The sequence below is a fragment of the Cucurbita pepo genome, chromosome 12, assembly GCF_057944985.1.
Source record: "Cucurbita pepo subsp. pepo isolate OVF chromosome 12, ASM5794498v1, whole genome shotgun sequence".
In the NCBI taxonomy this organism is placed as follows: Eukaryota; Viridiplantae; Streptophyta; class Magnoliopsida; order Cucurbitales; family Cucurbitaceae; genus Cucurbita; species Cucurbita pepo.
The window spans coordinates 2,506,155-2,779,381 of record NC_141809.1 but is presented as its reverse complement, the minus strand read 5'-3'; the positions used below and the strand labels follow the sequence as shown (position 1 = coordinate 2,779,381).

Sequence of the window (273,227 nt, the reverse complement as noted above, 5' to 3'; positions counted from 1 at the left end):
GCATTCATTAGGATGTCTTTCTTGAATTCCATGTACCCGAACCCGTACCCTGTTGGTGAACGATTTTTTACATTTGTGCATATGATCATCTTTTACTATGGATTTAATATGTGATGAATTGAATTTTAAATCACACAAAATTTTGTTGCTATTTTATGATCTTTTCATTCATTCATGATTTACTTTGCATAGTATGTACGTGTCGACCTATATTTCGAAGCTTCAAATTTTGAGTTGTGACACTACGCGATCTCTTATGAGTAGCTAGAATTCACACAAGTTTAATTGTTCGATGCATGTTGACGATGTTCACCTTTACCAATCTCTGATATCCTGCCCTAACTTGAAACTCCTCGAGCATTATCGACTCACGTTAATGATTTTTCACTTGATTTCATCGATCACTAATCCTCATTCATTCTCATAGTCTGCCATGCACAAGGTTGTTTCCATAGTAATTTCTCCGTGTGGTTTGGCCTTAGTGATTTTTGGGTGTCATTCTTTGATAAACATCGTGTTTGAGCTCATTACTACACGTAAGACTCTAATTCTTTCTTTTGGATATTGGGTTTTCTTTGTTCAATAAATTTCTCATTGTGTTTGACATCTTGAAGAGAGACATCAAATGAGACTCAACAGATGAGAGGATCATGTTCGAGTCTATAGTAACACTATTAGCATGACTCACTGTATAAACCGTTACAAACGCTCTGATCCAAATAGTTTATGTGAAGACATATGCGTAGAAGTATACTATACAATAAGTTCTACTACATTAAATTACTAGTTGACTAAAAGGGCATTATTTATTTATTTGGTTGAATAACATATGGAATCCAAGAATTCATACCTCTAACTAGTTAGTTCATCAAGAATAGAAAAGAAGTCCAAAAGCTTTACAATCTCTTCACGCAATAGGAAGAGACCCCATTTAATATCTTTGGTTTGAACACTAAGGAGGAGATTCAGAAGAGTTGAAAGAATGAAGAGATATTTTAATGTGTTATTGTACCAAAACACAAATTAAAATAAAAAAAGTGGTTGTAATTAAAGCTAATCTAATTAGATAAACAAGATTATTATGAACATAATCCAAACTTGTTGTTCAAGAATTATATCTTTATGACTCCTTTTTCCACTTTTCACCAAACCCATGTTTGTGTAAACTGCAAATTTGAATACTCCATCTCACCCTCTTCCTTTTTGTATTGTGGGATTCTTTTGAGTTTATAATTAATTAAACAATTTTAGTTCTAACATGATTTAATAAATTGCATTTATAGTTGACTACTTGATTGTGGAGTTAGAGACAATATAAACTTGTTTGAATGATTTCACATTCAAAGTGAGACAAATTTCTTTGCCAATTTTCATAAAGTTTACCATTTGAACGTTTAGAATCTAAATGTTTTATTCTTTTTCTTCGAGATGATATTGTATCTTTAGAAATAATCATTTTATTCATCTCCCTTTGTTTTAAGGATTAATAAACCTTAAACGTAAATTAATAACATTTGATTAGGAAAAATGTGAGATCCCGCATCGGTTAGGAGGAGAACGAAGCATTTTTTTAAAAAGGTGTTGAAATTTTTCCTTAGTAGACGCGTTTTAAAAACCTTAAGAGAAAACTTTAAAGAGAAAGCTAAGAGAGGACAATATCTACTAGCTGTGGGCTTGAGCTGTTCCAAATAGTACCAGAGTAAGACACTAAGTAGTGTGTCAACGAGGACAGTGAGTTTCAAGGGGGGTGGGCATCGGGTAGTGCGCCAACGGGGACGCTGGGTGTCACGATGATGCTTGCCCATGGCCGCATGCCCGTTATCGCCAAATCCGCTGCCAAGAAACGACGATTGTGACATTGGGCTACGAAGGGGGTGGATCGTAAGATCCCACATTGGTTGGAGAGAGAGGAACGAGTGCAACGAGGATGCTGGGCTCTGAAAAGGGGTGGATTGTGAGATCCCACGAACGGAACATTCTTTGTAAGGGTGTGAAAACCTCTCCCTAGCATACTCGTTTTAAAAACCTCAAGAAGAAGTACAAAAAGAAAAGCCGAAATTGACAATATTACAGTCATGCAAGTTAGGGAAGTGTTTTAAGCAGCCTAAACTTCATAGAGAATTATTAGTAATGTTCTTGCACAAGTATAAGTTGAAAAACTAATTCTATCAAGTGTGAATCCACACTCATCTTTCAAAATTAAGCCAACAAAACGAGAGTCATGCTTGCCTTCTCCAAATTTTATCACTAATAGTGTGACACTCAATGTCCCACTTACCATTCTTGGCCCCCACAACCACCTCCAAGAAACAATAACTTTTACTACCCAACCCCCAATTTTGGAACAAAAATGAGTCAAATATATGAACAATAACATCGTGTTTCTTCTTACCGACTCGGTTGAATATGCAACGTTTATAGTATACTTCAAGAAATTTTGAGACGTTACTCAAATAAAGTCTCTCACAAAAATAGAATATCTTTATACTAGTATAATGAATTGTCCACTTCGATTTAAATCCTCTAAAGTTCACTTTCGTAAATGGCTTAATGAACAGATTTATTAGGATCAAATTCAAAAGTTGAACGAGACTAAATAGATATAATAAAATTTGATTGTTGCATGAAGTATGCAGCTCAAAGATGATGTTTTGCGAAAAAAATGCAAACTAAGCATGAGTGCTTCTGTAAAAAAAAATGAAAAAGAAAAATATATATCGTACTATCAAAAACATTGTCCTTACTTAGACAGCTCAAAACTTTTCATATTCCTATATTTGTTTATATTGAAACTTTTTCCATTTCATTTGTTTAAATCATATTTGGTTGTTTAAATAAGAATACTGTAACAGTCCAAGCTCACTGTTAGTAGATATTGTCTTCTTCGGACTTTTCCGGCTTCCTCTCAAGGTTTTAAAATGTGTCTACTAGGGAGAGATTTTCACACACTTATAAAGAATGATTCGTTCTCCTCTTCAACTAATGTAAAATCTCACAAATACTAAACAATTGGAATTTATTAGGATCAGAATCAAAAGTTGAGAGATATAGTGGAAACGACCGTCGAGATTAAATAGATACAATCAAGTTTGATCATTGTACTAAATAAGTAGCTCGGAGATGTATACGAGAAAAGAAAGCGCACTATAAAAATGAGGTAAAAAGTGGTCGGAGTAGTATACAATGTGAGAGGTATGCAAATATACGTATTTCCTTTAGGTGAAAAAGTCCGAAACCACACCAAAAAGCACTCTTAAAAATGTGCCAAAACGGTTCTATCACTCAATGTCAAATCTTTCAATTCAAAAGCATGTGGGTATTGATTGCTGCTTCCAACGAAGCTTCATTCTCCTACTTGTTACACACACACAAACTCGTTGTTCATGACCAATTCTATCCCCTTTCCCATGTCATCCTCCAAACTTTTGACCCTTCAATTTGGTCCCCTAACCCTTTTTTTCATCACATGGGATGCAACCATTTTGATTTAGTCTACGACATTCTTTTCATTTATCTACTTACGCCCTCCGAGGGAACAGTTGGATTGAAAGTTCGACTTCTTAGCCTTGGAGATGAGAGAACCGGTACACTCCATGAATTACAAAATTTAAATCTCTAATCCTAACTTTGGAGCTACGTATGACCTTTGTATCTTTGTAAGAGCTTTTCTCAATGCTAACAAATATTGTCTATTTCAGCTGGTTACGCATTGTCGTCTGCTTCCCGATTTTAAAATACGTCTATTAAGGAGAGGTTTTCACACCCTTACTAGAAACGTTTCGTTCTCCCTCTAAATGTGAGATCTCACCGTAACTAGCTAGAGATTAAAATGTTATTATAGCTAGAGATTCAACCAAACATAACACAAAAAGATAATCATAGGGATCAACAAAATTCATAACTAGTTCTTATAATATGCAATAAAATTCAAATTAATTATGCATTAGAAGAAAATAAAAAAACAATTAAGATAACCCAAAAATTAATTTCCTTCTACCTATAAATCTATAATAAGATTCGAGTATTAGATTAAAATTATCCCAAATCAAGAACATAAATTAAGATCATAAACGTAATATATTTTAATCGAGAACGTAAATACAGGACATACAGATTAAGAATTCAAATATTTTGAATTATAATATGAATTTGATAGAAAATAAAACAAAAACTAAAAAATAAACTTAGTAATTATGATGAGATAAAAGAAGATTTTGTGACATGATATTTTTGTTATGTTCCAAATCTAGAGTATGCCTCCACACATGCGGGGTCGGGTCGGCTGTGTGTGTGGCTCGTCTGCTTGCTTGAATCACAACCCTCCACGCATGCAATTACGCCCTCCTTGACTCAAACCCCATTTTAACTCTCTCTTCCATTTTTATTATTTTTTCTTTAATTTTTTTCATCACTGTTTTTTTTTTTTTTTTTTTTCATGGTTTGAACTTTGAAAAGTTGAATTTTCTACACGTTTGATTTTCCTGGTAAGAACTTGATCTTGTTGGATCTTCCTCACTGCTTATAAATTCACTCAATTCTCTTCTTTCTTTCCTATCTTACAACCCAAAACCTCTCATTTTTAGGCACATCTCAACAACTTTCAAATGGGGTTTCATCAAATCGACGAAAGGAACCAAGCTCTTCTCTCGAAGATCGCCCTCGACGATGGCCATGGCGAGAACTCCCCGTATTTCGATGGGTGGAAAGCTTACGATAACGATCCGTTTCACCCTGAGAATAATCCTTTGGGTGTTATTCAAATGGGTTTAGCAGAAAATCAGGTTTGGTATATCGTGTTTTCGTGTTTTTCTTATATGACTTCACGTTTGAAAATTTCGCTAACTTTGTTTTTTTGTGAATTTCGATAGCTTTCCTTTGATATGATTGTTGACTGGATTAGAAAACACCCTGAAGCTTCGATTTGTACACCGGAAGGACTTGAGAGATTCAAAAGCATTGCCAACTTCCAAGATTACCACGGCTTACCAGAGTTTCGAAATGTACGAGATATGATATACTCTTAACTATATCTGAACTCAAAAGGTTAAGTTGATGGGTTATGATAAAATTTCTTTCTTGTCAGGCAATTGCAAATTTTATGGGGAAAGTAAGAGGTGGGAGGGTAAAATTCGACCCGAGTCGGATTGTGATGGGTGGCGGTGCGACCGGAGCGAGCGAAACCGTCATCTTTTGTTTGGCGGATCCGGGGGATGCTTTTTTGGTTCCTTCTCCATATTATGCAGGGTGAGTTCTTCTTTCATTTCCTTTTGTTCACTTTTCTTTAAGTCAATATTCCTTAGTCCAACCTGGAAAGAGAAAGAAGAGAGAGAAAGAAACCATTTGACAAATTAATAACTCTACAAATTCTCTTTGAAAGTTTGATGTTTTTTTTAAGGTCAAAACTTCAACCATTCTCTTGCAAAGAAAAAAAAAAGTCATAATTATAATGAAGAAAAAACTAGGCCATCCAAGTCAACCTTTTTAAATGCTAATAAAGTCAATATGCTTTGTAGGTTTAAAAAACAATAAATTGCTTAATCATTTCTTAAATTTTAATTAAACCCTTTTGACTTTATCATTACCCATTTACATAAATTAACAATTTATTGCTCTTTTTGTAGTAAAATTAATAAAAAAAAAGTTAGGTGTAAACGTACAGTATTATGTTATTGTAAAAATACTGAGAAGTGTTAGTATGTTGTTTTTCAGATTTGATCGAGACTTGAAATGGCGAACACGAGCACAAATAATTCGGGTCCATTGCAACGGCTCGAATAACTTCCAAGTCACAAAGGCAGCCTTAGAAATAGCCTACAAAAAGGCTCAAGAGGCCAACATGAAAGTGAAGGGTGTTATAATCACCAATCCCTCAAATCCCTTAGGCACAACGTACGACCGTGACACTCTTAAAACCCTCGTCACCTTTGTGAATCAACACGACATTCACTTAATATGCGATGAAATATACTCTGCCACTGTCTTCAAAGCCCCAACCTTCACCAGCATCGCTGAGATTGTTGAACAAATGGAGCATTGCAAGAAGGAGCTCATCCATATTCTTTATAGCTTGTCCAAAGACATGGGCCTCCCTGGTTTTCGAGTTGGAATTATTTATTCTTACAACGATGTCGTCGTCCGCCGTGCTCGGCAGATGTCGAGCTTCGGCCTCGTCTCGTCCCAGACTCAACATTTGCTCGCCGCCATGCTTTCCGACGAGGACTTTGTCGACAAATTTCTTGCCGAGAACTCGAAGCGCCTGGGCGAGAGGCATGCAAGGTTTGTTAAACTACACCATTATTATTTGTGGGATTGAAAAGCATTACAAAATGCAATTAATTTAAGAATGTATTAATCAAATTCAGGTTCACAAAAGAATTGGATAAAATGGGGATCACTTGCTTGAACAGCAATGCTGGAGTTTTTGTGTGGATGGATCTACGGAGGCTATTAAAAGACCAAACCTTCAAAGCTGAAATGGAGCTTTGGCGTGTGATTATCAATGAAGTCAAGCTCAATGTTTCTCCTGGCTCATCCTTTCATGTCACTGAGCCAGGTTGGTTTCGAGTTTGTTTCGCAAACATGGACGACAACACCGTTGACGTTGCTCTCAATAGAATCCATAGCTTTGTCGAAAACATCGACAAGAAGGAAGACAATACCGTTGCAATGCCATCGAAAACGAGGCATCGAGATAATAAGTTACGATTGAGCTTCTCCTTCTCAGGGAGAAGATACGACGAGGGCAACGTTCTTAACTCACCGCACACGATGTCGCCTCACTCGCCGTTAGTAATAGCAAAAAATTAATTAAAAACATTTTTCAAAATATTCATACCATTCATATAGTTTTTTTTTTTTTTTTTTTTGGGTCAATGTTGACTAAAGTTACGTATATTTTTTCCACAGTGGATATGATGTAAACTTCATATTTTTTGGTGGGATGGTGATAGATGTAATGTATTTGGTTTTTCCCTTAGGGAACTCATACTTATTTATTAATGAAATGATTGTGATTTATGAATTATAATTGTATATTTTTCTTTAAAAGTATTTTATTGCAAAAATAAATAAGTATTATGAGGAATTGTAATTGAATGGAAAAGGTATAGAGTCAAAGGGAATAAACATATATTTTATTTTTTCTTATGGAAGTTTTGTTCATACTTAAAATGTATTATATTTATGGAAACTTTATTGACTTTAAAGATTTGGGACAAAGGGTATGATATGTTCAAGTTTATTACGTTTGTTGGATTAGTCACTTCATTGACATTGATGTTTTTGTTGTCATATTTTGTCATTATTACCACACTTTTTTTGTCTAAAAGCAAGCTTATATTCAATGAGGATGCAAAAATACTTTATAAATGGTTTGTCTATGTTTGGGTCTCATAGATGCACCTTTATACAAAACCGTTCATACAAACAACCAAATTATATATGTCGATCCAGAAACGCTATATACAAAGTCAAATACTTTACTGACAAACTACGATCGTTCACCGTCCTATAACATCTTTTTCGAGTCTAACCATTCAATGTTACATCGTTTTTTTTTTTTTTGTTTGGTAAATACTTTTTCTTTTTGCTTTGTTAAATTATAACTTGGGTTTGTTATGTGCAATTTATCTATTTATATGCAGTTGACTTAGTTAGCTTGTATTGTTCTAGTAGTGAATGACTAGTATCTTGAGTTGAGGGGCTACCTCATAAAATCTAGTAGGACGACATGATAGCGTGGATCTGAATATTATTTATGGAAGGTTAATTAACATACTCTTCTACAAGACCATAAAGTCATACTAAATTTGGGGGAGTGACCTCGTGTACTTGCCAGCTAGTAAGTTACGTGTATGGTCCCTCACCCTCCCTCACCCTCTAGTCATTTCGACTAGATAAAGACACATGGTTGCCTTGACGTGATATATTATTTGGCCCAGGCCAAACTTGATGGTACAACTGTTGTGCTCCTACCACTAAAATAACTGATCTAGGTCACACATGGCTATTAGGTTTGTTAAGCTTTCTTAATCATCCTTGGATGCTTCGAGGTTTATTAGGTTTTCAGGATGTCTAGATTGTTTAAATCTCGAACTCTCATTTCTAGGAACTCTGGACTGCACCTCTAGGCTAATCTAGTTTATAGGAGCACTATGGTCCTGACCACTGATCTTCACTCACGATCCTAGGGTACTCGTTCTAGAATGGGTGTTAGAGTTAGAACAGTTTCACGTTGACCTAGGTCAGAACGTTTTCATTAGACCGAACACGCTAAGATCGTGAGCGACAATCAATGGTCAAGATTATAGTGCTCCTATAAACTAGATTAGTCCCAAGGTGCAGTCCATTGTGCATAGAAATGAGAGTTGGAGATTTAAACAACCTAGATGTCCTAAAACCTAGTAAACCTCGAAGGCATCCAATGATGACTAAGAAATCTTAACAAGGCTATTAGCAGTGTGAACGGTGTCATGAGAGCATTTGCCTCCTATCTTCTTCGGTACGTCATTAGCTCTATCAATGACCTAGGTCAGTTCTTTTAGTGGCGTGTCAAGTGGTAGGAGCACAAGAGTTGTACCATCAAGCTTGGCCTAGGCCAAATAGTATAGCACGTCGAGGAAACCATGTGTCTTTATCCAGTCAAAATGACTAGGGGACTTCTAAAAAAGGTCTCTGCACCATAAACTGATCCCGAGAGAGGGTGAGGGACCATACAGGTAACTTAGTAGCTGACAAGCACACGAGGTCGCTCCCCCAAATTTAGTGACTTTATGGTCGTGGAGAAGAGTATGTTAGTTAACCTTCCATAAATAATGTTCACATCCACGATATCATACGGTCGTATTAGATTTTATCACTATTGTGTTTGTATGCATGGTTTTGCATAAAGGTAGATCTGTAGCAGACAGTTTGCGTATTGGAATGGCACCGCCATTGTTAAGAAGGTGGACACCGTGTGGCCGAACTCTGATATGAACAAAATGAAGACAAGACAAGTGGACATATATAATCCCATGAACCAGGTTTGGACGTAAAACAATATAATGCCTGTCGTTTTCAGCTGCCCATTTCGACAAACACTCATCTCCATTGTCCAGTGGGTTCTCCTTATATTCAACAAAAATTTGTTTGAATGTTAAAGATAAAAATTTGACTTTTAAACCAAAACCGTGATAACTTAGGATGGTGTGATAATATTTAAGTCCCAATTTTCATTTCAATTTTAAAATTGTTTGAAAAAAACATATATATTTTTTATTAAAATAAAAGATAAAGGTTGACATCGAAATCTTACGAGATAATCCTTATCGGCGTTCTAACGAAATTAATACTATCATGGTCTTATTCTAAAAGTCTATGTCTTTTATGTATTGTTTAATCAAATATGAATTACTTGGAAAATGGGATCTTGTGTGTTTGACTTGAGTTTGAACAATTGTCAAAATGTTAGCTGTAAAGTAGTCGCCCTTCTCATCCATTTAGTTTAAAGGATGTTTCGAGTTTAAATTTTCTTCTCTCACTCCAAGGGAGAATCATCTATGTCATTATATATGCAAGGTGGTTTGATTATGATAGATAGATGTACATTTAACCTGTTAAGTAGGGGTCATGCGGATCAGAGATCTACTTTAAATGGCGTAGAAAATCCTGTTTAAACAGGGTCGGGAATAAGGATTATCATACTCTACCCTGCTCACTTCTTATGTATAAATATAGATAGAATAAATGAGAAATTTTATGGAAATGAAAATTGAAGTAGGAGGAAGGCGCAGGGACGGGTAAGACTTCCCCGTTCTCACGCTTCCCCATAAACATCATACTTCAACTTTGATGAAGTATGAAATTTTGTTTGGTGGATATCCAATAAGTCTCATTGCACTAAACAAAGCCAGGGAAGAGTTCATAAATAAGACGTAAAGTTGTGGTCTCCAACACGTAAAACATAGTTACTCCTCTTGATTTCCCATGTAATTGAGAATTTAGAGCTTTAGTGTGTTTAGACGAGGAAGATTGCTTTCACTGAACACTGAGTTGTTCCCTAAATCTATTTGTTACAACGAGGTTTATCACTGCTTAAGTGATGTAATTTAGGTTTTAATTTCTAGAAAACGTGACTATGTGTAATGTCAGACTTGTTAGGACTTTGAGCATAAGCTCTCATGTCTTTGATTTGAACTTTCTTAAAAAGTTTCATACCAATGGAGATGTATTCCTCGTTTATAAACTCAAGATCATTCGCTAACGTGGGACTTCCTTCCGATAATCCTCAACAAAACTCAGTATTAACTTCAGTTTGTTTGGTGAAGTGTTAGACCCTTTCTTTAATCACATGCAATCATGGTGAGATTTGTCTTTTCATAAAAATATTATGGCCTTATATTCTATTTCCAGTCTGAACAGAGTTGAATGAGTTGTACTTCTCTACAATCAGCCCATGCACACATACGAGAACCCACCAGACGGACTCATGTCTAAACAAAAGGGAAGAATCACATTAGAGGGTGAAGAAGAAACATTTTACACAAGTGCTCGGAGCAACAATACGTCATTTACCAAACATGGATATAAAAATGGTGACAAAGGAAGAAGCTATCAAGCACAATCAGGGAGAGCTCAGAAGAACGACAACAATAACTCTCAAGTGAAGAGATTTTGGGGTATTTACTACAACTGCGGAAAAAGGGCTACATGTCCAGAGATGGTTGGTCTAAGAAAATTTTTGTTGAAAGCAATGTGGCAACATCCAAAAAGGAGATGGAAGATAAATGGGATGCAGAGGCAATATGTGTCGTAGAAGAAGACGAGCTAGCACTTATGGTAATAAAGAGAGAACATATTGATTATGAGGATGACTGAATCATTGATTCAGGATGCTTAAACCACATGATTAACAATCAGAGTGGAACAATTGGATGCGGAGTGGCCCTCAGAGAATGAAGTATTTCAAGGCTTGGAATTCTTCCACAGAAGACGGGGGAGCAAACTGAAGAAATTCTTCCACAGAATACGGGGGAGAAAACTGTACACATTTTCTTAAATGCTGATGTGTCTAAATATCCAAGTGACACTAATGTTGGTGAGCAAGGAGTGACTCAATCAAGCGAACCTAGTGAAAAGGAAATGACACCTCAACGACTTAGATGGTTAGAAAGAATCCATAAGCCAAATCCAAAGTATGTTCAATATAACTATTTTAGAAGACAAAGTAAAGAGCTAGAGACGTATAAAGAAGCATCACGCAATACGGCTTGGCAGCAGACAATGGAGGAAGAAATTATACCCTTCGAGATAAATCAAACCTGGGAATTAGTACAAAGACCAGAAGATGTCAAATCCATCTTTTGCAAGTGGATTTACAAAATAAAGTGTATCCCGAATGGATGAATAGTGAGATACACAACTCAGACTGTAGCTCCAGGGTTCTCTCAACAATATGGACTATGATGAAACATTTAGTTCAGTGGCAAAGATCACCATCATATAGGTTCCTCCAGCACTTGTGGTAAATAAAGATTGGAAATTACGACAGATGGATATGAAGAATGCTTTCTTGCACGGAGAGTTAAATAGAGAGATCTACATGAACCAACCGAAGAAATTTGAGAACGGAGTTGGAGTCATTAGTCAGTACATACAAAGTGCAAAGAAACCTCATTTGGATGCGACTTGACGGACCTTGAGATATGTCAAAGGCACAATCATTATGATCGTTTGTATAAAAGAAGCGAAGACTACAAGTTATCCAGATACCGTGATGCTGACTATGTAGAATATCACAATACCCGAAGATCAAGCACCAGGTATGTGTTCAAGCTCGGTTCGAGAACAACTTCTCAGTGTAGCAAAAGAAAATCAACAGTATCATTGTCAACTAGAGAAGTAGAGTACAGAGTAGCGGTTGGAGCAGTTTAGGAAAGTACATGACTGAAACTCTTGATGAAAGATCGGCACAAGAAAATTGACTATCCAATACCACTTCATTACAACAACCAATCTGCGATTTGCCTAACAGAAAATTCGATGTTTCATGCTAGAATAAAACATGTGGAGGTGCATTACCATTTCGTTAGAGAGAAATTCTTGACGGAAGAAATCGAGATGTAGCAAATCAAGACAGAAATCAAGTGGAAGACTTGTTTACATAAAAATCTTAATAGCATTAGTAGACTCTCCGTTTTACACATAACCATTCAGCTTAACATTTCACAAAACATCCTCCTTGACTATGATAAACTCGCTACTACATGCATAAATTAATTAAGAATCGAAAAAAAAAAACTTTTAAAATATTTTAAAAAAGTGCCATGAACTTACATGTTCATAATAAAATTATTGAACAATTAAAATGGAAAACAAATCACGTAAAATTTTGATAAAATAAAAATAAAATAAGACGATATTTTGATCTAACCTAAGGGCTACAAAAATAACATGAATACTTCTACCCTAGCTTCAATCTCATGGCGTCACCGCGACGTCATCGTCCGTGAAGAGGTACATTGCCTTTACCTGAAAATAAAAGTAGCATGTGACTTGAGTATTTCTAGAAATACTTAGTAAGTAACCCCAGTCAAGAAATGCAGTAACCCCAGTCAAGAAATGCAATCGTAGTTAAAGACGTATCATAAAAATCATTTCAGAGTCTTGTCTCACCTTCTAGTATGAGCTATATGTACTACTTTAATGATTTTGACTGATTTTTAAATTTTAATTGTTTTCTTTTTTTTCTCCCATTTTTTAGATTTTTCTAAACATTTTTTCTCTTTTATATCGTCTTAAAATTCAGCAATCAAGAAATTAATTCCTTCGGAGCATGAGTGCTACACTTCATAGTTTTAAATATCCATCCATTCATTAATGAGCTAAAAAAAACTTATGATAATATCTTCTCAAACTCATCTTTAATAAGTTCTGGCTCTTACCAATGGCGAGTGAGGCGACATCGTGTGCGGTGAGTTAAGAACGTTGCCCTTGTCGTATCTTCTCCCGGAGAAGGAGAAGCTCAATCGTAACTTATTATCTCGATGCCTCGTTTTCGATGGCATTGCAACGGTATTGTCTTCCTTCTTGTCGATGTTTTCGACAAAGCTATGGATTCTATTGAGAGCAACGTCAACGGTGTTGTCGTCCATGTTTGCGAAACAAACTCGAAACCAACCTGGCTCAGTGACATGAAAGGATGAGCCAGGAGAAACATTGAGCTTGACTTCATTGATAATCACACGCCAAAGCTCCATTTCAGCTTTGAAGGTTTGGTCTTTTAATAGCCTCCGTAGATCCATCCACACAAAAACTCCAGCATTGCTGTTCAAGCAAGTGATCCCCATTTTATCCAATTCTTTTGTGAACCTGAATTTGATTAATACATTCTTAAATTAATTGCATTTTGTAATGCTTTTCAATCCCACAAATAATAATGGTGTAGTTTAACAAACCTTGCATGCCTCTCGCCCAGGCGCTTCGAGTTCTCGGCAAGAAATTTGTCGACAAAGTCCTCGTCGGAAAGCATGGCGGCGAGCAAATGTTGAGTCTGGGACGAGACGAGGCCGAAGCTCGACATCTGCCGAGCACGGCGGACGACGACATCGTTGTAAGAATAAATAATTCCAACTCGAAAACCAGGGAGGCCCATGTCTTTGGACAAGCTATAAAGAATATGGATGAGCTCCTTCTTGCAATGCTCCATTTGTTCAACAATCTCAGCGATGCTGGTGAAGGTTGGGGCTTTGAAGACAGTGGCAGAGTATATTTCATCGCATATTAAGTGAATGTCGTGTTGATTCACAAAGGTGACGAGGGTTTTAAGAGTGTCACGGTCGTACGTTGTGCCTAAGGGATTTGAGGGATTGGTGATTATAACACCCTTCACTTTCATGTTGGCCTCTTGAGCCTTTTTATAGGCTATTTCTAAGGCTGCCTCTGTGACTTGGAAGTTGTTCGAGCTGTTGCAATGAACAGGAATTATTTGTGCTCGTGTTCGCCATTTTAGGTCTCGATCAAACCTGAAAAACAACGTACTGATTGTTAGGACAAAGACTTTTGAGTATTTTTACAATAATACGACATTGTTCACCTCGTACCAAAAGGTTATTAATATATGTAAAGAACTGATATGAACCAAGAGACATCAATCATACACTATATTTCGATGAACATGGGAAGAAAATAGATATTTCAGTTCATGCCACATGTCACATTGAAGAAGAATGAAGTTTCATTTTTATAAATTTTGGGTGGATTACAATCTAGAAAATTTGGAGTTATTGTATTTCATTAATATGTTTTAAGGCTTTTTATTTACCTTAGATTATATTTACATAATGGTTAATTATGGTCATAAATTATGAATGTTACCACTCTTATAATGCCTTAAATAGTTTCATTTTGAGATTATACGAAGTCATGTATGTTGTATTTGTAAGCCGACTTGGAAAATATAGTAAAAGAAACATTTGTGCTTTCTTTAGCCAATGACTAAGTTTCTTTGTAATTCTATGTAGTTTAGATTGCATGCAGAATCATTCAAGCTCAACATGATCAATCTTGGTTGTGGAGTGATTCGAATTTCAAACAAGTGTTCTTGCCTTGAGATATTCGATCAACAAGGTAATCCGAATCTTACTTCCCTTATAGTGATTTTCTTATCATTTGACATCAGTTCTTTCCATCGGGTTGATTTTCATATCAAGAACGAAGAGCACAAGTTATTAGTTTATTCAAGTGGGTAATATTCAGTGAGATCCCATATCGGTTAGGGAGGAGAACGAAGCATTATTTATAAGGGTGTGAAAACTTTTTCTTAGCAGACGTGTTCTAAAAACTTGATGGAATGTCCGAGAGGGAAAGCCCAAAGCGAGGACAATATCTACTAGCATTGGACTTGGACTGTTACAAATGATATTAGAACCAGACACCGAGCAATGAGCTAGCGAGAAGGCTGAGCCTCGAAGGGGAGTGGACACAAAGTGGTGTGCCAACAAGAATGCTGGAGCTCGAAGGAGTAGATTGTGAAATTACACATCGGTTAGGGAGAAGAATACAAAGAAAGAAAGTATAGGGAGAAGACGAGGAGGTATGCCAGCAATGAGGCATGAAAGAGGTGGATTGTTTACTTGGTAGAATGGTTGAAGTTTGGACCCTCCCAAAACATACGACTTTCAAAGAGAATTTGTAGAGTTAATAATTTGTCAAATGGTTTCTCTCTCTATATGTAAAGTGAAAAGGAGAGATTTAAAAGAAAAAAAAAAAAAAAAAAACTTACGCTGCATAGTATGGAGAAGGAACCAAAAAAGCATCCCCCGGATCCGCCAAACAAAAGATGACGGTTTCGCTCGCTCCGGTCGCACCGCCACCCATCACAATCCGACTCGGGTCGAATTTCACCCTCCCACCCCTTACCTTCCCCATGAAACTCGCCATCGCCTGAAAAATAAAATATATATATATATATCATAATCCATCGACTTAAGCTTCTGAGTTTAGATATAGTTAGAATATCATATCTAGTACTTTTCGAAACTCTTGTAAGCCATGATAATCTTGAAAGTTGGCAATGCTTTTGAATTTCTCAAGTCCTTCAGGTGTACAAATCGAAGCTTCGGGGTGTTTTCTAATCCAGTCAACAATCATACCAAAAGAAAGCTATCGAAATTCACACAGAAACAAAGTTAGCGAAATTTTCAAACGTGAAATGATATAAGAAAAACATGAAAACACTATATACGAAACTTGATTTTCTGCTAAACCCATTTGAATAACACCCAAAGGATTATTCTCGGGGTGAAACGGATTGTTATCATAAGCTTTCCACCCATCGAAATAGGCTGAGTTCTCGCCATGGCCATCGTCGATAGCGATCTTAGAGAGAAGAGCTTGGTTCCTTTCGTCAATTTGATGAAACCCCATTTGAAAGTTGTTGAGGTGTTTGTTTTTGTGTCCCTAAAAATGAGAGCTTTTGGGTTGTTAAGATACGAAAGAAAGAACAAAATGGGAGTGAATTTATAAGCCCAGGGTCACGTTGAAACCATGTAAAAAGACAAGCCACAAACAGCCGACCAAGTCGTGTGTGTAGGAAATTGGAACAAAACAAAGAGTACGATGTTATAGATCCCCTTATGTCACCTTAGGAAAAATCGAACTTTCAATGTCACAACCCAATTTTTTAGGCTTCGAGACACAGCTGATCTACTTTTGTAGTCTCTCATCTCCTCTCAGAGTGGGCTTCCTCCATACACAATAATAGCTCCTCAATATACTACTTATGTAGTCTTTCGTCCCCTCTCAAAACCTTCATATTTATGTGTTTATACCGTTCTTGGGTCTTCTTCGATCTCCTAGTTCCGTTATGATTTGACTTCAGGTTCTTTTAAGAAAAATGTGCGAAATCATGACAAGATCAACATACTAAATTTTCATATGCTAATTTCTTCATACACTTTAGATTTTGAGGAAAACCGAAACCTAAAATGATCATTCACTCGGGTTTTTCGAGGGTCTCCAAAATACTAGGAGGGGCAAAATTCTATTGACTTTGACCACACATTTTTTTATTTTCTACGATTTTATTTTATATTTTTTCGAGCTTCTAGAAAACATTCCGAGCATCATTCTCTTCTACTGTATTCCTAAATTCGATCTCTAAGGTTTTCAATAAAATTCTGGAAGCTTGATCGTAAATGAAAAATTCGAGAAAATTAATTCTCGTTGGGGTTCAGATGTTTAATCCAACTGCACTCGTGCAATAATACATTTTCAACAAAAATGGGAAAGTATGAAAACTTCGAAACTCTATAATTAGATGAAGTCGAGAAGTATGACAATACATCATACAAGTACAAATATATCCTATTTCAATGATACCTAATTTAACTTCTTATGTAGCGTCCCAAGCTTTCTTGAGTATGGGGGCGAAAGAAAGGCAATATTATTGTTCACTCGTTCGAGGTGTGCATGGTTTTTCAACTTTTACGAAGTATCCATGCTCGGAATTTGAAACAATTCTGAATCTGAATTCAGCACATGTATGTCTCATTATTCCCTTGCATCTCCTACAAATGGTCACGTTTAGACAATCCCACAAACCAATATGAATCTCCTAGCACGCTTTTTCTCGCTCAAATAGAAAACTATCATATTAGCCGATAAGAAAATGATAAGAAACAAATAATAAATATTTAAATCGATGGGCTTGACCACGAAAAAGTTGGCAAAGAAAATAATTAAATCATACAACAAAACCCAATGGACTTCTAAACCAACCTCACGTTCATTAATGGATTGGCACCAAAAAGTTGAAGGAGATGAATTTTGGGGAAATAACATAATTTCAAAATGAGTCGAATTAAAATAAAAATTGGCTTCTATAGGAAGATGGTCGGTGGGATCGACTGGGATCGACTATTTTGTTTGTTTATGAACTTTTAGTGGATCTAGAAATGTAAATTGATAAACGGAAGAAAATAATGCATAAGAGTAGCTGTTGAACGATGAATGAATAAAAACGATTAGAATATTTGAGAACGAAAATAAGAACTTCCATTTAAGAGTACAATTAGTAGTATGGTCGGTGGAAAATTGTTAAATATAATGATGTCAATACAATGTTAACATTTTGTTGTTATGTTCAATTCATATAAAAAGTTAAAAGGTTCGAAGTTTGTTTTAAAAAAGTTCAGCTTTTCGTCACTTTTACTCAAATGTGTTGAAACGCTTTTGTGATATGTATGCATTAACGATATGTTCATGAGTTCGTTGTTACATTAAGACTTTTGTATGTTTTGGGATTTTGAGTCTCAACCAAATCAATTGGTCAATCGCAATCAAAGAAGATTAATAAATTCAAACAAGAAAATTCAATAGGGCTTCTAAAATCAAACCCACGTTCATTAATGGATCGGTACCAAAAAGTCAATGGAGATCGAATTTTGGAGAGATTTTTGTTATTCTTCGTCTAGATTCAAAAAAAAAAAAAAAAAAAACACAGATTCAAAACGAGTCGAATTAAAATAAAAATTGGCTTCTGAATATAGTCTTTGTGATCGACTATTTTGTTTGTACATGATCTTTTTAGTGAATCTAGAAATATGATCATTAAAGTGTTACATAAACAAACGTTTTTTTTACGTTAGATCACAATTAATAGTATGGTCGGTGAGGATTTGTTTTTGTGACAAAGAACTATACAAAGGTTGATAGAACAATGAGAAGATAATCAACAAAATTTGAATTCGAAAAATTCGATCAGCTTAACTCAATATATATAGTTTCATTTGGATTACGAACTTGCTTGTATAGAATTAGGTTACCCAAACAAGTTCAATCCAAAACTTTATGATTCGGTTGGGTTGAGTTGAGTTCATTATTTAATCAAAGTTGAAACTCGAACAATTTAGTTAGATCTAAGAACCGTTTCAATTCAACCCAATCCAACCCACGAACAGTTAAACGTCAAAAATATGATGAGAACATGATTGAGTTAGACGTATTGAGGTATATTAAATGATTAATGGATGATAAGTAGCTTGATTGGTAGTCATTAAGCTTAATTTAGTCCCTCTATGTGATTTTACCGAAGTAGTGCCCTAATTGGTACAAAGTCACTCCTTCGAACGATAGATGATTTGACTAGAGTAGTGCCTTAATTATTGTAAGGTTACTCCTAAACGACATGCATTTTGACTTAGGATAGCGCCCTAACATTTGCTAGGTCCCTCATTATAAGATATGTGATTTGACTACGCTAGTACTCTATTAGTTGTAAGGTCATTACATGCATATGACATGTGATTTGATTAAGGAAAGTACCCTAATAGTAACATTATGTACTAATAAGCTTAAAGGAACTAGACATATGACTTTAGTTGAGCTACAGTGTAATAACCTAAAATAGTAATGATAATATGTATAACGAAAACACAGCCGCCGCGTCAAGCAGCTGTTGTAAAGGAGGATAAGGGGGAATGGACGCGTGGGCTGGAGGTGTGGGAATGATGAAGGGTTTGCTAGATGGTGTGGAAGCAAATTAGGGAGTTGATTAGGCTTTAATAAATAAATAAATAAATAAATAAAAAAGCGAAGAGCAGCGGACAGATGAAAACTCAGAAAACAGAAGAGGAAAAAAAAATTCTGAGATTTCGAGTTTGGGTGGCTTAAGTTTGGTTGTTAATCGAGGGTAAGGAAAGAGAGGTTGTTGCTGAGGAATCCTTTGAGGAAGGGGACATGGCCACGAGCTGAATCAGACGGTTATTCGAAGGAAACCAAAAGGAAGAAGAAGACGCGTGTGCGGTACACGCAAGGCGCGTGGGAGGCTGCGAGTGAGAGTGCGACTGTGCGCGGACCAGGCGCGTGAGAAATTACCCCCGAACTTGTGTTGGCGCGTGAGGGCGTGTGAGAAGTTATTTAAGGGTAAGGAAAGAGAGGTTGTTGCTGAGGAATCCTTTGAGGAAGGGGACATGGCCACGAGCTGAATCAGACGGTTATTCGAAGGAAACCAAAAGGAAGAAGAAGACGCGTGTGCGGTACACGCAAGGCGCGTGGGAGGCTGCGAGTGAGAGTGCGACTGTGCGCGGACCAGGCGCGTGAGAAATTACCCCCGAACTTGTGTTGGCGCGTGAGGGCGTGTGAGAAGTTATTTAAGGGTAAGGAAAGAGAGGTTGTTGCTGAGGAATCCTTTGAGGAAGGGGACATGGCCACGAGCTGAATCAGACGGTTATTCGAAGGAAACCAAAAGGAAGAAGAAGACGCGTGTGCGGTACACGCAAGGCGCGTGGGAGGCTGCGAGTGAGAGTGCGACTGTGCGCGGACCAGGCGCGTGAGAAATTACCCCCGAACTTGTGTTGGCGCGTGAGGGCGTGTGAGAAGTTATTTTGGCTCCGGTCTAATAGGAAGGAATTGTGTTGGAATACCTATTAAACGTACATTCAAGGGGAAAAGGAGTTCGAAACCAAGTAAGTAGCATATCAATCTTTGAACTAGTTCTTAACTTGTTTTACAACATGTGAGTATGTTGTTTACCTAATTAAGAGCTTAGTATGTTAAGATGAGCTTTTATGATATTGAATGTTTATTGTATATTGTGACTGTTTGCCTGTGATGTAAGCATGATATAAATGATTGCTAGAATGTTCTATGTGTTGAACATGATAAATGTATGAAATCATACAGTAAATGTAAGTATGTTATGCATGTTAATGGAAAGGTTATGACTCTAGGATATGTTTATTGGTTGTTGAGCCATGACTTATTTATATGAGTATGATAGTCTACTAATTCCCGCGTAGTTCCTGACCAACGCACTGTGTGCTAAGTCAGGGAGCATGAGTACTTCTGACCGTTGGTATATGAGATAAACAGGCCGCCAGAGAAATTAGTAGACGGGCCGTATTGATCGAGAGCGAGTCTTACATACGAGTTCGAAAATTCTAGATAAGCATATCGAGAGAGAGTCAGTAACCTAAGCTGGAGGTAGCTGAGATACCTCATTAATGAACAGATGACCCGTAAGAGAAACTAGGAGTCAATGGCGAATAAAACTTAAAACACCTAGAAAGATTAGTTATGAACTCAGGAAAGATATGTTAGCTACTTACTCGGTAATCTAATTACTCATCAAAATTATTATAACTTTTCTTTCCAGATTTAAATGATGCAGGCCAACCGAGGACGAGACCAGCGGGCTAGAGACTACTGGGAATCCATGTCTGGGTCTGTTTATGTAAATATGTTTTGGTTGTTAAGATTTTTTGTTGGTTAATAACGTTTTAAACAGAACTGTTTTTTTTTTTAGTATTTTACTTAATGTTATTGAAATGTTTGGAAGTTTATGATTGGATGTCAGAGTTTGTCATCAGTGTCGATGGTAACTACTCGGTCAGGTAAGTGATGCATGACTAAATTGTATGAAAGAATAGTATGAAAAGTTTAAAAGAATTGATGATGACCACTTAATTATGTGTGTAACAGATATGGTGGTATTTAAGAATTTAGACCCTGGTACGTCCAATGTGGACTCGGGGAATGAGGGGCAGCCTGTAGAAGGAACTGCTCCAGCAGAGGCGGTTCTAGAGCCTACTGCTCAGTCGGCATCTAGAGATCAGTCGACTATTGTGGTTAATTTGGAGGCATTGCAATCATTGATTGAGAGTCAAGTAGATCAGGCGGTGCAGAGCCGGGTGGACCAAGCGGTACAGGCAGCCCTTGCTAGTCTTGGAAGCCAAGCGACTCCAACAGCACCTGTATCTGGCCAGGCGACCTTAGTGTCTGAAGCACCAAGAGTAGGTGTTCAGACAGTAATACCTCCAACAAGGTTGACAAAGCTACCTGGTACAGCTGTGGTGACAGAGGCACCACCGCGAGTAGTAATTTATGGGCGACGATGTATGACGGAGGAGAGTGAGTACATACGAGATTTCATGAAACTTGCCCCGCCAACTTTTGGAGGAAAGGGGACTGATCTTGAGGCAGCTGAATGGTGGTTGGAATGTATTGAAACAAAGTTTACATTCTACAGCTGCCTGGAGAATCATAAGGTGTTGTGTGCTACATATTTGTTGGAGAGACCAGCCCATTTTTGGTGGAAATCAAAGAAGCCGAAGATGGAGGCTGGTGGAGCCTCAATCACATGGGCGGCCTTTAGACATGAGTTTTGTGAGAAATACTATCCTGCTCTAGCGAGACTGCGAAATCAAAAAGCCTTTATGCAACTAGAACAAGGTAATATGTCAGTAGAGGAGTATGAGGCGGAATTCACACGATTATCTAGATTTGTTCCTCTTATGGTTGCTACTGAGGAAGAGAAGACGGATCTCTTTATCCAAAGTTTGAGGCAAGAGATACAGGGATCCGTGTCTGCCCATGCTTCTCAAGATTTCGTTACGGTTTATCATGCTGCGGTGAAATTAGATGCTACCACCCCGAGGAGTAATCAGGGTTCCAGCAGTCAGGTGCGACCAAGTGGTAAACGAAATTTACTCAAATATCTTCGGGTTCGCGACAGCAGGCGGTACCGCGGCGAGTTGATCGTCGACCTTCCTCAGTTGAAGGGAGGGCAGGTTGTAGTAAGTGTGGGTTAACTCATGTGGGATCTTGTAATGTTGCAGACAAGACATGTTATAACTGTGGAAAGACTAGTCATCTCGCCAGAGTATGTCGTAGTGTAAAGAATCCTAATGTGATGCGCCCCGAGCGATCTGCTCCAGGAGGAGGAGGGGGTCAGTCGAGTGTCGGGGTACAGCCTCAAGCTCAAAGTAAAGCCTTTGCCACGACAAGCAAGGCAGCAAGGGATGCCAGCACGGTGGTGACAGGTACTTTACCCATATATGGCTATTTTGCTTATACTGTATTCGATTCTGGCTCGACGCATTCTTTTATATCATTATCGTTTGTTTGTCATGCCCGACTTGAAGTAGAGCCTTTAGGTTATGAGGTTCTAGTTTCTACACCTTCAGGAGTCATATTGATGACCTGTGAAAAGGTGAAACTGAATAAAGTAGAAGTATCCGGCCAACCATTAGACGTGTTGTTAATGGTGCTAAATATGTATGATTACGATATTATTTTGGGCATGGATTGGATATCTGCTCATCATGCCAGTATCGATTGTTATAAGAAAGAGATAGTTTTTCACCCCTTGATGGGAAAGAGCTTCCGGTTTCTGGGTACGAAGCTGGGAAGTGTTCCCAAGACGATTACTGCTTTGAAGGCTAGGAAGTTGATTGGTCACGGTGCTGTGGCATTCCTGGCTAGTGTGGTAGAAGTGGGACGAGTGGATACAGATGTATCAACTGTACCTTTGGTGAATGAGTTCCTAGATGTTTTTCCTGATGAGTTACCTGGTTTACCACCAGAGCGGGAAGTCAACTTTGGTATTGAACTAGAACCAGGGACGACACCTATCTCTAAAGCTTCTTATAGGATGGCTCCCGCGGAATTGAAAGAGTTGAAGTTGCAATTACAGAAGTTGTTGAACCAGGGATTCATACGACCTAGTGTGTCACCGTGGGGAGCTCTAGTGTTGTTTGTGAAAAAGAAGGACGGTACACTCCGTCTCTGTATTGACTATAGAGAGGTGAATAAGGTGACCATTAAAAATAAGTATCCCTTGCCGCGAATTGATGACTTGTTTGACCATCTTCAATGGGCAGCGGTATTTACGAAGATTGATCTTCGTTCTGGTTATCACCAGATAAGAGTCAAAGAAGAGGACATACCGAAGATGGCTTTTCGTACTCGGTATGGGCATTATGAGTTTGTCATGATGTCCTTTGGCTTGACTAATGCCCCTGCAGTGTTTATGGAGCTGATGAATCGGGTATTCCAGGATTTTCTGGATTCTTTTGTCATTGTGTTCATTGATGATATCTTGGTTTATTCCAAGACAAACGATGAACATGCAGAACATTTGAGGAAGGTTTTGTTGGTTCTACGTAAACAAAGATTGTATGCCAAGTTCTCAAAATGTGAGTTTTGGCTTCAGAAGGTATTTCTTAGTCATGTGATATCCAAGGATGGTATAACTGTTGATCCAGCAAAGGTTGAGGCAGTTATAGGTTGGGCTCGACCAACTACAGTTACTGAGGTGAGAAGTTTCCTGGGTTTAGCCGGATATTACAGGCGCTTTATTAAAGACTTTGCAAGGATTGCAGCACCACTTACTCATTTAACTCGAAAAGGAAAGAAATTTGATTGGAGTCGAGCTTGTGAAAGTAGTTTTCAGGAACTCAAGGAAAGACTAGCGTCAGCCCCAGTGCTTATTGTACCTGACGGTACTGGGAATCTAGTAATTTATAGTGATGCCTCTAAGCATGGGTTGGGGTGCGTACTTATGCAAAACGAGAGAGTTATTGCTTATGCCTCTCGGCAATTGAAGGATTATGAACGCAATTACCCAACTCATGATTTAGAGTTAGCTGCTGTGGTGTTTGCTTTGAAGATATGGAGACATTATCTGTACGGTGAGAGGATACAAGTATATACGGATCATAAGAGTCTCAAATATCTGTTCACCCAGAAAGAGCTCAACATGAGCAACGTCGATGGTTGGAGTTAGTGAAAGATTATGATGTGGAGATCCTACATCACCCTGGTAAAGCTAATGTGGTAGCTGATGCCTTGAGTCGTAAGACAGCTCACTTATCTGCAATGCTGACGAGACAACCCAACATTCAGATGGAGTTTGAACGAGCTCAGATAGCTGTGTTGGTCAAGAAAACGGTAGCTCAACTAGCTCTTATGACTATCTGTCGACGTTGCAGCAACAAATTGTTCAGGATCAGCAGAGGGACCCTTATTTTTCAAAAGTTGTGAAGCAACTTGAGACTGAACAAATCAAGGATTTCTTGATATCGGGTGATGGATGTTTGAAGTGGCGGAATCGAACTTGTGTGCCAAACGATGTAGAGATCAAGAGAAAGATTCTATCTGAGGCACATTAGTCTTCCTATACTGTGCATCCAGGTGCCACAAAGATGTATATATGTGAGTACGTGTTTAACTTGTCAATAAGTTAAGGCACTTAGACAGAAACCTGATGGATTATTGCAACCTTTAAATGTGCCCCACTGGAAGTGGGAAGAGGTGACCATGGATGGTTGCCTAATATAGGTAGGTGTACATAGATTTCATTACTTACAAAAATTCACACGAGGTCACTCAATATATAATTATTTCATGCAAAATATACTTAATTTTGGAGTTCTTATAATTAAGCTACCGAAAAGAAAGGTTCACCTTGTTAGTATAGTGGTAACTTTCAATTCTTTTAACCTCTCTTAGTCATCATATCTTCAGGATCGCTCTCATTTTGATATCTTTGTTCTTGAAACTAAAATTCAAAAGCAATCGCAGAACTTGTTGATTTTAAAAATGAAAACCGAAGATAATGAATCGAACTTGTTCCCACATGGTACTTGATATTGTTGTATACAATATTGTCTCTATTTTATTTGGAAAGACATGAAAATATTCTCTTTGAATGGAAAGTGATGCATTATTAATTGACAAAGAAAAAATTCTCCAAGGTAACATCTTTCCAACAAAATAATGCCATTTCTTTTGGAGGTGGAAGAAGAGAGCCAATTATTCACATCCTCCACACACATGCAAGAAAGAGGGAGGGCTCCATTAGCTCCAAACAAGCCCCACAAAACCCTATTCAAAATCAATATCATCCACCAAAACTCCAACAAAGCAACCAATAATCATCCAGCTCTTTCTAATAAACACCCTTCGTAAATTAATTATCACATCCTCAAAAAGAAACAACTTTATGTTGCCATCTTTTTAAGTGCATTTCTTTGTCCTAGAACACATACCCATGTGATGTAAAAGAGGAATTAGGGTCTAGTGGGTCAGTGTCGAGAAATCTTGTTGTGGGGGCTCGAGTTGGTACTGTAATAGTCCAAGCTCACCGTTAGTAGGAATTGTCCTCTTTGAACTTTCCCTTTCGGATACACGTCTATTAAGGAGAGGTTTTCACACTCTTATAAGGAATGTTTCGTTCCTATCTCCACACGATGTGGAATCTCACAATCTACCCCCCTCCCCCCCTTCGGGGCCAGCATTCTTGCTGGCATTCATTCCCCTCTCCAATCGATGTCGTTCTCCTCCCCAATCAATGGAGATCTCACAATCCACCCCTCTTTGGGGTCCAACATCCTCGCTAGCATTCGTTCCCCTCTCCAAACGATGTAAAATTTCACAATCCACCCTCATTGGTGGCCCAGTGTCTTCGCTGGCACACGGTGTCTGGCTTTAATATCATTTGTAACAACCCAAGTCCACCCTAGCAAATATTGTCCTCTTTGGGATTTCCTTTCGAGTTTTCCTCAAGGTTTTTAAAATGCATCTACTAGAGAGAAATTTTCACACCATTGTAAAGACGTTGACACTACTTCCCCTCTCCAGCCAATGTGAAATCTCACAATCTACCCCATTAGTGGCTCAGTCTTCTTGTTGCACACTGCCCAGTGTCTGGCTTTAATACCATTTGTAACCGCCCAAACCCACCGCTAGCAGATATTGTTCTCTTTGGACTTTCCTTTCCGAGTTTCTCCTCAAGGTTTTTAAAATGCATCTACTAGAGAGAGATTTCCACGTCCTTATAAAGATGCTGACACTCATTCCCCTCTCCAATCGATGTGAAATCTCACAATCCACCCCATCAGTGGCCCAGTCTCCTCACTAGTACACCACTCAGTGTCTGACTTAATATCATTTGTAACAATCCAAGCCCACCGCTAGCAGATATTGTCGGGTATTCCTTTTCGAGTTTTCCTTAAAGTTTTTAAAACGCGTCTACTAGAAAAAGTTTTCCACACCCTTATAATGAATGTTTCGTTCTTCTCTCCACCCAACATGGAATCTCACATGTACATAGAATTAAGAACTTGTAAGAGTCTCTACGTGTATACCTTGACACGTCAGCACATCTCAATTTGATTTGATGGGAGCTCGACATTGCAATCGTAGCTTTGAAATTTTATGTTCTTTATTTAATGGGGTTATGTTTTATTTTGACCAACTACCTAACTCCACACATTACTACCCCTTTGACATTGAAAATTTCACAATATAATTAATATCATAGATGGAACATTAAGTTTACTTTTTGACTTTTAACATTTGAAAGTTTAGAGTAAATAGTAAAAAAGAGCCAAAATTATTGAATATTTCTACATATTAAACTAAAATATTGGGTAAATAAAACGCCAAAAAGACATAATATTTGTTTTTTGTTTTTTTTATCTACAAGAGGGAGCTTTAGCTTCAAAGGGGTAGTAGGTTTGGCTTCCAAAATGCCTTGGCTTAAGGCACCATAGACATTGTAATACTCAACAAATAACACAAGCATTTGGGTTCTCTTCCATGCTATGGACATGGTAATGACTGGTCAAGTGAGGGTTATATGGTCTATGAGCCTTGACCATGTCCATTACTGGGTCAGGTTGCTGCATATACATAGGCATCGCCATCGGCATATGCATCGGCATATGCATTGGCATTGGCATCGGTATCGGCATCGGTGCTGGCACAGCGACCTGCGGTGGCTCTTTCTTCTTCTCGTCCTCCTTCTTTTCACCGTCTTTCTTCGGCTCGTCTTTCTTGTCGTCCTCCTTCTTCGGCTCGTCTTTCTTCGCGTCGTCTTTTTTAGCCTCTCCTTCTTTCTTTGGCTCCTCCTTCTTGCCCTCTTCTTCTTTCTTTGGTTCCTCCTTTTTGGGCTCCTCCTTCTTTGGCTCCTCCTTCTTTGGCTCCACTGCTGGCCCTACTGAGATTATGTCTGTTGGCCAATACTTCCTCAGCTTGCTTACTACATTCACTGGATCCACTGTCCCAATTACTGTCAGCTTCCTCTCTTTCATGTCCATCGCAATTGAATCAATCCCTGCTATTGAAAAAGAACACTAAATAGATACAAGATATTTGAATATACTAAAAAAAGTAAATATGATACCTATAAAAAATCGTAATAGAAGACAAATATCTAAATATTTACCTGTCATCGTTTTACACAATATCAAAATCGAAGATTACATGATCGTTTCATATAATTGAGGGTATTAGATGAGCCATCTTTTTCTCTAGGAAGAATATTCCTTATTAGACCAAATTCAAGGTTGATTTGAAGTTCAAAGAATATTGTGGATGGAAAATTTTTGAAATGGGTTTTTTTTTTTTTTTTTTTTTTTTTAAATGATAAAAAATTGTTAATCATTCTTTTTTAATGAAAAGTGAAAAGCAGCCAAAGGGCATGTGGGTTAGGTTTGGTGGTGGGGTTGGGTAAGTTAGAGGATCAAAATCGATCAACATACACAAACAACCAACAGAATTTGTCTTGAGAAAGACATGTAATTTTCAAAGGAAATTATGTCTCTAAGCAATCCTAGTAGATTAAGAATTAGCTTCACTTCAAAGGAAGAACAAAACAAGAACATCATAGGAACAAAATGAACCTGAAAGTGATGATACGGTCTTCAAAGCCTTTTGTTTGGCCTTGTCATCGTGTAAATCAAGCTTCAATATGAACTTCTGCAAAAACCCAAATCCAAAATTAAGAGATCTAATTCGATCTATTTCAACAAAAATGAAAAACCCACTTGAAAAACATCATCGGAATCCACGAAAATTGAAAAAAGAAAGTAAAGATTTGATTTTTTTGTGGGAATCCAACATGAAAGAATCCAATCTCTAATACCCACGTCTTGGATTCTCGTAACAAACATAAAAGAAAGAGAAAAAGGCATTGTTTTTTAGATCAAATAAGAAAAAGAAGAGACCTTCATAGGTGCGTTGTTGATGAGAAAGGATAAGAACAAATGGGTATTGATGAGAGAGAGAGAGAGAGAGAGAGAGATGAAGAAGAAGAAGAAGAGAACAAGTAGAATTATGCTTAGTTTTGTGAGGAGTCGTAGTACAAATAGAAGAGAGAGAAAATGGTAAAGGTTTTTGAGTCCAAACAAGAAATGGCAGAGGTGAAGAGAGGATAAAATGGTGGGATAAAGTTAGAGAGAGAGAGAGAGTGTGTGTGTGTGTAGCTGTTTTTGAAGAAAAATGAGAGATGGTGGAGATTTGACGGTATCGTATATGAGAGAGAGAGAGAGAGAGAGAGGGGGAGAGAGAGGGAGAGAGAGGGAGAGAGAGAGAGGGAGAGAGAGAGGGAGAGAGAGAGAGAGAGCCACCACTCTGTTCTCACTTCTAAAAGAAAACCCATGCATTGATGCATTTGATTTGTTAATATGCTTAGTGGGTTGTTCAACGTGACATCCACGCGCCGCCTTTTGTCTTCAAATCCTCTTTGGATGGCTCATTCTTGGTCCCACTTTCCCTAGATCTTCGAGATTTGTTTTCTATTTTTTTTTTTCTCAATTTCTACCACTTTCATAGGCGGCGCGTGAAAGTCACGCGCCGGTTATGATCTAGTTCTCTTTGGCATGACTGGTTGGCCAAGGTTATGGTGGTCCAAGTTTTGCTAATCAAGTCAGCACGTGGGCCGTAATAGTCTAAATGGGTGGCTAAGGTTATGGTCTAAGTTCTATTAATCGAGTCACCAAGTGACACGTGAGATTCTTGCTAGTTTTGGTCTAATTATTATTGTTTCTTGTAGGTATGGTTAACCAACGAAGAATTTTCAAATATTAAACGAAGTGCTTCTGAGCCTTAGATAGATCTCGTGAGATCGAATGCGTTTTAAAATCTGCTCCTACAAAACGAAAAACGATGTATAAATAAACACACAAAATTTTCTTCTTTTTTTTCCTGCAGGCTGTGGGGTTCGAACCCACGCGCACTTATGTGCAGAAGATCTTAAGTCTTCCCCCTTAACCTCTCGGGCAAACCGGCTGAATTTATTCTAATATTTTTGTGGTTAAAATGTAAATAATAAAAAAAAAAAAAAAATCTTTCATTACTTTTCATATTATTTCTTTTTTTTCTTTTAACCATAGTTTTCACTTTTTCCCAAACAAACATTTGAATTCTTAGTCACGTTTCAAAAATTGAAATATATATTTATATCGAAACTTGATTTTAATTTTTAAGATGAAGAAACATTTATAATCTAATTTTTAAAAAGTAAATATTTATCGAGCAAAATCCTAAAAAATTATAAATGTATAACGTCTGAGAACCTTTTCTACTCCCACAACGGAGAGGGCTTAGAACTATGACTAATAAATTCACGTACGGTTTAAATTAAAATGTTAAAAAACTACTCACAAATAAAAAGGAAGACAAACTACTGACTAAAACCTAGCATATAACTTTGGTTTAACCTATTCTCGTAGCTCCATTGCTCTAAAACGTCTATGATAATCTATGATATATATCATGTAAACTTAAATACCATATGAAAATATAGAACTATTTTTTTATATTTTCACTTGAGTTTTCAAAAAAAAAAAAAAACAATAATTGAAGTTTTGCAACAACTCTAGGCCATTCTGGTCGAGACGATAAAGTTGGTATGCAGCTCATATCATCTTGATGCTATAGAACTTAACGAAATAACACGTGCACGTGTCTAAAGAAATTTTGGTAAATATTGGGACAACGAGCTAGCATCTCGACGTTATGATAGAATTTTTTCTATAAATACATCTTTTTTCAGCCGAGTTTAGAGAATTTTTTCGAGAACAAATATATTTTTTAAACGTTGATGTCAACAAAAATGTAGATTTTATTGAGGATGAAAATATGAATATATCTAGATATTCAATAAATATAAAAATATACCATTTAAATTGCTTACACAGTCAAACCACCAAGAGGACCATGAACCAAATACCATCCACCACCCCCACCCCCACAATACGGCAGCGCATGAGAACCACGCGCCACGTGACCCTTTCGGGATTATTACACACATTTGGCGACCACAGTCAAAAATTTAAAAAGAACCCACAAGGAGACGGCGGCGCGTGAGAAACCAAGCGTACGTTAATTGTGGTTGGTGGTGGTGGTGGAGGTGGCGGTGGTGGTGGGGGCTTAAGATTAGCAGTCATTTTAGGCCATATCATTATAGGAAAATAAATAAATAAATAAATAAATAATCCAGTTGTGTAGGTCCCACTGCTGGTCATCGTCAGAAAAGCGCATCCACGGGTTTTCGCAATCTGGGCGGCTAATAGTGGGCCCCACTACCGCCACCCACCGTGGATGCTCGCCACGTTGACAATGCGATTAAGATGACGTGCGATTATAAGGTGACGTGTCAACATCACCTTATTGAAATTTTATTTATTTATTGGGTAAATTTTTTTATATCAGTTCGGTTCTGATTAGGAAAATGACGTCGTTTTCGGTAGTAAGAAAAGAATGATGGCAATTGTTTATTAATAATTATTTTCCTTTTTGTTAAATAATTATCGGAAATTGAAATTTGCCACGTAGGACCAACTGGAGCCAGTAAATATATACATATATAATACACACAATACACGTGTGGTGGGAAAAAAAATCCTATATTACACGTATATTAGTTTATTTAAAAACTTTTATTTTTTAATTTTATATTTAATTAATCTTATCCTTCTTTATACATTTACGTGAATATTTTAATATAATAGTTGGGAAATTTCGAGTGACTGTAATAAAATTATTTATTTAAATTTTTATTTTTAAACATTTATTTAAATTTTATAATTTAATTTCAAAAAAAAAAAAAAAAAAAATATATATATATATATATATACACACACTTAAAGCAAAAATAAAACTTAGACATTATTTTTAAATTCAAGAGTTTAAAAATATGTTCGAGTTTAAAAAACTTAGCTTTATATAGGCCGCTCGGGTCAGGGTACTATTGAAACCCATGAATTTGTCCAACAAACTCCCGACTTGATAAATCCGCTCGAGTCTAATATTTTCTTTCAAACTTTCGAAATTAAATTTATAATTTTTATTATAATTCGAAAACAAAATAAAAAGGGCCAAAATTAAAATAAAATAAAAGACAAAAAATGATAATTTAATTTGGTAAGGACAAAGAATCTTGGAGAATAAGTCAAAAAAATTGCTGACACTTAGCCAATACGTCTTTGTCCTCTTACAAATTTGTATATTCGAAAAATTCGATTCAACCTAACTCGTACGGTCTAGGTTGAGTTATGAACTTACTTTAGTTGAGTTTAATTAAATAAGAACAAAAATTTTATGAATTGGATTGTTCATGAATTACTCTAAAACTAGGTTGAATTAAATAAATTTGAATTTATTGTTAGTTTAAAAAAAAGAAAAAAATTGTTTATTGTATAGTTATATAAATATATTTATTTTATTGAGGTGTAAATATTAATGTCTGAAATTAAATAAACAAATATTTTATATACTAATATTTTACTTTTATTAAAAATAAAAATTTGGATAAATGAGTCAAACGAACTCGGTTAAGTCTAAAAAAATGATTAAACTCAAATCACCGACATCTCGAGCTTTTTTTTTTTTTTTTTTCTATTCTAAAACCATGGGATTGAGTGAAGAAAATAAATTGATCTAAACTTAATTTTTTTAAAAGTAATTTAATTATAAGCGACCTAATTTTTCGTTTTAAATATAATTATAGTGTTTAAATTGATGTAAGATATAGTGTACGTCAACTCATTAGGTAAACTTCTAAATTAATACTTAGTTTGGTTTTCAATTGATTATGTTTAGATTAAATTAATTCTTTTTTTTTTTTAATAAAAAGTCGTTTTCACTTCGATCAATGTATCGTCTAGAATTATTTGATTAATAGTTAATTATTTAATTATTGTTACATGTATGACGGCGTGGTTGAATAAGAATTCAATTATTATTTTAAAAGTTATGATGTAATATCTTACGTCTCATTATTTTACGTAAGAAAATGAAATTTACTATTCACTAGTGAAAGAGGAGAAACGACAATTTCAGGTCTCGAGGCCGAAATGCGGTAGGGTCTTTAAACCCCACGTTCGATTCACGAGATTCTTGGGTCGTCTCGCGAAGATATTCGATCTGAACGTTTGTATTGACTTTTTCTTAAAATCTCAACTACACCGTCACTATCGCAATACCCGGTTACTTGACTATTATTAAAAGTTTTTAAAATAAAAGATCAGACGTGATGGACAACTCGAGAAAGATAATAAAAGCAAGATTAATTAATAACTTGATAGGAATCATGCATTTCTAGAAGCATGGATCATGCATATTCTAAAAAATAACACAAAATTTAATTTATTATATACATGAAATATAAAATCATGCATTTCACTTAATATTTTTTTTATATTATTTGTATTTATTTGGGACGGATGAAATTTGTGGAAACCTCTCCAAATATTTTTAAAATCATGAGGCTAACGGTCATACGTAATGAGTCAAAAATGGATAATATTTGTTAACGATAAGCTTGGACAGTTACAAATGGTATTAGAGCCAAACACCGAGTGGCGTACCAATAAGGATGCTGAGCCTCAAGGAGGGTGGATCGTGAGATTCCACATTGGTTAGAGAGGATAACGAAGCATTCCTTATAAGAGCGTGAAAATTTGTTACAAATGATATCAGAGCTAGATATTGAGCAGTGTGTTAGGACGTTGGACCCTCAAGGGAGGTGGATTGTGAGATTTCACATCAGTTTGAGAGGAGAATGAAGCATTCCTTGAAAGGGCGTGGAAACCTCTCCCTAACAAACGTGTTTTAAAATCATGAGGCTAACAATGATACGTAACGGGTTAAAACAGACAATATTTATTAGTGGTATAAAGATTTTTTTTCTTTTGCACGACACTCTTTAAACTACTCTAGATATATAAATATATAAAATTTATAAACATGTTTTAAAAACATGAGATTAACGACGTGAATATATTTACAGACATTTTTATTTATCCTGCCGAACATACAATTTTTCCCGCAATAAACTTGGGAAGAAGATATTTTCACCTCTCATGGCTGCCATTCGTTTTCGCGCGGCAAAGCTCCAAAGCATTCTGATTCAATCAACTACCGAACCATCCATGTTTGTAAATTGCAATGGCGACGATCTTCCCTTTTCAATCACGTACGTCTCTTCAAACATCTCTCAACGCCATTCGACCTAATCGCCCTCTCAAAATCTGCACAATCCGATGTCAAGGGGACAATCCCGCTACCGATTCGCCGAAGAATCAAGAATCTAAGCCCGAGAATGCGGTGCTGAAGGTCGCTTGGTATGGCTCCGAGCTCTTGGGGATCGCCGCTTCATTTCTCCGTCCGCCGACGGATGTTGAAACGCCTGTTAGGGCTCAGGAGCTTGCGAGAGATGTGTCCGGTGCAATTCGTCGCCCTGTGATTGTGGAAACGATTAAGAAGGATTTTGAGCGGTCGTACTTCGTCACAGGTTTGGGAAATTTTTGTTTATGCGAGAGATTACTATTGTGCTTTGGTTTTGTCTCTGGATGTTTGGAAGTTCTAGAGTTCTAGGGTTCTTTGAAATGAAGATAGTTTGTTTTCTTCAATTCAAGTTGTTCTTACCATAAGCACTAAGTTGAAACTAAATCTAAACCATAAATACTCAAATTATCGGAATTATATTGAAATTTTTTAAGATCATAGAGATTAAATTCAAATTTTATCCAAACCATGGAAGCTAAATTTGTAATTTAGCATAAATAATGATTTTCATCCTCAATATTGTTGTCCTTAACTGTGTAATAGATGAACATATGTATATTACACTGCTAACGTGGGTATATAAGGAACAATGAAGTAGGTGAATTATAGAGTAGGTTGATATTAGATGACATTATAAAAGTTTTGAATACGACAAGAAACTACTAAGCACAAAATCGAAAGTTTAGGGATTGAATAAACATTTATTTTAATTTAGGGACTTATTAGACACAAAATTAAGAGTTCCGGGTCTATTAACATTTTTATAAATTTAAAGATTTTGAGACACAAGCGACTAAATTTGTAATTCAACTTCAAAAGTTTATCGACTAAAAGTGACCTCTTCAAAGTAAAAGAATGAGTATCCCATGAGGGGCAGACTCGTTGGCAAGGGCTTGGTGTCTCTTGGATATACTAGTTTAGAGGTCCCAAGTCCGATCCTTCGGGTGAGCTTAATACCAAAAACCCTCAATGTCTCACAGGTTCGGGCCTTGGGGAGGGTGTAGGTGCCCCCAACTATAGGGATAAAAGCTCCGACTCCCAATCAAATAAAAGTAAGTTGAAGAACATAACATTCAAAAATACTTATTCAGTGAATAAAAAAGTTAGAAAAGATTGCATAAAGAATCTAATTAGCAAAATAATGAAGTGTATGTGTTCATTTATATTAACTTTGGCTGATTAATTGTAGAACTTGTGAGCAGTTTTTCCAAGTTTTGTTCATTTGTATTTGGTGATGATCAGGGAACCTTACTGTTGAAGCTTATGAAGAGCAGTGCGAATTTGCTGATCCGGCTGGTTCTTTCAAAGGTCTTAGCCGATTTAAAAGAAACTGTACAAATTTTGGATCCCTTGTTGATAAGTCAAACATGAAGCTTACCAAATGGGAGGATTTTGAGGTGAGCTCATTCTATAGAGATTACTGTTTTTTGTTTGCTAAGCTTAGTGTTGAATTGTTGGTTGATTGGACTGAGTACAGGACAAGGGCATTGGACATTGGAAGTTCAGTTGTATCTTGTCATTTCCTTGGAGACCAATTCTATCTGGTATGTTTAATTTATGATGCTTCGGAGTTAGTTTGAGATAATTTCTTGGAATGGTGTTTTTTCAGTGAAGTACTTCTGGAATGAGCTCTAATTAAGTTTTTTCTCTAAGAACATTCTCTGCTTTGAAATGGTTATAAAAAGTAATTTTAACCCTAAAAATGTTCATGTGAGATTCCACGTCTGTTAGAGAGGAGAACAAAGCATTTTTTATAAGGGTGTGGAAACCTCTCTCTAGCATATGCATTTTAAAAACCTTGAGGGGAAGCCCGAAAGGGAAAGCCCAAAGAGGACAATCTTTGCTAGTGGTGGGCTTGGGTAGTTATAAATGGTATCAGAGCCAAATACTAGCCAGTGTGCCAACGAGGACGTTGGGTACCAAAGGGGGGTGGATTTTGAGATCCCACATCGGCTGGGAGGAGAACGAAGCATTTTTTATAAGGGTGTGGAAATCTCTCTAGCAGACGCGTTTTAAAAACCTTGAGGGGAAGCCCAAAAGGGAAAGCACAAAGAGGACAATATCTGCTAGCGGTGGACTTGAGCCATTACAAATATTAGAGGGTCCCACATCGATTTGAGGAGGGAACGAGTGCCAGCGAGGATGCTGGGCCCCGAAGGGGGGTGGATAGTGAGATCCCACATCGGTTGGGGAGGAGAACGAAACATTCTTTATAAGGGTGTGAAAACTTCTCTTTAGCAGACGCGTTTTAAAAGCCTTGAGAGGAAGCCCAAAGGGGAAAACCCAAAGAGGACAATATCTGGTAGCAATGAGTTTTGGTCGTTACAAATATTGGAGGGTCCTACATCAATTAGAGAAAGGAACAAGTGCTAGCGAGGACGTTGGGCCCCGAAGGTAGGTGGATCGTGAGATCCCACATCGGTTGGAGAGTAGAACGAAGCATTCTTTATAAGGGTGTGGAAACCTCTCCCTAGCAGATGCGTTTTAAAAACCTTGAGAGGAGTCCGAAAAGGAAAGCTCAAAGATGACAATATCTACTAGCGGTGGGTTTGGGTTGTTACAAATATTGGGGGTTCCACATCGATTAGAGAAGGGAACGAGTGCCAGTGAGGATGTTGTGCCCAAAAGGGGGTAGATTGTGAGATCCGAAGCATTCTTTGTAAGAGTATAGAAACCTCTCCTTAGCAGACACGTTTTAAAAACCTTGAAGGGAAGCTTGAAAGGGAAAATCCAAAGCGGACAATATCTGCTAGCGGTGGGCTTGGGCCATTACAGTTCGAAATCATTTTGGACTATACAACCCCAAGTAAGATCGAAAATTTAAGACTACCTTCAATGGATTAATGCATTTTCTCTTAAAAAAAAAGTCATAGAGTTTGAGATAAGTTCTGTGTTAAATTTGTATAGAGGTATTGTGAAGTTATTGTGAATACACTGAGCAAAATATTGAATATTGCAGCAACTGGATATACAGAGTATTATTTTGATGCAGGATCTGGAAAAGTAAGCAGGTAAGAATGAATACCCACTTTATTATAGGCAGACCTCTAAATCCATTGGTGTTTCTGAATCTTCGTTGCTAAAAAATCACCATTTCTCAGGCATGTAGAACACTGGAATGTTCCTAAAATGGCTTTACTGAACCAAATTTTGAGACCCACTCGAGCTTGGTTGTGGTTTAAGAAACCAGGTGCTGACTGATTCTTCTTTCTCATAAGAACACAGCTTAGATCATAAACCTTTTCTTGTAAATGTTTTAATTTGATTTAGAAATCATATTTTGTGGGGTAATGTAAGGAAATTATATGTAATAGAGAGATTTTTTCTTTTCTTTTTGTTTATTAAAGTATGTGTAATAGATAGAGATTTGTAGAGATGGAACATGAAAGAATGAGATAGTATACAGCTGGTTGATTGGTGCCTACCTTTTTCTATGAGTGGAATCTGCTGATTGAGAATTTGAGGTATAAAAGTTTTACTCTTTTTTGGATAATTTTTATTCGAGATTCAAACCATTCCACGTAGAAGATCGATCCTGACAAACTACGTAGAATTGCAAAGAAACTTAGTCATGGGTTAAAGGACAAGTAAGAACACTTAGCTCTTCCGATAAGGAATCACTCTAGGGAAGAGTAAAATTTGGATAACTTTGATCACATTTGTTTGAGATTTGAATCATTCTACAAGTAAGATCAATTATATCAAGCCTGATTTTAAACTAGGTAAAATTACAAAGAAACCGACTCTTGGCTAGAGGGGTGATAAAAATGTTTTTTTTACTACATTTTTAAGTCTTCACTACAAAGATAATAACACTAATTTATTTGAAGTTCGGACTTTATGACCATATTTAGCTAAAAGTTTTGAAATTTAAAATACAGCAAAATAAGAATAAATTAAAACCACATTTGATTGCAACTTGAGTTCAACATTAATAGAACATGACTTTATCTTGTGTTGTGGTAATTTGAGTTCAACATTTTTCGCAACTTCCTTCAAGTTCATGGTACCGTTCTCAACAATAGAATATAGAATAAGTCAAGTAATTCAATCAAAATTTACAAGTCTTTAGAATAGAATAAATCAAACACTTCAGATCTCACAATTTGCATTATTATTCTAAATAATTGTGAGTATATGAAACCGTTTTTAAAACGTGCCAAACTAAACATTAAATTAATTTTAAAGGATTAAAAACATGTTAAAAGTGATTCTAAGCCTTACCAGAGTGAATTTAACTATCTCAAAATCACTTTCAAACATGTCTAAGTTATCAAAATCACTTTCAAACATGTCTAAGTTATCGGCCTCTAGAAAAAGTTCAATAAACCCTAAATTTAAGGAAAGGATTAAATTATTATGAACCATTGAATATTAATTAAATCTAAAATATTTATAAATGTCTCACCTAATTTAAAAAAATAAATAAATAAATAAAAAGAAAACTTAATTATTCAATTGGAAAAAGTTGGAAAAATGTGGACTTGTCAAAGGCGGCGACAGCTAAGAAGAGAATACCATTATTGAATACTCGGATAGAACCCTCCTAAGATAGTCAAATTACGCTTTTGCCCCTACCATTTCTAGCTTTTTATTATTTTTTTTTTTTAATATATAGAAAATTTGAGTGATAAATTGAGTCGTAAATTTTCACTAAATATTTAAAAATAAATAAATAAATGCTTTTTTTAACAATTTTTTATTTTTTAAAAAGTTTAAGATATTTAATTAAATTAAAGAAAGAAAAAACCCAAAATGGTCATTTGGAAAAGTATGGGAAAGGAATTTGTCAAAGAAACCCTAATAAACAATATCAAGTTGCCGAATGACGCGTTTGTTTTTTCTTCTTAGCATATTCCGTTTCAAATTTCCCAAAATACCCTTGTCAAAATCACCATTTTTACCCAATCAAATCCCGCCACGTCATAACCCACGACTCCCCCTTCAGTCACCGATGAATAACATTATCAAAGTCTATGTCTTCTCTTTCTAGATCCACTGACATTCCCGGAAATTCCCAGAGCCCTTTCTTCAACCACTTGGTATTTATCGTTTCTTTTGGATGAATTTTTTAGTTTGTGAGCTCTGTTTCTGATGTTTTAGTGATCTTTTTTCGCTTTTCTAGTTGTTAGATTTTCTTTTCTTCTTTTCTTGTTCGATTTGGCGCTGGATGTTTAGGATTTCTATGCTGTTCATCTGTTGGTTCATCAATTAGCAGATCTATCTCTTAGGTGAGTTATTTTTGAGATATTTGTTTCTTTTTGTACTGTATTGTTTGATTTCTCGTAATATTAGGTTCAGATCTCCATGTTTTTATTTTTATTTTCTTTGAATTAGCTACTTTCTGTTGTCTGAGTGATTCTGGATGCGCTTCGCTTCTTGGATGTGTTTTTTCGAAGAAAGTTTCATGGATCTTTGAGGTTTACAATATGTATGTTATGTTTGCGGCTAAAAGGATAGATTAGTAGATGTGAAAACGGAGATCTGAAGACTTTGTATCTGAACGGCTCAGTTTCTATCCTTGGTTCTGTGTTATTCCATGAAAAGGATGTACTCTATGAGGTTCAATTTGATTTTTGTGGATTGGAAATCTCAGGAACACAACACAAGGCGAATTCAAGATAATTAGTCTTTTTTTCTTTGGATTTTGTATTAGTTTTGATGTAGGATCTGTAGATCTATGTTTAAGAGATATGTTTTGTAAAGTTTTGTAGATAAGAGGATTCTCTGTTTCTTTCCTGCCTTGTACTTGAAACTTAGGCTGTATAATGAGAATTACTGGCTGTCTCCTCCACCCCGATATCCAATTTTCTGTTATTATTGGGAAAATAGGATGTGATGGGGTTTATTCAATTATGTTTCTTGTCTTTGGTTGTTTGATGCTCTGCAAATTCTGTTACTAGAAAGTCTAACATCGAGTTCTAGGACCTTGCACGAAGAATAGGACTTCTATGCGCAGAGAACGTCATTTTGCAACGTTCCATGTATACTATTGAGCATATTGGCTAAGGAGATTTTAGTGCTGTTGATTGTAGAGAAATTTTGCAAATGCAATATTCTTAAACATGAACTCACATGAATTTCAAACTTGATACTTTTTGTTGATCAATATGGTTTTATTTCCTGATTTTAAATTACTGCTGAAGCATTCTACCTCATTCGATCATTGAATCGTACCTTACCATGTGGTCTGATATTCTCTGCAGCCATTTCATAGCATCAAGATCTCATAAATACCTTAGTTCACGGGAATGAGCCGACCACAGGAACCACACAGACAGTTTTTCCCCTTTGGGAATCCTTTCCGCACGATATCTCCCAAAGGTTCGAATTTTTCTTCAAAACTCACCGCAATATTGAATGATTTTGAGAGAAACCTTGCTGAAAGATTAAGAAAGCTCCATCCATCTAGTAAGGATGATGTTCTTAGCCTTTCTTGGATGATATTAGCTATGGAGTTGCTTTGTGAAACTCACAGTGATGTTAAAAATCTTATCAAGGAGTTAGAGCTCCCTGTGACTGATTGGAACGAGAAATGGATCGATGTCTATTTGGACATCAGTGTGAAATTACTCGACGTCTGCAACGTTGTTAGCTCAGAGCTTTCACACTTGAACCAAAGCAACCTCATGCTCCGATGCATCACCCATAATTTGGAGTCTGCAGACTCAAAGCGTCTCACCCGAGCCCGTGCTTCCTTAGATGAATGGAGACTGAACATTAGCACGACAAACTCTAGAATTAAGAATTGTTGTGTAATCTTAGACAGCCTTGTAGAATCTCTTGATCTTCCAAAAGTTAAGAACTCAGCCAAGGGTAAGGTTCTAATGCACGCATTGTACGGGGTCAAGGTACAGACAGTTTTCGTGTGCAGTGTCTTTGCCTCAACCTTCTTAGGTTCCCCAAAACTCTTCGATCTGAAAATTGCCGCTACATATTCGTGGGGACAAACTTTCTCCTCCTTGCAAAGTGATGTAAATAGTGAAATTAGAAGTATATACTCCCATGGAAAGTTTACCCCTCTGAAGGAGCTTGAAGCTATTGATCAATGTGTGGGCAAGCTTCATCAAATGATCCCAGAGAATCCTGAAGTCGAAGAAGTTCAACCGCTGAAGAACGTCATATCCGAGTTGGGAGGAAAGGCAGAGAAACTATCAGAAGGTGTACATTTGCTGTCGAAGGAAGTCGACAACTTTTTCCAGATTGTTTTGGCAGGGCGTGATGCATTGCTTTCAAACCTAAGGAAGGGTTAGATCATATGGAGAGGATCCGAGGAACACGAAATCAGACCAATTGCGGTGGAGCTAAACTCGAACCTGTGTACAGGGATAATAGGATGGTATCTCTTGTTTTTTTTTCTCTTAACAGAAGAATATTAACTAACCATAGTATAGAGTAGTTTAATATTGCCATCTTTTGCTTTTGAGTTTTGTAAGATGGAACTTTGAAATGGAAATGTGTAATATGGGGTTTCTATGTTTGAGCATATTTTCTTTATATTCTCCTTGTTGTTACTAGAAACTAAGACGAAATAGTTGATTCTTTTGGTCAAGATCATCCCATCTTTGGCTGAGGTTGACCCTTCTTTGGTTGAGGCAAACCCGTCGGTTTGGGTTAATGTCGATCAATCTTCCGACCAAAGAGAGTTAGTCAAGGCTAATTAAAGAGGTCAACCCATAGAGATTAGAATCTATTGTGCTCACATCAGAAGATAGACAGTTGTCGATCAATCTTCCGACCAAAGAGAGTTAGTCAAGGCTAATCAAAGAGGTCAATCCATAGAGATTAGAATCTATTGTGCTCACATCAGAAGATAGACAGTTCGTCGTGACTAAATGCAAACATATTTGTTTGGTTGCATAAAGATATGCTAGGAATGGATTATAGCATAATGGTATACCACTTGAATGAGAACTTCATCTAGAAGAGGCCTTACTCCAGGCTGAGACCGAGGCCACGACCAAATATCAACCTTACGAGCCTAGTTAAGGAAAAGTGAAAGTTGACGGTTGAGGTCAAGACAAAGAGCCCTCCATAGGAAATAGACTTGTTGGAGATCAAGAAAAAGATGACAATGTTCATGACAACATTCAAAACGGTGTGACAAGTTGTAGGATCGAATCTCGAAGCTCTAATTGAGTCAAAATGTTAACCATCAAGTCCTATGATGGTGAAGAAGATCTCGTGGAATATCTTTTACACTTATCAATTATGGACAGAACTTCATGTCGACCGAATGCCAAATGATACAAAGTTCGACCAATCCAAACTCTATCCTGGTGCTTCCTCTAATAAGCCCAAAGATCCTTGCAAATCAATTCTTCATCAAATCAAAGAAGAAAAGCACCAAAGCGACTACTTGGCATACCCTATGGGTTAGTCATGAGTTTCTCAATGTCACAAACTTACCCAAAAGGCTAAGTTTGTTATTCTCAACGATTAATAGTTCAAAATCTGGAGACCATCTCGGGTTAGACTAACATCATGCACAAAGTTCATTGCATAATATGTACATTAGAAGACGAACGCTTTATTCCATAGAAGAAAAATTATGTAAATGGTTGAATCCATAAGAACAATGTTCCCTAGTAAACTCGTGGTGCAAGGACATATCTCTCGTCATATAAAGGGCTAAGTTTTGTATGCCTATACTCATCGTAAAAAATGTACACCAAAAGATTGCATATAATGTTGTTTAATTGTGTGAGATGTGCGCCCATAAACAAATGAGGTCTCAAAAAGGGTTTGATAGATATTCCTAGAATGACTCGTGATTTAAGGACACACCTCAAGTAATAGATAGGCCTAATTATAGTTTGCTTATACTCGTTGTCGATAATGAGTACATCATAAAGTACCACAATTTTGCTCACGGGTGGAGAAAGTGGGGTTGGAAACTAACTACCAGAAATAAGGTGCAAAAATTGAATTAAGTAGGAAAGTCATATCAAGATATAAGCCTTTCTCCAAATTGGAATAATGGGTAAGGCTCACGTATTTATGACATATTTTGCTCGAGTTGAGAATGAATTATATCTAATAAAAATGGGTATAGAACTTGTGGTTAACGAGTTTTACTTTCTTTCTTGTATAGACTTTTTCGTAATTTTAAACGATAGTTTCATCGAGCTGTAACAAGCCATATAAGAGCAACTTAGTGATATATCGACCAAGTCATGTGATCATCCGTTCTATAATCATTATTGCTCTAACATAAAGCCATATATATCGTATTCGAAGACTTCTTAAAAATTGACAAAGTGAAAGCAATAAATAATTGACAACATGTGATTGAGATGAACGTACATAGCCACTCACGCGGTTGAGATCAACAACAAAATTATGTCCATAGACATAGCCATCACTAATTTTGTGTACGACCGTTGATGTAGTCGTCCTTAAACGTGTAATTTCAAAAGAAGATTAAATAAATAAAAAAAAGACCCATTACTCCTTCAGAAAGGCCGGTCGGGATCGGAGTTCGAAGAAAATTTTCTCCAACTTTTTTCAAAGACGGAGACATATTATAAGTATTCTTCCCTGCCCTGACTCTATCAACATCTTCTTGAATTACGAAACTAAGTATACTTCAATTGGTTAAGACATATATTTTCAATCAATAGGTCAAATGGGTCAACAAATGTTCGGATCATTTCACTTCTCCAAATGTTATTGAACTAAAAACTAAAAGATGAGTTCTTGTTTTCATATTCGAATATAAAATCAAATCGGTTCTCAATACTTCAATTATTCGCTACATTTAAAATTTGCTGTCCAAATGTGAAAATCGTCATTGATCGAGGAAGAAGAAAGAAGAGAGGGAGCAAGAAGGTCGTAAAGCAAGAAGAAACAAGAGAAGTCGAGAAGAAAGCGAGAAGAGGACACAATAAAAAAAAATTATTTTAAAAAACGAGGTCAAATCTAGAATTAGTCCAACGAAACATCCTTAGTTCCCACAATTCGATCAACTTTTTTTTTTTTTTTTCACTTTTTTGAATAAAATTAGATACAAAATGTTCATAAATGGTATGATATTGTTAGACGAACACGACTCTCCACAATGGTATGATATTAGCCACTTTGAGTATAAGTGCCTCATGGCTTAGTTTTCGGCTTCCCAAATAACTCAATAGTAATGGAGAGAGTATTATTTGATTATAAACTCATGATCATTCCCTAAATTAGTAAAAGCTTAAAATTCTACCAAATACTTAATTTAAATTTATATCTAATAAATGGATTAATTCAATACTAAAACTATTTTAAAATTAATAAGTTGAGTAGTCAAAAAAAAAATAAATAAATAAATTGGAAGTTGATCGAAGTCGTTCATGGAGGTGCGAATCAGAGAGCGGATACAGACGCAGGCCTGCGAGTCTCCTCGAAGTCGTCTGGATGAAGGTTCGTATTCCGTTCTAACTCTCTTATAAGTCAAACAATCTTGGCATAAATGCTCGCTTACATTTTTTCTGCAAATTTCAACACACTCCTCTTCAAATTTGGCCGTCTCTTCAACTCCCAATTCAGTTTTTGCCTTAATCTAAGTCGATTAATCTTTGTTTCTACTCTTCGATTTAGGTTTTTTTTGTGAATTTTGATCTGTTCACTTTATTGGGGCCTCGGGAGTGTCAATGGAGCCCGGTCCTTTTAATCACCACATCAGGGGAGTGCCTACCCATGGGGGTCGATACATTCAGTACAATATCTATGGCAATCTATTTGAAGTTCCTAGGAAGTATATTCCTCCGATAAGGCCTGTTGGAAGAGGAGCTTATGGAATTGTCTGGTATGAAGCTTCTCTTCTCTGTTTCTTCCTTTTGATTTTGCTTGTTCTTAGTTCTTCTTCAATGTGTAAAACTTTGTTGTTTTCTTTACAAGAGATTTTTTCTGTACTGTGTAATTTGTGGAAGAGGAGATAAACAATAGTTTTTAGAAAAGGGAGCTGAAAGTGTGATCAAAACAATCGGTTAGGATGGACATCTTCAGGGTCTTTTACAGATCAATATGGACTGGTTCTTCCTTTTACCTATATTATTTGAGTATCTTATCTTCTCTGGCCTCTGCAATTTACTAATTTACTAGGGTCTTGTGAGATTTCCATATTGGTTGGAGAGGGGAACGAAACATGCCTTATAAGGGTGTGGAAACCTCTCCCTAGTAGACTTGTTTTAAGACCGTGAGGCTGATGATGATACGTAACAGGCTAAAATGGATAATATCTGCTAGAGATGAGCTTGGACTGTTACAAATGGTATTAGAGCCAGACACTGGGCAGTGTGTCATGGATTGTGAGATCCCATACCGGTTGGAGAGGAGAATGAAGCATTCCTTATAAGGATGTGTAAACCTCTTCCTACTGACGCGTTTTAAAACTGTGAGGCTGACGGTGATACGTAATGGGCTGTTATAGATGGTATTAGAGCGAGACACCAAACGGTATGCAAGCGAGGACGCTAGGCCTCCAAGGGGGTGGATTGTGAGATCTCATTTGGTTGGAGAGGGGAACAAGCATTTCTTATAAGGGTGTGGAAACCTCTCCCTAGCAGACCTGTTTTAAAACCATGCGCTGACGGTGATACATAATGGGCTATTACAAATGGTATCAGAGTCATACACCAAGCGGTATGCAAGCGAGGACGCTATGCCTCCAAGGGGGTGGATTGTGAGATCTCATTTGGTTGGAGAGGGGAACAAGCATTCCTTATGAGGGTGTGGAAACATCTCCCTAGTAGACGTATTTTAAAACCGTGAGATTGATGGCGATACGTAATAGGCTGTTACAAATAGTATCAAAGCAGACACTGGGCGGTGTGCCAGTGAGGACACTAGCTCCCAAGGAGGGTGGATTGTGAGATCTCATATCGGTTGGAGAGGAGAACGAAACATTCCTTACAAGGGTGTAAAAACCTCTCCCTAGTAGGCGCGTTTTAAAACCGCAAGGCTAACGGCAATACGTAATGGGCCAAAGCAAACAATATCTACTAGCAACTAGCAGTGGGCTTGGGCTATTACGATTCTTGTCTTGCTATGATCAATGTAAAAAATTTTAAACATGTTTAGGCAATCATTATAGACATTAATCCTTTCTTGTAACGATCAATGTGAGATTTGACATTGTTTCTTATTCCTGCTCTTGTGTATCACATTGACTTGTTCAGATGTATTTCTCATTATTCTCAATGAAATCTTGGTTTATTACCAGTTACATATTTGTATATGAACAATTAAAGCAAGACATTACTTGTTTGTCTATTCAGTGCTGCTTTGAATTCAGAAACAAATGAAGAGGTTGCAATTAAGAAGGTTGGCAATGCATTTGACAATAGAATTGACGCTAAAAGAACCTTGCGAGAAATCAAGCTTCTTCTACACATGGAACATGATAATGTAAATTTCAGTGTCTATATTACTTCAGATCTTTTATTTACAATATGTAACTTGTTTATGATATCCTTTTCTTGATCTTAATATTACTAATATCTATTAGTTTTTGCCTTATTGGAGTATCCATCGCCATATTAAGTATGAGCATTGAGTATTGACTACACTTTGCTGCTATTATGTGACCATGTGGGCTAACTTTCTTTGCCCCCCAAACTGCAGATTATTGGTCTTGAAGATATTATAAGACCTCCTCAGAAGGAGACTTTCAATGATGTATGCCTTGTTTATGAATTGATGGATACTGATCTGAATCAGATAATACGGTCCAATGAATCGTTGACTGATGAACATTGTCGGGTTAGCACCTCTCATCTTCTTGCAATTACATAACAATGAACATTTGAATAAGATAGCCTCCAATTTGAATGGTTTTTGTGGGATCCCACATCGTTTGGGGAGAAGAACGAAGCATTCTTTATAAGGGTGTGGAAACGTTTCCTAGCAGACGCGTTTTAAATACCTTGAGGGGAAGCCCGAAAGGAAAAGTCCAAAGAGGACAATATCTGCTAGCGGTAGGCTTAGGTTGTTACAAATGGTATTAGAGCCAGACACTGGACGATGTGCCAGCGAGAAGGTTGAGCCCCGAAGGAGGGTGGACATGAGGCGGTGTGCCAGCAAAGACGTTGGGCTCTGAAGGAGGTGGATTGGGGGGTCCCACATTGATTAGAGAAGGGAACGAGTGCCAGAGAGGACGCTGGGCCCTGAAGGGGGGGTGGATTGTGAGATTTCACATCGGTTGGGGAGGAAGAACGAAGCATTTTTATAAGGGTGTGGAAACTTATGCATTTTAAAACCTTGAGGGAAAACTCGAAAGGAACAGTCCAAAGAGAACAATATCCGTTAGCGGTAGGCTTGAGCTCTTACAGTTTTTTACTTAACTCGTGTTCTAAATTTTTTCAGCTTCGTTTCATTCTTAACATCATCAGTTTATAAAGAACTAATGATTATTAGATTTTATTTTCTTTTCCCCAAGCTGTGTTTTTTGAATCTTATTAGTACAAGTTTTTGGTGTGCAGTACTTTGTGTACCAGTTGTTACGAGGGCTAAAATACATACATTCTGCTAACGTTCTACACCGTGATTTGAAACCGAGCAATTTGTTCGTGAATGCAAATTGTGACCTGAAAATTGGAGACTTTGGGCTTGCAAGGACAACTTCTGAAACTGATTTTATGACTGAGTATGTTGTTACTCGGTGGTATCGTGCACCTGAATTGCTTCTTAATTGTTCAGAATACAGTGGAGCAATTGATATCTGGTCTGTTGGCTGTATATTTGGTGAAATTATGCACAGACAACCACTGTTTCCTGGAAGAGACTATGTTCATCAGCTAAAACTTATTACTGAGGTACGCTTGCCTGTTATCAGAATCAGAATCGGCCTTAGTCTAACCGTCCAAGCCCACCGCTATCAAATATTGTCCTTTTTGGGCTTTCCTTTCGAGCTTCCCCTCAAGGTTTTTAAAACGTGTCTACTAGGGAGAGGTTTCTACACCCTTATAAAGAATGCTTCGTTCTCCTCCCCAACCAATATAGGGAGAGGTTTCCACACTCTTATAAAGAATGCTTCGTTCTCTTCCCCAACCGATGTAGGGAGAGGTTTCCACACTCTTATAAAGAATGTTTCATTTTCCTCCCCAACCGATGTAGAGAGAGGTTTCCACACCCTTATAAAGAATGTTTTGTTCTCCTCTCCAACCAATGTGGGATCTCACAATTCACCCCCTTTGAGGCCCAGTGTCCTCGCTAGCACTTGTTCACTTCTCCAATCAATGTGAGACCCTCCATCCACCCCCCCTTCAGGGTCCAACGTCCTTGTTGGCACGCTGTCTTGTCTCCACCCCCATTCGGGGCTTAGCCTCCTCTCAGGCACATCGCCCGGTGTCCAGATCTGATACCATTTGTAACAGTCCAAGCTCATTACTAATAAATATTGTCTTCTTTGAGCTTTCCCTTCTGGGCTTCCCCTCAAGGTTTTAAAACGCATTTGTTAAGGAGAAGTTTCCACACCCTTAGCTCTCCTCCCCAACCGATGTGGGATCTCACACTTAGCTTCCTATTTTTTGCTCTTTCCCCGAGTCTGAGTACCGAATCAAAGTAAACTAAAGATCTGTTTTCTTTTCCAGCGGGTGTATTTCTATTTTGTGGCACAACCTTCACCATGCCTCTAATCTGACTTTACACTGTTTTTCTTTTGGTTTATGAAGCTCATTGGATCACCCGATGACTCGAGCCTCGGATTCTTACGAAGCGACAATCCACAAAAATATTTTAGACTTCTTCCTCACTTCCCCAGGCAACAGTTTTCCACTCGATTTCCCACCATGTCTCCTGCTGCAATCGACTTGCTGGAGAAGATGCTCGTCTTCGATCCTACAAAGCGCATTACAGGTATAATTCGAATCGATGACTAGTAAAACTAAACCAACTAGCTCTAAGTCATGCCTTTAACAAGATGAGATTGGGATTTTAAGATTATACATTATTTTCTTCGTTTGGATGATCACCTCGAACCTCGAACGCTTTGCAGTTGATGAGGCACTGTGCCATCCTTACTTAGCACCTCTTCATGATACCAATGTGGAGCCAGTATGTCCAAGGCCCTTCAGTTTTGATTTCGAGCAGCCATCGTATACTGAAGAACACATTAAGGAACTTGTATGGAGAGAATCCATGAAGTTCAACCCGGATCCCGCTAACTGAGGATCATGTGTGTGTTATCTTTTCGAACTAGATTTTATCTCTTCCAAATTTGAATCCTTCTCATGGTTAAAAGTGTTCGTGATGGATAGAAAGTTAGATCTAGCACGAGAATAGACGATTCCTAGTTAAAACTTGTTCTATCTTGATGATATATAGAAATTTGTAACATAAAGTTCCTTGAGAGTGTTAAGTTTGTTTCTTTAAGCTTGACTCATAGGCTTTGTGATACATTTTTGCTCACCAAAGAACCACTCAGGAATGCCCAACAAGTAAACACTTGAAAATACGTCTAGGAAATAGCCGGTATCGGTCAGTTGGTAGAGCAGAGGACTCAAAATCTTCGTCTCACTGGTTTGCTATGAAAATAAATAAGGATAATATGTCGGAAATGGCTAGTAAAGACTCATCTAACCGATGCTAGATTAATCATATTCTGAGTCGGAACAATGAACAACCTATTCGAAGTGATAGGAATATTTTAATGAAACTCTACTCGTTATTATCGTTCAAGAGTTTAAAATCATACCACCGATACAAAAACCAAGAACAAAACACCACGAAATAGGGACCAAATACATAGCCTGACCCAATAAACTCAACACAACAATACTTTCAACCTAACTCCTATGAGATTTAGGCATTGTTCATCTAATTTTTCATGAGCAGCTCATCACCCTTTCAAAAAAGAGCACTTGGAGATTCAAAAGAAAAAAGAAGATTGTTGATACGACATAGAAATCTAGGGTTAACTAGAGAAGTTTGCGCTCGACTAAAATATGAGCAAGAACAAGAAAAAGGTAGCGATAGATAAAACGACACTCTTGAATACAATGAACTAGTCCTAATTTGTTGGCCTGTCGGCAGGTGATATCGACATCAAAGAAGGAGGGGATAGGGATTTTAGCCGAGGATGATTCTAAAGCTTTGCATTTGCTACAACGAATGGATGATAAATCAAGCTCGAGAGTGATGAGAAATAAAGAGAATAGTAAACTAATACTGACAACCGATTTAAGAATTGAAATACTCGATCGAGAAAAAATCCAGTATGGTTAAAGTATGTATATTAATAGTGTAATTTGACCATATTATTATTATTATTTAATGAATTTTTGCATTAAATTATAATGTATGATAGTTTAATACGGTATGTTTAAAATAATTATGAAGGAACCATGACGTAGCATTTTTTTTTTCTTTTGGCATTAAGTTGTATTTTCTTTAATTAAAAGAAATAATTAAAATACTTACTTGTTTTCCAAAATTAAAATTTTTAATTCTTTTTTATTAGGTTTGTTGACTATGAGATAGATACTGTTGACTGTTGACTTTCTAAAAGGATGGCTGTTTCTTTTTCCAAATAGTCAACGGTCAAAAAACATGATTTTTTTTTTCTTATATGTTTTATTATATATCTAACATTTATTTTTTATTAAAAAAAAAAACATATATATATATATATATATATATATATATATATATATATATATATATATATATATAGTTAAATTTCTCTTATGGGTTGATTTTCGAGACCAAGTCAAAGGTTTAGAGAATATTAACGGTCAAAGCAAATAGAGAAACATGGTTGACTTGTTCTTATTAGTCAATGTTTGAGAAAACTTTCATTCTTATTTCTTCACTGTTTGAATTGCTCAAACATTAATTTTTTAAAAATAAAAAAAAAAGACAGTTTAAGTTCTATGTTATCATATATTATCAGTGTTTTTTTTTTTTAAATAAAGAAATATATGGTAATGAATATATATATTTTTAAATATTACTATTTGACTCATTCACGTGCAAAACTATTTAAAAACATTTTATCATAAATTAACTTTAACTATCTTAATTTGTTATTAAAATAAGATCGTCACTGCATGCATGTCACGTTTATTATGCACGAAAAAGTTCATTTAAACATTTTCATAAATGGCAACAATCTCGTCATCTGTGTAAGGTGTCTTATCTTTACCTGAAATAAAAAAAAAATAGTATTTAAAGAAAGATAGTAACCTTATTGTTGAGGTCGGTAAATGCAATCATATACAAATATTAAATCCATATCAGCCAGTCTCGAAAGGGTATAAAAATATTAAACTCAAGCCAGATTAGTCGAGAGGTTGAGCTAGAGCTGTTAGAAAGTGCATTTTTCGACTGGCTCTGAATAGCCCAAGTGAGATGAAACGGAGTAATTGTTGTGACTCAATAAATCAAGTGACCTCCCTTTTATACAAGAGTCCAACTCTCACTTTCTCGATCTACAATTTTCTTTTCTTTCTAATTATGTTATCTTCATCCATACATTAGTCTTTTTATCTTTACCTCAAAAATGGTTAATAATAATAAGATATACTCAATCCGCTACTATACTGGTTAGAAAACGTGAACACATGCAACTACCGTCTTGAAAATGTTTGCTGAAACCACTACACCTAAATGGTGGTGAAAGTTCTCTATTTATAATCATTTGTCAATTGCATGAAGTTGGTCACAAACTGTTTTGAAGGCACGGGCATACTCAGCAACAGGTTTGGTGTCATGTTTCATCAGCTGCAAGTCATCCTTGAGTCTCAATTCACGAGCTTTCGAATAATGGTTGAACATAGTTTCCAACGCAAGCTAAACATCACGTGCAGTGGAGAGACCAACGACAACAACAATGACTTCCTCGGTGAGAGAGGAGAGCAGGAGACAAAGAAGTCGTTTGAGGAGGTTTCTAGTTTAAAGCGAGGTGGTGGAATCATAGTTCCATCAACATAGCCCACCATGTCTTGACTCTCAAGGAGAAGGAGAAGTTGGCTTTTACAAAGAAGATAATTAGACGAACAAAGTTTAATAGTGATCATATGGATTAGAGTGTTGAAAGAAAGAAGATGATAAGAGGATTCGGAAACCATAGAGAAAAAAAGAATCAGGGTTGTTAAACTGAAAAAAACTCTGATACCATGAGAATGTTTGCTGAAACCACCCCACTTAATGGTGGTGAAAGTTCTTTATTTATAATTATTTACAATATAGAGAATTACCGTAAATTACAAATAATATGAAAAAAAAAACAATAAAAGGGAAGAATAATAAATGAATACAATATATTTGATTGCAAATATCTAGATATTTATCTTATAATAAACGGTCAACTATTCTTAACAAGTCTCATGTTTTAATGAGTCTACCACCTTAGATTCAAATTATCTTAATGTTGTTCTATAAAGCTTAGATTCTTTTTTAAATATGATATTAATTATAAATTGAATTGATGTTTAATTAAATTGGACTTTTATCTTACCATAATAACATTTTTTTTTTTTATCTTACTTGAAATTATATCTTGATTTAAACATAGATTCCCATTAAATTATAATTTAGATGTATACAATTTTCCACGTCAGGAACAAAAAAAAAAAAAAAAAAAAAGACAGAAAAAAAATAATTATGTTGTCGCTGTAATTGGTAATGAATTTTTGCTACCCTGAAACGGAGTTGACCTCCGCCGCCAGCTCAGCGGCGGTTCCACAGGCGGCCGACAGCCGTTGATTGAGTTCATCAACCATTCCATCAGGCACAAACGGCGTTCTACAGAGTGGACACGTGTCGTGATTGTGATTGATCCAACGCTCCACACACCTCCGGTGGAATATGTGTTTGCAGTTCATCAGCAACCGGATCTCCTCCGCGCCATCGAACTCGTAGAAGCAAACAACGCAATTCTCCGGCGGGTCGGAAAGATCCGAGAATTTCACCACCGGGAGAAATTCGCGGAGAATGACGGCTGACGGAGGAGGGTTGGGAGGAAATTGGATCTCCGGCAGGGTGGATTCGCGGCGGAGAAATGGCGGCAGCCACAGGAGGCGGAAACAGGACACGACGAGGTGAGTCAGGACGTCGTTGACGGTGAGCAGAAGGAGGAGTACGCTGGGGAAGAGCTCCTCCGTGTAAGTCACCGGAAAGCCCATTATCGGGGTCGGGTCGGGTTTCTAGAGAGAGAAATCTAGAGAGATTTTGTTTTTGGCAGTTACGGTAATGGCGGCTCTGTTTGTAAAGTGGGGATTTTATTTAATATATATAGAGTTTGGGAAGGGAAAAAAGCGGGTGGGAGATGATAAACTCACACGGTAGTGCGATGAGGGTGATGGAAATAACCAATGGAGCCCACTCTCTCTTTTTTTTTTTATTTTTTTTATTTGTATTTAACAAATTCAAACTTAAATTATTTTAAAGAGAATTAAATATTTTTTTAAAGAAAGCAATTAACTAAATAACATTTAATCATTTAGCTCAACCTTTAAGCAATTTAATAATCATTTTTTTCGATGGCTTAATCATAAGAATTTGATGGTCTGTGGTTTACTTGGAGCAATTTTATACTAGATAACATCTTCAGAATTCTAAGCTGTGTTGGTACGTTAGAATAGTCCCCACTCTTAAAAGCAAAGAGTAAATAACATAACCATGTCACGAGGCGATGCGTTTAAAGTAAGAGATTGTATCCGGTAAAAGTTATATATGGTAAAATTATAGACAAGAAACTGAATTATATATAACAATATTTTGAAAATGTAATTACTTGAAAATGTATAAATCTAGAGTCAATATTTCTCTAGATTTCCACCCTAAATGTTTCGTTCTCCTCTCCAATTGATGTGAGATCTTATACTCTTCCTTTCTCTCTCTTCAAAATAACAACAAAAAAAAATAGGTGAATTATGATTATTATAAATTCAAAATTTGATCTAATAATTATTTCCACTTTGATCTAATAGTTATTCACACTTCTAATTAATCTCTCAGTTGAAATGATTCATTAATTTAGTCTTATTTGTCGATGTATTGAATAATCTTAGGACCTCTCTATTATTTTAAAAAAAATATAATATAATATTTAACATAATTTCTTTCCACTGGCTGTGAATTGTACTACAACTGCCCTCTTACTACGAAAATGCAAATCTAAAGAGGGTACATATTTGCAAAACAATATGGAACAAATCAATTGTATTGACCCGGAGTCGGATACGGAGCATAACCCGTTGGCGGATAGCCTTGATAATGAGTCGGGACCGGGTAGCCTTGAGCCGGGGGAGGGGGCGGGTATCCGAATGGTTGTCCAGACACCGTAGGAGGAGGATAACCATCCGGATCAGGAACCGGCTGAGTCATCCGAGACATCTGCTGTGTAGGAGGCACAGCCATGGCTGGTTGGGGTCCAAAATTGCCATCTCTTTTGTCCAACTCAAGCTTGTGCTGTGTCTGCAGTTCTCCATAGCAACAACATCAGAAAAAACATAATAGGTCGAGGATTGTTGGGAGAGAGTCCTACGTTGGCTAATTTAGGGAATGATCATGAGTTTATAAGCAAGGAATATATCTCCATTGACATGAGACCTTTTGGGGAAGTTCAAGACAAAGCCATGAGAGCATATACTCAAAGTGGACAATACTATACCATTGTGGAGGTTCGTGAGTCCTAACATGGTATCAGAGCCATGCCCTTAACTTAATCATGTCAATAGAATCCTCAAATGTCTAACAAAGAAGTTGTGAAATTCGAAGGTGTAGTCAAAAGTGACTCAAGTGTCGAACAAAGTACGAAGACTCCAGAGAAGGAGTCGAGCCTCGATTAATGAGAGGTTGTTCGAGGGCTCTATTACTTTGTTCGAGGGGAGGAGTCCTCACATTGGCTAATTTAGGGAATGATCCTAACAGAATATACTGATTTGTATTGTAATCTACTACTCGTTCAACTGCAGAATTCATGCATGCTACTACAGAGAGTTCATGTATAACACGTGCAAATCCGTACCCTTTGAATTGAAGAATGAGATTATCTCTATAAGGTGCAGAAAGATGGTTTCCGTTCATATATTGACGGTAGAAACTTTCTTAAACTTTGTATAAACGTTAATAGCGTTAATCCTACTTTTCAAAGTTCATGAGTTTTTTTTAAACACGATACTAACTGTAAAGATATCTTTGAACTTTTGAAAATTCTAACAGGACATAATTTTTAACGCTCGGGCGTACCTGCATGCACGCACAAACGCTGCAAAACAAACGAACAAATTCATAAATGATAGTATGATTCAAAATATGAAAAGAACTTCAAGATTGAAATGCAAGCCCCTTACGTGCAGTAGACAAAGTTAGATAAACAGGACATTATATGTGCGGTCTCTTGAAGTTCTTCACTTCCAAGCAAGCAAGCAATTAATGAGCATATGCAAGCCAGTTGTGAGAGGCACAACATAAAGCCCTGCAAAGTAAGCCCAAACTTGTAAAGAGAGAAAAGAATGAGATGCGAGTAACTCAACAAACGAATGGATCGAGAGCGAAGACGTTACGATGATGCAGTTATCACACTCAGTTGTCTGTATATTGAACTCGTCTTGCAACATGAAACGTGTCGATGCAACCGAGTTAGTAAAGCAACAGAAAACCTGAATAGAGTTCATAATCAAAACACGCAATTCTTCAAACTATGACCACAAAAAGATGACTAAAGGCTTATAGGAGATGACGGTTCTTGATCGATAAATGTACCTCGGTGCATAGACAAGCTGCAGGACATTTACTTTCTCCACACTTGCCACTGCAAGGCATGTAGCCACCACAACATGTGTATCTATGATAGATTCATCGAAAGGTTTAGAAATGGTACATACTTTATCTTCTAATAAAATTACAAACCGTCGTCGAAAATACCTCGACATATCATTGTAAAGAGCTCGTTTTCGCAGAAGGTATGAAACACATGGGCCACTTTTCACAAAATCAAGAAACATTGTAAGAAAAACCATATCAAAGTACTCTACAAACCTAGAAAGCAAGAAAAACCAATACCATTTTGAATACTATAAAGCTTGCACATATTTACCTAGAAATCACGAACCTCCATAATGGTATAATATTGTCCATTTTGAGCATAAGCACTCGTGGAAGACCTCATACCAATAGAGATAACGTTCCTTACCTATAAACCGACGATCTTCCTCTTAACTAGTCAATGTGAGACTACTCCTTTTAATAATCCTCAACAATCCTCCTCTTGAACAAAGTAACCATAGAGCCTCCCCGGAGGCCTATGGAACCCTCAAACAACCTCCCTTTAGTCGAGGCTCGACTCCTTTCTATAGAGCCCTCGAACAAAATACACCATTTGTTTGACACTTGAGTCACTTTTGACTACATCTTCAAGACTCACAACTTCTTTGTTCAACATTTGAGGATTTTATTGACATGGTTAAGTTAAGGACATGACTCTAATACCATGTTAGGAATCACGAACCTCCACAATGGTATGATATTGTCCACTTTGAGCATAAGCTTTCATGGTTTTGCTTTTGGTTTTCCCGAAAGACCTCATACCAATGGAGATAATGTTCCTTACTTACAAAACTCATGATCTTCCTCTTAATTAGCCAATATGCGACTACTCCTTTCGATAATCCTCAAGTCCACAAACTTAACAAACCCTTTCAATTACAGAAATCAAAACTATAACTGAGAACTCATCAGAGAACAAACAGCTTACCAGAATATAGAAAAGCAACAATCTGCAAAAAATAACAAGATAATGTTCTAATTAGAAACCCCTCAAATAGTAAAGGAACCAACAGCCGCCATGGTTAATCACATGGAAAGGAACAGAGCAAGAGAACAAAATCAACAATGATTCGATTTAGGTAACTTCTTCCCTATATCATTAACGAAACAGAGAAACAGAACCCAACTAAAGAATCAAGTACAAACCCAAGATTTTCAGCATTCATCCCAAAAAATCAAAGCAATCAAACAAAAAATCACGAACACATACAAGATGGGTGGGCAGAAATGGTGCCCATAAGATCAGTGTGCCATAAATTTCTATAGCTCTGACGAAGCTGCATTTTATCGACATAATCAGCCTGCGACGCCATGGTCGAACAGCGAAGGAGCCGCTTCGAGGCTGAAATTCGAAAATCAAAACACAACCCAGATGGGGTTTTGAGGCGAATTTGAAAAGGGTTAAAAGAGGAGAGACTGAAGTGGAAGCAAATCGACCTCTAAAAATGGCAACTGAGTTTGAGAGGGAATAAATTCCTCTTTTGAGCTGTATTAAGTGCCAGAGAAGATGAATCTGTGTGCGCCGGCCGTGGTATTATGGAGAATTGAATCGAACGCCATTGGGCACTGCAACAAGGAATTCTAAGGATCTTCACAGCCAACAATGGAGCTTGCGCCTTGGGGTTTCTTAGCGGTAAAGGAAGGGATGAACTCGGAGGACAATCCTTTTTTAGTTTCAAAAAATATATTTATTTTACCTACTTCTTTTTCCATCTAACAAAATTCCTATATTTTTTTTTCTTTATATTTTTAAATCAGTAGAAATAATATCCTTGCAAAAAAAAAAAATAATAATAATAATAATAAATAATAGACGTTAGAATTAAAATGTATCTTCTAATAGAAATAAAATAAACGTGTATGTATCTAAGAATTATTAAATTCGAGACTAATTACAAATTGACATAGGGGGACGATGTCAATGAAAGATAGGCAGCTGAGTTAAATGAAGAAGAGCCCAAGAGAATGAGATAAGACGTCTATTCCTTGAGTCACTGCCTCGTACTTTAGGTAGATGGCTTCACAAGAGTTGTCGAGATCAGTTCAAGAGAGAGCATTAGGCTAGACGTGAGTGACATAAGCTGGGTAAGAATAAATAAGTGTCAGTGTAACTTAGAGTTCGTAAACAAACACCTATTCTATTTACCTCGTTCAATCAGTAATAGTCTCGACAATGGAATTGAAGTTTACCTCGGGAAATAATAGTTCAACCCCAGTTCAATGAAAGAATAAATGGGTTCCGGAGCTTGACCTTCTAATCATCCAGCCTATCTATGTATTTACCTCTAAAATGGCCCAAAATCCCGGGAAAGTATCAACTCTCATTAATTTCAGCATCTTTATCGAGTGAAAAAGAGAAATGGCCCAAAATTTCGGGAAAGTATCAAAAAAATAATAGCTGGTCCTTACGGTCGAATTCATAAGGAGTTGAGTCTTTCCTTCATGCCTGTTCCGTCTCATTCATCTTTCGTCTCTCTTCTTTCTTTGATTTACACATGGAAAAGAAAGTGTTCGGTTCCATAACCATGGGTTCTAATGTACGAGATCTGCTCTTCATAGACAAACTTAGGATTTGCGCGATCCCAGGTAAGATCGGTTCAAATCATAGGATCCTTTTCTATCTGCTGCACACTTTTCTATCTGCTGCACAAAATGTGCATTTAAGCAATTGTTACATAGATCCTATATCTATCTGTATGAAGAAGAAATCATTAACAAAGGGGGTTCTTATTTGTACAAATGGTACTTCGAACTTGGAACGAGCATAACTCCTCACTCTCATCCGAGAGAGAGCAAGAGGAAGAGATACGTAATTTAAGGCGAGATTATAGTGATTTAGGAGGGTTTCGATTCTGTACCCGTTGAGCGAATTGGGTGGAGAGATCCAGAAACCATGAAGTCCAACCCGTTTCAACCCAACTCAACCGTTCACGACCCATGGGTAGGCACTCCCCTGAACAACTTGTGGTCTGCACCTCCTCTACAACTCGCCTGCATGAAGTTGGAATCGCTAGTAATCATCGGTCATCACGTCCCAATCACCTGTGACCTACGCCTCCTCTCGACTCAGTGAATTCTTGACAATTCTTGACTCGGTTCAATGGCTCATCCTGGCTCAGCTTGGCAGCTTACTTTATATCGTTTTTTAGATAGTTTTAGGACATATATGGAAAATAATTATCATGTTTAAATGAACAGTCAGGTATGTCATGTTTTGTCTTGCCATGTAAAGTTATGTGAGGGAATGATGTTAAAGGTAAATCATCGCTCCACGCGTACCTCCCATGTGCTAAGTGACACAATCGAACTTTTGAAGGCAGCGGACTAGCGATTGTGCGGCACACTTTCCAACGACAAGTGAGCTAAGCCAATTTGTTCTTGCGTCGCCTACGACCAAGCGACGTATGATCGAGCCTCTAGCCTCGGTTTTAAAAGAAGGTTTTAGAAAACGAGGAGGGAGAGAGATTTTAGAAAGAGAGATTTTAGAAAGAGACGTTATATAAGCAAGCAAGAGAGAGATAACAACGGCTTAACATATATAACCTTGGGTAGGGAGAAGTTGACGACTAGTCATATCCCCCTATAGTACATTCTGAGACATTTATGTCTGGCAGGCCTAGACATTATATTTTTGAGGCGTCATACGCCCTAGAACTACAAAAGTAAAAACACTAAAATGAAAGACATGACAAGGGTTTGGCTTGTCATGGGCATGCGACCATGGGCAACACGCCCTGGACGAGCATGACCGTGACATCTTCCTCCACCTAATTGGTTGACGTCCCTGTCAACCGACTACTTTCAAACCTTGCGATGTGGGTGGCGGCGGAGTTCAGATCTTCGGCGCGTTCCCAGCTGGTTTCCTCTGTAGGGAGATTCTTCCATTTGACAAGCAATTCGCGAATCGTCCGTACAGGTCTTCCTATCTTCCTAACCCTGTCGACTAGGATCTCCTCTACTTCTTTGGTTTCTTTTTGTTTCAGATCGATGTTCGGCCTCGTGATTGCATTTCGTTGGTCGTCGTCTGGGTCAGGGTGGTAGGGCTTCAAGTTGCTCACATGAATGACTTGGTGGATTTTCATCCATGCAGGTAGTGCAACTCGGTAGGAGGTAGCCCCGATCTTTTTAAGGACTTCAACCGAGCCTTCATATTTTTGAACTAGTCTCTGGTCCTTTCGGCTGCGAAATCTGATCTGTTCTGGTTTCAGCTTGATGAGAACTTGATCTCCCGCTCGGAATTGAAGGGGGCGACGCTTCTTGTCCGCCCACTTTTTCATATGCTTAGAAGCCTTCTCTAAATATGCCCGGGCTATATCTGTTGTCTGCTTCCATTCTCTTGTGAAGTTTTGAGCTTGAGGGGTTCTTTCCTGCATAAGGATGATCAATAATATGGGGTAAGGCCGGTTGTCGTCCACTCACAATTTGGAAGGGACTCTTTCCCATAGACGAGCTTGTCTGACAATTGAAGCAAAATTGGGCGACATCTAATAGTTGTATCCAGTTCTTCTGGTGAGCGTCGACGAAGTGACGTAAGTATTCTTCGAGAAAGCAATTGAACCGTTCTGTCTGTCCATCGGTTTGAGGGTGATAACTCGAGGAGATGTTCGAGGTTGTTCCCAAGAAGACGATTAACACAGTCCAGAATGTCCCAATGAATCTGTCACCCCTATCGCTGATGATACTCGACGGAATACCCCATAACTTTACAACGTGTTTGAAAAATAGTTGGGCTGTGAGTTCAGCCGAGCATAATTTGGGCGTGGGGATGAACGTCGCATATTTTGCGAATCGGTCTACGATAACCAAGATGGCGTCATATTCCCCGACTTTTGGGAGGTGTGTTATGAAGTCTAGAGACACACTTTCCCAGGGTCTTGTTGGCACAGGAGAGGTTCCAAGAGTCCTAAGACTTTGGCTTTCTCGACTTTGTCCTGTTGACAGATGAGACACGTCTTGGTGTATTGCATGATGTCGTCTCGCATGTTTGGCCAAAAGTACCCTTTTTTTATTAGGGCGTATGTTCTTTGCCACCCTGGGTGTCCGGCCCATAAGGTATCATGACATTCCTGAATGAGCTTCTTCCTCAGTTCTCCCGTTCTTGGGACATACAATCTGTTTCTATAGCTTTGGGCAGGAGAAGTTGACGACTAGTCATATCCCCCTATACTACGAAGTTGACGACTAGTCATATCCCCTATAGTACGAAGTTGACGACTAGTCATATCCCCCTATAGTACGAATCCCCCTATAGTACGAAGTTGACGACTAGTCATATCCCCCTATAGTACGAAGTTGACGACTAGTCATATCCCCCTATAGTACGAAGTTGACGACTAGTCATATCCCCCTATAGTACGAAGTTGACGACTAGTCATATCCCCCTATAGTACGAAGTTGACGACTAGTCATATCCCCCTAGTACGAATATCCCCCTATAGTACAAAGTAAAAACACTAAAATGAAAACATGACAAGGGTTTGGCTTGTCATGGGCATGTGGAAACATGACAAGGGTTTGGCTTGTCATGGGCATGTGGCCATGAGCAACACGCCCTGGACGAGCATGACCGTGACACTAAGCACGTGCATTTCTACTAAGCACGTGCATTTCTTGCAAACATTAATTATACCTTCGAGGTTTACTAAGTAATAATAGTTGGATACAAAATCAAGCGGAAGTTAACAAAGAATTAGCCAAAAAAAAAAAAAAAAAAAAAAAAGAGGATCATAGCAATAATTGGTGAATAATGAACTTAGAGGTAATATTGATGACACAATTGTGTGATGTTACAAATATTATTAAGATAAACAAATGAATAAAAACAAAAGTTCATTAGTAGGACATAATATTTTGAATTGAATTTGATGAACAGTCATGAAACAAATGACTCCAAATAAAATTGGTGATCATTGGAGATGAGACTCCTTAGTAGCCAGGAAACTGTGGTGGAGGCGGCGATGAATACTGGAAGCCGATATTTGGTGGGAGAATTAAGTCCTCGAACGCTGGCGGTGGAGAAGAATCGGGAGCAGGAGGAGGAGTTTCGATCGCAGGAGGTGGAGATTGTTCTGGTGGCGGCGGAGATTGCTCTGGTGGGGGCGGAGATTGTTCTGGTGGAGGCGGGGATTGAACGGGTGGGGGCGGAGATTGTTCTGGTGGAGGCGGGGATTGAACGGGTGGGGGCGGAGATTGTTCTGGTGGAGGCGGAGATTGAACGGGTGGGGGCGGAGATTGTTCTGGTGGGGGAGGAGAGTACACGGGTGGGGGTGGAGAGTGTTCTGGTGGGGGTGGAGAGTAAACGGGTGGGGGTGGAGAGTGTTCTGGTGGCGGTGGAGAGTAAACGGGTGGGGGTGGAGATTGTTCTGGTGGCGGTGGAGAGTAAACGGGTGGGGGTGGAGAGTAAACGGGTGGGGGTGGAGAGTAAACGGGTGGGGGTGGAGAGTATACGGGTGGGGGTGGAGAGTAAACGGGTGGGGGTGGAGAGTATACGGGTGGGGGTGGAGAGTAAACGGGTGGGGGTGGAGAGTATACGGGTGGGGGTGGAGAGTAAACGGGTGGGGGTGGAGAGTATACGGGTGGGGGTGGAGAGTAAACGGGTGGGGGTGGAGAGTATACGGGTGGGGGTGGAGAGTAAACGGGTGGGGGTGGAGAGTAAACGGGTGGGGGCGGAGAGTATACGGGTGGGGGCGGAGATTGTTCTGGTGGGGGTGGAGAGTATACCGGTGGGGGCGGAGATTGTTCTGGTGGGGGTGGAGAGTATACCGGTGGGGGCGGAGATTGTTCTGGTGGGGGTGGAGAGTATACCGGTGGGGGCGGAGATTGTTCTGGTGGCGGCGGAGAGTAGACGGGTGGGGGTGGAGATTGTTCTGGTGGCGGCGGAGAGTAGACGGGGGGTGGCGGAGAGTAGACGGGGGGAGGCGGAGAGTAGACGGGGGGAGGCGGAGAGTAGACGGGGGGTGGCGGAGACTGGTCGGGCGGTGGCGGAGAGTGGTCGGGCGGTGGCGGAGAGTGGACTGGTGGCGGTGAGGATGGAACAGAGGGCGTTCGTGTGTGAGATGTTGGCGGTGGAAACACAATCGGAGATGGTGGAGACCCAACTTCTACGTAAGGGATTTCACCCACAGATGGTGACGGCGGCGGCCTAAACCTGGGCGATGGAGACTGAACAAATGGATCATCAGCACAGCCACCACACTCCATGGGTTTATCCAAAACAGAGCTACACTTGGCCGCATCTCTCTGCTCCGGTCGATTCCCCAAACAATTCCCAACATCATCAAAAGAATTCTTAGATTCTTTAGACCCAACACACGCCGCATCTTCCTCACTAAAATAATTACTCGAACAATTAAAGTAAATCAATTTAGGCAACTCACAAACACCCCCAAAAACAGAGCCCCTCAATTCATTCTTACTAACATCCAAAACCTCCAAGCTATGCAGCCCCGACAACGATTTAGGCAGCTCGCCGACAAACAAATTGTCACTAACATCAATATGTGTCATATTCACAAGCTTCCCCATCTCGTAAGGGAAACACCCGCTGAGGTTGTTGCCGAGGAACAGGGCCTGGTTGAGGTTGGGCATATTGCCGATGGTGTTAGGAATGCAGCCATGGAACTCGTTGTAGGCGAAGGACACGACAGAGACGGTGGAGTTTCCGATGGTATGTGGGATGAAGGAATTGAATCTGTTATTGTTTAAGAAAATGGCATCGAATTCCTTAGTGAACAGAGCAGGTGGGATTTCTCCTTCGAAGTTATTGAACCTGAGATCGAGGTACTTAACGACGGACCATTCAAGAACAACCTCAGGGAAACGGCCGACGAAGCGGTTGGTGCTGATATCAAATTCAAACATGAGAGTGAGCTTGTAGAAGCTACGAGGAACGATCCCACAGAATCTATTGGAGTTAATATGGAAGAGAGCCAAATCGGTGATGAGGGCTAATTCCGGCACCAAATGGCCGGCAATATCGCCATGGTTCAAATCAATGCCGGCGACAACTTCAATGGTTGAGTCATCAAGCGCCGTGGTACAAAAGACGCCGACGTAAGAGCAGACATCGGCACCAACCCAATTGGCGGTCATGTTAAGAGGGTCGGAGTAAATGGCTAATTTCCAAGCTTGAAGGGCGATGTAGGCCTTTTTCAACCTCTCATTAGGGAAAGTGTCGGGAATGTCGAGTTCGTATGTGTAGTCATCTGGGAGGTTTTCGTAATCTTCTAAAGCTTTAAGTTGGCGGCGAACGATGAATGAAGCTTCGGCGTCGGAGACAGCGACGGAGAGAAGTGGCAGAGAGAGGAGGAGGAGGAGGAGAATGCCGCCATGGTTAACATGGTTTCTAAGAAGACAAGTCATTGTGAGCTCTGTTGATGTGTGAATGAGGAGGGGATTGTGGCATTTTAAAGTTTATTTTTTTTCTATTTTTGGTGAAATGGGTTTGTGTGGATTCATGGGTTGAGATTGATTTTAGGATTTGCAATAATAATAATAATAATTTTTTTTTTTATTGTGGTGAAAAGGTTTGTAATAATTTTAGGATTTATGCTTTATTTACTAATCTTTAATTTGATTTGTTTAAATTTGAAGTAACCAAAAAATTTATAAGACAAAAGTCAAAATGACGGATAAGTCAAATTTAGGGTTTAGGGTTTAGGGTTTCATTTATTAACTATAGACATGAAATTTCACTCTTGTGTCCATAAATTTAATTATTATAGTCTAGTCGATCATTTACAACTAAGTTTAATTCTAAATGGGTATTAATTATATGTATTCATTAAATCCAATATCATATACTTCGTGAATGGTAAAATAGTTGATCCGATAGATTTACGGAACATAGTATTGATCGATAATTAAAAAAAATGTTTTTTATTTATATTTTCAAACCGCTCATTTAGTATTATATTATGCGAAATTATCATTAACTAAATTTGAGATTAGTCCATGCCAGAATTTAAAAATTGGAAGATTTTTTGTTTGTTTGTTTGTTTTTTTTTTTTTTTTTGGGTAATGAATTCAAACATATATTTAATAAAAGCTTTTGTTTTTTCAGTAGGTTTTTACTATCGCAAAGTATTAAAATTTAGTTTAGCAAAATATGTAATACCATAAAAAAAAAATTTAAAAAAAGGAAAATAAAAAAATGAAAAGTAACAAAAAAAAAAAAAAAAAAAAGAGAGAGATTCTGTTATTAAAATGTCTTTTACTTAATTTTAGTTTCCCAGAAATTATATATATATATATATATATATGTATATATATATATATAATGTATTCAATTAAAATCATGTAAAACGTCAAGTAACACATAATTAATATTTATTCCACGTCAACGTTAAAATTAATAAAAGAAAAAAGTTTAATAAAATTGATCTTTTAAATCTATTTTTTTAATGTATACTTATTCACCATATAACATGTAACAACTAAAATTAATAATTAAAATCTTACTAAACTTTAAATATTAATTATTTATGAGTGACAGTGTAAAAACTTTGAGGTTCACAACTTTTTTATTCGACATTTGAAGATTCTATTGATATGACTAAGCTAAGAGCAGAGTTTTAATATCATGATAGGAATCACAAATCTTCATAGGGGTACGATATTGTCCATTTTGAACATAAACTCTCTGTCCCCTTTACTTTATGCTTCCTCAAAATGCCCAAAAAATCAGAAGCTGACACAAGTAGAGAAATAGAATAACTAAAACTCCTCGATCCATCAACTTAAAAATACAAGATCAGATCACAGTGTTGAACGAACACGACTCTCCACAATGGTATGATATTGTCCACTTTGAGTATAAGTTCTCATGGCTTTGGGATTCCCCAAAATGCCTCATACTAATGGAGTTAGTATTACTTACTTATAAACTCATGATCATTCCCTACACTAGCTGACGTGGGACTTCCATCATCCAACACACCGAACAAAAAATCAATCGACTTAAAAATACAAGATGAGATCAGTGAAGATGAAGAACGAACCTGATAGCGATTTTGGCAGCAATCAGAAGCAGAGGATGCAGAAACAGTACAAAGGCCGCTCCAAACTTCCTCCAAGCAGAATCAAATTCGAAGACTAATCGGTAAGTAAATCTTCCTTCTTAACTCGAAATCACAGGCGCGATTTCTTCGCTTCCTCCGATCATAAACAGAACTAGATCGAATCAACTTAGGATAAATCGGAATCCAAAATTGTACTCTGAAAACGCAACACCTAACATTACGAATCCGCGCCTAGAATAGCTTTCCGGTAGACTCCGACGGAGAAAGACGGCGGCCGGGCGGAAAAGGAAAGTGATTAAATATAAAAGATATATATGGCTAAAACGGCGCAACAGAAAACGAGAGAGAGAGAGGGAGAAAGAGATAGGTTTTGTAAGAGACTGTTGGAATTTGAGCCATAAATGACGTGTCCGATTTGCAGGCGTTGCCTTCTTTTTAATCAACCTAATTAGGTATGAATATTATTTTATTTTTCTTTATAAATAAAAACAACTCATTTTTTCTTTTCTTTTTTTTGAAAATAAAATATCTTTATTACATTTATACCCCTTTCAAATGCATATCTCATTTCTACCCAATGAAGTTCATAGATGTAAGATTTTCGGTAGCGTAGTCGACTTCACAAGTGATTCAAAGTTATTTCTTATCTCGTTCCCGACTTTATATGCTTCCGTGAAACAGCTAGGTATAGATGCATCATTTTTTTTGTAAGATCCCACGTCAGTTGGAGAGGAGAATGAAACCTTCCTTACAAAGGTATGAAAACCTTTCCCTAGTAGACGCGTTTCAAAATTGTGAAGCTAACAACAATACATGAACCAAAGTGGACAATATTTGCTAACAATGGAGTTGGGCTGTTACAAATGGTATCAGATAGATATTGGACGGTGTGCTAGCAAGAACGTTGGTCTCCACGTCGGTTGGAGAAAGGAACAAAACATTCTTTATAAGGTAGACACGTTTTAAAACTATTAGGCTAACGATGATACGTATTGGGTCAAAATAGACAATATCTGTTAGCGGTGGGTTTGGATTGTTACATTAGCCATTCCATTGGTAAATAATTGTTTTAATGCATCATTTACATTTTATAATATAATTTTTATTAAAAAATGTAAACCAAAATCAAATTAAACTAAATGCCTAAATAATTAACAAATTAAATTTTAGTTGATAGTTTTAATAATAAAAGCCACAGAAAATCATAATAAAAATATACATAATTAATTAGAAGTTTAAAAAATATAAAATAATTAAGCACAATTATCGATACTAAGAACTAAATTTAATAATTAAGAACTAAAATTGGAATCTTAAAAAGTGTAATTCTTGAAAACGTGTCTATCATAGGTAACTCTAGTGCCCCTATAAAACCCCTACCAACTATGATCCTAACTTTTTTTCGAAGTTAATAAATATATTTTTTTAAAATATTTATATTATGTTTCAAAAATACTTATGAACTTTTAAAAAATTAAAAAATAATGAGTGAATTTTCGCCTATATATTAATAGTAAATAAATATTATAAACATTAATTAATATTTTTATGGTAAGAATATTTTTAAGCTTTATTTTTATTAATTTAGCTATGAATTATATCTAAATTTTAGAATTTTTCAATCAAACCTTTTGGGTTTTGCCACGTCACCCTCACCCCTTCCAAAACACAATGAATGAAATTTTATGACGTGGCCTCCACCCTTATCCTATCACAACCGTTCATTTTTGTTCGCTACCTCATGGGACCTACTCATCCTTCATTTTTTATTTTTATAAAAATTATTGATTTTTTAAAAATATATTTAAATTATTTGAATTATGAATTTACTTCCAATTGAGTTGAATTAATATTTGATAAGTAGAATGAACAAACTTAAATTTATTATTAATTATAAAAGGTATATAACGTATATTTATTTTATTTTATAAATAATTTTTATTATTTATTCTCGACCACTTTTTAAAATGATTTTTTATATATAAAAAACAAATTTATGGTTGTACATTGACTATTGAAGGAAGGTTGTTTGGGTTAAAAAAAAATTACCACTAAACAACTGGATTGAGTTTAAAAAATATTTAAACCCGACCAACTCAACTCACAAACATGCTTAATTTTGACTGAAAATGTATAAACAGTGTAAAATAATATATAATTAGTAATTTTATATTTTTTTAAATATAAAATTAAAATTTGGAGAGATTTATTACACGATAAACTTGAAGCGCATTTGGTAATATTTTTGTTTCTTGTTTCGTCTTTTAACACAGAAAAACCGCTTTTCGTCGGTTTTTTGTTTCTTATTCAAAAAAACATAACTATGTTTGGTATGATTGAAAATTTAAAAGGTAAGATGGAAAATTTTTATATGAAAATTCTTTCTAAAATTTTAAAGTAATATATATTTTTATATAAATAATAGATTTATTTATTTTTTGAAATAAAATTAAATAAAAAAAAAAGTGTATTTGTTGTATTAAATTTTAGTATATAAAAAAATAAGGTAAAAGTTATTTTTTTTTTACAAATTAGAAAAAAAAACAGTAATATTACTAAAGTGCCCTGAGACGCTTTTAATAAACTTATTAAACATGGTAATATTTTTATTTATTGGGAATTTTTTTATTGTGGACCACGCTCGTATAGAACGCGCGTTTTGAAAGCGGTGTATTACACGCTTTCTTCATTTTATACCGTCATCTACGTGCAATGATCCACTGCAACCATTCCTACCATTACCAGTAAGATGAAGCTTTTAACGGACAACTCCGGCCGTTGGACGATTTGAATAGAAAGCTCCAGTGGGATCGACCACAGAGGATTCTGCTCTTTCTATTACGAAAGGTTTTTTTTTTTTTTTTTTAATAATAAGTTTTGTTTGGACAAATATGGTGACGTGTAGTAGCGGCAGCTTTCTTCCTCTGTCCTCCAAGAAAACCAAATTACCCTGTAAATAAAAGGGAAATGTAGGGGTAAAAGCGTCCAATTGAAATTAACAGATCAATATATGTATATGAAGGGCTGAGAAAGCAACTGAAAGTTAAACCCTGACTATCGAGTTCTGTGTGAGATCTGCGAAAGAAAAAAAAAAAACTAGAGATAGAAAGAGAAAGGAGGAGAGATTTTCGCCTCCGAGGGAGAAAAATTTTCAGGCGGGAAGAGGCGGAAAGCTGGAGTCGTATCCTCTGTTGTGGATTGTGTATTGAGATAATCTTGTGGCGGTTTTGGTTTTTTGTTGATTTTTGGAGGCGTTTTTTTCGAATCTGCTTTTTGTTTTTCTTCCGCCATGAGGATCCGGAAGAACGCGAAGTTATCGCCACTGTTGTTTTCGGCTGTGGAGTGCGTTCCGCAGGTTCTTCAGACGCACGTTTGTCAGTTGAACCAGTCGCCATGGGATGTGATTCCTCTCGAGCAACACGCCGCGCACCAGGTTTTAATTAGTTGAGTTGAAGAAATGGAGAGATTTCTTTTATCTCTAATCTTTTAAATCTGTAATCTGTTTCTTCTGTGTAGATCTGTTTTTCTCTTCCTTCTCCTTGCATTTCCCTCTCTCTTTAGGGTTCTTTGTTTCCCCTTCCATTTTAGGGTTCATCCGAAAACCCTAAAAATTATCCTCGTTCTTCTCGTGATTAGGTTAATGATTCTTACTCACCTTCTGCTCTATTTCTCGATGTTTCGTGTTCTCACAGCTCGAGAAGGTCGAAGATAGCTTCTACGAAAATGCTAGTTTAGGCGGTTCTATCGGAGCCGTCGAGAGGTGAGTTTATTTGTTTTTGTGACCTCTGCTGTTTGTTGTTATTGATTTGCGTTATTTATGATTCTTTCCGTTGCGTAAATAGTCGCGGTTGAGTGAACAAGTAAATGCTCATACGATAATCCGAAATAATTTCCTCCAAGCGAAAAGGTCTGGTAGTGTGATTATTATCGTCTGTCTGTGCGTGCCTTTCTGTGGATTCGAAATTTCGTTTGGAATTTATTTTTGCATATGTATATACGAATCACAGCATTGCGTCGATGATGGAGGGATCAGCGAAGTTATCGAATAATAATATTGTTATTACCAACGAGAGTGAAGTAATGGCAGACAAGGATGGGGATTATTGTGAAGATTTGGATGAAAATGGAGATGAATTCGAGAAATTAGTCGATAGCAGTTTGAAACAATTTCAGGAGGAAGATTATTCTTCGTTTAGTTTCGACCGCCGTCACCACCACCGCCGTTCACATCTTAGGTCTAGCGAGAATAATTATTATTCTACTCTCAATAATTCCTCGATTTCAAAGAAATCCGCCGCCGGATGTACCGTCTCGCGGCGGATGCGGCCGCCAAAGGCTTCGAAGAAGGCGGTTAGTGCGGCGACGGGATCGAATCCGTACGAGTTTTATTATTATTCTGGATTCGGACCGCTGTGGGGGAAGAAACGACGGGAGAGAGGAGGGGAAGACGGTGGGAAATCGAGCGAAAATAGGGCGGGAACTCGGAGTAATGCGACGGTGCCATCGCCGTCACCGTCGGAACACGGCGAGGAATTGGATTATCTCGAAGAGGACGACGACGATGAGGAAGAGGAGAAGGACGGCGACGGCGGGAAGAAGCGGATGAGGAAGCCGGTGAAAGCGCGGTCGTTGAAGTCGCTGATGTGAAAGAAGAAATTGGATTTGGATTTGAATTTGGAATTTGGAATTTGGAATTGGGATTTTGGGTTTAGGTTTTGGTGGTGGGAAATAATTCTCGGGGAAAACTTTTAGCTGAGGGTTTTTTTTTTTTTTTTTTTTTTGTATGTAATATATTGTTATATTATTATTATTAATTTGAATATTGCTATTCTCTGCGTAATGCACGATGATGCTGTCTGTGTTGTGGCTTTGCGTGGCGGGGTGGGTGAGTTTAGTTTAGCTCATGAACGTGGACAGCAGGAGATTTAATAGGGTGTGTTTTAGGGAGACCGAGACATTGTGTTTTGTCAATTAAATGGGTAGTTCGGTAATTTTGTTTATACGTGTTTTATTTTTATTTAGTGAAGTTTGGGTTGCTTTTTTTTTTTGGGCTTGTGGTAATAGGTGACGTGGCAAGTGGTTTTTATTTCTCATATATGAATATTAATAATGGGCCTTTACTTAGGTTTAGGAATGTCCATTTAACTCGTAGAATCGAGGCCCATGGATACCTCTCTCATGAAAATCTCCATTTAACGAGGAATAGGCTGAGCGATATTTTTTTTCTATTAGTTAAATGGATTAGTGACGAGAGTATATCCTTACTTGGTAAGTAAATTAGTAAATATACATTTTTTTTAAAGGGTTAAAAAATTTAATAAATATTATATTATATTTTTCCTATGAAATATGATTGAATTTATTAGGATTTTTAATAGATTGAAAAATGGTAATTATACTTTATGTGAAAATTAAATAGAGAATTTTGCCGAAATTAAAAATAAAATTGAAGACATGGACAGGAATATGGTAGGCTTCCTTGTCTCTGTGCCACGTGAGGATATCTCTTCTTGGGTTTATTAGTAACGGGTTAGATTACAAGTTTCCTATCTAAATTTTTATATTTGTTGTTAGTCTTAACTTATGTCTCGAAGACGTTTTTAAAAAATTGATTACCTATAGTATACAATATTCATAAGTCTGAAAGTCAACAATAATTCTTGGAGATTCATTAGAGATTTTAAAAAAAATAATAATTATTATTATTTAGTGATATTTTTTAGAAAATAAGGTAGTGTTAACGTCAGTTTGTTTGGGGTGATGTGCATTAAGTCAACCAGAAGCTTAATTAATTAAAGACATGGTTTCAGAAAATGGTATAAAAATGGCCATTTAAATAAATGATTTATAGAGCTATCATAGTCTTGCTAAGATCTAATATTGTATATAAATATTTTAATTATATATATATATATATATATATATATATATATATATATATATATATATATATATTTAGGGGAGAATATAGGAGCACGTGTCCAAAAGGACATATATTGTAATTTGAACTCAAATCTCAAATAATAATAATAAATTAAAAAAAGGCTAACTTATATTGTAATTTGAACTTTTAGAAATTTAATTCTACCATTTATTTTTTTAGAGGAAAACGATTGGTACTTATTTAAAAATATTCTTAAAAAAATTTAAAATTTTAAACAAACGTGTTGTATTAATATTTTTAATTTTTAAAAAGATTTTTTTTATGAAAATATATTTTTACTATATTAGATTTAAATGGTTTAAAGATTTTTTTCTTAATAATATGACTCATTATTTTTCTCATGTTTTTAAAAAAGAAATTGGTGTGGCTGGTTAAATTAAAAATAAATGGCGGAAAGAGTTTTAAGCATATTGGTCACAATCATAAAAAACCTGAACTAGAAGGGCTTGAGGTGCAGGAAGGAGCTGACTTATTAATGATCCTGTTCAAGCTTTCCTTTGAGCCAACGGACCATTGAGAATGTCGCAAGTGGTTGGTTCATCTGGAAACTGAATTTTGGTTTCATCTGACATAGCTATAATAGGAGATTCATAATTCGGGAGTCTTAACTTCTTCTACACGAACTAGTGGGTGAGATGGACGGACCCAAAACGGTTCAAGAAGAACTTTCTTGCAGGATGAAATGATATGATATTTTTTTCTCCTTTCATTTATACCTCTGATGTCTAAGTATGTCTAAATATAATTAATACAAATTTCAACACTTAAATAGTCAATTTCTTTGAAGCCGTCTTCAACAACACTTAAATAGTCAACTCATATCAATATATATATATATATATCTATATCTATATATATATAAATACTCTCCAATCTATCTAAATCTTATATCAAATACAGAGAGTCAAGAATGATAAATCGCTTAGATTTGGGTTCGGGTCAATCTAACTCAATTTGACAAAGCCGAGCTCAGATGACCACAATAAAGACACAGGACATTAATTTATGACTCATCAATACTTATCATTCAACAAATGTCTCTTATTTGTGATTTATGAATCTCGAACCCTTTTATGTGTCAATTAATCAAACACTCACCATTCTAGGATTTAGGGTTTATGAAATCATTTAATAAAAAAAAAAAATAGAGTGAATAAAATTTAATATCATTTATTTTATCTGCCCAATTGAATAAATTAATTGCTAACCTTAAAGAGGTAATAATTATTATTAGAAGGAAATTATAAGAATTAATTTCATGCAATACAACAAATTTACAAATAAAATAGGAAAATATTAGAGAAAAATAATAATATACATTCATAATGGTTCAATTAAACCTTACCCTACGCCATTGTCTAAGCTCCTCTTGTATTTAAATAAAAAGTTAAGTTGGTTTGACCGACTTATCGGTTCGTAAACTTGTCTATTTTGAGCATCGGCGCTCATGGCTTTGTTTTGGGCTTCCCCAAAAGGGCTCATACCAATGGAGATAGTGTTCCTCACTTATAAACCCATGATCTTCCACTAAATTAACCAATATGGGACTCACTCCCAATAATCATCAACAATCCTCCCCCCTCGAACAAAGTACACTATTCTAGAGCCCTCGAACAAAGTACACCATTTGTTCGATATTTGAGGATTCTATTGACATGACTAAGTTTAGGGCATGCCTGTAATACCATGTTATGGAATCACGACTCTCCATAATGGTATGATATTGTCCACTTTAAGTATAAGCTCTAGTGACTTTGTTTTGTACTTCCCAAAAGGCATCATACCAATGAAGATAATATTCTTAACTTATAAACTCATGATCTTCCACTAAATTAGCCAACGTGAGACTCACTCCCAATAATCCTGAACGTATAAAAATATAAAAAAAAAAAAATTATTAATTTAATTGCAATACTTTTAAAATTTTATATTAAGATTATAAAATTGGTTTTAAATTTTTATAAAATTGTTAAAATAAAATGATTTTAATATAAAGATTCAAACCAAAATTTGAAGACACACAACGCGTGAACATCACGAGCGCGTGGACATGAAAGACATTGGTCGTGATCCCAGTCAATTTTCAAGCTCATAAGTCTAAAACGCCCAAAAAAAAAAAAAAAAAAAAAAAAAAAAAAAGAATTAAGAAAAAGCAAAACCAGAGAGCTCTCTCAGTCCAAAATCAAAGCCTCCATTGATAAGAGAAATTGCCCAAAAAGCAACCGAACTTCATACTTCAGCGTTCTATACGATGCGCGAATAACCCAAAATTTCTTTTACTTCATCGCTTAGATTCCTGCTTCCCCTTTTCCCCTATGATCGTATGATCCTGTTGGAGCACAACTATTCAAAGGGAAACTTCAATTAAAAAAAAGGGTACAATCCAACTTCAAGATGGCTTCGAATTCGATTCTTTACACTCTTCACAGTCCGATTCTATGTCTTTTCGTGTTCTTCTCGAGTTTCTTCGGCTACTGTCATTCCTTCGACGATTTTGTTCCTCACAATACATTCACAGTTTCTAGCCTTACGTACCCTGATTCCCAGTTGCAGCCATTTCAACTACGATATTTTAGAGGTGCGTGTTTTAATTTTTGAAACCTATTCTGGATTTTGATGCGATTCTCTGCTGTTTGTTGAGTGATCGATTGCGTTATTAATTCAAGAACTTCAACGATTTGTAGAACTTGTAGTTCTTTGTTTACTTGTTCTATGCTAATCAAGTAGTTTCCCCTGATTTTATCTTTAGTTTTGTGTATTTAAGCTGTGATTTGATCAATGAATAGACTATTGTTCGTGGGTCGATATTAGAATTTTGAATTGAGTTATAGTTTCATTAGGCTCATGATTTTCTTTGGAGTTCTGTGGAATTTGTTATGAACAGGTTCTGTTTGATGCATAGATCGCTGTTGAGTTTAATGTAATCCTGAATTTGAGCTAATTTCTGTCTGAAAATCATGCTGGTTTTTAGTATCAATCTTCACAGTATATAATGATAAGAGTTTCAAATTTGGATACAATGATCAAAAGGTCTCAGGAATGGATTCTCAAGCCATATTTAATCGGGGTTTCTGTCTTGGAATTAGGGTTTTGTTTGTGGAAAGGTTTCATTTATTCATGTGTTTTACTTTTAGATCTTAAGCATCGAGGAGTTTAAGGAGTTTTGTCTGTTGTTTGAGATAAGTTTGCAAAATTTCTTCTCATAAGTGTTTTTTAAGGTTGTAATTTTGTTGTTTTTGTTCCTTGTTCCAGTTGAGTTGCCGCCATGGTTCTCATCATTATCAATTTCATTGAACTCAGATGTAAATCTTGTAAGTACTCAACCAAGTTTGAAACTAGAACTACTTAAACTCTGATATCTGATGGTTCTCCTGTGACTTCAAGTGGCCTGTGTTGATTGTTTATGCTACATTTCCTCTGAAAATGTTATAGTCATTACAATTGCAATCTCTGTTAGTCCCTCGGTTTTCGTGGTTCTTACCGTGTGCATTGTTTTCAGGACATTACAAAGGCAAGAAAGATACCGAAGCGTGCTTTGCCTATTGTTTGCTTCAGAGAAGGCAGTCCTCCGTTGCCGGAAGCTTCGAACACTTCCATAATAGATTCAGGTTGTTTGAGTTAGCTACAACTTAAAATAGGCTTCATATAGTTGTTCTAGTTTGTCTGTGTGAGATCTCACATCGGTTAGGGAGGAGAACGAAACATTCTTTATAAAGGTGTGGAAACATTTCCCTAACAGACGCATTTTAAAAACCTTGAGGGAAAACTCAAAAGGGAAAGTCCAAAGAGGACAATATCTGCTAGTGGTGGGCTTAGACCGTTACAAATGGTATCAGAACCAGACACTGGGCGATGTGCCAACAAGGAGGCTGAGCCTCGAAGGGGGATGAACATGAGGTGATGTGCCAACAAGGATGCTGGGCCACAAAGGGGATGAATTTGGGGGGTCCCACATCAATTGGAGAAGAGAACGAGTGCCAGTGAGGACGTTGGGCCCTGAAGGGGGTGGATTGTGAGATCCCACATCAGTTAGGGAGGAGAACAAAACATTCTTTATAAGGGTGTGGAAACCTCTCCCTAGTAGACGCGTTTTAAAAAACAATGAGGAGAACCTTGAGAGGGAAAACCCAAAGAGGACAATATCTGCTAGTGGTGGGCTTGAGCTGTTACAAATGGTATCAGAGCCAGACACCGAGCAATGTGCTAACGGGAGGCTAAGCCCCGAAGGGGGTGGACACAAAGCGATGTGCCAGCAAGAACGGTGGCCCCCGAAGTGGGGTGGGTTGTGAGAACCCACATTGGTTGGGAAGGAGAACGAAACATTCTTTATAAGGGTGTGGAAACCTCTCCCTGCAGACGCGTTTTATAAATCTCGAGGGAAAACCCAAAGAGGACAATGTTTGCTTGCGGTGGAATGATACGTTTCACTTCTCTGATATCTAGACAGTGTTTTAAATGACTTTATTTAAGTGACGTTTAGAAGTTCTCTCCTGCAACAGGGTTAGCTCCTTTGACGAACATTTCAATTGAGGGAATCCAAGGCCATCAAAATCTGGAACAATGCTATCCGATGCAGCGATATATCGAAGTAAAGTTGACAAATGAGCAGGTATATCGAGAATCATTTTCTTTTTCGATTAAAGATTTTAGAGTACTTATGGAAACGAACAGCTCGAGAGTATAATTCAAATACCACGTTATATCCTCGTGTTTTTGTTTTGGCTTTTTTTATAAGATTTTTCTTCTAATATCTATTTTGAAACTCCCTGATATGAGCCATTGCTCTTCTTAGTTCTTTTTTTATTGTTGGCGGGTGACATTGATATCGTTTATTTAGTTGTTCAGATATCTCCAGGAGTCTGGTATTTTGGTCTTTTCAATGGCGTCGGGTCTTCAAGAACACAATCGAAAATGGTACGTGTATGTGTATATGCATGCTCGCCAATTGCGAAATGGTACATGTACTTATCTCCTTGCATTGCAGATAGTCCGAGGGCCTTCGTATTCTTTCAGTGCCAACGTTACAGTGGAAGGATGTTCATCCTCCACGATGTTTGGGCAATATTGCAATCAAACAGTCGATCCGCTCTCATGTTCTTTATCCGATGGTCGTAACATAGCTGAAAATGTTTTAGAGGCTATGTCCTATAACCGAACAGTTGAAAGTTTGCTTGCGTGCGGGAGTACATTTAAAACATTTTGTCTTCGAGACGGTGAACTGAAAACGTACCACTTGGATATGGAGGGTGTGGCAGAAGAGCTGACCATTTCAGCAACAAATGTGAGTCTCAACTTAACAAAGTCAGATAGCTCTAGTAATATCAGTGGAATTAGTTTGATGGGTTTCGCTCGTCTTGGTGCAATTCCTTCGGTTGTGCTGCATGATTATTCGAGTAACTTAACCACTGGCCCTTTGGTTATCCGTTCTCCAAAAGTCGGCCGATGGTATATCTCCATAGCTCCTCTTGATCTTTCGAAAGAACTTCGAACCGTTCCTGCCAACAATGTGAGTGTTTGTTATTCCATGGAATCATATGTGATGCAGTGTCCCTATGGAAAGACTGGACCTAATTGTACATGGAACAGATACGTCCTCCAGGTAAGATACGTCCTGCAATGCCCCTTAGGTTCGATCTAAGCTCGATCTTGTACCTGCGCAAGTAAATGACAATAATATGAATACACAAGCTGTAGAATATGGGTTCTAAATGCATTTGCGTTTCTGCAGGCGATCGTTGGAAGAGGTTCATCTCCTTTCGAATCATATTTTATGCCGATCAAAGAACAGTACTTCGAAGGGCCGAACTTTGCTGTCGAACCCCTTCTAAGCAACACGTCAAATCATGGACAAGAGAAGTATGCTTGGACGTATTTTACTTTGGACGTTCCTCGTGGCTCAGCTGGAGCAAATATTCACTTTCAATTATCAGCTAGTGAGACAATGGAGTATGAAGTCTATGCTAGATTTGGTGGATTACCATCTCTTGATAACTGGGATTACTGTTATAAAAACCAAACCAGCAACAGTGGTGGCTCAACATTCCTTTCCCTCTACAATTCAAGTGATGTAAAGATAGATTTCTATATTTTATATGCCAGTGAAGGAACTTGGGTTTTCGGATTAAGGCATCCAGTCAACAGAAGTTTGTCCGAAGATCGGACTATTATGTCGGTCACGCTTGAGCGATGCCCGAACAAATGCTCGTCCCATGGAAGATGTGAATATGCTTTTGATGCTAGTGGAGCCACAACGTTTAGGTGTGCTTTATTGACCCTTACATTGCATACTTTCGTGCTCTGATCTTTTAACTCTCCGATTCACTAGCTCGGTAAACTGAGTATCGTTATTGTTTTTCTTCCAGCTTTTGTTCCTGTGACAGAAATCATGGAGGCTTTGATTGCAGCGTTGAGATAGTAGACCATAAAGGTAAAAATTACTTTAGCTTTATATCAAATCCACATATTTGCCATGGGAACGAAGTATTCCTTATAAAGGTGTGGAAATCTCTCCCTAGCAGACGTGTTTTAAAACCTTGAGGGGAAGCTCGAAAGGGAAAACCCAAAGAGGACAATATCTGCTAGCGGTGGGTTTGGGCTGTTACAAATGGTATCAGAGCCAGACACCAAGTGGTGTGCTAGTAAGAACGTTGGCCCCAAGGGGGGTGGATTGTGAGATCCCACATCGATTGGAGAGGGGAACGAAGTATTATAAGAGTGAAAACCTCTCCCTAGCATATGAGTTTTAAAATCTTGAGGGAAGCTAAAAGGAAAAGCACAAAGAGGACAATATCTGCTAGCGGTGGGCATGGGGTGTTATATAAATTCTCAAGTCTCATACTCTGTTTCATTATCTCGAAATTCATGCAGGGCATGTGCAACAATCAATTGCGCTCATCGCGTCGAATGCTGCTGCCATCTTTCCCGCCTTTTGGGCTCTTCGACAAAAGGCAAATCTGATGACAATTTTCTTGTTTTTCCTTGAATTCCAGAAAGTAATTCTTTTTCCAACCCATAAAGATTGTTCTTGCAGGCTCTAGCAGAGTGGGTGCTGTTTACCTCAAGTGGGATTTCAAGTGCTTTATATCATGCTTGTGATGTAGGAACTTGGTGTCCATTGTCATTCAATGTATTACAGGTACAAGTTTTGCTTATCAATCTTTGCCTATTAAGCATATCATAACATTTTATACCACGAGTTCGCCCTGCATTTTTCACAAAAGACCTCGAAACCAATCTGATGAATTGGTAAAACTGTCTACCCGTCGTATTTAGACTGATGACCTGATAACTTTCAGTTTATGGACTTCTGGATGTCTTTCATGGCTGTCGTTAGCACTTTCGTGTACCTAGCCACAATCGAAGAAGTTTATAAAAGGGTGATACATACCGTTGTTGCAATCCTAACTGCTCTCATGGCTATAACCAAGGCGACACGGTAACTAAAATGCTACATATGGCTTGCCCCTTTTAGATGAAAAGAGTAATCCGTTATGGTGACCAAATTTTGAACGTCTGCAGGACTTCCAATATTGCTATTGTGCTAGCAATTGGTACACTGGGTCTTCTTGTTGGATGGCTGATTGAGTTATCGACAAAGTATAGGTCGTTCTCCCTACCGATGCGAATTTCTTTGAATGTGCTTCACAGGTGAGAATCTTCTCATAAATGTTTTCAGAAGAATAGTTGTGGCATTATTTTCAACTAAGTTCTTAAAGCACGTAAATCGGCCTTTAGAAGCGATTTGAAATATGAAAAGGTGGCCTCTGAAAATCAGGGTGCCACCCTTTTGCTCTTCAGAAACTTATTAATTTAGGTGCAGATGGGAATCTATCAAAGCATGGGGGCACAAGCTTTTGAAGACTCTATACAGAAGATATCGATGGGGCTTTATGATTGCAGGTTTCACAGCATTGGCTATGGCTGCCATAAGCTGGAATTTGGAAACTTCTGAAACCTACTGGATTTGGCATAGGTACCACAAAACAGCCCCTCTCTATCTTTCCCTCTCTCTTTTGTCTCTCTAAGTTTCGATCCTTCGATTGTTGACAGCGTTTGGCACTTGACTATCTACATGTCGTCATTCCTCTTCCTCTGTTCAAAAGAAGCAAGAGTTTTAGACCGTGACAATTCGATTGTTCCGAATGGTGAAAACGAAAGAGGTTCTAACATAAATTATGAATTGGCTAGGCAGAATTCGTTGCCTAGAAGTGTATAGAAAGAAAGAGGCAATTTTGCGAGTTTCAGCCGATTGAAGACTTATACCAAACAAACATAGCTTTTCAATTATTTACTGTAAATTATTGTCCACAGGTTTGGGTTTTCTTCTGTGATATTCTTTCTTCTTTTGGGAGGACATGAATTGTGAATATGCATAACTTAGATTAGATAGAATGATCACTTGTTTTGGGTTCAATGAGAAAAACATTGGAACCAAAAATAACAGGCTTGAATTCATGCCTAGTATATCTATTATGATCCTTATTGAACAAATTTATACCAGAGCTTTAGTCACCAAATTTGGATAACTGATGTCTATCCAGTTTGAGGTAGCTCCTGTTCGGGGCAAACTAGAAAACTCGAAATTATCTGTTGGGTCGTTTGGTTTGATTCGATGAGATTTTAGTTCGTTTCAGTCAGTAAGGTTGGCTCAGCTTTTGAAAATTTGGTTTTAGCGTTGGTTTCTTTAACTGAAATATTGGTTTAGGGACTAACTAAAACGTACCTGTTTACGTCCTTGTAGCGAGTTGAAGTATTGCCATGGCCGAGTATTTTTGTATGCTTCTCATTCCTCATCTCTGCATCTGTTGTTAAGCCTACAATCGTGAAGCTTTAGTTAAAGGGATATTTTAAAGTCAAGATCAACAAAATAACTTCAACATGAATGGATGTTTGATGAACTATAGCTTACCACCATATACTGCTGGTCTAGCAAAATGAGCTCCTGCTTCCTTTGCTCACTCAAGCGTGAGCTACAGCCATTTAGAAGACCGAATCCTTCACAATAACAGGAAAGGAGTTTGGTTCGTTGCTTTTTTATGGTGGGGTGATTCCTACTGTAAAATGTTAAGAATCACGACTTTCCACTATGGTATGATATTGTCCATTTCGAGTATAAGCTCTCGTGACTTTGCTTTTAGTTTCCCTAAAATGACTCATATCAATAGAGATGTATTCCTTGCTTATAAATTCATAATCAACCCCTTAATTAGCCGATGTGGGACTCATCTCCCAACAATCCTCCCCTCGAACAAAGTATACCATAGATTCTCCCCTGAGATCTATTGAGTCCTTGAACAACCTCCTTAATCGAGGCTCGACTCTTTTAGAGCCCTTGAACAAAGTACACCTTTCATTCGACACTTGAGTCACTTTTGACTATACCTTTGAGATTCACAACTTCTTTGTTCAACATTTGAGGATTCTATTGACATGGCTAAGTTAAGGGCATGACTCTAATATCATGTTAGGAACCACGACTCTCCACAATAGTATGATATGGTCAATTTTGAGCATAAGCTCTCATGGCTTTGTTTTTTGTTTCTCCAAAAAATCTCATACCAATGGAGATGTATTCCTTCCTTATAAACTCATGATAACCTCTTAATTAGCCGAGTGGGCCTCCTCTCCCAACCATTATCAACATGAAATATTTTGTTTGGAAGACCTAAAGTTCGTATGCAAAATCAATTTAGACTTACAGATTTAGATGAACAGGTATTGAAGTCAAGGGCTGAACCTCAAAATGGATTATGGTTCATGTCCACCCAAGATTTGGCATTCATTCGGGCTCAATATCTATGTTGGACGCTATGGACTTGTAATCTTTTTTCATCGTGTTGAGTAATAATCCTAACATTTCATAGAGATCTGAAGACTGTGGATGGGATCTATCACTTGATACAAACGAATGGTTATAACCAACAATCTCTATCCAACTAAAGCCTGGCACTTTTGGTTCACAACCATCCTTCATCAGTTTGCGCATTATCGCCACATCTGACCATCTTCCTTCAGAAGCATACATATTCGACATTAGAGAACAATTCACTGGTTTATATGGATCTGATGCAAACTCCATTGCCCATTTTGCTAATCCCAAATGCCCATGAGTTCTACATGCTCGAATAAACGACCTGAAAGCATCTGGTCCAGCCTCCTCCGACACTGATTTCAAAAGATTAAAAGCCTCGTCTAGACTACCCGCTCGACCGATAAGGTCGATCAAGCAAGTCAAATGCTCTGAATCAGGAACAATTTGGTACTCATTAGTCATTAAGTTGAAGTAGTGAAGCCCCATGCTTACAAATCCCCCATGACTACAGGCAGAAAGAACACCAAGAAATGCAATTTTATCTGGTCTAATGCCCTGAGATAACATCTTATCAAATAACTCAACAGCATCTTTCTCAAGCCCACAAAATGCAAGTCCACATATAATTGATGTCCATGAAACCAAATCTGGTTCTGCAATTAATCTAAAGCATTGTAAAGCTGGAGAAATGGCACCACACTTCGAATACGCATTTATCAAACCATTATTAACAGACAAAAATGCTTCAAAACCAAGTTTTATCAAGCAAGAATGAACCTGGATCAGCTCACAAGCCCCAGAAGTAAAGCCACAAGAACTTAGCACACTAGCAAAAGTTAATTCATCAGGGTAATAATCTTCCTCAAACATTCTCCTCAAAAGTTTCACCGCCTCTTTCCCATGTTCTTGCTGCCCATACCCAACAATCATAGTGGTCCAAGACACAGAATTTCGAATTGGCATTTCATCAAACACTTTGCGAGCATCATATAAATGATTGTTTTTGGCATACATATTGACAAGTGAACTTGCTACTAGAATATCTAAATCAAATGAGTGTTTTATAAGATGAACATGGAGCTGCTTACCCAATTCCCCTGATCCTTTATACTTGCACGAACTTAGCAGGCTGCTGAATGTAAAATCGTCACCTGTAAAGCCTTCCAACTGCATCAAGAAAAAAATTTCAATCGCTTCTTTGGCCAAACAATTAAACACATAACAGTACAACATCACATTCCACAAAACCAGATCCTTATACAGAACGCTGCTAAAAGCCAATCTCGCATCTTCATATAACCCACATTTCGCATAAAAATCAACCACTGCACTCCCCACAAAACAATCCAAATCAAACCCAATTTTGATCACAAAACCATGCAATTGCTTGCCACTTCCAACATCATTCATCACATCACAAGAACGAAACAATCCATTAAACGTGACACCATCTGGGTCTACCATATCCATCAACATATTCTTAAAACATGAGAGAATCGAACGCTCCCTCATCCTAAACTCACCTCCATACCCGCAATCAACAACCCCACAAATCACCGTGTTCCACGACACAACATTTCTCCTACGCATTTCATCAAACAGGTTCCGTGCACGACCCAGATCCCTGCATTTAACATAAACCTTCAATAGTTTGTTCTGTACAGACAGTTCATTAGCCAATCCCAACTTTATGACGAGGCTGTGCAATTTGGTACCTCGAGAAATGGAATTCACATCAGCAGCGGCTTTCAGGACGTTGAAAGAAAAGGAATGGACCAGACGACAACACCCAAAGTGGGTCGACGGCCAAATCAACATCAATGAAAATGATCTGAGACGGCCAAATCAGCCGATGTTAACGGTGGCGTAGAAACGGCAGCCGGAGGAAAGAATGGCGGTTGGAAATGGACGGTGACATCAACCGGAGAACATTGCGGGGCCTGCAGAATTTGTTTTTTTTTTTTTTTTTTTTTTTTTTTTTTTTTTTTTTTTTGTTATCGTTAATGTACGGTGCGGATTAATTGCAAAAAAATAAGTTTTTAATTAATTACTACAAATATTGTGGGGCCCGCAAATATTAAAAAACCAACAAATATTTTTTGGGTTAAATTATACCAAATATTACTAAAATTTGAAAAACTTTAATTTAATATTTTTAAAATTTGAAATTATGTTAAAATATATTTTAAGAGTTTTTTTTTTTTTTTTTTTTTTTTTTTTTTTAATAAAAAAAGCTTATTTTAAAAATTATTTCAACTAAAGTTATTAAATAATGTGTACTGATAGTATTAATGAAGTTGATAATGACCCGACAAAAAAATTGATTGTTCGGAGGTTGAAAAATGTGTTTTAACCCTTTTAGTAAAAACGTGAAAATAAACGTAACCCTAAAATGGGTTGAATATAGCTGTTTTTTAAATCGATTTGTGTAATAACGAGCAATTTTTGGCCTAGTAAGTTCTTATGTGCTAAGTTGTATATTTTAGTTTCAAGATGAAAATGAAGACGAGATTAAAGTAGGGTTTAAACCGACGTTTGTTTGCTTGTTTTTAGGGATAGAATGGTACCTCTAGATTGTACCAAACAACCTTCTCTGTCAATGGTCGTCCTAAATCATAGAGAACAAATATAAAGCAGTTACCCACGAAAAAGAAAACGAAGAGAAAAGAAAACGAAGAGAAAAGAAAACACAACAACGACGACGACAACGTTTGACATTTCAAGAAGAAACGAAGCCGCACGAAGAGAAAAGAAAAGAAAACCGAACCCCACGAGTAAACATAGGGACCAAACAAGAAAATGAAGCTTCAGAAGAAGCAACGGCGAGCGGCATGGCAAGGTTCGATGGCATCGATGCCATGGACACCGTCGTGCTCCACCACGCGCCGACGGTGCTGATTGAATCGAGCGAGGATTATCGACCGGTGGGGTCGTACGACGATGCGAGATATGTTTGTTGGATTGAGTCGAGAAAGCTTTGGAGAATTGCTGGCCCTATTGCCTTCAATATTTTGTGTAATTATGGAATGAACTCATTCACCAGCATCTTTGTTGGCCATATTGGCGATTTGGAGCTCTCTGCCATTGCCATTTCCTTGAACGTCATTTCCAATTTCTCGTTCGGGTTCTTGGTTAGTACCTCTTTTCTTGGTTTCGAGCACGAGCACGAACACAAAATTTTTTTATTCATATTTGAACTATGTAAGAATTTTTATGGTAGGAATGAAATCGTTACGAATTTTTAACTACTGAGACCACGGAGTTGGACTATTGACAATTGTTTCTTTTTTTCCCGTATAGCTCGGGATGGGGAGCGCCCTCGAGACGCTATGCGGGCAGGCATACGGTGCGGGTCAAATGAACATGTTAGGAGTCTACATGCAACGTTCATGGATAATTCTTTTAGGCACATGCGTCATTCTACTTCCACTCTACATTTACGCTACTCCAATCCTCGAGCTCCTCGGCCAAGAGCCTAAAATCGCGAACATGGCGGGGAAATTCTCGATTCAAATAATCCCACAAATGTTCTCTTTGGCTATTAACTTTCCGACGCAAAAATTTCTACAAGCTCAGAGTCGAGTTGGGATATTGGCATGGATTGGGTTCGGGGCGCTGTTAGCTCACGTCGGACTTTTGTTTTTGTTCATCAAAGTGTTTGATTGGGGTATCGCCGGAGCTGCGGCGGCGTACGACGTGTCGGCATGGGGAATCTCCATTGCTCAGGTGGTTTATATTCTTGGGTGGTGTAGTGAATGCTGGAAGGGCTTCTCATGGCTGGCTTTCAAGGACTTATGGGACTTTATGAAGCTTTCACTTGCTTCGGCGATTATGCTTTGCTTGGAGATTTGGTATTTTATGACCATTATTGTCCTTACTGGCCACCTTGATGATCCCATTATTGCTGTTGGTTCGCTCTCAATTTGGTAATTTACACCCTCTTATACTTATAAAATTACTATTTTGGTCATTAAACTTTAAAATATTAACGATAGAGATGTTCATTTAACCTCTCGAAGTCAAGGTCTTTTAAAGACCTACCTTGAACGTAGTAGGTAATTCCCGAACAGAGAATGAAGGAGAAAGCGAAGAGAAATTTCTCCATAATTAGCTAAATGAGGTCCGGGACGGAAAATTCTCTGTGAAAATCCAATACTTTTGTATTCCGTGCAGAGAACCCCACCTCGATCCTCGTAAAAATAAATAAGAATTTTGCTGAGATAAAAATTGAAATAGTAATCAAGAACGGTGTGATGTTCCACGTTGGTTTGGGAGGAGAACAAACCACCATTTATAAGGGCGTGGAAACCTTCTCTAGTAGACGCGTTTTAAAGATTTGAGGGGAAGCCTGAAAGGGAAAGACCAAAGAGGACAATATTTACTAGCGGTGGATCTGGGCTGTTACAAATGGTATCAGAGCCAGACACTGGACGGTGTGCCAGCCTTCTTGCTGTTCTCAGAAGGGGGTAGACACGAGGCGGTGTGCCAGTAATGACGCTGGGCCCAAATGGGGGGTGGTCCCACATCGATTGGAGGAAGGATAGAGTGTCAGTGAGGACGCTGGGCCCCGAAGGGGGTGGATTGTGATGTCCCACATTGGTTGGTTGGTTGGTGGGTGTGGAAACCTTCCCCTAGTAGACGCGTTTTAAAGCCTTGAGGGGAAGCCCGAAAGGGAAAGTCTAAAGAGGACAATATCTACTAGCGGTGGATCTGGGACGTTACAAACGGAGACGTAAAAGACATTTTTGTCCTCGTCTCAATCCCCGCTCGTGAAATGCTTATCTTTTTCAGTATTGATGAACATGTTCTTATAAATGAAAATTTTAGAGAGATAAAAGTTGAAATAGGAGGCAGAAAAGACATTTTCATCTCCGTCCCCGTCCCCGTCCCCGTCCCCGTCCCCGCTTACGAAATGCTGATGAACATGTTCTTATAATCTTATTTCAGCATGAATCTAAATGGATGGGAAGGCATGTTATTCATAGGGATCAATGCAGCCGTAAGGTTAGAACATCAAAAACCCTACAGAAAAAAAAAAAAAAAAAAAAAAAAAAAAAAAAAAAAAAAGCCTCCTTTCTCGAGTTCTCCTTCATATTCTTTTTCTCTCTTGTTCAGCGTTCGTGTCTCGAACGAGCTCGGATTAGGGCATCCAAGGGCAGCAAAGTACTCCGTCATCGTGACCGTCGTCGAGTCACTCTGCATCGGGCTTCTTTTCGCAGCGCTTATCTTAGCAACGAAAGACTATTTCGCAATCATATTTACGGATAGCAAAGAGATGCAAGAGGCAGTTTCTAACTTGGCCTTCCTTTTAGGTATAACAATGGTGCTCAACAGTGTTCAACCAGTGATATCAGGTAACAACATTGTAATTTGGAGCAAAAATGGGAAGAAAATTTTGTTCTAAATTAGGGTTTTGATTATGTTTTTGCAGGTGTAGCTGTTGGAGGAGGTTGGCAAGCTTTAGTGGCTTACATTAACTTGTTTTGTTATTATGTTGTTGGCCTTCCTTTTGGCTTTCTTCTTGGCTACAAAACAAGTTTAGGCGTCGAGGTAAGCATTTCGATCTGTGTTAGAACTGTTCGATTTATCGGTTAGTCTTTTATAACCTAAGATTAAGAAAAACGAGTCTATATTTGGTGCTCGAGCTTGCATAACCTAATTATCTACGTGTTATAATGCAAACCTAGGTCGATAAAATTTATATATGAATTCAAACGTACGTCGTTATACGAATTTTTGCTGCTTCCTGATAACGAGTGTTTTAAACTCATGTACGGAACCTTCTTTTGAATCTATTGATGCATAACCTAATTATCTACGAGTTTGTTTATCTCGTGGACTATAAGCTCGTGTTATAATGTAAACCTAGGTTGATAAAATTTATTTGTTATACAAATTTTTGCTACTTTTTGATCTCGAGCGTTTTAAACTCGTGAACGGAACCTCTTTTTGAATCTATCGATGATTTAACATTGCAGGGCATATGGATTGGTATGATATGTGGGACATTCTTGCAGACAATAATTCTTCTGTTTATTGTTTATAAGACCAATTGGAACAAGGAGGTGAGTTTGTCAAATTATGTTCTTTTCTCTGTTTTAAGCATTAAAATTATATCTAAATAAAATATTAAAAGAATTTATATAATATATATATATATATATATATATTATTAAATTAACTTTTCAAAATTTTAATGTATGTCTAATAGATCTCTTAACTTTAAAAATAAATATATTAATTTTCAGGTAGAGGAAACGACAGAGAGAATGAGAAGGTGGATGGGGAAGGACGCGGTGCCCTCTGATCCCACATAAGGATTGGCTCTCTAACCTTTGGAAGAGCCATTTAATTTCAACGTTTTTTTTTTTTTGCAATATTTTTTACTCATAGGTTAGGTTTGATATGTTATCCGAATAAAATTTTTAGGAAAAAAAATATTTTAAGGCTATATTAATAAAAAATACTTATAATTTTAAATATATGTTCGTGTTTTAAAATTTTAAATAATATCTTAAAATATTTTGTAAACGAATTTGTACTTTATTTCGAAAATATTTTTGAATTTTTAAAAATTTTTGTTAATATTTTAAATTTTTTAAAAATTTAAAATATTTGATTTAAAATATTAATAATTTTAACTTTTTTAAAAAAATTTAAAAATAGATAGAGAAATGGATGAAAATAGCAGTAATCGATTAGGGAAGAAGAAACCCGTCGGCCAGCTTCGGAGTCGGGTTGAACCGGATCCGAAACTCGTCCAGATGCACGCACTAGCCTGCTCACGGTTCTACCCAATTGCCTGCCCGTCTCTCGACCCGTCAACGCTCCAGCCCGAATCGCATGATTACCTAGAAGTTGCGGCCCAAACGAAGACGCGGCCCATAACCAGACGCCAGCCTCGACCGTGCATTGACTCCAGGCCCACATGTCGACCCGAGTTGCAGCTGCGTGTGCCGAGCCGCTCCTAGTACTTGCATGCAGCTCAGTTGAGCCGATCCATCCATCGGTCGGCTCTCGTGGCTCTAGCGACTCGGCTTGGATGGCTTACCCGGCTCGAGTTGGACTTTTTGGAGGCAATCTAAGATGAGTGACTCAGCGATTGTTTCACCGATTTAAAATGTTTTAATCTAGAGAATTATTCGAGATCATTACGCGGATTAAGCTCTCCAACATGTTCCAACTCCATATCATAGGTCTACCGAGGTTGACTCGGATTTTAAGGATAGTTTCGAGCTAACACCAAGGATAAGATAGTAACTTCGGTCTAGGTCAATCAAGTAAGCGGCTCTATTGTTGGCTTGGTTGGACGAATTGTACGATACATGATGACACGTGTCTCATGGCCCTTGCACATGTCATGATTATAATTATTATATTATGTTATGTTATATTATACCATGTGTATGTCGTGTTATGCTATATTATGCTATAATGTCATTGTGCCATGTTGTGGAATCATATATAAGATATTGTTAATCTACGATACATAAACCTTAATAAATTATGTTAAGTATAAAAGATATGACAAGAATTATGTATGCATGTTTCATAGGCTTGTTCTGTTATTACTGAATAAAGTTGTGACTTGTATTACAAACCTTTGCATGATTTTAAGCTATGGGATCCTCATGGGTCTAGCCTACCAGCGCTTTAGCCCATTCTCATGAGTATCGCCAACGCCCAAGTTGCTCGCACAAGCCCACAATGTGGTCCAAGTCGTTTCTTAACCTTTGACTTGTAACACATAGCTCGGTTCCGAAACTGGTGCACATGTGGCTTGGATAAGCCACGCCCCCTATAGTGATTTTTTTTAGTCTCTCTCTGTCATTTTGACATAGTTGGCAACAATTATGGCCAGTAAGACTACTATTTTTCCATTTGAGATATTTATGGTCGTTTATGATCCATTAAGAGAATTAGGAAAACTTAGTTCTATGAATAGGTTATAAATTCGATGTTGCAGAACGTTATATGTGAAGTTGGAACACAACAAGTAGAATTAGGTTACTATCGGCTAAGAAAAGTTTAACAACATAGGCTTAGACCAACAGGTAAGTCGACTTACTACTAGAATGCTCCCGAGTTAGATTGGATGAATTGAGTGATGCATGACTATCACGTAATCTCTCGCTCTCCTATGTTATATTACTTTATGCTATGATATTCTAATTATTTTTTGTGATGCATATATTTCCTAACTGTAGAACCTGTTTGTAGTACTGATATAATTACGTATATGTTCTATGAGACACTATGATATACCATGTATGATGAGCATAAATGAAACATCATGAACATGTATGCATGTCTCATAAAGATTTCATGTCGTGATAAGTATCATTTCGCTTAACCATGTTTTTTAAATGCGGGACCACATACATATTGTATGTCACATGAGCATCGATTACTTCTCCAATATGTTACAGAAAAATACACCATGATATTATACACATTCATTCCTTTTCCGTTGGTTTTCAACAACCTGAGCATATGTTAGCCCATAGACCTAGAGGGTATGCGTACAAGCCCGACTAATGGATTCATGTGTGCGTGCGTGAGCTATATATAGGAAAGTAGTATAAATTGAATTCTACCAGAAAAATGAAGTGTAAGGAAATAGATAACCACAAGAAATTTGTCGCTGCATGAGTAGAAGCTCACGCTCAAAACTCCTCGGATATGAGTTCTAGTTGTTGCACAACAATTCGTTTCTCAGCTCTGTTGCACGATTTGCAGTGATGATTGATTTCATTCATTCTTGATTTTACATATCAAAGTCGAAATGGGATCAAGTGCTTTCACATCTCACGATCGTGTCCAATTTGCCTTGATTTTCAATTAATGAACCAGAAGAAAATGAGAACTATTGGATTTTATCATCATACTATAAAATCTAGTGTATTTGATGTATTTTTTTTTTTTAAGAATATCCGAACAACTCAAACCAACCCAACTAAAAAAATTTAGGATTGGATTGAGTTTAATATTTAATAAAGGTTGTTCGAGTTGTTGTGGGCTTGACCAAGTTGTTCGTTATGATTTTAAATTATTTGGGTTGGGTTCGGACTAGTTCGGGTGTGACATCATCAGGTCTCCATGAGCTACATCTACAACTTCGACATGGGTTCCGTGCTCGATTAGCATGAACTTTTTGCGATTTCTAACGAATAGTAGTTTGCACTTAGGTTTCAACTCCTCTGATACCACTTGTCACAATCGCACTTTTGACCACTTGTCACAATCGCACTTTTGATGGCAGCAGACTTGCGATTGTGCGGCACTCATATTCCAATGACAAGTGAGCTAAGCCAATTCGTTCTTGCGTCGCTTACGGTCAAGCGACGTATGCTCGAGCCTTTGGCCTCGGTTTTAAGAGAAAGTTTTAGAAAACAAGGGCAAAAAGAGATTTTTGAAAGAGATGTTATATAAGTAAGCAAGAGAAAAATAACAACGGCTAACCGTATATAACCTTAGGTAGGGAGAACTTGACAACTTAGAGTTGCATCCTTATCCACTGCAGAACACATTGTGTTCATAGATATAATCATTACAAGTAAATCGATCATTCACGAGTTATTCATAATTACAACTAGGTCAAGCTTTCGTTTTACCCTACCAAACCCGACCCGTGTACATCCTAATCCACGTCCCCATCTATGTTTAAACAATAGGGAGAAATCTCTCCTCGCTCCCAACCCATACTCTAACGAAACTTCGAGGACATCTCTAAATCTTAAAATGATATGTTTTTTTGTCGAAAAATTTATTCAAATGACTAAATTTAAGATTTATTAAAAGTACATCGAATGAAACACAAGCATCGAGACGAAAATAGTATTTCCAAAAAAAAAAAAAAAAAAAAAAAAAAAGTAACCCTCATAAGTTACCTTAACTCAAGCACAAGGTTAAATTCAAACCATGGTTAGTTTCATGAAGTTGATTATAAATAAAGGGGGGGGAGGTGTTCTTAGTGTCTTCTTCCCCTTCCTCAAAACCCTAAAATCCATAATTTTTGATTTTGGGTTTAAAAACTAAAAACTTCCCATCTTCGAACCCATCTTTTTCGAAGAACCCCATAAAAATACCCTTAAAAAAGGGGGGAAAATGGCCAAATGAGAGAGAAAAACAAGCCAAATCTAGCGAGGAGCTTTAAAGGATGTGGAGGGCGGTAGAGTAGTGGTTGTAGGAGTAGTAGTAGTAATCGTAGTAGTCGTAGTAGAAGAAGACACTGTTGCGTAGAAAACGCTCCCTTCCAAAACAATCATATTACTAACTGGTACGTTTTTTTTTTTTTTTTTTTTTTTTTTTCTCTCTCTTTTTCTCTTCCAATCACCATTAAAAATGGCGGTATATTCTTCATTTTCGTATACATTTCTCTGTATTTCTTCATAATCTTCGAATTCTAGCCTCTCGTGGTCAATGATGCGTTCACCTTCGCTTTCTCTCTCTCTCTTTTGAATAATGACATTTCAATTTATCTGCAAATATGACGCTATTGGCGGGATGGATGAATATTTAACTTTTTGATTTTGAAAACGCCATAGATCAATTTCGTTTTCCCGCCAAAACTCTGATCGTCTTACCCAATCGCTGATTCTCAACGTGTGTGTTCTTTTTTCATCTATTTGATTTGTTTGTGGTCTTCGTAGCTTAGTGTGATTTTTGTTTTGTCTCGCGAAAATGGAACCAGGGTGTTTGCGTTTGATTTTTAGGGTTTGAGTTCCGATTGATGGCAGGATCTTGGATGATAGCTGATGGTTCTGAATTAGATTACGAAGGTGCTGCGAAGAAGATTGAACGAAGGGGGTGTTTGTTAGATTTTAGATTCATTTTAATAGGTTGTGAACTTTGGGATGTTACGAGAATTGAAACAAGTCTGCTGAGTTCATTAAACTCAGTAAGAGATTCTCGATTAGTAGAAGGGAGCTGAGTTCATGAGTAGAGCTACCGATTAGGAATTGCTGTATGAAAAATCAGCAAAAGGAGTGGTAGTGTCTCGCAATGGTTGAGAATTGGGTTGAAACCCAAAGGAAACGGCAGTCATGTTGTCAGAGGAGTTCATGAATTATGTTGCCTTTGATGAAAATTCAATTTCAGATTTTTCCAAGAGAATACTCGCTATGAAGAGTGATAAGATGAAGAGTGGGGATGTATTTCCTCGCAGAAGCAAGAAACTCAAGGATATTAATCATTGCAACAATGAAAATGAGGATATAAAAATTATTGATCTACGTTTAGTCAAGGAACCGAATTTTACCCCGGAGAGAAAGGAGGAACCAATGTTGGGATTGCTTAATTGGCTTAAAGGGATTGCAAGAAACCCGTGCGATCCTTCAGTATGTTCATTACCCGAAAAGTCGAAATGGAAATTATATGGAAATGAAGAGATTTGGAAACAAGTTTTGCTGGTTCGAGAGGAAATGTTTGTGAAACGACAAGTTGATTCAAGTAGCGAACAATCTCTGGTGCAGGTACTTTACATAAATCCTCGAGTTGTTTATATTACGTCTTTGTCCATATATAGTTGTCAATCCACATGAAAGGTTAATAACAAAACTGTCTATATCTGTGCTCATATGAAGTCCTGTGCGTTCTGATTGTTTCATGATAAAGTTGATAGTGGTAATTTTCAGGCTGCTTTAATCTTTTATTGTTCTTCATATCGTTTTGATTAGTATATGTTTACATCTTAAACAATGTTCTGTTAGTTGTAAACTGCAAAGATCCTCATTGTGAAAGCCAATATGGATCATTGATAGTGTTATGAGCCTCTTTAGTTTTTAGGAACTTTTGCAGTGTCCTTGTGTGTATACAAAGCTGAGGAACCCTTTTTATCAATTCTGAATAAGATTTATCTCCTTGTGAAGATACTTTGAGTATTAGCTGCTTAGAACTGTGGTTCCTTTATTAAGAAGAAGATGAAACTATTTAAGATATTGATTTCATTTATCTTAGTTTTGTTGGCTTCATCGGCTATTTTCGATTTTTTATCTGCATCAAGGGTGTGTTTGGAGATGTCCTTAAAAGTATAAAAAATGCCTTGAGAACACTTTTTAGGTTGGTTGATGATAGCAATGTTACGAGGATTAAGATCCCACGTCAGTTGGAGAAGGGAACAAAGCATTATTGGTAAGGGTGTGGAATCCTCTCTCTAGCAGATCCCACATCGGTTGGAGAGGGGAACGAAGCATTTTTTTATAAGAGTATGGAAACCTCTATATAGTAGACACTTTTTTAAAATCTTGAGGGGAAGCTCGGAAGGGAAAGCCCAAAGATGACAATATTTGCTAGCGGTTGTCATTTGCTAGCGGTGGGCTTGAACTGTTACAAATAGTATTAGAGCTAGACCACCGGGCAGTGTGTCAGTGAAGATACTGAGTTTTGAAGGGGGGTAGATTGTGAGATCTCATGTCGGTTGAGAGGGGAACGAAACATTCTTTATAAAGGTATGAAATCCTCTTCTTAGCCAACGTGTTTAAACAGGGAGGGTGATTAAACAGGGAGGGTGAGGAAGGGAGAAGTTGGGCATTATTAGAGCTTGAGAGTGATATCAAGATGGGAGGGGTCTGAAGTACCTGAGACACTTTTTAAATGGTAAGATTGTCCAAAAAAGGAAATACATAATCTTGACCAAATAAAACATCAAACTATAACTATAAACGGCTACTTTGCACTTTATCTTAAAAAAATATCCTTAAATTTTCAAAAGTTTCAATAATAACCTTAAAACTTTAAAAAAACATCTAAACAATACTCTTAAATTTTAAAAAAACATCTAAACAATACTCTTAAACTAAAAAAAAATAATAATAAAAAAAAAATCAAAAATACCTTTACCATTAATTTTTTATGGAAATTATTAATACTGTGTTACAAAAATATCCTTAAACTTTCAATAGATCAAAACCCTTCAAACTTTTTTAAAAACTAAAAAATACTTTATTATTAGTATATAGACGGGACCGTTAGTACCACATTACAATAATACTCATGAACTATCAAAGGTAACGTTAATACCCTTAAGCTTTTTTAACAAATTTTTATGAGTAGTATGTAGCCGAAATTGTTTATTTGTCCCTCGGATTTTTTTCTCTCATCAACTTCAACTTATGGCATGACAATTTCTTATCTCTCTTTTTTTTATTTTAATACTCTCTTAATTCCCTTATTTCATTCTTTAATATTTATAATCTTTCCCATTTCTCTTTTTTTCTCTTTTTTTTTTCTCTTCTTAAATATTAAAACTTGAAATAGAAAGGAGCATTTCCAAACATACCTTTTATAAATTTCAATACATAATTTGTGTTCAAAGTTGGTTCTTTGTCCAAACTCTAAATTTTAAAACAATGGGCTATTTGGAGTGCAGATCAATCATAATAAAAAGAAAATTAATTTTTTTTCTAAATGGTACTTTTGAATGTTTATGGGTATCTAAGAATTGTGATATGTTCTGTCCATGCCGTGGCAATGGTAATTTTTTTCTAAAAATTTAAGGATATAAATGTTACTTTTGAATGTTTATGGGTATTTTTGAATCGTGATACGTTCTGTCCATGCAGTGGTTATGATAAGGTATTTTTGAGACAAAATACAAAATTTTAAGGGTATTTTTATTAATTTAGCCATTAGATATGGAACTCTGTGGATGATTAAATCATTATATTTCTATTTTGGTTTTTAAACTCAGAAATTTCTGTTTTTATCCTTGTTAATTTTGGCAGTGTATTTAAGTTAAGTCTCAGGTGATATTTGTAGACATAATACTAAATTTGATAGATACACAATACATACCTTTTGTGTCATGTAGGAGTTGTATTGCATACATCATAGAAATTAATATATTTGAATTAATTTGATTACTTTCCTGTTCACCTCATCTTCCCTATTTGCAGAGAAATCAGAGGATGCATCCTTGTATGTACGACGACGATACGGTTCCGATTTACAATCTTAGGAAGAGATTAAGCTTTGAGAAGAAGGATCTTTCTCAAGAACCTGTCTCTAAAACAAGTGATTCCTCACCTACAGATTCATCAGATGATTACAAGCCCGTTCCTCTGGGGTCAGATTACCAAGCTCAAGTACCAGAATGGAATGGTGTGATATCCGAAAGCGATTTAAAGTGGTTGGGAACCCAGGAATGGCCCTTGAAGAAAGGAAGGAACCGATATCTAGTCGAACGGGATCCCATTGGGAGAGGAAGGCGAGATCCTTGTGGGTGCTTCGACGCCAACTCGGTTGGTTGTGTCAAATTTCATGTTACTGAGAAAAGACACAAAGTGAAGCTGGAGTTGGGCAATGCGTTCCTCCAATGGAGATTTGATAAGATGGGGGAAGATGTTACGTTTTCGTGGACTGCTGACGATGAGAAAAAGTTTGAGGACATCGTGACATCGAACCCTCCATCCCTCGGGATTTCTTTTTGGGATGAGATAATTGAGTCATTTCCTTCTAGGAGCAAGGCGGATCTTGTTTGCTACTACTATAATGTCTTTCTTTTACGTCGTAGAGGACACCAAAATCGGGTTACACCAAATGAAATCGACAGTGATGAAGAGTCGGAATCTGGAATTGTAACCAATGGACTTCGAAACGAAGTGCATAATTCATCTGACTCCATTTTCTACTCACCCAAGAAGCCACGGTAAGCTTGAGACATCGCTCGAAAATGATTTTTTGACGAGTACCGATGTTGATTCTGATTTGGAAATATGCATTTTTTGATAAATAATTTTAGTTGAGTGGGAAAGGGAAATTTTTTTGTGACCTTACATGGAAAGGTGCAGTTGTAGCCTGTGAAAAATGGTAGCTAAGGGGACGGGGACGGGGACGGGGACGGGGACGGGGACGGGGACGGGGACAAGGACAAGGACGTCGTGATTTACTGAGTCATTGTTACGAAAACAAGCTGAATTTTGAGGCTCGAGCAATTTTGATTTTGGGTTATGCTGCTCCGTTTCAATCAAATTGAAGGGTTGATGAATTGTTTTGCCCGCTTTTGTGTACTAGAAATGATAAGTATATTGGTCACAAGGCTCTCTTAAGCGAGACAAATAGATTGGAGAGATGTTATTTGGTTCGATCCAAAAGTTTCATCCATGGATTGAAGAGATGTTATTTTGTTCGATCCAAAAGTTTCATCCATGTATATTTCTTTAGTCACGTACGTATCACGGTCATGGTTAAAATTACACTTTGAATAGTTAATAGTTCATAATACCTCTGGTTTGTCAATTATAGTTCATAATGTCTGATTTATCAATTCATCTTTGGCTTTGCCATCCTCTATTAGTACGTTGTCTTTGCCCTCCTCTATTAGAGTTTTGGTCCCATTTTATTTAGGTGTAAACCTTTTATTTAGGTAGAAGGTGATAAATCGATAAATTAATTCGGGATTGATCTATAAAATTTGATTTTGAGTTTTATAAGTTTTATCATTAGCGTTTGCTGAAGTAAATTCTAACCAAATTCTATAAAACTAAACTAGAATTTGACGTAAATGAAAATTAAAATAAGAGAAGGAACGAAAAAAAAAAAATGTAAATAAATAAATCAAGTTTAGGAGACGAAAATGGAGAAAAGTGACCACTGTTGAATGATGAAAGTCCCACATCGACTAATTTAGGGAATGATCATGAGTTTATAAGTGAGAAATAATGATCATGAGTTTATAAGTGAGGAATATCATACCATTGTATACCATTGTGGAGAGTCGTGTTCGTCTAGTTATCAAATATTAATATTAAAAATTTGAGGGAAGGACCAAAATTTATTTATCGGCCTCTCTAAAAATAAACTTTTATTTTAAAAATATAAATTAAATATTAACCGAAAAATTAAGAAAGAAATTAAATAGAAAATAATTTGATGAAGAATTTTTATGAAACATAAAATAAATTAGAAAATTGAGTGTTTTCTTTTAACTGAATTATTCAAATTTATTTTAATAATTCTAAAATTAAATTTTGTATTGATTATATGAGAATATTAGTTCATCACTCAAATTTATTGCAAATCTACCATTTTTGTCCATTCAACTTTTTGTATTAACTAAACTTTATAATTTTTAAAAAAAAATTATTAAGAAAATAAGAATAAATATACTATTTAACTTTTAAAAAATCATTTGTGACTAAAAAATAAAATCTTTAAATTTTAAATAATATCATACTATAAAAAAATATAATATCATACTAAATAAAAATTGAAAATCCTTTCGAAAATTTAAAAATTAAATAAACACATGGAATAAAAATGGAGGGATTTTTTTTTTTTTTTTTTCTGGTAAATATTCTTACAATATATATAAAATTTTAAACAATACAAAATGAACTAAACATTCATCGAACATAAGATTGGATAAAATTTTATTCTTCACACTGGAAACGAGTGGATTGAGCTTTAGTCAACTGAGACGGGCTGCATGTTCTCAGCTTCTTTCCTCAGTTCTTGGAACAGCACAGATGACAAATATCTCTCCCCAAAACTTGGATGAATTGTCTGAAAACGCAACCAAATTAACAGTTTATTCCAACTTCTTTTGTCGAGATTCTATCATCTTTACCGATGTTAGACGAACACGACTCTCCACAATGGTATGATATTGTCCACTTTGAGCATAAGCTCTCATGGCTTTGCTCTGGGCTTACCCAAAAGGCCTCGTACCAATGGAGTTAGTATTCCTTACTTATAAACCCATGATCTTCTCTAAATTAGCCGATGTGGGACTTTCATAATCCAACAACCGAAACACTTGGAACACTCTAGAGATTGTTTAAGAGTGTAGAACTTTTCTTACCACAATAAGTTTGCCTTTGTTTTCGGGTAATCTAGCAAGCCTGAGCGCAGCGACCGTATTGGCCCCGGACGATATCCCGACCTGAACAGACAACAAAAATGAAGCTCAAATCTTAAACCGAAAGAAAAAGAAGATGATTCTGTAAGATGAAAAGGTTAAAAAAAAAAATTGGTGTTTGTTCTTTTACCATTAGTCCTTCCTTCACAGCCAGTTCCCTAGCCATATTTACAGCATCTTCACTGCTTACCTGGCAAGTAAATTTGTTTGAGAATATGTAAATTTGTAATCTAATCTTTAGGAGGTAAAAAATATGTGAAGAAGGTAAAAACTTACTTCAAGAACTTTATCCATTACATCCATATCCAATATGTCTGGCTTGAATCCAACCCCATTGCCTGTAATATGATGAGGACCTAATCCAATTCATAACACCAGGCCCCATTAGTTTTCTGTAACCACTGAGGTAGCAATCAAAGAAGATTGATGAGAGCTATCAAGAATCTGCTATTAACCTATCACAAACCAAGCATGGACACGACATGGGTCACATGTCGTTTTCACAAGTTTTAGAACATGGACGCGTTGAGAATCCCGCCTTAGAAAAATGGAAACACTTTACAATTTGTAACCGTCCAAGCCCACCGCTAGTAGATATTGTCCTCTTTGGGCTTTCCCTTCTAGGTTTCCCCTCACGGTTTTAAACGCGTCTACTAGGATCTCACAATCCACCCCCCTTGGGGCCCAGCATCCTCGTTGGCACACCGCCCAGTGTCTAGATCTAATACGATTTGTAATGTGGGATCTCACCATTCTCCAACTAATATGGGATCTCACAATCCACCCCCCTTGGGGCCTAGCGTCCTCATTGGCACACCGCTCAGTGTGATCTGATGCGATTTGTAACAGTCAAAGCCCACTACTAGTAGATATTGTCCTCTTTGGGCTTTCTCTTCAGGGCTTCCCCTCAAGGTTTTAAAACACGTCTGCTAGGGAGAGGTTTCCACATCCTTATAAGGAATGCTTCATTCTCCACTCCAACCAATGTGGGATCTCACAATCCACTCTCCTTGGGGTCCAGTGTCCTCATTGGCACACCGCCAGTGTCTAGCTCTGATACCATTTGTAACAGCCCAAGCACACCGCTAATAGATATTGTTCTATTTGAGTTTTCCCTTATGGGTTTCCCCTCAAAGTTTTAAAACGCGTCCGCTAGGGAGAGGTTTCCACACCCTTATAAGGAATGTTTCGTTCTCCTCTCCAACCAACGTGGGATCACATCTCGTTTTGTTATGAGTTTTTAGTCTAAGATATTTCTTCACAAACAAGTTTGATATATTTCACTCTCATTATCTTATTTCCAAACTAAAACATCCAAGCAGGGCATTCTAATCATACCTGGTTTACCACCATTCAGTACATTACTTTCAGCAGGCTCCACTCCATAAATCTTCAGTAAAGAGACAGAATATGAACCATTGGTAAGGCATTGTAATCCATGTTCTAACGAAGCAGAAGTTCATAACATAATCACAAACCTTAACATTGGGATTTCGGGATTTCAGATACTGTCCCACTCCAGAGACAGTCCCTCCACTGCCTATTCCCATTACAAAAATGTCAACTTGTCCATTTGTGTCCTCCCATATCTCAGGGCCAGTCGTATCAAAATGCACCTGTTTGATCATTTTAAAAAAAAAAAAACCATCTTCAGGGCAATCATATATCTTCATAGAAATTAGCTAAGAAAAATGGATTTTAATTAGGAACCTGAGTATTGGCAGGATTTGAGAACTGTTGGAGCATGAAGCCATCAGGTGTTGATTCCAAAAGATCATAAGCCTTTTTGACAGTACCTCCCATGCCCTTAGTAGGGTCAGTGACAATCAACTCAGCTCCAAATGCTCTCATTGTAACTCTTCTTTCCAAGCTTGTATAAGAAGGCATGGTCAGAACCATTTTGTAGCCTTTCATGGTAGCCATAAAGGCCATACTAATTCCCATGTTTCCCGACGTTGGCTCGATCAAAGTCGTCTAGACATCGAAAACCCGAGTTTCAAAAGTTGAGAAAAGAAGATTTTTGTTGTTAAATCTTGCAGCCTAAGAGTTTGATCAATCTGACCTTTCCAGGAGTAATCAAACCTTTCTTTTCGGCATCGGCGATCATCGCGAAAGCCGGTCTAAGGATGATGAAAGGAAACAGAAGAGATTACAAAATGAATGAGAACAGAATGAATTGTAAGAAGAGAGAGTGGGAGTACCTGTCTTTGATGCTGGAAGTAGGCTGCATCATTTCTTGCTTCACAGCTACATAACCTCCACACCCCTCACTGACTTTGTTAAGATATACCATTGGAGTTTTCCCAATCAGCTGAAAATAATATAAACATTAATCTTTTAAATTTTAAAAAAAAAAATTACTCTTTTTCTTTCTCCATCTTCCTTGTTTCAATATTATTTGTTGGATAATGGAAGTCCCACCTCCACTAATTTAGAAAATGATCATGGGTTTATAAGCGCCTTTTAGGGAAGCCTAAAGTAAAGCCACAGAGCTTATGCTCAAAGTGGAAAATACATACCATTATGAATAGTCATGTTCGTCTAACATTATTTATTAAACTATATAATAGTGGGATTACGTAGAAAATATAATACATTTAAATTTAATTTATGTATTTTAAAAATATTTAATGTATTTTAAAAATATTTAATTTAATTTTTAAAAAACAATATCCCTAGAAACACTCGTCACAAATCATGTATTTTAAAAAAAAATTTAAAAAACAATATCCCTACAAACACTCACAAATCAGAAGACAACAATTAAATATTAAGAATAAAATAAAATAAAATTTTCTCTAGTGATTCGTGTCCTCGTCATAAAAAATAAATTCCGTACTTTTTCCCTTCCCAAAAAAAATAAATAAAAACAAATAAACCCTTTTAGCAACTAATTTCAAGTTTTATTATTATTATTATTATTATTATTAGGTCTCTGTATTTTCCAATTAAAAGGTTATTTTTGGATTTTTAAATGTAATTTCCAAAATATTTTATTTTATTTTTCAAAAATAATTATTTTAGTCTCTAGCTTCCTATATATATATATATGCTAAATTAATTATAAATATTATCTTAATTTTATATTTTATTTAAAAAATAATTTGAAACTTTCAAAAATTTAATAATCCTCTTAAATTTAAAATATCATTAAACTTTTAAAAAATAATTAAAAAATATCTTGGAATACTCTATTTTTAAACAATGTATTTAAATTAATTTAGCTTATTATTATGTTTTATAGAATTCCTTTTAAACTATAGTTAATAAGATTCTTTTTTACAATTATCTAATTTCAATGACTATTTTTTTTATGTATTTTAAAAAAATAAAAATAAAATAAATAATTATACTGTACACGAATTAGTTACACCTCTCTTTCTGAGCAACCCTAAAACTTTCACAGCAGTTATTTTATTTTCTTAAAAAAAATTATTTTTTCATCCATATCTTCTCGTTTAGGGTGTACATGGTCCGGGTTGGGTCGGGTTGGAGGATTTTTTTGACCCAACCCAACCTCTATTTTTGGGTTGGGTTCGGGTTGGGTTGTCATTTTTTTTATTGTGATATAATAATGTTACAATACACTCTGACAAACTCATGTAAGGAGATTCTTAATATATATTTTAATTTAGGTCGGGTCAGCTCGAAGTTTTTGTCCATGAACTCAAAACCAAACCGATTCAGTTCAGGTTCAGAAAAATGAACCAAACTCTACCCGAAATGCTAATCCAACCCAACCCAACACTTATAGTTCGGGTTGGGTTGGTCCGGGTTGCCGGGTTGCCGGGTTTCCGGGTTGAATGTACACCCCTATTCTCGTTCCTGATTGCTATCAGAAAAATCCAGAACGGAAGAACGAAGAAATGGAGAAAGCATAATCGAAGTTCATCGGAAGCGTATGAAGCAGTTGGAAGAAAAACAAGAATCGGAATCGGAATCAAAAGGGATCGAGAAACTCACATGAGCAGCATCTCGTCTGATGCTTGTTCCAGGAAGATCCTTCGGCAGATCTCTGAGTCTCTGAGCAAAAGAAGAAGAATCTTGAACCGTTTGAGTGGAGAATAGTTTCCTCATCGACGAACAAGCGCCGGATGAAATCGCCGCCCTCTGCTTCATCAAACTCCTCGACGCGGCGCTCGCCATTGATGTGGATTACTGGAATCTGCTTCTTTGAGAAATTGGAAGAAGTAGAGCCCTAGAGAGATGGAAAATTACAGAGAGAGGAGATGAAATTAGAGGAAGAAATTGGGAGTGATGCTCGCCAATAGCTTCTTCCGCCTTTTGTACTCGATATCCTTCCTTTGCCTCTCATTTGCCGCCTCTGCATTACCTTATTTGTTTATTATTATTCTACTCGTATTTCAAAAATTCGAAATACCATTTTTTTTTTTTTTACATTAAAATGGTACTTTTTATTTATAAAATTATTTATAAAACTAAAAAATAAAGCAGCGGATTCAGTTGCCGGAGCTGCAACAAGGGCTCGGTGTCATTATATTAATAAAAATTAGTTCGGGATATGTTAACAAATTGGTCTATTACAAAAACGATTGTCCAGACCAACTTAAAGAATAGATTTACAATCCAACCCTACTAAAATTAAGAGTAAGTATGGTTTTTTTTAATAATTAAAAAAAAAAAAAAACTGACAACTCAATCCAATCCAATCTAAAATTTTGGCTTAATCTAAAATATGAGATTGAAGTATAAGTTCGGAATCCGTTCTTAACTTTTTTATTTTGTGTATGATAAATCACTCGACTGATAAGTTTTTTATAAATGACTAATTATACCCTTATCAGAAACTCAGCAGTTATTTGACATTTTTAAAGTTTATAGATATTTATCTACAAATTTTTTTAAAAAATCCTTTTAACAAAATATAATTAAATTAACACATTACCGTGTCAAATTAGATAATTTAGTAAATAAAATATCAATTATATTTTAAATACTAATAGGTCATTTTTTTCGCTCCGTAATTATTGGACAAAAAAAATATACTTTTTAAGATATGTTGAAAATTAAAGATGTTTACGGGATAGGGGCGGAGACGTCCCTCATCCCCATTCTCGTCTCCTATTTCATTATTTATTTTTACAAGGGATTTTTTTATTATATATTCATGAATAATTTTTATTTTTAAAAAAATATTACGATAAACTAAATAGTATTTTATTAACAAATTTAATAGATGTTGAATATAATTTCTAAATTATGCATCTTTCTTAATATAAAGTTTCAATCAATAGGTTATAATTTTGTCACTTTTAAAATTTTGGTAAATTAATAAGATAAAATTTATAAATAATATTTTCATATATAGATAAAATATAATATAAGAACAAAACTTATAAAATGACGTTTTTAAATAATAATAATAATAATAATATTTATTATTATTCATCGAATTATTGAAATTTGGGTGAAAGGAATCTTGAGGTGGGAGATACATGCACGGGAAAAGTGGGCCCTACGGGGCTTATGATGAATTTCCACGTGGCCGCTGTCCCTCCATTTTATTTGTTTTGTCGTCTTCTTATTGTTCCAATCAAATTTTAAATCAACAAATGTGGACTTTTCAGTTTTTTCAATAAATAAATTATATATCGTTAAAATTGAATAAAATATTGATGGAAATTTCAAAAATATATTTTAGAAATAATTTTTTATTTTATTTTTTATGTGACATATTTTAAATAAGTAAAAATGTGTATTATTTATATGATAATATGATTTATTAATCAAAATATATGGCTTAACCAGTCGAATTCGTAAATATTATTTATATGATGCTAAATTAATAAGTATATCTTTAAAATTTGTATTTTTATTTTTAAAAAAATTAAAAAAATATCAATTTTTTAAGAATTTTTTAAAATTTTTATTTATTTTTTAAAATATACATATTTAAAATAAAAATAAAATGGGAACCGTGCCCATTGAGGAACTCGATTAAATTAATTCAAAAAGGTTTTTTTTTTTTTTTTTCAAATTTAAAAAATATATATTATTTAAAAGAAAATAATTCTCATTCAATGTATGTGAGACGTGAGGGGCGGCTGGCGGCTGAACTCCAACGGTCAAAAAGAGTCTGATATGGTTTGACTTGTAAAATTTGATTGGGGGATTTATTCATTTATCAAATAAATTATGATACAAATTATTTTTATATATTAAATTAAATTAAATTTAAGCGAGATATTTATTGAATATGTTTATAATATATGCGAGAATTTTTTATAATTTAGGTAAATATATTGAAACTTAAATATTTATTTATTTATTTATTTTTTAAGTAATAATTTTTACTCTATCAGATGCAAAATTAATATTTTTCAATTAAAATATATAAAAATATTTCATATTACTTTGTTTAAATAATTAAAATAATCTGTTTTTTTTTTTTTTTTTTCAATTATTTTATTCATAGAAAAAAGTTAGATTAAATATTTTTATATTAATTTTCTTGAGAAATTAAGGATGTGAAAAATAATATTGTTTGATGAAGAATTATTTTATGCGTAATAAAATATTTTACACTAATAATATATTATATTAAAATGATTTAAAATAATGCATAATAATTACTTTTCCTACCAACTATCATCATTCCCAAATGCAATTGGTGGATCCCAAATTAGGGTGGTGGAGGTTTAAATAAACAATTATTTTTAATTATTTAATTTTATACCACATAAGTGATGAAGTCCCCAAAAAAAAAAAAAAGACAAATACCTTCCTCGAACGGTGCGCTAATTTTCTGAATCTGGTATCAACGGGTATCATTCCTCCCATATCAATGTTCTCTTTCAGACCTTTCAACCAATCGATACGACTTCGGAGGGTGGCTTTTGCTAAAACTCGAGCAATTTCTTGAAAACTTGCTTCCGATATGAAACTTTAAGTATTTAGAGATGCTTTTGTTATTCTCAATAATACGGCTCGGTAATAGATTGGTTCTTCCTCTTCTAAAGCACACCCTGTTTGTTCTACTCACAACAATCCAACGAGTTCTCCAAGTGAAAAAACATTAGACATTTTTGTCGATAAATATTGAAATGAGGTAATTTAGTCTTTAAATTTTAAATGAACGATCGTTTTGGTTTTATATCTGATGTCATTTGATCCATTCATTAAGCAATCCCGACAAACAGCAAGAACCCGTCATTTACGGAGACAAAAATATAGGTTTTGAGAGTGCGAGAAGGGATAGAGGGGTTGGCCTTTGAGTTGAAGAATGGGCAAAGAAGCAAAGGCAAGAAAATGCATTGAAAAAGATTGAAAGAGGACCAAAGTTTCCAAATTTTGTACTTTCTTCTCTCTTCTTTTTGCCATTTTGTGGTTGTTTGTGTCTCTATTTGCATTAGAGTACAAGTTTGATTAGGATTGTTCTTTGGTTCTCACATGTCAAATTCTGTATTCTTTCCTTCTGAAAATTTTGATTAGGAATTTGCATTTTGGCACACCGACTTCAACCTTATTTCATTTTCGTCCTTGAAAAACGATTTGAACGTTGTTTAGTAACACTTTTTTTTTTTTGGAATGTCTTATAGATATATATTTTTTTAATGTAAATGATGAAAGTAACTGATAATGTACCAAAGTATAGCCAGTTCAACTGGTTTAACGTATACTTTAACCAGAAGATTAGAGAATCGAATCTATTTAGCTTCATAGGTTGAACTAAATGAAAAATAAATAAATAACTACTAGTTATAATAGCCTGAGCCCACCACTAGTAAATATTACCCTCTTTAAGCTTTCCATTCCGAGCTTCCCCTCAAGGTTTTATGTCCTCTTTGAGCTTTCCCTTCCAAGCTTCTCCTCAAGGTTCTAAAACACGTCTACTATAGAGAGGTTTCCACATCATGTTTTGTTCCCTTCTCCAAACAATGTGTGATCTCACACTAGCATAAGAACTTTAAGGGTAAGCTTCATATTGAATTTTTTCTTTTTTCCTTTTTTACCTGTTCGTTAAACCCATGGGTTGAATTTACTTACCTAACTATTTTGGAGTTATGGTCTTACGTACGAAGTTACAACCCGAGATGTGTGATGACAAAATTCGATAATCTACAACCTTAAATGTCAACCTTTCAAATGAACTTTGAAAAAAGTCAATCTTTCTCGAATGGATTGTTTTATTTTGTTTTTTTCTGCCAAAAAAAAAAAAAAAAAAAATTGAAGCCAACGACGAGGACTAATTTTAAGATCTATCCGAAGTAAAAGATTAAATTTCGAGAACGAATTATAATCAATAGTCAAATACCTCAAAATCTCATAATCTCAACTAAAGTAGAGATATGAATAGGGTAAACGAAAAGATAGTTATTTAATGTGAATATCAATTCAAATTATGTAATAGATAATCAGTATTAGCATTCATATGCAAAAAGGATACATAAATATGAATTGGGAACAATGAAGTGCTTACTTGAGCTTCGTACTGAAGTCAGATAGCTGAAGAAGTTGAATCCTTTGAATCGCTGCTGCTTCCTCTCTCTCTTTCTGTGTGTTATATCCCCAGTCCACTATTAGCAGTAAAGACAAGATTAATGCTCATCAAATGAACGCCCATGTGCAGCCATTAGCAACTGAGCCAAAGCTTAGAAAATTAAGATATCAAAGCTTAGATAAATTGAAGGGGCAATTGTGAATCCTTTGTTCCTTGTTATGCATCTCCTTAGTGGATTCTTACCCATCATCTATAACGGTAACAACTCAAGCCCACCGCTAGCAGATATGTCCTCTTTGGACTTCCTCTTTCGAACTTCCCCTCAAGGTTTTTAAAATGCATTTGCTAGGGAGAGGTTTCCACACCTTTATAAAGAATGTTTTGTTCGTTCCCTTATCTAATTGATGTGAATCCTTTGTTCTTGGTTATGCGTTTGCTTAGTGGATTCTTACCCTTCATCTATAACTGTAACGATCCAAGTCCACTACTAGCAAATATTGTCCTATTTGGGCTTTCTCTTTTAGGATTCTCCTCAAGGTTTTTAAAACACGTCTGCTAGGGAGAGGTTTCCACACCCTTATAAAGAATGTTTCGTTCTCCTCTCCAACCGACGTGGGATCTCACAATCCACCCCCTTCGAGGCCCAGCATCCTCACTGGCACTCGTTCCCTTATCCGATTGATGTGAATCCTTTGTTCCTGCTTAGTGGATTCTTACCCTTCATCTATAACTATTCTCTCAAAAATACTTTAGGACGTCGAAGGATAATATGAAAGTATCATTATGTTCGAGAAAAGCTGAAAGAGGGAGAGTGGAGGTGTACCCAGATATATATTCCACGCATCTAATTCTGGCTCTTTGATGACATTCTTTAGAGTGGCCAATCGATCTTCCACAAAGCTGGCCACATTTAAAGCACATACATTCTTAGTTTTCTCTCTCTTTTGAAGGGAGAGAAGAGAAAAGAAGGAACAAAACATGTATAATGGCACTTATAAAAGGCAATGCTATTATTGATGAGTGAAAATGTGAGAGATATCTTACTGCAGCTTCAATCCTTGGTGCTCAGGCATCTTTTGAAGCAGCTTTAAAACTTCTACTTTCGGACTGAAAGGAATTAATAATGTTAGTTAAGAAAAAATGAGGGGAAATATTTTCATGATATGTCAAACAAATCCAAAGAGCTAGTGAAGATTATTGATAAATCTCCGTAAGCAGAGTTATATCAAGTCTTTTTGTAGTTAATTTTGTACTCATACAAACCATTTTCTCATTAATGACTCTATTTATTCTAATTAGTAAGAACGAAATAGTCCATTGTGGTTCAACATGAAAAAAATATCAATTTGCATGAATCAAGCCTAATTGTACATTTAATTGAGTTATTTGGTAAAATTCCAGAACATTTATGTTGAACCATGATGTTGTAGCAAATCTGGAAACAACCCTGCTGGCAATTATGCCAGAGGAATATACTAACCCCGTTCCTAGACCATATATTCTTTCGGGAGGTATGGCCACTCCTGCAAGTTCTCGTAGTAGAGCATCGGCAAATCGACCCTGCGCCAAAAAAAGAGGAGAAGCATATGAGATATGTGAGAAGATGCATCACTCCAAGGAAAGATACGTGGTGTTAGAGTTAAGTAAGTGTCAAGTGTGGATCCAACCTGCTTTGTGGTAACTATGTATATCCTTGAGCTTGCAAACTTCAGAGCATCAGAAACACCTGGATAAAATCTGTACACAATGTTATGTAGATGCAATAGCCTTCCAAATCTAAAAGTAGATGTGATTAGTATATGATGATTCACAATATGCCAGTTTTGACCAAGAGTGAATGCCAACATCAGTGTCGGATATATTAAATGTCATTCCGGACTAAAAAGAACATGATTTCATTAAATAAGAGTTAAGCTTTTGGACTATCCCATCTGGATAAGCCTGAAGTTATTCTACAATAATGTTAAAGAAGTAATAATCGATTTTTTTTAAAAAAGTAGCTAGACTAATGTATCATCCTCTTGATGAATAACAGATACATTTCTCCATAGTTAAAGCCTCAAACGTTTTCATAGTTGTCTCTCCCATGTTGTCAGCTTTTTTTTTTTTTTTTTTTCATTAATTTTAAATGCTTAAAGATTCACGGCCCAAACCCACTGCTAGCAGACATTGTCCATTTTTACCCGTTACGTATTGCCGTTCGCCTCACGGTTTTAAAACGTATATGTTAGAGAGAGGTTTCCACACTCTTATAAGGAATGCTGAGTTCCCATTTCCAACCAGTATGGGATCTCACGATCCACCCCTCTTGGGGGCTCAACGTCCTCGCTGACACACTGCTCGGTGTCTGGCTCTGGTACCATTTGCAATAGTCCAAGCCCACCGCTAGCAGATGTTGTCCGCTTTGACTCGTTACATATCACCGTAAGCCTCACAGTTTTGAAACGTGTCTATTAGGAGAGGTTTCCACACCATTATAAGGAATGCTTAGTTCCCCTCTCCAACCGCCTATCTTCTCGCTATCTTCTCGCTAAACAAAGAAGGTCAATTGGACAACGAAGTTATTGTAGCTCAAACAAAAGAAACGAAAGCTACCAAAAAGTACTCAAATTCCCATGGTGGCTTTATCCATCATTAGTTTGAAACAGGATGTCTGTTTCATTTGAAAAGATTGTCCAAAGTACCTATTTGCACCGATCCAAGTTGTTAAGTCCTCATCCATCCATTGATCTCTAACCTTTCCAAAAAGGTCTATGAGAGCATCTCTATTCTCTCCCCATTCTTCCATGATGACTGGTTTGAGGTTTGACCAATTTTCCAATATTCCTTGAACTATGAGCCCTTCTGCAACCTTTCTAATTGAAAAAATAAAATATAATGTCCGCAAAATTTCCTAAGCATGTCAATAGAACTGATATTATAAACTGAAGCAAAACTGTGGGCAAATACCCACCGAAGACTTCCTAATTGAAGGCAATCTCATCTCCAACAGCAACCTCACCAGCAACAAATTCTCATATCCAGTTTCAACCACAGGGCGGACCTACCACATTACAGGCATTAGTTATATTAACAGTATTTTTATTGAAAACTTCAGTCTGCTAATGAAATTTCTGAGGCTTCTCCCTCTTTAATACTACAAAAATGCCCCAGAAAGATTACCAGTTTCTTTGTATAATTATGAAGGGTTATAAAGTGGGGGATAGATTGGAACAAAAGCTTGGAGTTATTTCACGGCAGTTCTCTATTTTTTGTCTTAATTTCTTTTAGAAGACCTATGGCTGAAAGATTTTAAATATTAAAGATATTGCGCACTAGTTTTTTTTTTTTTTTTTCTTTTTTCCTTATTAAAAGTTGATGTTCAAAACTAAAAGAACAACCAAATAAAAAGAGCCAAACACAAGAAGCAAACTATGCAAAGTATTGTTGAGGAAGGCAAGGAGAGGAATCCTACATCAACTAATTAAGGGGTTGATCATTGGTTTATAAGTAAGAAATACATCTCCATTGGTACGAGGCCCTTTGCGGAAACCAAAAGCAAAGTCATGCAAGCTTATGCTCAAAGTAGAAAATATCACACCATTGTGGAGGGTCGTGATTCTTAACATGGTATCAAATCCATGCCCTTAACTTAGCCATGTCACTAGAACCCTTAGATGTCGAACAAAGAAGTTGTGAGTCTTGAAGATATAGTTAAAAGTGACTCAAGTGTCGAATAAAGAGTGTACTTTGTTCGAGAACTCCGGAGAAGGAGTCAGGCCTCGATTAAGGGGAGGCTGTTCGAGGGATCAATTGGCCTCAGGGGAGACTGTATGGTGTACTTCATTCGAGGGGAGGATTATTGGGAAAGGAGTCCCACATCGTCTAATTAATGGGTTGATCATTTGTTTATATAAAAAATACATCTCCATTGGTATAAGGCCTTTTGGGGAAACCAAAAGCAAAGCCACGAGAGATTATGCTCAAAGTGGTCAATATCATACCATTGTGGAGGGTCGTGATTCCTAACCAGTAGGACTCCAAATCCTAACTCAGAAGAAAAGCAATTTCTATTACTATAGAAGATAGTTGATCTATGAATTGAATACAGGCTATAAGAAAACAAGGGAACTTTTTTTAAAAATCTAGAAGGCATAAAGCTATTTCAGAACAACCTTATATCTTTCGCCTGCAACTAATTAACACCAAGTCCTTGAGATACATCAGGTCGCTTAAACTCCTGCCCCCTCATTTTCTCTCGGTTATCGCCATTTTTCTTCTTCTTTTTCTCGAATGTATTTTTCATAAGAACATATTTTACTAGTTTTTATGTTTCTCAATCTTTAAATTTGACTGAGCTATATTTAAAACACTGAAACAATGGAAAAAAAATTGAATAGAACGTTTAAATTACAGAATATCTATAAACCCACTACAAAATTTGTCATGTACTTCGATGATAGAAAGATTCACAACCGTATGGATTAAGAAAACATCCACAACCCCCAAAAAAAACATACAGATTGAAACAATTAAAGATCAATAACGACTCACTGTGTACATCTGATCCACAATCCAATTCTCCAAGCTCGAATCCACATCGTTGAACAATTCAGGCCATCTTACCTTAGCAGCCTGATAACATTCAAACAGAAGCACAAAGCACAACCAATCAACTCATGAATTACTCTTATGAAGAAAAAAAAAAAAACAATTCAAAGTTCTCTCTTCGATCCTCAGTCTACATTCAAACGAACGCCAGCCAATTGCAGAATAAACAAAGACATTAGGCATTCGAATACATCTAAACCTCCAATCTATCAATTTCTCAGAACCTCACATCATTGAATTGAACGAAGAATTGCCGATTGGCATAAGAGAGTGCTATCAACACAATTGCAGAATAAACAAACACATTAGGCAACCGAATACATCTAAACCTCCAATCTATCAATTTCTCAGAACCTCACATCATTGAATTGAACGAAGAATTGCCGATTGGCATAAGAGAGTGCTATCAACACAATTGCAGAATAAACAAACACATTAGGCAACCGAATACATCTAAACCTCCAATCTATCAATTTCTCAGAACCTCACATCATTGAATTGAACGAAGAATTGCCGATTGGCATAAGAGAGTGCTATCAACACAATTGCAGAATAAACAAACACATTAGGCAACCGAATACATCTAAACCTCCAATCTATCAATTTCTCAGAACCTCACATCATTGAATTGAACGAAGAATTGCCGATTGGCATAAGAGAGTGCTATCAACACAATTGCAGAATAAACAAACACATTAGGCAACCGAATACATCTAAACCTCCAATCTATCAATTTCTCAGAACCTCACATCACTGAATTGAACGAAGAATTGCCGATTGGCATAAGAGAGTCCTATCAACACATTTTCAGTCAAATTTTCATTCATTTTGAGAGGAACCAAAAAGGAAAAGTGAGAGAGAGGCGAACCTTAACAGCAGAAATAGAGCTTTCTCCGCAGCTATCGCAGAGAACTCCATCGAAGTCCAAAGCGTAGAGATCCCCCATCTTCTTCCTACTTTGTTGTCAGTGATTTTCGGCTTCTCAGTTGTCAATCGCTCGGATAATAGATAGCATCTTCTAAAATTTTCTATTTATTTTCTTTTTTCTTTTCTCCTCGCTTACCCGCCATCCTAAACTACAAACTCTTTTGGTAAAAATAAAAATTTAAAATTAATAAATAACAAATTTCTTACCATTTGAAGAAATAATAGATTTCTAATTCAATTGAAGAAATAATAATGTACCATTCAAGGTCTTATTTCTTGACTCATTTAATAGCTCGTTTATGTCTAATAATGTATCGTTCGTGTCTAACAATAGCCTATCTAGGTTTAAATGTATCTCGTTTTGTAGCTCGTTCAGTGGCTCATTTAGATTCAATAATGCACCGTTCAAGTTCAACAGTGGCTTATTTAAGTCCAGTTGTATCTCGTTTTGTGGCTCATTTAGATCTAATAATGCAGCGTCTGAGTCCAATAGTAGCTTATTCAAGTCCATTTGTATCTCGTTTTGTGGGTCATTCGATTGTTCATTAAGTGGTCAATTCAAGTCAAATAATAACCTTTTCATGTCCAACAATGACTTGTTCAAGTTCAATTGTATCTCGTTTTATAGGTCAATTCATATCATTAGGTCAAATAATTAGAATTTACGATACTGATATACGACTATTTGGTTCCTCTCATACTGATATACGGCTGTTTGAGTACATTTATATCATTAGGTCAAATAATTAGAATATATGTGATTTCGCAAAAGGGTCGTACAAAATTAATGGAAAAGTTGACAACTAGTCATATCCCTCACATTTTTTGGCAATTCAAGTTTAGACATGATTTCACCGAAAAGTCATACAAACTGAAAATACGATAGTAAAACAATACAACATGGAATAACATAAATGGTTCAACGTGGCATGGGCATGCGGCTACAGACAACACGCCCTGGATGAGCATGACCGTGACACCAAGCATGTGAAAATGACATTTCGGTAATGTAAAGTGAAATAGGCCTCTAAAAAACTTACTAAATTATTTAGTTTCTTGGGGTTGTTTACAGCTAGTTTCTAGTATTTTAAAGCGAGTTTCTAGTATTTTCTGGTATAATTCATTTTCAGTAAGGATCTGCACAATCTAGCGTTTATATCCCCAGATTGATGCTGACCAAATGCAATGGAGGTTGTACTATAATAGGAAGATGTTGCAAATTTGATCTATAAAAGCGAAAGGGGAGCGGCTAGTTGTGTCCTCGCTTACACTGGCTCCTCTCCACCATTCATTGCAAAACTTTTCCATACACACAACGCTCTAGCAATGGATCACCATGTACGATATGTCCAAGTACAAACACGAACACTTGTGGAGTGACATAGAACGAGTTCAATGGTACCACTTTTCTACATGATCGTAGTCTCGAGAAGATTTTGACTTCGACATCAAAAGAAATTGATTCCTTCACTGCTTGCAAGTAACTGCATTGAGCTCGTGTAAATGCTAGAGAGTTCATCGTAACCAAAGGAAAAGAGACAGAAACAATCTAACAACGTAGATCAAGCAGAAATCATAACTTGATCCAGACATTAGTAATAAACTACGAACATGAACATAGTTTAGCAGTAACTGACACGTATTATTTTTCTCGAGGTCGATGATTCTAATTTTTAATATGTTTTTTTTTATATACTTAAAATTTAATATATTATTTTGTATGATCTCGAAAAATTTCCCGCCATGTGTAAGAAAGCCATCCTTTGCCTTGACATACAAAGAAAAGTCAGACGGTTTTGGACCAAATACTGTATTTTATTCATACAAAAAGTTGCAATTTTTCAGATAGGAGGCGGCCGGCGGCGTGCGTCGTAACTTTTCCGCAGAACACGGCTGCCGAGTGTGTCGCCGACGTCGATAGAGAGAGCGGAGTCGCAGTTACAGGGAGAGAGAAGACGGGAGAAAGAGGTAGGGTTTACATTACACTCAGTCCGCGGAACTCAATCCCTAGCGACCGCTCCCTCAGCCGCCCGTCCATTCTCCTTTCTCCTCCTTGGACTGGTAATATTGAAGTTCTAATTCTGTGTCGGTGTTCGCCTCCCTTTTCTTCTTCGTGCTTCTTAGCCTCTACTTTTGCTCCATTTCCTCGATTTGTTTGATTGGAATTTTGTTATCTGTATTTTGCCCTTGTTTTCTTAACTGTGATTTATATGGTGGTTTAGTATTCAGTGTGTTTATGTCACTATTTAAATCATGGTACTAGCTTTCTCTGTGTTTAATTCTTGTTTCCTGTCATTGTTCAAGAAGGAAAGTTTGGGAATGGGCTTCAATTGTGAAATTATGATATGAAATCTGGGGTTAGATTCTATGAGCTGCAACATGCAAACCCCTAGTTCACAAATGCTAAAACCCTCGAATTAATTTGATTTCACTCCAAGGGAAAGTAAGGCTCGGATTACCTTGTTGATTGAATATCTCAAGACAATAACAATTGTTTGAGATTCGAATCACTCCACAAGCAAGATTGATCGTGTTAAACTTGAATGAATCTAAACATGCAATTTAAACTACATAGAGTTGTAAAGAAACTTAGCCCTTGGCTAAAGGAAAACACAAATGCTCTTTTTACTACATTTTTCGAGTATGCTTTACAAATATAACATACATGACTTTATATAGCCTCAAAATGTACGAGATAGATGGTGTGAGATCCCACATCGGTTGGAGAGGTGAAAGAAGCATTCCTTATAAGGGTAGGGACACCTTTCCCTAACAGACGCGTTTTAAAACCTTAAGGGGAATCACAGAAGGGAAAGTCCAAAGAGGACAATATGTGTTAGTGGTGGGCTTGGACTGTTACAAATGGTATCAGAGCCAGTCACCATGCGGTGTGCCAGCGAGGACGCTGGACCCCTAAGGGGGGTGGATTGTGAGATCCCACATCGATTGGAGAGGGGAACAAACATTTCTTATAAGGGTATGGAAACTTCTCCCTAGTAGACGCGTTTTAAAACCTTGAGGGGAAGCCTGGAAAGGAAAACCCAAAGAAGACAATATCAGTTAGCGGTGGGCTTGGGCTGTTACAGGTGGCTCTTGACTGGGTTAACGACTTTTTTGGGACCTTAAAGATCACTGTAGTGAACTTCATGCATGTGACCAAGATCTTTGCTAATGCCTTTGGAAGAACTCTTACCCCAAGAAGGGGAGACAGAAGTGAAACTCAAGACCACTTGTTATTCACTTGCCCTATGGCTTCTTTCTTTTGACAGAACTTTTTTGCTTGCTTTAGTTGGTCCATTTCTTTGCTCAACAGCCCCAAAAGTCTTCTTCTTGGCATGCTTTTGAAGTTCAGGTTAACAAGTTGTAGCTTAATGTCATAAGAGCTTTTTTATGGACCTTTCGGTTGGAAAGAAACTATGAAATGTTCTTGAAAAAGGGAATATATTTTTACAATTTGTGGTATCATATAGTTTTATTAGATAATTTGGCTTGCTACTCATTTGTGTCAGAGAGGAAATTATATTACTTTTAGTGGTTGTGGATGAAGCAACTAGAGATGCCATTACGCTCGAGGCCCCCCTAGGAGATTGAGCTATAAAGTGCTCTGATACCTTGAAAATTGATTTCCTCATTGACCTTATATCTGCAGACTTTGTACCTATATAAAGTTGGGTAGCTGTAGGCGTCAATGTAATGGACTATGGAGTATTAGTTGCACTATTCAGCATAACTTCCCCTAACGGAACATATCAACCCACGATGAGAGGAATGAAATATCGAATAAATTCTCGCTCTTTTTATTGGAAGTGTTCAGTTTAATATTGTGACTTTTTAAGTCGTTGGCGTTATAAATCTATTGGGGAAATGATTGTAAAACACCAAGGACATACTAATGTATTTGATGAAGATTGTTCTCAAATTTTCTTCTTGAATTTTCAGATTTCTGCAGCTGTTGTAGGATCTTCGAAGAATGTCTAAAGAAGAAAGCTCAAAATCCACCAGAAGGACAACCCGGTCCTTGGCAGCGGCTGTTCTAAGGGATTCTGGTGAAACTAAGAAGACATATCATCCACATATTCCAACTCTTAATGATCTTGTTTTTGGAGACGATACCATTAGTAAGGAAGATCTCCTATCTAGTTTTCCTGGACGTCATACTCAAATTCTCGAACTCATTAACCTTTTAGGTCCCCTGAATTCTCCCATGCTTCCCCTCTTTGTTTATGGTGGCACGTCATCGGGAAAAACCAGTGTCATTCTACAGACATTCCGTCATCTCAACCGTCCTTTTGTCTATTCAAGCTGTCGCACTTGTTATAATTTACGAACTCTATTTGAGTCTATCTTGAATCAGTTATTACTTCATCAAAAAGATGCAGGCAGTGGATATTTGAGTGCAAAGCGCTGCGAAAAGCCATCAGATTTCGTTAACTTTCTTCGTGAAGCCTTGGTTAAAGTCGTAAAAACTCTTCAGGGAAACTCAGGAAAGCTAAGCACCAAGAAGTTGACAGGACAAGGGCATGGACATATGATCTACCTGATTTTTGACAATATGGAACTTGTTAGAAACTGGGACAAGAGTTCAAGCATACTGCCTTTTCTATTTAATCTCCATGAAGTTTTAAACATGAACGAGGTTGGATTTCTCTTCATCAGTAATACTTCACCTGACACATACTATTCAAATATGGGTTACTTGGAGCCCATCCCTGTTTATTTCTCTGAGTATACAGAAGACGATCTTCGTCAAATTCTTTCGAGGAATCAAACTAATCAAGAGATGTATTCATCCTTTCTGAGGTAAGGATTCCATTCTCTCTTACTGTATGGCCATGCCTGAATTGCTTGAATTGCTTGAGTTTCTCATTAAACATGCTTCTGTATCCCATGAAACAGTATTGTATTGGGGCCATTCTGTAGAATTACTAGACAAGTGAATGAGCTATCCATAGCCTTTTCATCATTGTATAAAACGTACCGTGAAGCTTCGGGTGATCTGAACAATGTTCCCAACGAGTCCAGCAAGAGGGCACGTTTCAGTCATTTTCAGCCACATATTGCCCCTGCTTTGAATCAGATATTTAAAATTTCATCTCAGCCTTCTGAACTTAATAATTTAAGGGAACCAAAAAGAAAAGGTGGCAGTAAGAAACTTGGTGGGTTTGACTCTTCTGAGGACTTGGACTTTCACATGTCTACTTCTGCAAAATATCTTCTTCTTTCAGCTTTCCTTGCTTCAAGAAATCCAGCTACACTTGATGCATCACTGTTTGATTCAACTGGGGGCGCTAGTAGTCGAAAAAGGAAGAAGAGGTAATATTTCAACCCTTTTTATTCACATGAGTTTCCTTATGCAACGTGCAAGTAAAAAAAAAAAAAAAAAAAAAACTTAAATTATACCGAATATCTTTTATTTATTGTTACTCTTTGGGTGAGGATGTAGGACGATGTAGCATGATATGATAACATTAGGGACAATCTATTATTTAAGCGGAGAGATATTAATTGTTGGGATTGTTAGTAATCACGACTCTCTACAATGGGATGTTATTGTCCACTTTGAGCATAAGCTCTCATGCTTTGCTTTGGGCTTCCCCAAGAGGCCTCATCCCAATGGAGATGTATCCCTTACTAATAAACCCACGATCATCCCCTAAATTAGCCAATGTAGGACTCCCCCCAACAATCCTCAACAATCCTTCCCTCGAACAAAGTACACTATAGAGCCTCTCTCGAGGCCTATGGAGCCCTCGAACAACCTCTCCTTAAAGGCTCGACTCCTTCTCTGGAGTCCTCGAACAAAGTACACTATTTGTTCGACACTTGAGTCACTTTTGACTACACTTTCGAGGCTCACAACTTTTTTGTTCGACATTTGAAAATTTTATTGACATGGCTAAGTTAAGGGCATGGTTCTGATACCATGTTAGTAATCACGACTCTCCACAATGGGATGATATTGTCCACTTTGAGCATAAGCCCTCATGGCTTTGCTTTGGGCTTCCCCAAAAGGCTTCATCCTAATGGAGATGTATCCCTTACTAATAAACCCATGATCATTCCCTAAATTAGCCAATGTAGGACTCCCCCCAACAATCCTCAATAGGGATATGGAACCAATAAAAGATATGGTAGAAATATATATGGTAGATATTTTGTAAAGATCTGATAGATATATATGGTAGATATTTCGTAGAGATTTGGTAGATTATATTTCATAGACGGCTAAATTTGTTAAAGCTATATTTAGTAAATTGAAACCCTACATATGCCCCATTAGGCCATGTTTCCAAAATGAACTTTCTTCCTTCTCTCTATTCTCTCTTGGTGTATATACCTGAAGTCATCAATAAAACCTTTAGCCAATATTCTTCCTTGAATTTTCTCTCTCCTGTTCTTTGTGTTCATCTTGATCGAATGTGTGCGTTGTTGTGCAGTCCTAACATTAATGAATAATAAAAGACGTCAAAAAATTAGTAGTGAAAGACAATGTTCAGTTCTTGATTATTCGTACACATGGAAATTGGTAAAGCTAAATTGACCGTCTTAGTACATCAATAAAGTTTTAATTAACACACCAACTATGCCAATCCTTTTTGTTGAATACTTCTAGTTCATATAAAAAAGCCATTATTCAGTTTAATAGCTTAGGTAATTTGTTAACAATGTTTTAGGCCATCTGAAAAGGCAATTGAGCAGAAGGAAATTTCAGAACAGGAGTTGCTAATGAAAGGACCTGGAACTTTTCCATTGGAGAGATTGCTTGCAATATTTCAGTGCATTACGTCTGTTGCAGAAACCTCGCTTGAAGATGTGCAAGGAGATGTTGTAATGGAGAGTCGAAATGAGGATAGCGAACTCATGTCTGATGTTCTCCTGCAACTTTCCAGCCTCTGTAATGCAAACTTTGTGGTCAAAGGAGGAAGTTGCCCACTAGAAGGTTCTACACGATATCGCTCTACAGTGTCTGAAGATATGGCTTCGAAGGTAATATTCTCCGATAACACCTTCTTTGGTTTTGAGTATTAGTTGTATATCTGATTTCGGTGCGACCTAATCATCAGGTGGCAAGGAGTATTAAGTTTCCCCTCTCCAAATACATGTACAGAAGATAAGTTGTGATAAGGAAATGTATTTCTTAACATGTCAGAAAGAATCCAGATTCTCAGGTGCCAAGAGGTATGGGTGCATAGCATTATTATATACGTCATTTCTTAACATGCTTATCGATCTTCTCGTAAATGAACTGATGACTTATCTGCTTTGTTCTGTCGTGATGCTCGAGATTTTGCTGTGCTGATTGTTAATTGGCTATCAGAAAACAATTTTGATTGAATTTTGAATCTCAATCTTGAATTTCTTCAAAAGCTTCTAAATCTGCTTCCCTTCACAAATTCCCAACACAAATGAACTACCATGTATCAACATAAAGAATAAAGGGCTTATAGAGAATGTTCGAACTATTATAATTTCTTTGGCAACCAAATGTAGTAGAGATAGATAGTTGTCTGATGAGATGTGCACGCAAGCTGAGTCGAGCACTCATTGATATTAAAAAACAAACCCCCAAAGCAAGTGTTTGATATTCAACTTCAACATTGGTCCTTGTACATTGATTCCTTTTTGTTTCTCCAAGCAAGCAGGTTATCCCAAATATTGGAGCAGTAGCCAATTGTATATCTCTAATGAGTTCATTCTCCGACCCAACAAACAGAGGTCTATCAGTTTGTTGGATGACTTTTTACAACAATCCAATGAGTGATGTAGCATTTTATCAATTTTATTGACCCCGTTTTTGTAACGACGGATCAAATGCTACTCTGAGTGATGAGTGACCAGTCTACGATTTGAACCGATGAAAAATGTTAATATCTCCACTCAAATAGTCTAACACTTAGGAATCCACAGTCCCAGTTTTTGTTTGTTATGTTGCATAGAAGAACAAGGGAAGACGATATTTTAATGAGCAAGGTTACTGGTAGAGATTGGAGGTGGTGTTGAGTGATGTAGCATTATGTTTCATGATGGTGAAAGAGAAGCTGAAAACCGAGTGTGAAGGATCGTTATAGGCTCGGGTTTTTTATTGAACCATGAATTGATTCGGTGAGATCGAGAGAGCCACTAGCAAAGCATGGGACAGTGAGAGAGTGTAACAACCCAAGCCCACCTCTAGCAGATATTGTCCTCTTTGGACTTTCTCTTCTGGGCTTCCCCTCAAGGTTTTAAAACGCGTCTGCTAGGGAGATGTTTCCTTACCCTTATAAGAAATGCTTCGTTCCCCTCTCCAATTGATGTGGGGTCTCACAATCCACCCCCCTTGGGGGCCCAACGTTCTCCCTAGCACACCGCTCAGTGTCTGGTTCTGATACCATCTGTAATTGTTAGTGAAAGAGGGATTGATTGAATAATTGATAAGAAGATTGAATTTTGGAGAGCAAGTGCTCCATATTTATACAGAGAATACAAAAGATATTCAGAAAATCTACCTAAAATATTGGGAGAAAATCTGGTAACAAACCAGTAAACAAATCAAAATCAAATCAAATCAAAACTAAATCAAATTAAAAACTAAATCTAACTCCTAACGAGATTTAATTAGATACTAACTGACAGCAATCTAAACAAATACATGATCTTTAACGCTCCTCCTTGTTTAGATGCTGTGAACTCCAAGCTTTTTTCTGAACACTCATCTTACTCTAATTATCTTTCTGTTTAGAGGTCGATCAACCAACTCCCAAGTTTTGTTTTTCTTGATCACTGAAAGCTCCTCCTCTGACAGGTGCATCATCAACCGAAGCATCTTGTCGTTCATCTTCAGACTCTTCTAGTCGTTTATCTTCAAACTCTTCTAACATGCTACCAAAGAAATTGTTTGGTGCATTAGAAATCTGATTCACCTTCGTAAGTTCTTCCCAATTCCATTGCTCATTTCCAGCAAAATGAACATCTCGGCTCACAATAACATGACTAGTGTGTGGTTGAAAAACTTTATAAGCTTTGGATATAGTGCTATACCCAACAAAGATGCCAACTTCTGACTTTTTGTCAAGCTTATCACGCTTGACCTGTGGAATGTGAGTGAAGCAAAGACACCTAAATACTCTAAGGAACTTTAAAGAACGTTTGTAACCATACCAAACTTCAAATGGTGTCAGATCCTTCACAGCTTTTGTTGAAATTCGATTTTGCAAGCACACAACAGTGTTTGCTGCTTTTCCCCAAAAACGTTTTGGAAGATCCTTCTCATGAAGCATGCATCTCATCATCTCCATTATGAATTTATTCCTCCTTTCAGTGACGTCATTCTGTTGAGGAGTGTATGGTGTTGTCAATTGATGTTCAATTTCAGCCTCTTCACAAAACCGGTTAAAAGTTTCTAAAGTGTACTCCTTGCTATTATCTAATCTTATAGTCTGAATGAAGCATGCATCTTTATTCTCAACTTTGGCTTTGAATTTCCAAAATACACTCGCAACTTCTGACTTTTGCTTCAGCAAGAATATCCAACACATTCTGGTTAGATCATTAATAAAAGCAATGTAATAAAGATTACCATTTAATGATGGTGTTCGCTGAGGACTACAAAGCTTAGTATGAACCAGTTGCAGCTTTTTCGAGCCTCTCCATGCCTGTTTAGGAAAGGGTTGCCTATGTTGCTTCCCAAAATTACAAGTACGGCAAGGAGACATGTCCTCATCAATGTCAATGAGTTCTTCTACCAGCTTCTTTGATTGAATCTGAAGCAAACCTCGATGATGAAAGTGTCTAAGTCTTTTGTGCCAAATCTCAGTGGCACTAACTCTGGATATAAAGGCCGTCGAATTTAGAGCAAAGCTTTTTCCTTCCATTTTGACATTGAACAAGTCTTTGCCACTAGCATCTTTGATCAAGCACTGCTTATTCTCAAACAACACTTTATAGCCTTTATCAAGTAACTGACCAACACTTAAGATATTTTGATCAATTTTAGGCACAAATAAAACATCTGGAATAAATTTTGTACCTTCATAACTTGTTATAGCTACTGTGCCTTTACCCTTGACTTCCAAGTGTTCACCATTGCCAATCCTCACTCTCTTATCTTCTTCGGTGTCTCTTAATTCCTCAAAAGACTCCTTGTCATATGTCATGTGATTTGTGCACCCATTGTCAATCAACCAGCTCTCGCTTGATTCTTTGCTTGAGGAAGAAGTGACCATACACAATTGATCTTCTTCTTCTTCTTCTTCTTCTTGATCAACTACCTGTGCATCTACTTCTTTCACCCGATCTTTGGCTTTGCAGATCACAGCTTCATGTCCAAGTTGATTGCATTTGGAGCAGAAGGCGTCAGGTCTTCTCCCACACTTGTATGGTGGATGACCTTTCTTCTCACAATGGCGGCAAGGTGGATAGGATTTTTTGAAACCTCCTCCTTTTGTCTTCTGATAATTGGCAGATGAATCTCCATACGTCAATTGATTTTTGAAATTTTTATTGTTTTTATACCTGCTGCTGTCTTGATGCTTAACACGTAAGGCACCTTCAATCACCCTTTCTTGCCTCATAGACCTCCTTTGCTCTTGTGCTTGTAAAGCATTCAAGAGCTCTGTACGAGAAATCTTTGACAAGTCTTTGGTGTTCTCCAGAGTAGTAATGGTGGCTTCAAACTTCTCTGGAACAGTGACTAGCAGCTTTTCAACGATCCTTGAATCATTTAAAACAGAATCAAGCAATCTCACCTTGTTGGCAATGCTGAGAAGTCTGTCAGAGTACTCTTTCACCGACTCTGACTCCTTCATCTTCTGCAACTCGAAATCCCTAATCAAATTTAGGGCTTTCATTCCACGAATCCTCTCATCTCCTTCATATTCGGCCTTGAGATAATCCCAAATTTCCTTTGCTGTTTTGAGGGACATTATTCGCATGAAGATCATTTGTGATACAGCGGCAAATAGGCAAGCTTTCGCCTTTGATATCCTTGTCTTCTTTTCCTTCTGTAATTTGATTTGTGCTACAGTAGGATTTGCTAGAAGCGGAGGAACCTCGTAATCCTCTTCTATTGCTTCCCAAAGATCCAAGGCCTCCAAATAAGTCTCCATGGACGAACTGCCCACATTTGATAATTGTCTCCATCGAAAACTGGTGGTGCAACAGCGGAAAAACTGGATTCTCCTCCCATTTTGATCTCACAGATCCCTTAAGAAGATAGCTCTGATACCAATTGTTAGTGAAAGAGGGATTGATTGAATAATTGATAAGAATATTGAATTTTGGAGAGCAAGAATGCTCCATATTTATACAGAGAATACAAAAGATATTCAGAAAATCTACCTAAAATATCGGGAGAAAATCTGGTAACAAACCAGTAAACAAATCAAAATCAAATCAAATCAAAACTAAATCAAATCAAAAACTAAATCTAACTCCTAACGAGATTTAATTAGATACTAACTGACAGCAATCTAAACAAATACATGATCTTTAACAGTAATAACCCAAGCCCACCGCTGGCAAATATTGTTCTCTTTGTGGACTTGCTCTTCTGGGCTTCCCCTCAATGTTTTAAAATGCATCTGCTAGGGAGAGGTTTCCACACTCTTATAAGAAATGCTTTGTTCTCTTCTCTAACCAATGTGAGATCTCACAAAGAGAAACTCAGCGGAATATTTCAGTGACTTGGGAGAACCATCGCAAAGTTGGACGATAGACAATGGTGATGTGCTAGGGAGTTGGAAGAGCGATGGCAAGTTACAACTCTAGAACGAGTGGTGACGGTGAATGGTTGGTGTGACAAACTAGTGACGATGGCAACAGTGAGACATAGAAGGCCCCCTACACAAGCAGCTGGACTGTTATACAATTAATGCGTCCCATTGAGAGCGAGCAAAAACTTAGCTTCACATTGATGGATTCGGTATGAGTATGACTAGGGTCTTAGAGGGTTGTGAATCCATGACAACTGAGATTGTATCAGCCAGGCTTCCAAACATCTAGTTGATACTATCAAAATGATGACACTATGTGCCCAGATTTGGGTTCCAGTATTGTTGTCGCAACGTGAAGAATAGTGACTCTAAGTTTAGAGAGTGAGCAAAGTATGACCTTTCATCCTTGGATGCAGTCTCTAAACTTAGCTTGCTTGTCAATTTTCACAGTTGTGCTATTCATGCTGAGTAATTTAATTTGCACCTAAGCACACTATGGTTAGTTGTGTTGCTTACGTCTTCTCTAATCTATTATTGCTGAATGGAATCTTCCCATTGTTCATTATTGATGCAACTTTAATGTGATACTGAAATCTCTTCCAATATCATGCTCTTCTTCATCATCCATAAGTCTTCTGCTTCTCCGTACCCGGCTACTATTTCTTCTTTCACTTCCGAGTTATCAGCTAAACTTAATAGCATGTTAGAGGATTGTGTTAGGAATAACGACTTTCCACATTGATATGATATTGTCCACTTATGCCTCATACCAATGAGATGTATTCCTTACTTATAATCCCATGATCATTCCCTAAATTAGTCAACGATCCTCCCCTCGAACAAAGTACACCATAGAGCCTTTCCTGAGGTCTATGTAGCCCTTGAACAGTCTCTCCTTAATCGAGCCTCGACTCCTTTCTCTAAAGCTCTCGAACAAAGTACACCCTTTGTTCGACACATGAGTCACTTTTGACTACACTTTCGAGGCTAGCAATTTCTTTGTTCGACACTTGAGGATTCTATTGACATGGCTAAATTAAGGGCATGACTCTTATACCATGTTGGGAATAACAACTCTCCACAATGGTATGAGCATACGCTCTCATGGGTTTGCTTTTGGTTTCCCAAAAAGGCCTCATACCAATGAGATGTATTCCTTGATTGTTGGGAGGGAGTCCCACGTTGGCTAATTAAGGAGATAATCATGGGTTTATAAGTAAGGAATACATCTCCATTAGTAAGAGACCTTTTCAGAAAACCAAAAGTAAAACCACGAGAGCTTATATCATACCATTATGAAGAGTCATGGTTCCTAACGTAGCACACCAGTAGCTCAATGACGAGCTTTCGAAAAGAAAAGGACCCGATCTAATACACGAAAGAGAAAAAATACAAAAACGTAAATGAATGCTTCACATGGGTGTGTGGAGCTTTGAAAAAAACAGCAGGTGGCATGAATTAATGTTCTTCTTCAGAGGCTTTAGATCATGAAATGACATATATTGAAACAACTTTCCATGGCAGGAAAACCTGAAGATGGTTAGTTACCAGCTACTGCAGTATGAGTTGAAGAACAGCAGAGAGATAAGAAAAGGAAAACAATGGATCATTTTAGCAGTGTCTTAGGTCACCCTATTCTATTCCTCTGCCTCTCAAAACCGTCGGCAGTGGTTGAGAATGTATTAAAAGAGGATGAAAGTTGCACCTACCTTTTCAAGGAAGTAGATATGTACTTTTAATTGTGAGTTGCTCAAGAATGCTGCCCCCTTTTTGGGCCATCTTCCACAACTTAGACCCTACTTTCCACCAGAAATCTATCGCTAACTTTCTTCTACCTTTCCTTTTTGACAAAAGATAATGCTGTTTCATTTAATGCCCATTGCTTTCTTTGCCCATCTTGCATTCAACTCTTCTTCTATGAACTGCTTTATTTTGCTACTACTCAGCTTTGTCAAATGCTATTAATGCCATTGATGTTGATACCCAAGTGTTCATCTTTCTCTCCTCTGCTAGCCTGTAGTTATAGTGTATGGGAAACAAATTATGGTTTCTTTTCATTATTTTGTTCCAGGGTTTTATACTTTTTCTTGGGTAATTGAATGTTGTTAGAGCTGTGTTCGAATAAATTCAGCTTTATGGTTTGGTTAGTTTGTAGTTTTAATTAGATTTCTTAATCTTTTGAAGTTCTTTGTTTCATTGAATGAAATATGGAAGTTGTTGAACTCAAATAGCTTTAATGAATCATTAGAGATGTCAAAATTGTCTATTCGACCTGATTGTTTGATCGAATTAGTATGACCACTATTACACGTGTATCCCGTGATGTTTTGATACGACTTGTATGAATGAACTATTAAAATGTATATTTAGGGTATGTTGTGTCTTAGCTTAGATGCCTTTTGGCTTCAACATTGGGTAATGGTAGTTGTGTCTTATAGGTAGCGTTCTAGTTTTAACCAAGGTGGTCTTAAAAGTCTCGTCTTGTTTAGTTAACTTTTCCATAAAAGTTTCATATTATTTGTCACGATTCTTATATTCGAAATCCTTTCATTTTACGAAGTTGGAGCCCCGTGGGACCCACCTCGAACTAGACGACAAACTTTCGTTTGAACGGAAAATTGTAGAAGTGGAGAAAGTTTTTTGTCCATTAGCTAAATGGGGTTCGGGACGAACATTATATTTTTTTGTTCTCGTCTCTACTTTGCCCCGCCTCACTTTTTATATATGTTTTAAATAAAGTTTGTTAGCTTCCTAACTTGAAATAAGGATGAAAATACGATGTGGTTGAGTTTTTAAAAGATGTCACGCCTTTAATCACATTTGAAAACGACGTTAAGGTAGGTGTGGGGTCGATGAATAAATTTTAAGGTTAGGGTAAAATAGTCTTTTCACTTTTGGGAAACAATTATTATGTTAGGTAAATTTTAAGGTTAGCGTAAATATTAATTAATATCAAATAACTTTATAGTTAGATTAATAACACTTTTAAAATCTTAGAATGAAACAATATAAAACGACATATTAGTGATAAGTACTTTTCATAAAAGGGTAAAAAAGTAATTTTGATGAATAGAATTTTTTTTTTTGCGTAGAAGAATAAAAGAAACAAATAAATGATGCATGACTCGTAAAGATATAACCGTGAGTCGATGAGAGTCTATTAAATAGAGTGTAATCGAGCATAACCCTCTTATTAAGAACGAGCCAAAAATAAAGAAGTAACCGTGTTGAGTGGATGGATGGGATCTATCTATACAAACATTTCAATAAAATACCAAACAACATTCAATAATTCTCGAACCCATAGCATTAAATTAACATTCATAAACATCATTATAACTTGATTTAGAATTTATTTCGGGATAAATCAAAAGATATTTTATTAATTTGGTATACATATAAATTACATATAAATTGAAGAAGCATTTGGATTATAGGATTTGTAATTTATGGTTAATTTTACCCAACTTTTAAATGATCTTGTGTGCAAGAAAGACCAATGTCTAAAATTGGAATTTCCAAGTTTGACTTTAATTAATTATTTGATTTCTTTTCTTTTAATATAAAAAAAAAATCCCAATATTTATTAATGAATAATAATGATAGAATTTTCAATTAATTAATTAATTAATTAAATTTGGAGGTTGCAACTTATCTACCCTAACTTTTTGTCAATTTTTGTTTGGGTTGTTATATCCAATCCAATCTAATTTCTATTCAAATTAGACCTTAATTAATTGAAAATTGGTCTTCCAAGAAATAATTGACCTTATTAAATTTTCAAATTAAAATTAATAATGACGTCGCCCGATAGATATTTAGATGTACCCATCAATTAATGATCTAAATACGCTAATATAATAGACCAACTAGTATATTAATTGAATATGCATGTTAAAAAGCGGTTTATTATTATTATTTTTTATTATGTATGCGTAATTAGAACGTATTTATTTTGTATTATTTGTATTTATGTTAAATCTATGGTGTACAGAGGTCGAGTTGGAGGAATCTTTTTGACCAACTCGAATACAGTTCACAACTCAACCCAATATAACCCAACTCTCTATTTTTAGATTAGGTCGGGTTCTCAGGTTGTTCTTTTTAAAAAATTATATTTATTTATGATACATTATATTAATAACTAAAATTCTCTATAATTCAAATCTCAAATATCATTATGCATCAGTAACATCGATAACAAACATTAAATATTCTTAATTTTTACAATAATCTGTAGGATAAAGTTGGGGGTTAAGTTGAATTGTAACTCTATTTTCGGATGGGTCGAGTTAACCTGACCAAAAAGTTGTCAACTCACGAACGGACTCAAATTTTAATTTTTAAAAAATTCAACCCTAACCAAAATTGAAAGTATATATATCTATGTTGTTCGAATTATCAGGTCATATGAATATTTTAAAATTAAATTAGTATTTTAGTTTCGAGGTAGCATTGAAAACTGATGAGATATTACCATATTAGGGTTGACTTTGAAATTGAATGCAGGGAGACACGTGGAAGGTGGAAGGGCAAAAAGGAGAAATTAAATTTATTAAAAATTTACAGTCCGCCTCGAAACAAAGAAAAATATTTATTTAAATGCGTTTTTTCCTTTTATTTATTTAATTTTCTTTTGGTAATAACTAAATTCGGACATAATTTTACTATTTTTTTTAATGCTCTTATTTCCCTTTTGACTTTTGTCCCATGTTTCAGTTGTAGCACACAGTTTTATTTATCCCTCACTAAAAAAACATAATATATTTAATTATGTTATATTCAAATCAAAAAGTCAATGGAAGATTTTAAATTAAAAAAAAAAAAAAAATTGTGACACTGACAGCAATACGTAACAGATTAAAATAGACAATATCAACTATCAATAAGCATGGACTCCGTGACTAATAATTTTATCAGAATTTTTAATTTATTTTTATTCAAATAAATAAAAATTTTATACCTCATAAATCCTTAAATTAATTTAAATGGAATCGAACCCACTTAAATTTATTTATTATTAACTAATTTTGTTGTTATATTTTAATTTTATTTATTTACTATCTATAAACTTTTAAATTTAATTTTTTTTTCAGTTTGAAAATAAATAAATAAATAACGAAACAACCCGAACCCATTCAACCCAAATATTTTATGGTTGGGTTTAGTTAGGTTCAGTATTTAATAAAAATTAGATTCAGTCTAAAAAAATGTTATAATATTCACTGATAGAGTTTAGTCAGGAGAAATAACGAAGAAAATACGGGTCGGTTCATTCTTCATTTTTTATTATAATAATCACGAAACTTTATTTTAATGACCAAGATAATATTAATTTATAATAAAGATTTGAGCTACATAATGATGTAGCTATAATATAACAACTACTAATTAACCTATGAAATTGATTAACCATAACTATATGCTAACTAAATAATAATAATAATAATAATAATAATTAAAAAAAATAAAGAGTTTCACAAGGAAAAGTAAAGCTATAAATGGTTGAATATGGTTTGGTGGGTTATGGCTCAACCAACCATTACCTATACCCCACAGCATAATCTTCATTTCCATTTATTTATTTATTTATTTATTTATTTATTTTCTCTTTTTATAATTCTATAAATAAAAATTATTTCAAGCTACCAAAAATACAAATATTTTTTTAAAAAAATAGTAATTGCATTTATATTACTTATTAATAACGTAACATCTCCCGCATGCAAATAAAAACCGACTTACACGATAACATATAAGGTAGAGATTCAAACGTCTTTCTATCAGTTTAGAATTACTTTTTATTTTTTTTTAGTTTAACCACAAAAAAATAACGATTGTTATTCACTGAGTTGTACTTGAATCGACATACAAAATTTAACTGAGTGACATAAAGGTGTTCACGGGTTGAAACTTTAGACTCAGATCAATTGTTCGGGTTGTAAGTTTTTTTAACGTAGGTAACCCTAGTTAAATAATAGACTCAACTCAACCTAATCATAAATTGTTGGGGTCATTTATTTAAATTATTTAAATATGTAAAATATTTATCTTTTTTTTCTTCTAAAAGTCTTTAAATTTATTTTTAAGTGTGGTTAGGAAATAAATAATCGAAAAAATAATTATAAAATTAAATAAAATTATTAAATTACGCATTTCTTCTTCAACAAAGTTTGATTTGGTGATCATGAACGATCACCTAATTTAATAACTCAGCTCAAACCGTATGAAGTAAATTAGGTTTAGATCACAAAATGTTTTAAAACACTATGTATTTTTTCTCTGCACTTTTCATTCAAACGGTATGAATCAATGAATAGTTCTTATCAGATTTTTCAAATCACAATGTTTTGAATACTCGTCACTCAAACGGTATGAATCGATCAACCGTGTTTATATAAGATTCTTGAAATGACCGAATCTTTTTTTAAAATAAAAAAGAAATTAAAATTAAAATTAAAATTAAAATTAAAATTATCTCTTGGGAGTGTTGTGTAGTTGGCCTTAGTTCCTCAACTAAACCCATTAAATTGGGCTCTTCATTTAAAGCTCCAATTTAATACTCTCCTCCTCCTTTCTGCAGAATTAGGTGCGTTTTACTCCCTTTCTCTCTCATGCCCTTCTAGAGAGAGAAACTCAGACACATAATTTCTAAAGTATTTCAAACAAAATTCAAAATTAAAAAAAAAAATGAAAAAGAAAAAGAAAAAAACCAGTCTGGCTCAGTAATTGCCTTTCAATGCCGATTCAACTATAAAACCTACTTCTTCGTAAACCCCTTTCATGTGCTTTCTCTCTCTCTCTCTCTACTTTTCTTTCTTTTTTTTTTTTTTTTTCCCGGAAAATTTTACTTTCCCGGAAAATCACATTTTTTCTCGGGAAACAAACAGAAAAGAAGAATGGACGTGGGTTTGGCTTTGGTTATTGTAATGGCGGTGACGGCGTATCTACTGTGGTTTACGTTCATTTCCCGGTCGTTAAAAGGGCCTCAAATGTGGCCGTTGCTAGGCAGCTTGCCGGGGTTGATCGAGAATTGCGACCGTTTACACGACTGGATCTCCGACAACCTCCGTGCTTGCGGCGGCACTTATCAAACATGCATTTGGGCCTTCCCTTTCTTCGCTACAAAACAGGGCCTCGTGACAGTCACGTGTGACCCGAGAAATCTGGAGCATATACTCAAGACCCGATTCGATAATTACCCTAAGGGGCCCACTTGGCAAGCTGTATTTCACGAGTTACTTGGCCAAGGTATTTTTAATTCGGATGGTGACACGTGGCTCTTCCAGAGAAAAACTGCTGCCTTGGAATTTACTACTAGGACCCTTCGTCAAGCCATGGCTCGATGGGTTAGCCGAGCTATTAAGTTGAGGTTTTGTCCTATTCTTAAACAAGCCGAGCTTAATTCTCAGCCGATTGATCTTCAGGATGTGTTGTTGCGGCTTACTTTTGATAATATTTGCGGCTTGGCTTTTGGGAAAGATCCTATGACTTGCGCGCCGGGTTTCCCTGAAAATGGCTTTGCTATGGCTTTTGATCGAGCCACTGAAGCTTCTTTGCAACGGTTTATTTTGCCGGAAGTTCTTTGGAAATTTAAAAAGTGGCTTCGGCTTGGTATGGAAGTCAGCTTGAGCCGGAGTCTCGTTCATATCGAGGAGTATTTATCCAGTGTTATTGATTCACGTAAGCTCGAGTTGCTGAATCAGCTTAAAGACTCGACCCCACATGATGATTTATTGTCACGTTTCATGAAGAAGAAGGAAAGTAATTACTCCAACGCGTTTCTTCGCCATGTGGCGCTTAATTTCATCCTAGCTGGACGGGACACGTCATCCGTTGCGCTGAGCTGGTTCTTCTGGTTGGTGACATTAAACCCACAAATTGAAGAAAAAATCCTCCGCGAGATCTGCTCCGTTCTGATTGAGACACGTGGCAATAATATCCAATCATGGCTGGATGAGCCGTTAGGATTTGAAGAGATCGACCGTCTGATTTATCTCAAAGCCGCTCTCACCGAAACCCTTAGACTGTACCCGTCGGTGCCGGAGGATTCAAAGCACGTCGTCGCCGACGACATTCTTCCCGACGGAACTTTCGTTCCGGCGGGATCGTCGGTGACTTATTCAATCTATTCCACCGGAAGAATGAAGTCGACGTGGGGAGAAGACTGCCTCGAATTCCGTCCGGAGCGGTGGCTGACGGCGGACGGGAAGAAATTCATACCGTACGATCCGTACAAATTCGTAGCGTTCAATGCAGGGCCAAGGATCTGCTTGGGGAAGGATTTGGCGTATTTACAGATGAAGTCGATAGCGGCGGCGGTACTTCTCCGGCACCGGCTGACGGTGGCGGCAGGGCATAAGGTGGAGCAGAAAATGTCGTTGACGCTGTTTATGAAGTACGGGCTGAAGGTGAACGTTCACCGGAGGGAGTTGGAGGGAATAGTGGAAAGCATAAGGGGCAAAAAAGGAAATTCCCAAGGGAAGGATACTCCGTTAGTCTCCGTTGTGAACTGTAACGGCGGGTATAACGGTTTTAACGACGTACAACGCTAAGGGCGTGTTTGGTTGTTCGGTAAATTTAAGAGGTTAATTAAAAAAAAATTATTATATATTATTTATAAAAAGAGGTGGGGCCCAGGTAATGGCAATTGAGGAACACGCGCCAGTCAGGTATTTAAAGTGTCTTTCATTACACGGGATTGGAGGGGAAGGATAAAATTACTACGGCTGTGATGAAAGTCAAGTCATATAAGGTTATGATGGTAATATTCATCAATCTTTTTTTATTTTTTAAAGCCATTTAATTAATGTTTTTTTTTCTTTTCTTTTTCTGTAATAATTGTACTTTCCAAATTTTATTTTCTATACCAAGGATGATTTTGTCACCTTAATTAATTAATTTGTCTTTTTATTTTTTATTTTCTACCCTTATGATTTTATTCAATTTATAATTTAATTTTAATGGCTTATTTATTGGACAAATTTGAACCCGATAATGATTTCATTTATACATATCTATTTCACGGAATCATGTACTCGTTTTCTTAGGTCTTCAATGGGTAGAGGACGATAACATTTTTAAGTATCTTTGTAGTATCCCTCTCAAATCTCTTAACCTTCACTTTCACTATGGCTGTTGCTAGCGTCCACCTCCGTTGTCGGTAGCCATCTACCACCAATGGCTATTTTGACATACCACCATCTGTCACAGCCATATGAGATTGGAGAGGGGAATGAGTGTCATCAAGGTCGCTGGGTCTCGAAGGGGGGTGGATTGTGAGATCCCATGTCGATTGGAGTGGAGAACGAAGCTTTCTTTATAAGGGTGGAGAAACCTATCTCGAGCAGATGCGTTTAAAAAACCTTGAGGCAGAACTCGAGAGGGAAAACTTAAAGAGGACAATATCTGCTAGCGATGGTCTTGAGTTGTTATAGCCTACCACTACTAACCACCAACGCTATCTCTATTGTCACCACTGACGACCACCGCCCATCGTGAAAGACTACTCCACCAATTATCGAGGTCGACCGATCATAGTGTTTTAAATATAAAAAAAAAAAAAAAAAAAAAATACATTTTGCTTTTTTTACATGCAATCCAAATGGATCGATCCTTGGTCTAGAAGTGTAGGGATGCGTATAAAAAGCCAAAATGAATAAATATAAATAAATTTGGGAGATCTTTATAAACAAAATGAAAACTTTAATTAACAATAATAACTCTTAATTCTATTCTAATTTCCCTTTTAACTTTAATAATTACATAATTAATTAGTTAGCAGACAAATCTTTAACAATTAATTAAGAATCCAAAAATTTGATTTATTAAATTAAATATTTATCTGTCTAGCTTTGTTACCCATATTAGGATCAATTTAATTTGGCTTTTCAGATTTATTTATTGCAATATTGATTATAGTGATATATTAAAATAAATTATATATTTGCCTTAAAAAGTCAAATAATTAAGTTCCCGCTTTAAAAGTCAACTAAAATATAGCTCAATTAATTAAAACATATGCGTTCGAAAAAAAGGTCAAATGATGTTAATAAATCCTTGTGGCCCAACTCTAGACATTCAAAGATTCTCTTATGAATCTTCTAGTTTGGGACGAAAGGAAACAAATTTTTTTTCTTTTGGAAAGGGAGGATTAAGAAAATCTTATAGATTGCAGCTTTCTTCCATTCTCCGAGATAAATATATTAAAAAAAAAGCTCAAATGTTAGGGTGAGAGATTGAAACCGTTGATATTGTCTTAAGTTGTGTCTTGTCGTTATATTGTAATTTTAGGTAAAATATTGAGAAACGAAACACGATGTCTAACATTAACTTTCAAGGTTAAGGCCCATGGTTCTACCTAGCCCATTATCAAGCCTATCTTTGTCTCTCAGGTAGACATCGTTGCTTTTGTCTTGCTGATGTCTCGGTTTGACTTCAATGCACGTATTATATAATGTGTTGGATGATGCATTGTCCTCTTCTAATGAGTACAGACGTGTACACCATGATATTTTGCATTCTCCTTTTCCTTTGCGACTTTTTCGGCAGTGTGGGTGTACGCTAGTCGAAGGCTAGGTCTAAGGGGTATGTATAAAATCCCACTTGAGGGCCCATGTGCGCATACGTGGGTCGTGTGTAGAGAAGTAACACATATCCAGTTGGCCCGAAATAGAAGTGAGCTAAGGTCATGATGAGAATAAAAAGATAGTTCCGAACATGATTGCAAAGTTTATAACATCGTTCATGAAATGTTTTAAACAATAAACACATAATTCTAAACAATAAACGTAAATGTTGTATATATTTCTATGATCTAAAGTAATGAAAAATACACACCCAAGAAGCATCATATAATTATGTAATTCTTGACCAACTTTTACTACAAAAACATATCACCTACAATACAATGAGTGTTTTCTTAACCAAAATCCGACGAGCATTAGTTGAATTGTCCATACTTCAAAGCCTAATTGACACACATCCAAATCAAAACTACAAAAACATATCACCTACAATACAATGAGTGTTTTCTTAACCAAAATCCGACGAGCATTAGTTGAATTGTCCATACTTCAAAGCCTAATTGACACACATCCAAATCAAACTGTAATTTGTTACACATATTTATTACTTCTTGGCATTGTACATAGACTCCACCTTCCCATCATTCCCTCCCAGCAACAGGTATTTGTCCTTCCTCGTTAGCGTCGTGCATTCAAACCCTAACACGCTCCCCAGCATCCTCTGCACATTATTCGCCACCTCGATCGCCGTCTTCCCTCCGCCCTTGCACGTCATCTCCACCGGCAACCGGTCAAGGAATGTCACCTCGTACACCGGCCTCGGGTTCATGAAGAAGAAATACGCGTCCCAGAACTTAACTCCCCTCACCGTTGTCCCATAGAACATATTCTGCTTGCAGTCCACTGCGACCGGGACAATTCTATCACTCATCTCTGCAAACAGGGCGCTGAACCGCAGGAGAAATGGCTCGCGACATGTCGTGCCCTCAGGGCAGACGACGAGGTCGCCATGTTGGAGAAGCTCGGTAATGCGGGCAGCATCAGCAGCACGGTCGCGGGTGAGGGCAATGGCAGGGATGGGGGAGAGCATACGGGAGAGGCGGGAGACGCTGTAGGTGACGCAGGAGACCTTGCGGCGAAGGGCAATGGCAATGACAATGGGGTCAAGGGCAGTGCGGTGGTTGCAGACGTAGAGGTTGCCTGGGGTGCCGGGGGATGGGGGAGGAGGAGGGTTGCCACGGATGCGGAGACGGATGCCGAGGAGCTCGTAGGTGAAGCGGACGATTCGCTCTGGGAGGGGGAGATTGAAGTAGACACGGATCAGGGAGAGGATAAAGCCGAAGGGGATCCATATGAAGGTGATGAGAGCATTCAGGGGGGTGGGGCGCTGGACGAGGCGCCCGTCATGGAAGATGATCTTGCTTTTCAGTTGATCTAATGGAACTGGCTTAGCTGATTTGCTACGGGGCACCATATACCCCTCCTGCAAATATCCAACATACAACAAAGTTTTAATCAGATAGGACATCTAAATCGGACCTATAATCTTCAACAAAAATTTATAACATCATTTTCATCAATTGAACTATGTTCATGGAGTTGTACATCAAAATTTATACATCGAAAAGAACTACCTAAAAAAAAAAAAAGAGGAATATTTGGTGTAAAGCTTATAGCTTCTTATACAAAATTGAGCGGAAATAATATATGAAATATATATTAAAAAAATATAATAAAGACTTGAGCCATGTGTTCATTCATCTAATTCATCCTTTTATAGAAAGGATACATTAATTTAAGTATTTAAGAATTTGAAGTTTTTTGAATTGGAGCCTTTAATTTGGACCACTCAATTTTGTTATAAAGTTGTGGGCAGGGGAGGTGGATATGAGATTACGGGATGGGTAGACTTTACACTGGTGGGTCCGTTAAGATTCAATGCGACGCCTACAAGTCCATGAGCATTTATGAAGGTGAATTGTATTCGTATTTTCTTTTTTTAAAAAATATTACATATATATGAAGCAAGGATTTAAACCTAAAGCTATGTTTAAGTGGGCTAATACTGTATATATATATATATAATGAAGTTTCCAAGTATCATAATTTGTTCAATCTTAACAAAGTTGGACCAAAAAAAAAAAAAAAAGAACAATTTGGTTAACTTTTAGCTGATGTTCTTATGGGGTTTTTCTGGGCATTATTTTGGTTTTTGTTTGATTTTTATAACACTAAAATCTAGGATTGAAAATCAATCATTAATTCAAAATTAAGGATAAGTGTATACTTAAATTTTTTGAAATAAAATTTTATTACTTTAACCTTAAATTGATGCTCTCAAGGCAACAATTCATAAAAATTATTTGTATATATATATATTTTGTAGGTTTACTATCTACATAGTGTACACAACAAAAAATAGATTTGAATAAAAACTCCTTATTGTTGTTTTTAAGAAACATTCTATTTGTTATCCATATTTTTTAAGTGATAAATTCATTTTACTAATAACAAATATAAGACTTTAAAGTTGGAATACATACATGGTTATGTAGAACAAGTTAATTACTTATTCCAATAATAAACAAACCTATTACCTACGTGCATAGGGGCTAACAAACCCTAATATGGTTAGGCCTACAAAATTAAATGGAGGGTAATGATGAGCGTACCTTGCAAATGGACATGAAATCGTGATCGGACTCACGATCGCCAATGCCAAGATCCGGTGAAGTTTCACCGAACTCCTTCAAAATAGCCAATCTCTTCAATTTTCCGACCAGAACTCCAGGTTTCTTGACGAATCCGGTGGCCTTCTTGGTCTTAGGGTTGACCTCAATTTCTGTGCCTAAAACTTTGTCTCCGCCGAGAAAATCCTTAACAAATGGCTCCACCATAATCGTCGGATTCGCCGTCACCACAACTTTTCTCTTACATTTGTTGAACACATCAAAACTCTCCGCTCTCACGTCCGACGCGTAAAACCTCCACAAATTTTCCACTCAATTAGTCTATGAAATACACTCTTTCCAATAAGTCTAACGCATATTTTCAGTAACGTTCCAGTTTTTCATTACTAAGCGAAACATACAAGCATTTGTTCTATGATCTCTAGTTTTCTAACATTTTTAATATTATAAACAAAACTTTTGGACAAACCTCAACTTCAAACAAGAGTAGCCACTTAACTACTAACCTTTGGTTCCGTCAGTTTGGAGTTTAAAATGTAAAAATACATAATATAAGTGTTCAACAAATGAAAACAGAGTTAAGTTTCGATCTCGATCTTACCTAGGCAAGACAGCGCGGGAGGCGAGTTCGATATCTCGGACTTTGAGGCCAGCGTAGGAGATGAAGATGAGGATCTGAATTCCAATGGCTTCAGACACGAACAAGTAAGCGATTATTATAATCGGAAGCGAAAGCAACAGAATGAGTCCACGAAGAAGGCTCCCGGCTTCAATCGCCACCAGCATGAAGTACGGGAAAGAACTACTCGAAATCAGTAGCGTTCCGTCGAGATCGGCGGCGATCGACTCGTACTCCATGCCGGAGCAAGTTGCAATCGACCGAAACTTAGAGGCTTTCTTATGAGCAGCAGCGGCGGCGGCGGCGGCCATTGCGGTTTTCAATGGAGATTGGCCGGCGACCACCGAGATGGGAGCGAATTTAGAAATGGGGTTTTGTCTTGGGAAGAAATGGACGGTTGGGTTTTGAAGGAAAGGAAATTATTGCAAGTTTTTCTTTAATTATTTAACTATTTAATTATTTAATTATTTAATTATTATTATTATTATTTCTTAAATTTTGGTGAAGGACAGTTGGGGTTGTTGGAGGCAGTGTTGCCTAATTGAATACATTTATTTATTTATTTATTTTTATTTATTTTTATTTATTTTAATATTATAATTTGATTGTGACCCATGAGTCCATGCCCCAATTAAATTTTTGACTTAATATTTCAAACAATTTAGACTATTAACTTCAAACCGTAAATATCGGGTTGAGTTAAATTTTTTTAAAATTAAAAATTATGTTCGGTTTGTGGGTTAGAGCATTTTTTTTCTTGAGTCAACCCGACTAACCCGTAAAATGAGTTCACAACAACCCTCCTCTACTTGTAACGTGATGAGTTGTGACCCGTAAATATTATATACTTTTATGAGACTTTAGGTATTAATTTGACATGTATAAAAAACTCGACCCCTCAACCCAACTTGAAAACATAGGGTTAGGTTGAGTTGGGTCGTGAATCTTATTTGATTCATTCGGGTAGTCATCCCGACCGACACAAAATAAAAAAAAAATTAATTCAACCCAACTCAATCAGTGCATACCCCTGATTTTAGGCTAACTAATAAGTTCTGCTATCAAACTTTTAAAACGATAGTTTAATAGCTGATACACATGGCTAAGACTACTAAAAGAATTTCTCGTGATCGGTTTAATCGGTATTTCTTTTATGATTCAAAAGTATTATGTGAAATCTTCGTTTTTTTCCTCTTTCTCTATCCCTATCCCGCATGTACCGTGTTTGAATAAATAGAGAACCTTTTCTTCTTATCTATATGAATCGATATTATTACATTCCTATTCCTTCTCGATATCTCCGATGAAAAATTCCGAATTGGATCCAAAATTGACGGGTTGGTGTGAGCTTTTCCATGCGGTGATGCATTCTTCCAATAGGAATCAATTTCGATAAATAACGCTAAAATTTTTAATTAATGATCAAATTTAATAACCATTAATATCTCAATAACGTCACATCAATGAACTTTAATATATATATATATATAATATGTCATCCATTTAAGTTTAATTACAAATTTATTCTTCAAAAATTTGTATTTATTTAGTGTTTGAATTTTGTATTTATAATAAATTAATTTCAAAACATTTAATTTTGTATTTATAAGCGTTCAAGCTGCAACAAATAAATTTTTAAATTTTAAATTTTATGTTTAATATGTTGTTGACATATTTGATAAAATAAATATTTATAGATTTTTTATATAATATATTAAAATTTTAGAGTTTTATTAGATATAAAATTTAAATTTATATACGACGATGAATCAATTATTAAAATTTTAAAATATATTAATGATTTATTGAACATAAAATAAAACGTTTAAGATAAATAAATCTCATTAAACTCGGGTTGAAAAAGCTTTTGACAAAGAGAACCACTCACGCACGCACGCACCATGCGCACTTACCACGCGCCAGGCGAAGCTGCAATTGCGAGTCGGTTCACAGGTACACGGGTCACAAGCGCAGGTCGGGTTTCAATTCGGGACGACGTTTTGGTTCGCAGGGATCGATGAGTTGAGTTGAAAGTTCTGTTTATGATGTCCGGAAGTAAGATGCATAGAAATAAAAGGTTTGAAGAAAAAAAAATTAAATATCAATAACTGTATTTGGTTTCGGCCCAAGGATTTTAAAACCTATTTGTCCACGCCCTTATAAAAATGTTTAATCCCTTCTGATCAACCTGAGGTTCACATTAACTGTCCTATAAATTTAACTTATTAATATTCACACATAATCAGTAATAATTCAGCAAAATTAAGCATCATACGTGTTATTGAGCTTAACTTAGATGAAAACGAGTTTATTTGGGTTGAATTTAAGCATTTTTGTAATATTCGTGCAAAGTGAGCGTATTATCATGATATTAGATGAAAATCGGTGGAAAGACAGGAAACGTGACCATGAAACTAGACATGAACAAGACATATAACAGAGTAGATCGGAAGTATATCTACAGAGTTATGATCAAAATAGGGTTCGAGAAGTTCGATGATGATTGTGTGGAGGTCGTAAGCTTCTTTGTTTAACTCAATGGAGCGTCAACAAATGAACTCGAGCCACATCGAGGTTCTAGATAGGAAGATCCTTTTTTTTCCTTTATCTTTTGTATTATTTGTTCTCGTAGCTCGGTAGAGAGACGTGCTTAAGTCATTTTAAGAAGTTACAGATAACAAAATATTGTCCTAATTGCTCGTAATTTCTATGTTGATGTGATTATGTTCATTTTTAACGATTATTTACTTATTTTTCGAAATTTCAAATCATAGAATGAAGACAAAAATACGAACACGTGAATAAATTAAAATAATATTTTATCTCGAGAATCAGTAATTTTTGCACAAAAATCATAACTTCATATATATATATATATATAATTTTTTATTTTTACAATTTAAAATCTGATGGAGACCATTTTAAACCATATATTATTACACGTTAAAATCTTAGTTAAAAAAAAAAAAGAGATGACTCGCCACAATCGCACTTTAATGGCAGCGGACTTGCGATTGTGCGACATATCACGGTCATGCTCGTCCAAGGCGTGTTGCCCATGGCCGCATGCCCATGACAAGTCCAACCCTTTATGTCTTTTCATATTCTAGTGTTTTACTTGTGTATTTGTAAGAAGTATGACGTTTCAGAAATATCATATCTAGGCCTGTCAGACATGAAATGACTCAGAATGTACTATAACAGATATGACTAGTTGTCAACTTCTCCCTACCCAAGGTTATATACGGTAAGTCGTTGTTATTTCTCTCTTGCTTGCTTATATAACGTCTCTTTCAAAAATCTCTCTCAGCCCTCGCTTTCTAAAACCTTCTCTTAAAACTGAGGCCAGAGGCTCGAGCATACGTCGCTTGGCCGTAGGCGACGGAAGAACGAATTGACTTAGCTCACTTGTCGTTGGAAAGTGAGTGCCGCACAATCGCGAGTCCGCTGCCATTAAAAGTGCGATTGTGACACGACACTCACTTCCCAGCAATAAGTGAGTTAAGCGTATTCATTCTTGCGTTGCCTACGGCCAAGCGACGTATACTCAAGCCTCGGGCTCCAGTTCAAGAAGAAGGTTTTAGAAAACGTTCAAAAGAGAGCAAAAGGGAAATTTGTGTTATATGAAAATGTAAGCAAAAGGGAAGGACAACAACTTACTACATATAACTATCGGTAGGGAGAAGCTGACAGAGAATTTTATTAAATTCAATAAAAAAAATTAAAAGAATAAATAAAATTTTCATAAGGACCAAAACATAAAATTTTAAAATAATATTTAAACTAAATATATATATATATATATAATATGGTTGGAAGTTGGGGGTTGGTTAATGCAATTCACAAGAAATTGATTTAAAGTAGGTGATAATATGGGTCTCCCACTTTTATTTTGGTGACCCACCAACTTTACTTTATTTACAATTGGGCCCACAATATGACTTTTGTATAATTTGCAAAGAAACCCCCCAATTTCATTCAGCCTTCCAATTTTAGCCATAAACAAATTCATTTTCTTTAATCAATTTCTTGATTTAGTTTGGGTTGCTATCAATTTCCACATTAATGTTGTTTGATATGGTTGAAATTTTTCATTAATAAAAAAAAAATATATTGTTTATTGGGTCGGGTTGAGCCGACACGACACGTACAAAAAAGAAAGTAAATTTAAGAAATTTGGTGGCAGAGACGTAAACATCACCTAGTTAATGACGGTTTATACTCGAAAAGTACCGTATCATTGTAATTTGTGATATCCTATATTGGTCGGGGAGGAGAACGAAATACCCTTTAAAAGGGTGTGGAAACCTCTCCTTCTGTTAGAGGTGAGTCTGTATAACGACTCAGATCCACCGCGCTAACAGATATTGTCCTCTTTGGGCTTTCCCTTTCGGGCTTCTCCTAAAGGCTTTAAAACACCTCTCATAAGGAGAGGTTTCCACACCCTTTTAAAGGGTATTTCGTTCTCCTCTCCAACCAATGTGGGAGGACATCACTGGGCCGTTACAAATGGTATCAGAGCCAGACACCGAGTGATGTTCCAGCGAGAAGGTTGTTGGTTGTTCCCTGAAGGGGAGTAGACACGAGGCGGTGTGCCAGTAAGGACGCTGGGCCCTAAAGGGGGTGAATTTGTGATATCCCACATTGGTTGGGGAGGAGAACTAAACACCCTTTATAAGGGTGTGGAAACATTTCCGCAGCAGACGTGTTTTAAAGCTCAAAGAGGACAATATCTGGTAGCGGTGAATCTGGGTCGTTACATAATTAGTACAACCAAGGTCCGCTAGTAGCAGAACTTTAAATTTGACTCTGGCCTAACACGTAGCATTCCAACATCCACTTAATCATCAATGACTATTATAACAGTGAAATCTATTCGCTTACTTGTTCGTTAATTGCATGATTTTTTTTTTTAATTTTCATGTAATATTAACAAAAAAAATTGAAAATCTAATCGTTTACTTGTTCGACAATTCATTGTAAGCTTTTTTTTTATGTGATATTAACAATGAGAAAATGTTCTAATAAGTCCCTAAACTTTAAAAATGGTCTAATTTACTTCCAATTTCGAGGTAGAGTTGACTTTAATATTCAATTTTAATTATAATTTCCTCAACATTAAAAATTAATAAAGTATTTGTATTTGAAGTAAATGCATTTATTAGGGAAGTGGAGAATTAATATTTTGTGAACATTAAAAATAAATAATAATAAGTATTGTTGTTCAATTATTGGTCTAAATTATGGTTGAAATCACATGGATTGGGACTTTGTGTGGGTCAAATAATGAACCATCCTCAAATGTATTATGGGTCAAATAATGAACCATCCTCAAATGTATTATGCTTTCCCCACCTCACTCAATTTTTAATTACTTTTTATATATATATATATATATAAATAAGCCGATGTCTCAAAATATGTGACACCCGAGTAAAGGAAGAGTATATAAAGGAATCGAGACCACATCCGAACGAAAGCAATCCTAAGGATATAAATAGATCAATTGGGTCGGATTTTGAATTCTGATTTGAATCCTGGACATGGGTCGTAATAGAATAAGATGTTTTAAAATCTAAGAATTACACTGTTATGGTACAATTTGGTCGTTTTCCATGGAAAAGAACCTACACAAAACCCTAATCGATCGAGTATTAATGTCTCTCATATGTTCAAATCTACTCATTTAAATCTTTTTAAAATAAAGGGCTAAGATTTTAGAGACATCGTCAGCTTTTCTTTGTTAAGCGATTTGAACACGTGATCTCCGATTTTATGTTACTTAGAGACCGGAGGCCTTAGTTAACGGAAGCCTCCAACGAGTAAGATATATAGTTACAAAATTTCTATATAACTAAAAGAGTAGTTGATTCAATTGTGAAAGGAAGGTTAAATGGTAAGTTTAGTTCATAAACGTTAAGGTTTGTGTTTATCAATCCTTAATTGATCTCTCTACTTGTAAACGTGTTTAATAAGTCTCCAAATTTTCAATTTTATAACAATTAATCCATAAGTTTTGAACAATGTCCAACACGTCTTGAAACCTTTTTCATATTTTCTTCAAATTCACGAATCTACTCAACATAAGATAATTAAAAAGTTTAAAAACTTATTAGACACTTTTAGAGTTCAATAATAAACACGATCCTCAAAGTTCATAAACTAAACTTATAATCTAACAAACAAATCAAAAAAAATTATAACTTCATATATTTCAAATCAATAGGTGGGTTAACTAACGAAAGAAAGATGAAACCAAATACATTCTTCAAAGGGAGCGTTTTGCCTTACCTACCTAGGATGCAAAATCATATCGGATGATGCAAGCTGGAGGGAGTCTCTAGCTACAGAAACAGGAACCGAGGTTATGGCTCCGAGGATGATTAGCGCCAGGAAGTCGACATCATCTCGCCAAACTCTTCCGTCAGTGTCAGGCGATGTTCTTCCTGTCATCTCTACTAAATTGCTGTATGCGTGAAGTTTCCCTAAAATCTTAGATTCTCAGTAGAAACATGACATTATAACACAAGTAACAGAACTGCAGAGACAGCAGCTCAGAGACAAGAGTGGTTTCTGTGTCAAGCATATAGATAGTTCACAAAAACAGCTTTATAAATTACACATGGAAGTCATCTACAGCCTAAGAAAGGGTAAAAGAAAAGAGTTCTCTAAGTTCTTTGTGCTCCTAGTGATAATGGTATTATTACAACAGGTGTTGGTTATGATGCAAACTTACTGTTCTTTTAGTGTTGAGAGGAGGGTTGGAGTTGGATGTGTGGGCAAGGCCGTTCTGGTTCTCCTCTTGTCCATAGAATCTTAAGATCCCCTCTTTGCTTTCCCAGTGTCAAAAATGTGCCTGCAATGAAGTCAAGATTTTTCTTTTAAAAAGTGGCTCTACTTCTCAATTTGTTGGTAGGATGGCGGATTGGGTAAGAGAACTATGGCACTTACCAAGAGTGAAAGGAACAATGTAAAGCAACGCCGGTTGGCCATGTCCATCCATTAAATTCAGAGCTACATAAGTGATGAGTAGGCCTGAAATGCATAATGAACAAAGACAAGTTCGGATTATGAGTATCACGTTTTGAATGTTTAGTCCCTGATTTTGCTATGTTCCGAAGAACTGAACGAAGAACACGAACGGGCAACGAAAGAAAGATATACTATGAAAAAGGCCTTCAATTATTGAAGATAGGAGACAAAATGAAGTAATAACGAGTTTGGAGTTTGTCTTTTTACATAGGTTCTGTGTTTATCATACCTGTGCCGTAAGCAGTCATTGCCCAAACGAAGTAACCTGCTCGGAGTTTCTTCTTTGCAAGCCAATCATATCTGCACAAATTAGGCAATCCACCGTTTAGTTCCATGGACGATTGACTTATATCCGAACTAAAAGAACAGACATTGTCCATATGCAAATGGTACTCTTGCTAGGAATTATTAGAATGCGAATGGTAATCTTGGACGATGAGATGGACACAAAAGTTTGCAGAATAGTGAGATTAGGCAGAACCAGGAGGGAATTTCATGGTTTTTCTTAACCCAAATGGAAGGCCAGATAATCTTGATGTTTCAGCTTTTTCCATCTAAGACACTAAATCTGTTCTCTATTTTTTCTGAACTACGAAGAAATTTCTAAGAAAACGTTGTCAACGTGTACATTTTGAGAATGAATTGGGGAAGTGTGTAATTGCTAAGCCCACCGCTAGCAGATATTGTCCTCTTTGGACTTTCCCTTTCGGGCTTCCCCTCAAGGTTTTGGTTTCTACACCCTTATAAAGAATGATTCATTCTCTTCTCCAACCAATGTGGGATCTCACAATCCACCCCCCTTCGGGGTCCAGTATCCTCGCTGGCACTCATTTCTCTCTCCAATCGATGTGGGATCTCACAATTTGGTTGAGGAGGAGAACGAAACATTCTTTATAAGAGTGTGGAACCTCTCCCTAGCAAACGTGTTTTAAAAACCTTGAGGGGAAGCCCAAAAGGGAAAGCTCAAAGAGGACAATATCTACTGGTGGTGGGCTTTAACCGGTACAAATGGTATCAAAGTCATGGCACATCGCACCGGGTGATGTGCCAACGAGGACGCTGGGCCACGAAGGGGGGTGGATTGTGAGATCTCACATTGGTTGGGGAGGAGAACAAAACATTTTTTATAAGGGTGTGGAAACATCTGCCTAGCAAATGCGTTTTAAAAACTTTGAGGAGAAGCTCAAAAAGGAAAATCCAAAGAGGATAATATCGGCTAGAAGTGAGGTCGCCTGTGAGGTCGCCTGCCAGTTACATGAGTTGCCCAGTTGACCGTTTGACATAGACCCACTGAAGCCGAACTTACTTGAATCCTAAATGTAGGAACAGTATACTTAAAAAAAGAGTTGTTGTACTCGTAGTTTTCACCTTAGTGAAAATGCGACTAAAAGTCCTGGCAAGATAATATCACCAAACCCGATAATGCTGTACCCTCCCCAAGGATCAAACATCCGTGGAATCTTTAGCAGCATGGGTATACCATCTTCTCCAGTCTTATCACCGCGAGCAACCTGAAACTCCCAAAAAGATAAGACAAGGTCCTGAATTCTGATAGAAACAAACAACATTGTCTATATACAACAATGAAAAAGGGGATGCCTTTAACAAACAACTCACCACTATCATAACACTCTCGTGGAACCACCATTTCGAGACAAATACCCAAAAAATGTCATACAAAAAGGCACAGCTGAGGAGAACCGTCCCAACCTGATAACAGAAAACAAATTGAATAACTTAAAATTTGAGTTTTCAATCACAACTGTCCTACAATTTCCAGATCCAGTGTTCATTGCACTAATGTTTTCTTCTACAATTTCCGATTATCTACTCATATGCCAAGATCAGTTTGATGGAATTTTCCACAAAATTGTTCAATTTAGAAACTACGGTCTACTAACCTAAGCCCGGCAGGAAAAGATCAAAGAGGATAATATCTGCTAACGATGGGCTTGAGCCGTTACAAATGGTATCAGAGCCAGACACCGGATGATGTGCTAGGATGGAGGCTGAGCCTCGAAGGGGGTGGACATGAGGCGGTGTGCCAACAAGGATGCTGGGCCCAGAAGGGGGTGGACACCAGGCGCTGTGCCAGCAAGGACGCTGAGCTCCGAAGGGGGGTGGATTATAAGATCACAAATCGATTGGAGAGGAGAACGAAACATTCTTTATAAGGGTGTGGAAACCTCTCTCTAGTAGACGTATTTTAAAAACCTTAAGGGGAAGCCTGGCAGAAAAAATTCAAAGAAGACAATAACTGCTAATGGTGGGCTTGGGCCGTTGCATTAGTACATGCAACTATTGCATGAAAAAAAGGTCTCTCAAGTCAATAATATCACTTGTAGCTTTCTTTTTATTTTTCTATTAAAAGATAGAAATAGCTTTTCATTTTTATTAGTTCTGTTATCTATATTGTGAACATTTGCTATTATCTGCATTGATTATACGATACAACTACTTCACATAACCATTATCTATGCCTAGTGCCAGAACTTCACTGCATAGCCCTACCTAAAGCAAAGTGGAGGACAGGGCACCAACATTAGCAGCATATGCACTTGTATGATGCATGACATTGCATTTCCTTCTTTTATCTATTGGGTTCTACCGTATAACATTATAGATACGTGTCCTTTTTCACAATAGTTCATTGAAATATTCATTATCACATATGTTGTAATTTGCTCCACAACTATACTCCACAATATACCTTCACAAGTCCATACTAATTGATAGAACTGAAAATAGGAGACAACAAATTACCCGACTATAAGAGACAGTATATCATATCTTTCGTTATCAAATGTTATATATTTTTGTTAGAATTTGTTCAGTTTATTAAAATCGTGGTGTCTAATGGAGAAAACATGTGGAAGATAGCAAGAAAAAACCTGGAAATGTATGCAGCACAAAAGTTACCTTGAGATTAGGAACTCGAACAATCTGAAGGACTGTAACTATGAGTGCAATACCCTGATTTAAAGTGGAAACAGGAAGTCATTTCAACAAAGTTTTAATGAAATCACATCAAACAAATGAACTGACCTTATAATATGATATAAATCAAACTAATTGTAAACATGAACTGTAACATTAATGTGGATCCCGACAATTTTAGTAGCGAAATTAATAGATACTCCTAAAGGGAGTGGAAGCCCTAAGGCGCTGGACTTCGGCATGTATGAAATTACAGAATGCAAGCCCACTTACATGCACTTGCGCTAAGGTGTTCATCAAGCTGTTCTGTAAAACACTGCTCCAGTCAAGCAAACCAGCTAATACATAGACGTCAAATAAATTTTAAAACAATCTAACTTCTTCAACCTTAGGTGTATTGCCAGTAAGAACGTCCTAAGCAGGTGTAAGTAGGATTCTAACCCTCAGTAACATGTTCAAGTATAAATGCAGTAGATAAATAACAAGAAGAAGTGTACTTTTTGCTTCTGTCGGAATATTTCTCTCAAGTATTTTCTGAGACATGATTGATAATGTTATTCTGTTGTTTTATGAACTAATTTTTCTTATCCTCCCAGAAAAACAATATTCTCAAATTCCAAGTCAATCAAAATAGCTCCCACTATAAAAGAAAATCCACAACTTCTCCCATTTCAGAAGATATGCACTGTTAAACCAGGTTATATTTCAACTAAACATTTACTAAAGAATTAATAATTCAAAAGAGCAGGAAGGAATACAAAATATCCAGCCTAGTCATGCCAAGAAAGGTGTACAAATTTTATACATCAAGTTGTGAAGAACGAAAATCAGAACTCAATAAATACTAGAGTATTGAATATTACTCTGATATTAAAAATTAAAATAAAAAATATATTTGAAGAACAAAAGTAACGGCTAACATTTGAGGCTCAACTTGGGAACAGCTACCCGCCCCCTTCCCCAGAAGAGGGAGGGAGGGGAAAGATTGATTAGGATAAAAATCTATCGTGTGGCCCCCAATTAACCCAATAGAATTCTGTTTGTTCTAATAATAGAGAAAAAAGGTACTTCTATTTATTATAAATATCAATAACCCATCGTTTTCACTTACGAGAAAAACAAATTGGCTATTCCATTAGTTCATGAACTCGGACATGAATTCTAGATTGAAATAAAAGAAAAGTTTAGATCCAAATTAAGCAATGAAGCAAGTAAATTGGAAGAGTGGAAATGGTGATTTCTTACAAGGATATCTTGTCCTATCCAAGCAAAAGGCAGTTTGCGGTAACATGCCCAAAGAACAGCAAATGCTATGCAGAAAGGAGAAACTGCCAACGTCAAATGGGACACGGCTCCAAGGATGGGCAATTTGACATATGACTCAGCAGCATGTTCAAACCATCTGAAACTATAGTTCTTATGTCATCAGTTTCATCCCGCTAAAAAATTGGAAAAAAATATATTATTATGGAAAATTTCAAAATAATTCAAAATGCTATCCTCTCTTCCCCAATACCTATAGAAATAGAGTACCATGCTAGAAAATTTTAATATCTAATGAAATTAATTAACTATTAATCAGTTAAGAGAGTCGTTCGGTGCAAGGTGATAATATAGAAGCGGTGAATTTTTCTACCTACACAATATTGGGGTAGATATTGTTAGGAATCACGACTCTCCACAGTGGTATGATATTGTCCACTTTGAGCATAAGCTCTCATGGCTTTGTTTTGGGCTTCCCCAACCGGCCTCATCCCAATGGAGATAGTATTCGTAAACCCATGATCGATCTTCCACTAAATTAACCAATGTGGGAATCACTCCCAATAATCCTCACCAATCCTCAACAATCCTCCCCTCGAACAAAGTACACTATAAGCCTCAAGGACCTCCCCTTAATCGAGGCTCGACTCCTTTCTCTGGAGCCCTCGAACAAAGTACACCCTCACAATTCAAGTACACCCTCACAATTCTTTGTTCGATATTTGAGGATTCTATTGTCATAACTAAGTTTAGGGCATGGCTCTGATGCCATGTTAGGAATCACGACTCTCTACAATGGTATGATATTGTCCACTTTGAGCATAAGCTCTCATGGCTTTGCTTTGAGCTTCCCCAAAAGGCCTTATCCCAATGGAGATAGTACTCCTCACTTATAAACTCGTAATCGATCTTCCACTAAATTAACCAATGTGGGAATCACTCCAGGATATGAAGTTATAACTTTTCCAACTAATTTTATATAACTCAAAGATGTTGAGCCCAAATAGTAAGAACACATGAACAAGGGTGTGAGGAAGTAGGCAACAGATCCCCTGAATCATCTTATTGACAACTGTTTTGGAGAAATTTTTTAATTAAATTATATAATCTAGTATCATTTGTTTACACAAAAATTTAATAACATTTCCATGTAAAACCAAAGACAAGTAAGGGAAGATTGTACCATGATAGCAAAGCCACCAAGCAAGTTTGTAGTCCCTGTTAGCGAACAGAGATATTATGAGATAAAGTTTCATCACAGCACAAGCAATGATTAAATTTATCTAAATATTAGAATTTGACCTTACAGCTATTCATATTCTGAGATCTTAAAACAATTTCCTAGTGAATAAAATAAATTGATTCAATTTTGGACATCGCACTATCCACAAGATTTCATAGACAACTTTTTGCGGATATAACCCAACATAAAGAGAAGAATGGGCAAACCTCAGCACCGCCGATGCAAAACAAAACCACCAGAACCTCGAGAAACCATGAAGACATTAGTTTGTAGAGCATAACCAGGAAACACGAAGCAATCACGACAAAGAGAACTGCAGCTGTAGTGTTAATATCTATGTAACCACTGGAACCAGTGGCTTCCATCTGCAGCAATTCATCTGAACCATCCTGCAAATGGTGTGAAGTCCGTCAACCATTCAGAAAGTACTGAGTATCCCAAGGAGAAACTCATTTGAAACGATATATAGGTATGAAGAAGAGCTAAAGGACCTTCAGCAGCTTATCTTGCTCAATAGCCACTTCTCTTGCAGTCCATGCAGACCAATAAGAGGCCAATAAGACAGTACCAACAGCCATAAGCCATAAAAATACTTCTGCAACATCTACGACTGGTCGAAGTGGGGAATAAAGTTGCACAGATACTGAAGTAACAGTAAGTTCACACGAAAATTGATTAAAATGGAATAGAAGGGGAGGAAAGACATAAAGGAATTGATAGAAATTAAATACACACCTGACATATTTTCCTTCAAATCTTTCTCTAAGCTATCACCAGCATCTTGAGGGAGCATGACAGCAGGTATGCCTATGATTACATCAGTTTCATTCTTCTCACAGACCATCTTGAAAAGTTCTGAAGAAAAAAGGGAATTCTCTTTTTGAGAAACAGAAAAGAAATTTCATAGATTTTTTATAAGAATTTAAGAATTATATTTCAAAATTGGCAGTGTGTTGAGAGCCATTCTATCAGATTTATAAATAAAGAAAATAAGATCATCGACCTAACAGACTACGAAATAAGTTACCACAAAAGATCTTGCAGCAGAGGTCAGTAAAAATGTAGTTAAATAGTTTGTTCAGATCCTTTTTTTGATCAATGGTTAACAAAACAAGAGTGTTAAGGAAAATTCGTTAGGTTTCTCCTTTATTCGACTCTTTCACAAGCCTATTTGGTCCCGAGGTAAGGAATAACCAGTTACACCAAAGGATGCGGTCAATACAGCTAGAACCACACCTGTAACCCAAGTCAATTCACGAGGGTTTTTCTAAAAGTACCTTTACTGTTATTAATGATAAGGATGGCTGAAGCATTAGCATTTTCTGCAATATTTGCCTTATCTGTGAAACTACAATTTCCACGGCGTACCAAAATGACTTCTCCAGCCAGCTACAACCACACCAAACAGTTCAATTTCAAATCAATGGAACTTCAAAGAAAAAATATCTTTGTATACATTAATTCAAAAAACAACAGCCAATAAGATGCACGTCTCGAGTCGTTCTTCGTATGAAATATATCTAAATGAAAATAGAAACCCAAAAATCCTACCCTATTTTTGGGCGTACTGCAACAATCAGGAGGATCTGCCAGAGCAACTCTAGTATGGGTAGCATGCTTTTCCTTCGATTCCAACGTCGGGCCAAATCGAGCACCAACACCGACATATTCAGTGGCCTCTATACCATTGATCCAAGTAGGGACTTTCACCTTAACAGAAAATCAATGAACTACAGTATGAAATCATCATAAACTGAGTACAGTCCTCAAAATCATCACTGTTAGAACAGAAATGGATTCTTCCTCCAATCTCCATCCATGGAATCAAACTCTTTAGTTCTCAGAAGTCAGTACATACATATAACAAGATACAGCATAACAAGCAAGAATCATTTCATTTCGTTTATTGTCATCATGTCAGCAGCCAAATAGACAAGAACAAAAATGAATCATCAAGAACATTTGAGAGACAGAGAGGGAATAATTGAATGAAAAACCTCTATAAGCTAAGCCTAACACACGTTTCATTTCTTCAATTAAGCCCGTTTATTCTAAAGAGGTTTGCCCAATTTACTTCTGCTATTCAAATTCTAGCGCATACAGATAACTAAGCCAATACCCAAATTTCCCAATCGTAAAATCCATGAAATTCAAGTACCAACAACAAGAAATTCAAATTGAAACTTCGAATTAAGTAAAAATCAAGAATCAGCAAAAGAGAAGAGCCACAAATTCTAACCAGAACGAAATTATTCTCGCAACCAGGGCGCGTTGGTGCGACACTGTCCTGATGAACTATATCCCCAGCTGAAACCAGCCTCAGACTCAGCATCAAACCCAAAAGCACCGTAGTAATCACACCTCCCGGCGAATTCATCGCGGCCCAACAATCCGGGAGCCGATTCAAACTCCAAGATCCGAAGCAAGAAATAGGGTTTAAACAGAGTGAATTTCAAAATAAAGAGATAAAAAAAAAAAAAAAAAAGCTCCGGTTTACAGAAGAAGCTCACAGGAAGCTTCAAAAGAAGAGAGAGAAAGAAAAACGAGGAGAGAGAGAGAGAGAGAGAGATGACTTGAGTCTTCAATCTTCACTTTGATTTCCTATTGGGTCGTCGTCGTTACGGCCATGGAAGAAAAGGAAACAAAACGAATAGAAAACGGCGTCTACAAGACCCGTTGAATTCAACTGGTATCTTTCTTCTCGATCTCCTCAAGAAACAAAATGAATCCATAATCTTTCCATAGCCGTTGCTGTTCATCCGTATAACACACGCGCCGTTATGGCGTGGAGAGTTGCAGAGAAGCTGACTCCATTATTGTCCTTTTCCCAAGCTCACGACCTCCATTATTGTACCTTCACGATTGCTTTGATTCTCTATGGATAAAATTTCTCCATGAACAGACTCCCATACTAGTATGATATTATCAATTTTGATTATAAGTTCTAGTGATTTTGCTAGATACTAACTGACAGCAATCTAAACATATACGCGATCTTTAATAATTATAAACACACGATTATTCTCTAAATTAGCAAATGTGAAACTTTCATCATTCAACCCATTGAATAAGTTCATTTAATCGCTCTAAGAGTGTTCATGAGCTGGGTCTGATCGTGTTGAAACGTTTCAATCTAGTTGTTTGGATCATAAATTTTTCAATAAATCACCCTTGAAAAGAGAGCGTTTAAGTGTGAGTAGGAGTGTTCGTGAGTCCGAATATTTATTAGATTCAATCAAATTGTTCGGACTATAAAATTTTCACTATAAACAACTTAATGTAAACAACTTAATGAACTCAACTCAACCATAAAATTAAGTTGGAGTTGTTCCGATCATTTATTCAAAATTTTTAAACAATGTACAGCAAAATATTTATTTATTTATTTTTAAATTTTTATTTAAGATTTGTAATTCATTTTTAATATAATATATATTTTGAAAAATTACCTTATAATAAATTTAAGTTCTTTCGGTTCGAGAAATTCGCGAACCAACCTAATGTATAAATTTTTCATTATCCGAACCCAACCCAATTTCAATAAGTTCATAACTCAACCCAAATTGTACAAGCTGGACAGGGTTGATTGAATTTTCGAATCGTCGGGTTTAAATTAGAGTATTTTTAAGGAATTTTTAACCCTAAGAAATACTCAATCGAGATAACTATTTTTCGGTTTTTACTCTAACTTTGTACAAATTAATCTAATTATTTGATACTTGAGTAAGAACGTCATGAATTTGAGGAGGTCTGTTGTTTCATTAATAACTGCCCATTTTGATTCTTTGAAACTACTCGAGAAATATGATAGAATCTTTTAAAGAGGAACAAATGATTATCGTTAGAACTTATTATTATTATTATTATTATTTAATAAATAATGATAATGAGAATAATAAAATTGAATTAAATAATAATAATAATTAAGAAAAATGTATTTAAGTTTGATAATGACGTGGATTGGAGTGGGAGACATTTTTAGATGATGGAATAGAAGTGGGACTAAATTCTTTATGTTTGATTTGACAATTAAATAATTACTAACAATCTCTACTTCTCTCTCCCACTTTTATTTTTAATTATTTTTACATCATTTTTTCGGTTCGATTCTACTTTCTCTACTCGTTTCTCTTCAATTCTAAGTTCTATAAACGACGCCTCAAATTACATTTCTACAACTAGAGTTGTTCATATGATTCGAGAACACGACCAACCCGAAAGAGAATGGGAGTGTACACAGAAGCTACATCGAAAGAGAGTGATAGTCTCTGAGCACAAACAATACTAGGAGTATACAGATGTTGGGTTAGAAAAATCTTTCGGACCAACCCAAAATTTGTGTTTGTTGGGTTGGTGACCGGGACAACTTGAATAGAGTTCCTAACCCAACCCTTTTATTTACGGGTACTGTTGGGTTATTTTTTTTTTCTTTATTTAAAAAATTATACTTATCTACCATACATGTTACATTAATAACTAAAATCTCGTAAAGTTCAAATATCAATCATTTACAATGCATCACTAACATTGGTTATAAACTTCTTTAAATATTTTTATTTTTTTTTAAAAGTAGAATAGGATTAGGTTGGGCTGTAACCCTATTTTCGGATAGACCCGATCAAAAAAATGTTGCCAGCAAACCGACTTAGAGATACGAGATAGTGAGGAAGGATTTTCTCGAGCGAGAGAAAGAACAAAAAGGGGTAAAATATATGTTTGAACTAATTTATTTTATTTATTATAATGTTATAAACATGGTAAATAAAAATAATATTTTTTAATAAAAAATTTAATACATAAAAAATAAATTTAATAATTTTAAAACTAAATTGAAAATTTAGTGAAGGAATAATTTCTCATTGTTACTTGCATTAATATTTGCGTGTATGACACGCGCAATACAACAAAGTTCAAGCGCGTGGAGGGACACAGAAAGCCGGTGACTGGCTACCGTCTGAACCTGTCCCGACTTCCGTATTTAGCCGTACATAAAAAACTGGCGAAACAAGTGATCGATGCCCCTACGTGCGGCCAAATCCACATATCACTTGGCACGTGTTGATTTGTTATAGGTTAGTATCCGTACTAACCAATACAAAATTGCCACGTGTAAATATGTACAAATCCCGGCCGCATCTGATTGATACCCATATTCTTTAATTGAAGCCGTACGGCAAGAATGTAGGCCCCCACATGGTTTTCAGCGTTGTGTCTAAGCCGCACATGTGCCATTCTGATCCGAGGAATCGTACGTGCGGTTTTAAATTTATTATTTGAGAGACAAAAATTTGTGGTGAAATGGGTTCAGGCCTGTTGCCCACCATAAAAATAAGTGTGTGATGCCAATTCACACTATTCTTAATTTATAAGTAAATTTTTTGTTTTTTTTTTTTCTAAAGAATACGTTAATCGACCAACCCACCGCTAACAAATATTGTCCACTTTGGCCGTTACGTATCGCCGTCAGGCCCAAGCCCACCGCTAGCAAATATTGTCTGCTTTCGCTATTACGTATCGCGTCACTTTGGCCGTTATGTATCGCCGTCAGGCCCAAGCCCACCGCTAGCAAATATTGTCTGCTTTGGCTGTTACGTATCGTCGTTAGCCTTATGATTTTAAAACGCGTCTATACAGGGAGGTTTCCACAACCTTCTAAGGAATGTTTCGTTTCCACGCCCCTATAAGGAATGTTTTGTTTCCACACCCCTACTGTAAGGAATGTTTCGTTTCCACACCCCTACTGTAAGGAATGTTTCGTTTCCACACCCCTACTGTAAGGAATGTTTCGTTTCCACACCCCTACTGTAAGGAATGTTTCGTTTCCACACCCCTACTGTAAGGAATGTTTCGTTCCTCTCTCCAACCAACGTGAGATCTCACAATCCATGTTTCGTTTCCACACCCCTGTTCCACACCTCTGTAAGAAATGTTTCGTTCCTCTTTTCAAACAACGTGGGATCTCATAATCCACCTCCTTAGAGGCCCAACTGTTTCGTTTCCACACCCCTGTTCCACACCTCTGTAAGAAATGTTTCGTTCCTCTTTTCAAACAACGTGGGATATCATAATCCACCTCCTTAGAGGCCCAACATCCCTCACAATCCACCTCCTTAGAGGCCCAATGTCCTCGCTGACACACCACCTGATGTATGCCTCTGATACCATTTAAAATAGCTCAAGCCCAAACCCACCACTAATAATATATTGTCCGCTTTGATTCGTTACGTCGTTACGAACCGATATCAGCCTCACGATTTTAAAACGTGTTTACTAGGAAGAGGTTTCCACACCCTTAAATGAAATGTTCCGTTCCTCTCTCCGACTAACGTGGGATCTCACATAAACATTTTATTTTTATTAAATACAAAAATTTAAATAAATAATCTAAACAACTCGAATCAATCCAACCCAATATTTTATGATTGGGTTGAGTTAAGTTCATTATTTAATAAGAGTTGTTTAGGATGAAAAAGTTTACAACCCCAACAATTAGAAAGAATTTTTAAAATGTCCCGACCCAACACAATTTGAACCCACGAACACCTCTCGTGTTCTTGAGCGAGCCAGGTTTACATTAAAGTATATGATATTTGGAAGTAAAATGAATGAAATGAGTATATACATATATTCACAGTTTCAAGTAGCAATGACAATGGAATGGAATTGAATGCATATCCTTCTCTATATTACGTCGTTACGAACCGATATCAGCCTCACGATTTTAAAACGTGTTTACTAGGAAGAGGTTTCCACACCCTTAAATGAAATGTTCCGTTCCTCTCTCCGACTAACGTGGGATCTCACATAAACATTTTATTTTTATTAAATACAAAAATTTAAATAAATAATCTAAACAACTCGAATCAATCCAACCCAATATTTTATGATTGGGTTGAGTTAAGTTCATTATTTAATAAGAGTTGTTTAGGATGAAAAAGTTTACAACCCCAACAATTAGAAAGAATTTTTAAAATGTCCCGACCCAACACAATTTGAACCCACGAACACCTCTCGTGTTCTTGAGCGAGCCAGGTTTACATTAAAGTATATGATATTTGGAAGTAAAATGAATGAAATGAGTATATACATATATTCACAGTTTCAAGTAGCAATGACAATGGAATGGAATTGAATGCATATCCTTCTCTATATTACGTCGTTACGAACCGATATCAGCCTCACGATTTTAAAACGTGTTTACTAGGAAGAGGTTTCCACACCCTTAAATGAAATGTTCCGTTCCTCTCTCCGACTAACGTGGGATCTCACATAAACATTTTATTTTTATTAAATACAAAAATTTAAATAAATAATCTAAACAACTCGAATCAATCCAACCCAATATTTTATGATTGGGTTGAGTTAAGTTCATTATTTAATAAGAGTTGTTTAGGATGAAAAAGTTTACAACCCCAACAATTAGAAAGAATTTTTAAAATGTCCCGACCCAACACAATTTGAACCCACGAACACCTCTCGTGTTCTTGAGCGAGCCAGGTTTACATTAAAGTATATGATATTTGGAAGTAAAATGAATGAAATGAGTATATACATATATTCACAGTTTCAAGTAGCAATGACAATGGAATGGAATTGAATGCATATCCTTCTCTATATTACGTCGTTACGAACCGATATCAGCCTCACGATTTTAAAACGTGTTTACTAGGAAGAGGTTTCCACACCCTTAAATGAAATGTTTCGTTCCTCTCTCCGACTAACGTGGGATCTCACATAAACATTTTATTTTTATTAAATACAAAAATTTAAATAAATAATCTAAACAACTCGAATCAATCCAACCCAATATTTTATGATTGGGTTGAGTTAAGTTCATTATTTAATAAGAGTTGTTTAGGATGAAAAAGTTTACAACCCCAACAATTAGAAAGAATTTTTAAAATGTCCCGACCCAACACAATTTGAACCCACGAACACCTCTCGTGTTCTTGAGCGAGCCAGGTTTACATTAAAGTATATGATATTTGGAAGTAAAATGAATGAAATGAGTATATACATATATTCACAGTTTCAAGTAGCAATGACAATGGAATGGAATTGAATGCATATCCTTCTCTATATTACGTCGTTACGAACCGATATCAGCCTCACGATTTTAAAACGTGTTTACTAGGAAGAGGTTTCCACACCCTTAAATGAAATGTTCCGTTCCTCTCTCCGACTAACGTGGGATCTCACATAAACATTTTATTTTTATTAAATACAAAAATTTAAATAAATAATCTAAACAACTCGAATCAATCCAACCCAATATTTTATGATTGGGTTGAGTTAAGTTCATTATTTAATAAGAGTTGTTTAGGATGAAAAAGTTTACAACCCCAACAATTAGAAAGAATTTTTAAAATGTCCCGACCCAACACAATTTGAACCCACGAACACCTCTCGTGTTCTTGAGCGAGCCAGGTTTACATTAAAGTATATGATATTTGGAAGTAAAATGAATGAAATGAGTATATACATATATTCACAGTTTCAAGTAGCAATGACAATGGAATGGAATTGAATGCATATCCTTCTCTATATTACGTCGTTACGAACCGATATCAGCCTCACGATTTTAAAACGTGTTTACTAGGAAGAGGTTTCCACACCCTTAAATGAAATGTTCCGTTCCTCTCTCCGACTAACGTGGGATCTCACATAAACATTTTATTTTTATTAAATACAAAAATTTAAATAAATAATCTAAACAACTCGAATCAATCCAACCCAATATTTTATGATTGGGTTGAGTTAAGTTCATTATTTAATAAGAGTTGTTTAGGATGAAAAAGTTTACAACCCCAACAATTAGAAAGAATTTTTAAAATGTCCCGACCCAACACAATTTGAACCCACGAACACCTCTCGTGTTCTTGAGCGAGCCAGGTTTACATTAAAGTATATGATATTTGGAAGTAAAATGAATGAAATGAGTATATACATATATTCACAGTTTCAAGTAGCAATGACAATGGAATGGAATTGAATGCATATCCTTCTCTATATTACGTCGTTACGAACCGATATCAGCCTCACGATTTTAAAACGTGTTTACTAGGAAGAGGTTTCCACACCCTTAAATGAAATGTTCCGTTCCTCTCTCCGACTAACGTGGGATCTCACATAAACATTTTATTTTTATTAAATACAAAAATTTAAATAAATAATCTAAACAACTCGAATCAATCCAACCCAATATTTTATGATTGGGTTGAGTTAAGTTCATTATTTAATAAGAGTTGTTTAGGATGAAAAAGTTTACAACCCCAACAATTAGAAAGAATTTTTAAAATGTCCCGACCCAACACAATTTGAACCCACGAACACCTCTCGTGTTCTTGAGCGAGCCAGGTTTACATTAAAGTATATGATATTTGGAAGTAAAATGAATGAAATGAGTATATACATATATTCACAGTTTCAAGTAGCAATGACAATGGAATGGAATTGAATGCATATCCTTCTCTATATTACTGCTACCCAAAAGGATGGTAGCAGATTCATTCTCCAAACAGAAAGAACTCATCACAGATAAAAAAAACATTAACTATCCAGAAACAGAAACAAAGAGCATCAATGGACTTACTACTGCTGCTGATGCAACCATTCTTGAATTACAGAACGAAGAGCACGGTTAGGGACGAGGTTTTGGTGTTCGAGCCTTAGGTTTGTCATCGGCGACGTGTTGTGTCCACTGTCTAACCATCCTCTCAATGCCTCTGCCTCATAGGTAAACCCGTCGGCTGCTACATGAGGATCCTCCATGACTTCCTGAGTGTTTGGTGTAAAATATTAGTCCATTACAGGTTTACACACTAGATGCAAAGAATAATGTACATAGATGATGTGTTTTCCAGCGAAAATAATCATCTAAAAGTAACACATACAGTGAATGATGTCAGGACTATAATTGAGATTCTGAAGTTACTGAAGAAATGCATACAATTCTTGAGATCAACAGTGTATTCAAATCAAGGTCCCATGAAAGAACGCTAGTGAGAAATAGCTTGTGTGAGATCCCACATCAGTTGGAAAGAGAAACCTCTCCCGAGCAAATGCATTTTAAAATACCTTGAGGAAAAACCCGAGCGAAAAAGCCTAAAGAGGATAATAGCTACTAGCGGTGACTTGGGCTATTACAACTGATATCAGAGCCAAACTCCGAGCGGTGTGCCAACGAGGACACTGAGCCCCGAAGGGAGTGGACATCGGGCAGTGTGCTAGCAAGGACGCTGAGCGCAAGGGGTGAATTGTAAGATCCCACATTGATTGGAGAGAGAGAGGAACGAGTGCTAGCGAGGATGCAAGGCCCCACCGGGAAGTGTCCCAGCAAGGACATTGGACACTGAAGGGAGGTGGATTGTGAGATCCCACATTGATTGGAGCGGGAAATGAGAGCCAACAAGGATACTGGGCCGCAAAAGGCTGAATTGTGAGATCCCACATCGATTGGAGAGGGGAACGAATGTCAGTGAGGACGCTGAGCCCTGAAGGGGGGTGGATTTGGAGATCCTACATCGGTTGGAGAGGGAAACCTCTCCCTAGCAGACGTGTTTTAAAAAACTTTGAGGGAAAGCCCGAAAGGGAAAACCCAAAAAAGACCATATCTGCTAGGGGTGGACTTGGGGCTGTTAGAGCTTACTAATTACTAATGGGAAAGACTAAAATATGAACTCAACTTGGTTTTCAGTTAGCTAAGGGGTTTCATGAATCAAAAGAATAGTGTAGGAGACGTACACAAAACAGTCCAGAAACTTGCATTTACAACAGTTCACATATTCTTTAACCAAAACAAGATCAAAGCAAGAATAATGAGCCAATAAAGAGAGAGCTATGCATATAACTAACCTGAAAAATAGGACATAGGAAATAAGGAGGAGGTTGCACCTGCAGATCCCCAAAGCTTAGGGATACAGAAACCGAACCTCCACAAGAAGCCTTCATTGGCTCAAGTACTCTCCACACATCAGACACAAGGTCTGGCCTGTACATACTATTTCTATTGCAGCACCTCAATGCCAACTGAGCCAACTGTTCGGCCTGCACGAACGGCCAGTCCCCCGCTCGTGGATCCAATACATCTTTCAATTTTCGTTCCTCTACGGCAAACTGGACGTCTTCTTTCATTCTCAAGTATGATTTTCCAGTTAACAAACTTAACAATACCATGCCAAATGAAAAAACGTCCAACTTTGTCGTGAGAGGAAATTCATGATTGCTCTTCACGCCATACTTGGCAGATATATTTTCATTGTAACTCAACTTCTCATCATGAGGCAAAAAATGACAACTTCCAAATCCTGCAAGTTTAGGAACGTAATTTGCATCTAATAGTACATTCAAAGGCTTCAAGTCACCATGAATGATCTTGCAAATTTTATTCGAATGAATGAATATAAGAGCTGAGCATAATTCTGAAGCGATCCGTATTCGAGTTTTCCATGACAATGGAGAAGAATTGTCCTTACAGGCTAGCCTATCTTCTAGACTTCCATTAGGAAAATAGTCATAAACAAGAACGCAAGCCTCCGGACAGACTCCAATGAGCGTGGCAATATTGGGATGTCTCAGAATACTCAATACATCAACCTAACATATAAAACAAAACATATTAAGGAAATGTTCGAAACCGACTTGAAATGGGATTTCAAACTGAATCTTTGGAACCGAATCATATTGTTAAATCACCACTGAACCGAGAAGCTCAAGCTTTTGGGTTGATTGATGATTTTATACGATTTTCGAGCAAGAGATCATCAAGCTACTACTCTAAAGATAGTTTAACTTATCAGAAAGAGTAAAATGGATCCAGGCTATTCATACCTCACGTTGAAACTCCACTGGGTTCTGCAAGCTATGAGAACCGAACATTTTTATGCAAACCTCAGTGTTATATAGCAGACCTTTATACATGCTTCCATGTGTACCCTCCCCAATCTTAAGCGAGGGATCGAATTTCCGGGTGGCTTCTGCAATTTCTGAGAACGAGAACTCAGAGAATACTTGAGCAGTATGTTTAGTTCTGGCCTCTACTTGTCTTGTCCTTATGTCATCCACTTCTTTGAGTGCTTCATCTCGTTGCTTCAGTAACACATCTCGATCATTTTTGTAATTATGCAGCAGTTCTATCGCTGAGAGAATCTTCTGCTCCAATTCCTTCACCATCTGATCAGATCCTGCAATTTGATTCTCTAATTCTAATCCCCTGTTTCGGGAGACTTGGAGCTCCTCCATCATTTTATTTACTTGGTTCTTCACATTCTCAAGTTCTTCCCTTTCTTTTGACAGCGCTTCTTCAACATCTTTCCTTTCTCTTGCCTCTCCAGCATATAAGTCTTCATAAAATTTAGCCTGCATATTTAATGAAAACCATGTGAGATCATATATGTAACGACTCAAGTCCACTGCTAGCAAATATTGTTCTCTTTGGGCTTTTTCTTTCAGGCTCTGCTGGGGAGAGATTTCCATCCCTTATAGAGAATGTTTCATTCCCCTCTCCAACCGATGTGAGATCTCACAATCCACCCCCCTTTGAAGCCCAGCGTCCTCGCTGGCACACCCAAATCTAAAAGATTTACAACTTGATGCAATAAGAATCCAAAAGATTACAATTCCCAACAACACAGTCAACTGATAGGTACATTATCTACATAAATGATTTAAGCCAAGATCAGTCATACGACAATTGACAACAGAGTTACCCTGAAAATAGCATTCCCAAGTTCATTTTCAGCTTGAGCTCGCTTCACTGCCTCTCTAAAAGCTTCTCGCTTGGCATTTGCTGCTTCGGTTATTGATTTCTCAAGTTGAATGTATAAAATATCATCAGCACTTTCGTCTTGCTGGAATCCCTGAAAAATACAAAGGCCAAATATTTTTTTTTTAGAAAAAGTACTTGTTACTTTTCTGGATGCAAAGTGTGTAAGAAATGCCTCCGGCTGGTACTCGGGCATACCGACAAATGGAGAGGAGATGAGTTAGGAGCGACATCTTTCAACAGAAGAGGTGAATTTAATCCTACTCCATACTCATCTTCCTCAGTCCTTGAAGATGCAGCATCAAGACATCCACTAGATGAACTTGGTGAATATGAACGCTCAAAAGGGCTCGAAGTCCCACTATCATTCGAAACTAACTTCGAAATCGAAAGCCTTTCCAGAACAATTGATGGACTCTGTATTCTGCTCCCATTGAATTGGCCAGACTCCACTGGTCTCCAACATGCCCCGTTGACATTCTGTGACTGAGGTGATGGTGGTGGGATATCTACATGAGCTTCTTGTGGACAAGCTTCCCTATTTGTATGTAGTAATTGCATTAGTTGTCAGACAACTAAATTGCAGTTCTAAAACAACAAGCATGCAATCTATAACGGTTCCATAAGTCTCCTGCTGACCATTAGCCATATTTTGATATGACTTGACCGAAGTTTATGGACCACATGAATTGACTAGACGTTTTAGAATTGATCAAGTTAGGATATTGGTTCTCAACAACATGCCTATATTTTAGAAGGTTCACCATTTAGGACTGATGACATATTCCATACTCAACCTGTTCCTATCAATGGATTTAAAGTAAGAAAACAGATGAAGAGTGACAACAAACCTAGTGCGAATTAACTGCCCGTTGCAAACAAATTGAATTTGACAGAAAGCTGGTGCTTTCAGGTGAACATACATAGCTTTCTTCGATCTGATTTTTGTCATTTTTCTGCAACATCAAAGAAGATAAACAATCATCGCCTAGATATGCTTTAGTCTCCTCGATTTAGTTAACTATCTAACATCAACTTCATTCCACAATTTGAACGAAAAACTCTCAAATCTAAGAACCATGGATACGAGATACAAATACGACAAGACACGATCACAACTTCATGCCATCTTTTTAAAATCTAGGACATGGACACAGACACGGACATGACAATAACATGTTTATTAAAATATTCATTTTTTTAAATTATATCGTTTTTATACAATGAGTTTGTGTTTTTATATGCTTAGAAAATTAGTTTGATGTATTTCTTTATGAAGATTTATCATTTTTGTCATATGTGTGTCTATATAGTCAACTTAACAAGTGTTTGATGCATATCTAACAAATGTTTATTCTACTTTTACTTGATAACTAGTTTCTAACACATCATTGCACTAACAAGTGTCCGATTCGTGTCGAATAAGCTAGCCCGATCAAGTGTCCATGCTTCTTAGCTCACAATGATTAGGCTATTAGGAACTTACAATATTGTTGAACCGTATATCCTGATCTCCCTCTTATTCGTTCAACAATGAACTAATGATTACTATGCCGAAACAAAAACAGTTACTCTGGCATGTTCTTAATTTCTTTGAACTAATACCATTTACATTTATTTTCATCTCCCCTCCTAATTTTTCTACTTCTTTATTTTAAACCATCATTTCATCCGACAGAGTCTTCAGTTGTGTACCATTTATAGAACAGAGTGCAGGATCATGCGCAAATGGAGTAACTAATAATCATTAACAAAAACCCTTTAAGAGATAAAAGCAGATATACATGGAAGAAGAATACAAAGCAAGTAGCTGGAATGTACCTCGAGTAATACTTATCTGCTGCTGCACCCATAATAAGCCTTCTAATTCCATGAAGGGAGACGAGCTCGACAATTCCCTTCTTAATCTTGTCTGATTCAACATAAAGTTTCTCTGCCCGAACCTAAACTAAAACCTTAATGAATAGAAGAACAAACGGAGCAAATCCCATATGAAAATTGAAATCATTCCTCATGTTTAACCCAGTTTACTTATTGATTCAAGCATTATCACATCACACATTGTATATTTATGGTGTTTAACTATGTTCTTAACCCCCGCTCCTATAACCCAATCTAGTTCAATGAACAATGAAAGAATATTGAAACAAAGAGAACAATGGATATGTACCCCAGCTTGGTGACAGAGGAAAAGGAATCCATCAAGTATCTTATTTGCATCCTGCCTCTCACGTTCGCGGTAGGCGTTTACTTCCTTTTCTTTCATAGAACTTGCCAAAAATTGTGTTCCCACTTGACGCATGGAAGAGAGAGTTCAGTAAGTCAACTCTAGCCATTATCTCAAACAATTCTAAGAAACACTCCAATTCATGTAAGTGTTCAATTTCATTAATTCCAAAAACAATAGAAGAAACTTTGTTTTAGTTAACGAAACCACTGGATAAACTCTTGTTCTTCATCTTAAGAATTTAGAACATCAACAGCCAAAGAGTAATAACTTAACTTCAATCAATCAAGAGCAGTAGAAATCATCAGACGATTGAGAATATTTAAGTGAACATATTGAAATTTATCAGCGAGCTTACAGAATGGAATTAACTTTGCTGGCTCATGAACATGAAGAATGCAAATCCTCCGCCCGCCTAAGTGCTTTATAGCATAAACCAAATTCAATCTGCACTCGTTTACATCATTTCCCACAGCCATATAAACCACATCGTCTCCACAGCTACCGGCCATGATTCCTGTAGGATCAGTGAACCTTTCACTAACCCAAAACAGGAAAAACCCTATCGATTTCTTTCAATTTCTAAAAAAACACACACAATCAGCCATAGATTCCTCTCACGAACCGATTCCAGCCTATTTTCTGAACACACTTGGATGTTTTCAGAATCACGTTCCAAATGAAACGGAACCGAAATCCGATTCTCCTCTTCCGAAAAGAAAAACGGAACAAAATGGTCAGAGGCGACAGATTGAATTTGTTTGGTGTATGTGAATATAAAATGGGATGAAGAACAAAGGCACTTTCATGAGAAACTTTACTCGGTCCACTTCTCTCTCTCGCCATTGGAATTGCTTGAGGAAGAAGAACAAGAAGTCAGCGGCGTTGATATTTAAAATTTGAAGGAATCGGCTTACAATTTACAAATGACGTAGAACAACACGGATATTTTCCATTTGACTTGTTCATTATATTAATATACTTATGTTTGTTATTATTAGGCCAAATTATATAAAATAAAATATTATTTCTCCTCTCAAATATTTGTACTAAAAAAAAAAAATTAGGGTATTCATATGACTCGAGAACCCGACCCATCCGAACTACCCAACACAAACTATAACGGTTCGTTAGATTGGGTTCAGTTAGATTTTTTTTTCTTCAGTTTTGATTAGGTTGAATTTTTGGAAAACTAAAAATTTGGGTCGGTTTGCAAGTTAACATTTTTTTTGTCGAGTCAACTCGATCACCTAAAAAACAAAGTTACAAGCCATCAACACAACTCGAGTTGAGTTACTCGAGTTGAGCTCTATTTAAGTGGTTCGAGTCAACAACGAGTTGCTCCAAAAGATTCTTCCAGTATATAACGTATCAAAAATATCATTACTATTAATTTACTTTAAAAAAAAAAAAAATTTAGCCCAATGAATTTCTTACAAAGTTCTTAATTAATTTATTTAAATCCCAATAAAATTTCAAAAAAAGTCCAAGGATGAGTTCAAACTCTATAACGATCAAAGTCAAATAACTGTTTCGTGAGATTAATTAACATGAATGTAACGTGGTCAAATGATGTCAAATTGGTCCGACACATCAATTAGACTAATAGATTCGATCATACATACGTATATACGAACAAAATAAAATTACAACCTCGATATCAACGTCAATCCGCAACGTCATCATTTGAAATTTCTAAGAGGAAAAAGAAAAAGACATCCATAACTAAGATTTATCATAACAAAAGTTTCATTCTAAGGTTGAATCTTACAAAAATTAGTAACCTCTTGCTTGAGACCCTAGTAAGATGTTCATTTCTTTAGTTAGACAATATTCCCTACCTACAAATGTAGTTACCTTCGTTTTTTCTTCGCCCGTAAAGGAATCATAGATACTCGAGTTGCCGCTCGCTTCTTATCGAAAATGGCAGTTCTACTCTCTTTGTCGTTGTCGTCGTCGTCGTCGTCTTCATTGTTAAGTACGGGAGTATCCTCCGACACCTTTCTAGCAGCTTGCTTTTTCACAGCATCCAACTTGGCATATAGTTTTCTATCAAGTGGGTCATTGGACGGTCCATTTCTAATATTGTGTGTTATTTTGGCTCCAAGTCCAAGTCTGGAGAAACAGATCCAGAGTTAAAAAGCTTAGTGTGAGTAGCAAGATCCAGATACTTGTTTATATACTGACCTAGGAGGTCGATTCCCGGGTTCGAACATAGTTGATTCATTATCATTCGCAGTTTCTTTCCACTCGGTTTTAGTCATCTTGCTCATCAACTGCGCTGCCTGCACATAAGATGGATATTCGGTTATGCACAACACTCCTGATGCAAAAAACCATAGGTTCTTTGTAACCACCCAAGCCCACCACAAATAAATATTATCTATTTTGGCCCGTTACATATCACCGTCAGCCTCATGATCTTAAAACACGTCTGCTAGGGAGAAGTTTCCACACCCTTACAAGGAATGCTTCGTTCCCCTCTTCAACCGATGTGGGATCTCACAATCCACCCCCTCAGGAGCCCAGCGTCCTCACTGGCACACCACCCCGTGTCTGACTCTCATACCATTTGTAACCACCCAAGCCCACCGCTAGCAAATATTGTTCGCTTTGACCCGTTACGTATCGCCTTCAGCCTCATGATTTTAAAACGCATATGCTAGGGAGAGATTTCCACACCTGTACAAGAACATCTTAACCCTTCCCATCTCTACATCATCTCCAACATTTTCTTTTCTTCCCAATATTGACAAAACTGTATATTAGTTTCAAAACAGAACGAGGGAAGCAAGAACTGTTAGCAGACACACGCCTCGACATATATCCGTTAAGAACGATTATGCCATTATAAGGTAGGAAGCAGGAGAATTGCCCTCATTGAGGATTCATACCCACAAACTGATCAAACATTTCCTGAGAAGAAATGTACTTATTGAATTTAAGACAAGTTCAAGGATTTCCTTTTTCTTTTGAATGAATTTCATATCCAATCCTTGTAAGTTCAAGTTCTAACTCTTCATGGAAAGACTCGGTATTTCACTTCAAAATAGACCTCAAATCTGAGACCCTTTAATCACTAACCTTTATTCATGCTGCAACACAATTAGTTTTGAGGGCTAAATTCCAGTTTACTCCATGAAAGGCTATCCCGCCCGGTCTATGGAATTTACGTTTTATCAAAAAAACTAAAAGAAAAGGTTGAAAGCTACCCAATCAAAGAAAAAGTGGGAAGAAAGAACAGAAAAACGTTAAATCACCATTAAACACGAAAGCTTACGCTAATGGATTACGGTAAGTTTACTTATATCTATTCTTTAACGCTCTCCACAATTGTAAACTTAAAAATTTATAGAAAGTCCAACAAGTAAAAATCAATACTAATTGGAGAGTCAATGACATTACAAAAGTCCACCACTCTGATACCTACCAAGTTAAACAAGCACTTAACCTGTAATAGTCCAAGCCCACCACTAGCAAATATTGTCCTCTTTGGACTTTTCCTTCTGGGCTTCCCCTCAAGGTTTTAAAACGTGTCTGCTAGGGAGAGGTTTCCACACCCTTATAAAGAGAGTTTCGTTCTCCCCAACCGATGTGGGATCTCACAATCCACCCCCCTTTGGGTCCAGCATTCTTGCTGACACACCTCCTCGTGTCTACCCCCCTTTGGGGCTCAGCCTCCTCACTGGCACATCACCCAGTATCATTTGTAACAACCCAAGCCCACTTCTAGAAGATATTGTCCTCTTTGGATTTTCCCTTCCAAGCTTCCACTTAGGATTTTGAAAGGCGTCTACTAGGGAGAGGTTTCTACACCCTTATAAAGAATGTTCGTTCTCCTCCCCAACCAATACGGGATCTCACATAACCATCCAGGGGTAATTTAGTTATATGTATACTCTAACAAAAACCTAACAACATATTGAGCAAGCCACATTGGGGTAAATGTAAATCAATGTGCATAACAATCCTAGCAGAAACATGTATAGTACATAACCCAACAGCAAAGAAGAAGAACGGGAAAGAGAACAAATTCAAAACCATGATGAAGTGACTAAAGAAACATAAACTGATTACCAATTTCGCTGCATCATTCAACTTAATAATTTCGGGAGGTCTAGATTTCTGCGTCCTCTCCACGTTGCTGCTCATTGGGTTTGCTACTGCAAATTCAAGACAGCAATACTGCAAACACTCGAGCGACGATCCACGATGAAATAGTAACGATTTCTGCAGACTGTTAGACTGAACGACCGTCACTTCATGAAACGCCCCCACCTTTTCTAATCTCGATATCAAGAATCCAAAATACACACTTCGACAAAAGCATGTCAACCCTAAATAAAAGCTATTTTATCACATCCACATTTACGAATCATAGAGCAATCAAACAAACAAGGACGATAACTCAAGTAAGGGCCAGTTACGAATTTTTAGGGCGCTAGAATTCTTACTGATCCGAAATTCATAAACAGAAATACGAGTTTTCAGAACTAAATTAGCCGAATTATAAACTGAATCGATGTAATATACCCTAAATGACTTGATAGATTTTACCACTGGCAAGTCTCTAAGGGTTTCTGCGGGCCGCGGAGTGTTCGTTGGTGTTGGCCACCTTTCCGCTGGGTCAATAGCCGTCGAAGGTTTTGGTTCGGCAAGGAAAGTGCGCGCTTAACGAAGAAGAGTAGCGCCGCCGGAGGCTGAGGATTCAGGCGGCGTCGGAGAGGGCGAGGGCGCGAGAGAGATTGGGAGAGATAGTCGATAAGGATTAAATTACAACTATAGCAATTCAATTTTAAATATTAAATAATAAATTATTTGAAAAACTAAAATAATAAAAATACTAACATTTCAATTTATTTAGAAATAATATTAGAATTTCTAAATGAAAAAATTAATATTATTCTTAAAATTTTAAAATAAATTCATAATTAACTTAAAAATAACTCTTTAAATAATTTCAATAATATAAATAATAATAATAATAATAAAAATACAAAATTTGTATCAGGTTTAAAAATAACATTTAAAAAAAATTAAAAATTTCGGAGATAATATATGAGGGGTAGATAAATGGTCAATTTATCTTATAAAATACATTTGTATCTAAATATGTCTAAATAATCATCAGTCGAGCTTTTTTTACGGTTAGCTACGGAATCCAAATCGTTTCTATAGCTCGAGTAAAATTAGTATTTTTTTTACGAGTCAATCACGTAAATCAGATACACGTTTTTATTTCTTAATTTTTTGTTTATGTAAAAATTGTTATCGGTCCGAAAAAAAAAATCTTATTCACTTTCATCTCTATACCGTAAAAGTTAAAAAAACAAGAAAAAAAAAGGTCAATTCTAAGGGTTCTACTCTTGGCTTCTTAGGGCCCTATCGTCAAAAAGAACGTCTTCAATCCAAGCTACAATGTTGAATGTCAATCCTTCCAACACTCTCGAGTAACTCTCCAATACTGCTTGTCCCACGTCCTACAACATCAAAAAAACCCGTTAATTTTTCCGAACGGAATAGGTCTCGGACTTAAAAAGCCGTTCATAAAGTCCTTAAACTTGATGACTTACGAGAAAAAAGTTGAGCGAGTTCTATGAAGTTAACTTACCATATTGTATTGAATCTTGCTAGTGTCTAGCGTCGTTTGAGAAAGTTCAGGGAACCTTTGTTTCAAAGACAAAAGTAAGGTCTCGGCTCTTTCTGCTAAAACAGTGTTCTTGTCACCCTTGCCAGTTTCAGCGATTAGATCCTTTACTAATTCCCACGAAGACTTTGAGTAGGTTAGACATGCTTTCCTTCTCCATGTATACATCGAAGCCTCAATCCGGTCTGCAAGTTCAAGCGCATCGTGTTCGGATCCTATTTGCAAGCAATCGAGCAAATGTTCGGGTGAGAATTTGTCTACACTATACATGTAGCGATATATCGTGTCGCCTATACTTGCCTTTCCACTCTGTACATGGAAACAAGTTAGAAACCATTTGTATCGGCTAACTATGTTCGTTTCAATACGCTCTCGGAGCGTAAACTTTACGATTAAGGACTGACCTTTGGAAGAGTATCGATGTAGGATTGTGGGATTTCCATTTCAGCTAGAACAGTACTGTTTATTGCCATAGCAGCTTTGTGGATTTGATTTGCACATTCACGGCTATTTTGAAGATGTTTCCGTGCCTTCTCAGATAGACCACATGAAGGAATGCAGGGAACTGGTACCCACCATTTCTCCCCCTTTTGCAGTGGGAGTCGGCGAAATGAACCAGGTCTCGAATGGTTCGAGTTCGACGACATGCTTCCTTTTTCGACGTACCAGAACTCGGTGTCCCGAAAACTATCCAAAATGTCCTATAAAACCACAAACAAGATTGATTGATCGATCACTCTCAAAATAAGTCAAGCTTGTAATTGTTTTTGCTGTCATTTACCAAGAGCATCATGTCAAGCTTTTGCAATGCTGGAAGGTTTAGGTATATATCTGACCTTTGTCGACTACTCAACACCTAAAAAAAACACAGCAATAAGCAAACGAGAAACATTTCAAACACTGTGTGTGTACTAGCGAGGACGTTCGGTCCCCATGGAGGAGAACGAAGCAATGTTTATAAGGGTGCAGAAACCTCTCCGTAATAGACGCATTTTAAAATCATGAGGCTAACGACGATACGTAACACATCAAAGCAGACAATATTTGTTAGCGGTGGGTTTGAGCTGTTATAACGTAAAATTGGCTAAAAAAAAAACGGTCAGTAGTACTCGGTTTAAATCTTATTTAAGTTTTCGAACCTTCAAATTTATTTTATTTTGACTTCCGAGCGTAGAAAATAAACCGTTCCGAAAACCCGAGAAAACAATAATAAAATCACCTCAATTGTTGTTCCATTTTGGAGAGTTTGAGATTCAGTGAAGAACTCAACAATGTAATCACAAACAGAGACCAAACAAGCCATCTCTCTCCTCCACATCGCCGTCTTCTCCGGCGACAACGGCTCCAGTTTCAGATTCTGTCCGAACACCGTCGCTGATCAAACAAACACAAATCTTCTTAACCTTAAACTTTCCAAAACCAATCAAACCATAAGCAAAAACAGAGCAGACCGTAAAGATTAGTAATGGCGTTTGAAATCGTCACCGCCGTGCAGACCCCTTTCCCACTTCCCGACATGTCTTCTCCGAGCAAAAGCTTCGCGAATCTCTCCTTCATCATCTCCATTTCTGCCGCAACAAAAACTTAAACACCCATCTTTAAAAAGATAAAAATTTGAAAAGGGGGAAAAAGCTTCTCACCGGAATCCATGGCGTCTTGATCATCGACCTTGTCTCCGGTGGTCAATTTGTATTTTCCGGTGCCCTGTCTCGCAGGAATCGCCAGAGGAGTGCAGAAACTGTTATCGGAGAAAGCAGAGGCATCGGAGATGGTTCTGGAGTAAGAGAAAGAGTAAACGCTCGCCGGAGACTGACCGGAAGTTTCAGAAATGGTGGATTGGTCGTTTAGATCCATGAAACCCACGTCGGAATTTTGGTCGGAGATGGGGAATTTCTCCATTTTTGAAGCGTGGATTGGAGGAAAAGTGGTGGGGGCGAGGGGATTTTAAAGGCGTGGGTTTGAAATTTGAAGAACAGAGTAAGGGATTTGAATTGCTGTTCCCTCCTTTTTCTTTTGGATAAAGAAAGGGAAGCTGTTCTGCAACTTTAGGACCATGACAATGGAAGTTCATGGCAGAGAGCTTGGCCGGCCGACATGGTGGCTGCCTTTATTCGATCAAAAAAGGAACACCCAGATTGAGAAAAACAGAGGAATTCCGCCATTGATATGTTCTTGAACAGAATTACAAGCTTTCATTATATATATATATATATATATATATATATATATATATAAATAACATAAATTTGACTTTTTTTAATCATATTTTAAGGTATTGTGGTCAAATTTGAAATATTTTTGTTATATTTAAAAAAATAATGTTATTATGTTATTAAAGTAACTTTTCAGAGTTTTTGAACGGAAATCCCGAGTCTTCATGTCACTCAATAACTCAACCTACTCAAAAATTGAGTTACGACTCGATCTATTTTTAAAAAGATTAAAAATATTTAACGTTTGTAACTAATTCTAGTGTTCGATTTATGACTTATAAATGTTTGGTATTTAAATTTTATGATATTTTAAGTTTTAATGTAATACAAAAAACAAATTGAGAATCCAGCCACCTCGAAAATATAGAGGTAAGTTGAGTTAGGTTGTGAACTCTATTCGGGTTGTTCGGGTCACGAACCAGATCGACCTAAAATTTCAAATTGGTTCAAAAGTTTTTTTCAACCCAACCTATGTATACCCCTAACCTAGAGTCGACACTAACTCTAGGAGTATCAAATCTAGAGTTTAGGGTAGTCTATCTCAGACTTAGAGATATTTGAATTTTATCACGGGCAAATTATTTAAAATTGTAATAATAAATAAGAAATATTTAAAAAGACATTAATGCTAACAAATATTTACTTATTTATTTATTAAAAATTAGCCCATGATCTAATAATCTAAAAATTAAAAAAAATAATAATTAAATTATTCTCCCACCAGCCCAAAAATTATGATTAAATAGATCTTGTGATATAAAATTTACAATTTTCTTATTTTAATAAAAAATTATATAAAATTATGATTAAATGAATTTTAACAATTTTGTTTTATTTTATTTTTTAAGAGAAAAAAATACAATTTGGATGTGCAAGTGGAATTATTCGTATTTTCTAAATAATTATATATTCCTTTTATTTCTTATTTCTTTTTAATTTAATTTTTGTTCATTAATATTGTAATATTTAATTTTAAATAATAAATTTTAATAAATTATTGTACGACCCGTTTGAGAATTTTAGTGAGAATTTATGATTTCCGCTCTACGACCCTAAATTGAACTTAAGTGAACCAAGTAAGCTCGGGTTAACGTAGGCAAAGAGTTGCAGGAGCTACTTTGATCTAAATAAGACACCAAACGAGTGAACGAACTAATAACATAAAATTTAAGAACGAATTTTATTCATCCATTTTACTTTAATCTTTTTTAAATGGTGGTTAAACGTAGCTTTTGAGCCCCGAGGCTACAAGGGTCGGACTAGAACACATTATTTTATCTTTTAATTACTTTCTTTTGTTTTTATTTTGTTTTTTATTTTTGTAAATCTATATCGTGTGTTTTAAAACGTACTGTTTCATTTTTTAATTACGAATGCCCACGAGTTTTAAATTTTTTTAAATTATCGATTATTTTTAAATATTTCACATCAATTATTGGTGGTCGGTAGCTCGAGCTACTTGTCGTCACAAATATACATTGTTTATACTTAATTTATTCCATTGTTGTTATTAAAATTAACATTAATCACATTAAATTAAAAATAATACCAAAATAATAATAATAAATAAATAAAAGATCGGTATCCAAATAAAAAATTAAACTTTAAAAACACATATTTTAAATCTAGAAAATAAATAAAATAATTTCTAATTTTTTTATATAGGTCGACTAGAATTTTATTAAGAAATTAGGGGATAATAATAATAATTTGAATATTATTTTTTAAAAAAATTAAATAGAATAATATTTAAATAAATAATGTAAAGAAAGTTGCATGGTCGTGAAGAAGTCGTGCAATCCACTTTGTAAGAGTTTAGAAAATACATTAATATATTATAACAATTAAATTACCAAAATACCCTTAAAAAATAAGGTTATTTTCAATTATACCCTAACGGTAAACGTCTAATATTTCAAAAACAACTCTCGAGATTTTTATCGTTGAATTCATAGACATAAAAATTTGTGTCTGCTTATACGTCGTTTATGTGAACAAATCTAAACAGTCACGAGAAGTAAATTTTAGGGTTAGGGTTCAGAAATTTTTTTTGAGGACGTCGAGATTAAAATGAGAAAAACGACAACATATATGGTTCACGTAGGATCCGTATTTTTTTTTTCATGCACGTATTTAGATTTGTTCATATGCTCCGACACAACTTTTCGGCCTATAAACTTAACGACCTTTAAAAATTTTATAGTTCGAGATATAGTTGAAACCAACTCTATCGGTCAAAGATATTTTTGTTTTATAATTTAACGGAACGATTAGTTTGACTTTGACTAAAAAAAAATGTGTGCATTGGATCTAATTAGTTGAACCGACTAAGATTGCATTTATTCATATCTTATTATTATTTTTAGTATTGCATTTATTCGAACATGATTTGCTCAATAATTGTTGTCTAATTCATTAAATTTTAAATCTCCATATTTTAATTATGGTAATTTATTAAATTTATTGTATTTTTAATTAAGAAATTTTAAATTTATGTATATCGCGAGTGTTTAGAAAATTAGATGAATAAAAAAACCCGATCAACTCAATTTAATCCGTACAGTTGAATTAAATTGAGTTTAAATAAATAAAATTTTTATGGATTTAGTCGGTTTACACGTTCTTCTAAAACTAGATTGTATCGAACTGAACAAACCCAGATCTATTGTTAGTTTTAAAATATACATATATATATATTTTTTATTTTTATTTAATTTCATAATTAATTTTATTATTATTTATTATTCAATCTATTTTAAAAATAATTTTTAACTGTTTGGAAGTGAAATTGAGTTAAAATTTTAGTTAAATTTTCAAAATAAATAAATAAATAGATGTTTTACTGACTAATATTTTATTTTTATTAAAAATAAAATTTTGAATAAATGACTCGAACAACTAGAACCATCTAACCTAAAAAATTTACGGTTGAATTGGGTTAGTTTCATTATTAATTGAAAAAATTTACAACCCGAACAATAAAGTTGAATCTAAAGAATGTCTCAACCTGACTCAACCCAACTCAACTCACAGACAGCTCTAATTTTGATCGGGATATAATATTTAACTAATTGAACTATTATCAGACTAATTATAGAAAAAAAATTATTTAATACGAACCCGAAGTACTACTCGAAAAAATGCGTATATTTGAATAACTCAATATTGTATTAATAGCCTCATGTCAAATCATGCTGTGTACGAGAAATCGTATGTGTCAAATAATTCAATATTAAATCGGGTAAATGTGAATGTAACTAATTATTGTAATTCAATATTCTAATAATTCACGTGATCGAGACATATCTAGTCAAATCAACTTTTTTACGTCTAGGTTTCCAATTTTATAGGTTAACCTAACCCATAAGACTCATTTGGTCACATATCAATGAGTTGATAATTGGATTGTGTTGAATTTGCTCCATATGTACCAACTTTTAGGTTTAATCAATTTTAGTCTAAGAAATTTAATGTAATCAATTCCGTAACGTCCACCTTTTCTATAGAATTTAAATCGTTTGATAGCCATTTGGTTTACAGATAAGTTGATGGTTTTTTATAATTACGCTTTTACAATACACGAGTTTCACTTCGTAGTTTGTTTGATTTGTTAGTGACACCTGAGTACAGGAGAAATACATAAATGAACCGAGACCACATCCAAATGAGAGCGATCGTAAGAATAGGATGACTAAGAAAGACTTAAAATGAAAGCTACTACATCTCTCCCTCTATTTTCAGGTTTGGTTAATGACAATAAAAGAGATTTAAATTTTTTTTTTTTTTAAATTAAGAATAGTATTATAATAGTTTAAGGTTTAAAAAGGTATTTTTGAAACAAATATAAATTTTAGGGGTATTTTTGTAATTTAATCTAAAATATAATAATTTAGGTTATACTGAATTAATTTTAAATTACAACGTTAGATCCATCTTTTTTTGTTTATTTACATTTTATTAATGATATGTCTCGACTTTTTATTAATTTATAATTAATAATTAAATAATCGATTTAAGTGCAACTTTAATTTATGTAACTTTAATTTTGATTTATTTTTGTTTATATACTTTTAAAATATCTATTCTTTTTTTTTCACTATTATTAAGATTAAGATGTGACTCTCAATTGAAATTTGAATAAAAAATATCAGAATTAAAAGTAATATTTAAACGGAAAATATTTTGTATTACAATTCTAACCTTAAATTTGTTCTCTGTTGGACAGAGATTAAGTTGAAATTATAAAAAATTTAATAAAATCTTCGTGCTCTATTCAAATTTTAAAAATAAATAAATGAAATTTGGGGATTTAAAAAAAATACCTCAATAATGTATTAAATTAATAAATAAATAATTTTATCAATCAAGAATTTCAAAAGTTCCGTTGTAGTCTAGTTGGTCAGGATATTCGGCTCTCACCCGAAAGACCCGGGTTCAAGTCCCGGCAACGGAAGGATTTTCTTTTATTTATTTTCATTTTTTACCTATTCTTTTATTTATTTTCTTTTATTTTATTTGCCTTTTCTTTTCTTTTCTTTTATTTATTTTCCTTTTTCATTTTATTAGGTTTCCTTTAATTTTTAATTTCTTAAATATTCAAATATTATTCGTTTTTATTTTCATTTTGGTGCCTTTTCTCTCTTTTTTTTTTTTTTTTTTTTTTTAATTTTCTCACCCGAAAGACCCGGGTTCAAGTCCCGGCAACGGAAGGATTTTCTTTTATTTATTTTCATTTTTTACCTATTCTTTTATTTATTTTCTTTTATTTTATTTGCCTTTTCTTTTCTTTTCTTTTATTTATTTTCCTTTTTCATTTTATTGGGTTTCGTTTAATTTTTAATTTCTTAAATCTTCAAATATTGTTATTATTATTATTTTATTTATTTATTTTTTTTTTTGTTAATTTTCATATAGTTCATCTCACCCTCACATAATTTAACAAAGAATTTTGTAGGGACAAAGAATGGTATGGAGGCTAGGGATGACGGCAAGGAAGTCATCCCTGTCCATACCATGCCTACCTGATAACATGTGACGTGAGAATTGATGTACCTCGACGATGAGATTGAGGTTCTTATTTATAGGAGGAAAAGGATGAATACTTTATGTTCGTTGTTTGCTAAATACCTAAATCGTTCTTTGGAACAATGACCTAGCATTTTGTATGCAAGTCATCTCTTGATTAGATAAAAGCAATTAATCTCCAAATACATCTTGTAACGCCCCTAATTTTCTTAGGTTAATTAGTGACGTTACATTTGGTATCAGAAAAGATTAGCATGGCCCCTGCGCAAGAATGACACGCACAAATTGAAAAATGGTATGAAGAGTCAGACACTGGGCAATGTGTCAGCGAGAAGGCTGAGCCCCGAAAGGGGTGGACACGAGACAGTGTGCTAACAAGGACGCTAGGCCCCAAAGGGGTGGATTGGAGGTTCCCAAATTGATTGGAGAAGGGAACGAGTGCTAGTGAGGATGCTGGGACCCCAAGAAGGTTGGTTTTTGTGATATCCCACATCGGTTGGGGAGGATGAAACATTATTTAGAAGGGTGTGAAAATTCCTCCCTAGTGGATGCGTTTTAGAAATCTCGAGGGGAAGTTTGAAAGGGAAAAACCAAAGAGGACAATATTGGCTAGCGGTGAGCATGGACGGTTACCCGACCAATCAAAATAGGTTCATCCAACCACATGATCATTGACCTCCTTCCATGGGCATGTGGTAGCACCACAACTAGAATAAGCTTTCTTTCCAACCTTGCTAATGCCTGACACTTGGGAACCACTACACTTAAAATTAGCTCTTACCTGGGGAACCACCAGCTGGGGATGAGGACGGCACCGCACCTGAAATGAGCCCCTCACCTGTCTTACCACTGCATAGGCACATGAGTTGAGTAGCACCACATTTGAAATAAGCTCTCTCTCACCTACCTTGCTAAGCTACCTCCAACAATTTATGTGAACTTGTCAACTTCTACCACTTGTGCTAAAGAAAAGCTTCATCCTGAAGTGAACAGTAGAAACAACTCTCGTAAATCACCATCCCCAAATGAGAATGATTCAGTAGTTCTGATTCAGTAGTTAAGAAATGTACTCTTCATTTTAAGGTCGAATGAAAAAATTAATTAATAAAAACAAATTTAAATAGAATTCGTAGTGGGTTTGAGTTGTTACGGAAACTTCCCCTTAAAACAAAGCATGGACGAGACTATACACATATATCATGTCTGCCATTATCCTTGTTCTCATAAAAGATTAATTCATAGTTTCACCTTTTTCCTTTTCTGATACTGCCTAAAAACAACTAAATCCAAAAAGATACATATATATTTCCAATCAAATTTTATAAGCCACAACTTGAGTTATCCTAACCAATTCACTTTTGTAACTTGCTCCAATGCTTGTCGCTTAAAAAATGCCCATATTCATTGTATATATTTTTGTTAATGGAAATGTTAGATCAGAAGTTAGTTTAGAAGTGGGAAGATTTCATCTCGTCTTAGCTTTTGGTTAGTGGAGATTCACTAGTATGATCAAATGGTAATAGACCCAATAGTTCATTTACGATCTGGTTGATGGTGAGATTTAGGAGTGTAACTAGGTTAGTTTGGTTGAACCAATATGTTAGTCTAAGAGTTTTTTTTTTTTTTCCTCTTTTCTCTTTCTCTTTCTCTTTTAAGAGAAAAGGAACCGGACAACAATAATTAACCTATTTGTGAGATCCCACGTTGGTTGGGGAGGAGAACGAAACATTCTTTATAAGAGTGTGAAAACCTCTCCCTAGTATACACGTTTTAAAAACCTTAAAGGGAAGCCCGAAAGGAAAAGTCCAAAGAGGACAATATCTACTAGCGGTGGGCTTGGGCTGTTACTAATGGTATCAGAGCTGACACCGGGCGATGTGCCACCGAGAAGGCTGAGCTCTGAAGGGGGGTGGACACAAGGAGGTGTGCCAGGAAGGACACTGGGCCTCGAAAGGGGGTGAATTAGGGGATCCCACATTGATTGGAGAAAGGTACGAGTGCCAGCAAGGATATTGGGCCCCGAAGGGGTGTGGATCATAAGATCCCACATCGGTTGAGGAGAACGAAACATTTTTTATAAGATGTGTGGAGACCTCTCCCTAGCAGACGCATTTTAAAAATCTTAAGGAGAAGCCCAAAAGAAAAAGTCCAAAGAGAACAATATGTGTTAGCGGTGACTTGGACGGTTACTAATGAACCAAGGCTATGAGACCAACAGCAGGTTCTTATTAGAGATGGGAGAGTGAAGGGAAGAGGAGCTCCAAACATCCTATTTGTTCCAATAAACAGGCACGGTTCTATAATCAAAGCAATTCAGTCAACTTCTTCCTTTGAATTACACTCTTTGTAAAAATCCAACTTAAGAAACTAATCTAACATACAATTGTTTATAAGAGAAAAATAAAAGTCAAGACCTAATCTAGCAGGCAACATAAGATGACTTTTGAGATGAAGATACCCATATGACATCAACACATATCATTATAAATATCAACGCAGCGGTATCTTCATCTAACATTACAACTAAATATTATAAATGGGAGACCAGATCAAACCTTTTGGGCAGATAACCAAGTAATGATTGCATTCAGTGTTTTTCTAACTCCTACATGCTTATTAACAAAGTATTTGCATTGGTCAAACCTCTATCCAAAAGAATATGTATATATATATATATATATATAACAAAAGTCTATAGAAGAAAGTTTCTTCCTTACCAGCCTGTCTTGGCTCCATGAAAATGAAAGAGCTTGCATTATTTAAGCTTCCAACAATACCTGTTTGCTGCTTATAACAAACAAAAGCTAATAATATTTTTAAGCATGTCAAGTCAAACCCCTTAGCTAATTACAATTATGAATCGTTTACCCAATTTTCAAATCACTGTGTTATTGTTTTTATTATCTTCATTGTTACTTTTCCAAGTGACAGGAATCAACCCACTAATGATTAAAACTAGAGACAATAAAGAACAAATTATGACTATTTGAATCTTTCTTTTTAAGCAATATAATTCTCCACCTATGGAGTATAGGCTAGCTCGCTATAGACAAATTAGTAGCCAAACATGTCTGTATCTAAGGCCTCAGTGGAACTCCCCATTTTAGACATTTCTCAGCCATTGTCTCCTTCTTCCCTTTCTTTGCTAGCTGATGCTTGCAGAAAATGGGGCTTTTTCCATATCAAAAACCATGGAATCTCCAAAGATATCTACAACAAACTCCATTCCTTCTCCAATGAAATTTTCAGCCTCCCTTCTGAAACCAAGCTCAAAATTGGCCCTCTCTCTTCTTTGAACACTTACACTCCCCATTTCATAGCCTCCCCGTTCTTTGAAACTCTCAGAGTCTCTGGTCCTAACTTCTTAGCATCTGCTCAGAGTTCAGCAGATTCCCTCTTTAACCAAAAGAGCCCTCACCAGTTCAGGTACATACAATTCACAGCACATCTACTTCAAATCAGTATTGTTCTATTGTTCTAACAATCTAATTTCATGTGCATAAAGTGAGATATTGCAAGAATATGGAGACAAAATGACAGAGCTATCAAGGAAGATTATAAAGAACATATTGATGAGCTTAGGGGAAGGTTTTGATACGACATACCATGAATCTCATTTCAAGAATTGCCATGGATATCTGAGAATAAACAATTACACACCTCCAGAAACCTTGGGAGAAGATGAAGAACCAGAAGGACTTGGAATGCACACGGATATGAGCTGCGTGACCATCGTGTACCAAGATCAAACAGGTGGTCTGCAAGTGAAATCAAGCGCAGGGGATTGGGTCGATATAGCCCCATGTGATGAATCCGAATCCGAATCCGATTCCGAAGCTCTTGTGGTGAACATTGGCGATCTTCTTCAAGCTTGGAGCAACGACAAGCTTAGGTCGTCTGAACACAGAGTGGTTTTGCGGCGGCCGGCGATCAATCGGTTCTCGATTGCATTCTTCTGGGGGTTTGAGGACGAGAAGGTCGTGTCGGCGCCGGAGGAAGTGGTCGGCGACGGCGGTAAGAGACTGTATAAGCCATTTGTTTGCTCGGATTACCTGAAGTTCAGGGAGAATGACGAAAGAGGGAAATTTGAAAAGGTTGGTTTCACTGTGAGAGACTTTGCTGGGAACGCAATTACGAAGGATTTTGAAGAAAAATAATTTTTTATTTTGTATTTGCAATTTTATTCCAATTTATTAAATAAAAATAAGGGAATTTCCACAATATATTTAAATAAATTATTTAGATTTTACTTGAAATAAATAAAATTATTTCTAGTAATATCAGACAACAACAACAGACCAACTTGTGATAGATCGATCAACATACGGAGAACGCCCGACCGAACGAGTAATCAAGTAATTATTGATATCAGTATTCATATTAGGTATATCACTGATATCTCGACACTCATATTTAGGTACATCAGTGTAATTGATTCATTAAATAACATAACAAATCTAAGTGCATCAGCGACAAGTCAGTACTTATATCAGATATAGAAGAAAAAAAGTCAGTATATAATCACGAGTGGATTTGTGTCCCTAATATGATACGCTGATTAAAATATATATTTTAAATTAAATGGCAAATATTAATTAAATATCTATGAAAATAAAAATTTATGTAAGTGACTCGAACAGTCCAACCCAATCCAATCCAAAAATTTATGGTTGGGTTCGGTTCATTATTTAACAAGAATTGTTTGGGTTAAAAGAAATTTATAATCCGAGCAACTATGTTAGGTCTAAAAAATGTCTCAACTCGAGCGAACCCAACTCACAAACAATTAATTAGATTGGGTGTAAAAAATGTTTGAATCCGACCCAATCCACCAACGAACAATCAATTAGGTTAGGTCTAAAAATGTATGAACCTGACCCAATTCAACGTACGAACAACCATCACATCAGTTGAACATCGAGTTCTAACAAAACAAAATGTTTGAATCATCTGTTCCACGTTTATAATATAATATGAATAATTGAAAGCTAAATTTAAGGAGAGATTTATTTATTTATTTATTTATTATTTATTATTATTATAATATGGTTTTAGTAAAATCTATTTAAATTTTGGTTAGATTATGTTTAAAGTGGGTTTGGTCGGCTTGAAATTGGGAGCCACGTTGAGCAAATCCAAACCCATTTTGGAAATAATAAAATTAAAAATAATAAATAAATAAGGCATTTAGTCAACTAATTAATTATAAATTAAAAGGGGAAATGCCACTAATTAAAGTTTAATCATTTATTTTTTATCCAATTAAATCATGCAATCTACTACTTATTGCTTTTAATCTTGTCCTTTTTTTAATTAAATAAAATTTATATTTTAAATCCTCGTAAATTAAATTTTATTACTTAAAATAATTTTGATTAAAATATGTCGATGGTATCGTATACAATGAGTTTGTATAAGACTAGGCTGTGAAATATTTATTCTCTCTTTATGAATTTGTTAACCCGCTTCGTAATAACAAAGTGAAAAGTAGGTCAACCTCCATAACCACATGGGAGGGAAACGAGATCTAATTGGATGATCACGCTAGTTCAAGAACGGTTTTTCACTCAATTTGAAAGCTGATTTTGTGAGTTTAAAGATGCCCGAGGCAAGCTGAATAGAAGATTTTCGTCTTTCTAATATTGATGTTCCGGTGGACAACACTGCTAAACTATATGTGACTCGATCGCAAATTTGATCGAGTTCTGAGCTCTTGTTTGTGATGACATATCCTTTTATTTGCACGAGTGATAGGAGTTGGGGGAACAAAACGAAATTCTCTCTTTCTCATTTAGCGTGTAAGCTCACAAACTCACTGCTAGCATATATTGTCACTTAGAAGTTTTTCACACCCTTATATTTCCTTGTTTCCCTCTCATGTGAGATCTCACAATCCTCCCCCTTTGAGGGCCAGCATCCCCGCTGGCACACCGCTCGATGTCCGGCTCTAAGACCATTTGTAACAGTCCATGTAACGATCTAAATCCACCGCTAGCAGATATTGTCCTCTTTAGGCTTTCCACTAGGGGAAGGTTTCCACACCCTTATAAATGGTGGTGGACATCACAATCCAAGTCTACTGTTAACAGATATTATCCGCTTTGACCCATTACGTATCTCCATCAGCTTCACGATTTTAAAACGCATCTTCTATAGAGAGGTTTCCACATCCTTATAAGAAATGTTTTGTTCGATTCACCTCAGTGCTTATTCTAAACTCGAACAGTGAGGTCTCACTCTTTCATTGGCTCGAGAGAGATTTAGTTTATGATTGAATCATAAAGATAAATGATACTATGTAGAAATCTCGGGACGGGTTGCAAAAAAGTAAGTGCAACCTAGCTAGCTATTAACCAACACTGATAAGAAATTACAACTCTCATAATTAGAACATGGTAAGATGATTATGGGTAGCAAATAACAACAGTAAAGCTAAGCAATCTAATCAGATGATGCTAAGCTTGCCGAATTCGTAAGCCCCAAGGGGAGGATGTTAGAAGGTCAGCTCCTTTGCTTCTACTCTACTGACTTACAGAAAATGCTTCACCATTGATCCTAAGCTTTCTTCTCCGCTCGCCTCGGCTCGGTCCGGTTCGGTTCGGCTTGGCTCAACTCTTGTTGGCAACTTTCAAAAGTGCTAGTTTGACCATCCCAACTGATGCAGCCACCATCCCTCGAAACTGAAACGAAATCAGGCAGCGTAAATTACCCGAGTATCGATTTACAGACAGAAACATACTTCTACTCCTACGCAGTCGTCATTCTAAACGAAAACAGCACAGTTCTATAACTAAAATAGATATGGCGACTAAAACGTCAAACAAACGAAGGATCGTCATAATCCCGTTCATCAAAGATAATATATCAGCATTTCCATTACGAGTCGATGGTTCAATAAATTTGCAGACTATGATCAAACTTGTGGAACGTAAAGCAAATATATGGTTTAGCCTATGAAAGATATAAGCCCTCCGACTCATCGACATTTCTCCATGGTTTGCTACTAGGGATGTAGACGGTTCAAAAGTCGGGTTTTCGGTGGTGTCTATGCATGAAAAACAAATGACAGAAACTAAATTACAAACCTTAGACTTGAGGGTCAAGGAGAAAACGCCGTTACGATCAGAAGATTGAACCGAGTGGGCGTCGAGTTGCAAGTCGTTTAAAGTATCCATGACGTCGACCAATATATATTCTCGATAAGGACAGTGCATGTCGACGAGAACCTCTTGCTCGTTCATGGTGACTTTCACATCTAGTTTAAGGCCATCTTTGGGAATGTTGTTCTTCAGCTTAAGGTCAGTTTCATCCATTTCACAGGCTTTTCTCTTGTTCGTTGAAGGTTTTAAGGTGCCTTCAATCTTATCATAGTCATAGTTATCTGATGTCTGTTCCACCATGTCAAGATATTTCCTTCTGAATCTTTCTTCATAATATAATGAGTCCATGCATGTTTCCAACTCTTGTACTCTCGCTTCGAGCATCTTCAAATATTTGATTGTATCGTTGAGTATCGATACTTTGTTGATCTGCGTAAAATAAGTAAAATTTTCAGATTGTATCACTTCAAGAAGATATGATCGAACAAAAAACGCAACAATGTATATGCTTAGGAACTTGCAAATTTCGTGAGGGGAAAACCGAAACATTTTTTATAAGGGTGTGGAGAGGTATAAGGGTGTGGAAACCTCTCCCTAGCATAAGCGTGGGAAATCCCGAAAGGGAAAGCCCAAAGAGGACAATATCTACTAACGTTAGGCTTGAGTTGTTACAAATGGTATCAGAGCTAGACACTGGACGATGTGCTAGCAAGGAGGCTGAGCCCTGAAGGGGGGTGGACACGGGGTAGTGTGTCAACAAGGACGCTGGGCCCCGAAGGGGGGTGGATTTTGAGATCCCACATCGGTTGGGAAGGAGAATGAAACATTCTTTATAAGGGTGTGGAAACCTCTCCCTAATAGACGTATTTTAAAAATCTTGAGGGGAGCTCGAAAGGTAAAGCCTAAAGAGGACAATATCTGCTAGTGGTGGGCTTGAGTTGTACAAATGGTATGAGAGCCAGATACTGAGCGATGTGCTAGTGAGGAGGTTGAGCCTCGAAGGGGGTAGACACGAGGCAGTGTGCCAGCAAGGACGCTAGGCCCCGAAGGGGGGTGGATTGCGGGGTCCTACATTGATTGGAGAAGGGAACAAGTGCTAGCACTAGGCCCTGAAGGGGGTTGGATTGTGAGATCCCATGTCGGTATATTCTTTATAAGGGTGTGGAAACTTCTCCCCAACAGATGCATTTTAAAAACTTTGAGGGGAAGCCCGAAAAGGAAAGCCCAAAGAGGACAACATCTACTAGCGGTGGACTCGGGCTGTTACAATATCACTTTAAGAAAATATAATTGAAGCAAAAATGCAACAATATATATGCTTAAGAACTTGCAAATTCGATGTAAAATCCGCACAAATGTAACAAATCGAAGCAGGAAGTACCTCATTAAGTGAAGGTAGCATGGACTTAAGAGCCATAAACTTTTCATTTTCTCTTAATTTGTCGTGCACGACATCTTTCGTGCAGAAATCGTCGTTACCCTGTTTCAAGATCGACCGTTCCCCGTCCTTGAGCCGATTTAGAGAACAACCAGCAGATAATAATGGAACCGTGAACAAAATCTTCTTCAACATCTTTTGTTGCACCGGGGCCGTGTTTATCTCGGCCATTCCTTTCTTCCATGGCATGAAACTCGATCTGCTCGAGAAACTATGGAGAAGGGGACTTCCAGCCAATTGAGTTGAACTTCCCAAAATGGTGAAGATAGTTCTCTTGTAGTGCAGGTCTTCATCAGTTCTAGGATCTAAGGAAACCGACTTAGTGCGGTTCGAGTTTTGAAGTTCTTTCAAAGATAAATCGTTCGTGTCTTTCGATGAGACTTTCTCCGGATTATTTGCCAAAGCTTCAGAAATACAGTCACTAGGATTCATGGAATCTTGAAAACCGTAACTGAAGTCGTCATCAAGAAACTGCAAACTCCGAAAACACGAAGCCCCTCCCTCGACACCTTCAAGTCTTAAAGGATCGACCATTTGGTGAAATCGTTCACAACCATTCGAAAAACGATCAAGAGAATCAATACCGAACTCATCGTTTTTCCTTTGAATCCCATTTACTGCCTTCCTGTCGAATTTCGCAGCTGTCAAACCGTGGACGTTCTCCATAGCCAAAACTTCAACAATCTCATTGTCAGATTTGGCAACCATTGGTTCTTTACCATTATCATCTTTATAAGCAGAGGAAGACGATTTCTTAGAGCATATCGGCTTCGAGAACTTCAGTAAAAAATCTTTGACATGTTGAAGAAGACTAGGATCCTCCGAAACCTTAAAAAGACAGCATGAAACACGAAACACGAAACACGAAACACGAAACACGAAACACGAAACATGGTACCGAAACATATGATGTCCCGAAACATATGATGTTGATTCATAAATAAACAATTTGTGTAACAGATGATTCTTTATGAATATTACCTGCTCGGTTACACCTAGTTCAATAACGCCGCCAAGGTAAGGAAAGCACACCACAGTCTACAACACAAAAACAATTTTAAGATCAGGTCTTGAAAATAGCATTGTAAACAGCAGTCAATTCTCAGAGCTTTAGGTGATTCATGTAGCCAATAATCGAACTCGTTACGTATTGTCTGCTTTGGCCCGTTACGTATCGCCGTCGGTCTCACGGTTTTAAAACGCATCTATTAGGGAGAGGTTTCCACACCCTTATAAAGAATGCTTTGTTCCCCTCTCCAACCAATGTGTGATCCACAATCTACCCTCCTTGGGAGCCCAACGTCCTCGCTGGCACACTGCTCAATGTCTAGCTTCGATACCATTTGTAACAGCCCAAGCCCACCGTTAGCAGATATTGTCCGTTATGTGTCGCCGTCGGTCTCACGGTACTAAAACACATCTGTTAGGGAGAGGTTTCCACACCCTTATAAAAAATGTTTAGTTCCCCTCTCCAACCGATGTGGGATCTCACAATCCACCCTCCTTGGGGGCCCTGCGTCCTCGCTAGCACACCGCCCGGTGGTCTGGTTCTAATATCATTTGTAACATCTCAAGTCCATTGTTAGCAGATATTGTCTGTTTTGACATGTTACGTATTACCGCCGACCTCACGGTTTTAAAACGCGTTTGTTAAGGAGAAGTTTCTACACCCTTATAAAGAATGCTTTGTTCCCTCTCCAACCGACGTGGGATCTCACAATCCACCTTCCTTGGGGTCCAGCGTCCTCGCTGGCACACCGCCCGGTGTCTGGCTCTGATACCATTTAAAACATCTCAAGCCCACCATTAGCAGATATTGTCCGTTTTGGCCCCTTACGTATCGCCGTCGGCCTCACAGCTTTAAAACACGTCTGTTAGGGAGAGGTTTCCACACCCTTATAAAGAATGATTTGTTCCTCTCTCCAACCGATATGGGATCTCACAATCCACCCTCCTTGGGGCCCAACGTCCTCGCTAGCACACCGCCCGATGTCTAGCTCTGATTCCATTTGTAATAGCACAAGCCCACTGGTAGTAGATATTATCCGCTTTGGCTCGTTACATATCGTTGTTGACCTCACGATTTTAAAACGCGCCTGTTAGAGAGAGGTTTCCACACCCTTATAAAGAATGCTTTATTCCCCTCTCCAACCGATGGGGCAGACATAGACAAAGTTTTATGGTTTTATCACGAGAGGTTTCTTTTTCCTTTTTTAAGGCATACTATTCTTAGAGGACTTTTGATTTTCTTTATCATCATAACTAGCACTAGATGATGTTTGACACGGATAATCATACCTGAATCGATGCACTCTGTAAGCAGTCGATCAACGACGTCGAAAATAAGAACCCCAATGAAAAAGAAAGAAGAAAAACGTCAATTTGTTTCTCACTAATAAGATCATAACGACCTTGAATAGGCATCAAACTATTCAAAATCAAACGAGTGATATTTTCCCACCAAAAGAAATCGAACCTTCGCAAGCAAGGAGCGGGAGAATACGCTACTCTCTGCATATTGAGCATTGTATAACCAGATAGTTCGATCATCAGCTAACGCTCTTCCAGGCAAACTATGCACGATAGATAGATAGCGCTCGTAATATCACAAGTTAAACAACAAAAGTCAAGAGATAAACACAAGTATGGATCAGAGATAATACCCTTGGCCTTGATTGAAGAAAAAGGACATGCAAACCAAGTAATACCATTCAGCATCAGATAGATCTTCAGGAGACAAAGAGGCGGGAGGCTTTTTCGCTCGTTGCTCGCTTTCACCGTCTAAGAGAGACTTGTAGAGCTCTCTCAATTGTTCACTTCGATGTAAGCCCATAATATCGACATGAACATCTTCAGCTTGAACCGTCTTCCTCGTCTTGATGTCTCCATTGTAGTAGCCATCACACCATTCCAGTACCCTAAAGTATAAAACCAAATCTTTTCTTTATAGTACAACAACTATATACCTCGAACAAAGTACACCATAGAGCCTCCCTTGAGGCCTTTGCATCCCTCGAACAGTCTCCCCTTAATCGAGACTCAACTCCTTCTCTGGAGTCCTCGAACAAAGAGACTCCCCTCGAACAAAGTACACCATAGAGGTTCCCCTGAGACCTATAGAGTCCTCGAACAGCCTCCCCTTAATTGAGGCTCGACTCCTTTCTCTGGAGCCATCGAACAAAGTACACTCTTTGTTTGACACTTGAGTCACTTTTTTACTACACCTTCGAGGCTCACAACTTCTTTGTTCGACATTTGAGAATTCTATTTACATAGCTAAGGGCACGACTCTTATACCATGTTAGGAATCACAGATCTCCATAATGGTATGATGTTGTCCACTTTGAGCATAAGCTCTCATGGCTTTGCTTTTGGTTTCCCCAAAAGACCTCAAACCAATGGAGATGTATTCCTTACTTATAAACCCATAATCCTCCTCTAAATTAGCCAACGTGAAACTCCCTCCCAACAATCCTGAATATTGTTCTCATAGCTCGCCCCTAACCCCAATAATCACCCAAAGGCTTTGCCATCTAGGGCTGATTTTAAGTTTTTTCGAGCCCAAGTCCACCGCTAGCAAATATTGTCCTCTTCGGGCTTTCCCTTTCGGGGTTCCCCTCAAGGTTATAAAACGTGTCTGCTAAGGAGAGGTTTCCACACCCTTATAAAGAATGCTTCGTTCTCCTCCCCAACCGATGTAGGATCTCACACGAAAGCTTGAGCCCCAGATTTCCGAGGATATCTCCGGACAACCAAGCTCAAAGTTACATGTTATTGTAGATGAAACTCAGATTTTGAGCTCCTTAAAGGTATCCCATTGCTCAGTAAGGATATAAAACAGAAGTCCAGGAAAGTTGAAGGTAAAAGAAAGAAGGGACTTAAATCAGATCACTGTAAGCCTAGTTTAAGATCATTAACCACTTCATTTTCACAAATTGTTGCCAAGAACAAACCCCACAACATAAAACAATCAAAATCACAGTACCCATTTGGATTTTCAACACCCATATGATGAAAAAGGAAACCCCAGAAGGATATACAAGCCAAAGAATGAAGAACAATGTCATCAAGAACTGATTAAAAGAAAAAATCAATACCCATGTTGCCTAATCGACGGTGACCAGAAGATCGCATAGCTCCATTGGATGCTCTTCACAGCGACAGCGAGCTGCTTTCGGAGAAACCCAGGTTCGCTATCACAGATTTCAGTTCCATTAGCCATTGTTTTCCAGAAAAAACAGAGAAACTCAAAAGAAACGATGAAGAACAACAAAAACCCACCAAGCCATTAGCCATAAGGAGCTTAAGATTTGGTTCAAACGCCACAGAATGGCGAAACCCAAAAGGCTTTTAGGCTTTAGCCGTGCGACAGAGAGTAGCAGCTTTCTGAACAGAAAAGTAATTACTGGAAAAAGTGGAAACCATCTTCTCAGATGCAACCCCTTTTACAAATTTGGGTTTAAAAGAGAGGGCTATAATCGATTAGTTTATGATTAAAATCTGATCGAGGGGCTGACAAATTCTAATTTAGGGTTTACTTTTTGACTGACGAGACGATGAAATCAAATAGAAAGAGGAAAATGTTTCATAATTTAAGCTTGTTCGCTTCATAAACGAATCATTCTGAAAACAGGGTATTGTTTACTATTGAATGGGAACTTTTTCTATTTTCAAAATAGTGAAGGCTGAGCTCGTAAATTCTTTGACAAAATGCACCCGACACAAAATTTCTCAAAATTTTTAAATTTAGATTTTAAAAAATTATTAGAGTAAAAAGAGAAATACATGAATGAATGGAGATCTAGGAAGTTTATGGTTAAGCGTGCTTAAGTAGTTAACGTGATCATGTCGTCAAAGATGTTGGTGAATGTTGGGGTCATCAAGTGCCGAATATGGATTCTGAGTTTTGGATATGGGTCGTTAGAAATGGTGTTAGAGTGATACCTCTCCTAGTAAGATGTGCAGATTCGTGTTAGTCTCTAGGGATAGTTTTCACTCTTAAGAAGCAAGGAGTAGGTAACTTGATCATGTCGCAAGAGATGCAGTGGAAAGTTGGGGTCATCAGGTGTTGAATCCCGATTCCGAATCTTGGGCATATGTAGTTATATAGCTGTCTGATTGTTTCAAACTTTCTAATGTGAACCTGGCACCAAATCTTTAGGTTGTTTGAGTAGATTGGGCGACAGATCGACCATAGCAGTACTCCGGGATATAAACCAAGACAATGAATGTCCTACAAACAGGAGTTCCTATCTTGACTGTCTATCAAACCTTCAAACTCTTATTCGTGGTGGAGTGCTTTGAGTAGGATGGATCTAATCTCATCCCAGCAATCAAACGAGTCTTTTGTCTCACCCATCTAACCTGCGAACTAAAATTTTTATTAATATCCTTAAAAAAAATTTAAAAACACATTTAAAAAATAGAACTTTCAAAAGTAATATTAAAAAGTTTATACTGTTGGATGATAAAAGTCCCACATTGCGCGATGATGATCAAAGTGGACAATATCATACCATTGTGGAGAGTCTTGTTCATCTAACATGGTATCAGAGCCATGCCCTAAACTTAGTCGTGCCAGTAGATTGGTAAATCCTCAAATAGTCGTGCCAGTAAGAAAAGGAGTCAAGCCTCCTCGAAGACAGTAAAAATGACTAAGACTCCAAAAGAGTCGAGCCTCGATTAAGGAGAGGCGCACTATGCTCAAAGTGGACAATATCATACAATTGTGGAGAGTCGTGTTTATCTAATATATACGAGATAGTCACGATTTTTTGTCCATATATTGATCTTAAGAATTTTTTTCAAGTATTTTTTTTTTTTATAAAAGTAGAGGTTTTTAAACATAGTACGAACTCGACATTTTTAAACTTTTTAAAAAGATGTTGAAGGGTGTTAATTAAACTTTTTAAAGTTCAAAAAATACCATTAAAAGTTTTCGATCAGTAAATATATTTTTAAATTTTTTTTAAAATTTTATAAAGTTGATGGATATTTTATTAATTTAGCTATATATATATATATATATATATAAAGGTTTATTATTATTATTATTATTATTATTATTATTTATTTTTGAAAATTGTAAATTTAATTAAGGGTTTGAATTAAAATTGAATAAAAATTATGATATAAATGGGAAGAAGTACATACTCTTTCTATTTTTATAAAGTTGATAAAAAAAAAAGTACAATAATTGACCAAATGGGCCCAAGGGAATGCCTCATTTGACAGAGGTGAAGTGGGGGCAAAGTAGTAATTTTACGTTTTAAACCCAAATTAATTATGGCTTTATATGATATTGAAAAAAAAGGGAAATTGTCAAAAATAGTAAGTGGTAAAAAAATTAAAAGTTAAATTATTATTTTTCGTCCAAATATTAATAAAATATTATTTTAAAAAATGCTCTTGTATTTTTTTAGTTTTAAAAAATTTTAAAGAGTATTTTTGAAGTATTGAAAAAGTTGGTATTAATAAAAATTTGAACGTTCAAAGATATTTTTGAAGGTTCAAGAGCGTTCTTGAAACAAAATTGAAGCGGGTTTCATCTAAAATTAGCGGTAAATATATATTTCAAACTTTTTAAAAAAATTTAAAGGAGTCAATTAATTGAAAGTTTTGTTTATAATGTATGAGAATTATATAATCGTGTTTGGTGTTACATGAAAATACTATTAGAATTTTTTATAAATAAATAATATTTTTGCTGGTTTGTCCGTTACTTTTAACAATTTTATTACATTAGATACCTCTCACCAATTTTCTCGATAAAAACATAAACCGAACGTCCCATAAGGGTATTATTGTAAATTTTAAAAGTAAAAGAGTATTTTTTTTAGCGCATTTAATTAATACTCCAATTTTAGAAGTTTGGACTAAGCAATATGATCTAACTATGAGAGGGATAGATTAGAATGTGACAGGTAACTAAGCGAGATTAGACTTAATTAGCTTATTTAGTGTAAATTAGAGCGTTACAATTATCTCGATTTTAATAATAAATTTGAAAATAAAAAAAATGACACGATCCCTTTATATACAAAGACTCGAGTATGAAAATATTTTTCATTTAGCATTTGACACGTCGGTAGATAATATATTATTTGTATACTACATCCCATAATTATTAAAAGTTAAGAATCTAAAATTTTTATTTAAAAAAAAAAAAGAAAAAAAAAAGAGATTCAAGTATCAAATGAGAGAAAATTTTAAAGTTTAAGAGAAAAAAATGAAAGAAAAAATGATAATAAATTGGGAGAGAAAAATATATGAAAAGGGTAACAATTACTTCAATTAAATTTACATTAAAATTTAATTTTTAGAGTTCGTTTACAAGTTTTTGAGCGTTAGCGACACTTCAAACGACATTGAGACGCTGTTCTTAAAAACAATTTATTGCAACACTCCTATTCATGATTTTAATGTTCCAAAACACTCTTCTAAACTCCAAATACGCGATGTTTTTACTCGAGTTGTTCGAATGCTACCAAATGACCAAATAAACACGTGAAAACGCTGAAATACATTACAAAACTAACAATAACTTATGCCTATTAGCAACTTGTTAAAACATTATACATCAAAAGTCCGAGTTGGAGCACAATCCAACCTCGACATAATATGTTCACATGATCACAATTAGTCGGATCAGGAAGGAAGGAGGGACGGAGGACTTCAGAATTCCACGTTGGAGTTTAGGGTCAAAGCAACCGAACCGAATCGAACCGAAAAACCACATATGTACGTTAAAATCATATAGTAGAGACTCTTTGTCGATCCGAGACCGACCTTCAAATTTCAAACCGATTGTTCTTTGTATCCTTACATTAAGGTTTCTTTTCCAAAAGAAAATCATTTCATCTCCTGAGATAAACAATCGGATCTCAATTCTTTTGATGTTCTTCACCAGAAGAACACGACTTTATACAAACAAATTACAGCAAGCTCATTAGCAAGGCCCTTATTACTTACTTGCCTATTATGCTTTGATCCACAACATAGGGTAAAAGCTAACTTAATAGGTTCAATTTAAGTAGAAAGAAAGCAAACCTCAAGAGAAGTAACTCTACTGATTCTTCTTTAGCTTAGAACGGGAAGACGATGAAGATCGATTATCGTAACTGGATGCTCGAATAATGAAAAGAAGTGTTTCTACGAGCATGCCGAAAACCAATCCAAGGATACCTCCAGCAGCACTCTGAGAAACAAAAATTGATGCCCAGTAAATAACAGTACCATGAGAATCAGAAATTACCCAAGTTTACTTGAAGGTTACACAGATATTCAATAAATACCATGATCGGATCGTGCCTAAACAATGCTCGGAATAAAGCATATCCAACAAGATAGCCCGTAAACATTATCAACACGACGTGTAAACCTGCAACAACCACGTGGCTTGTTAAATATTGTCGTTCAGAAGGCAACAGAACACAAGAAAGAACCATATGATATGACAGATTTCAAAGGTTACAAAAGAAGTTCAGAATTACAAGAGTTCAAGTAAAACGTTCATGAGATGTACCGATTCAGACGATCTTGTAATATCGATATTAAAAGTTATCAACCAATCTCATAATAAAGATTTTATTGATGATAAATCTCTGTTTTTGAAAATATGACAAGACCATATTATTTCATAAAACTGCAACAGTTCAAGTAAAACGTTCATGAGATGTACCGATTCAGACGATCTTGTAATACCCACATTAAAAATTATCAACAAATCACATAATAAAGATTTTGTTGATGATAAATCTCTGTTTTGTAAAATATGACAAGACCATACTATTCCATAAAACTGCAAGAGTTCAAGTAAAACGTTCATGAGATGTACCGATTCAAACGATCTTGTAATACCAATATTAAAAATTATCAACAAATTACATAATAAAGATTTATTGATGATAAATCTTTGTTTTGTAATATATGACAAGACCATATTATTTCATAAAACTGCAACAGTTCAAGTAAAACGTTCATGACATGTACCGACTCAGATGATCTTGTAATACCGATATTAAAAATTATCAACAAATCACATAATAAAGATTTATTGATGATAAATCTCTGTTTTGTAAAATATGACAAGACCATATTATTTCATAAAACTGCAAGAATTCAAGTAAAACGTTCATGAGATGTACCGGTTCCGACGATCTTGTAATACCCATATTAAAAATTAATAAAGATTTTCTTGATGATAAATCTCTGTTTTGTAAAATATGACAAGACCATATTAATGCATAAAACTACATTCAATTTTATCTTACACAAAAAATCCGCTCATATTTGAGTATATCATAAAAAGTAAATCGGTATATATCGGCAACGTAAAACGACAAGGTTGCATACATACCGAACCCCAGCTGATCCTTGTAGGAAGAGAAAGGCTCATCAACTGGTTTCTTAGGTGCAATATCCTTCACTAGTTCCTGATAGGCCTTCCTCTCTGCTACATCCGCAAGCTTCTTCAGTCTAGCCTTTAACTCCTCACTCTGCATACACATAGCAATAAGTTAACAAGCCCACAAGAAAAAATATGTTCTACCAAAAGTACTGAAACGTGGAAGTTTTAACATTTCAGCATAAAAAGTCAGTTTGGATTCCCATAAACGTGGTTCAAAGGCTCAATCTTCTAATACAACTTGCCCCAAATCATGCCTAGATTGAAGGGATTCAGGACATGAATGACATCATTAGCATGGTCGTAGAGGTACTAAATTGTGTGTTCTTAGTTCATATCCATGTCAAGTTCAATTTGGCCCAAATCATGCCTAGATTGAAGGGATTCAGGACATGAATGACATCATTAGCATGGTCGTAGAGGTACTAAATTGTGTGTTCTTAGTTCATATCCATGTCAAGTTCAATTTGGCCCAAATCATGTCTAGATTGAAGGGATTCAGGACATGAATGACATCATTAGCATGGTCGTAGAGGTACTAAATTGTGTGTTCTTAGTTCATATCCATGTCAAGTTCAATTTGGCCCAAATCATGCCTAGATTGAAGGGATTCAGGACATGAATGACATCATTAGCATGGTCGTAGAGGTACTAAATTGTGTGTTCTTAGTTCATATCCATGTCAAGTTCAACTTGGCCCAAATCATGCCTAGATTGAAGGGATTCAGGACATGAATGACATCATTAGCATGGTCGTAGAGGTACTAAATTGTGTGTTCTTAGTTCATATCCATGTCAAGTACTTTGGAGTTGATATACAACTAGTTAGAGCAGTGTTCACAACCAAATCAGCATGAAACCAAACATTGCACTCATTTCTTCCTCATTCTCTCTTCAAGCTAGAGGAATTCTAATTAGATAACCTAATTTGCATGTTAATTATACCCTAATTTTCAGAAATTTCAAAGAATCCATCCATTAATTTGGATTTGGATTTCCCATCTTCAATTTTGTCATCAAATCATCACTCCGACTAATATAGAACTAGATAAATAAGATCCAAGATTAAATTATTATACATACCTTCTCCCTTGGTTTAGGGCTTGTAAAGACGAACTCCGATCCATTCAAAAGACGGAGCAAATCCGGCCGGGTGGACGATTCCGTAGCAAACCAGATAGCTCTCAGCGGCCTATACGGAACATTGTCTTGTGAAGCGAGATTTGAAGCAAGCTGCCGGAGTTCCTCAGAAATTCGTGAGTCTATGGACGCCGAGGTCAGAAACGAGCGAATAGCTTCGGTGTGAGCTATGACAAGACCAGACGGATGCGTCTGGTTGTTGATCATCGTAGAAAAGGGCTTTGAAAATCAAGAACAGCGATATCCTTCGCCGGCGAGACCTGTGGAAGAGACGAGAGCTTAAAGCAACTACAATGGAGTTCAACGTTTTAGTTCATTGGAGCGGGTCGGTTTGGTTCGGTCTGAGGAGATGTAAAACCAAACCGAACCGTTATCCCCAATCCTACAAAACACGTGTGACCCACACGGGAACACGTCCCATCCACCCGCTTCACGTTCACTCGGTTATACCCTTACACGCCTCCTTCGTGCGTGCCAGTTTTCCCAATTCCGAATCACCTCCACACGCGCGCGCGTGCGAAACCCTTCCCCTCGCATGCTCGCACGCTTGAGAATCAATCTCACTCTCTCTCCTTCTCCCTCTCTCCTCTGTCGCCGGACTAGCGAGTCGCCGGTGAATTCTAGAATCCATGCTCCTTGATTCTTCTCCGGCAGGAGCCAGACTGATCGACGGAAAGTTGTCTCTGGAGTACCTTGCCTTTCGCCGGAAAGGTTTCGTCATCTCCGCGAGAAACTTTTATGGTATTGTTGAAGATTTAGGTATTTGTTCATACGGATTTTTTTTTTTTTTTTTTGAAGTAGTCGTTCTTGCAGAATTTGGTGCTGAGATTTGTAGGTGAAATTTTCGAAGGAATCAACTGGTTTGAGGTTCTGAACACGTGGTTTCTTTCTACTGGTGGAGATAAGACTTGGCGAAGAAAGGAAACATGACGTTCTTGAGGTACTGTAGATTTCCTTTTTCCTTGTAGACTTTCGAGTTTTTCCGCCGGAATTTCAAGTTGCTTTTTAGCTACGGGAACCACTCCCGTGTATTGAATATGGAATCTCAGAAGTGAACTTTTTACGGTGATTGTGGAGAATAGGATGAACATCGAACACTTTTTAGATGAAGTTTCAATGTTCCAAGAAAATTAAACTAGTTTCGTACTTGTTCTGTCTCCTTCATACATTAAAGATGGCATATATTGAATATTCATGTACTGACTTGACTGAAAGTTGGAGATCTTGCAACTCTTATAATTTTTTTGAATTTTAATTGGATGCTTTTATGATAACAGTTTGACATGTGACAGTTAATATCCAGTTTCATTTTGTTGCCAGAGTACTCTTTCCTGCCAGATTTGTGAAGAAGTTCATGTACATAGTAGTAGTGGTACCATATGGAACGTGTTATCTGGACGTTAACTGTCGCTGAATTGAGAAATAGTGGATTTGCAGTAGGATAATTGATCGTAGACTAATAACGTCCTAGTGGTCTATAATTTGGAGCCAACGTGATTATGGCAACGGATATGCAAAAATTGATAGGTACAAGTGAGGAAGATGATGATGAGGATGTGGAGATGGATGTGAAAGAGGAGGATGATGAAGAAGATGATGGGGAGAAGCGGATTCGTAGTTCGTTAATGGTTGGGGATGATGGAGGAATGGTGTCGAGTGGTAGCAATAATAACCGCTTTGAACAGCACCAGGTACAGGAACAAGTGGGCACCCCCGGGGGTGGCCGTAGGTGTAGACCAGTTGAAGAGAAAGAGAGAACAAAGTTGAGAGAGCGGCATCGAAGGGCAATCACTGCTAGGATCTTGGCAGGTCTTCGGCGACATGGTAATTATAATCTCAGAGTTAGGGCAGATATCAATGATGTGATTGCAGCTCTTGCTACAGAAGCTGGTTGGGTAGTTCTACCGGATGGAACCACGTTTCCTTCAAGATCTCAGGTACTTGTTTAGTAGCCATTCCCTTGGATTTAATTAAGTGAAATCTCGCAATGATATGAGCATCATCCATTTCAGTTGTAAAACATGTGCTAAATAAATAATAATTACTAGCATTTGGCAAATCAACCTGCAAAGTTAATTGCAAAATTGCAACGTTTTGTTTGTAAGCAGATTTCATTCATCAACTTTATACTCCTATTATAGTTTATGAAGGTACACAGACATAGTAGTATCTAAATAGGCTGCATCGACATTCCTTGAATATCACCTCGAACAAATTTCAGAAATACCCAAATGGGAACATTTCTCTTCAACATTTACAGGGCATCAAAGCTGCTGGAGGAGGTTCTACTGCAATAACTTCATCCTCTTCCCATATGGCGTCTCAACAAACTCCATCAACGTTCATTAGGGGAGTCAGTTGTGGCCTTAGGAGCTTGCCAGAATACAATGCATGTCGAATGAAAGGTGTTTTTTTGCCTAATTCGCCAACATATGATGCATCTCCAAATGCTAGATGTCAAAGTTCATCCCTGATAGGAGATGCCGTTGAACAGTCAGCTGGTCATCCGCTTATCAGTAGTTCAGTTGATGCTGTAGATGGAATGCAGGTAGTCAAATTGGTTGTTTCATTGCCCATCTCCGGGCCTGTTCTTGTTATTCTTGCTCATGCTTTCAGACACTGATTGATCTCATGGATATGCTTATTCCTCACTATGGCATGTAGTTGAGGCATGAAAATGACTGTGGTTGATGATGCATAACAAACACCTTCTCTTTTTGTGTGGTTTTTTTAATACCCTTGTATGCTTTAATTCTTTTTTCAATGGAAGTTCATTTTTGAAGAAAAAAAAAATTAATTAAATTAAATCACTTTGCATATTAAGCTACTTGAAGCATTTGAAAACAGGGATAAGCACTTTGAGCTCCTTATTGCAAGTGCTGGCGTGATTGATTTTCATATATTTGATTAACAATGGGAATACATTCTGTAGCAATATATTGAACATTAAATGGTATTGTTCTTTGTAGATTGTTGACGTAACCCCAAAAATACCTGAACGTGATTTTGCTGGGAGTACTTACATTCCAGTTTATGTGATGCTGCCGGTAGGTGCCATTTATTTTCTAACTGATAAATTTTGAATTTGGTTGATCTATTTTCAGTACCTTAAGTTCTGTTCCCTGTGAGTTCCTCCCCAATTCAGCCTTGTGTGAGAAAGCATCTTTTGGTGTTGATAAAAATGGGGTCATTGTTGGATATTGTTGCTGCTTTACATCGTATTTTGGAGCTACTAATTTACTTGTCCCTTTTCTGGTGATAGTTGGGAGTCATTAATATGAAATGTGAGCTAGTTGATCCAGATGGGTTGCTTAAGCAGCTAAGGCTGCTGAAGTCGGTAAATGTCGATGGTGTCATGGTTGATTGTTGGTGGGGGATAGTTGAAGCTCATTCACCACAGGAATATAATTGGAATGGTTACCGAGGACTTTTTCAGATGGTGCATGAATTGAAGCTCAAGTTACAGGTGAAGTTATTATCTCATGTCGGCTCTACTCTTTTTCTCTCATGTTTTCTCTCCTGTAGGATGACATGATAGTTTTGTTTGTCTTCTAATGCTTAGGACTGGTGATAGTTCGTTCTCATATTTGTCTTAATCCTCTCTTTATAATATTCATTTCAATAGGAAAAGGAGACTTTTTGAATATTTTATTACGTGTATTGCACTGCAGTTTAAATTTTTAGTTTTTCAAGCTTATGGTTAAATATATTATCATGTAATCGTATATATATTATTAAATAGATAAAATGAACCTTACAATTCTTAATGCACTACAGTTCTATACATAATTGTAAAAAATTAACTTACATTTCAATTTATGATTTAATAACTTTGTTGGAGCTATATGCCTTTAGACATATAAACTTACACCAGAAAGTTTATATTTTTCGCTTGCATAATACTTAGCATGTGGTTTAGGCCATTGACAATTGGTAATAGAACTCATCAGTTTTTTCTTGGCTTTGTTAAATTGGACTATGGTATTGGAAAACATTGAAAATCTTCATGATAGCTATTCACTCACAAAAGAGGAATTAGCTAAGTTATCGGTAAAGTTTCTTCGCACGTGCGCTTATGAATTGGAAGGAAGTGGACAGTTTCAACTTACATAGCTTAACTTATTCTTGTGAGGCTGACATTGTTTACAGTAGAAGATTGCTCTCTGCTATGGGGTGTTTCACTGGGAATGTTTCTTAGCTGGATTTTGAGGTCATCTGCTTCATATAAATATACATAAACTACAACGCTGGAAAGTTTTACAAACTTTCTCATGTTTATGTTCCCCTTGTATAGGTTTCTTGAGCAATTTAGTCTCGCACAAGGGAATAATAAATTCCTTGGCGTTGCTCAACGTCCAAGGAATGTATTGATATCTACTTGGATCTACATACTTCAATTTGAAGACATCTATGCTGCGTCGTAAACCTTATTTGGATATGGTGAATATCTGTTTCAGCCAATCTATTGGAGGCTGATTAAAAATTCTTCTGAATTTTTATGAGAATTCCTGCTTTGTTGTCATCTAAGACTTGAAATCTACATGTATTATTAGACATGCATCTCTTTTTCATTCAAATGGAGAGCTACTAACTTATTAAAGCAATAAAATTTAATCTTGAAATGCATGCATTACTTAACAATGCAATGAATTAAAGTAAATTTAGTGGTTGCTGTTGGTTCCCCCTACTTTTTAGTTTGATGTAGTTCTTGGAATTTTATTGTTAAAGCTTTTGTTAATCGAAATTTGTTGTCCGGTTTATACAATCCAGGTTGTGCTGTCATTTCATGAATGTGGAGGCAACGTTGGTGATGATGTTTGTATTCCACTACCTCATTGGGTTGCTGAAATTGGTCGGAGTAATCCTGACATATTCTTTACTGATAGAGAGGGAAGACGCAATCCTGAATGTCTCTCATGGGGAGTTGATAAGGAGCGAGTGTTAAGAGGCCGGACAGGTCTTGAGGTAACATTAATTAAAGATTACCATGAGATCATATTTAATTGTAAAGATATGAATTGAGCTTCTTGAAATTAAAGAATTAAGTATGCTTTCTGGGATGCTCAAGCTCTGCTGGATTCATTACCATAATAAAGTGGAGGCATATTTTGGAAACACTTTTCACTTTGGGAGTATGTCCTAGCATGCGTGTTTTATCGTTTATATTTTCTTTGGGCATGTGTTGATCCTGTGTTATAAGTCTCGGTTTCGTCTTCTTCTGAAACAAAAGGCCTTTATTGCCAAATGTTAGACTAGCTAGGAATTTCCCTCGTTACATAGATCTGCAAAAGTTTTCATAATGTTTATTTTCTTTCATGTAGGTTTATTTTGACTACATGAGAAGCTTTCGTGTTGAATTTAATGATTTCTTCGAAGATGGAGTCATCACAACAATTGAAGTTGGTTTGGGACCATGTGGGGAGCTTAGATTTCCATCATGTCCTGTTAAGCATGGTTGGAGATATCCTGGCATTGGTGAATTCCAGGTACTATGTTGCACTATGTAACATCATGAGTTTTTCTCGCAATTATATCATAAATTTGCAATTTCATGGATTTTTATTCTTTCTTAAGTCCGATTTCTTACTCGATCTTCAAAGAAGAATGACTTCTCCTACTCTTCCTCCTTTAGGATAGGATCTTCGTTGGTCCTTCTTTTACTAATAATCTAATGAGATCACCATTTGATAATCGTTCGCGCGAACGTGCGAGGGACGAGAATTTCTATCACTTGCTTTTCACTCTCAAGACAATAGTCTCTCTCTTCAATAAATATAAAGCGAAGCAAAGCGCATGGCGCTAAAATTATTGTTCGGAAAGATTTACGTCTGTTGACAGCACCTATTCCAATTAAACTCTGGGAATTGAGCATGATCCCCCTGATCATTTTAGATTCCCTCCTAACTTTATCTACATTTTGTTGCTAATAATATCCCATCTGCTTCCGAAATCGGTCGTGTATTATTTTGATCTTAACAGTTTCTTCATTTCAGTGTTATGATCAGTACTTGTTGAAAAATTTGAGGAAAGCAGCAGAACCAAGGGGACACTCCTTCTGGGCGAGAGGACCAGATAATGCAGGTTCCTACAGCTCTAGGCCACATGAAACAGGTTTCTTTTGTGATGGAGGTGATTATGATGGCTACTATGGTAGGTTCTTCCTTAATTGGTACTCCCAAGTTTTAGTCGATCATGGAGATAGGGTACTTTATCTGGCAAAGTTGGCTTTCGAGGGAACGCGCATTGTTGCAAAGGTAAGCGAGCCTTGTAAACTGCCAGTACTCTAGTTTGAGACATGTATTGTATATCTAGTAGCAAAATTAACTTAAGCTGAAAAATTATTTGATTACTAACTAGCATTGCTTGATTATTCACTCCACCTGCTATATGTTAAATTCTGAGCAGCTCTCAGGTATTCACTGGTGGTACAAGACAGCAAGTCATGCAGCTGAATTGACTGCTGGGTACTATAACCCTTGCAATCGTGATGGTTATGCTGCAATTATGGCAATGCTGAAAAAGCATTCTGCTTCTTTGAACTTCACTTCTGCTGGATTTCACATGTTAGACCAGCGAGAAGACTTTGCAAATTCGCTGTCTGATCCAGAGGCAGTAGTCTGGCAAGTAAGAACATAATATTAGACTTCAAATTTTGTTTAGATTCTGTAGTATTATACCCATTACTGGATTACTATGCCCTCTTTGACACTTCCTCGTGAACAATCCAGGTGACAAATGCTGCACGGGACAACAGTGTCGAAGTTGTAAGCGAGAACGCTCATCCTTTCCTCGACAGAGTAGGTTATAACAAGATATTGGATAGCGCCAAGCCCCTGGCCGACCCGGATGGGAGATATTTGTCATCGTTTATCTTTCACAGGCTCAGTCCACTTCTCTTAGAAAGACTAAACTTCATGGAGTTCGAACGATTTGTGAAGAGAATGCACGGTAAAGCTCTCGGTTTCTACTTCTCTTCCCGAAATCATATCCATAAGTCGGAATCGTTAGTTTCTTAATATGAAAAATTCGGAACATTGCAATTGCTGTTCTGCCATTGACAAATATGTCGTCAAATGCAGGAGAAGCTGTTCATGATCTCCAGGTATAGCCAGCAAGAACATGTATAATTCATCTCTCCAGAAGTATTGGGAGTTGTCAATATATTGCAGATCAGGGTAATTGTTATTATTAGTTTCCAATTAAAACTTCTAGATATTGAGTCCATATTTATCGTCAAGTAGATGTAGCTGTTGCAATGATGTGATTAAACAGAACTTGTAAAAGGTATTTTATGCATCAATATTGAAATCACCATTTTACAATGGATTCCAGAGGCCATTTTATTTGGCACAAACACCAACCAAATCATTGTCTTTTAAGGGTAGGTTGCATGTAAGATCCCACGTCGGTTGGAGTGGCGAACGAAGCATCCCTTATAAGGATGTGGAAACCTTTCCCTAGAAGACACGTTTTAAAACCTTGAGGGGAAGCCCGAAAAGGTAAGCCCAAAGAAGACAATATCTACGAACGGTGGGCTTTGGCGGTTACAAATGGTATTAGAGTCAGGCACCGAACAGTGTGCCAGCGAGGATGCTGGGCTCCTGAGAGAGGGACGAAGCATTTCTTATAAAGGTGTGGAAACCTCTTTCTAGCAAACGCGTTTTAAAACCTTGAGGGAAAGCTCAAAAGATGCGTTTTAAAACCTTGAGAGAAAGCCCAAAAGACGCGTTTTAAAACCTTGAGAGAAAGCCCAAAAGACAAGTTTCAAAACCTTGAGAGAAAGCCCAAAAGTGAAACTTGAAAGAGGAAAATACATATTAGTGGACTTGAGTTGCCAGTAGATTCTTGCTTGGGTTTTCAGATTTTCTTCGGAAAAGAGGACAATACATAGCAGTGGACTTGAGTTGTTTGTAGATTCTTGCTAGGGTTTTCAGATTTTCTTCTAAATCAGTTTCGACTTAAGTTATCGAGTGGTGTGCCAGCGAGCCCCTGAGGGAGTGGATTGTGAGATCCCACGTCGATTAGAGAGAAAAACGAAACATTTCTTATAAGGGTATGAAAACCTCTTTAACATACGCGTTTTAAAATCGTGAGACTCACGATGATACATAACGGGCTAAAGCAACAATAACGACCAGCGAGGAATTGAAAATCGAAAGAAAATGACATGGCAAACGAAAGTATTTTAATAGGCAACAGAAAAGGCGGCATATTGAGAGAGTATATTCTCCAACGTTTATATTTAAGAATATGAAATCCTATTCCCTAATATAAAATAATAAAATAAAATCCCAGTTTACCACAACGTCATTTCTAGACTATATGGCTTTTGCTTAAATGAAGCAAACCAAAAAGGGATACTCTATCTGAGCTGAGCTATTCTTGAAACAAATGAGCTATCTACTAAATCTCTACTCTTTTTACACTCAAAAGAATGGTACTTCCAGTTCCTACTTCCCCATGAGAATTCAGTAACCCTCATAATTTTTTTAACACCATTCGACCCGACTGATCCTCATCGAAAAACCGTTTTATGAACTTATCCCAACGATCCCTTCGTTTTGTCGATGAGGCAACCGACGCGTCTTCGATTGATTGCCTAGAATTCTCACCTTCTTCCAATTCAGCGAATGTTCCATAGGAGATTGGTATGTTTTCATCAGGGATTTCCAACGCAGCAGCTCGCTCGAGAGCTGCCTTGTACTCTTCGTCGTGTCCTCGTTCTACCGAAGCCTGCCGTTGCATCCTCTGCTGCACTGGGATTTCTAAGGCTTTATCATTCTCCATCATGATCTAGGGAGAGGAAGAAACATAACCTTTTTACAACCCATTAACTTGTATGAATCATCACAAATAATTGGGTGACTTACATCAAGAGCCTTCTGAGACTCTCTTTCTATCCAGATGATAGCATGGTCTGAAGTAGCGTTGCAAGAAAGGACTAAATGCTCAAACCTCTTATCTACAGGCACTGCTGTCTTTACTTCTGGAGGAAATCTTCCTATCCTGCAAATTCATAACATCCCTTTTATGTAAAAATGATACTACTCCATTGACAAAAGCTCGGAGAAAGATGAGCGATCTCCCAATACGCTAGAGATTACACAAAAAAAACGGTGCTCCGGTCGACGAACATCTTAAACAGGACAATCATCACAAAACTCAACCACGACCATGGAAGCAAGAGATCTAATGAGATCACAACCATAACAAGAATACGAAAGGTGTACCTCAATGTAACAGTTCAAGCACTCTAAGCTAATTTTCGACTAGTTCTTAGACCATAAGCATAATAAAATCTGCCAAAAAGTATGTCAAGCATCCGTCGTCAAACATTATAACAGATATCATCCGCTTTGACCCAATATGTATCGCCTCACAGTTTTAAAACGTGTCTACTATGGAGAAAGTTCCATACCCTCATAAGGAATGTTTCATTTCCCTCTCCAACCGATGTGGGATCTCACAAATATTTACGGATTTCTTTCTAGTTGCATCTAAGCAACAACTACCATGGCACTAGATCAAATAACGTTAGGTTTATCGGAAGGTTTACCAATCTGTATCAATAAATCTTTTGAACGTTAAAAAGTGTCTAACAAGACTATTAACCTTCAATTTTGTGAATAACAAATCTTTAAATTCTAAAAGTGTCTAACGAGTCCCTAAACTTTTGATTTTGTGTCTAATAAGTCTTTAAACGAGTCACAAAAAACTTGGTTTGAAAATTTCTACTATTGGGATGATAGAGTCCAAAAAAAACATTTTTCAAAACAAAATTACCAAATATTTGCCAATTCGAAACATAAAAGAGAATCCAAATTGCATACGGAACAAGCTTAAGAGTTCCCTAACTAGTTAACTATAAACTGCTTGGATTGATTGAATAAAGCCTTTCATACCTAAACGGTTTTCGCTCAACAATGTGATACAGACGCCCGGGAGCATAAAGACGTCGTGGATCCTTAAGCATCTTCTCCTCCATTGTGCAGGTATCCTTCAAGCACATCACGCATAATAAACATGGTAGGCTGTTCAAATATGGATACTCAATCAGTATGATGCATAATATCTAGCACATAACAAGTAAAAAAGTGTTCCGTTCACTTGCAAGAAAGAAGTCTTTGATAAATGCCTAGTCAGAAAGCCTAATATTGTAACGACCCAAGTCCACAACTAGCAGATATTGTCCTCTTTGGACTTTCCTTTTCAGGCTTACGCTTCTGCTAGAGAAAGGTTTCCACACGCTTATAAAGGGTGTTTCGTTCTCCTCCCCAACCAATGTGGATTCTCACATATTGGACAATTAAAGTTCTTTTTGATAGTTAGTTCGGTTCATGCTTGTTGAAACATAGATGAAAGATATGTCCATAACTTTGAGATGGTAGCTAGATTGTATGTTTACCAGACAAGTGACTTGAATACGTCTTCCAAAGCGGTAGTAGTCCGAGGTAAGAAATCGTCCTGGTACATCAAAATAATGCACATTTAGTATAATTACTTAATGCCAAGAGGAAAGAACAAATGAAGATTCATTGCTTTCAAAAGAATGAACAGTCAACAAAACTATATGATCAGCTTACATCTGCATAGTGCAGAAGTAATACGCATTATACAAACTTAATCATCAAGCATATGAAATGTGCTGCCTGTTGTGGGATTTCACGCATCTTCAGCCCATAGTCCTGAAATTTCAAACACTGAGCTTTGCTTCTCTGAAAGCTTTATAGAAAGTAGCTATACTCTCCCATTTGTTGATTTTAGTAGTAAGAACATGATTGATATTATTCTGTTGCTTCATGCCCGATCGATAAAATTGTTTCTCGTAAAAAAACAAAAAAGCTATGTTGGTTAGTTTCAGAAAGCATTTCCAACATCGATGTGTTTCCTTTCTTGATGAAAAGTATGAGATCCCACATCGGTTGGGGAGGAGAACAAAACATTCTTTATAACAGTGTGGAAACCTCTCCCTAGCAGACACGTTTTAGAAACCTTGAGGGGAAGCCCGAAAGGGAACGCCTAAAGAGGACAATATCTGCTAACAGTGGACTTGGGCCGTTACAAATGGTATCAGAGCCAGACACCGAGCGATGTACCAGCGAGGAAGCTGAGCCTCGAGGGGGGGTGGACATGAGGTGGTGTGCCAGCAAGGACGCTGGGCCCCGACCCACAACGGTTGGGGAGGAGAACGAAACATTATTTATAAGAGTGTAGAAACCTCTCCCTAGCAGACACGTTTTAAAAACCTTGAGGGGAAGCCCGAAAGGGAAAGCCCAAAAAGGACAATATCTGCTAACGGTGGGCTTGGGCTGTTACAAAAAGCTTCGAATATGATATGTTACGGAGTACAAAGTTCATAGATACAATCCCTTAAGTACAAGGTATCAAAGATAGTCTTGATCGAACTTGACCGAACTTAACCACATAACGCATGGATTCAACATGTAGCTCGCAAACCAAACCGAATTGTGCTTAATATAAAGCCTCAAATAACTTAAACCTATGAAGTATAAACATTCAGAGAAAACAAGTTTGTTTGCAGGCCATATTTGATGACTCTACCTGGAGTACTACAGAGTTGATCACATCGGCGTATCTCACGGCCAAATTTAGTGACATACACCGAGGCGGAGCGATAGCGAAGCATCTGAGCCTCTTCCTCTGAATGTTCCCCAATCTATCCTGTTTCTGCAGTGCGATTATCGTCAACAATGCCACGACTCCGGCCCCTAGGGAATGGCCAACAAATGTCAAGGTGTAACCTGGATTCTTCTCAACCAGTTCCCTTAATACCTCACATTCTGATTCAAAAATCCATATAGCTGCCTTCAAGAGACCATTGTGCACATATCCACCACAAAACTTAGTCTGCCCAAGTTTGTTATCTAGCAGGACTGCATAGTCACTTTCTTTTGCCAAATTAAGTCCTCTAACTCCCAAGACTACATCGCCGTGATCATGATCGAGGTAAATCATATACGGTGAAACACGACCGAGAGTTTCTTCATAATCCTTTCGTAGTAGCACCCAATCAGGATTAATACCATAACCACCTGGAGGAGCCCATAGGGGGTTCCGGAGATCATCTTCGTAGACCGATAGAATTAATCGACAATACCGAGGAATAGGTTCGAATTCCTCAGTCGTGGCTAGGCTCCAGTTTTCACTTTCATGGCCAGCATTATAGAGAAACTTCAACCACAACCAACGAGCACATGCTATACAGTAAACACCTTCAGCGACCGGAATACAACAGGCCAATGACATAGGAAACGAGGCTAGGAACACATGAAGTTATCAGAATCAAATACATTCCAACATGAAAGTTTAACAGCAGAACTTAAAAACAGGATAATATCCATCTCTAGTGAAAGGAACAACTGGAAGTGAAGAAATTCAACTGGCTCTAATGCATCAAGAACTTTGAACTCAAAATATTACACATGGAGTTTAAACATGAATTCTAGAAGGGGAAAAGAAAATCAATGATTTCAAATCTTCCCAGAACACTCAAATTAGCAAAAACAAACTCAGATGAACCAAAGAAACCTAAATTTTGAATCAAAAGAAGAACAAAATCATATAAAAATCAGCAGCCTAAAGCCAGCAAGAAAGAGATCCATCACAGAAGAACAACTGGGAAACCATAAATCATCACTAAACTGCTCATTCAGCTATCAAAAAACTAAAAAGAACAAAACTCCAAGGAGTGAAGACAGACATCCAAGTGATAAAACTTTCCCAAGTTAGAAAAATTGCAGCCTCCCACAGTTACGAACAGAGTAGCATTTGGATTAGCAACAATAATAAACAATCAAATTATTATTCAATAGTAAGAGACAAAACTACAACAGGTGTAAACCGTTGTCTGGTGAGAAAAACAACAAAGAACAGAGAACAGTGGAAGAATTAAGTATACCTGCCACACCCAACGCCAGTCAAACCCATTTCACCGATGGATATAAGCATCTACCATTCAGATTCCACGAGCTTCGCATAATTAACTCTTTATTTTCTAACACGAATATAAAATTTAGAATTAGCAGCAAACATTCTTGAAGCAATTGATACCCATTACGGTGTTCTCGTACTTGCGGGACCAATTTAGGGCCCGAATCATCACTGGAATGAACTCGGCCGGTGATAATTCCTTCGAAGGCCCATTTCTTCGTCGCATCGATCCAAGGTTTCGTTTAGAAACGGCTGGTACCTCCTCGATTGTCGGCTTTCTACAGAAATGTACAACAGAGGATGGATTGGGGATTTGCAAAAAGGGTAAGAATTTGAGGAAAAGATATCACTAATTTCTTTTAAGTTTTACACATTACTTCTCAATTTCAACGTGATTCATGCCATGGGGTTGGTGGATTGCAATAATTTAAATGAAATAATATCGAGCTAAGATTCTTTCTTGAACGGTGTGATGGAAGATGAGTAAGACCCGAACAAACGTACGATTGGGTCCATTTTGGTTTTTTATCTCGTGCATGATAGTAGGAATAAATGTTGGCCGTGCAATGCATGATCTAAGTATAAGTATCGACTTGATGCCTCTATTGATATTTAAACAGTTAAAAAACGATGAAGCTAGGCTCATTACGATGATCTTACAGCTAGTAGATAGCTCTATAGCTAAGCCAACCGGGAATATCGAGGATGTTCGGTTGAGGATTATTAGCCAACTGGGACTATCTAGAATGTTCTTGGAAAAGTTAAGACTTGAACTGTTATCGTATCAACTACGTTCACTAGGTCCTTGCAATGCGTAAGAAGGCAAACCCGTTGGACAATAGCAAAGCTGAAGGCGTGAGAATGCCTCTGAGAACCCTTCGATCTCTCGTTTGTAATTCTTTTGTTGATGATAGTCACCTGATTCATAGTTGCAATACTTATAGATTCTTTTTTCATAGACAAAGCTAACTCGGTCATAGCTCGTTATCTACTAAACGAGCCTTCACTACCTGCCTGAGGTGAGTCGGTAAACCGATACATGAGCTAAGACTCCCATGTTTCTCCCGACACCAATGGCTTACTCTACTGGAGATCAATGAAAGACAAAATTAAACAGTGTAAACGTGTTTTAAAATCTAAAGTTATAAATAATTTATGAGGTGTCGATAGACGATTTCCGCTATATATATATAATTTCATAGGTACTTTTTTAAATACATATTAATGATAAAGGTATTTAAAAAAAAAAAATTATCAATTATTTTTTATATTTTGATTAAACAATAATATATGGTATTATTTAAGCGTGTATTTCTTAGCTGTTTGCTCCTTCCTCCAAAACCCTTCCTTCAGGATTCGAGGTCGAGAAATTGTAGGTTATGGAGGAAATCAAAGCGCCACAGTCCGCGCCACTTCCTCCAAGCACAGCTCCATCTCAACCCACTCCGCCATTGCCTCCTCTTCCTCCCAAGCCCAAGAAGAGGCCACTCGACAGAAATGCTTATATCCAATATACAAAGATGCGTGCTGTTATTAGAGATCTTCGTCCTCATTTTCTCGAGGTATGATTCCAGATCAATTTCCATGTCATGGTTAATCGATCATAATCTCTGGTAGTTTTGAACGATTTCTTGATCTCTTTTTTCTGGGTTTTTCTTTGCATCTGGTAAAATGGCGGTTTAGAAGCTTGAAATTTAGGGGAATGTTTTTGGGGAAGTTTGGTTTTGCTAATTTAGTGTGAGTTCGTTTGTTCTCTATGTTTCGACGAGTTTCTCATTGGCAATGTATTTGAGACTGTTTTGCTGTGGGTTTTCTACTCTCTCTTGAAGGTTTTGAAGACTCCCGAGTTTCGCAATTGCAAGGCAGCTAATGAAATTCGAGAAAGTAAGTGCATTTTGATTCTCCTTTGTGGCTTTTGTTCGTTTAATGGAACATTTTTGCATGTTCATATTGTTTGAAATGCGAGTATCTTGGGAGCTAGTTTCAAACTAACGTGGAAGAGAATAAAGGGGGTGTAAAATCACCTAAACTTAGACAATTAGAACACTCACCTTTTTGGGCCAAACCTTTCTTTTATTTTACTCACTCTAAGCAAAAGAACATAAATGTTGTACACTCACCAAAGGATCCCTTGTAAATTCCCATGGTTAGCCTTAGGGAGTGGAACACTCATTTGTTTATGTCTCGACAATTGCTTGATGCCAGAATCATCCACCCATGTCACCCAAGTCTCCACATGTTTCGTGGATAATTGGAATTCAGTTCTCCTCCCACATTTGCAAGTAACTGTACACTACTCCAAGGACTAGTCCCAAGCGGTGCCCCATTCATGCTCACCATTTGTCATGTAGGGGTGAAGATTGCTAGATGTGTCACTTGTCTTGCAATCTTGTTCTTGTTTGGTCCAGACATGTCACTTGTCTCATGTCTTTAGGTTTATGGTGTTTGTGACTATCTTTTGGTCTACTTCATCTTCCTTTTGTTAGCTATATAAGAATCCACATTTCTTTTCAAAATTGCACAACATCCTTTGAGTTTGGTTGATGGAGCTTCACTCCATTGAGGTTCTTTTCGTGCATGGTGGATGAGCACCAACTACTTTGGTGTCATCCATTGCTTGTAAAGGGCACCTTTTACACACACCTTCGTTGTTTTGTGCGAACCAACCTGCCTCAATGTGTGCACATGTCATCGTGCAAGTGCAAGTGATCTATCTACCCATTCCATGCACCCGTCCTCTGCACGTCTCTTGTATGTGCAGCCTCCATATGACTCCCTTGCCTTGAGGTTACGCATATGCTGCTTACAAGTGTTGATGCCTTTGTCCATTGGTGATCTCCCATGCATTACTCCATTGTGTTGTCGCCTATATGCATGAGCCCCCTTTGGTGTGAAGGGCTTAATAAGAATGTCCTGTGTGCCCTTGGACTTCCTGTTTTCTCATGCTCCATCCATTGGCCTTGTGTCAATGTGCCATTGTGCCAATGTTGATATTCAACCTCTCATATCTTGTGTTAATCTTTGTTTGTCTCCCCTTGTCTCTTTCTTCTATTGGCTCTAGTTCTCTATCTCTTTCCTCAGTCAGATCTCAAGCACCAAGGGTCTAACAAGGATTTGGCGTTTATCCATGAGAGGAACTTATATGGTCAAAGAAGCGTACACTATTTTGAAATGAAGCATAGATTATTTTATAGCTAAGAAAAGGGAGACGGAGGAGATCATAGGATAGCCACAAACCCTAGACACAAGGCATAGGACAACGGGTATGTGTGGACCAAGCAAGAATAAAACGTGTGACAAGTGATACATACCTAGAAATAGGTACAGATATGATAAATGGTGAGCATGGATGGGACACCCTTGTATGGATGATACTTTGCAAGCCGAATCTAGTCCTTGGATTTGTGGACAGTTACCTGTAGTTTTCGGAGGAGAGTAACTGCATTTCCATTATGGATGAAACATACGGAGGCTTGGGAGAAAGATAGCGTGCGGGGGATAAAGTTTTCATTAAGAAATTTTCCCACAAGGGAGTTCCTTCCTCTTCCCTATAAAAGACGGAATGTACAAGGGGTCCTTTGGTGTGTGTACAACTTTTATATTATTTTGCTTGCGAATTTTACTGTTCTAAATTCTTAACGGCCTAAGTTGAGGGTGATCTTACACCCACTTTTTTCTCTTCCTCTTTAGTCTTTGTGGATGGTAGGTTGACTAAGATAGAACCTTAACTAATGACTAATATGCCTGTATGTCCTAAAATCTGCCTGCTAGTGTTGATAAATTTCCAGGCCAGCCCTATTGATTCCGTTTGTTTTCTCTTCTATTTGCTGGAATTACTTTAACTCATCCAACCGAACTGTTCAACCCCTCTAGCAATGATATTGTCACTCCTCTTACCCAACATTTAGCTTTAGCTCTTGGCTTTTGAGCTAAGCCCTTGCCCTACTCCAGTTCTATCTCCTTCAACGTGTTTCCTGCAGAAGTTAGATGATTCCGTGATGTTTCTAGCTTGGTAATTTGCGAAGAAAATATTGCCTCAATCATCACCTGCAGTTTAGCATGAAAATCAAGAAAACAATGACATTTAGAGATTCCACGTGAGATCTCACATTGATGGGAGAGAGGAACGAGTGCCAGCGATGACGCTGGGCCCCGAAGAGAGGTGGATTGTGAGATCCCACCTCGATTGGAGAGGGAAACAAAACATTCTTTATAAGGGCGTGGAAACCTCTCCTTAGCAGACGCGTTTTAAAAACCTTAAGGGGAAAGAAGCCCAAAGAGAACAATATCTGCTAGCGGTGGGCTTGGATTGTTACATTCCAACACCCGTGAATTGGAAAGCGTGAGAATACATGGTAGAATTCATGCTCAAGTTTTCTTGATTGACCCCTAGAATCTGCTACCATCTTTTCTGTTGGCTTTCAGCCTTTCTGCTGCCACCTCTATCAAAATCAAATCCCAAATTTGGGAAGAAATTTCTTCACATGGGATTATACAGAAGGGGACAACTATTTTTGAATTGGCTGGACCCACATGCCTTCATGCATGACTCAAACTATTAATTGTTGGTTGACACATGAAATTACCACAAGACCAATGAATGTGGAATTCTCTATCTGAGCTAATTCAATGACTGTAATTAACTTTCAAGGAAATGTGTCTGAACACCTGAAACTTGCAGGAATAAAGCTTCTACAGGACATGTATATATTGATGATGGCAACAACTTCAGAATCTCTTTACATCGAAAAGACTAGCAACGTGCTCGATGGTCAGTCCTTATCAGTTGATAATCAAGATCAGCGATCCCGGGAGCAACACCATGATGGTAAACAGGGGGGCAAGTCATCTACAAAATCTTATGAAAGTAACCACCCTTCAAGTCACGCCCCCGAAAAACAGGGAGCAAATGATGGCCAGACATCTGGAACCTATATTGTTGGCGGATCGGCATTTGGCTGGAACTTCATCGCCTTCACAGGTACCGAACCGGTATATTATGGAGTTACAAAGGAAGAATTTCGGAAAAAAAATCCCATTGTTTCATCAGAGTCATGATCTGGAACACTTAGAAAAGTAGTATGCTGGGGAAATCTTCTTTGTTATGGTAAGTTTAGAAGAGCATTCAATAGATGAAATAGCTTGCTTCTATTTCTAGTGTGACTATACAATGTAGAAGTTTTTAAGTATGAAGATATTAACACGAGCTTCCTTTATCTAATACCTCTGATGATGGGGTTTGGGGTTTCTGTTGAGACAATTCCTGAGATTTGTAAATTTTATTAATCCTTATGTAGTCAAAGCTCACGGCTAGCAAATATTGTTCAAGCCCAATCAATTAGCAAATATTGTTCAAGCCCAATCAATTAGCAGATATTGCTTGTTTTGGTTCATTATGTATCGTCGTCAGCCTCATAGTTTTAAAACGCGGCTAAAGAGAAGTTTTCATACTCTTATAAGGACCCCTCTTTGGAGCTAGCGTCCTTACCAGTACACTGGCTGGTATCTACCTCGGATACCATTTGTAACTGCTAAAGCCCACCGTTGATATTTGTAACAGCTTAAACACACTGCTAGTAGATATTATTCATATATATATTATCCGCTTTAGTTCGTTACATAAGTAGATATTGTTTGTATATATTGTCTGTTTTAGCCCTGTTACGTAAGTAGATATTGTTCGTTTTAGCCCGTTACGTATCGCCGTCAGTCATCAGGTTTTAAGAGTATCGATGTCACCCTCAAGGTTTTAAAACACGTGTGCTAGTGAGAAATTTTCATATCTTTACTAGGAATGTCGATGTCACCCTCAAGGTTTTAAAACATGTGTGCTAGTGAGAAATTTTCATATCTTTACTAGGAATATTTTGTTCCCCTCTCTAACACGGTGTAAATTCTCAGATCAAACTGCATGAATCAAATTGAAACTTTAAGGTCCAACAGTTTCAAGGTCCAACCAAGTTAAATTGGAGTTCAAACGGTAGGTATTAATTGGTTAATTAATTTAAATTCTATTCTAATCTTTTTAATTAAATTATTAAATAGAGACTTAATATAGCTTAGAATTTGTTCATTAAATATTAATAATAACAACTAAAATAATTTCTCCTTTTTTTTAAAAAAAAATGTAAATACTAAGAAGAAAAATACAAAATAAAATATTTGAAAGTTTTGAAAATAATAGGAATTAAAAAAAAAAAAAAAAATTAAACCTAACTTTAAAGTATGAACAATGTCCTCATCAATGTTTGAAATTGAGACCTTATCCATAATTTGTTAATATGTCCACCTCATGATGTTGAAATATATACCCAACTTTTATCCTAAATTAAATTTTATTTTTTTTTCTATTTATCGAAATGTTACTTTTTTTATTAATTTATTTAATTATAATTATAATTAAATTAGTCGTTAATTTCCTGTCTCTATTAAAATTAATTAATCGGGCGTAAAACCTTCAAAACTTACTGATTAAATGAAAAGAAAACATTTTGAAACTTAAAGTTCGGATAGAAATTATATTTAAAGTTTAAAGTTAATAATTTAAAATTTAGGGACTAAATAAAAATTATAATAAAAATTTCATAGCCACAATTTTTTATTTTATTTTATATTATCAATACTTAAATTGAATTTTAAAAAATATTTAGATGATATAAAGAAAAAGACAAAAAATGGAAATTTGTCAAAATGATTTACAACTTTTATCATTTAATAATTTAAATACTTTCATATTTAAAAGGAAAATATTTTGAAATCAATTTGAGGACAAATGCGTTTATAGCAAGAATTTTTTTTTATTAAATATTGTTTTCGAGCGTTTTTTTTTAATTTTCGAGTGAAACGCCCACTATCGAGAACTTATGTCGTAAATAGTTTAGTATGGACACGAGAGAATTTGATGCTCGAGTAAACCCAGATGGATGGATGTTCTAGAATGTCTCAATGAAATAATCAAACACATGGGTCAGTTCTCAATGGATGTGTCAAAGCAAGCCAATATGACTGATGTATCTAGAGACATGAGATGACATCACGATACATGGGTTGTGTCATTGGGAACCAAGATGACAGCGAGATGCGACGTTGTTGTATCACAATGACTATGCACGCACGAACGACATGTGTGACCGAACAAATTTAGATTCTAGACAAGTTGTGTTCGGTTGGCGAAGGCAAACTCACCGATGGTCCAATGAAGTCACAAAGTTGAGCAAAAAAATGAATATGGAGTTTGAGTTCCCCTTAAGACTGATCGTGAGCATGTCAAAATCATGACACTAAACGGTTTAAAACATACGACGGTAACAACTGGTAATTCAAATATTTACGTATTAAGTTAAGGAGATAAAAAGACGTATTAATATCTATTTTTATTAAATAATTTACGGTAATAGTCATATCATACATACAGTGTCGTCTCTATTTTATTTCGTCCCTATCCCAATTGAAATTAAGGCTCTCTGTCCCAATTTGCCCCACAATGGACACTCCTTATCCAAAATTAATGAAGGGCAAAAAAATAAAATAATAATAATAAATAAATAAATAAATAAATAAATGCATATTTAAAATTTACAAGTACCAAGACTTATTAATATATTGTTCAAGATATTAAGAAATATAATATTAAATAATAAATATTTTATTTTATTATATTTAATTAAAAAAAAAATCATTTGTTTTCCCACTTAAAAAACACGTGCAACAAATAACCAAAACGTTATTTATTATTTATTTTTTTTTATAATAAACATGAAAAAAATTTAATTGGTTATAATATTATGTAAATATAATTTATTAATTTCCAATATAATTAATCTTGTAATTTTCGAACCGAATCGAAGATCTAACCTAAATTCAATCTGACAAAGTACAATTGATTTTCTAATTTGTGGAAGGATTCCGACCCTAAACCCTAAATCCAAATTTATAGAGGTGAGTTCGTCAGAATTTACAAATCAAACTTAATACCGTTGGTCTTTTAATTTTTGGAGGAACTCAAAATTTAAATTTATAGAGGTGGGTTCGTCAAAGTTAATAAATCGAACCCAGTATAGTTGATCTTCTGATTATTGGATGGATCCGAACATTTACCATAAACCCTAAATCCAAATTTATAGAGGTTGGTTCGTCAAAGTCAAAAAATTAAACCCGATACGGTTGATCTTTTGATTTTTTTGAGGAATTCGAACATTTACCCTAAACCTTAAATTCAAATTTATAGAAGTTGATTCGTCAAAATTAACAAATCAAACCTAATACAATTGATCTTCTAATCTTGGAGAGATTCGAACATCTACCTTAAACCCTAAACTTAAATTTATATAGATTTGATAAGCGCCAACAATACTGGATTAATCGCGTTTTTCGTGTTTTTTCTAATATTTGCAAAGTTAGAGATCCTTCTAGGATTCTTGCAAACTTTAAGTGGTGGTTAGAATGATAAATAACTCTTAGATCGAACTTGAAATTTAGATAGTCACTCTTAGATACCAAAACTCACCCAGAATTAGCTTGATAAAAACTAATCCAATAAATCGGTTTAACTTCAAACCTAAAGCAACGTTTTTTTTATTTCAACTTATGTCTTAGCTATCTAAATATAAATATATATATATATTTTAATTAATTGAGTTATTTAGGTGGGAAGGAGATAATAAAAAAATAAAATCAGAACTATATGGGTGTGACAAAATTAATATTTTAATAAAATAAAATAAAATAAAATAAAACAAGCCACATGTGAGAATAAAATAAAATAAAATAAATAAAAAGAAAAAGTGACGTCAACGTTTTGACTTAATTAATAATATTTTAATGGATCTTGTTTGTTGGTTTCAGAAAAGCATAATTTGTTGGCCACCCGTGTCTTATTTTTCTGGTGAATTATTTATTATATAATAGAATCAATCTCATATTATATATATATATATATTTATATTTTATTCTAAACTTTCAAAAATTTATTTACTTTGACTCATTATTTTTTAAAAAAGGTTTATTTTATCTCTAATTTTTTTAAAAATTTAATTATTTTATATTACTGCACTTACAATTCTGGGGACAAGTGCATTACGAGATCCCATATCGATTAGAGAGAGAAACAAGTGTCAGCGAACATACTCGGCCTTGAAGAGGGTGAATTGTAAGATCTCACGTCGGTTAAAGAGAGGAACGAAATATTCCATATAAGGGTGTGGAAACTTTTCCTTAGCAAATACATTTTAAAAATTTTGAGAGGAAGTCCGAAAGAGAAAGTCTGAAAAGTACAATATCTGGTAGTAGTGAACTTAGACTGTTATATGCATTGGTCATAAACAGAATAAAGAAGTTTAAGTAGAAGAGGGAAATAAAGAGAATGAATTTGGAATAAAGAAGGGTGTAAAAGGTGGGTGATGTAAACGTTTTGTGGTGTGGGGGGTAGGTGAGGTTATCAATGCTAACGTAAAGATATTTTTTATACTCAAGATTGTGAGTTTAAGTGGGGCCCACAGTGGAGGGAGAGAGAGAGAGAGAGAGAGAGAGGGGAAAATTCATTTTTCTTTTTCAAAAAAGGCTGTCACATGCAAACAAACCCAGCTTCTCACGGTGGCTGGGCCCCACTCCCCACCACTTTCATTCACGCGCTGTTATGGCGCGTGATTTCACACTCTTCCATATATCACTCACATTATAAAAATCCCATTTTTCAGTTTTTTTTTTTTTTCATTTTTAGATTTATGAAAATATAAAAGTATTTAATAAAAGATTAATTTTATGTAAATTAAATTAAAATTTAAGTATTTAAATTTTCTAATTTATATTTAATAAGACATTCATTCTAATTTAAAATTTACTAAATTAATTAAATTTTATAAAATTTAGGTAGGTGAAAAATTGAAAATTTTATTAAATATTTTTAAAATTTAGTAATTTTATTAGACACTTCCCTAAATAGACATAAATATACACAAACAAATTTAGAGATTAAATTTATAATTTAATTTTTTTTTTCTTAAAGACACTTTTACCCTAAAATTTTCGAAAAAGTTACGTTGTAATCTGTCTATTTACTCTTAATTTTTTACAATTTAATTTTTAATTTTAATACGTAATAATTTAGTCTTTATAAATTATAAAAAAAATTATTATTACATAATAAAAGTTGATACATAACTAAGATCGATATTAAATTATTACAGAATTCAATATATTGAATATTATAATGAAAAAATTAAATTATATTTTCAAAAGCTAGTAATTTCTAAATAATTGACCATTTAAATTTTAAATAATAGATATTAATTTCTAAAAAATTAAACTTAAAATATATATTTAACAAATATTTTAAATATAAAGGAGGGAATTCAAACTTACAAGAAATAACTAAAAAACAGAAACTTTTATTTTTATATTCTTGTAATTATTTATTAAAATTAATTTAAAAGTATTACAATTTAAATAGGTATATATTAACATTAAATTTAATAAAAACATGAAAAAAACACACAAAAATAGCTAAATACTATTTTTGGTTATGATAATTATTTTAAAAATTATTATGGCTAACACAAAATTTACATTAAAAAAACTATATATATATATTAAATAAAAAGTATTTAAAATATGAGTTTTAATAAAAAAATAAATCCGAAAAAATAATTAGGGTAATAAATTTAAACCATTAATATTAACCCTTAAACTTTGGAAAATAAAAAATAAAAAATAAAAAATAAAAAATGCATTTATTATTCACGTCGCACATTGGCTAATTAAGAGAAAGATCGTGAGTAGGTAAGCGAGTGACATTATCTCCAATGTTATGGGGTTTATGAGAAACAAAAAAACAAAACCACCAGAACTTATGCTCAAAGTATACAATATTATATTGTAATGGAGGTTCGTAAGGTTCACTTAAAGATTAGTCACAGAATTAGCTCAATATATCAACTAGTTTATATTTGAGCTACGAACCCACAAGTCAAGGTAAGCTTCTCTGGCCACGTTACTGAGAACCTCGGAATAGCTGATTTTGAGCCACAACTATTTCTTATAGTTGGCAAGGCTATTTCGGGGACTAGGCCGCTTCCCATTGTTCGGTTCTTTCTGGAATGTGTGATCGTTTTAGATCGTACTAGAGCAGCCCACTCCCAACCTTCACTCAGTCGTTAGGCTGCATATGAATTATAGTGGCTGAAATCCGAGTCCGAGTCCCGGGCTGGCTGCATTGGGTAGGGGTAGAAGCAATGGATTGAGTGTATGGATTCAATTTCTTCTCGTCCTGGGGATCATCTCTCCTAGTCTTGATCTAGCCGATCCCCTCGGAATGATCTCGAGCTACTTACTCCCTCTCCTCTTCGAGTCGAGCTACTTCCTCTCGTTGCTTCGTTCCTCTCCGTCAACTCATGAATCTGCTCCCAGCCCTAAAACAAAATGGAAAGAGTTCATTTCTTCCTCAAATTGGATTAACGTCGTCCAAACAGAATGCGTAGGTCATTAGAAGGAGTTCCAATAAGCGGATAATTCCGAGCTTAACAAAACCACGAGAATGGAAGAGACGTTCAAACCTATTGGCAACCGAGTCAAACCATAATCAAAGGACCAACATAAACGCTTTTACGTCTTAACTGTCCAAAATTTGAAAATTTAAGGATAAAATTTTGAAAATGGAAGAATATTTTTGAAATTTTTGTCCAAAAATCAAAATGAATGGTGGAGAAAATTTTGAATTTTTTTAAAAAATTAAAAATATTTGGAAATTCAAAATGTATTTTTGATATTTTCTACAGCTTAGCATATTTTAAAAAAAAAAATAAAAAAAGAAATCCAAAAATCAGTGGGCGAGTGAGTATGTGCTGGTGCTCATGCTAATCTCATAATTAGCAAATCACATCACATGCTCTTTAACCACGCGCTCAGAAGCGCGTGTCATCCACCGCAAGAATTAATTGAATTTTAACATAAAAACAGAGAGAAAGGGAAGAAGAAGAAAAGAAAGAGAAGACGAAGAAGAAGAAGAAAGTGTTATCCACAAATCAAAGCCGCTTTCTCTGTTAAGCGATTTTATTTGCTTTTTTCTTAATCTCTCTTTAAAAATTCCGTCCTCTTCGTAAAGCAAAATCAACCCATTTCCACCATTTCTCTGTTAATCACAAGCACAAAGAACAGAGAGAGAGAGAGAGAGAGTAAAAAACAGAGTGAAAGAGGTTGTTCTTGGCCTTGAAAAGTGTATTCTGATAAGGACTTGTGCTCAGCGATTCCGTATTGAATTATTACCTTCTGGGTTTTTGTAGTAATTACTGTTCTTCAATGGGTATTCATCCAAAACCCTTTTTCTTTCTTCTACATTACCCTTCTCCCTCTGTTTTTCTCCTCTAATCTCTGTTCTTCTTCTTCTTCTTTGCATGTTCTTCAATGGGTGTTTTGATTTTTGTTGTTTTTGTATAACTATAAAGTGTTCTTTTCATTCTCTGTCCTGTTTTTGCCGCTTTTTCCTTTAGATTTCTCAAAGTTTGTGGGATTTGAGTGGTTTTCGTTTCTGGGTTTTTACTTTCAGCCCTTTTTCGTTTCTTTTTCCCTGAAAAGATGCTTGATATTTAAGGTTTTTGATAACGTTTTGATGGTTGTGGACCGATATTAGGTCCTCTGTTCCCTTTGTCTTCACCCTCAAGCTTTTAAATCAAACCCCCTTTTACTCTTTTGTTATGATTCTCCCCTTTTCTCCTCTGTTTCTGTAGCCTATGCATCTTAGTTTAAATTCTTGTAGCTGTTCTTGTTCTTGTTCTTCCGATTAGAACATTGACCCTTTTTTGTTGAGATTTCAAAGAACTAATTTCATGGATCGGCGGGATCCGATGGCGTTATCTGGGTCACAATCTTTCTATATACAGAGGGGAATGAGTAACTCTGGCTCTGGAGGACAGGGGTTGCGTTCCTCTCCTAACCCAAATGTGGCATTTCAGACCAACACTGGTGGCAACAATGTTGGATCAGGGTTGCCAATGGACCCTAACCCTGCCCTTTCACCTTATGGTGGCAATGTTGGGGCTCAATCTGGTGGAATGATTGGTAGCGAACCGGTGAAACGGAAGCGAGGTCGGCCTCGCAAGTATGGAACTGAAGGGACTGTGTCTTTGGCACTTTCTCCTTCCCCTTCTGCTGTGAATCCAGCCATTGTAGGTTCTTCACCGAAGCGGGGAAGGGGTCGCCCGCCTGGCTCGGGAAAGAAGCAACAATTGGCTTCTCTTGGTATGGTTTTCTTGAATCCTTTTGCTACTTTATCACAATAGATTTCTTGTAGCAATAATGGTTTGATTGTTTACTTGTTTAATACAATGTTTGAAAATTGTCTTTCATGAACAATTTCTATGTTTGTCTTTGCATTATAGCTTTGTTCTTTCCCTTTTAGGCTTAAAAATCTATGTAGATTGCTATACTTTCATTTGGTCCCTTAACTTTCATCTAGGTAGATCTAAGCATAATGTGTTGTGGCTATGTTTAGCAACTTACAATTATCGAACTTGTTTCTCGAACAGTTTCCCAAAGGTGTTTAGATTTGAGATCCCACATCGGTTCGGGAGGAGAACGAAGCATTCTTTATAAGGGTGTGGAAACCTCTCCCTAGCAGATACGTTTTAAAACCTTGACTGGAAAGCCCAAAGAGGACAATATCTACTAGTGGTAGGCTTGGGCTGTTACACATGTATCAGAGCTAGACACCGGGCGATGTGTCACCGAGGAGGCTGAACTCCGAAGGGAGGTGGACAAAAGGTGGTGTGCCAGTAAGGACGCTGGGCCCTGAGAGGGGTGGATTGGGGGGGTCCCACATCGATTGGAGAAGGATATGAGTGCCAGTGAGGACGCTGGGCCCTGAATGGGGGTGGATTGTGAGATCCCACTTCGGTTGGGAGGAGAACGAAACATTCTTTATAAGGGTGTGGAAACTTCTCCCTTGCAGATACGTTTTAAAACCTTGAGGGGAAGCCCGGATGGGAAAGCCCAAAGAGGACATTATCGGCTAACGGTGGGCTTGGGTTGTTACAAATGTATCAAAGCTAGACACCGGGCAATGTGTCACCGAGGAGGCTGAGCCCTAAAGGGAGGTGGACAAGAGGTGGTGTGCTAGCAAGGATGCGGGGCCTTAAGGGGGTAGATTGGGGGGTCCCACATCGGTAGGATAAGGAAATGAGTGCTAGTGAGGATGCTGGGCCCTGAAGGGGGTGGATTATGAGATCCCACCTCGGTTGGTGAGGAGAACGAGACACTCCTTATAAGGGTGTGAAAACCTCTCCCTAATAGACACGTTTTAAAACCTTGAGGGGAAAGCTCAAAGAGGACAATATCTGCTAGCGGTGGGCTTGGGCTTGGGCTGTTACATTGGAACGGCCCATAATTTGTCTCTTGTTTGGAACGGTGCAAGCTTCTCGTGCAAGCTCGAATGAATTGGAAGCATATTAACTCAATGGGTTCCAATTTTGTGCAGGTGAAACACTTTCTGGGTCAGCTGGGATGGGTTTTACTCCACATGTTATCACCATTGGAGTAGGAGAAGTATGTTGAATCATCTGTTTATTTCATGGCTAATTTATGACAAAATGTCTATAATTTTCATCTGGGAATTGTGTATGTAGGATATTGCTGCCAAAATTACGTCGTTTTCGCAGCAGGGACCGAGAGTTGTCTGCATCTTGTCAGCAAATGGTGCTGTCTCTACTGTTACTCTTCGTCAGCCTTCGAGTTCGGGAGGCACCGTCACGTACGAGGTTTGTCTCATCACCTGTGTTAACGTCGTTGATTAAGCACTCTGTAGATCTTTGACTTGTTATGAAGAAAATGTAATCACGGGACAACTATTTGAGCTCGTAACGTTTGGTTGTGAAGAAACTCGTAGGATTTTAATATCTTAGGTGACTATCGTGAGATTTAGACGCTAGGGGGAGGGTATTGATCATTTTTTCCTCACCTCTCTCGTTTGAACGTATCGTATTACTATAGCAACTTTGACGAGCATCATTTGTTATCCGTAGGGGCGTTTTGAGATAATATGTCTAGCAGGCTCATATGCTCTTGGAGAAGCTGTTGGTTCTAGGAACCGCAGTGGTGGTCTGAGTGTCTCCCTTGCCAGCCCTGATGGTCGTGTCGTTGGTGGCGGAGTAGGAGGAGCACTTATCGCAGCAACCCCGGTTCAGGTAGCTTCTTGGTTTACGTCGGAATACTATAATCAAACTACTGCACACGGAGTCCTCGAATTCCTCGAATAGTCATCTAGTTTTACGGATGAATTGAAACATGAATTTGTAGGTGATCGTAGGGAGCTTCATGTGGGGTGGTTCGAAGTCGAAGTACAAGAAGAGGGAAGCTATTGAAGGCGTGATCGACTCGGATCAACAGGCAGTAGATCATGCAGTTGCTATAGCAAACGTGCAGCAGAATCAGAATCTGACATCGACATCCTCGGTTAGTATGTGGCCGTCCTCACAGTCTTTGGACATGCGCAATGCCCATATCGACATTGATCTGATGCGCGGGTGAGCGAGCGAGTGAAGTTTATTCGTAAATTTTCACACTGGTCTTGTTAGATTACTTGTGAAATTTGTAGGTGAAGTGGGATTGAGTTTGGATTTATGTTGGTCTTGTTAGATTATTATTGACATTCTAATTTGTAGTTTATGTTTTTTTTTCATGTTAACCAATGAAAACAAAAATTGTGTCTGATTTAAATCTCCCTTGGTGTTTGTTTCTTCTATAATGTTCTGCCTTTTCGTCTAGGTCGGGCTCTCGGAGAAGAGTCGAATAAGAGTCGTTTTAGTATGAAAGTACTTGAAATTTACGGGGATATCGTAAAGTTTGATGCTCGAGATTTATCATTCGAATTTAGCACTTGATGGCTCCGGTAATTACCTGCCCGTGCTCGAGTTCTTTTAAAGTGTTTTTTCCTAGGATTCTAATACTTGGCTTCTTTTTTCGTTTTTTTTTTAATTATTAGCATATACTAAACTACTTTTTATTATTAGGAATTTACATTTAAAAAGAATCTTATTTTTAGGTTTTAAATTATTGATAATAAATAATTATATTGAATTAGTTTTTTTTTCCTTCAAAGATTTTTCACTCTTAATTATTTTTATAAATAATCATAAATAAGAAAATAATTTCATAACCAAAGCCATCTATAAAACTAAATGAAAAAGAAAGGAAAAAAGAAAAAGCAAAAATTATTTCCGTTGCCGGGAATCGAACCCGGGTCTCCTGGGTGAAAGCCAGATATCCTAACCGCTGGACGACAACGGAATTGTTGGTAATCTATGTAATTTATTAATTTATAGTATTTTGGAGAAAAATAATTGCAAAATATATATTTTCTTTGTGGTCAGGTCCAGGGGCGTGTTAGGGTTGGGTTGAGTCAGAATGTCATCTTCTTCCTCACGTGTTTCTCTCTCTTCGCCGGCGTTCGTCCCTCCTACAACTCGCGTACAATGGCGCCGGCGGGCATCGACTGCGTCGAACGACGGCGCGACAGAGGAACGATCGGTGGCAGATTGAGGCAGTCAGAGAAGTGCGGCGACGACGGCAGTAAGCACGAAGGGAGAGGAAAAGAAGGGGAGAGGGGGAGAGGCGTCGTCCGGCACCGTGCACGCCTCCGGCGCGATCTCCAGCGCCATATCCGCCGGAGATCCGGAAGGAGAGTCATTCTGTATGCATTTCAAGTCAATACACGACATTATTTACGGGTATGAAGTTCATACATAATGTAGGATTACATTAACAGTACTTCCTTCACAAATACATGCCAAATGAAGAAGATAACAAAAAGATTTACAAGTTTCACCATGAACAAGCATTTCTAGAAAATCTTGTGATATTGGCAGAGAAGCCAAGCAGTTCAAATTCATAACATACTATCAGTCCTAGCAGGCAGCCTGCGGAAGAAGTTCATAGGCACTGATGGCGTTCTATTCCTGAATCTAGGATGCCTCATAACGTAGAAACCAGTGAGAAGGGACAGCATCTGGAAGGGCGTTACGTACAGCACAAGAGCAGCAATGAAGCAAAAAATTATGTATATGGCTGTTGCACGAGGATCTCGCCAGTTTAACAGTGCTTGAATTCGTTCTCCTTGAGTAGCCACATCCCCAACCACGCTTTGGATCTTTCCTGCTATAGATCTCATCCGATCGTACCTCATTCGAATGATGTCTGGACTACGATTTGTTGGAAACGAGTCGAATTCTTCGTCGAGCTCATCGGGGTGCACTGTGTCTGCATAAGAGAGTTTGGTGTCCATGTGTGGAGGGTTCCGAGGGCGGTAACGCCAGTTCCAAATTCCTATAACACACATGTAGAGGAAAATTGTGGGAAGGATCAGCTCAGGAAAACAAACTAGCATCAAAAAGAGAAGATGAACCAGCACTGTAGTGATGCGGTTTTTCCACAAGCACACTTCTCCGAACCATTTTCCGACTGCTATTAATCCCGAAAAAACCGATACAATCCTGAAGAAGTTGGCCTTGCTACGTCTCATGCTCCAAAGATGAGAATTTGCATCAGACATGTACTCAACTACCTCCTTCCTAAGAGCAGGCTCAGCCCGGCTAAACCGAGCAGCTACGATGTTGACAGCCTGAAGTCGGAGTGATTCCTGTTGAGACACAGATAAGGGCCTAATGTAATGCATTTTTGGCAATAGGGGCTTTGAATACGTGAGCATCAAATTCATAAGCGATGGGCACAAGAACCGCAGGGCAAGGTGCAGCTCACCCATCTTCTTGACACCAGAAGGGTGAAGGACAAGCAATGGATATACATGTGTATATATGCGACCAGTTTCGAGAGTCGAAATACGGATCCGAATCTTCCCGATTTTTGTGTCCCTGTTACTGCTGGATTCACCAGTATGGCCATTGTCAAAAAGACCAACGGTTAGGACTGTGGAAGGATCATAAACCTCCCAGTGGTACTGCTCATTGAGCTTTGGACTTAAGTTGTCGATTATTGTTCGAGTTCGAACCCATTTCTGACCATACTTCGCCACACAAAATGAATCAGTTGTACCCTTTCCATTCCTATTTTTCATTGGATGGAGCTTATCAGCACCCAGGATGCCAAGCTCCAATATACCAATTGCTGGCTTCCAAAGTTGCTTCCATGAGGGTCTGAGGTCACTACTACAGTGAGTCGACTCGTCGAGCACATGATATCCACCCTCGAGGCAAATGCGAAGATGGAGTCTACTATGGAACTTAGCCTTTTCCTTATCCTTCTCTTTATTTGCCTCCCCTGCTTCCACAGCATCTGACATAGACTTCATAAGGTTGTACCATCGGCTGCGGATAGTTCGATGATCAACACGCTTTTCAATAGAATTCAGTGGAATAACAGCCATACCTAGAGTTTCAGCCTTGTTGGGACCAATATGGTCTTCAACAGAAAGGATCAAATGGTCTTCGAAAGGCTCAGCAGCAACAAACATCAGATCTTCATTCCACAAGGCATTCATTGTTTGAGTTTTCACTGTTTTTGTTCTTAGAAATTGGCTGCCAATTTGTACCTTCACATATGGATCAGGAAAACGAGACTTATCTTGTACAATCAAATCGTGAGCTTCAACAACGTTGACACGAACATACCACAATCTCGGTGAATGATAAACTTTCGAGCGAGTAAATGCTGGAATGATTGAAGTACCATCGGTAGGAGAGATAGCATCAGAATGCCATGCCTCCGGAAAAGCCTCATCAGCTTGCGTGCCATGCCATACAGCAAGCATTAGTTCTCCCTTTTTCTTCGATCTATTCTTGTCTTCGAGGCGATACCATTCTGCAGCCAATGGACTTTCGGGTGGAACTCGAGTAGGTACTTCATGAAGATCAAAGTACAAACGCCCAACGTAATCATCTTTTAAGGTATCTTTGTCTTTAAGAGTAACTTCGAGCACTGTTGATTGCACATTCATCCCTGTGAAGGCAAATACCTCATTCCATTCAGGATTTGAATTTTTTTCAAAATGCTTCGTAGTTCCCTTGAAGTTCCCAAGTTTCACTTCAACATAAGGATCTAAACCTCCAGTCAAATCCTTGGAAGGAAGATCACGGGCTTTCACGACTCGTACGAAAAGATATTGCATCTTTTCTACAAGTTCATGTGAACTTGCAGGTCTGTTACCAAGAGCGACACGACCTCGACCAACCATCCCACCACCAAGGTAAGGACTTGTCTCTCTAATTGAATAATCATTATATTTAAATGATGATCCTGGGTATGCCTGAACAGTATTTGCAACCATTGGCTCAGGCCTCATACCATATCCTCCATAGGTCACAGCTGGTGGTACAATCTGCTGCTGCTGCTGTTGCTCCAGGGGAGGCTGCTTTGCATTGGGAAGGTGATGGAATGTCTGTCTCGATCCAGTTTTATCGCTTGAAAACAGACTCGCTACGAAGTTTGGAACTTTCTGTGTCGTTGATTGGTGTTCAGATGCAATTGGAACCAGAAAAGGATTCTTTTCTACAGAAGATTCCACTGCAGGAAGTAAACTCGAAAGCTTTTTAGAAGGATCATCAGTTACATAGACCTTAAGGCCAAGCTCTCCTTTAGTTCGCGAGAAAATGCCTCGTTTTTCGAGAGGATAATGACAAAGAACAGCCTCAGCATACGAGACAAACGAGGTCCCAGTTAGACGAACTTTTCCGAGACAGGAAGGCTTCGGGCTGTTGCTGGCTCTGTTATAACAAAAGACAAAGGCCTCTAGAGAAAGTCTGGACAGATTTTGTGGATCTGATATGTTGAAGTAGAAGCTCTCATCCCAAATAGGATTGAGATCCTTCTCCTTAGTGGTGGTACGAACTCTTTGATTGTCAAAGTGAAGCTCAACAAAAGCATTGGCTGAGCCCTGCCCATCTTTTGGCATAAGATCATGAGCACCCACTACATCCACTCCTAGCTTGAGGCTACCCATTCAACTTCTTCCAGACTACTCAAGCAACGATGAACTTCCACACAGTTGGTTCAAGAAAATTCACCTGCAACTGAAACGAGGTATTTGCTTCATTACTACATCAAACTTCGTTTTTTTGTTCAATTTTATCTTTTCAAGTTTCCAATAATCAAATGGAACCATGTGATCATCTATAGAACCAAAAATAAAAGTATCCACAAAATTCAAAACAAAGGAATCAAGGGATCGAATTCATTTAGATTCCAAAATGAATCAAACATGCAAATATTGTAGAAAAAATATATACAGAATCTTCAAAAAGAGAGATGAAAAATCCTTCAAAGCAAAATCATCACAAATTCTCTCCCAACTAAAACAAATCAAGAAAGAAAACCACGAAATTCCCCCAAGCGGAGTCTATCAATTTAGCTTCTTAAGCATCTTGACTCCTAACATATTTCCTTCACAAACCAAGCATTCTCTAAATTCTCCTTGGACTTTTAACAAACACTTGGCGTGCAATATCTCTCCCCACCTCAAACCCAGATTCAGCAGCCTAACCAGCCATTCCCCAACAAGAACATCTCTAAAATAATCAATCCCAGACATAAGAACCAACCACTTCCATAGCTACTTTGTACAACAAAAAAAGTCAAGGGAGGAACCAATTCCTAACAACCATCACAAAATCTACACATAAAACTAAACCAGTTTCAAAATCCAGAAATTATTTCAAGCAACCAGATAGAAAATCACACAATCCACCGATAAAAAAGAAGTTAAACAATAGAACAAGAGCAAACAACGCACCTTCCCTGTTGTTGTCAGAAGAAAACGTTCCGAGTCAAAGAAGAAGGTGGAAGAGTCTCTCCGGTTGGCTTTAATGGAAGTTTTTCGAGAGGATCAAGGGAAAGAGATGAAGAGGATGAAAATCAAGTTGAAGTTGAAGTTGAAGTTCATCTCTGTTTGGAAGAGGAAAGTTTTGGGAGAGAAGACGGAGGAGAGGAAAGAGAGGTATGAAAGAGAGTTGAATTGTCTGAGTTTCAATATCGTTCGTATTTGTATTTTTTCAAAAAAATAATTGAATTTTTAGTATAAGTTAAAATGACGTGTAAATCACCCATTGGTGGAATTGCGTACTGGATTTCCTCTCGCGCCTAACAGCTGCTTTCCTAAGAGTTTCAATAATGTCTAAATTTTTTAACATTTTCATTTTAATCCTTCAAATTTATTTCAATACAACTCTCTAAGCTTTTGTCGTTAAATTTATTGATGAAAAAGTCGGTAATTGAAAATTTGGAGGTTATGTGTAATAGCTCAAGCTTACCGCTAGCACAAATTGTCAGCTTTTATCTTTTACGTATCGCCTTCAACTTCACGGTTTTACAATGTGTCTACTGGGGAGAGGTTTCTATATCCTTATAAGGAATGCTTCATTCCTCTCGTCCCCCTCTGTAATCGATGTTGGATCTTTCACACCTTTATAAGGAATGTTTTGTTTCCTCATTCTTCTCTCTAACAGATGTGGGATCTCACAATTCACTCCCTTGAGGCCAGCGTTCTCGTTGGCACACTGCTCGTTATTTGGCTCTAATATCATTTGTAACAGTCCAAGTCCACTGCCCGTTATTTGGCTTTAATACCATTTGTAACAGTCAAAGTCCACTGTTAGCAGCAATTGTCCATTTTTGCCCATTACGTACCGTTATCAACCTCACAGTTGTAAAATATGTCTCTTAGGGAGAGGTTTTTCACACCCTTATAACGAATACTTCGTTCCTTTTTCCTAATGTGGGATCTCACACTAGGGTTAAAAAAAAATCATAAACAAAAGAATGAAAAACTGGAGCGGTGGGATTAAACGGAGGAAGACGACAACGTATACAGTTAACCAACGCTCTACGTGTATATAGATTTGTTCACATAAGCGAACACAATTTTCCACTTATGAATTAATGATAAAAACTCTTTTATTTTCTTACGTTACGAGAATGAGATTTGAATCTCCGACTCTATTGGAAGTAATATATATCGATTATCGTCAATATTGAGTAACATTAGAAACTCATTTAAATTAAAGTTCAGTTAAAGTACCTAATCAAAGCTTCCCAAAATTTCCGAGTTAGGTAAGTTGAATAATCAAATTTTACGGAGTAAATTTGTAATTTAATCACGCTTTAAATATTAATTTATTCGACATGACTTGACCCATCCTATTTTATAAAATATATTAACGATTGAGACTTATTAAAACTTTGGGAGTAAATAAAGTAATTTTCAAAATTTAAAGTTTAGTCATTAAAAAGGATTTTTTAAAAATCTCAAGTCAATGAAATATTAATTAAAAATCAATTAATAATATATAAAAAAATAAAAATAATAACAAGCTGTAATTTAATTTCAATAATAATAAATAAAAAAAAAGCTCATTTAGTGCCAATTTAAAAACCCTAAAAAAGGTTTTTATTTTTATTTTTTTATTTTTTTAATTTTATTTTGAAAAATTACAGGGGTCGTCGTTGACTCTATTGTCTCCATCTGTGTGATTTGGCATTTTAAACATCTTAATTTTATTTTTTATGAATTAATTATTTTCCCAATCGAATAATTGACCTTATAAACGCCAAAAGTATAAAATAAAATTATATATATATATAATTTTATTTATTTATTATTTTATGGTTGAACCATTCATTTCAAGTCAAAATTTGTGGAACCTTCATAAACAATTATAAATAAGGAAAATTCAATGTAAATTTCTAAATACGGCAAATACGGTGATGAGGTGACCTTACAGTATGATGGTTCCACGCACGTTCTTACATGGTGAAAATAGTTAGAGTCGTAAGAATAAGGAAAAAACTTCTCCTTTTAAGTTACAACAGTGTATTTATGCAATAGTTGACTTTTTTTTTTTTTTTTGTCAATTCGAATTGAAAGTTGTTGAATCAGGATCGATAAGTTTTTTCGGATTGAAACACTCCTCCTAGGTAAAGAATTGTCCACCGACCTTACCCTCTTCGGTCTTGGGTGAAGTGGATATATGGGTTTTTTAGCCCTTGACCTAAACGATCTTGAGTAGGCTGATCGAGCCTAAGAACAAATTAAGCCTAGACCAATAATTACTAAGAAACAAAGATCAAAACGTTATTTTACCCATAAAAAAAATAAAATAAAGTAATGCAAATAATATAATTTTATTTGCATCTAGTCCACATGACGTGGTAGAAAATTACAAAAATAATGTTTTTTTCTCGCAAGAAAAGAATAAATTTAATTTAATAATATATAATTACGTAGAGATAGAAAGAGATATGTTTTACATATTTTGGATTTTTTTATTTAAAAAAAAGTAAAAATTAAAAAAGTTTTGTTTTTAACTTTTTTTAATTTTAGTTTATAAATATTATTTTAGTGTTTGTATGGTGTTTCTTCTTATTTTTAATCCAAACTGCATATAAAAAAATTAATTCATTTACACGTGGCAAATTTAAATAGAAAACTATTTTTAGTGGTTGAATTGTTTAATAGTATAATAATAATAATAATAATATATACACGTGGCAAAAATTGGAAATATGAATTTAATAAAAATGTTTTTATCAAATTAAATTTAAAAAGACATTATACTTATTCCCATAAATAAGTCAATAAATAGTCGTTTCACGTAACTCTTAATTAATTATTATTTTCTAATATGGTTTTAGTTTTTATATAACGGGTTAAAAATTTTATTTTTTAAATAAAAATTTCAACTTAAGTGTAATAGAACAATTTTGAACAGTATATTATTCTCACTCTTTTATATATTTTAAATCTTTGAATTACAAATACTTATAATAATAATTTTTTTATAATTAAGTTTATTATAATTAACTTAACCATTCTTCTGGAAACTTTTAAAATTTAAATTATAATTTCGTCATTATTATTTATAAAATACTAGAATTTATTTTTATAATTAATATATATATATATATATATATATATATATATATATATATATATATATATATATATATATATATATATATATATATATATTAAATTTAACATCATGTGTACAGGTGAGAGATTTAAATTTGATATTCGAGAATATAATTTATTCGAAAGTATAAGTCAAGGTTAGAATTAGTCTAACTTTATGGTGTATAGAGAAGACTTGAGCAAAGTCTCCTAAAGTTGGAAGAGGGTGGCCATTAAAATTAAATATGATGAATTAGTATTGTATGACTAAATGATGTCATAATTGATTTTTTAAGTGTTGGTGGGTTACTAGTTATGAGTCGTTGAAGAAAGGTGATCCAAACGCACCGTCCAATACGGTTGGCTTGTTACGACTTCACTTTAGTATTTGTCAATACGGTTAGCTTGGCACAACTTCAATTTAATACTTGCATTCAACAGACGATGTGTTTAAAGCTTGAGATGAATTCATCATCCTATGGTTTGATCAACGATTGCTAGTGAATTGCAGCCAAAAATTCAAAATGAGAATGAAATTTTGGAGTTAGCATCATTAATCTTGCATATAATATGCAAGATTAATGATGCGATTCACGGGCTTGCTTTGTATGATCTATTCTTCGACCCTTTGCCTATAAGCTTTATTGGTGAGTTACGCTCATCAAGCCCTTAATGTGTCGTATTTTGGTTGAGTTTAACATACTTTCAGCCCTTCTATTACCCATCTGTACAATTTTGTTAAGTTCCACGGTAAAGAAAAGGCTCTACACGAGCTCCTATTCTGTAACGTGGTGGCAGGTGGATGTCTTGAACTTGAGCTTGTGAAAGACTCTTTATCACTCCTTTCGTTTAATCACTTAAAAGAAGACTCGACGTTCTTCAAAAAGTTGAGAAATTCTATTTTTGCTAGAGACTAATTAATTCAGCAAAAACTGCAGCCTATTTAAATTGAGAGAAAAATTGCTATAATGATCTTTACTAGCTGAAATTCATGTGTTTTTATAGAGCGATCTGTTGTTAAAACATCTTTTGGAGCCTTGAGAGGTTGAAAATACAGAAAGCCACAAGCTAACTACTTCACTGGCATAGACCATGAAAGATTGTGCAAACATGGAGGCAGATCATTCAGAAGCATTCATATTCACCTCTTATCTTTCAATTAGCATTAAAATGGATGGCTAACAAATACGTACCTCATCCACATCCAAAGGAGAACGCCTCGTAGTTGATAGGTTTCGATATCCAGTTCTTAAACGCTGATTGTTCCTTGAAAACTTTAGATGTTAAATGGTAATCTTGAGATCCATCCTGCATTGGAATAAAACATGAGGCTGGCATCATTATCACATGTAAAGTGTACAATTTAGAGGGGAAAATGAAAGCTACTTTCTACAATTTCAGGTGTTTTACATTTCAGAACGATGGACTAGTTACTTGTGAGATCTCACATCGGTTGATGAGGAGAACGAAACATTCTTTATAAGAGCATGGAAACCACTAACTAGGAGACGCGTTTTAAAAGCTTTGAGGGGAAGGCCGAAAGGAAAAGCCCAAAGAGAACTGTTCTACTAGCGGTGGACTTGGGCCGCTACATTACTTTTACTTTTCGGAGTGACACAGTTACGATAACGAAAAGTAGGAAAGTGAGAACCTGCTATGCTACAGCTAGTGTTGAATGATTTCTTGGGACACTACCTAGTTCTATGAGCAATGGCTTGCCCGGTACTGCCAGAAGATGAAACCTAGACAAACGCCATGACAAAAGCTCAAGTCTGCAATGCTAACAACATTAAATCCTCTACTAGAAACATTTGCTATATTCTCAATATGAACTAAATGTGTCCAAACTTTCAGCACATCCATTGCTGAGGGTATCTCTTTTCTAATCTTTTTCTTTTTCAGAGCAATAACATCATGACGGTCAGCAAAGAACACGAAGAATCTTCATCTCTTATGGGTGTCCAGGAAAGCTTGTGCCCACCTCAAACACCAAAAATCCCTTGACCCATTTATGTGGGTCAAGTTTGAGATTTGACTATCACTAAGCCCTATAATATCATATAGACCAAAAGTTTCCGATTTATTGTCCCAAGTTTGTAAACCAAAGGATCTTGAACTGATGACCATATGCTTGAATTCAAATTCTTCACCGAATCCAACCCTTGGGGTTGACTTGAATGTGAAGGACTTCATTTGATGCATCACAATATAATAGTGCATGATAAACAATGTCAGTAAATTTATAATGCGGGACCTCTACAGATGAGACTTAGTGACAGTTTTCCTTCAAGGTTCAAGGTGTTCAGACTAAACAGAAATAAAATTTACCTTCAGCGTTCTATAAGAGATGTTGCTGGCAAGAAATTTAGTAGGGCATACACTTTTAAGCGACCAGAACATTTCCAGTAACCGCTTCCTGAGATATTGATATAATGCTGATCAGAATAGATCAACTATGTTCACAAGCTAGTCAAACCATGCTTAAAGTGATAACATTACTTGCATAAAGATGACTCAGTTGATGGATACTGCGCCCCTTTAGCAGAGGCTCCTTGCTTTCTTCCAATAGTTCCAAGGACGACCTCATGCAAGCCAGACTTATTCCAACAAATAGAGTACCTGTAAGTTCGCCAGGAAGATTAATTTAACCATATGATCGATTACAAGACAACTCTTGCAGATACATTTGATCTAGTTGAGACAGTACCCGCAAGTTATCGTGTTTAAAGCAGACTCCGCGTGTTGGAACTCCTTTGGTGGTACTGGAGCTGTGCAAAACAGTGGCTGCAAATCCACTTAACACAAAGAATTAAAAAAAAGTTATAAAGCATAAAATTGTCATCCTGTCCTGCCATATTGTGTACCTAAGATCAGTGCTTAATGTACCTGGTTCACCTTTAAGGGAGTCGTTAGCTCATTCGAAAATGGCTGTACTCGATCACATATTGCTCTTTTCACTTGTTCCTTCAGTGTACAATTTTTGGCACTATGAGGAGACAATCCAACTGTTATAGAGGAAAGATAAACAGGCTGAAGAAAGTACGAGAGAAGAGCTCCTGATACAAGATGAGAAGAAACCCATCTCAGTTGATGCATAAAGCATTTGTACATTACAAATTCAAACCATAAAATAGTCCCGCAGACAGTGATGCAGAACACCATTATAAAAACTAAAAAGCAAAAGATAAATCGATACGCACGTATAGTAGCTAAGTCAGAAATTACATAATCCAAGCATGCTCAAATAACTAACAGAACAGAAGATAAAAGTTGTGACTAACAAGAACTCACACAAAAAACACGTGTATTTGGCAATATGCTTGTGCTACAAAATAAATGTCATTTCAACATTAAGTCACCGGATTATAACTTATTATCATCCAGCCAAGCTCACTGCAGCATGGTAATAGTAAGGTTAACTTCTACTGTTATGGTTCTACCACATAACACACCTTGAACTCCAGCTACATTCCATCGAGCTATCTTGTCAGAACAGCTAACTGACAATGTTGTATCACCACGACCAGGCTTCCTCTGAACCAAACCTATGCACTGTGAATCATCCCCTGAAATTTGAATCCACCCATACATTCTTAAACATGAAACATAAGCAAGAAATCACTATCTTCCATTTTAGCCTGTGGTAGTGTATCCATACCTTCATCAATCAAACATGGTGGCGTATCCTCTGTTCTAGGTTCGACGTCTCTGGGAGTTGAAGATGAAGCATCCCCACCTTGCATAAACCCAAGAAAGAACAAACAATTTGATGCACATGCATTGTATTCCCAAATTCATATACGAAACTTTCTTTTAAAAAATCAATATTCAATTCATGGAAATTGGAAAATATACATGGTAACTGAGATATGTATAAATGCAATTTCCAGCCCTTTCTCATGACATATTTTTGTTCAGCCCCAGCCTCCTCATCTAACTGAAACAAAAAGTTTATTACATTGTCACACCTCATCTTCTTCGTTTTGTGATGTTCACTCTCGCAGTTGTTCTGGGACAAATGTTGAATCTGTGTGTAGAAGAACCTGGTAAACAGAGTCAGATTGGGAAAAGAACAAAGTTAATTGTTGGAGGATGAAAGTCCCACATACGCTAATTTAGGGAATGATCATGGGTTTATAATCAAGGAATACTCTCTCCATTGGTTTGAGGCCTTTTTCGTCTAACATAGTATCAGAGCCAATCATCTAACATTAATAAGCTCATCTCAAATACATAATATCTCAAACTACAAAATCTCACTGGCACAGTGACAAAATAAACGCCTAGAAACCAAAAGCGCAAACGTAATAATTTATCACTCACTAGAGACCAAAAGTATACCAAATCATAGAAAATGTTCATACAAATCAAAGAAAGCAACAAAAACGCAGAATTAAGAAAAAACCTCATTAAAGCTCTCCGAGCAATTATTTCGGCGTGTGAATCATTCACAACGTCACCATTTGAGCTTAACTGCGAGCGACCGAGACACTTAGTCCCCGTCCCTAACGCCACAACTTCCAAATCTAAATCGATAACAAAATAGAAAACATTTAAAAACAGTTCGAGTAACTTTCATCAGGAACTAGAATCAACAGAAACGCGGAACACTGATCGAAAAACAAAAACGAATAGGATACTTTCACTACCAGTAGAGTTAACACCTTCAAAATCGCACATAAAACAGGAAACGGAGGGGAAATTGGTAGGGTTTTGAAAGGGAACCTTGTGCGGAAGGAGATGAAACGAGAAATGCAGCCAATACAGTGACTTCACGACCCTGAGGCTTGCCTTTCTTCGGGAGAGAGTTGTAGATCGAGAATATCTTCTCCGAAATCGTCTCTCCCCAGCTCTCCGAAGAAGAGGATGAACAGAAGCAATCCTCCATTTTTCCTTCCTCCCTCACGCTGTTACACACAACTGAACTAAGGGTGTTAAGAAAAATGTTAAATTTAAAAAAAAAAAAAAAAAATGTTAAATTTAAAATTACAATAATACCCTCAAATAAAAAAAATTAAATAATGCTTTTTTAATAATAATACTAATAATAATAATAAAAAAGGTTTAAAGCAATAAATATCGACGGGCTGAAGGAAAAATAGACCGTTGAAATCGTTGCTTTCACCTTCCCGCCATTTTCTTCTCTCTCATTTTCTCTCTCACCATGCTAACGTTTCAGGTTGCAGCAATGGAAGCTCTGACGTACAATCTTCTTCCACTTCTCCACCTTGCTCCGTTCGCCGATTTCAGATTCTCTCGCTCGACGGTCTTCTTCACTGCCTCCCGCGAAAACAGCACCTCTTGCCTTTACGCACAGCTTCAAATCTCGGAGTCTTTCTTCACCATCTTGTCCACTAATCCCAATGGCCCTGAAGAACTTCGTTCCTCTCTTCAGATCGACGAATTCTTTTTCGCCATCTCCCTTACCGGTACCGACAATATCCTCCTCACCGCTCTCATCCCGGATGAGCCTTTCTGCACCAACCTCTTTTTCACAAATAGTATGTTCCTCTCTTAACGCCTTTGATTTTCTCAAGATTTTCGGCTCTCATTTTAATTTTTTTCTGTTTTCTTGGTGAATCTGCGATTTCTTGTTTGTTATTTCGTGAATCTGACTGGATAATCGAGGAAAATTTGAACACTCTGTATGTTAGGTTTTTTTTTTTTTTTTTTTTTTTTTTTCCTTCAATTCAGCAAAGACTAGTGGATAAACGTATGCGGAATGGATCTCAGCTACGAATTGGATAGACTGTGAACAAAATCCCTAAATTTTCGTTTCGATTAGTTCGCTTAAATCTGTCCATTTTCGGATTGGTTTCGTTGCCGTATCTTCATGTTTCACAAATGATTTTCTCAAGATTTTCGGTTCTGATTTTACTTTTCTTCTGCTTTCTTGGTGAATCTGCGATTTCTTGTTTGTTATTTCGAGAATCTGAGTGGATAATTGAGGAAATTTCGAACACTCTGTATTTTAGGGTTTTTTCTTCTTCAATTCAGCAAAGACGAGTGGATTAACGTATTGGGAATGGATCTCATCTACGAATTGGATAGACTATGAACAAAATCCCTAAAGTTTCATTTCGATTAGTTCGCTTAAATGTGTCAATTTTCAGATTGTTTTCGTTGCCGTATCTTCGTGGTTCTTGACTCGAGTTCTTGATTTTTCATTTTGATTTTAGGCATTGGGCATTTAAAATATAACACTATATTGGCGATGGGTCCTACCCCTAATACTAACGTTCCTGAAATGGACGACGGACCATTTGTCGCTATTGATGCAGAATGGTTCAGAGACATTGCAACAAGATTATGTGCCTTCAATACTAGAAGTAACTCCATTTCTTCTCCCCATGTGCAGTCTTGCGAACACTTATACATAGTGTAATCCATGTCTTCTTGAAAGTTTATGAAAGCTTGTCTTCTCTAACAGTCTGGGTTACTGCAACGGTTTCAAAAGTGACATTCTCTGCTATACTAATGGAGTTCGCGCTTCCTGCGGAGGTACACAATCTATCTATCCCTTGAAAGTTGAGGAAACTTTTCAAATGTTTGAATTGAATCCATCCCTTCGATGAATAAACCTGTGTTTAAACTTTTGAAGTGTTATTTCCTTCTTCATTAGCATTTATAGTCACATTTTGGATCTTATGCTATTTTTCAAGTATACATGTGAAGGGAGTGTTAAGAATTTAAATAAGGAATTTTCACAATGGTATGATATTGTCCAATTTGCATGGTTTTGCTTTGGGCTTCCCCAAAAGGTCTCGTACCAATGGAGATACTATTCCCAATGGTATGATATTGTCCAATTTGCATGGTTTTGCTTTGGGCTTCCCAAAAGGCCTCGTACCAATGGAGATAGTATTCCCAATGGTATGATATTGTCCAATTTGCATGGTTTTGCTTTGTGCTTCCCAAAAGGCCCCATACTAATGGGGATAGTATTCCTCACAATTTGCATGGTTTTGCTTTGTGCTTCCCAAAAGGCCTCATACCAATAGAGATAGTATTCCATGGTGGTTTTGCTTTGTGCTTCCAAAAGGCCTCGTACCAATGAAGATAGTATTCCATGGTGGTTTTGCTTTGTGCTTCCCAAAAAGCTTCATACCAATGGAGATAGTATTCATGGTTTTGGTTTGTGCTTCCCAAAAGGCCTCGTATTAATGGAGATAATATTCCATGGTTTTGCTTTGTGCTTCCTAAAAGGCCTCATACCAATGGAGATAGTATTCCTCACAATTTGCATGGTTTTGCTTTGTGCTTCCCAAAATGCCTCGTACCAATGGAGATCGTATTCCATGGTTTTGCTTTGTGCTTCCCAAAAGGCCTCATATCAATGGAGATAGTATTCCATGGTTTTGCTTTGTGCTTCCCAAAAGGCCTCATATGAATGGAGATAGTATTCCATGGTTTTGCTCTGTGCTTCCCAAAAAGGCCTCATACCAATGGAGATAGTATTCCTCACTTACCAAAAGACCTTATACCCATGGCTAAGTTTAGGGCATGAATCTGATACCATGATAGGAATAACGACTCTCCACAATGGTATGATATTGGCTTCCCAAAAGGCCTCATACCAATGGAGATAGTATTCCTCACTTACCAAAAGGCCTCATACCCATGGCTAAGTTTAGGGCATGAATCTGATACCATGTTAGAAATCACGACTCTCCAAAATAGTATGATATTGTCCACTTTGAGCATAACCTCTCATGGTTTTGCTTGGGCTTCCCCAAAAGGCCTCATACCAATGGAGATAGTATTTCTCACTTATAAACTCATAATCTTCCACTAAATTAACCAACGTGGGATTCACTCTCAATAATCCTCAACAGAACCTACTAGTATAAACTCAACATACGTAGAAGACACGAGACTTCAAACTGTATCTTTCCTAATATAATAAATATTGATAGCCGCTGGTTGGATTTTACCCTTGTTCTGACCTCACAAATGAAGGACAAGTGTGAATATAAATATACAATGAAATATATTAGATATGGTTAGTTTAAGCTTTTGAATTTAGTGGTAGGCTAGTCATGCTATTAGAGTAAATACGAGTTTGTATTATTTCTTCCTTGATTTAAGATTGATGGTCACTTGTTAGGAGCTCGAATGGTATGAACACAATTATGATCAAACGATCAAACCTAATTGTTTAGGTTTTTTAGATTTGTTGTTACTTTACCTAGTGTAATGATTAATGAAATGCAAACTTGCATGCAGGACAAACGGTGCGTTATTGGAGGTTCTAATTTTGGTGATGGAATCAAGTTTCCAGTCACTCTGATTCCATTGAACTTTTTTATTCAAGCATCATATCTAGACAATATGGTGTATTTTTATATGTCATCTGGTGGGAACACTTTTGTGAAATTCGAAACCGGGCGATGGACAAACATTGTGGCCTTCAACCCCGAAGATCGGTGGGAAGTTCTACCGAAGTAGAACGGTAAGAGGCTATAAGAATGGCAGTGAAATGTATATATATATACAGGTGTTAGTGAAATTTGGAGAATAGATCGATAGAATACAAATGTCGATAATTGATAATAATAGATCATGTCGATTTTTTGTAGTAAGTTACACAATTTTGAATAAAAAATGTTGAATTTTTTTGGACATTTTTAGGTTTTATCCCACTACAAAGCTATGATCTTATGAATGTAAGAAAGATAAGTCTGTGCATTTGTGTATAGACTCTCGGGACTTAAACAAGATGATAGTAAAGAACAAATATTCACTTCCTTAAATAGATGATTTATTCGACCAATTTCATGGAGTAACTGTATTTTCAAGAATTAACAAAATGAGACTACGATATTTCCATAATAACTTTCAAACATAGGCATGAGCCTCGAGAGTTTGAAGTGTGACTTTTGGCTTTAACGAATACTTTTTTTAAGACATGCTTATAAGAGACGAGGTCTTAGTGAACCAAACAATCTAAACGGTGATGGAGCAGTAACTAAGTGGTTTATTACTCGCCTTGTCACTTCTTCAAAATAGTCACACCCTAGAAAAAGATAATAATATGATAAACCATTGCCGCTAAATTATGAAATTTTGAAAAGTTTCATTTTAATATGAAGTAATGATATATTTTTTTCTTTTCAAAAAACTCGAGGACTTTTCCATTAAATTCATAGATACTCGAGGACTTTTCCATTAAATTCATAGATAGAAAATTTGAGGTTAGTTTCAATTTTTATATCTCAAAACTTTGATGTTTTTAGAATTTAAAATATAAGCTGGTAGACCATTTACATGTTGAAATGACAGAGTTGGTCTGAGGCTCTAGATTTTTTTAAAAGAATTGAGATGGTCAAGTTGGTCTAAGGTGTTAGATTAAGATTCCATTTTTCATAAGGTAACATTGGAGAATTTTTTTCGTTTCTTGAATGAGCTCCACTGGTCTCTTACTATACTCACTAGAAACTCTAGTAAACACTCGTTGAACTACTCTGAGTAAAGCTCTTAAGCTATGTGCTCATCACATTCCAAAACCTTACCAATTGTATGAAATTAAGTTCTCTCTAGCCTTTGAGTTCTACGCCCCATGCACTCCTATTCCATAGATGTACGTCACACCCTTGGGGTGTTAAAATGTCAAGTAGGGGTATTTTTGTCATTTATCATGCTACTTAATTTTATTTTCATTGGACAAAAGAGCGAAGTCTCTTGACCCTAGTTTGTCTCTTTATGACACTTACTCTAGATCTGTTCCCATCCTTGATTAGTAAGTAATTGCATGTTGAGATGGTTGAATTGGTCTAAGGTGCAAAATTAAGGTTTTGGTCCAAAGGGTGTGAGTTTAAATCCTACTCTCAACAATGTTTTTGATTCATTTCCCAAAAGAGGTACAATTGGTGTGTTTTTTTTTATGTATTTTAAACGAGCACCAATGGGACATGCATAAGAAAACAAGTGGAGCTCTCGACCCTAGTTTGGTTATCTATGACATCTGCTCCAGATTTGATCCCGACCTTGATTTGTGATCGCATGTTGAGATGGCCGAGTTGGTCTAAGGTGCCAGATTAAGGTTCTGGTCCAACAGGGTGTGGGTTCAAATCCCACTCTCAACAATGTTTTTCTTTCATTTCCAAAAGAGGTACAATTGGTGTGTTTTCTGTATTTTAAACGAGAATGGGACGTGCATAAGAAAAATAGCGGAGCTCTCGACCTTGATTTGTGATTGCATGTTGAGATGGCCGAGTTGGTTTAAGGCGCTAGATTAAGATTCTGGTTCGAAAGGGTGTGGATTCAAATCCCACTCTCAACAATGTTTATCTTTCATTTCCAAAAGAGATACAATTGGTGTGTTTTTTTGTATTTTAAATGAGCACGAATGGGACGAGCATAAGAAAAATAGCGGAGCTCTCGACCCTAGTTTGGTTCTCTATGACACCTGCTTTAGATTTGATCCTGACCCTCGACCCTAGTGTTTGGTTCTCTATGACACTTGCTCTAGTTTGGTTCTCTATGACACCTGCTCTAGATTTGATCCTGACCCTAGTTTGGTTCTCTATGACACCTGCTCCAGATTTGATCTTGACCCTAGTTTGGTTCTCTGATTTGATCCTGACCCTAGTTTGGTTCTCTATGACACCTGCTCCAGATTTGATCTTGACCCTAGTTTGGTTCTCTATGACACCTGCTCCAGATTTGATCCTGACCCTAGTTTGGTTCTCTATGACACCTGCTCTAGTTTGGTTCTCTATGACACCTGCTCCAGATTTGATCATGACCCTAGTTTGGTTCTCTATGACACCTGCTCTAGTTTGGTTCTCTATGACACCTGCTCTAGTTTGGTTCTCTATGACACCTGCTCCAGATTTGATCCTGACCCTAGTTTGGTTCTCTATGACACCTGCTCTAGTTTGGTTCTCTATGACACCTGCTCCAGATTTGATCCTGACCCTAGTTTGGTTCTCTATGACACTTGCTCTAGTTTGGTTCTCTATGCTCCAGATTTGATCCTGACCCTAGTTGACCCTAGTTTGGTTCTCTATGAAACCTGCTCTAGTTTGGTTCTCTATGCTCCAGATTTGATCCTGACCCTAGTTGACCCTAGTTTGGTTCTCTATGACACCTGCTCCAGATTTGATCCTGACCCTAGTTTGGTTCTCTATGACACCTGCTCCAGATTTGATCTTGACCCTAGTTTGGTTCTCTGATTTGATCCTGACCCTAGTTTGGTTCTCTATGACACCTGCTCCAGATTTGATCTTGACCCTAGTTTGGTTCTCTATGACACCTGCTCCAGATTTGATCCTGACCCTAGTTTGGTTCTCTATGACACCTGCTCTAGTTTGGTTCTCTATGACACCTGCTCCAGATTTGATCATGACCCTAGTTTGGTTCTCTATGACACCTGCTCTAGTTTGGTTCTCTATGACACCTGCTCTAGATTTGATCCTGACCCTAGTTTGGTTCTCTATGACACCTGCTCTAGTTTGGTTCTCTATGACACCTGCTCCAGATTTGATCCTGACCCTAGTTTGGTTCTCTATGACACCTGCTCTAGTTTGGTTCTCTATGACACCTGCTCCAGATTTGATCCTGACCCTAGTTTGGTTCTCTATGACACTTGCTCTAGTTTGGTTCTCTATGCTCCAGATTTGATCCTGACCCTAGTTGACCCTAGTTTGGTTCTCTATGAAACCTGCTCTAGTTTGGTTCTCTATGCTCCAGATTTGATCCTGACCCTAGTTGACCCTAGTTTGGTTCTCTATGACACCTGCTCCAGATTTGATCCTGACCCTAGTTTGGTTCTCTATGACACCTGCTCCAGATTTGATCCTGACCTCTATGACACCTACTCTAGTTTGGTTCTCTATGACACCTGCTCCAGATTTGATCCTGACCCTAGTTTGGTTCTCTATGACACCTGCTCTAGTTTGGTTCTTTATGACACCTGCTCCAGATTTGATCCTGACCCTAGTTTGGTTCTCTATGACACCTGCTCTAGTTTGGTTCTCTATGACACCTGCTCCAGATTTGATCCTGACCTTAGTTTGGTTCTCTATGACACCTGCTCCAGATTTGATCCTGACCCTAGTTGACCCTAGTTTGGTTCTCTATGACACCTGCTCCAGATTTGATCCTGACCCTAGTTGACCCTAGTTTGGTTCTCTATGACACCTGCTCCAGATTTGCTCCCGACCTTGATTAGTGGTTGCATGTTGAGATGGCCGAGTTGGTCTAAGGTGCCAGATTAAGGTTCTGGTCAGAAAGGGCGTGGGTTCAAATCCCAATCTCAACAATGATGTTAGAATGGTCAAGTAGGGCATTTTTTGTCATTTATCATAATATAATTAATTGAATTGTCAATCGACAATATATCAGAGGAGATATGGAGAATGGTCAAGTAGGGCATTTAGGGCATTTTTTGTCATTTATCATATTATAATTAATTGAATTGTCAATCGACAATATATCAGAGGAGATATGGAGCCTCTATGGCACGTGCTCCAGATCTCCTCTGAGCCTTGACTAAGGCGGTTCTGGTCCCAAAGGGCGTGTGTTTGTTTTGAGCACGAATTGGCCGTGCATGTGTTTTTTGTATTTTAAACGAGCATGAATTGGACGTGCATAAGAAAAATAGCGGAGCTCTAGACCCTAGTTTGGTTATTTATGACACCTACTCCAGATTTGCTCCCGACCTTGATTTGTGATTGCATGTTGAGATGGCCGAGTTGGTTTGAGGCGCGAGATTAAGATTCTGGTCCAAAAGGGCGTGGGTTCAAATCCCACTCTCAACAATGTTTTTGTTTCACGAGCTCTCGACCCTAGTTTGGTTCTCTATGACACCTGCTCCAAATTTGCTCCCGACCTTAATTAATGGTTGCATGTTGAGATGGCTGAGTTGGTCTAAGGTTCCAGATTAAGGTTTTGGTCTGAAAGGGCGTGAGTTCAAATACCACTCTCAACAATGTTTTTCTTTCATTTCCAAAAGAGGTACAATTGGTGTGTTTTTTGTATTTTAAACGAGCACGAATTGGACGTGCATAAGAAAAATAGCGGAGCTCTATACCCTAGTTTGGTTATCTATGTGACCTACTCCAGATTTGCTCCCGACCTTGATTTGTGATTGCATGTTGAGATGGCCGAGTTGGTCTAAGGCGCTAGATTAAGGTTCTGGTTCGAAAGGGCGTGGGTTCAAATCCCACTCTCAACAATGTTTTTGTTTCACAAGCTCTCGAAACTAGTCTATGACACCTGCTCCAGATTTTCTCCCGACCTTGATTAGTGGTCGCGTTCTGGTCCGAAAGGGCGTGGGTCCCACTCTCAACAATGATGTTAGAATTGTTAAGAAGAGCGTAGGTTCAAATCCCACTCTCAATTAAGGTTCTGGCCCCAAAGAAGGGGCGTGGGTTCAAATCCCACTCTCAACAATGATGTTAGAATGGTCAATATATCAAAGGCTCTCTATGGCACGTGCTCTAGATCTGCTCTTAGCCTTGATTAGCAAATATATGTTGAGATGGCCAAGTTGGTCTAAGGCACCAGATTAAGGTTCTAGTCCGAAAAGGCGTGGGTTCAAATTCTACTTTCAACAATGTTTTTGTTTATGACACCTGCTCCTGATTTGCTCCCGACCTTGATTAGTGCTTGCATGTTGAGATGGCCGAGTTGGTCTAAGGTGCCAGATTAAGGTTCTGGTCCGAAAGGGCGTGGGTTCAAATCCCACTCTCAACAATGTTTTTGCGGAGCTCTAGACCCTAGTTTGGTTATCTATGACACCTACTCCAGATTTGCTCCCGACCTTGATTTGTGATTGCATGTTGAGATGGCCGAGTTGGTCTAAGGCGCCAGATTAAGGTTCTGGTCCGAAAGGGCGTGGGTTCAAATCCCATTCTCAACAATGTTTTTGTTTCATGAGCTCTCGATCCTAGTTTGGTTCTCTATGACACCTGCTCCAGATTTGCTCCCGACCTTGATTAGTGGTTGCATGTTGAGATGGCCGAGTTGGTCTAAGGCGCTAGATTAAGGTTCTGGTTCGAAAGGGCGTGGGTTCAAATCCCACTCTCAACAATGTTTTTGTTTCATGAGCTCTCGATCCTAGTTTGGTTCTCTATGACACCTGCTCCAGATTTGCTCCCGACCTTGAATGGTGGTCGCATGTTGAGATGGCCGAGTTGGTCTAAGGCTTCAGATTAAGGTTCTGGTTCAAGGCGCCAGATTAAGGTTCTGGTCCGAAAGGGCGTGGGTTCAAATCCCACTCTAAACAATGTTTTTGTTTCATGAGCTCTCGATCCTAGTTTGGTTCTCTATGACACCTGCTCCAAATTTGCTCCCGACCTTGATTAGTGGTCGCATGTTGAGATGGCCGAGTTGGTCTAAGGCGCCAGATTAAGGTTCTGGTCCGAAAGGGCGTGGGTTCAAATCCCACTCTCAACAATGTTTTTGCGGAGCTCTAGACCCTAGTTTGGTTATCTGTGACACCTACTCCAGATTTGCTCCTGACCTTGATTTGTGATTGAATGTTGAGATGGCCGAGTTGGTCTAAGGCGCTAGATTAAGGTTCTGGTCTGAAAGGGCGTGGGTTCAAATCCCACTCTCAACAATGTTTTTGTTTCATGAGCTCTCGATCCTAGTTTGGTTCTCTATGACACCTGCTCCAGATTTGCTCCCGACCTTGATTAGTGGTCGCATGTTGAGATGGCCGAGTTGGTCTAAGGCGCCAGATTAAGGTTCTGGTCCGAAAGGGCGTGGGTTCAAATCCCACTCTCAACAATGTTTTTGCGGAGCTCTAGACCCTAGTTTGGTTATCTATGACACCTACTCCAGATTTGCTCCCGACCTTGATTTGTGATTGCATGTTGAGATGGCCGAGTTGGTCTAAGGCTTCAGATTAAGGTTCTGGTCCGAAAGGGCGTGGGTTCAAATCCCACTCTCAACAATGTTTTTGTTTCATGAGCTCTCGATCCTAGTTTGGTTCTCTATGACACCTGCTCCAGATTTGCTCCCGACCTTGATTAGTGGTCGCATGTTGAGATGGCCGAGTTGGTCTAAGGCGCCAGATTAAGGTTCTGGTCCGAAAGGGCGTGGGTTCAAATCCCACTCTCAACAATGTTTTTGCGGAGCTCTAGACCCTAGTTTGGTTATCTGTGACACCTACTCCAGATTTGCTCCTGACCTTGATTTGTGATTGCATGTTGAGATGGCCGAGTTGGTCTAAGGCTTCAGATTAAGTTTCTGGTTCAAGGCGCCAAATTAAGGTTCTCGTCCGAAAGGGCGTGGGTTCAAATCCCACTCTCAACAATGTTTTTGTTTCATGAGCTCTCGATCCTAGTTTGGTTCTCTATGACACCTGCTCCAGATTTGCTCCCGACCTTGATTAGTGGTCGCATGTTGAGATGGCCGAGTTGGTCTAAGGCGCCAGATTAAGGTTCTGGTCCGAAAGGGCGTGGGTTCAAATCCCACTCTCAACAATGTTTTTGCGGAGCTCTAGACCCTAGTTTGGTTATCTATGACACATACTCCAGATTTGCTCCCGACCTTGATTTGTGATTGAATGTTGAGATGGCCGAGTTGGTCTAAGGCGCCAGATTAAGGTTCTGGTCCGAAAGGGCGTGGGTTCAAATCCCACTCTCAACAATGTTTTTGTTTCATGAGCTCTCGATCCTAGTTTGGTTCTCTATGACACCTGCTCCAGATTTGCTCCCGACCTTGATTAGTGGTCGCATGTTGAGATGGCCGAGTTGGTCTAAGGCGCCAGATTAAGGTTCTGGTCCGAAAGGGCGTGGGTTCAAATCCCACTCTCAACAATGTTTTTGCGGAGCTCTAGACCCTAGTTTGGTTATCTATGACACCTACTCCAGATTTGCTCCCGACCTTGATTTGTGATTGCATGTTGAGATGGCCGAGTTGGTCTAAGGCTTCAGATTAAGGTTCTGGTCCGAAAGGGCGTGGGTTCAAATCCCACTCTCAACAATGTTTTTGTTTCATGAGCTCTCGATCCTAGTTTGGTTCTCTATGACACCTGCTCCAGATTTGCTCCCGACCTTGATTAATGGTTGCATGTTGAGATGGCCGAGTTGGTCTAAGGCTTTGGTTATCTATGACACGTACTCTAGATTTGCTCCCGACCTTGATTTGTGATTGAATGTTGAGATGGTCGAGTTGGTCTAAGGCGCCAGATTAAGGTTCTGGTCCGAAAGGGCGTGGGTTCAAATCCCACTCTCAAAAATGTTTTTGTTTCATGAGCTCTCGATCCTAGTTTGGTTCTCTATGACACCTGCTCCAGATTTGCTCCCGACCTTGATTAGTGGTCGCATGTTGAGATGGCCGAGTTGGTCTAAGGCGCCAGATTAAGGTTCTTGTCCGAAAGGGCGTGGGTTCAAATCCCACTCTCAACAATGTTTTTGCGGAGCTCTAGACCCTAGTTTGGTTATCTATGACACCTACTCCAGATTTGCTCCCGACCTTGATTTATGATTGAATGTTGAGATGGCCGAGTTTGTCTAAGGCGTCAGATTAAGGTTCTGGTCTGAAAGGGCGTGGGTTCAAATCCCACTCTCAACAATGTTTTTGTTTCATGAGCTCTCGATCCTAGTTTGGTTCTCTATGACACCTGCTCCAGATTTGCTCCCGACCTTGATTAATGGTCGCATGTTGAGATGGCCGAGTTGGTCTAAGGCGCCAGATTAAGGTTCTGGTCCGAAAGGGCGTGGGTTCAAATCCCACTCTCAACAATGTTTTTGCGGAGCTCTAGACCCTAGTTTGGTTATCTATGACACCTACTCCAGATTTGCTCCCGACCTTGATTTATGATTGAATGTTGAGATGGCCGAGTTGGTCTAAGGCGTCAGATTAAGGTTCTGGTCCGAAAGGGCGTGGGTTCAAATCCCACTCTCAACAATGTTTTTGTTTCATGAGCTCTCGATCCTAGTTTGGTTCTCTATGACACCTGCTCCAGATTTGCTCCCGACCTTGATTAGTGGTCGCATGTTGAGATGACCGAGTTGGTCTAAGGCGCCAGATTAAGGTTCTGGTCCGAAAGGGCGTGGGTTCAAATCCCACTCTCAACAATGTTTTTGCGGAGCTCTAGACCCTAGTTTGGTTATCTATGACACCTACTCCAGATTTGCTCCCGACCTTGATTTGTGATTGCATGTTGTGATGGCCGAGTTGGTCTAAGGCTTCAGATTAAGGTTCTGGTTCAAGGCGCCAGATTAAGGTTCTGGTCCGAAAGGGCGTTTTTGTTTCATGAGCTCTCGATCCTCGTTTGGTTCTCTATGACACCTGCTCCAGATTTGCTCCCGACCTTGATTAGTGGTCGCATGTTGAGATGGCCTAGTTGGTCTAAGGCGCCAGATTAAGGTTCTTGTCCGAAAGGGCGTGGGTTCAAATCCCACTCTCAACAATGTTTTTGCGGAGCTCTAGACCCTAGTTTGGTTATCTATGACACCTACTCCAGATTTGCTCCCGACCTTGATTTGTGATTGCATGTTGAGATGGCCGAGTTGGTCTAAGGCGCCAGATTAAGGTTCTGGTCCGAAAGGGCGTGGGTTCAAATCCCACTCTCAAAAATGTTTTTGTTTCATGAGCTCTCGATCCTAGTTTGGTTCTCTATGACACCTGCTCCAGATTTGCTCCCGACCTTGATTAGTGGTCACATGTTTAGATGGCCGAGTTGATCTAAGGCGCCAGATTAAGGTTCTGGTCCGAAAGGCCGTGGGTTCAAATCTCACTCTCAACAATGTTTTTGTTTCATGAGCTCTTGATCCTAGTTTGGTTCTCTATGACACCTGCTCCAGATTTGCTCCCGACCTTGATTAGTGGTTGCATGTTGAGATGGTCGAGTTGGTCTAAGGCTTCAGATTAAGGTTCTGGTTCAAAAGGGCGTGGGTTCAAATCTCACTCTTAACAATTTTTTTTCTTTCATTTCCAAAAGAGGTACAATTGGTGTGTTTTTTCTATTTTAAACGAGCACGAGTTGGACGTGCATAAGAAAAATAGCGGAGCTCTCGACCCTAGTTTTGTTATCTATGACACCTACTCCAGATTTGCTCCCGACCTTGATTTGTTGTTACATGTTGAGATGGCCGAGTTGGTCTAAGGCGCCAGATTAAGGTTTTGGTCCGAAAGGGCGTGGGTTCAAATCCCACTCTCAATAATTTTTTGTTTCATTTCCGTAAGAGGTACAATTGGTGTGTTGTGTTTCTTGGTTTTTAAACGAGCACGAATGGGACGTGCATAAGAAAAATAGCGGAGCTCTCGACCCTAGTTTGGTTATCTATGACACCTACTCCAGATTTGCTCCCGACCTTGATTTGTGATCGCATGTTGAGATGGCCGAGTTGGTCTAAGGCGCTATATTAAGGTTTTAGTCCGAAAGGGCGTGGGTTCAAATCCCACTCTCAATAATGTTTTTGTTTCACGAGCTCTCGACCCTAGTTTGGTTATCTATGACACCTGCTCCAGATTTGCTCCCGACCTTGTTTTGTGATTGCATGTTGAGATGGCCGAGTTGGTCTAAGGCGCCAGATTAAGGTTCTGGTTCGAAAGGGCGTGGGTTCAAATCCCACTCTCAACAATGTTTGTCTCACGAGCTCTCGACCCTAGTTTGGTTCTTCTCTTTGACACATGCTCAGCAACCTTGATTAGTGAACTTATGTTGAGTTTAAAGTTTCAAGGCCTAATACCTCTTTTGAACGAATCGACCCAAGCAATAGAAGCAAGGTCGATTTAATTTCCCATTAAAATTTAAATTTTATTACCAACCAAATTTGGAATTGAAAATGAAAATGAGATATAAATAGGAATTTAAACGGCGATCACTCTTTGCCCGCCAATTTCATCACTCTTGGTTTCGTCTCTCAGCGTCGCGATGTTCACCATTCACGTTGACACAGTGTATGATCTGAGGCTCGCGGTGTTGCCATTGGCTACGCTCTGCGATGAAGCCCATATCAAATGCTCCAGAGAAAAGTTGTCCATAATCGTCGTTTCTTCTCCCTATCCCTTCGTTGCATCGCTTCGAATGTTGCCTACATTCTTCACTTCCTTTCTGTTGCACCCCGACGGCGACAACTTCGAGGAACATCGGTACAAATTTCTCCTTCAACTCTTCGCTACTAATATTTCCAATATGTACAGCGAAGATCTTTCCATGACCATCTATATCGGCGGAAACCAAAGACTCGCGCCCTTGAAATTTGAGGATCCTCGTGAGTTTATTACTCTCTACGTTTTTCGTTTTTATTCTGAAGAATCGCGATTTCGTAATTGAATTCACTGGTGATTTCTTAATCGAGGATGATTTCTCTCTGCTCTGAAATTTGATTGAAACTTTGATTTGACGATGTTAGGTCATTTCCGGATTTTTTGATCTCCAGAATCGTTGTGCCTAGTGTGCGATGAAATCTTTTTCTAAGTGACTCTAATGAATTGAATGTCGTCGATACTGTGATTTCTTGAATTGATTATGATTTCTCTCCGGCCTGTAATTTTGAATGAATCTTGAATTTTATGATTCTAGGGATTTTCACGGCCATTTCGATAGCAGGAATAGTTGTTGTTGCGACGATTTCGATTTCATTTCCGAAGAATCTTGATTCTAATTGAACTGAATGTTGTCATTCTGGCGATTCCTTTTTTACGACAATTCCCGCAATTTTTGATTGAATCTTGGATTTTAGGGATTTTCAGTATTTTCTTGGATTTTTTTGATCTCTAGAATAGTCGTTGTTTTGGTTTCCACTAAATTATAGAGCGATGGATTAAACGAACATGGAATTTGATATTCGATATGAAAAGAAAGAACAGAGCCGTGAATTATGTGTTCTTTTTGCCTTCATCACATATGAATCATTTTCTCTCCGGTCTGTAATTGTGCATTATTTGATACATTTCTACCATCGATTCAATTTTTAAACTGTTAATTCTGATTTCAGATACTGGATATCTGCAATACTCTGCATTGGTATTGTCACATGCCCAAAATATTGATATCAGCCCAATTGATTACGGAGTTTTTGTTGCAATTCGTTCAACGGAGTTCATAAATATCGTGTCTGACTTGGTTATCCTCCCCGATGAGTTAGGTAACTTGAATTCTTCCTTTTGCAGTTAATGTAAACGAATAGTCTTAAATTTTCTGAAATTTGTTCTCTTCTTCTGCATCAGTTTCTATCACTTTAACAGAGACGGAGGTCAAGTTCGATGCTCTAACTGGGCAAGTTACTTTCACCACAGAGGTAAGGACTAGTGATGCCTTTTCATAACCATTTTTCACAGCATTGACTAATGAAACTCAAATTTGCTCACCCATTAGTTTATAGCGCAACTAAAATAGTTTAAATTCTAGTTTTGTTCGTCGATTTGGTCGGGTACTTTTAAAATGTTCATTCAAGTCTCTAGTTTAATTTTAAAATGTGTCCATGTTAATCTCTATTAGTAAAGGATTAAAACGAACAAAAGTTGAATGTGTAATGACTAAAATGGACGTCTTCAAAATATGAAAACACAAGAACCCTACAAAGATTACAAGGACCAAAGTAATGTACTTTGATACTTGTTTATCGTGATTTTATTGATCTCTATATAAACTTTTCAAACACTTAGTTTTCACAATCTAACTACGAATTAGAATTACTCAAATTTCAAATTTCATGGCTTATCCTAAACAACTGTTGAAGATTGTTGATGAGAGTCATATATCGACTGATTAAGGGAATGATTATGAGTTTATAGGTAAGGAATACATTTTTATTGATACGAGACCTTTTGGAGAAACCAAAAGCAAAGCCATAAAAGTTTATTTTCAAAGTATACAATATCATACCATTGTAGAGAGTCGTGATTCCTAACAACAACTAGTATAAGGTGATGTGGTGCAGAATAAAGATTGCATAATTGGGGGTGTCAAAGGAGGAAAAGTATTTTACTTCATCATCACTCTGCATCCCGTGTACTTTTTCTTCCACATATCCTATACCTCCAAGTTTGTGTGGATATTCAAGACAGTCAGTTCACGCAACTTGTTGAGCTGCTGTACAGGACTACATGCTAGCTATCTGGTCTGTTATTGACATTGGAATAAAACCTGGTGAAGCCAATGTAAGTTTCTCTTTGATGAATCTTTATCTGTGAAATATGCATATAATAATGGTCACTGGATCATGTGGATGCATAATTTTGGCATACTCTACGTTAGGGTTTAGCTTCTCGACGTGTATATAGAATTTTATGTTTGATATGTGTTTAAATTTTGTACAAACAGAGACATGTACTCGTAGTTCCATGAATATGATTCATTTTGTTTCATTTTTATTTGTTGTTGGGCTTGCCAAACAACACTATTGCTTTCTTTAAGATTTAGCTCGAACTGTCCCGAGTTCTTGAGGCAACATAAACCTTATTTATGAGGTAGAGGAGAGCTAGATAATTGTTTTGAGAGTGAAAAGCATGTACAAGCTATAATTATAATCTCGATTAATGCCACAACTAATATTCTAAAAAACTTATTTATTTAATTTTCAACTATAAATTTGTTTTGTTTAGTTAAAGTGCTTATACATTTTATTTTAAAAAACAAAATTTGTTTCGAAGTCTTTGTAAATTTGTATAAAAGTTATAACAAAGTTTGAAACTCCACCAAGATCGATGACAGAGTTTTATTATTAATTATTATCATTTTTAATATTTGTTCAAGTGAATTGCTTTTCCAAATCTCACCTTTTTTACGAAAATGTAAAAGAATTCTCTTATGAAAAATTCATAATTTATAATATATAATATAATAGGTATAATTAATTCTTTAATATGATGATTATTTATGAGTTTAAATTTATTTATTTCAACATAATTATTAAAATTAAATTCATTTATAATTAATATTTTATAAAAGTAGAAAATATACCATATTAATTATAAATATATTATCTAAAATAATTAACATAATACAAAACATTTACCAGTTAAGATTAAATAAGCCTAACTAATATATTTATAATTAATAATTAATTAAAAGAAATTAATTAGAATTAATTAATTAAAATCTCATCACTCCAATAATTTTTTGAAATTTTAAATTATTAGAGAATAATATTTCGTGTTTTAAAAAGTGACAAAAATCATAAAACAAATAGACCCTTTCGAATTAAAACGAACACGAAAAAGTTTCGTTTAATTTAAAGCATTTTTTTACAAACAAACTTATAATCAATTGGGAAAATAAATATGATATCCAGCAAACATTCCACAAGGAACAATCATCATACAACATGAATCCATTGTATTGAACAACCATACCCTTTGTGTTCGAGAGGCCAAATTATAGAAAAACTCAAGGGGATGGATAGCAATTATGAACTCAATTCCTTCTACTCTTTCAACACCTTCAATTATGCATTGCCTTTCCTCTTTACTTCCCATGCAAAACTTGACCCATGAATCTTTTACCGTTTCCTCTTTACTTCCCATGCAAAACTTGACCCATGAATCTTTTACCGTAATACGAACTAAGTAACCGTTAAGCTCGGTTACAATGCGTCGGAACATGTCCGAATCGATCGACACAAACGTCCTCAGATCAATTCGGCCTTCATCCTCGTGTATCGAACGTGCCAACGACAATCGACAGACGATCAATTTATGCTCATTCCCTACAAGAACTTGCAAGAATGAATCTTGGAAGAAAGATGATTATGATATGCAGGATTGAGTGAATACTAACTTGGATGCGAAAATTGAAGGGTTAGGCGATTGAGATGGGTATCAATGAAGAGGGACATGGAGAAATATGAGTGGAGTTGCACGTGCATAATGATATTGTAAAATGAGTGGAGGGGAAGGGTGGAATGGTGGATGGTGTGGAAAGAATAATGGGTGAAGAATTCAGGCATTATTTGGAGGGTTGCAATGAAGCGTGGGCGAGGGTGAGGGTGGGAGACTGTGAAAGAGAGCATCTTGGAGGTGCATTTCATGTTGGCATTGTCGGCTAGTCCGATGAGTAGGAAGGCTGCACTCAAAAGCTCATCGGTGCACTCTAGCCTCATCGTTGTGGAATGGGTAAGGGGAATGAGTTGGTACCTTGGATTATATAAATGGTTGAGTCATATAGTTGTAGTTCATCGTGTTAATCTGACTGAACATAGCTTTGCAACAACTCATGTCTAGGATTCGGATTAGGGTCTAGAATCTGGATTCGACATCTGATGGCCTCCACATTGTCCGACATTCCGTGTCTACTCCTCGCTTCTTAAGAGTGAAGACTATCCTCACGAACGAGCACGCGTTCTTCTAGTATGTCATGCATCACATAAAAATTATTAGGAGGTCACCTAACGTAGAATTGATCTAAGTAAAGGGTGTAGGAGTGACTTTCAATTTTTTAAAGTTTTTTTTAGTCATCGTATCCTCAAGATTGGTCTCATTCAGATGTGGTTTTAGTTCATTTATGTACCCTCCACACATGTCTATTCATGTACCCCTCCTTTATGTGGGTGTCACATGTCCACCAGCTTCCGCCTTGATTTGTCCTTGAATCACATCTTACTAGGAGAGGTACTCCTATAATACCATTTGTAATGGCTCATGTCTAGATAAAGATTCAGAATCTGAATTTGACATCTCATGACCGTGATATTCTACCACATCTCCTGTGACCTAGTTAGGTTACCTACTCCTCGTTTCTTAAGAGTGAAAACTATCTCCACAAACTAACACGAGTCCTTCTTGCATGATTTGTCCTCACTCATATACATTTCAGGAAAATTTATAGGTCACCCAACATAGAATTGTTCGAAGTAAAACACACTTAACTATGAAATTTTTATGATTGAGTGAATAGTATGATCAGTCATGTGAATGTATCATCTACTTCACAATGATATACTTGTATTATATAGATAATGCACTAATGATATACTCGCTAAAATGATACCATTTGAAAGAGCCTAAACCCACCACTAGCATATATTGACCGCTTTGGACCATTATGTATTGTTGTCAGCCGTACGGTTCTAAAATGCATTTGTTAGGGATAGATTTTCATACCCTTATAAAGAACGCTTCATTCCCTTCTCCAACCGATGTGGGATCTCACACTCTAATAACAATGGCAATAGTTACTATTGTAAGTTGTCATGAAGATGTATTATTATAACTCTCATCTAGTTTATAACCATTTGATTAATATTCTCATTTATTTTGGTTATTAACTCTCATTTAAGTTCATAATCCTTGATGGTTCATATTATTATTTTGATACATGAATCATCAATGCCTATATAAAGGGTTGTCTAGGATGATTAAAAGTATTGAGTTTGGGTGTAATTTTGTATTTGCTGAGTGACATTTGAGAGAAACTTCATGGAGAGACTTCGCAATGAGGGAGTGTGAGATATACACTCTATAAACACTTTGATTATTGAGACTGGTTGCTACCCGTGGAAGTGGGATAATTTCTTCTCTCAAAACCACGTAAATCTTTGTGTCTCTTTGTTTAATTTCTGTTAATGGGTGCATGAGTGCGATCGATCTTACTTCGCTTATTCTACGACAATTGGGTATCATAACCATTTTTGTGGTTGTGACATTTGGCTACAACAAGTGATATCAAAGCATTGAAAGTTGTAGCAGTACGACGCAACAAATGGTATCAGAGCATTAAAAGTTGTGACATTTACGACACTTCAAGTGGTATAAGAGCTTTGAGTACAACACTTGGTATCATAGCATTTTGGTTGTGGCTTCCGCTACAACAATTGGGTATCAGCTTTTGGACTCTTTTTCAAAGCTAGAAAGCAGGAAATTGATTGTCTATCATACTGTTTTATGAGACCAAGGGTAGAGGTCCATTAAACGCCTTACATTGTAAGGCTATAACTGAATCACTTTAATCAGTTTAAGGAGCCAAGCTGGCAGACAGAGAGAGAGAGAGCGGTAGGGGAAAGACTAAATACTATACCACTCCTTACAATTAATTCTTTCTTAGGGAAGACAGAAGGAGGTTATCCTTCTTACAATACATTCTCTTTCTTAAGGAGGAGAGAAGGATTGGTCCGAGCTATTGCTCTTTCCTTGTGCCTATTGTGTCGTAGGGATGTTCGCCTTTTGTAACAAGTAGACCTAGTGCCTCTCTAACGCGCGTCTTGCCTTTGTATTTTAGCCCTTCTCCTTCTCGCGGCGAGCTTAGGGGCCCCTTCCTAGCATATTCTTCTCTTTCTTCGGCAGGCAGGATCGAATGAGGATGATGGGGGGATGCTTTTTAAACTAAACAACGTTTGGTTCATTCATCTGCTTTTTTTTCACTTGATGCTAAGGAACAGAACTAACCTGCCCTAGTCCGTAGTAAATAGAGGTAGAGCAAGGGCAAGGGAGCGAACCTACTTTACCGAGTTCAATCAGGGAGAGGGAGCTGATAAAGATGAGTGAGTACGTGCGAAAAGCCAGAGGTGCGAGCCCTTACTATAACTATACTATAAAGGAGCTTTGAGCGAGGGTGTGACGCTGAGGGTTGCTTCTCCTTCAACTTCAAGGAAAGACTCAAGATTCATTCTTTCTCTTCCCCTGAACCTGAAAGTGTTTCAAGTCAATCCTCTCGATTAATTCTTGATCTTCCCCTAAACCTTCTTTCACTCTTTCACTCGGGCTCGACTCCTCTTTCTTGCTTGCTTTCACTCCTTCCCCCCGGCTGGCTGGCTGGGTTGGAACGGAACCTGCTTTCACTCCCTCCTGCTCCTGCCCCTCTATTCCCTTCCTCTATTTTTAGGGTCATTGAACTGTAAACTCATTGGCCTCTCCTTGAACAATGAGATGGAACAGGAAGGATAGAGAAGCTGATGAACCTGCCCCTGCCCCTCGGCCGGCTTCTTGATCTTCCCCTCGCTCGGCCTGCTTCTTTCGATGAATCGAACTATTATAAGATCAAAAAAGCATAGCTTACAAGTACTTAATTGAATTAAAAGCAATCTTGTTGCCTTAAACGAGTCCCACACACAAGTATAAAACAACCCACAAATCATAACAATGTTATTCAAAACTCAAGAAAGAATTAACCATGTTGCGCTGCAGCCTTCAACACATCCTTCGTTTTATGAGATCAAGTTCTCTACTCACTCACATTGGTGAAACAGCCAACTTTGATTGCACCAAGAGATCATTCTCCATATCAATTTCCAACGCACCCGAAGTTCACTGTTATCAAATATCGTCTTTTAGATTTTCTCTTTCGAGCTTTCTATTTCTAAAACGCGTCTGCTAGGGAGAGATTTTCACACCCATATAAAGAATGTTTCGTTCTCCTCTCAATCGACATGAGATCTCATAGTCCGCCCCCTTTCGGAGCCCAAGGTCCTTGTTGGCACTCGTTCCCTTCTCCAATCGATGTGGGACCCCCCAATGCACTTCCTTGTGTCCACCCCCTTCAGGTCTCAGCCTCTTCGCTGATACTCGTTCCCTTCTCCAATTGATGTGAGACCCTCCAATCCACTTCTTTTGGGGCCAGCGTCCTTGCTGACACACCACCTCGTGTCCACACCCCTTCAGGGCTTAGCCTCTTCTCTGACACATCGTTTGGTGTCTGACTCTGATACCATTTGTAACAGCATAGCATATATTGTCCTCTTTGTGTTTTTCCTTTCGAGCTTCCTTTCATGGTTTTTAAAATGGTCTATTAGAGAGAGGTTTTCACACCCTTATAAAGACTGCTTCGTTCTCACATCTAATTGATATGAGATCTCACAAAAACGGTCGAAAGTTCTTTACAAATTTCTTGATCTATGTGTACAGTTGATGTTGCTATGACAGGCTTTACAAGTGATATTCAGAAGTCCGGAAAGAATTATGATTCTTAACAAAGAGGTACTGTCCTTTGATATTCAAGAAGCCATACGTTTTCTTGTTGGATGATGCATGTTGTTGTGTTTGTAGGATAAACAATGCATAATTGGTGGCATTGGAGCTTGGCAAGAGCTTGGATTCCCAATCAGCCTCAATCCCACCACATTTTTTAATGATTTGATAACGATTGTGGATAGGGTTTGGTTGTATCTCACAACTAAACGTGTTAGTGTAATCGCTGCCCCGATTGACTTGAATGTTCGAATCGAGACCTACTTCATACCGAGTTTGGTTTAGAAGTCATTTGAATTCTTAGTCGTAGTAGAAAATAAATAATTTTTGAGAATTTTGTTTGAGTTTTGAAAATATTTGTAAAAAGTGGAAATTAAAACGAAGAAACTCTAGCTAAGTCGTAATAGTCGATGTCTTAGCCATCAAATTTATAGATAACCCTGAGATTCTGATCGAAACCAAATGACAATGAGAGTAGCATTTTCTTCGTATTTCTTGCAGTAGATTCTTGACGTACTTCTTCAAGATGGTATTTTCTTGAGTTTGTGATTTTGAATTTGAATTTCAAAAACTCTCGTAGGATATTAGTTAAGTTGATAGACTACGGTAAATTTAATATATTATATCAACACTCTTACAAAATTCGGACGTATGATCGAGTCTTGAATTGAGACTTCCTGTTTAACAAGTTAGCCGTAAGATGTCGTAAGATGTCCTAAAGCACTTAATTGACCACAAAAATCAAGGAAGTCCAAGATAGCTTACCAAACCAATTAGCAGTCATGAATGGTATCATCAGAGCCTAGACCACTTCCTGTTTCCTCGGGTATGATATGAATGCTAATAGTGACATAGGTTGGACCAAATAACGCTCCAATCAAACAGTAGGTTCAGAATTCAGTACCGTTAAGCTTGACTCATATTTATCAGATAAAATAGTACGTTAAGGCAACTTCAAGTTTATGTCACTATCATGTGTGAAAATGGTCACAAACCCTAATTATTATCGATTATACTTCGTTATAATCATTGAAAACCCATGAATACACCCTATCTAAATGAATATCACAAACCCTAATCTATTTCGAGATTAATATCACAAACCCTAATTCATTTCTATTTTCAAATCCCTTACACAAAATGATCCGACCCGATCAACCCGATCGACCCGAATTAAGTATTTGGTCCTTCACTAGAATAGATCAAATATCGAGCATACAAACCAATAGGGATAATGATTACACCGTGACCATTATCATTTGACTTGAAAAACCATACTCTTTTTGCTTTTGACCAACGGCTCAAATTATTGAAAAATTCTGTTTCATTGGTAATGATTTCAAATTGAGTCTCATCTCCTTCTTCAACGCCTCCAATTATGCATTCTTTTCTCTATAGAACATTAACAAGAAATCTCTTCACTCATGAATTGAGTATCACGAACATCATGAACATGTTAATGGATAATACCTCTTGTTCTAGAGTAAACTCCTCTCCTCCTCCAGAAAATTTCACTTCTGAATTCGATATAGTGACCGTAACTACGACGGATAATAACAAGTTGTTAGAAAATATGAGAGAAAGGGAAGAGAGACTCTTCGTAATGTTATGATATGTCCACTCTTCCTTAAATTAGCCAACGTGGGACTCCTTCTCAACAATTCTCTCCTCGAGCAAAGTACACCATAGAACCTCACCTGAGGCCTATGGAGCCCTCAAACAGCTTTGTTTTGGGCTTCATTCCCTAATTAGCCAACGTGGGACTCCCTCTCAATAATCCTCCCCTGACGCCTATGAAGCCCTCGAACAGCTTCCCCTTAATTGAGACTCAACTCCTTCTCTGGAATCCTAGAACAAAACGGTCTCCCTCGAACAAAGTACACCATAGAGCCTCCTTTGAGGCCTAGGGAGCCCTCGAACAGCCTTCCCTTAATCAAGACTCGACTCCTTCTCCAGAGTCCTCAAACAAAGTACACCATTTGTTCGACACTTAGAGTCACTTTTGACTACATCTTCGAGGCTCTCAACTTCTTTATTCAACATATGAGGATTCTATTGACATGACTAAGTTAAAGGCATGAATCTAATACCATGTTAAAAATCACGACTCTCCAGAATGGTATGATATTTAATGTCTACTCTAAACATAAACTCTCATAACTTTGCATTAGGGTTCCCCAAAACCCGTCATACCAATATACTTACAATAAACCCATGATCATTCCCTAAATTAACAAACGTGAAACTCCCTCCAAACAAACCTCAACAAGAAAGCGAAAAAGGGTTCGAGTTCTTATACGTTACCGTGTGTAGCATCATTCAAAAACATCCCAAATAATGTGAATTTTCGTAAATCAATGGAGACAAAGATTCCATAGTTGATTACGCCTACGTCAAATTCTTCATGTGCTAACAATAATGGCAAGAGAGCTTCACACCCATCACAACCTACAAGAAAGAAGCCACAAAAGTGAAGTTTCATGAATGAATTATGAAGCAAGAAACAAACCCAGATGGGGAAAAGGAGAGAAGAATGCTAAATTGATCAAGAAAAGAACCAAGAAGCTAATACTAACGGGAAGGACTGAAAAATATAAACTTTAGGTAAGCGTTGCCTTCCCAATGACTCATAGCAATTAAATCAAAATCAGTTTGTTTCATATCGAAGAGAATATCGTAGTAATCGTTGACCGACATGCTGGAATGGAAAGGCTTATTGCAGAAGAAATGGGTGAAGAATTGAGGCATGGTTTGAAGCTCTATAATGGAGGGAGTTGGGGAAGGGCGTGAGACAATTACGGTCAATTTGGCCTTCGAGCATTTGAAATCCATGTTGTTGTAATAGTTAACTTGACCGTGTATGAAGTTTAACAAGTCTATAAAATGATGCACGCCGTGAATGCTGAATGCTAACATATTGTCAATTCAATTTCTCAGCTCATTATTGCCTTTAACTTGCTTCCTTTTATAGCCACTTATCTTATTGCATTCTTTATTTGAGAAGTGTGGATAGTGTCACTTCGACTTCTCTCTCTGCTCCGATATTGTACCGTCGAGTCTAAACTCCAATATTGAGATCGTTGAGCTAGGCAGAGTGGGTCAGGGTAGTGTGGTTTGTGCCACGACCTAGTAGTGATAGCTAAAGGGTCGCCTAGAAACCTGTCCCTAAGCGGGGGATAATAGAACCACGTAGGATGACCTAGTAGTTGATTGGCACACAGGGGATTGCAACCCCCCGATTTTAGTGGAAGTATGGTCTCGTGGAAGGGTTATCAGCTAACCTCCACGAATGATGTTCAGAGAGCGATACTGATTCAGATCCAGCTATATTGTCCCCTCAATTTTACTTGTGAGATTGCACTTCATTCCAGGACACTATTGATCCATCACATAAGATGGCCAAGCCTCCTAAGTTGTAGAAAAGTGAGTGCAGCTTAGTTCGCACTCCCTAGAACCCCGTGACAAGGCCATGAATATCTACTAAGATAAGGATCCGAAAAAGCCTACAAGTAGATTGCTTACCAAGTATTTTTATACTCATCCCTTTCTACTCTTCTTTTTCAGGTGAGTGATGCTACGGATCGAGGCTGGGGCGTTTACGAGTCCGTATGTGTTTCATGCATAGATATGTCATTCATTTTGCACCCCATAATCATACTTTTTCATGAAATACATATACTACTTGGATATTTTGTTTTGATTGTAATTCTCCTTCTTAATTGCAAAACAATTTTCGTAATTTCTTCTTGTCTATCTTTTTTTATACGTTTCATTACATAGTCTGTTAGTCTCGCTCTTGATTTCGAGTCTCAAATTTTGGCTATGATACCTTTGACCCATTACGTATCACCATCAGCCGCACGGTTTTAAAACGCATATGCTAGGGAGAGGTTTCCACACCTTATAAAGAATGTTTCGTTTCTCTCGCCAACCAATGTGGGATCTCAGACTCTAACAACAACGATAATAATTACTAGTACGACAAATCAAACTATTATAAGATAAAAAAAAAAGCATAGCCTACAAGTACTTAATTGAAGTAAAAGCAATCTTGTTGCCCTAAACGAGTCCCACACACAAGTATAAGACAACCCGCAAATCATAACAATGTTCTTCAAAACTCAAGAAATAATTAACCATGTTGATCTTCAGACTTCAACTCATTCTACGTTTGTTGAGATCAACTTCTCTACTCACTCACATTGGTGAAACAGCCAACATTGATTGCACCAAGAGATCATTCTCCATATCAATTTCCAACACATCCTATCATATGTACGTAGCACTACGCATGAAACCAGCATTCTTCTACTATTACTTTCCTTTACATCTTTCAAAGCGTTTCAATTGGGGGTTTCCATTGAAGCAATTCTGCGATCATCTCAGATATGGCATAGACTATTCTTCAATGTGCTTCGCTATTTTTGAACAAAACTCACCTTGCGCAATCTTTCAATTTTACAATTCTTGTAAGTATATACCCATTTCTTGCTATTTCTTGACCCATAATATCAATTTTGATTCATTTCTTGAAACTTCTACTCATTAAATTGTGTTATAGATCCTCCTAACCAGCAACCGCCGGAGTTAACTCGTCTAATGATGCTATCAAGTCCAGAGAATCAATTGGATGTAGGAACCATTGACTGTGCAGCCTTTGTCTCAATTGATTCACAACGGTTCAGATACGTTTTAAACCTGTTTAGAAACATTGAGAAAGGTAATTACAACAATACCTAACGGTTCAGATATTGTCATTTTTGGGCTTTCTCTTTTGTGGTTCTCGTTTTTAAAACACGTTTACTAGTTTGAGGCTTTCACACCCTTATTAATAATTGCTTCATTCTCCTCCCCAACCCATATGAGATCTCACCGTCCACCCCTTTTTTAGGCCCAGCGTCCTCGCTGACACTCGTTCCCTTCTTCAATCGATGTGCGACCCCCCAATCCACCTCCTTTGGGACCAGTGTCCTTGTTGGCACACAACCTCGTGTCCACACCCCTTTGGGGCTCAGCCTCTTGACTAGCACATCGTCCGGTGTCTAGCTCTGATACCATTTGTAACCGTCCAAGCTCACTGCTAGAAGATATTGTCCTTTTTGGGCTTACTTAAAGATTTTTAAAACGCGTCTACTAGTGATAGCTTTTCACACCCTTATAAAGAATGTTTCGTTCTCATATCTAACCGATATGAGATCTCACAAAAAGGGTCAAAAGTTGTTACAAATTTCTTGTTCTGTGTGTACAGTTGATGTTGCTATCATGCCTTCAAAAGTGATATTCAGAAGTCCAGGAAGAACTATGTTTCTTTACACAGAGGTATTGTCCTTCGATATTCAAGAAGCCATTCGTTTTCTTATTGGATGATGCATGTTGTTGTGTAGGATAAACAATGCATAATTGGTGGCATTGGAGCTGGGAAAGAGCTTGGATTCCCAATTAGCCTCAATCCCACCACATTTTTTAATGATTTGATAACGATTGTGGATAGGGTTTGGTTGTTTCTCACAACTAAACATGTTAGTGTAATCGCTGCCCCGATTGACTTGAATTTTCGAATCGAGACCTACTTCATATCAAGTTTAGTTTAGAAGTTATTTGAATTCTTATTTGGGAGTAGAAAATAAATAATTTTTGAGAATTTTGTTGGAATTTTGAAAATATTTATAAAAAGTGGGAATTAAAATGAAGAAACTCTAGCTAGGTCGTAATAGTCGATGTCTTAGCCATCAAATCTATACATAACCTTGAGATTCTGATCGAAACCAAATGATAATGAGGGTAACATTTTTTTTTTGTATTTCTCACATTAGATTCTCGACGTACTTCTTTAAGATGGTGTTTTCTTGAGTTTGTGATTTTGAATTTTCAAAGACTCTAGTAGAATATTAGATCGTCAAATTTCAAAAATTAAGTTGATAGATTATGGTAAATTTCATATTTTATATCAACCCTCTTAAAAATATCCTTAAACTTTTAACGTTTGAAAAATGCTATTGAATTTCAAAATTTCTTTAATACACTTGAGCTTTCTTAAAAACTTAAAAAATTTGCTAAACCTTTTTTTATAGATAAATTGTCTATTTGCGTAGCATGTGAGCTTAAAAAAAAACGGTCAAACATAGGGGCAAAATAGTCATTTTGCCTGTATTCTTATCGAGGGGTCTGATTGGTTAAGTCATAACCATAGAGAGAAAGAACGAAGAGAGGAGAAAGAAGAAAGAAAAGAGGTTAGAGGAGAAGATCCGACCAAAAATCGAGTTGGAGATCTGAGAATCCTCAACTTAAACCTTTATCAGTTCAAGATAAGGTGCTCTCACGAATCGCACCTTCCTATTCCGTAAAAAAACGTCTAAGAACTTAAGGTTAGTTTGTGAATGTCTAGATCGAGATGTTTATCGAGATTTTCGTGTGTTAGCGGCATTTTTGTGTTGATTCTTGGACTCTTACCCTCAGCAGTGTGATCTCCTCAAGTTTTGGAGTGAAAGTGGCCAAGATTTGCGTTCGAATTGGAGTTTTAAGAAAACGTGATTTTCGGTAATCGGAGTAGGACACCACGGTAACTTTAGACAACCGAGGTAGCTCACCGGACTTGAGAAGTGTTGATATTGTCACCAGAACCTCCACTTCTCTCTCTGCTCCGATATTGTATCGTCAAGTCTAAACTCCAATACTGATATCATTGAGCTAGGTAGAGTCAGACAGGATAGTATGATTTGTGTCACGACCTAGTGGTTATAACTAAGGGGTCTCCTGAACAGGACTTCTGAGCCATAGAAACCCGTCCCTAAGTGGAGATAGTGGAACCACATAGGATGACTTAGTAGCTGACCAACACACAAGGGATGGCAACCCCCCAATTTTAATGGAAGTATGGTCTCGTGGGAGGGTTGTCAGCATACCTCCACGAATGATGTTCTGAGAGCGATATTAATTCAGATCCAGTCATACTGTCTCCTTTGTTTTATTTGTGAGGTTGCGCCTCATTCCAGGACACGTTGATCCACTGCATAAGATGGGCAAACCTCTTAAGTTGTAGAAAAGAGAGTGCACCTTAGTTCGCGCTCCCTAGAACCCCGAGACAAGGCCGTGGATACCTACTAAGATAAGGATGGAAAAGAGCCTACAAGTAGGTTGCTTACTAAGTATATTTATACTCATCCATTTCTACTCTTCTTTTTCAGGTGAGTGATGCTATGGATTGAGGCTGGGGCACATGCAGGAGTCTTAAAGCCACAAATGAGTGTCCTAAGGCGTCTATGAGTATGTATATGTTTCATACATAGATATGTCATACATTTTGCACCCCATAATCATACTTTTTCATGAAATACATATACTAGGATATTTTGTTTTGATTGTAATTCTCTTTCCTAATTGCAAAAAGTTTTCTATAATTTCTTCTTGTCTATTTTTTTTTTTTTACACGTTTTCATTGCATAGTCAGCTAGTTCAATCCTTGATTTCGAGTCTCAAATTAAGCTATGACAGCTTTGACCCATTACGTATTGTCATCAACTGTACGGTTCTAAAGACGCGTCTGCTAGGAAAAAATTTTCACACCCTTATAAAGAATGTTTCGTATCTCTCTCCAACCGATGTGAGATCTCACACTCTAATAACAACGACAATGATTATTAGTACTATGAATCAAACTATTATAAGATAAAAGAAAGCATAGCCTACAAGTACTTAATTGAAGTAAAAGCAATCTTGTTGCCCTAAACTAGCCCCACACACAAGTATAAAACAACCCACAAATCATAACAATGTTCTTCAAAACTCAAGAAAGAATTAACCATGTTGCTCTTCAGCCTACAACTCATCCATCATTTTTTGGGATCAAGTTCTCTACTCACTCACATTGGTGAAACAGCCAACTTTGATTGCACCAAGAAATCATTCTCCATAACAATTTCCAACACATCCCATCATATATACGTAGCACTACGCATTAACCCTGAATTCTTCTTCTTTTACTTACCTTCACTTAGTTCACAACGTTTCAATTGGGGAGTTCCATTGAAGCAATTCTGCGATCATCTCAGTCATGGCATAGAATATTCTTCAATGTGCTTCGCTATTTATGAACAATACCCACCTAGCGCAATCCTTGAATTTTACAATTGTTGTAAGTATATACCCATTTCTTGCTATTTCTTGACCCATAATACCAATTTTGAATGTTGTTTCTTGAAACTTCTACTCATTAAATTGTGTAATAGGTACTTCTAACCGGAACGCGCCGACGTTATCTTGTCTAATAATGCTATCAAGTCCAGAGAATCAAGTGGATGTAGGAACCATTGACTTTGCAACCTTTGTCTCAATTGATTCACAACAGTTCAAATACATGGTGAACATGTTTACAAATAGTGAGAAAGGTAATAATACTTAACTTGAAAGAGAAAAAAAGGTGGAAAGTGTCAAGGATGGTTGGGAGGGAGTCCCACGTTGGCTAATTTAGGGAATGATCATGTGTTTATAGGTAAGAGATACATCTCCATTGGTATGAAGCCTTTTGGGGAAGCTGAAAGCAAAACCATGAGAGCTTATGTTCAAAGTCGACAATATCATACCATTGTGGAGGGTCGTGATTCTTAATATGATATTAGAGTCATGCCCTTAACTTAGTTATGTTAATTGTGGACTGCAGAGAAGGAGTCGAGCCTCGATTAAGGGGAGGCTGTTTGAGGGCTCCATAAGCCTTAGAGGAGACTCTATAGTGTACTTTGTTCGAGGAGAGGATTGTTGGGAGGGAGTTCCACATTGGACTAATTTTGGGAATAATCATGGGTTTATAAGTAAGAAATACATTTTCATTGGTACGAGGGCTTTTGGGAAATCCAAAGCAAAGCCATGAGAGCTTATGCTCAAAGTGGACAATATCATACCATTGTGGAGATTCGTGATTCCTAATATGGTATTCGAGTCATGCCCTTAACTTAGTTATGTCAATTGTGGACTGCAGAGAAGGAGTCGAACCTCGATTAAGGGGAGGCTATTCGAGGGACCCATAAGCTTTAGGGGAGGTTGTTCGAGGGACTCATAAGCTTTAGGGGAGGCTCTATAGTGCACTTTGTTTCAGGGGAGGATTGTTGGGAGAGAGTCCACATTGGGCTAATTTTGGGATTAATCATGAGTTCATAAGTAAGGAATATATCTCCATTGGTATGAGGCATTTTGGAGCATTTCAAAGCAAAGCCATAAGTAGACAATTTCATACTACCGTGGAGATCGTGATTCTTAATAAAAAGTTCTTACAAAATTCGTTCTATGTGAACAGTTGATGTTACTATGAGACCTTTACAAGTGATGTTCCAAAGTCCAGAAAGTATTATGATTCTTAACAAAGAGGTATTGTCCTTTGATATTCAAGAAGCCATACGTTTTCTTGTTGGATGATACATGTTGTTGTGTTGTGTAGGATAAACAATGCATAATTGGTGGCATTGAAGATGGGGAAGAGCTTGGATTCTCAATCACACTCAGTCCCACGACATTTTTTAATGATTTGACATTGATTGTGGATAGGGTTTGGTTGCATCTCACAACTACAGGTGTTAGTGTAATCTGTGGCCCTATTGACTTAAATGTTCAAATTGAGATCTACTTCAAACCAAGCTTAGAAGTGGTTTGAATATTTGAATTGTTAGTCCTATTATAAACAATTTTTTTAGAATTTTGTTTGAGTTTTAAAAATATTTGTAAAAGGTGAGAAGTAAGACAAAGAAACTCTAACTAGGTCGTAATAGTCGATGCAAGCATTTCGGATAGTCTTTTCCTCCTAAAACGTTCAATAATGTTGAGGATTCTTGAAATTCCACGTTAACTACGTAAGGAGAAAATCATTGGTATATAAATGAGGGACACTATCTCCCATTGATATGAAGCCTTTTGAAGAAATTAAAGGTAAGGTCATGAGAGCTTATGCTCGAAGTGGATAATATCATACTAATGTGGAAGTTTGTTATTCTAATATGGTATGGGAGTCTTTTATCCTAACTTAGTCATATCAATAGAATGCTCAAGTATCAAACAAAGAAGTTGTGAGACTCGAAAGTATAGTCATAGTAACTTAGGCGTTGAACAAAGGGTGTACGTTCTTCGGGAGACAATATCGTACTACTGTGTGACTATGTTATTTCTAACAAATAATCCCTCTAATTTTCTATAGAAATCTGTAACCGCCAAAGCGCACCACTAACAGACATTGTTCTCTGACCTTTTCCTTTCGGAGTTCCCCTCAAGGCTTTAAAACACGTCTACTAAAGAGAGGTTTCCACACCCTTCTAAGGAATGCTTCGTTTCCCTCTCCAATTGTTGTGTGGTCTCATAATTCATCCCCTTGGGGATCTAGCATCCTCGTTGGCACACCACCCGATGTCTAACTTTGATACCATTTGTAACAGCTCAAGCCCACTGCTAGCAGAAGTTGTCCACTTTGGCTTATTATGTATGATCGTTAGTTTCACGGTTTTAAAATACATCTATTAGGGAGAGATTTCCACACCTTTAAAAGAAATGTTTCGTTCCCCTCTCCAACCGATATGGGGTCCCACAAAATCAATTTAAATATCACAAACCCTATCATTCAACCGATTTGAGGAATTACAGAAATAGATAAAAAGAATTTAAATGGCTAGAATAAAAGTACTCTTCACACACTTTTGTGAGTATGCATTGAACACATTCTTAGTGTAAACATTTATTTGAAATTTAAATTTGGCTCTTGATAACATTTACATTCCCATGTTACAATACTATCCCATATATTAATACAAAAGGAAAAACAAATTTGAGAAGGTCACGAATCACTCCAATCCAAGTAAACTTAGTTTTGAAGCTTCTGTGATTGAGATACCGAAAAGAAAGGTGTGCATTATTGGCATAGATAATAACTACCAATTCTCTTTAAGCGTTGCTTAACCATTATATTCTTATTAATCTCGATTCATTCATTCATATATATCTCTTTTACTTGCATCATAATTTTAATTCGTAGCAGATAAAATAGATCGATGATTTATGATTATAAGATGCTAGATACATTGGTTCAACTATGGTAACAAGATTTTTCCATTCCACTAAGGAAAATAGACCCAAAAGTGAGAACGAGTTCCAAAGGGAAGAATAATGATAGTGGAGAAATTAATTGACATGAACAACCACGCCCGTTTTGCTTGCTTGCTCAAATCAAGAAAAAAATCCAAGGGACGAAGAGTTATAGAAAATTTAAATTCCTCTCCTTCCATTAGACCTCCAATTATGCACTTCCTTTCCTGCACAACATCACCCAAATTCTAAAACATGCCGACAAGAATCAATAAACCTCGTAAACATCAAAACACATCATACATACCTCTTTGGTAAAAACAATATCCTTACATAAACTACTGAACGTCACTCGTGAATCCGTTAGGGAAACAAGAACTGTAAAAGACCACAACAAAGTTTAAGGAAACATGTTTTTTCAAGAATGAAAGGTTTTCCGAAAAGGGTGTTTCGTTCCCCTCCTCAACTAATGTGCGGGATTCTTGCGGGTACTCGTTCCTTTTTTTCCAATCAATGTGGGACCCCACCAAATCCACCCCCTTTGGGACCCAGTATCTTTACTGGCACACAGTCTCGTGTCTACCCCTTTCAAGGAACAACCTCTTCGCTGACATATCGTCTGGTGTCTAGCTCTGATACCATTTATAACGATCCACACCCACCGCTAGCAGATATTGTCCTCTTTGGGCTTTTCCTTTCGTGCTTCCCCTTAGAGTTTTTAGAACCCGTTTGTTAGGGAAAGGTTTCCACACCCTTATAAGGATGTTTCGTTCTCCTCCCAAACTAACGTGGGATTCTCACAATCCACCCTCCTTCGGGACCCTAGCGTCCTCGCGGGCACTCGTTCCTTTTTTCCAATCGATGTGGGACCCCAACAAATCCACTCCCCTTCAGGGCCTAGCGTCCTTACTGGCACACAGCCTTGTATCTACCCCCTTCGGGGAACAGCCTCCACACTGACACACCGTCCAGTGTTTGGCTCTGATATCATCTGCAACGGTTCAGGCCCACCACTACAGATATTGTCCTCCTTGGACTTTCCCTTTTCAGGCTTCCCTTCAGAGTTTTTAAAACGCGTTGGTAGGGAAAAGTTTTCACACTCTTATAAAGTATGTTTCGTTCTCCTCCTCAACCAACGTGGGATATATAAGATATCAGGAAAGAACAATAGAGTTATATATTACCGGCGGAAGCATGTAATGCAAGAACAACACGTCTAAAGTCATGTGAATCAATTGACACAAATTTTCCATAATCAATTTTCTCTATTTTCTCCATTTTGTCCACTTCAAAAGGAAGCAAATCCAATTCGCGTGACAAAATCGGCTCATAACCTAACGAAAAGAAAATGAAACTATGTTCTTGAAACCAAAAGAAACACAAGATTCTTGATTCTTGTTGAAGAGAAGAAAATATGTACGAACTTGAGCCGTGAAATGAAAGTCGGAGTTTGTTTACTGATTGACGAAGTGTGAAGTACATTGAAGAAAAACCATGGGCTTTCATATGGAGCATAGTAATGTAAAATATGTCAAGGGGAATTCTTGAATGTTGAGTCTCATTTGTGGTATAGAAGTTGAAGAATTCAGGCAACATTT

General features: G+C 37.0%; 37 protein-coding genes, 2 long non-coding RNA genes and 33 other non-coding genes across 96 annotated transcripts; 48 read left to right on the top strand and 24 right to left on the bottom strand.

Moving 5' to 3' along the window:
• The first annotated feature begins 4,570 nt into the window (after window positions 1–4,570).
• Window positions 4,571–7,088, top strand: LOC111806626 (1-aminocyclopropane-1-carboxylate synthase 1). Its single transcript, XM_023692000.2, has 5 exons — window positions 4,571–4,781; window positions 4,869–5,000; window positions 5,084–5,244; window positions 5,710–6,276; window positions 6,363–7,088. The coding sequence occupies exons 1-5, from the start codon at window positions 4,605–4,607 to the stop codon at window positions 6,805–6,807; spliced, it is 1,482 nt and encodes a 493-aa protein (XP_023547768.2). The 5' UTR covers window positions 4,571–4,604; the 3' UTR covers window positions 6,808–7,088.
• Window positions 7,089–12,902: 5,814 nt separating this feature from the next.
• On the bottom strand, window positions 12,903–15,906 carry LOC111806625 (1-aminocyclopropane-1-carboxylate synthase 2). The gene is made up of 5 exons (XM_023691999.2): window positions 15,730–15,906; window positions 15,511–15,642; window positions 15,263–15,423; window positions 13,437–14,003; window positions 12,903–13,350 (listed from the first exon to the last, which is right to left on the bottom strand). The coding sequence occupies exons 1-5, from the start codon at window positions 15,904–15,906 to the stop codon at window positions 12,903–12,905; spliced, it is 1,485 nt and encodes a 494-aa protein (XP_023547767.2).
• Window positions 15,907–20,854: 4,948 nt separating this feature from the next.
• On the top strand, window positions 20,855–24,431 carry LOC111807009 (uncharacterized). The gene is made up of 5 exons (XM_087129125.1): window positions 20,855–20,873; window positions 20,962–21,954; window positions 22,098–23,951; window positions 24,008–24,210; window positions 24,252–24,431. The coding sequence occupies exons 1-5, from the start codon at window positions 20,855–20,857 to the stop codon at window positions 24,429–24,431; spliced, it is 3,249 nt and encodes a 1,082-aa protein (XP_086985251.1).
• Window positions 24,432–26,656: 2,225 nt separating this feature from the next.
• Window positions 26,657–28,622, bottom strand: LOC111807573 (heavy metal-associated isoprenylated plant protein 39). 7 transcript variants are annotated; one of them, XM_023693353.2, is made up of 3 exons: window positions 28,272–28,622; window positions 27,948–28,023; window positions 26,657–27,382 (listed from the first exon to the last, which is right to left on the bottom strand). In XM_023693353.2, exons 1-3 carry the CDS (start codon window positions 28,275–28,277, stop codon window positions 26,829–26,831), a joined length of 636 nt encoding a protein of 211 aa, XP_023549121.1. In that variant the 5' UTR covers window positions 28,278–28,622; the 3' UTR covers window positions 26,657–26,828. The 7 variants fall into 7 exon arrangements, with proteins under 7 accessions (XP_023549121.1, XP_086985592.1, XP_023549122.1 ...); XM_087129466.1 differs by having other exon boundaries at window positions 26,657–27,398; window positions 28,272–28,616; XM_023693354.2 differs by having other exon boundaries at window positions 26,657–27,379; window positions 28,272–28,616.
• A 629-nt stretch (window positions 28,623–29,251) lies between these two features.
• Window positions 29,252–29,334, bottom strand: TRNAL-UAA (transfer RNA leucine (anticodon UAA)). The gene has a single exon. It is a non-coding gene; the product is annotated as a tRNA-Leu (tRNA).
• A 4,023-nt stretch (window positions 29,335–33,357) lies between these two features.
• Window positions 33,358–37,037, top strand: LOC111806404 (Nuclear transport factor 2 (NTF2) family protein). Its single transcript, XM_023691700.2, has 5 exons — window positions 33,358–33,841; window positions 34,858–35,012; window positions 35,093–35,159; window positions 36,575–36,626; window positions 36,717–37,037. The coding sequence occupies exons 1-5, from the start codon at window positions 33,496–33,498 to the stop codon at window positions 36,814–36,816; spliced, it is 720 nt and encodes a 239-aa protein (XP_023547468.1). The 5' UTR covers window positions 33,358–33,495; the 3' UTR covers window positions 36,817–37,037.
• Window positions 37,038–38,503: 1,466 nt separating this feature from the next.
• On the top strand, window positions 38,504–41,112 carry LOC111806949 (protein BPS1, chloroplastic). 2 transcript variants are annotated; one of them, XM_023692496.2, is made up of 3 exons: window positions 38,552–38,657; window positions 38,741–38,846; window positions 39,822–41,112. In XM_023692496.2, exon 3 carries the CDS (start codon window positions 39,867–39,869, stop codon window positions 40,866–40,868), a length of 1,002 nt encoding a protein of 333 aa, XP_023548264.2. In that variant the 5' UTR covers window positions 38,552–38,657; window positions 38,741–38,846; window positions 39,822–39,866; the 3' UTR covers window positions 40,869–41,112. The 2 variants fall into 2 exon arrangements, with proteins under 2 accessions (XP_023548265.2, XP_023548264.2); XM_023692497.2 differs by lacking the exon at window positions 38,741–38,846 and having other exon boundaries at window positions 38,504–38,657.
• A 2,795-nt stretch (window positions 41,113–43,907) lies between these two features.
• On the top strand, window positions 43,908–48,982 carry LOC111806430 (mitogen-activated protein kinase homolog MMK2). Its single transcript, XM_087129140.1, has 7 exons — window positions 43,908–44,016; window positions 44,194–44,401; window positions 45,873–46,002; window positions 46,219–46,356; window positions 47,076–47,408; window positions 48,267–48,450; window positions 48,590–48,982. Exons 2-7 carry the CDS (start codon window positions 44,247–44,249, stop codon window positions 48,760–48,762), a joined length of 1,113 nt encoding a protein of 370 aa, XP_086985266.1. The 5' UTR covers window positions 43,908–44,016; window positions 44,194–44,246; the 3' UTR covers window positions 48,763–48,982.
• A 3,111-nt stretch (window positions 48,983–52,093) lies between these two features.
• On the bottom strand, window positions 52,094–52,782 carry LOC111807646 (brassinosteroid-responsive RING protein 1). The gene has a single exon (XM_023693451.2). It carries the CDS (start codon window positions 52,716–52,718, stop codon window positions 52,230–52,232), a length of 489 nt encoding a protein of 162 aa, XP_023549219.2. The 5' UTR covers window positions 52,719–52,782; the 3' UTR covers window positions 52,094–52,229.
• An 856-nt stretch (window positions 52,783–53,638) lies between these two features.
• On the bottom strand, window positions 53,639–57,036 carry LOC111806364 (uncharacterized). Its single transcript, XM_023691636.2, has 9 exons — window positions 56,803–57,036; window positions 56,576–56,707; window positions 56,294–56,315; window positions 55,465–55,521; window positions 55,303–55,384; window positions 55,104–55,199; window positions 54,891–55,015; window positions 54,787–54,805; window positions 53,639–54,012 (listed from the first exon to the last, which is right to left on the bottom strand). The coding sequence occupies exons 2-9, from the start codon at window positions 56,676–56,678 to the stop codon at window positions 53,752–53,754; spliced, it is 765 nt and encodes a 254-aa protein (XP_023547404.2). The 5' UTR covers window positions 56,679–56,707; window positions 56,803–57,036; the 3' UTR covers window positions 53,639–53,751.
• A 2,096-nt stretch (window positions 57,037–59,132) lies between these two features.
• Window positions 59,133–59,738, bottom strand: LOC147789825 (uncharacterized). Its single transcript, XM_087129124.1, has one exon. The coding sequence runs from the start codon at window positions 59,736–59,738 to the stop codon at window positions 59,133–59,135; it is 606 nt and encodes a 201-aa protein (XP_086985250.1).
• Window positions 59,739–61,101: 1,363 nt separating this feature from the next.
• On the bottom strand, window positions 61,102–63,771 carry LOC111806609 (uncharacterized). Its single transcript, XM_087128911.1, has one exon. The coding sequence runs from the start codon at window positions 63,724–63,726 to the stop codon at window positions 61,291–61,293; it is 2,436 nt and encodes an 811-aa protein (XP_086985037.1). The 5' UTR covers window positions 63,727–63,771; the 3' UTR covers window positions 61,102–61,290.
• A 1,038-nt stretch (window positions 63,772–64,809) lies between these two features.
• LOC147789824 (uncharacterized) lies at window positions 64,810–65,796 on the bottom strand. The gene is made up of 2 exons (XR_015423264.1): window positions 65,364–65,796; window positions 64,810–65,053 (listed from the first exon to the last, which is right to left on the bottom strand). It is a non-coding gene; the product is annotated as an uncharacterized LOC147789824 (long non-coding RNA).
• A 2,638-nt stretch (window positions 65,797–68,434) lies between these two features.
• Window positions 68,435–70,159, top strand: LOC111806610 (uncharacterized). The gene is made up of 3 exons (XM_023691986.2): window positions 68,435–68,817; window positions 69,077–69,144; window positions 69,392–70,159. Exons 1-3 carry the CDS (start codon window positions 68,674–68,676, stop codon window positions 70,029–70,031), a joined length of 852 nt encoding a protein of 283 aa, XP_023547754.2. The 5' UTR covers window positions 68,435–68,673; the 3' UTR covers window positions 70,032–70,159.
• Window positions 70,160–73,466: 3,307 nt separating this feature from the next.
• Window positions 73,467–79,822, top strand: LOC111807178 (uncharacterized). The gene is made up of 14 exons (XM_023692771.2): window positions 73,467–73,906; window positions 74,581–74,639; window positions 74,828–74,936; window positions 75,828–75,937; window positions 76,174–76,242; window positions 76,313–76,927; window positions 77,057–77,586; window positions 77,691–77,755; window positions 78,196–78,275; window positions 78,359–78,463; window positions 78,624–78,763; window positions 78,847–78,975; window positions 79,148–79,300; window positions 79,378–79,822. The coding sequence occupies exons 1-14, from the start codon at window positions 73,723–73,725 to the stop codon at window positions 79,541–79,543; spliced, it is 2,514 nt and encodes an 837-aa protein (XP_023548539.2). The 5' UTR covers window positions 73,467–73,722; the 3' UTR covers window positions 79,544–79,822.
• On the bottom strand, window positions 79,069–83,135 carry LOC111807179 (Pentatricopeptide repeat (PPR-like) superfamily protein). 2 transcript variants are annotated; one of them, XM_087129158.1, is made up of 4 exons: window positions 82,855–83,135; window positions 80,237–82,763; window positions 80,051–80,155; window positions 79,069–79,419 (listed from the first exon to the last, which is right to left on the bottom strand). In XM_087129158.1, the coding sequence occupies exon 2, from the start codon at window positions 82,727–82,729 to the stop codon at window positions 81,107–81,109; it is 1,623 nt and encodes a 540-aa protein (XP_086985284.1). In that variant the 5' UTR covers window positions 82,730–82,763; window positions 82,855–83,135; the 3' UTR covers window positions 79,069–79,419; window positions 80,051–80,155; window positions 80,237–81,106. The 2 variants fall into 2 exon arrangements, with proteins under 2 accessions (XP_086985284.1, XP_086985283.1); XM_087129157.1 differs by having other exon boundaries at window positions 80,051–80,141.
• Window positions 83,136–83,808: 673 nt separating this feature from the next.
• On the top strand, window positions 83,809–87,621 carry LOC111807008 (MATE efflux family protein). Its single transcript, XM_023692573.2, has 7 exons — window positions 83,809–84,270; window positions 84,440–85,065; window positions 86,087–86,143; window positions 86,255–86,493; window positions 86,571–86,689; window positions 87,118–87,204; window positions 87,388–87,621. Exons 1-7 carry the CDS (start codon window positions 83,971–83,973, stop codon window positions 87,454–87,456), a joined length of 1,497 nt encoding a protein of 498 aa, XP_023548341.2. The 5' UTR covers window positions 83,809–83,970; the 3' UTR covers window positions 87,457–87,621.
• A 3,483-nt stretch (window positions 87,622–91,104) lies between these two features.
• LOC111806535 (ARID/BRIGHT AND ELM2 DNA-binding domain-containing protein) lies at window positions 91,105–96,379 on the top strand. Of its 2 annotated transcripts, none has more exons than XM_087128818.1 (3): window positions 91,105–91,418; window positions 91,879–92,613; window positions 95,035–96,379. In XM_087128818.1, exons 2-3 carry the CDS (start codon window positions 92,185–92,187, stop codon window positions 95,788–95,790), a joined length of 1,185 nt encoding a protein of 394 aa, XP_086984944.1. In that variant the 5' UTR covers window positions 91,105–91,418; window positions 91,879–92,184; the 3' UTR covers window positions 95,791–96,379. The 2 variants fall into 2 exon arrangements, with proteins under 2 accessions (XP_086984944.1, XP_086984945.1); XM_087128819.1 differs by having other exon boundaries at window positions 91,833–92,613.
• Window positions 96,380–97,448: 1,069 nt separating this feature from the next.
• Window positions 97,449–102,316, bottom strand: CYSC1 (cysteine synthase C1). The gene is made up of 10 exons (XM_023693271.2): window positions 101,961–102,316; window positions 100,199–100,308; window positions 100,060–100,117; window positions 99,708–99,971; window positions 99,476–99,613; window positions 99,336–99,387; window positions 98,274–98,353; window positions 98,128–98,187; window positions 97,941–98,021; window positions 97,449–97,642 (listed from the first exon to the last, which is right to left on the bottom strand). Exons 1-10 carry the CDS (start codon window positions 102,141–102,143, stop codon window positions 97,544–97,546), a joined length of 1,125 nt encoding a protein of 374 aa, XP_023549039.2. The 5' UTR covers window positions 102,144–102,316; the 3' UTR covers window positions 97,449–97,543.
• A 3,393-nt stretch (window positions 102,317–105,709) lies between these two features.
• LOC111806534 (ribosomal RNA small subunit methyltransferase G) lies at window positions 105,710–112,097 on the bottom strand. 2 transcript variants are annotated; one of them, XM_087129401.1, is made up of 10 exons: window positions 111,917–112,097; window positions 110,992–111,072; window positions 109,412–109,501; window positions 109,143–109,309; window positions 108,126–108,195; window positions 107,939–108,018; window positions 107,503–107,565; window positions 107,282–107,358; window positions 106,438–106,534; window positions 105,710–105,850 (listed from the first exon to the last, which is right to left on the bottom strand). In XM_087129401.1, the coding sequence occupies exons 1-10, from the start codon at window positions 111,992–111,994 to the stop codon at window positions 105,829–105,831; spliced, it is 825 nt and encodes a 274-aa protein (XP_086985527.1). In that variant the 5' UTR covers window positions 111,995–112,097; the 3' UTR covers window positions 105,710–105,828. The 2 variants fall into 2 exon arrangements, with proteins under 2 accessions (XP_086985527.1, XP_023547657.2); XM_023691889.2 differs by lacking the exon at window positions 105,710–105,850 and having other exon boundaries at window positions 106,312–106,534; window positions 111,917–112,094.
• A 1,646-nt stretch (window positions 112,098–113,743) lies between these two features.
• ORC5 (origin recognition complex protein 5) lies at window positions 113,744–125,665 on the top strand. 2 transcript variants are annotated; one of them, XR_015423218.1, is made up of 6 exons: window positions 113,745–114,036; window positions 115,915–116,775; window positions 116,872–117,288; window positions 118,650–118,962; window positions 119,040–119,154; window positions 125,190–125,665. XR_015423218.1 is itself a non-coding variant. In XM_087129252.1 (5 exons), the coding sequence occupies exons 2-5, from the start codon at window positions 115,946–115,948 to the stop codon at window positions 119,088–119,090; spliced, it is 1,611 nt and encodes a 536-aa protein (XP_086985378.1). In that variant the 5' UTR covers window positions 113,744–114,036; window positions 115,915–115,945; the 3' UTR covers window positions 119,091–119,351. The 2 variants fall into 2 exon arrangements, 1 of the variants encoding a protein (XP_086985378.1); XM_087129252.1 differs by lacking the exon at window positions 125,190–125,665 and having other exon boundaries at window positions 113,744–114,036; window positions 119,040–119,351.
• Window positions 125,666–130,463: 4,798 nt separating this feature from the next.
• On the top strand, window positions 130,464–132,566 carry CYP86A8 (cytochrome P450, family 86, subfamily A, polypeptide 8). The gene has a single exon (XM_023691825.2). The coding sequence runs from the start codon at window positions 130,565–130,567 to the stop codon at window positions 132,218–132,220; it is 1,656 nt and encodes a 551-aa protein (XP_023547593.2). The 5' UTR covers window positions 130,464–130,564; the 3' UTR covers window positions 132,221–132,566.
• A 1,953-nt stretch (window positions 132,567–134,519) lies between these two features.
• LOC111807454 (putative glycerol-3-phosphate acyltransferase 8) lies at window positions 134,520–137,889 on the bottom strand. Its single transcript, XM_023693187.2, has 3 exons — window positions 137,483–137,889; window positions 136,864–137,176; window positions 134,520–135,674 (listed from the first exon to the last, which is right to left on the bottom strand). The coding sequence occupies exons 1-3, from the start codon at window positions 137,809–137,811 to the stop codon at window positions 134,796–134,798; spliced, it is 1,521 nt and encodes a 506-aa protein (XP_023548955.2). The 5' UTR covers window positions 137,812–137,889; the 3' UTR covers window positions 134,520–134,795.
• A 6,202-nt stretch (window positions 137,890–144,091) lies between these two features.
• On the bottom strand, window positions 144,092–152,827 carry LOC111806757 (signal peptide peptidase-like 4). 2 transcript variants are annotated; one of them, XM_023692197.2, is made up of 14 exons: window positions 152,215–152,824; window positions 151,527–151,685; window positions 151,253–151,364; window positions 150,711–150,830; window positions 150,467–150,618; window positions 150,182–150,364; window positions 149,916–149,950; window positions 148,715–148,877; window positions 147,452–147,505; window positions 146,150–146,242; window positions 145,901–146,043; window positions 144,762–144,832; window positions 144,452–144,535; window positions 144,092–144,356 (listed from the first exon to the last, which is right to left on the bottom strand). In XM_023692197.2, exons 1-14 carry the CDS (start codon window positions 152,350–152,352, stop codon window positions 144,244–144,246), a joined length of 1,620 nt encoding a protein of 539 aa, XP_023547965.2. In that variant the 5' UTR covers window positions 152,353–152,824; the 3' UTR covers window positions 144,092–144,243. The 2 variants fall into 2 exon arrangements, 1 of the variants encoding a protein (XP_023547965.2); XR_015423168.1 differs by lacking the exon at window positions 144,092–144,356 and having other exon boundaries at window positions 144,473–144,535; window positions 145,888–146,043; window positions 152,215–152,827.
• A 6,540-nt stretch (window positions 152,828–159,367) lies between these two features.
• LOC111806533 (U-box domain-containing protein 33) lies at window positions 159,368–165,897 on the bottom strand. Of its 2 annotated transcripts, XM_023691887.2 has the most exons (9): window positions 165,324–165,897; window positions 164,909–165,030; window positions 164,560–164,681; window positions 163,590–163,694; window positions 162,937–163,276; window positions 162,683–162,832; window positions 161,805–162,332; window positions 160,830–161,570; window positions 159,368–159,752 (listed from the first exon to the last, which is right to left on the bottom strand). In XM_023691887.2, exons 1-9 carry the CDS (start codon window positions 165,475–165,477, stop codon window positions 159,567–159,569), a joined length of 2,448 nt encoding a protein of 815 aa, XP_023547655.2. In that variant the 5' UTR covers window positions 165,478–165,897; the 3' UTR covers window positions 159,368–159,566. The 2 variants fall into 2 exon arrangements, with proteins under 2 accessions (XP_023547655.2, XP_023547656.2); XM_023691888.2 differs by lacking the exon at window positions 165,324–165,897 and having other exon boundaries at window positions 164,560–164,686.
• A 786-nt stretch (window positions 165,898–166,683) lies between these two features.
• On the bottom strand, window positions 166,684–169,744 carry LOC111807690 (uncharacterized). Of its 7 annotated transcripts, none has more exons than XM_023693517.2 (4): window positions 169,499–169,744; window positions 169,043–169,302; window positions 167,153–167,250; window positions 166,684–167,080 (listed from the first exon to the last, which is right to left on the bottom strand). In XM_023693517.2, the coding sequence occupies exons 2-4, from the start codon at window positions 169,115–169,117 to the stop codon at window positions 166,819–166,821; spliced, it is 435 nt and encodes a 144-aa protein (XP_023549285.2). In that variant the 5' UTR covers window positions 169,118–169,302; window positions 169,499–169,744; the 3' UTR covers window positions 166,684–166,818. The 7 variants fall into 7 exon arrangements, with proteins under 7 accessions (XP_023549285.2, XP_086984942.1, XP_023549284.2 ...); XM_087128816.1 differs by having other exon boundaries at window positions 169,043–169,195; XM_023693516.2 differs by having other exon boundaries at window positions 169,523–169,744.
• Window positions 169,745–170,239: 495 nt separating this feature from the next.
• On the bottom strand, window positions 170,240–172,779 carry LOC111807503 (rop guanine nucleotide exchange factor 3). The gene is made up of 7 exons (XM_023693249.2): window positions 172,253–172,779; window positions 172,064–172,180; window positions 171,832–171,986; window positions 171,394–171,468; window positions 171,017–171,313; window positions 170,577–170,921; window positions 170,240–170,445 (listed from the first exon to the last, which is right to left on the bottom strand). Exons 1-7 carry the CDS (start codon window positions 172,509–172,511, stop codon window positions 170,326–170,328), a joined length of 1,368 nt encoding a protein of 455 aa, XP_023549017.2. The 5' UTR covers window positions 172,512–172,779; the 3' UTR covers window positions 170,240–170,325.
• Window positions 172,780–177,205: 4,426 nt separating this feature from the next.
• TRNAE-CUC (transfer RNA glutamic acid (anticodon CUC)) lies at window positions 177,206–177,278 on the top strand. The gene has a single exon. It is a non-coding gene; the product is annotated as a tRNA-Glu (tRNA).
• Window positions 177,279–178,050: 772 nt separating this feature from the next.
• Window positions 178,051–178,157, top strand: LOC147789823 (U6 spliceosomal RNA). Its single transcript, XR_015423295.1, has one exon. It is a non-coding gene; the product is annotated as a U6 spliceosomal RNA (small nuclear RNA).
• Window positions 178,158–178,579: 422 nt separating this feature from the next.
• On the bottom strand, window positions 178,580–181,596 carry LOC147789822 (uncharacterized). The gene is made up of 2 exons (XR_015423088.1): window positions 181,456–181,596; window positions 178,580–181,298 (listed from the first exon to the last, which is right to left on the bottom strand). It is a non-coding gene; the product is annotated as an uncharacterized LOC147789822 (long non-coding RNA).
• LOC111806586 (2-oxoglutarate (2OG) and Fe(II)-dependent oxygenase superfamily protein) lies at window positions 180,918–182,065 on the top strand. Its single transcript, XM_023691962.2, has 2 exons — window positions 180,918–181,276; window positions 181,356–182,065. The coding sequence occupies exons 1-2, from the start codon at window positions 180,918–180,920 to the stop codon at window positions 182,005–182,007; spliced, it is 1,011 nt and encodes a 336-aa protein (XP_023547730.1). The 3' UTR covers window positions 182,008–182,065.
• Window positions 182,066–184,121: 2,056 nt separating this feature from the next.
• LOC111807332 (transcription factor EGL1) lies at window positions 184,122–190,933 on the bottom strand. 2 transcript variants are annotated; one of them, XM_023693009.2, is made up of 9 exons: window positions 190,670–190,933; window positions 190,486–190,581; window positions 189,052–189,306; window positions 188,865–188,961; window positions 188,687–188,701; window positions 187,370–187,426; window positions 186,332–187,216; window positions 184,936–185,379; window positions 184,122–184,530 (listed from the first exon to the last, which is right to left on the bottom strand). In XM_023693009.2, exons 1-9 carry the CDS (start codon window positions 190,675–190,677, stop codon window positions 184,459–184,461), a joined length of 1,929 nt encoding a protein of 642 aa, XP_023548777.2. In that variant the 5' UTR covers window positions 190,678–190,933; the 3' UTR covers window positions 184,122–184,458. The 2 variants fall into 2 exon arrangements, with proteins under 2 accessions (XP_023548777.2, XP_023548776.2); XM_023693008.2 differs by lacking the exon at window positions 190,670–190,933 and having other exon boundaries at window positions 190,486–190,625.
• A 2,946-nt stretch (window positions 190,934–193,879) lies between these two features.
• LOC111806888 (ER-based factor for assembly of V-ATPase) lies at window positions 193,880–197,292 on the bottom strand. The gene is made up of 4 exons (XM_023692400.2): window positions 196,878–197,292; window positions 195,747–195,885; window positions 194,683–194,768; window positions 193,880–194,585 (listed from the first exon to the last, which is right to left on the bottom strand). Exons 1-4 carry the CDS (start codon window positions 197,139–197,141, stop codon window positions 194,454–194,456), a joined length of 621 nt encoding a protein of 206 aa, XP_023548168.2. The 5' UTR covers window positions 197,142–197,292; the 3' UTR covers window positions 193,880–194,453.
• Window positions 197,293–197,470: 178 nt separating this feature from the next.
• LOC111806887 (beta-amylase 7) lies at window positions 197,471–204,256 on the top strand. Of its 2 annotated transcripts, none has more exons than XM_087128760.1 (12): window positions 197,471–197,675; window positions 197,748–197,874; window positions 198,255–198,871; window positions 199,195–199,482; window positions 199,904–199,981; window positions 200,197–200,400; window positions 201,705–201,899; window positions 202,256–202,420; window positions 202,928–203,188; window positions 203,340–203,558; window positions 203,663–203,882; window positions 204,014–204,256. In XM_087128760.1, the coding sequence occupies exons 3-12, from the start codon at window positions 198,434–198,436 to the stop codon at window positions 204,040–204,042; spliced, it is 2,097 nt and encodes a 698-aa protein (XP_086984886.1). In that variant the 5' UTR covers window positions 197,471–197,675; window positions 197,748–197,874; window positions 198,255–198,433; the 3' UTR covers window positions 204,043–204,256. The 2 variants fall into 2 exon arrangements, with proteins under 2 accessions (XP_086984886.1, XP_086984887.1); XM_087128761.1 differs by having other exon boundaries at window positions 197,472–197,645.
• Window positions 204,257–205,146: 890 nt separating this feature from the next.
• On the bottom strand, window positions 205,147–210,240 carry LOC111806940 (uncharacterized). Of its 2 annotated transcripts, XM_023692484.2 has the most exons (6): window positions 209,854–210,240; window positions 208,497–209,212; window positions 207,340–207,398; window positions 206,837–206,965; window positions 205,805–205,940; window positions 205,147–205,727 (listed from the first exon to the last, which is right to left on the bottom strand). In XM_023692484.2, exons 2-6 carry the CDS (start codon window positions 209,199–209,201, stop codon window positions 205,413–205,415), a joined length of 1,344 nt encoding a protein of 447 aa, XP_023548252.2. In that variant the 5' UTR covers window positions 209,202–209,212; window positions 209,854–210,240; the 3' UTR covers window positions 205,147–205,412. The 2 variants fall into 2 exon arrangements, with proteins under 2 accessions (XP_023548252.2, XP_023548251.2); XM_023692483.2 differs by lacking the exon at window positions 209,854–210,240 and having other exon boundaries at window positions 208,497–209,847.
• Window positions 210,241–211,204: 964 nt separating this feature from the next.
• Window positions 211,205–215,145, top strand: LOC111806942 (uncharacterized). Its single transcript, XM_023692485.2, has 3 exons — window positions 211,205–211,447; window positions 211,715–211,769; window positions 214,567–215,145. Exons 1-3 carry the CDS (start codon window positions 211,265–211,267, stop codon window positions 214,941–214,943), a joined length of 615 nt encoding a protein of 204 aa, XP_023548253.2. The 5' UTR covers window positions 211,205–211,264; the 3' UTR covers window positions 214,944–215,145.
• A 6,736-nt stretch (window positions 215,146–221,881) lies between these two features.
• On the top strand, window positions 221,882–225,589 carry LOC111807347 (AT-hook motif nuclear-localized protein 11). The gene is made up of 5 exons (XM_023693035.2): window positions 221,882–223,115; window positions 224,350–224,417; window positions 224,498–224,629; window positions 224,894–225,055; window positions 225,168–225,589. The coding sequence occupies exons 1-5, from the start codon at window positions 222,704–222,706 to the stop codon at window positions 225,396–225,398; spliced, it is 1,005 nt and encodes a 334-aa protein (XP_023548803.2). The 5' UTR covers window positions 221,882–222,703; the 3' UTR covers window positions 225,399–225,589.
• A 496-nt stretch (window positions 225,590–226,085) lies between these two features.
• Window positions 226,086–226,157, bottom strand: TRNAE-UUC (transfer RNA glutamic acid (anticodon UUC)). Its single transcript has one exon. It is a non-coding gene; the product is annotated as a tRNA-Glu (tRNA).
• A 448-nt stretch (window positions 226,158–226,605) lies between these two features.
• On the bottom strand, window positions 226,606–229,821 carry LOC111806818 (FT-interacting protein 7). Its single transcript, XM_023692300.2, has one exon. It carries the CDS (start codon window positions 229,819–229,821, stop codon window positions 226,756–226,758), a length of 3,066 nt encoding a protein of 1,021 aa, XP_023548068.2. The 3' UTR covers window positions 226,606–226,755.
• Window positions 229,822–234,726: 4,905 nt separating this feature from the next.
• LOC111806493 (denosine deaminases acting on tRNA) lies at window positions 234,727–238,687 on the bottom strand. 3 transcript variants are annotated; one of them, XM_087128882.1, is made up of 10 exons: window positions 238,492–238,687; window positions 238,172–238,292; window positions 237,622–237,809; window positions 237,425–237,502; window positions 237,219–237,332; window positions 236,653–236,822; window positions 236,474–236,550; window positions 236,266–236,385; window positions 236,095–236,182; window positions 234,727–235,074 (listed from the first exon to the last, which is right to left on the bottom strand). In XM_087128882.1, exons 1-10 carry the CDS (start codon window positions 238,652–238,654, stop codon window positions 234,961–234,963), a joined length of 1,233 nt encoding a protein of 410 aa, XP_086985008.1. In that variant the 5' UTR covers window positions 238,655–238,687; the 3' UTR covers window positions 234,727–234,960. The 3 variants fall into 3 exon arrangements, with proteins under 3 accessions (XP_086985008.1, XP_086985009.1, XP_086985010.1); XM_087128883.1 differs by having other exon boundaries at window positions 236,662–236,822; XM_087128884.1 differs by having other exon boundaries at window positions 238,431–238,561.
• Window positions 238,688–238,873: 186 nt separating this feature from the next.
• On the top strand, window positions 238,874–242,347 carry LOC111807661 (uncharacterized). The gene is made up of 4 exons (XM_023693477.2): window positions 238,874–239,267; window positions 239,946–240,095; window positions 240,197–240,267; window positions 241,993–242,347. Exons 1-4 carry the CDS (start codon window positions 238,931–238,933, stop codon window positions 242,212–242,214), a joined length of 780 nt encoding a protein of 259 aa, XP_023549245.1. The 5' UTR covers window positions 238,874–238,930; the 3' UTR covers window positions 242,215–242,347.
• Window positions 242,348–243,770: 1,423 nt separating this feature from the next.
• TRNAL-AAG (transfer RNA leucine (anticodon AAG)) lies at window positions 243,771–243,851 on the top strand. The gene has a single exon. It is a non-coding gene; the product is annotated as a tRNA-Leu (tRNA).
• A 116-nt stretch (window positions 243,852–243,967) lies between these two features.
• Window positions 243,968–244,048, top strand: TRNAL-AAG (transfer RNA leucine (anticodon AAG)). Its single transcript has one exon. It is a non-coding gene; the product is annotated as a tRNA-Leu (tRNA).
• Window positions 244,049–245,950: 1,902 nt separating this feature from the next.
• TRNAL-AAG (transfer RNA leucine (anticodon AAG)) lies at window positions 245,951–246,031 on the top strand. The gene has a single exon. It is a non-coding gene; the product is annotated as a tRNA-Leu (tRNA).
• A 418-nt stretch (window positions 246,032–246,449) lies between these two features.
• On the top strand, window positions 246,450–246,530 carry TRNAL-AAG (transfer RNA leucine (anticodon AAG)). The gene has a single exon. It is a non-coding gene; the product is annotated as a tRNA-Leu (tRNA).
• A 335-nt stretch (window positions 246,531–246,865) lies between these two features.
• TRNAL-AAG (transfer RNA leucine (anticodon AAG)) lies at window positions 246,866–246,946 on the top strand. The gene has a single exon. It is a non-coding gene; the product is annotated as a tRNA-Leu (tRNA).
• Window positions 246,947–247,386: 440 nt separating this feature from the next.
• On the top strand, window positions 247,387–247,467 carry TRNAL-AAG (transfer RNA leucine (anticodon AAG)). Its single transcript has one exon. It is a non-coding gene; the product is annotated as a tRNA-Leu (tRNA).
• An 85-nt stretch (window positions 247,468–247,552) lies between these two features.
• Window positions 247,553–247,633, top strand: TRNAL-AAG (transfer RNA leucine (anticodon AAG)). Its single transcript has one exon. It is a non-coding gene; the product is annotated as a tRNA-Leu (tRNA).
• Window positions 247,634–247,722: 89 nt separating this feature from the next.
• Window positions 247,723–247,803, top strand: TRNAL-AAG (transfer RNA leucine (anticodon AAG)). Its single transcript has one exon. It is a non-coding gene; the product is annotated as a tRNA-Leu (tRNA).
• A 285-nt stretch (window positions 247,804–248,088) lies between these two features.
• On the top strand, window positions 248,089–248,169 carry TRNAL-AAG (transfer RNA leucine (anticodon AAG)). The gene has a single exon. It is a non-coding gene; the product is annotated as a tRNA-Leu (tRNA).
• Window positions 248,170–248,254: 85 nt separating this feature from the next.
• TRNAL-AAG (transfer RNA leucine (anticodon AAG)) lies at window positions 248,255–248,335 on the top strand. The gene has a single exon. It is a non-coding gene; the product is annotated as a tRNA-Leu (tRNA).
• Window positions 248,336–248,424: 89 nt separating this feature from the next.
• Window positions 248,425–248,505, top strand: TRNAL-AAG (transfer RNA leucine (anticodon AAG)). The gene has a single exon. It is a non-coding gene; the product is annotated as a tRNA-Leu (tRNA).
• Window positions 248,506–248,590: 85 nt separating this feature from the next.
• Window positions 248,591–248,671, top strand: TRNAL-AAG (transfer RNA leucine (anticodon AAG)). Its single transcript has one exon. It is a non-coding gene; the product is annotated as a tRNA-Leu (tRNA).
• Window positions 248,672–248,760: 89 nt separating this feature from the next.
• On the top strand, window positions 248,761–248,841 carry TRNAL-AAG (transfer RNA leucine (anticodon AAG)). The gene has a single exon. It is a non-coding gene; the product is annotated as a tRNA-Leu (tRNA).
• Window positions 248,842–249,122: 281 nt separating this feature from the next.
• On the top strand, window positions 249,123–249,203 carry TRNAL-AAG (transfer RNA leucine (anticodon AAG)). Its single transcript has one exon. It is a non-coding gene; the product is annotated as a tRNA-Leu (tRNA).
• Window positions 249,204–249,288: 85 nt separating this feature from the next.
• Window positions 249,289–249,369, top strand: TRNAL-AAG (transfer RNA leucine (anticodon AAG)). Its single transcript has one exon. It is a non-coding gene; the product is annotated as a tRNA-Leu (tRNA).
• Window positions 249,370–249,458: 89 nt separating this feature from the next.
• On the top strand, window positions 249,459–249,539 carry TRNAL-AAG (transfer RNA leucine (anticodon AAG)). Its single transcript has one exon. It is a non-coding gene; the product is annotated as a tRNA-Leu (tRNA).
• Window positions 249,540–249,624: 85 nt separating this feature from the next.
• Window positions 249,625–249,705, top strand: TRNAL-AAG (transfer RNA leucine (anticodon AAG)). The gene has a single exon. It is a non-coding gene; the product is annotated as a tRNA-Leu (tRNA).
• A 174-nt stretch (window positions 249,706–249,879) lies between these two features.
• On the top strand, window positions 249,880–249,960 carry TRNAL-AAG (transfer RNA leucine (anticodon AAG)). The gene has a single exon. It is a non-coding gene; the product is annotated as a tRNA-Leu (tRNA).
• An 89-nt stretch (window positions 249,961–250,049) lies between these two features.
• Window positions 250,050–250,130, top strand: TRNAL-AAG (transfer RNA leucine (anticodon AAG)). Its single transcript has one exon. It is a non-coding gene; the product is annotated as a tRNA-Leu (tRNA).
• An 85-nt stretch (window positions 250,131–250,215) lies between these two features.
• TRNAL-AAG (transfer RNA leucine (anticodon AAG)) lies at window positions 250,216–250,296 on the top strand. Its single transcript has one exon. It is a non-coding gene; the product is annotated as a tRNA-Leu (tRNA).
• An 89-nt stretch (window positions 250,297–250,385) lies between these two features.
• On the top strand, window positions 250,386–250,466 carry TRNAL-AAG (transfer RNA leucine (anticodon AAG)). The gene has a single exon. It is a non-coding gene; the product is annotated as a tRNA-Leu (tRNA).
• Window positions 250,467–250,551: 85 nt separating this feature from the next.
• Window positions 250,552–250,632, top strand: TRNAL-AAG (transfer RNA leucine (anticodon AAG)). Its single transcript has one exon. It is a non-coding gene; the product is annotated as a tRNA-Leu (tRNA).
• Window positions 250,633–250,721: 89 nt separating this feature from the next.
• Window positions 250,722–250,802, top strand: TRNAL-AAG (transfer RNA leucine (anticodon AAG)). Its single transcript has one exon. It is a non-coding gene; the product is annotated as a tRNA-Leu (tRNA).
• A 254-nt stretch (window positions 250,803–251,056) lies between these two features.
• Window positions 251,057–251,137, top strand: TRNAL-AAG (transfer RNA leucine (anticodon AAG)). Its single transcript has one exon. It is a non-coding gene; the product is annotated as a tRNA-Leu (tRNA).
• An 85-nt stretch (window positions 251,138–251,222) lies between these two features.
• Window positions 251,223–251,303, top strand: TRNAL-AAG (transfer RNA leucine (anticodon AAG)). The gene has a single exon. It is a non-coding gene; the product is annotated as a tRNA-Leu (tRNA).
• A 259-nt stretch (window positions 251,304–251,562) lies between these two features.
• Window positions 251,563–251,643, top strand: TRNAL-AAG (transfer RNA leucine (anticodon AAG)). Its single transcript has one exon. It is a non-coding gene; the product is annotated as a tRNA-Leu (tRNA).
• A 166-nt stretch (window positions 251,644–251,809) lies between these two features.
• TRNAL-AAG (transfer RNA leucine (anticodon AAG)) lies at window positions 251,810–251,890 on the top strand. Its single transcript has one exon. It is a non-coding gene; the product is annotated as a tRNA-Leu (tRNA).
• Window positions 251,891–252,059: 169 nt separating this feature from the next.
• Window positions 252,060–252,140, top strand: TRNAL-AAG (transfer RNA leucine (anticodon AAG)). The gene has a single exon. It is a non-coding gene; the product is annotated as a tRNA-Leu (tRNA).
• An 89-nt stretch (window positions 252,141–252,229) lies between these two features.
• On the top strand, window positions 252,230–252,310 carry TRNAL-AAG (transfer RNA leucine (anticodon AAG)). The gene has a single exon. It is a non-coding gene; the product is annotated as a tRNA-Leu (tRNA).
• Window positions 252,311–252,545: 235 nt separating this feature from the next.
• Window positions 252,546–255,042, top strand: LOC111807509 (uncharacterized). Its single transcript, XM_023693254.2, has 4 exons — window positions 252,546–252,944; window positions 253,671–253,820; window positions 253,903–253,973; window positions 254,616–255,042. The coding sequence occupies exons 1-4, from the start codon at window positions 252,605–252,607 to the stop codon at window positions 254,805–254,807; spliced, it is 753 nt and encodes a 250-aa protein (XP_023549022.1). The 5' UTR covers window positions 252,546–252,604; the 3' UTR covers window positions 254,808–255,042.
• A 6,508-nt stretch (window positions 255,043–261,550) lies between these two features.
• On the bottom strand, window positions 261,551–263,508 carry LOC111807722 (uncharacterized). The gene is made up of 4 exons (XM_023693571.2): window positions 263,151–263,508; window positions 262,879–263,022; window positions 262,045–262,115; window positions 261,551–261,966 (listed from the first exon to the last, which is right to left on the bottom strand). Exons 1-4 carry the CDS (start codon window positions 263,488–263,490, stop codon window positions 261,748–261,750), a joined length of 774 nt encoding a protein of 257 aa, XP_023549339.2. The 5' UTR covers window positions 263,491–263,508; the 3' UTR covers window positions 261,551–261,747.
• Between the last annotated feature and the right edge of the window lie 9,719 nt (window positions 263,509–273,227).

Coding starts and splice junctions, on each gene's coding strand:
- LOC111806609 (XM_087128911.1), bottom strand. CDS start 63,726: ATGACTTGTCTTCTTAGAAACCATGTTAACCATGGCGGCATTCTCCTC.
- LOC111806887 (XM_087128760.1), top strand. CDS start 198,434: ATGGCAACGGATATGCAAAAATTGATAGGTACAAGTGAGGAAGATGAT. Junction 198,872..199,194: donor CGTTTCCTTCAAGATCTCAG/GTACTTGTTTAG, acceptor CAACATTTACAG/GGCATCAAAGCTGCTGGAGG. Junction 199,982..200,196: donor CAGTTTATGTGATGCTGCCG/GTAGGTGCCATT, acceptor TTCTGGTGATAG/TTGGGAGTCATTAATATGAA.
- LOC111806533 (XM_023691887.2), bottom strand. CDS start 165,477: ATGGCCGGTAGCTGTGGAGACGATGTGGTTTATATGGCTGTGGGAAAT. Junction 164,682..164,908: donor TCCTCTGTCACCAAGCTGGG/GTACATATCCAT, acceptor GTTTTAGTTTAG/GTTCGGGCAGAGAAACTTTA. Junction 162,333..162,682: donor TTGGGAATGCTATTTTCAGG/GTAACTCTGTTG, acceptor TTAAATATGCAG/GCTAAATTTTATGAAGACTT.
- LOC111807332 (XM_023693008.2), bottom strand. CDS start 190,610: ATGGCTAATGGAACTGAAATCTGTGATAGCGAACCTGGGTTTCTCCGA. Junction 185,380..186,331: donor TGCTACCTTCACTTAATGAG/GTACTTCCTGCT, acceptor TATTTTACGCAG/ATCAACAAAGTATCGATACT. Junction 184,531..184,935: donor CCTTGACCCTCAAGTCTAAG/GTTTGTAATTTA, acceptor ATTTCGTTTCAG/TTTCGAGGGATGGTGGCTGC.
- LOC111806404 (XM_023691700.2), top strand. CDS start 33,496: ATGGCGACGATCTTCCCTTTTCAATCACGTACGTCTCTTCAAACATCT. Junction 35,013..35,092: donor CCAAATGGGAGGATTTTGAG/GTGAGCTCATTC, acceptor GACTGAGTACAG/GACAAGGGCATTGGACATTG. Junction 35,160..36,574: donor TTGGAGACCAATTCTATCTG/GTATGTTTAATT, acceptor TGAATATTGCAG/CAACTGGATATACAGAGTAT.
- LOC111807009 (XM_087129125.1), top strand. Junction 21,955..22,097: donor CAGTCAGGTGCGACCAAGTG/GTAAACGAAATT, acceptor GTAATGTTGCAG/ACAAGACATGTTATAACTGT. Junction 24,211..24,251: donor CTGTGTTGGTCAAGAAAACG/GTAGCTCAACTA, acceptor TCGACGTTGCAG/CAACAAATTGTTCAGGATCA.
- LOC111806493 (XM_087128882.1), bottom strand. CDS start 238,654: ATGGAGGATTGCTTCTGTTCATCCTCTTCTTCGGAGAGCTGGGGAGAG. Junction 238,293..238,491: donor TTCATCTCCTTCCGCACAAG/GTTCCCTTTCAA, acceptor TTATCGATTTAG/ATTTGGAAGTTGTGGCGTTA. Junction 237,503..237,621: donor ATACATATCTCAGTTACCAT/GTATATTTTCCA, acceptor GGTTTATGCAAG/GTGGGGATGCTTCATCTTCA.
- LOC111807646 (XM_023693451.2), bottom strand. CDS start 52,718: ATGGGCTTTCCGGTGACTTACACGGAGGAGCTCTTCCCCAGCGTACTC.
- LOC111807573 (XM_087129462.1), bottom strand. CDS start 28,238: ATGCCTTTTTCTCTTTCTTTTATGTTTGTTACGAGAATCCAAGACGTG. Junction 28,024..28,091: donor ATTCCGATGATGTTTTTCAA/GTGGGTTTTTCA, acceptor GGGTTTTTGCAG/AAGTTCATATTGAAGCTTGA. Junction 27,383..27,947: donor GACCGTATCATCACTTTCAG/GTTCATTTTGTT, acceptor CTTTTTCAATAG/CAGGGATTGATTCAATTGCG.
- LOC111807179 (XM_087129158.1), bottom strand. CDS start 82,729: ATGCGTAGGAGAAATGTTGTGTCGTGGAACACGGTGATTTGTGGGGTT.
- LOC111806818 (XM_023692300.2), bottom strand. CDS start 229,821: ATGGGTAGCCTCAAGCTAGGAGTGGATGTAGTGGGTGCTCATGATCTT.
- LOC111807008 (XM_023692573.2), top strand. CDS start 83,971: ATGGCAAGGTTCGATGGCATCGATGCCATGGACACCGTCGTGCTCCAC. Junction 86,494..86,570: donor TGTTCAACCAGTGATATCAG/GTAACAACATTG, acceptor ATGTTTTTGCAG/GTGTAGCTGTTGGAGGAGGT. Junction 86,690..87,117: donor AAACAAGTTTAGGCGTCGAG/GTAAGCATTTCG, acceptor TTAACATTGCAG/GGCATATGGATTGGTATGAT.
- CYSC1 (XM_023693271.2), bottom strand. CDS start 102,143: ATGGCGAGCGCCGCGTCGAGGAGTTTGATGAAGCAGAGGGCGGCGATT. Junction 99,614..99,707: donor CAAATCCTGCCAATACTCAG/GTTCCTAATTAA, acceptor ATGATCAAACAG/GTGCATTTTGATACGACTGG. Junction 98,022..98,127: donor CTGTGAAGGAAGGACTAATG/GTAAAAGAACAA, acceptor TTGTCTGTTCAG/GTCGGGATATCGTCCGGGGC.
- LOC111806430 (XM_087129140.1), top strand. CDS start 44,247: ATGGAGCCCGGTCCTTTTAATCACCACATCAGGGGAGTGCCTACCCAT. Junction 46,357..47,075: donor TGACTGATGAACATTGTCGG/GTTAGCACCTCT, acceptor TTTGGTGTGCAG/TACTTTGTGTACCAGTTGTT. Junction 48,451..48,589: donor TCCTACAAAGCGCATTACAG/GTATAATTCGAA, acceptor AACGCTTTGCAG/TTGATGAGGCACTGTGCCAT.
- LOC111807503 (XM_023693249.2), bottom strand. CDS start 172,511: ATGGAGAAATTCCCCATCTCCGACCAAAATTCCGACGTGGGTTTCATG. Junction 171,987..172,063: donor CGCCATTACTAATCTTTACG/GTCTGCTCTGTT, acceptor TTGTTTGATCAG/CGACGGTGTTCGGACAGAAT. Junction 170,446..170,576: donor GCAAGATTCAATACAATATG/GTAAGTTAACTT, acceptor TTGATGTTGTAG/GACGTGGGACAAGCAGTATT.
- LOC111806610 (XM_023691986.2), top strand. CDS start 68,674: ATGAGGATCCGGAAGAACGCGAAGTTATCGCCACTGTTGTTTTCGGCT. Junction 68,818..69,076: donor AGCAACACGCCGCGCACCAG/GTTTTAATTAGT, acceptor GTGTTCTCACAG/CTCGAGAAGGTCGAAGATAG. Junction 69,145..69,391: donor TCTATCGGAGCCGTCGAGAG/GTGAGTTTATTT, acceptor TACGAATCACAG/CATTGCGTCGATGATGGAGG.
- LOC111806940 (XM_023692484.2), bottom strand. CDS start 209,201: ATGTCATTGGCCTGTTGTATTCCGGTCGCTGAAGGTGTTTACTGTATA. Junction 206,966..207,339: donor GTATTCAAGTCACTTGTCTG/GTAAACATACAA, acceptor ATATTTGAACAG/CCTACCATGTTTATTATGCG. Junction 205,941..206,836: donor GTTGAGCGAAAACCGTTTAG/GTATGAAAGGCT, acceptor ATGAATTTGCAG/GATAGGAAGATTTCCTCCAG.
- LOC111807454 (XM_023693187.2), bottom strand. CDS start 137,811: ATGGCCGCCGCCGCCGCCGCTGCTGCTCATAAGAAAGCCTCTAAGTTT. Junction 137,177..137,482: donor TCCCGCGCTGTCTTGCCTAG/GTAAGATCGAGA, acceptor AAATTTGTGGAG/GTTTTACGCGTCGGACGTGA. Junction 135,675..136,863: donor ATTTCATGTCCATTTGCAAG/GTACGCTCATCA, acceptor GGATATTTGCAG/GAGGGGTATATGGTGCCCCG.
- CYP86A8 (XM_023691825.2), top strand. CDS start 130,565: ATGGACGTGGGTTTGGCTTTGGTTATTGTAATGGCGGTGACGGCGTAT.
- LOC111806534 (XM_087129401.1), bottom strand. CDS start 111,994: ATGGGGGATCTCTACGCTTTGGACTTCGATGGAGTTCTCTGCGATAGC. Junction 109,310..109,411: donor CTTCAATTAGGAAGTCTTCG/GTGGGTATTTGC, acceptor TCAATTAGAAAG/GTTGCAGAAGGGCTCATAGT. Junction 108,019..108,125: donor ACATAGTTACCACAAAGCAG/GTTGGATCCACA, acceptor TTTTTGGCGCAG/GGTCGATTTGCCGATGCTCT.
- LOC111806586 (XM_023691962.2), top strand. CDS start 180,918: ATGTCTGTATCTAAGGCCTCAGTGGAACTCCCCATTTTAGACATTTCT. Junction 181,277..181,355: donor AAGAGCCCTCACCAGTTCAG/GTACATACAATT, acceptor ATGTGCATAAAG/TGAGATATTGCAAGAATATG.
- LOC147789825 (XM_087129124.1), bottom strand. CDS start 59,738: ATGCAGGAAAGAACCCCTCAAGCTCAAAACTTCACAAGAGAATGGAAG.
- LOC111807722 (XM_023693571.2), bottom strand. CDS start 263,490: ATGTTAGCATTCAGCATTCACGGCGTGCATCATTTTATAGACTTGTTA. Junction 262,116..262,878: donor TTTGAATGATGCTACACACG/GTAACGTATAAG, acceptor TATCCGTCGTAG/TTACGGTCACTATATCGAAT. Junction 261,967..262,044: donor AGTTTACTCTAGAACAAGAG/GTATTATCCATT, acceptor AATGTTCTATAG/AGAAAAGAATGCATAATTGG.
- LOC111806625 (XM_023691999.2), bottom strand. CDS start 15,906: ATGGGGTTTCATCAAATTGACGAAAGGAACCAAGCTCTTCTCTCTAAG. Junction 15,424..15,510: donor GCTTACAAGAGTTTCGAAAA/GTACTAGATATG, acceptor TTTATTTTTCAG/GCGATGGCGAGTTTCATGGG. Junction 14,004..15,262: donor CCTTCTCCATACTATGCAGC/GTAAGTTTTTTT, acceptor GTTGTTTTTCAG/GTTTGATCGAGACCTAAAAT.
- LOC111807509 (XM_023693254.2), top strand. CDS start 252,605: ATGTTCACCATTCACGTTGACACAGTGTATGATCTGAGGCTCGCGGTG. Junction 253,821..253,902: donor TATCCTCCCCGATGAGTTAG/GTAACTTGAATT, acceptor CTTCTGCATCAG/TTTCTATCACTTTAACAGAG. Junction 253,974..254,615: donor AAGTTACTTTCACCACAGAG/GTAAGGACTAGT, acceptor GATGTGGTGCAG/AATAAAGATTGCATAATTGG.
- LOC111807690 (XM_023693517.2), bottom strand. CDS start 169,117: ATGAGCAGCAACGTGGAGAGGACGCAGAAATCTAGACCTCCCGAAATT. Junction 167,251..169,042: donor TGAATGATGCAGCGAAATTG/GTAATCAGTTTA, acceptor TCTTATGTGCAG/GCAGCGCAGTTGATGAGCAA. Junction 167,081..167,152: donor CCCGGGAATCGACCTCCTAG/GTCAGTATATAA, acceptor CTGTTTCTCCAG/ACTTGGACTTGGAGCCAAAA.
- ORC5 (XM_087129252.1), top strand. CDS start 115,946: ATGTCTAAAGAAGAAAGCTCAAAATCCACCAGAAGGACAACCCGGTCC. Junction 116,776..116,871: donor ATGTATTCATCCTTTCTGAG/GTAAGGATTCCA, acceptor CCCATGAAACAG/TATTGTATTGGGGCCATTCT. Junction 118,963..119,039: donor CTGAAGATATGGCTTCGAAG/GTAATATTCTCC, acceptor CCTAATCATCAG/GTGGCAAGGAGTATTAAGTT.
- LOC111807661 (XM_023693477.2), top strand. CDS start 238,931: ATGCTAACGTTTCAGGTTGCAGCAATGGAAGCTCTGACGTACAATCTT. Junction 240,096..240,196: donor ATGTGCCTTCAATACTAGAA/GTAACTCCATTT, acceptor CTTCTCTAACAG/TCTGGGTTACTGCAACGGTT. Junction 240,268..241,992: donor AGTTCGCGCTTCCTGCGGAG/GTACACAATCTA, acceptor ACTTGCATGCAG/GACAAACGGTGCGTTATTGG.
- LOC111806535 (XM_087128818.1), top strand. CDS start 92,185: ATGTTGTCAGAGGAGTTCATGAATTATGTTGCCTTTGATGAAAATTCA. Junction 92,614..95,034: donor GCGAACAATCTCTGGTGCAG/GTACTTTACATA, acceptor CCCTATTTGCAG/AGAAATCAGAGGATGCATCC.
- LOC111806364 (XM_023691636.2), bottom strand. CDS start 56,678: ATGGCGTCGCAGGCTGATTATGTCGATAAAATGCAGCTTCGTCAGAGC. Junction 56,316..56,575: donor CATTTCTGCCCACCCATCTT/GTATGTGTTCGT, acceptor TATTTTTTGCAG/ATTGTTGCTTTTCTATATTC. Junction 55,016..55,103: donor AGTGTGATAACTGCATCATC/GTAACGTCTTCG, acceptor CTTACTTTGCAG/GGCTTTATGTTGTGCCTCTC.
- LOC111806888 (XM_023692400.2), bottom strand. CDS start 197,141: ATGATCAACAACCAGACGCATCCGTCTGGTCTTGTCATAGCTCACACC. Junction 195,886..196,877: donor GCCCTAAACCAAGGGAGAAG/GTATGTATAATA, acceptor ATGTGTATGCAG/AGTGAGGAGTTAAAGGCTAG. Junction 194,769..195,746: donor CAAGGATCAGCTGGGGTTCG/GTATGTATGCAA, acceptor TGGTTGTTGCAG/GTTTACACGTCGTGTTGATA.
- LOC111807178 (XM_023692771.2), top strand. CDS start 73,723: ATGGCTTCGAATTCGATTCTTTACACTCTTCACAGTCCGATTCTATGT. Junction 75,938..76,173: donor TAAAGTTGACAAATGAGCAG/GTATATCGAGAA, acceptor TTAGTTGTTCAG/ATATCTCCAGGAGTCTGGTA. Junction 78,764..78,846: donor GCTATAACCAAGGCGACACG/GTAACTAAAATG, acceptor GAACGTCTGCAG/GACTTCCAATATTGCTATTG.
- LOC111806626 (XM_023692000.2), top strand. CDS start 4,605: ATGGGGTTTCATCAAATCGACGAAAGGAACCAAGCTCTTCTCTCGAAG. Junction 4,782..4,868: donor TGGGTTTAGCAGAAAATCAG/GTTTGGTATATC, acceptor GAATTTCGATAG/CTTTCCTTTGATATGATTGT. Junction 6,277..6,362: donor CTGGGCGAGAGGCATGCAAG/GTTTGTTAAACT, acceptor AATCAAATTCAG/GTTCACAAAAGAATTGGATA.
- LOC111806942 (XM_023692485.2), top strand. CDS start 211,265: ATGGAGGAAATCAAAGCGCCACAGTCCGCGCCACTTCCTCCAAGCACA. Junction 211,448..211,714: donor TTCGTCCTCATTTTCTCGAG/GTATGATTCCAG, acceptor TCTCTCTTGAAG/GTTTTGAAGACTCCCGAGTT. Junction 211,770..214,566: donor AGCTAATGAAATTCGAGAAA/GTAAGTGCATTT, acceptor TGAAACTTGCAG/GAATAAAGCTTCTACAGGAC.
- LOC111807347 (XM_023693035.2), top strand. CDS start 222,704: ATGGATCGGCGGGATCCGATGGCGTTATCTGGGTCACAATCTTTCTAT. Junction 223,116..224,349: donor GCAACAATTGGCTTCTCTTG/GTATGGTTTTCT, acceptor AATTTTGTGCAG/GTGAAACACTTTCTGGGTCA. Junction 225,056..225,167: donor TCGCAGCAACCCCGGTTCAG/GTAGCTTCTTGG, acceptor ATGAATTTGTAG/GTGATCGTAGGGAGCTTCAT.
- LOC111806757 (XM_023692197.2), bottom strand. CDS start 152,352: ATGAATTCGCCGGGAGGTGTGATTACTACGGTGCTTTTGGGTTTGATG. Junction 151,686..152,214: donor GCGAGAATAATTTCGTTCTG/GTTAGAATTTGT, acceptor TTTTCTGTTAAG/GTGAAAGTCCCTACTTGGAT. Junction 144,357..144,451: donor CATTGTTCCTTTCACTCTTG/GTAAGTGCCATA, acceptor ACTTCATTGCAG/GCACATTTTTGACACTGGGA.
- LOC111806949 (XM_023692497.2), top strand. CDS start 39,867: ATGAGCCGACCACAGGAACCACACAGACAGTTTTTCCCCTTTGGGAAT.